We start from the raw sequence: 288,358 nt of genomic DNA on the forward strand, positions 1-288,358 counted from the left end.
ATACTCTTGATGAATTGACCTGTCAATCATTATGAAATGATATTTTTTATGCCTGGTGAGGTTCTTTGCTCTGCTACTACTTTGTATGACTTTAATATAGCCACCTCAGCTTCCTTTTGACTAATCTTAGCATGTATATTCATCTGTTTGGGTTACCATACCATAACAAAATACTGCAGACTGGGTGGCTTAAACAATAATTTACTTTTTCACAGTTTTGGAAACTAGAAGTTCAAGATAAGGATGCCAGCAGGGCTGATGTCTGGTGAGGCCTCTCTTCCTGGCTTGCAGATGGCTGCCTTCTTGCTGTATCCTCACATGACCTTTTCTCTGTGTGCTCTCACAGAGTGAGAAAGAGATACCTCATGTCTCTTCCTCTTCTTATAAGGACACCAGACCTATGGGATTAGGGCCCCACCCTTATAGCCTCATTTAACCTTAATTACTTCTGTAAAAGCCCTATCTCCAAATATGGTTATATTGGAAATTAGAGCATCCACATAAGAATTTGGAATGGACACAGTTCAGTCCATAACAGCATGGTGTATCTTTTCTATCTTCTTATGTTTAACTTGTTTCTTGTACGTAAAGTATATTCCTTTTTCTGACAACCTCAATTAGAGTATTGAAATAATCTTAATTACGGTATCAAAGTAATAACATTTAGTGTGATTATTGATATGCCAGAGTTTAAAGTTATCACCTTGTTATTTGCTTTCGATTTCTTCCATCTTTTGTTTGTTCCCCTTTTCCTTTTGCCTTTTTTTGGATTAGTTGAAATATTTCTACTTAGTCTCATTTTGTTTATTATTTATTAGCTATAACTTTTTTAAGAAAAAAAATTTATTATACATTGTTAGTTATATATACATTAGTTGCTTTGGGGTTTATAGTACACATCTTTAACTTATCACAGTCTATCTGCAAGAGATATTTTATAAAATTTTATGTATTTCATTTCAGATAGTTTCTATTGCTATGTCCTCAGATTCCTAATCTTTTCTTCTGCAATGTTGAATCTGCTGTTAAGCCCATTCAGTATATTTTTCATTTCAAACATGTATTTTCATTTCTAGATGTTTAATTTGTATCACTTAATATTTTCCTTGTATCTAGTTAACTTTTTAAACGTATGACATAGGTTTATATATAACTGCTGTTCCAATATCTTTGTCTGCTAATTCTAACATCTACCCCATTTCTGGTTTGGTTTCAATTGACTGACCTTTTTTTTTCCTTCATCATGGTTATATTTTTCTATTTCTTTGCCCTCCTGGTAAATTTTTTTAACTGTGCACAAGACATTGGATATTTTCCCTGTTGAGTGTTGGACTTTTTTATTCCTATAAATATTTTTGAGCTTTGCTTCAGGGTGCAGCTAAGTTACTTGGAAAGTTTGATTCTTTCAGGTCATACCTTCAAGATTTGTTAGGCAGGACCACAGCGGTACTTAATCTAGGGATAATTTTGCCCCACAATTTAGGCAAGACCTTTTAAGCACTCTACCCACTGATCCATAAATTAGATTTTCTAGTCTGGATGGTGGCAATGGACATTATGCCCAGCCATATTTGAGCACTTGATACTGTTCTCTCTAATCCTTCAGGATGGGTCATTTTCTCTTTTGGGGTTGTTTCCTCACATTCATGTACTAACCAGCAGCCTGATGAATACTTGAGAGGAATCCTTTGCAGATCTTGCCACTATATCTTTTCAAGCACTTGAAGGGAATATTTCAGACTTGCTGATTAAAAGCTTTATCCTTGATTTGGAATTGATAATCCTGTTTACTCCTTTCTTATAAATAGATGATCACCACTACTTTCAGGGGCGGGGTGGAATAGGTTGTCAATTTCTGCAAAAACTTTAACGTTTAGAAAGTCAGTGGCACTTTCTTCCTCAGAAGTGTAGGGTAGGGATTTTTCTTTTCTGGGTTTTTTGTCTTTTGATTGGGTTATCTGTCTTTTCTAATTTTTCTGGCATGAATTTAGCTTATGTATTGGGAATATTTTTTAAATCATCAGAACAAAATATGTCCCCCTCCCCTAGTATTCATCACTTATTCCATTATACTGGCCATTTGCCTATGGGTTATTGGAAGGCATGGCCAGAGGTATAGTCAGCATGATTTCCAAGGCTTGTACTTCAGTGGGCAATAAGGCCCCAGGACCAAACTCACCTTCCTTTTTCACAACATGATTTATGCTTCTCTTCTTGAGCTGTCACTGTACCATGTGTCTCTCTTCCTTTCCAGATGATAAGAAGAGCCCAACCCCAGTCATTTGGAACAAGGCATTCTGGCGCTCAATCGTATTTCCTGTGCCTTAATTCATATCCAGATTTTCTTCTCAGAATCGACTAGACTTATCCATTCATAGTTTTTTTTTTCTTAGGATGGCTAGAACAGAGCCTGATATGTAGTATGTATTCTCTAAATATTTGTTAAATAAAATAATAAATGAATGAATGATGTTTAGTTATTACCACCTTAGTTGTTGATTCTTGCTTTTATTTTATTGCCTGGTAGCTGGTCCAGTTGGCTCATCATTCTTTATTATGAATATTTGTATAGTGTACCTGACCTCCTGCCCCATGCAGGCCACAAATTTGTCATTTTCTATAGGGAATGCTGTTAAATCTTGAGCTTTTGCATCTATAATAATTTTCTTTACCATGTGTATTGATGTGTTTTTTTCCATGTTTGGGAAATGAGAGCTTTTATGCACAGAAAGGAATATAGATATTTGAGTATTGAAATAATATTTAATTAACTGAAGTTGTAAATTTGAAACTATAATTTTTTAGGCCTTTAATTTCATTTTGCCATTCTGATTTTACTTACAAACCAAGGAAATTTCTGTAAAATTAAAAACCATCTTTCTACTCACTTGATTAATACAATTTCAGCAGATTAAAATCCTCTATACAATTAGTCATGTTAATAAGCCATCAGTCAAATTCCCCAAAACTTTTAAAAAGATTTGTAATTTAATATCTCAAGTAACTCAGATGCCTGATGAGGCTGACTTAAACCTCAACAAGCAAAGCCAAAGGACTTGTAAATCTAAAAATGCATCCTTAAAAATAAAATCAACCAAAGTGTTCAAAGACTGTTCATTATAAATATTATAAAATTATCAGAACTTTGCTATTTAAGATGAGAATAAAATTTAAGTATAAATTTCAAATTGAAATCATGAAGCTAAATTTGATAGTCTCTAATACGTCAGATTTTCTTAAATATTACTAACATTTTAAATACATAAATTATAACTTCTGTTCCTAAATCTATCAATAAACAGTGTTAATACTTGGGTCCACTTTGCTTCATAATCCTTATGTTTAATTCTAAGCCTCCTGTAGTTCTAAAACCATTTCTGAATGGAGAGAAGCAGTTTAACCATCTCAGGTGCCTGAGGTTACTGCACTGGTAGACTTGGGGCTATGCTATAGTTACTTATTTATCAGATATTCAGGATCAGGATATGCATCATACGGCTACAAACTTCTAGGATGATGCTTTCCAAACCGCAGACAGACACACCAAGTGTTGTTTTATCTGTAATGTCTAGGTGGGGGCCAAGCTCCTGTCTTTTGTAGGGACTGATTTGGCAGACTGTGTCCCCTGGCCATTTTAACTCTAAATTACACCTTTCCCCAAATCTTTTGTAACATCCTAAAACATGTTTTTTTGGGGGAGTGGGTAGACTGAATTATGTTCTCCTGTTTAGGTTGCCACACACTGCCTTATCACTTAGATTCCTCGTTTCTTTCATAATTTTCTTAATTGACTTTCTCATTTGCAAACGGAAAAAATTCAAATTCAAATTGAAAGTAGCAAAATGTAGCCTATTGGCTCAAATAACTGAAAAGCCCCAAGAAGTAGCCACTTGGGTATGGATGAATCAAGGGGCTCAAGCAATTAAATAGTATCAACAGGAATATCTCTGCCTGTCTCTGTGTCTCCCTCCCTCCCTTCCTTTCTTCTGATTCTTCTTGTCTAGGTTTGGGCTTAATTCTTAGTATTGTTCCACATGGTAATAACAGGGCTCCAGGCTGCTTTCAGGCTTATGATACTGACAGCTATCAATCTCAAAGCGAGAGACTAAGTTTCATCATCCATATCAATTACCCCCAGAAAATCTTGATTGGCTACACTCGGGTCATGTGTCTTTTTCCAAATCAATCACCAGGGTGCAGGAAATGGGGTGGTCTTATTGAACACTCTGGGTCACAAGTCCATCCCTGTGGTGTGGGTCTCAGGTCCTCTGGACTGATAGACTCAACAGAATTACATGGAGTTGGAGAGGAGCAGTTTTCTGCAGTAAAGAATGCCAGACAAACACAAAGGGGCAGGTGCCCACAACAGTACAGAATATATTCAGATAATTTGATGAGATTCATGTATATCAAGTCTTTAGTCATTCCTACTCCTTGCTATAAACCTTACCTGTCCCAAATGGAAAGGCACTAGGCAGCTGATTGGGTCAATCCCTCTTCCATGGTACAGCACCACTTCATTTTTGTATTGCTCAGTTACAAATCTGTCTTCTACTTTTCCTGGAACTACTAATATATTACAGTTTTTATCCAAGTCATCCAAGGTCTCCTGTATTTGTTTCTAATGTGGAATCATCACCAGGTTTTTCCAGAATTCTATCCTCTTTCCTATAGATATATATTCTCTGGAATATATCCTACTTCCCAGATGAACTGAATTCCTAGGGATTTGACTTACTAAAAAGATGTCCCTTAGGCTCGGCACAATTCAAATAATAAATTGAATCCCATTGCATAATCATACCACCAGCTGCTTTAAAAATGAATCCTTGAAATCCTTCAAGAATTCTTTCTTGCTTTTATCTTCCCCTGTTAGAAGATGTGGGGTTGCTTCTAGTTTCTTGTCCTCCTGGAATGATGATGATGATAATTACAATAGTAATTTGACTAATATGTACTGGTATTGTGCTACCTATTTCAATGCCGCATCTCTTTGGATCCTGACAACATGCTGTGAGGCAAACGTCAAGTCCCCATTTCACACCGATGAACACAGTCTCAGAGTGGTGACATGCCCAGGGTCAGTCACTCTTCAGTCCTTCCTCCCTCCTTTGTTGTACAGGTTCCATTTGTCTTCTTTATAGTAGGCACTGAATAAACAGTTGTTGATTAAGTAGCTGTGCTGCTAATTTATTAAAGAGTCAGAACTCATGCTCCCATAGTGATGGTCATTTAATCCCTTTAACATCCCCTGGAAGGAAACGCAGATGCTATTTTTCCCATTTAAAGTCTAAGGAAATTAAACATAGAAAATGAAACAGTAAGCAGACCCCTGGGGTCAACTCTGTGGGAAAGAGGTGGTTAAAACTATTGAATAAATCATGCCCATTAAATAGACTTTGAAAACCCAGGAAAGCAAGTCATTGGTTTGTCTCATTTAGAATAAACTCTCATGGCCTCTTCATGGTCTAATGAAGCAGGTCTTCACCTGCTCTTTTCTGCCCTTCACACTGTGGTCTGGACTTAGGGCTTCAGGCTGTTCCTCTAATGGGTGTGGGCTACCCCAGGCTTTTGCCCTCCTTGCCTCAACCTAGAACTTTCTTCCTCCAGAAATCCACATGGCTCTCTCCCTCACCTCCTTCAGGTCTTTGCGCAGATGTCTCCTTGGTGAGGCTTTTCCTAGCCACATACTTAACATCATTTCCCCCTTTCCTCCAGAGTTCCCTTTCCCCTTTCCTATTTTACTAGCTCCCATAGAACTTAACACTTGTTAAATTAATATTTTATTTAAAATTTTCTTACTCCCTCTACTGGAATGTATGTTTCATGAGGTCAAGAATGTCACCTGCTTTGTTTACCGCTTTCCCCTCACTCTGGAACAGTGACTTTATACAGGATACAGTAGGCATCACGGGATAGATGAGTGGTACATGAAGATCTTCATTCATTCATTTATTCAGGAGGTACTGACCATATAAAGGGTGAGTCTCCCCCATCCTCCCTTTATACAAGCACTTCAAGGAGGAGAGGCAATAGCCCAATGCCAAACAGGAAAATAATATCTCAGTCAGGCAAAGAGTATATAAGACTTGTATAAAATAGCTGCCATGATTACTATGGCATGGGGAAGCCTTGTTGGAAGTAAGGACAGACCTTGAAACCAGGTTCAGCTAAGGAAAAACAAGAAAGGAATTCCAGAGACAGACCCTTTTTCCCAGCTTCATCCTAAGATGATGCCTCCTATTTTTTGAGGAACAAGAAGGCAGGCCTGCTGCTATTATCCTGGAGTCAGCAGGGCAGCCTACAGGATACTTATTGACCAAGCAATATATTGCCTCTCCATTCATATGCAATTCACTTGCATATTTTGGAGTAAATTTCATTAATATGCAAGTACTAATTTGGCAATATATCATTTAAACTGCCTGCCAGTGTTTTATGTCCAAGCTGGCAGCTCCATTGGGGAGCAAGGTTTGGTAGCAAAGGGAATGAGCTGCTCTCTCTTGATGCTCTACAGTGTGCCACATAGGATGTGTTCAATTCATTTGTTTGAAATGTAAATAAAATCCTCATTGGGAAGTGTCTGTTAAAATCACAGGAAAACCCTGAACTAAAGGAAGGACAAGCCTCATGCTTTGCCTTAATAAAAGCAGTCAGCATAGCACACAATGCCGCCAAGACTAAAGGAGGAGCTAAGCCCAGAGACATGTGACACTGACTGTCTGTGCTGGTCTGAATGGAAGACTTCAGACATGGGTAAAGCTGAAGGTTAAAGGTCAGTGGCACTCTAGACTCAGTTGAGTATTGTCAGTTTATTCAGCATATAAGCATTTAAAAAATAATTTCCATTCATTCCAATTACCTGTTTTGTATGAATGTAATTGTCATGCAAAAAACTGATGTGTTCTTCTATATATATATATATATGGAAAATACTGATACTTTTAAATATTTTCTCCTGAGAAAAATGCATTATAATTTAAACTTAACCCTCCCCCTCAATACACATACAAACACCATTTTTCAGGTAAGTTGGGAAACAGATGTTTGAGGCTTATAGTCTAGGATCAGCCTTTGAATGGCAGGTGCAAACATATACATCATCTAGATGAGGGGCCAGAAAACCGTAGTTCCATGTCATGAACTGATTGCCATCTGTCTTTGCAAATAACATTTTGTTAAAACACAACTACATCTATTCATTGATATATTGCCTACTGTCTATGGCTGCTTTCCCTAGAATGGCAGAGTTAAGTATTTGAGATACAGTACAGCTTGCAAAAAAAAAGTTTTTGAACTCTTAATACAGTAGGTGCAAATTTCTGATCTAAAGTCTGTAGTTAAATTTACTCTTAAACTAGCCCATTCTTCTAGAATAGCCTGGGTAGTAGTGCACATAGCAAATTGCATGGCAATGTCGTTTTCTGACTGTACATTGTTTATTACCATTTCCCTGATTATGTTAACTTCTATTGGTCAGAATGTAATTCTGTAAAATAGAATTATTAAGTAGTTTAGACAGCACAGCGTGAGAGCCAATGGCAAGACACTGCTCACAGTGAAACCAAGTGAAAGTGAGGAGGCTAATAAAATCAGGGGAGAGGTTATAACTGCCTGCATCTCATGAAGTTCATGTATTTCACAGCTGTGGTGCCAAGAGACAGATTGCTTGGAATGCCACAGGCAGGCTAAGCCAAGTGAAAATGGGAGCATGAGGAAATTTTCCTAGTGAAAAAATATTTTTCCTTACAAATTTGAAATATTTTCCCTTCTATGTTATATTCATTTTTTCCCTTTTGAAATGACATGGCCTCATTCTCTGCCAAATGCCTTTTCCCCCTTTTGATTTCTGCAAAAAATGAAAATTAATTTCTTTACCTGGTCCACACAGACAGCTCCACAGGCTTATGGTCATGTTAAAAGAAGTTGACATGGATTAATTTTTTTCAGTAGATAAAAAGTGGTAAAATTGCCAAGCTGAAATATATATATATATATATATATATATATATATATATATATATATATATATATATTCTGGTAATTTGCATGCAATTGAAAGTGAAGTCACTGAGAAGTCAGGCAATTTTCAGGTCATACTAAGGATCTCAGCCCATGGACTATTCTTTTTCTTCTCCCCATCCCTGGGGGATGAGATTCTTGCTTGGCCCTTTAGTAATTCAGAGATCTGGGACAAGTCACTTCTACTTTTGGAGGGGGACTAAGTTGCCAGAACTGTCAAAAAAGAGTGGTAATTGCTGTTGGCAGGGTTCTTGAGAGGACTGAAGGGGACTGAACAGACAGGTTCTGTAAACTCCTGTCAAGCCTGTGTAAGTAGAAGGCATTGCTATTGTTTGCCTCTGTCCGCAAAACCTCCTGACAACTTCCACCAATGGTTGCAGATGGGGAAGGCAGGAAGTGAAAGTAAAAATCAAGCATTTTTGTTGCTATTTAAAAGCCTCCCTAGGAACAAGTCTTGCAGGGTAAAAAGTTGAAACTAACTGAGGCTTTCAGTTTTCTGTGGGTTTCAGTGATTCAAATTAGCCCAAGAGCTCCCCTTTTGTCTCTTCCCCTGTAGCAGTGGTTACATCCAGGGATTGGCACGAGATGAAACGCTGCTGTGCACACAGAAGCAGCTTGTGCATTAGCCAGGGTCTTTCCGAAGTCAAAGTGCCCAAACTGCTTCCGTGTTTTCTTTTTTAATATTCCTGACATGTGAAAAAGTGAAATGCCAAAACAGAACTACAAGACTGTGGTGCATTTTTTACGTTTAAAAAATCAATAGTTTTCACACATGCATTTAAATAAGTACAATATAATTATCTTGCTTTTCAAAAGAGTACAACATTTCTAAGCAATGTTTTTGTAGGCCACACTATAGAGAATGGGACCCAAATTTAAAGTTGTGTGTTCAATGACTCCTTCTAGTCATATGAGTGAATGTTACTGCATGTATAGGCTCGTCTGGAAATGATATCAAAAGCCTTTGTTTGAAACCCTTTCTAAACTGAAAGGCTGGGCTAAAAGGCCCTCTCCGCCTAAGCCCTCTAGCTTCTCATCTTCCAATCCCACCACTGAGGCCCAATTATCAGAATGTAATTATAATCAGGAAGCAAGGAGAGGAAAAATAATGATAGAGAGGTCCATTACGGACTCCTTCCACAAATAGTTTTCGAGTGCCTACTATGTTCACAGGTTAACAGAGTCATGATTAAGCTCATATTCAGGGTTTGAATCCTGGCAGTTTTATTGTCTACTTGCATTATGGACCCTCAGTAAACCTCAGTTTCCTCATTTGTGAAGTACCTCATTGGTTTTTGTGGAGATTCATTGACTTACACATGTAAAGTCATCACAATAGTGACTGGCACAGTAAAACAAGCGATATATAAGTTCCTATATAAGAGCTTAATACATTCCAGCTCTTCGCTCCCTTTTGCTTTCCATTCTCCCCTCTGCAGGCTGGTCTACCTGAAACAACTGCCTTGTAATATCTGAAGATATTCAATGAAACACAGGCAAATGTTACCCCATTGGGTGGAAAAATCCTATCAGCTGTTTTAAGGCAACTGTCTTAAAACTTTGTTAACTAGCCACTTAAAAATTTGTTAACTATTGTCACTCAACAAGTGACAGTGTGGTAGGCTGCTGATGTCATGGTGAACAAACCAGGTACGGCTGGCTGCACACTCATGGGTGGGAGAGATACTAGATACATAAATTGTTTTACATAATGTAAACTTCCTGTTGAAATGTGGATAAAAAGTGTAGAAATAATAAGTTCAGTTAATTTTCACAAAGTGAACACACACATAAGTCATGCCCAGACCAAGAATTAGAATTTTACTAGCACCCCAGATGTCTCCCTGTGCCCTCTTCCATTCACAACCACCCCACCTCTCCCCACCAGGGTAAATATTCTGACTTCTAAAACCACACATTACTTTAACCTGTTTTTAAACTTCATAAGAAAGAAATCACGACATGTACTCTTTTATGACTTGCTATTTTTTACTTACTATTATGTTTGTGAAATTCATCTTTTTTTGTAAATTGTAGTTTATTTATTCTCACTCCTGCATGTTATTCTACTGTATGAATGAATATACCATAATTTTTTTTATCCACTCTACTATCAAACATCTGGGCTATTTCCACTTAGGGAATATTACAAATAATACTGCAGTTGACATTTTTGTATATGCCATTTGTTGGCTATATGTGTGCATTTCTGTGATAGATACACTAAGGAGTGGAATTGCTGAGTATGAGGTCTGAATATATTCAGTTTTAGCAAACATTATCAAACTGTTTTTCAAAGTTGTCATAATAATTTGAAATCTGAGTATAAGAGGTCTGATTGTTCTATATTGTCTGTCTTTCCCATTTTAACCATTTGGAGGGTATGTTGTGGTATCTGCTTTATGATATTAATCTGCATTTCCCCAATGACTAATGAAATTGAATGCCTTTTCATGTTTATTTTCTGTTTCCATATCTTCTCTTTTGAAATATCTTTTCCATGTACCTCTTTTTCTATTGAGTTCTCTTTCTTTTTCTCATAGATTTGAAGAAGTGTTTTATATATTCCAGATAAGAGTCCCTTTTCAGATACATATATTGAAATATACATTTATTTCAATATATGGAGCCCTTCTCCAAGTTTGTGACTTATCTTTTTACTCTCTCAATGGTTTTAAAGAATTGAAGTTATTAATTTTAATGTAATCCAATTGATCAGCATTTTTCCCCTTTATGGTTATTGCTTTTTGTATCTTAAGAAATCGTTGCTTGAGATGGTTTGTATGGAGGCAGCTCATGCAAGGCTAGGAAATTTTTATGCACTGTGTGGCCTGAACTAGCAAACCATACAGTCAGGATAGCTAGAGGTGACCCCAAGAAACCAAAGGGTGAGATGCCTCTTCATGCCTTTTTTTGTGAAGACATGCTCAGAGGGACATACAAAGAAAAATCCAGAGGCCCCCTGTGAACTTTGCATTTTCCATGTGCTCTGAAAGATGGAATACAATGTGTGGGAAATAGAAAAAGCCTTTGTGGCTGCATCTTCTACTTAGACCTTTGCCCAAGATCAACTCCACAAAGCTAGGCATTTTTATTGAAGATGTGGCCAAAAAGCTGGTGATGTGGTATGCAGAATTCCTAAAATGCCCCATAAAGATATTTTACCCTAATCCATAGAACCTATAAATGTGATGAGACATCACTCACTCCTGTGATTATGTTCTCCTGCAGGACTGGCCTTAAAATAGGAGCTTATCCAGGTGGGTGTTATTTAATCAATGAAACTTTTTAAAGCAGAGAGCTTTCTCCAGCTGGTGGAAGAAGTCAGAGAGATTTGAGGAATAAAAGAGATTTGACTTGAAGATGCAGGAGGCTATGTGAAAGGCATTCTATCACCTTTAAAGAGCTGAGAGAGGCCATAGCCAATAGCCATCTCAAGGAAACAGAGTCCTTAGTACTATAACCACACGGAACTGAATTCTGCCAACAACCTGAATGCCCCTGGAAGTGATGTCTACTTGCAGATGAGGACTCAGCTTGGCTGATAACTTGGTTTCAGCCTTGTGATTCCCTGAGTGGAGAGCCCAGTTGTACCTTGCTGGACTTAGACTGTGAGCTAATAAATGGCTGCTGAGTTAAGATGCAAAGCTTAGTTTGTTACACGGTGATAGAAAAATAAAGCATGTGGAATAATTTGAGTGGTAGTGAAAAGCCACCTTATACTAAGGCAACAAAGTTAAAGAAACCAAATGAGAAGGATGTTGCCAACTATAATCTAAAGGAAAATGGTGTGATGCAGGGGCCGTCTAGCATTTCCTAGAAAACAAAGGTGGAGGAGGAAGATGAAAGGAATGAGAAAGGGATAACGAGGATGAGAAGAATAATTTAATGAAATTGTTACCTGCTTCCATGTCACTACCTGGAAGACAAATACGGTAACTGACTCACCTCCTATTTGAGAATGTGTCTGTTGCTCTCACTGGGTTTAATTCGACAGCTGGAAAATTATCATGCTGTAGTTTTTGATGTGCTCTAGAAATTGCAAGTAGTTTCCAGGATGTGTTTATTGGTGTCACAAACACCTAGAAATTCTATCAAAGTTGTTCACATTTCTAAATATTTAAAAAATAAAACGACCCTCTTTTGTCCTCACTCTGTGAAATTCAAGAGATTTCATTCTGTGAAATTTCACAGGATGAAAAGGCAATTAAAATGTTCCTGGAATTAAAAAAAAATCATTTGTAATTTATTTGTCAGGTAGTGTTATCCATTAGGAACCCTGAGTTATCAACTGTATTTATATAGAGTCTGTAAGAAGAACAAAACAAACTGGACAACCTCTTGCAGTCTGTGCTGGGTGCTGGATTGTTGTACAAGGTTATACTTTCCATAGGGGGTTCAAGGGGGAGGCCAAATCTGTTGACACTGCTTCAGGTTTTCTGTATAATGACATAACATTCTGCTTCATTCTTAGCTGTGGAAAGGAGCATCGGCAGGCATGAGAAGTGTTCTGATTATTTTTAGTTAAATCCGGTAGTTTTAAAACGAAGTGTAAAATCCTTCATTGTCACAGAAGTGAATAGCTGCTGGTTCAAGGAAGGCACATAAGCCTTCTGACCTTAAACATAATTTGCAACTTTCTGTTATTTATTTATTTTTGGATATGTTCAGAATGCTAAGACTTTCTTTTCATGTAAATGTTTTTATTGAAGTGTAATACAGAAGAGTTCATGGGTAGCCAACATGGAGCTCCATGAGTTTTCATAAAGTGAACATAACCATCCAGGCTGAGAAGCCTTCATGTTCACACCACCTCCCAGTTACAGCTGCCCCTTTCCCCCAGAGATAACCTCCATCTTCACTTTTACTATAAAGGTTTGATTTCTTTCAGAATGCTGAAATATTTTGAAGCAAAATGGAGTATTACATTTTTCAAATGGGAAAAGAAAAAGAAATTTTACCTCAGCGTCAAGAAGATCTTTCCCAGGTTTCTTTGAGAATTTTTTTTTTTGTTTTATTTTGCCTTTAGGTCTTGATCCATCATAATTTTAGTTTGGATATGGTGTGAGGCCGGATACTGGTCCAACCTGGCCCATCTGACAGCTGTCCATCTTCCCGGCCCCTCCCCTCAGCAGATCCGGAACTCCCATTTTCCTCCCGCGAGACCGCGGAAACCTCCGAGATGATGTTCGCAGGTGGTGAGTGTGTCTGTGGGTCCCTGTCCTCATAGCCCCCGTCAGGTAATGTCCTCAAGGGAAACCCAGCTGTGTGGTTGGGGTCCCCCGTGTACCTGTTAGCAGTGCTCTGGTTCTCTGTCCCCAGAGTCTCAGCTTCTGCCAGGATCCAGAAAGGACGCGTGTGCTGGGGTAGCTGCACCGGAGGCAGCTCTGCAGTGTGAGGGCCCCGCCCGCAGCCACAGCCCCTCCGGTTCTCGCTGCTGCCGTGCAACAGGTGAGCCCTGCATCTGACTTGATCCTGTCTTGTTTTGTTGGAAGGACGTGCTGGTTGGCAGGTTACTCCTGATCACTTGCAACAACAGGTACGTTTTTAAATATAACTGATAAAGTTATGAGGGGGAAAAAAAAAACCCTGCCAAGGGGGCTGTTATCAGTGGGAATAGTAGGAGTCCCTGGTTCAGGAAGCCCATTGTCCTTTGTCTTTTTTAAGTGAGATAGAGTTGCCATACAACATTGTGTAGGTTTAAGGTGTACAATGTGTTGATTTTACACATTTATATATTGCAATATGGCAAACAGTGGTAGCATTAGCTAATACCTCCATCACTTTGCATAATTATCATTTCCTTTTTGGGGTGAGAACATTAAGGTCTAGTCTCATATCAGCTTTGAAGTATATATAATACAATACTATTGATGATAATCACCATCCTATACATTAGATTCCTAGAATGTATTTGTCTTCTAACTGCAAATCTGTATTCTTTAACATCTCCCCAACTCCCCACCCCCTTAGCCCCAGGCAACTAGACCGCTACTTTCTGTTATTATGGGTTTGACTTTTTAAAATTTGCATTTAAGTGAGATCATGCAGTATTTGTCTTTCTCTGTCTGACTTATTTCACTTAGCATAATACTCTCAAATACATCCATGTTGCCACAAAGGATTTTCTTCTTTTTTATGGCTGAATAATATTCCATTATAACTCATTTTTATCCATTCATCTGTTGATGGGTGATTATTTTGTTTCCATATCTTGGCTGTTGTGAATAATGCTGCATAAATATGGGAGTACAAATAACTTTTAAAAATGCGGTTTTCATTTCCTTTGGTTATATACCCAGAAGTGGGATTGTTGGATCATGTGGTGGTTCAATTTTTAATTTTTTGTGGACCCTCCATACTGTTTTTCCTTAGTGGCTGATCCAGTTTACATTCCCACCAACAGTGTACAAGGGTTCTCTTTTTTTCACATCCTCACCAACACTTGTTATCCTTGTCTTCTAGCCATTCTAGCAAGTGTGAGGTGGTATTTCACCAGGATTTGCATTTCTCTGATGATTAGTGATGTTATACAAACATCACTAATGTAGTGATGATTACTATGTCACTGATGATAATTAATACATCTTTTCGTGTACCTATTGGCCATTCATACATCTTCTTTGGGAAAATGTCCATTCAGTTCCTTGGCCACTTTTTTTTTTTTGGTTTTTAAATGGCTACATTAATTTTTTTTATTTTTTATTTTTTGTCATCATTAATCTACAATTACATGACGAACATTATGTTTACTAGGCTCTCCCCTACCCCAAGTCCCCTGCACAAACCCCATTACAGTCACTGTCCATCAGCGTAGTAAGATGTTGTAGAATCACTACTTGTCTTCTCTGTGTTGCACAGCCCTCCCCTTTCCACCACCCTCCACATTATACCTGCTAATCATAATACCGCCTTTCTTCTTCCCCACCCTTATCCCTCCCTATCCTCCCATTCTCCCCAGTCTCTTTCCCTTTGGTAAATGTTAGTCCATTCTTGGGTTCTGATTCTGATGCTGTTTTGTTCCTTCAGTTTTTCCTTTGTTCTTATACTCCACAGATGAGTGAAATCATTTGGTTTTTGTCTTTCTCTGCTTGGCTTATTTCACTGAGCATAATACCCTCTAGCTCCATCCATGTTGTTGCAAACACTAGGATTTGTTTTCTTCTTTTGGCTGAATAATATTCCATTGTGTATATGTACCACATCTTCTTTATCCATTCATCTACTGATGGACATTTAGGTTGCTTCCATTTCTTGGCTATTGTAAATAGTGCTGTGCTAAACATAGGGGTGAATCTGTCTTTTTCAAACTGGAGTATTGCATTCTTAGGGTAAATTCCTAGAAGTGGAATGCCTGGGTCAAATGGTAAGTCTATTTTGAGCATTTTGAGGAACCTCCATTCTGCTTTCCACAGTGGTTGAACTAATTTACATTCCCACCAGCAGTGTAGGAGGGTTCCCCTTTCTCCACAACCTCACCAACCTTTGTTGTTGTTTGTCTTTTGGATGGTAGCCATCCTTACTGGTGTGAGGTGATATCTCATTGTGGTTTTAATTTGCATTTCTCTGATAACTAGTGATGTGGAGCATCTTTTCATGTGCCTGTTGGCCATCTGAATTTCTTCTTTGGAGAACTGTCTGTTCAGCTCCTCTGCCCATTTTTTAATTGGATTGTTTGCTTTTTGTTTATTGAGGTGTGTGAGCTCTTTATATATTTTGGATGTCAAGCCTTTATCGGATCTGTCATATACGAATATATTATCCCATACTATAGGGTACCTTTTTGTTCTATTGATGGTGTCCTTTGCTGTACAGAAGATTTTCAGCTTGATGTAGTCCCACTTGTTCATTTTTGTGTTTGTTTTCCTTGCCCGGGGAGATATGTTCATGAAGAAGTCGCTAATGTTTATGTCCAAGAGATTTTTGCCTATGTTTTTTTCTAAGAGTTTTATGGTTTCATGACTTACATTCAGGTCTTTGATCCATTTCGAATTTACTTTTGTGTATGGGGTTAGACAGTGATTCAGTTTCATTCTCTTACATGTAGCTTTCCAGTTTTGCCAGCACCATCTGTTGAAGAGACTGTCATTTCCGCATTGTATGTCCACGGCACCTTTATCGAATATTAATTGACCATGTATGTTTGGGTTAATGTCTGGAGTCTCTAATCTGTTCCACTGGTCTGTGGCTCTGTTCTTGTGCCAGTACCAAATTGTCTTGATTACTATGGCTTTGTAGTAGAGCTTGAAGTTGGGGAGTGAGATCCCCCTCACATTATTCTTCCTTCTCAGGATTGCTTTGGCTATTCGGGGTCTTTGGTGTTTCCATATGAATTTTTGAACTATTTGTTCCAGTTTGTTGAAGAATGTTGTTGGTAGTTTGATAGGGATTGCATCAAATCTGTATATTGCTTTGGGCAGGATGGCCATTTTGACTATATTAATTCTTCCTAGCCAGGAGCATGGGATGAGTTTCCATTTGTTAGTGTCCTCTTTAATTTCTCTTAAGAGTGTCTTGTAGTTTTCAGGGTATAGGTCTTTCACTTCCTTGGTAAGGTTTATTCCTAAGTATTTTATTCTTTTTGATGCAATTGTGAATGGAATTGTTTTCCTGATTTCTCTTTCTATTGGTTCATTGTTAGTGTATAGGAAAGCCACAGATTTCTCTGTGTTAATTTTGTATCCTGCAACTTTGCTGTATTCCAATATCAGTTCTAGTAGTTTTGGAGTGGAGTCTTTAAGGTTTTTTATGTACAATATCATGTCATCTGCAAATAGTGACAGTTTAACTTCTTCTTTACCAATCTGGATTCCTTGTATTTCTTTGTTTTGTCTAATTGCTGTGGCTAGGACCCCCAGTACTATGTTGAATAACAGTAGGGAGAGTGGGCATCCCTGTCTTGTTCCCAATCTCAGAGGAAAAGCTTTCAGCTTTTCTCTGTTCAGTATGATGTTGGCTGTGGATTTATCATATATGGCCTTTATTATGTTGAGGTACTTGCCCTTTATACCCATTTTGCTGAGAGTTTTTATCATGAATGGATGTTGAATTTTGGCGAATGCTTTTTCAGCATCTATGGAGATGATCATGTGGTTTTTGTCTTTCTTTTTGTTTATGTGGTGGGTGATGTTGATGGATTTTCGAATGTTATACCATCCTTGCATCCCTGGGATGAATCCCACTTGGTCATGGTGTGTGATCCTTTTGATATATTTTTGAATTCGGTTTGCTAATATTTTGTTGAATATTTTTGCATCTACATTCATCAGGGATATTGTTCTGTAATTTTCTTTTTTGGTGGTGTCTTTGCCTGGTTTTGGTATTAGGGTGATTTTGGCTTCATAGAATGAGTTTGGGAGTATTCCCTTCTCTTCTATTTTTTGGAAAACTTTAAGGAGAATGGGTATTATATCTTTTCTGTATGTCTGATAAAATTCCGAGGTAAATCCATTTGGCCCGGGTTTTTTTTTTCTTGGGTGGTTTTTTGATTACCACTTCAAGTTCTTTGCTGGTAATTGGTTTATTTAGATTTTGTGTTTCTTCCATGGTCAGTCTTGGAAGGTTGTATTTTTCTAGGAAGTTGTTCATTTCTTCTAGGTTTTCCAGCTTCTTAGCATATAGGTTTTCATAATAGTCTCTAATAATTCTTTGTATTTCTGTTGGGTCCGTCGTGATATTTCCTTTCTCATTTCTGATTCTCTTGATGTGTGTTGATTTTCTTTTTCTCTTAATAAGTCTGGCTAGAGGCTTACCTATTTTGTTTATTTTCTCAAAGAACCAGCTCTTGGTTTCATTGATTTTTTCTATTGTTTTATTCTTCTCAATTTTGTTTGTTTCTTCTCTGATCTTTATTATGTCCCTCCTTCTGCTGACTTTAGGCCTCATTTGTTCTTCTTTTCCCAATTTTGATAATTGTGACGTTAGACTATTCATTTGGGTTTGTTCTTCCTTCTTTAAATATGCCTGGATTGCTGTATAGTTTCCTCTTAAGACTGCTTTCGTTGAGTCCCACAGAAGTTGGGGCTTTGTGTTGTTGTTGTCATTTGTTTCCATATATTGCTGGATCTCCATTTTAATTTGGTCATTGATCTATTGACTATTTAGAAGTGTGTTGTTAAGCCTCCATGTGTTTGTGAGCCTTTTTGCTTTCTTTGTACAATTTATTTCTAGTTTTATACCATTCTATTTCCTCCTTTAATTCTGTTAATATTTGTTTCACATATGCTGGTGCTCCTGTGTTGGGTGCATATATATTTATAATGGTTATATCCTCTTGTTGGACTGAGCCCTTTATTATTATGTAATGTCCTTCTTTATCTCTTGTTACTTTCTTTGTTTTGAAGTCTATTTTGTCTGATACTAGTACTGCAACACCTGCTTTTTTCTCCCTGTTGTTTGCATGAAATATCTTTTTCCATCCCTTGACTTTTAGTCTGTGCATATCTTTGGGTTTGAGGTGAGTCTCTTGTAAGCAGCATATAGATAGGTCTTGTTTTTTTATCCATTCTGTTACTCTTTGTCTTCTGATTGGTGCATTCCGTCCATTTACATTTAGGGTGATTATTGATAGGTATGTACTTATTGCCATTTCAGGCTTTAGATTCGTGGTTACCAAAGGTTCCAGGTTACTTTCCTTACTATCTATGAATCTAACTTAACTCACTTAGTATGCTGTTACAAACACAATCTGAAGGTTCTCTTCTATTTCTTCTCCTTTTTCTTCCTCCTTCATTCTTTATATATTAGGTATCAAATTCTGTACTTTTTGTCTATCCCTTGATTGACTTTGGGGATAGTCAATTTAATTTTGCATTTTCCTTGCCATCAGGTACTCCACCCTTCCTACCATGGTTTTACTGCCTCTGGTGACAGCTAGCCAACCCTCAGAACACTTCCATCTATAGCAGTCCCTCCAAAATAAACTGTAGAGATGGTTTGTGGGAGGTAAACTCTCTCAGCTTTTGCTTATCTGGAAATTGTTTAATCCCTCCTTCAAATTTAAATGATAATCTTGCCAGATAAAGTAGTCTTGGTTCCAGGCCCTTCTGCTTCATGGCATTAAATACATCATGCCACTCCCTTCTGGCCTGTAAGGTTTCTGCTGAGAAGTCTGATGTTCACCTGATGGGCTTTCCTTTGTATGTGATCTTATTTCTGCCTCTGGCTGCTTTTAACAGTCTGTCCTTATCCTTGATCTTTCCCATTTTAATTACTATGTGTCTTGGTGTTGTCTTCCTTGGGTCCCTTGTGTTGGGAGATCTGTGGATCTCCATGGCCTGAGAGATTATCTCCTTCCCCAGATTGGGGAAGTTTTCAGGAACTACCTCCTCAAAGACACTTTCTATCCCTTTCTCTCTCTCTTCTTCTTCTGGTATCCCTATAATGCAAATATTGTTCCGCTTGGATTGGTCACACAGTTCTCTCAATATTCTTTCATTTTTAGAGATCCTTTTTTCTCTCTGTGCCTCAGCTTCTTTGTATTCCTCTTCTCTAGTTTCTATTTCATTTATTGTCTCCTCCACCATATCCAACCTGCTTTTAATACCCTCCGTCGTGCTCTTCAACGATTGGATCTCCGACCTGAATTCATTCCTGAGTTCTTGGATGTCTTTTGTACCTCCATTAGCATGTTGATGATTTTTATTTTGAACTCCCTTTCAGGAAGAATCACGAGGTCCATATCATTTAAATCTTTCTCTGGAGTTGTATTAATAATTTTACTCTGGACCAGGTTTCTTTGGCTTTTCACATGTGTATATGGCGCCCTCTAGTGTCTAGAAGCTCTATTCTGGAGCTGCTCAGCCCCTGAAGCAATGTCGGGGGTCGCAGGGGAGCGGAACTGGTGTCTGGGGGTAGGAAAGAGCTGTTCTCCACCTCCTGGCTGCTGTGCCTGTCTCCACTGCCTGAGTCAGTGGGCCGGTCACACAGGTATGTTTTTGTCACAGAGCAGCCGGATATGGATCCCTGCTTTCTACAAGCAGCTGAAATCGCAGTCTCCCCAGGAACTCTGCCTGTATTAACTTTCCAACCTGGTAGTCACTCGAATCGCATGAAAGCACCATGAAATGTAGGTTTGTGCTCCCAGCGCAGATCTCCGGAGCTAGGTATTCAGCAGTCCCAAGCCTTCTACTCCCTCCCTGCTCTGTTTCTCTTCCTCCCGCCTGTGAGCTGGGTGGGGTGGGGGAGGGGCTCGGGTCCCGCAGAGTCACAGCTCTGGTAAGTTACCCCATTTGCTGAGGTCTGCTCTTTTCTCCAGGTGTGTGCAGTCTGACGCCATCTTTCCTGTTGCTCTCTCAGGATTAGTTGCTCCAATTAAATTTTCTAATTGTATCCAGTTTTAGGAGGAAGCCTCTGTCTCTCCTCTCACACCGCCATCTTTAATCCATTCTCTAAAGAAAAAAATCCCTTGGCCACTTTTTAAATTGGATTGCTTATTTTTTGTTATTGAATTGTGTGAGTTCCTTATATATTTAGATATTAAAAACTTTAGCAGATATTTTCTCCCATTCCATAGATTGCTTTTTCATTTTGTTGAGTGTTTCTTTTACTGGTGAGAAGCATTTTAGTTTAATCACTGTCTTTTGTTGAAGCTACTGTAATTTCTCATTTGCATACCTGACCCTTGAGCCCATCAACAGGGTATTATGGAAGAAGCCAGCAGGTCAACATCTAGTCCCACTTTCCCCATCAATCCTTCATTTGAAACAAGTAAATTAGCTTTCTAGTTCCCAATTGCCCTGATCCTCGCATTTCTTCTTCACCTTAGGAGCTGGATCCTTAAAGTGCTTTAATCCCTTGGAACAAAGGCAGCCTCTGATGACTTTGCCTATTTAAAAAGAGGCACCATAGGAATTCTCTTAACTCATTTAAAATGGTGTGTTTATGTTTGAAAATCAAGACAGTAGTTTTTTTTTTTTTAAGTTGGGGAGGAAGCACAAGAAATTCCTGTAAGTCTGCCTACTATCAAAAATCTACTGAGACACAGTCCCTAGAGAAAGGGTATCTAAGACAAGCCTCACTTTACCTTCAGACAATGGTTGTTCCCATTTCCACTCCAGTAGGTGGAGTATGAACACGGGTTCATAGAAGTCATTTGTAGGAAATGTAATTAAAAGCCGTCAGTTCATACTGCCACAGGATTAAGGCTGAGCTCCGCTTGATAATATTTAGTGTCCTGGATGGAATGGAGTTGAGGATGCTTTTTTCTCTCATGATTGAATTTGCAACTGACAATGCCTAGTGATCAAGGAAGGAATTTTCGAAAACAGAGCTGTGGGATTGCTGAGGGTGGAGGCAGGCTAAATGGTCACTGCTAGAAGTGGGCTGATCCTTGGGTAAAGAGAAGGATGTGTTCGCTTGCTTCCTGGCAGCTGGCTCCCAGCTGATGGAACTCTGTAACAGTGTAGGACAGGCAGGGATCTTAGCAAATTTGAGTGATCACTCCTTAGGGAGAAAAAAAATGTATAAATAATTAATTGAAATTCTCTTCTGAAGTAGGGTCAGAAGAAAATGAATGTTGTCTAGAGGGGAGCCAACACCGGAGATAACCTCAGCTAATAGAGGATGTGATGGCTCAGAAGATAAACAGAATAAAGTGTGGGAGAACCGCAAGAAAAACAAATGAAAGGAAATAGGGAGAGAATAAAACACATGGTGAGTTGGGAGGAAGCAACTACTTGGGGACGTGCCAGGGCAATGTGGAAAAAGGAAGAAAAAAAGAGCCTACCATTCTCTTGGAAAATGTTGATACTGGAGGAGACTGCACATGTGGGGACAGAAGTTATATGGGTATCTCTGTACCTTCCTCTCAGTGTTGCCGTGGACCTAAAACTGATCTAAAAAATTGTCTTAATAAAAAAGTCTTAGAAGAAGATAATACATGACAACATAACATATAACATTGTGTGATTGTCAGGGTTGGGGGAGGACTGTTACCATTCATTAGAAAAGCATCTTAATCAAAGCCTTGGACCTTGACCTCTTCTTCATTTAACATTAGAGAATATTCCTCCAGGGATTTGGGCTCAAGTTAAACAGAACAAAACAGAAAGAGCCATGCAGAACAGAGAAGGGCCACAAACAGGAATGGGCAAACTACTGCAGGAAGTCTCTCAAGAATGTCCCTCTTGTTTTCTCTCTACATCTGTTGAGTCTTCATCTCTGTCCCTTCACATTCACTCCTTAATTTTTTGTCATACTTTTCCATTCTTCCATGAGGTTTTCCACTGGTCACTTCTGATATTTCATACTCCTTATACGGTTCCCGTAAGGAATAGACATAGGAAATCGGATAATAGTAATACACACAAAGGTTGATGCTAATATATGCTATTATATATTACATGTATTATTGTGTATTTTTTATTTATAATATGTACCATTAGATGTTTATGTATTAATGTATATAATATCTATGTTATATACAGTTGAGAATAAGCACATACCATCCTCAAGTCTTTTCTCTTTTATCATATGACATGAATGCACTCTGGATTTGAGTTTTGTCTTGGCACTTGAAGGTTCACAGTATTTTAAAAGACATTTTAATACTTTCTAGATCTCAGAATGGCCATTCCTGGACCTGTACAATTTCTGTGTTGCCACTATTTTGAAATACATATTTCCTATATTATAGCACAATGAAACTGCCAAGCAAGTTGTGGTCGTAAATATGATGATACTTTGTACTTGTAAAATGTTGCAATCCTAGAGACAGAATTTGCCAAACATTCTTGAGAGCCAGACAAGCACTGTGTACTTGCCATTTTATAGCTGAGGAAACTGAAATACAGGGAAGTTAAGGGCTTGAGCTACTGCTTTATAGCAAGTCAGAAATAAAGCTGGAATTGAAGGGAAATATGTTACACTCAACATTGGACTTCCTGTACCAGGAGAAATTATAAATTAGGGTTGTGGAAGTATTGTTAATCAAGCTTATATATTTACCAATTAAAAGCTAGTATTTCATAAGGATACCATTTAAGAGTAGAAAAAATAAAGATCAATGAGGTTTTGTTTTAATAGTTTACTTCTGGATCTCTTAAAATTTGTTATCAAAACATACATTTCCATGGTTTTAGTGCAAAAGTAGAGAAAATGAAATGAGCTTAAAACAATTATTAAATTTGTTTTATTCAAGTGCAGATTTATGCTGGCAAATTCCATACTGGCTGCCATCTAACTTTGGAAGAGATGAGAAATCAGTTAAGATGATGTCTATAATTTCCAAAGTCCTTTAAACTGCTATTAAATGTAAAACTGCATGCTTTAGTTTAAAAAAGACTTTGTACATCAGTAAAGGACATTTGCTTCAAACTCCTGGATCTTGTAAGGCAAACTTGAGCATGAGATTGCTGGACTGACTGGCTTTCCAATCCAAAAACTGTTGGAGAACTGAGGTGTGAAGCTATTGTTGAAGGGTGGGGAGGTAATGTAAGGGTTGCAAGCAACGATTTGGAATATGCAATTTGGTCTGGTGTTTGCTCTGAAGTTGTGTCAGATCCATGGATGTGTGAAAACAACTGATTGATGCAGTCTGTCAGAGCCCCACCTATCACCTCCCAGCTTTCACTAGTGAATTACTGCACTGTGCACATGAAATTCTGTGCCACTTTGTAGTACGACTCCTAGCACCAGGCTATGTTGATTTGGTGGCAAGAAAATTGGATTTGAGGTCAAATGATCCAAATCTATGTCCTGCACAGGCTTGAATGGCTTTTAAGGAGTCACTTGACCTCTTTGGACCTCAGTTTGCCTTCTATACAAGGGGTATAACATTAATATCTCACAGAATTGTCACTTCAATTCCCTGAAATAGTGCTGGATAAAGTGCATTGTAAACTATAAAATACAGTAGAAATATTAGTTACTGTTAAATCAACTAATGATTTTTGGGGTCACTCAATAACCTTGCACTGGTGCCTTCCGGCCCTACCTTCCTTTTGCTTCTAGTTCTTAACTCCTGAGGGGTCTCTTTAACAAGCTCCAAATATATCCTGTCCCTGGGATCATGGGTGTTCAGACCTGTGTGGTCTCAGGCCCTGTGCTCAGAAAGGCCCTGTGCTTTGTTTAAAACTCTACTGTCATTTTGAAATTTGTAATAGCTTTCAGATAAAGGGTTTACATTTTCATTCTGCAGTGAGCCCTGCAAGTTATGTAGCTAGTGCTGCCTGCCATGCTTTTCTAACTTATAAAAAAGTGCTTGGCTTTAAGATTTCTTGGAATTTGCTTTGTTCCTAGTTATCTGTTTTGAGTATCTCTATGTAGCAAGTAGGTAAAAATTAATACTTTTGATTAACGTAGTTTATATTTTATTTATAGTTTGTGTGTATGTGTGTTTTCTAAATGAAACAGAATGCAAAATTATGACCCAGTGATTGATTCTGTCTGGATTTTCTGGATTTGGAATTTCTGGAGGAAATATGTTTTATATTCCTGTCCTATGCCTGGCACATTAAGGATACTCAAGAGAAGGTAATGGGATGTATGGGCATTATCTATACTATATCAGGCTATTGTGAGAGATAAGACAAAAGCAGTCTTACAGGGTGATTTGCGGTTTTATTATTTTTTGTTGTGGCTTATAATGGCTAAGGGTGTTTGACTTTCAAAATACCAGTTGCTGCAGTTTTCTTCAAGTTGTTTTAATGTATCTCATTAAAACCTTTGACTCTCTAGAAGAAAATGCAAATGTATTTATGTTTTGTTCCTAATTATAATAGTCAAACCTGATATTCTTATTAAGGAAAGTTAGGTTGTTTGACTGTTGGGTACATCATTTGGTAATGAAATGACAGTCAGTTAATTTTAAAGTACATATAATTTGTTTTCAACTATAAGGAAAGTTGTTTTACCTCATATGGTATGCATTTGGAAGTGGTGGGCAGAGGGAGAGAGGTAGGAGCAAATAGGAATAGAGAGTTTGTATGAGTTATCTATTACTGCATAAAAATTTGCTCTAAAACATGTCAGTATAAGACAGTATTTATTTTTCACACAGTTCCCAAGGGTCAGGAATCTGAAAGCAGCTAAGCTAAGTTCTGAGTCAAGGTCTTCCATGAAGCTGCAGTCAGAATGTTGGCTGGCACTGCAGTCACCTGAAGGCTTGACTGGGGCTGCAGGATCTGCTTCTGAGAAAGCTCATCTCCTTTCTAGGCAGGCCTCTCTGCTGGACTGCTTAAGAGCCCTCAAGATACGGCCACTAGCTTTCAGAGCAAGTGATCCAAGAGAGAACACCACAGAGGCCACAATGACTTTTATAATCTAGCCTCCAGAGTGATATCCTATCACTCCTCCTGTAGTCTGTTGTTCCTATGAACTGGCTTTGTCCTTTCAAGCTGCTGTAACAAAATACCACAGACTGGGTGGCTTATAAACAATGGTACTTTACTACTCACCATTCTCAAGGATGGGAAGTCCAAGATGAGGATGGTCATGTTCTGGTTAGAGCTCTTTTCTGGGTTCATAGCTGGTATCTTCTTAGTGTGTCATCACATGGTGGAAGGGGTGAGGCATCTCTGTGAGTTTTCTTTTATAAGAACAATAATTCCATTCAAGAGGTCACTATTCTCCTAACCTAAGCACCTCCCAAAGGCCCCACCTGCTAACACCATCACATTGGCATTAGGGTTTTGACATATGACTTTGGGTCAGGGGACAGAAACAGATCAGAGTGCAGACCAACCCTGAGACAGCACAGGAGGGGATTATAAATGCATGTGGATATCAGAAGGTGGGTGTCATTGGGAGCTGTCTTGGAGGCTGGCTACCACAAAGTTGTGGGTGAGCATTAATTAGCCTTTTCCTTGAATTCTGTCTGAATTTTGCAAAAGTGGGTACTTCTCAAAGTTTGGTTTCTTAGAAGCACTGCACAATACTCTGAAGGCATGGTAAATCAGGCTCAGGTTAATTTTCAAGTTCAGTCAAAATGTTTTCATTAGATACTGAAGCAGGGGATTGTATCACATAATCCCCAGAATTATGTAATATATGTAAATGAGGCCATTTGAAATGACCCTACTTACTACATTCTCAGTTCTGTGCTAAATGCCACCAGGTTGGGGTCACAGGTTGTCTTAGAGAAAGGTAAGCAGACAACAATATAGTGTGATGGATAATCAAGTAGTGAAAAGTGCAGTGCAGATCAGATACTCTAGGAATTTAGGGCTCCCTGCTGGTTTGCAAGAAGGCAAATCTACCCTGAAAGTAAAGGTTTGTTGAGAACTGAATAAAGAGATAATATGGAGAAGTAAAAGGGCTTGAGAGTAGGACAGGAGACCTGAGCAGTGGCAGGAAGGAGCAAGAGGCTGATTCAGAAGCCTCAGCGACTTGAATGAGTGGGACCAGAGGGTCCCACTCTCCATTTACATCAAGAAGCTGGAAGGAAGCAGAATTATCAGTAAAGTGGAGGCCAAAGCTAGGACATTTATCGGACACTTTACTACATGCAGTGCACTTTTCATATGATTTGATTTAAACTACAAATGACTGGGAGATGTGAGTGTAGTAGTCTCCTCTCTATAAAAGTGAATTTTGAACCTAGGGGTGTTTGCATCCAAAGTATATATACTATTTTCACAAACACCATCTCTGTAGCGATGGATCCGCTGGTACCTGACAGGACTTCCTGATGACTCAAATGGGAGGAGGGAAGGAGGATGCTAGATAATGGGTATATAGTCACTGGACAAACTTCCTCCTTTCTGTCCACAGTCCTAGGAGGCAGACTTTGATCCTTCTGGAGACTTCATAAAGGCACAGTCATCCACAATCTCCAGCCTGCTTCCCATTGTTGAGAGAAACCCAGTATGGACCAGGCACAGGTGTGCTTGGGGAGGATAAAGGAAGAAGGGTTTGCCTCACATCCATTTCAAAACGGTAGCTTTAGACCACCTTAAGTTTAAAAGTTAAATTCTTACCTAGAGATGAGAGTGGCCTTTTGAACCAGTGATAAAAGAAGAATGGGCCAAGAAGGTAAAAGGAAATAACAAATCATAGTGTGGAAAATAAAACAGAATAGGCATTTGGTGCCTAGATGGTATAATGTAGAAGAGTCAGGAGAGCCAGGTTCAAATTCTGGCTCCACATCTGAATAGACTGGTGACTTAGAGTAATATTTGTAAGCTCAAGGTGTCATGTTTGAAATGTACTTCAGTAGAATATTGTTTTAAAGGAGGTAATTTTAAATACTACTATGAATAATATGTAGTAAATGCTATATAAATTATAGTTATTTTCATTAAAGTGAATTTTTTTTCCAATAAAGAGATTTACCATTCCAACCACGCTCACTCAGCTTTAGCTTAAGTGATCAGCATTTGATCAGCATTCTTAGATCAAAACCTATTAATCGGATGGGTGTTTGCCTAAGAATGCATACTGTCCATTCTCAGTTACACTGCAAATCATGGTGGAGGGGAGGCAGCTCTAGGGTAGGCACGTCCATGAATATTCCCCAGCATTAGAAAAACACACAGAGAGAGCCAAAAGTGGTTAAAAAATATGATGATTTTCTGCTTGAAGTAATAACAAAGTGGAGGAGAATGGGACAATCATGGTATGTGTTAGGGAATGTGAACATGGGCAAACCAAAGCTAAGGCAGAGGTGGGAATGTGTTGATAGATTTAAAGACAATTTGTAAAGAATATGTGGCATGTGCATTATCATCAGGGGTGGACCTCAAGTTATTATCAGTGTATTAGTGGCAGAAGAAGAGAGCATGGAACATGTGGTTCCTAAAACCCAGTCAGTTGCTTTCTCCTTCACCATGCCATGTTGGAAATGTGGGTGCTACATCTCTCTTCTGACATTTCATGGTTATTTAGAGTTTAACTCCAGCACAGCCTACATATATCTAGTGCCTGGTGGGAGAAAGTGAATTAATTACATCTCCTCATGCAGTTATTCATCCGCTTCTCTACAATTTTCCCTGTAAGGCCAAGTTGTCAAAGAGATACCAAAACTGTCCTCAGTGGGGAGCCAGCATGGCAGAAGGAGAGAAACTCAGCCCTTAGGAGATGAGTTCAAGACACTAATACTTTGGAACAGGGACATCTCAGCCTAAGAGCTTTCAGAGCCTTGCCTCTCTGAAGGGCAGGGAGTGTGTGTGAGTGAGTGAGTGTGTGTGTGTGTGTGTGTTGGGGGACTCAGTCAACCAAAAGGAATCCTAAATAGCTTAGCCTTTGCTATTTCTTCTTTATTTTGGTAGACACAAGTTTCCTGAGCAAAGAGCCTTGGTATTAGTCTCAAAACTACTTTTTACTTATGTCTATGTGTTTTAGATATTTTGGCTTAAACTAATGGTAGCAAAAAAATATATAGTTTATGCTATTATGTACATTTAGTTTTTAATAACAAAAATTTGTATACTGCATTACCGAAGGTGGGTTCAGATACTAGCTATTTATTTGGCTTGAGAACAGAGGAGTATTTCTAGAGATGATTAAGGTGAAGTGAATCAATGACTATTTGCAGTTACTATTCTAGTGTGTGATTATGTAGGTCAGGTAAAGATAATTTCCTGCAAAATTCACCTAATCTAGAACTATTCCTTAACACTATTCATTTTGCAGATGTTTTAGAGGAAACCACAGCAAAGAGAAAGCCCACTGCTCACTTAGATCGGATGTATGCATTTAGTTCCTCAGTCTACATCGTTTGTATGTTACCTTCTCTGCGATTATAAACTGCTTAAACAAAAACATAGGAATGGAAGATGGGGAATTAACCCCTATGTTCACTCACTAACTTCAGTAAATACACACTCAGAGAATTCAAATCACAGAAGTCTTTGTCTCTCCGACAGTTTCATTTATCTGAGTATGTAAATCATCCTCTCACCTCTTCACCCTACGTTGCCAAAGTAATTTGAATTTAATGGTATTCAGATGTCTAGGACATATGCTTGCTTCTTTTAAAGATAGGGTCTGAGAGTTCTTTTCTATTTCTTAAAACCAAAGTTTATTATCCTATAAGTACAAAACACTTCCAAAATATATAGTAAGAAAATGAATGTATGTTACATTTAGATTAAGCATGAGATTCTAAGAGAGAAGTTTAGAAACAGTTTGAAGGTTGGGGAAGTGGAGAAATGAATGTATATTTATTCATAGGATTTACATAGCTTACTTACAAGAAATTTCAAATATTTTCCCTCAAAACAAGAACATATGCCTAATACGTTCCATCATGACTTATAAATGTGAAGTTCAGGAGGTGGACAATCACTGGCCTGAGACTCTTCCTGGGTTCTTGGGGAGGAAGTTACTAAACAAGTCAAATCAGATGAGAGGTCCCCGCCGCACTGATCTTTGGAAGTTCTGCCTCTGCCAGTAACAGTTGCCTCTCCTGTAGTTCATCATGTCTGATGGCTGTGGTCCTCCAGTACACAGGTCTTCTCTGTGGTCTGACTGAAATGCTTCCCTGAAGAAGAGAAGTTGGGGTGGCTCCCAGAACAGGAACCCCAGTCTGGTTGAACTCTTGCATTCCAAGCATAGCAGACTTGGGCTGTTACTCCTCAGAAGAGATTTTCTTTGTCGTCAGAGGGGCTGGGTTTTCCACCTTCTCTGTGGCTAGGTGTGATCCTGTGACTGAGTTCTAACTCATGGCATGCCAGCAAAAAAGAGCTTGGCCGATTCTGAGCACCTTCACTTAGAGAAGACTTGTGTGTCTCAGGAGCCCTCTGCTCCTGTGTCCCTTCTTCTCTGGCACTATGTGGGCTGGAAGATGGACCATGGGGGTGGCTCTTACACTAGTGATGACAGCAGAGAGGGAAACTGGAGGAGTCTGGGCCCTTGGGGACTTTGTGAATCTGCCATGACAGCCCTATACCTTTATACCTGCTGATTTAATTTAGGTAAAATAGAAATACATTTCTGTCCTGTTTAAACCACTGTTATTTTGAGTTTTCTGTCCACTGCAGCTAATACATAAAAGGCAGGGTTCAGTTGTGTTTTTTTTGTTTGTTTCTTTGTTTTTTCCAAAATTTTGAATATGCTAGTGTCAAACACAGAAAGCTTGATACCTGATAGGCACATGGGAAAGGACAGAGCCAAATCCTGGGGCTCTGAAGGACTCTCCTGATCCATGTCAGTGGGTGATGAGGTCACTCACAAATCTCCTGTAGAGTCAGACTACTCCTCACAGCTGTTAAAAATTCATAAGTTGCATGTCAGCAACTTCTTAAATATCTTTTTTTTAAACTAGTTAGGGGATCTGGGTAAAATTTATAATGGGTTCTGCCCTTCAGAATAGTTATTTCCAGGGAGGGAAGGAGTTAGTTGAGAATTAAATAGCTATTCCAAATGACTGCTCTTCAGATTATCAGGAAATGCATGCAACAGTCCAAGATTCTCTCATGATTATAGAATTATTACCCAAATAGTGGAGATGGGAAGGGTATAGATCTTATTTAGAGAAGATAAACTCAACCATGGTTGTTGCAATATGGCACAACCCCAGCTCACTGAGCTGCTTTTGCTGTTGCTTGTGCACTGGAACTTACTTGTGTTCATGATAGTGTGGCATTTCAGTAGGAATGCTTCTGTCTGAGTTCTTTTCCTAAGACATGTACTTGTTATTGGAACTCTTGACCACAGTTGATATCCCATCCTTGGTTAAGATCTTGCCTTATACTTTGCTTCATTTAGCATAAGGGTTCGCAAATTCTGACTCAGAGGCCTGATCTTAGTCTGCAGGCTAGGAATGGTTTTTATGTTTTGAAGTGGTTTCAGAAATTAATAGAAGAATAACAGTTCATGAAAGAAAAATAAATGAAAATTACATTTGGTGTCTGTACATTGTTTTTTTCTGAAAGCGGCCATGCTTGTTTACTTACACATTGTCTACAGCTATTCTCAGGCTATAATGGTAGAGTTAAGTAGTCACAACACAACCTGCATGGCCTGAAAAGCCTATAATTTTAGTGTCCAGCCCTTTAGAGAGAAAGTGTGCAGACCTCAGATCTAGCACAATGTAATATCTTGGTTTGGGAATTCAGAAGTAGAATCATAGAATTTCAGAGTTGAATGGGTATTTGAAAGCCTGTTGTCAACATCCCTGACACATTCCTGGGCAAAGTCAATAGTGTTACTTTTTTTGTGCAGCTGTTCTATTCTTAGGAATAATCACTTACAAGGTAGTCCTCATGTTCATTTATTTGTCCTAGTTCTACTCTCTGAGCATGGCCAGAGGTTGGCACATAATAGGTGCCTTAAAATATTTAATTATTTAACAATTTCTTAGCAATTTTCTATGTGACAGGACTGCTTTAAATACTTTACAAGCAATTCATAGAACACTATGAGGTAGGCGCTCTAATTATCTGTACAGAGGAGGATGCTGAGGTACAGTATGGTCAGTTAAAGTTCTCAAGGTACAAGAGGCAAAGCTGGGATTGGAATTCAGCCTGGCTCTGGAGTTTGGGTTCTCTGCTGCTCCATTTACTGAAGAGTGAATGAATAAACCTTTGACAGTTGCATTGTATGTGTCAGCCCTTTAAATAAAGGCAGCTACCATAATTCCTAAAAACTATACAGTTCCTCCAAAAGCTCAAGCCACATAATGTTGAACTGTGAGGAACAAGGGAGAATATGTTCTTGCCATACTTTCTGTCTTCTCATTTCCTGGTACACCCAGCATAGTTAAAGGGTCTGAAAGCCATTTAATATAAGAAGATGTTGAAGAATCTAGATATATGTTGTAACCTGGAGAACAGAACTCTTGTTGGGAAAATGACTGGAGCAATCCTAGGCTTTACATGACATCTCTGTGAAATTCAGGGGAAGAAAGAACATTATTCCTGGTGCCTTAAGAAGAGCAGACATTTCCTAGAAGCCGCCAGCAAACCACCTGTGTTAGTCAGGGTCCTCCAAGGGATGACATCGAGGTAGGATTATGTGTGCTGGGCTTTTATAAAGGAAAATGCACCTGTAAAATGAAATAGGCAGGGAGCTGGACAAGCTGGAAGAACAGTCAGAACCTAATAGAAGCCTCTTGTAGAGTGAAAACAAAGAGGGAGAGTATCTTTACTGCTTTGCAGTCTACAACCTTAGGAAAATCCTTTAGCCAAAATCAGCTGACATAGGAGTTCTGTCTCTAGGAAGCTCTCTGTGCTAGTATCCTGAGGGTCTACAAACTTCGGGAAGAATTTCAAAGTGCAGCTACTGGGGCCCTTCATCCTGTGGTAGGAAGTGTTTGAGGTGCATGCTCTTGGCTAGGTCTCTCCTCACATCTCTTTGGTCCATCATTAAATCTATCTTTGTGTCAGGAGATTTAATGCCTTGATTGGCCGAGGCCTGAATTCTTGAGCCAATCACTCTGGCAGTGGGGGTGGGATTTCCCATAGGCCCACTTAGTCCACTCACTGGGTCAGCTTCCCCTCCAGCTGTGGGGTTGTGGGTAGGAGGAGGTGATGCTGAAATAAAAATCCGGGTATCCTTAGGAAAGTAGAAAGGGAATAATGTCTATAAATGTGCAACTCTGTGATCATCTGAGGCTGAAGCCTGTGCTTTGTTTCTCTGCACTACGACATGTTTTGAAATCTTTGGTGACCATAGGTTTTAAAAGTCATGGTGTTTGGCATGGGAAGGTGAGGATCAAATTCTATGCCACTGAAAATTACCCTGTTATCTGTGACATATGTGTTGCCATGACCAGTATCAGGTCATTTTCTAAATTGTCAATGAGCTGACATCTTGTAGGAATGAACAGTCAAAATAGCTAATATTTACAGAGTAGTACCTATGGGCCTGACAGTGTACTTTATATCCTTCCTCCTCACATTTAATGCCCACAACACCCTATTAGATAAGAATTTTTACTAGCTCCAGATGATGTAGGACACCAAAGGCTTAGAGGATTGAGAAACTTTCCTGAGAACAAAGCAGTGGCCCAGTGGTTGCAAAGTTGTCACATCTCCTCCTCAAGTTCTTACTATGACTCTCTCTTCTCCAGCGTTCTTCAAGAAAGCACGTTAAAACTAGTTTTGCTTTTCAGGAGCTATTCTTTCCTAGGTGAGAATGGGACAGCTTTGTGTTCTCAAAGACACTGTATATTAGTGGCACTCCACCAACATTGGCTTGAGATGGCTTTTGAAGGCTCTTGAGGCTGGCATGATGCCAACTGGAAGGGCAGGTTGCCCTTAATGTTCAGTAATTGCAGATAGCCAAACACAAATACAGCACAGGGCTTTAGAACTGGAGCATTTGGTTGGCTTTGCAAAGGGAACTGTTTTATTTATCCATTTTGGTTGCTTAGCTATGTGCTGATAGCCACCAAGATCATGTGGAGCTGGCATTTTATGGAACCAATAGAAAGACAGACAAGGACTAAAATAACAAGGGCCGTGGAGATAATTTCAGTGGTCAGTTCAGTGACAATTCATTTGATTACAGTAACTTTACTATGGGTGTGCTCTGCTTTACAGAATACAAATTAACAAAACACAAATGAAAGGGTAATTACCCACTTGAAAAGGCATAACAAATTTACAGAAAGATTCATTATGAGAGTCCCTTAAATATCAATTAAAAATGCAATCCATTATATACAATAGTTAATTTTTTTAAGAATTACAACCATTGGGTTAAGTGCTGTTCACATACATATGTTTTGAAGAAATATATTTCAGATAGCTTCAGCGAAATCAAGTTTCAATACATTTTTAAACATCTATACGTTCAAGAAATATTCATTAAGGCATGGGCAGGGCACTTTAATACTTTTACTCGGTAGCTCTGATGTGAGGCTCAGATTCTGCATTCCCAACAAGTCCCCAGACCATATGAGTTACAAGGGCTTATGGAGAATCATGCTGGGAAATTGGGCAGAAACTAGCAGAGATGGAGACTCCCAGCCCAGGACCAGTGCAAGTCCCCGGAGGATGCTTGCAGCTGCCACCAGCACTAGCAGCCGTACATCCTCAGCTTCCCCTGTGTCCTGGGCACAGGGTGGTGTAGTCTCTGAGGCTGGAATGAATTCCTAGTGCAGTAATCTCTCCAGACTCCAGTACTTGAATGAGAGCACCTCATTGGCTCAGCCAGGGTAACACATCTGTACTCTGTTCCTGCGAGAGTGGCAAAGGCTGGTATCTGTTCTTTTCTGCTTCTGTAGGGAAGGCAGCCCCTGTTTCCCACCATGACACAGTACAAGAAATTCCCCAAAGCTAGGAAGGAGGTTCAGATACTGGGCAGCCAAAAAAATGATAAATATCTACTATGAACTATATGTTTATATGTAAAAAATAATAACTCTTTTAGTTATATAGCTTACCTTTACCTGATCCTTGGCACAGAGATGAAATTCCCAGGAGCCTGCTCAGCCACATGGATTAGCCTTGGGCTTACTGCTCATCTTCTCAACCTCAAATGGAAGAAATAGCTCTCCTGTGTTATATGCCACGTTCATAAGGCCCCTTTCTTATTTGGACTGTAGAACACTCCACATTCCAATTCTCATTTGACTTATTTAACTGCAAATTTTATTTTCTGGACTGAATTGGTGAGGGTCATTGAACTTTCAAGGTATCTAGTTCACCTTCCTGATGGAACTTGCAGGGTTATTTCTCCAATATTAAAAAATAAAGGTAAATCTTACGCTGTGGCTAAGAAGAATGAGAAATGTCAAAGTGTGTACCTGTTAGGATCACTAACCCCTTCCACACTGCAAGCTGGTTTTCATTAAAACATGACATTTATCTTCCCAAGGTGAATTTGTCTTGCTGTGATAAGAATAGAAAAATGTCACAATTTACTGCAAAAAAGTAAATACAGGAAAAGATAAATGATAATTTTTAATGAAAACCGTAATTCTAAAATAATGCCTTTCTTAAATATACAATAGCCTAGTAGAGGCAAAAAAAATTGGCATGAGAATTCAAATAAAATAAATCATAATATCCTATGAGGAGAATATATTGGACAAAGATGCTTGTCATCCAAACACTGCAACAGAGAGTTTTATTGCCACATATATTCTCCTATTACTAGTCGAGAAGGGCAGGAATCATAGACAGACATTTCTTGCCTTGGAAGTGAACAATGGTAGGTTTAGAGTTTGTTGGGTGAGGCAGGGAAAAGTGTGCACAGGATAATCAGCCACTTGATTGAGTTTCCTTGCTTTTTAATTCAGATGTAGACACAGCCATCAGTAAGAGGGTCCAGCTGCTGGAGTGGCATGACTTCTCAAGGCTGGGCATATGGTTATAGGCCAGGCATTATAGGCCACAGGTGAGATAGAGGAGCTCTTCACTCCTTTCTTCCCTAGAGAAATGGAAAATATAGAGCTCACCTAATTTAAAAACTAAGGTTCACTTAAATATTTACATCATAGATGTAGCAAATTGGGAAAGTGTTGGTTTGGAGGTCCCAGGACCTGATTGTAATTCTGGTTCTGACACTGTTTCCTATTCTAGAGATTGAAAGGGTCAGAGTAACTGATCACAAAGATTTTTCCTCCTTTAAGATTGTGTGGTTCTAAAAATGGAAAGAATTTATCTCCACAACATGCTCTGTTGGGAAGAGAGGGGCAAGATTAGGAAAAGGATTTTAACTAGAGATGGGGGGAAATGAAAAATTTTTAAGAAGTCAGATATAGATGGGAAAAAGGGAAATACAGAGAGGTCTTTGGTGGGTGGATAATAAGAGGACTACTCCCAGTCACATAAATTGCTGTTGCTCGTCCCATTCCCTGGGACTGTGGAAGGAGGGAAAGGGAGACACTCAGGCACAATCATTTGCTGATTGTCCTTGGCAGCTTTAATATCTGTTTCCGAATGAAACAGTCATAATAACTCACTGCTAGGTGAAATGGTTTTCTGATTATCAGTGGGGACAAGATAAAGTCAATCTCATATTGCACTTCCTTTTCCATTGATCTTTATGACCCTCCTTTTAAATAAAGAGGGACCAGCAATCCCTCTACCTAGACCTTGAAACATGATTGAGAACCAGGGTAGAGAAAAGAATCAGGAGCCAAACCCTAGCCTCCACTATGCAAGCACTACGTGAAGGTGCCTGGCTTTTGTTTTTCTTTGTACTATTCTTCAATATGTTCAATTGTGTGAGATATGGAAAAGAGAAGCTTGGCTCTTAAGGAAATAATTAATTTTTAATTCTCTGAAAGTTGAGAGTTTCACAACTCTACATGGATTTATTTACTGTTTTTGGTTTTTCTTTTTTTGCCTCGAGCCATGAAGGTGAGCACGCAGAGAGGATTTTCTTTTCCCCTGCTTTGACTCTGAATACAGTAGCTCTACATAACACTTTTGAAAGGCCTACTGTGTACTAGTGTAATAGAATCTATACATTCTTTAGCATTCGTAAATCTATGAGATTGATGCAGTAACTCTCCTTTTGGATGTGAATACGGCAACCCTGAGGTGTCCGCGATTCCTTAAGGTTGCATTAGGGTCAGATTCAGGCCTCCTCACATCAAGTCAGGTGTATTTAGAGCTGCTACTCAGCTTCTGGACTCATTTGGAAGTCGGTTTGGATGTGAAAAGGGAATACACTTGGCTCATCTGAAGGCCTTAGAAACATAGACCAGATCAGCCCTGAGCCCTCAGTGTGGACTGGGAGCATGAATCACACAAAGCTTGCAGGACAGTATTATGCCCATTATGGCCTCCTGGCTGAATAAACAAAGGAATGATTGTGCATGCAAAGTAATTTTCCAAAAGGATGAATCTTCCTAAATCTAAAAAGTGAAATGCTAATTAATATTTTTGCCAGATTGATCTTTTTCCTGAATTACTTTCTGGAAGTGGGTTTTCATCCAATTAGGTTGGTCCTGTAACTTAGGTAAACTTCTCAACCTTTTCCTTTCATAGTGTTCCCTTTTGAGGACTGTAATACAATGGTGAATGATGAAGTGCACCAAAACAGTGTGAGCTCATTGACTTGTGGGAAGGAGACTTTCTGTGAGGAGGAGACTGCATATTATTGTGTAATTTGTCAGAATTACTGAAACAAAACCGGCACACACACCAGCAATTTTCTATTAGCAAGTAAATCTTGGTTTGCTAGCCAGGAAAGCCAGTGAAAAACAATTCTTCATATTCTAATAAAGGTTTTTTTTCATATAGGTATATTTACATCTTATCAAGAAACAGCAGACTCACTATTTAAAAAAAATAAAAAAACAAAGCCTTCAGAATCAAACAGAACCAACACTGTCAGGTATTTCAGACCATTGACAAGGGTCAGGCTTAAGATAAAGCAGTTTCTGCAAATAGGTTTGAAAAATATAGAAGTTGGGGTATGGGGGAAGGGCCCAACAAATTTATAACTGTGAAATATTGGAAACAAGTATCAATCATGAATGGATAAAGTAAAGAAATTATGGCATATCAGCACAGTGGATACTATGTCACTGTGACCTGTGAGGATGAAGATCAGTGTCTCTACATCCTTCTACCTGTTTCAAAATCACTCCACCCTGCATCATACTCTTATCTAGAAGAAAAAGGAGGACATATTGAGAATCATGGATGCAGAGCTGTATATATTTCGTGGGAAGCTGTCCAAACATACTGATGACTGGAAAAGGCTAGGTTCTCGGACTTCACGTAGAATTGCCTCAACATGTACCTAGTCACAGAGAGAGACATTTATGGGTATTCAGCAAAATGTAAATGGTAGCTATCTTCAGAGTGAGATTTTAAGATATTCCTATCATATTTGTGCATTTCTGCACTGTTTGAAATCTTATAATGAGCATTTACATTTATATACAGAGGAAAGAAATAAGGCAGGTAAGCATTTTTTTTAAAATAAGAGTAATAAATATAAGCAATAGTAATCAGCAACTGGCTTAAAAAGCTTGATAACAGTTTTTTCTCAACAGAATATAAAATCCACCAGAAGATAACAGTTTTTTTAAAGGCACCACAATTTTGTGGTCTTGTGTTTAGTCAATCAGTTTTTCTACCATTTGAATGTGGTATAATACATGCTCTAAATAGAATCGTTCAAGATACTCAGATTAAAAAGTAAGACTTAAAGATGTGATCTGGGCCAAACATGTGAAACTTTAGTCTGAAATTATATCAAATGTTTAGCTGTTTCCTGTCATTTATAAGAAGTATGTAAATGATAAAGTTTTCATTTGTTATACAGACATTGTTAGGATTATTGAGATGTAGCCTAGAGAGAAGGTATGAAAGCAAGGACATCTGATTTTATACTTGCCTTTTAGGGAACATTTGTATGCAAGAGAAATAACAGTGTCAGTAACATCTCAAAGACAAAGGACATCTAAATGTACAGGACACATCAGATGTGTGTTTCAGACATAATGACAAATTTCAAAAAGCACTCAATTGTTAGAAGGTTATGCAGTGTTCAAATACTAGTACTCACAGGATAAGATTCTTAAATTGTCATCTTTCACCATATGTATTCAGAAATTTGTTATGTGAAAGTTTAGTTCTATAAAGCTTCACAGACAACTGGAATAAAAGAAATAGATTTTGAATTGAGCAGGAATGAGTCTCCTCCCTGCAGACTTAAGATTCTCTGCAGTGAATGAGTGTTGGAATTAGAAAGCTAACCATATAACACACACAGAATATTAGTATTCAGTAAACACTCATGATTACAGTCACCAAGTGCTGAAAGTCTGCATCGTGAGTGTTCCCAGTCTCCTTTAAGAGCTGTGAAGCTCTTATGTTCATGGATGAGAATCCAGGGTAATACCAGGGTTCAAAAATTGTTCAGTTTGACTAGTTCTAGTGGATGTCATTTTCAAAATGTGACTAATTTGATAATACCAGAGCACTTCTGAGGGAAGAAAGAAAATAAGGATAATGTTATGTAAATAGATACATTATTGTTTTCATTTTTTGGACATAAACCATTCCAGAAGCAAAATGACAGCAAGGCGTTGAGAAATGAGTGAAGCAGCATCTTCTGTCTGTAGATTATGGCATGCTAGGCCCACAGCTCTGGGGCAGATCAGGAGTGGGCCCCAAACAGGCTGGCTTCCCCCTAATAACTGCAAGAGTTGCTTACATTCATGGAATATTAAATATGTTCCAGACCCTTTGCCAGCCGTCTCACATGGATTAGATCATTTAATCTTCACCATCACCCTGCAGAGTAAGGACTATTATCACTGTCATTTTATAGAGATGAAAATTGAAGCTTAGGAAAAGCTAGGTAACTCTTCAAGGTCACACAGTAAGAGGTGTGGCTGGTATTTGGACTCAGGCTGATGGTTCCCTCAGCCACTATACCTAATTGCTTCCCAGTATGTGCTAGGTAAGCAGGGCCTCTGTCTGTAACCCTCCAGTGCCTTCTTCCTCAGTCCCAAATCAGCTTTCTCCTTGGGAAACTGGGAATCTTTTTTGTATTTTTTTGCTTGGAAATACTTTCTGTCAAGGCAAGTCAAGACCATTTTTATTCTGTTGTCTTTGAAATGTCCTCTCTCCACCTGTTTTTTCCCTGGCCCTCTGATAGGTCTCAAAGCTAATCTACGGAAGAGTTAAATTACACAATTAGAAAGCAAGAGGGAAAGGATAGGCCTGGAAATGCTTAGAACTAAAGTTTGGGTGTTGAACTCTGGCAATAGTCCGGCCTACTGTCTTGTGACTTGAATAGGGCCAACAGACATTAAATGTTCCTGGAGATCTGAATCACTATCTGTGTTCAAGTTCTTTCTTTTTTTTTTTCAGTTTATTTATTTATTTATTTATTTTTTACATGAAGGACATTATGTTTACTAGGCTCCCCCCTTCACCAAGTCCCTGCCACATATCTCTTCACAGTCACTGTCCATCAGCATAGTAAGATGCTGTAAAATCACTACTTGTCTTCTCTGTGTTGCACAGCCCTCCCGATGCCCCCCACTCACTATACATGCTAATTGCAAGGCCCACTTTCTTTTTCCCTGCACTTATCCCTCCCTTCCCACCCCTCCTGCCCAGTTCCTTTCCCTATGGTAACCATTAGTCCATTATTGCATTCTGTGATTCTGCTACTGTTTTGTTCCTTCAGTTTTTCTTTGTTCTTATACTTCATATATGAGTGAAATCATTTGGTACTTGTCTTTCTCTGCCTGGCTTATTTCACTGAGCAAAATACCCTCTAGCTGCATCCATGTTGTTGCAAATGGTGGGATTGGGATTGTTTTTCTTCTTATGGCTGAATAATATTCCATTGTGTATATGTACCACATCTTCTTTATCCATTCATCTACTGGTGGACATTTAGGTTGCTTCCATATCTTGGCTATTGTAAATAGTGCAGCGATAAACATAGGGGTGCACCTGTCTTTTTCAAACTGGAATGCTGCATTCTTAGGGTAAATTCCTAGAAGTGGAATTCCTGGGTCAAATGGTATTTCTATTTTGAGCTTTTTGAAGAACCTCCATACTGCTTTCCACAATGGTTGAACTAATTTGTATTCACACCAGCAGTGTAGGAGGGTTCCCCTTTCTCCACAACTTTGCCAACATTTGTTGTTGTTTGTCTTTTGGATGGTGGCGATCCTTACTGGTGTGAGGTGATATCTCATTGTGGTTTTAATTTGCATTTCTCTGATGACAAGCGATGCGGAGCATCTTTTCATGTGTCTGTTGGCCATCTGAATTTCTTCCTTGGAGAACTGTCTATTCAGCTCCTATGCCCATTTTCTAATTGGATTATTTGTTTTTTGTTTGTTGAGGTGTGTGAGCTCTTTATATATCTTGAATGTCAGCCCTTTAACAGATCTGTCATTTATGAATATATTCTCCCATATGTAGGATACCTTTTTGTTCTATTGATGGTGTCCTTTGCTGTACAGAAGCTTCTCAGCTTGATATAGTCCCACTTGTTCATTTTTGCTTTTGTTTCCCTTGCCCAGGGAGATATGTTCAGGAAGAGGTAACTCATATTTATGTCTAAGAGATTTTTGCCTATGTTTTTTTCTAAGAGTTTTATGGTTTCATGACTTAGACATTCAAGTCTTTGATCCATTTTGAATTTACTTTTGTGTATGGGGTTAGACAGTGATCCAGTTTCATTCTCTTACATGTAGCTGTCCAGTTTTGCCAGCACCATCTGTTGAAGAGACTGTCATTTCCCCATTGTATGTCCATGGCTCCTTTATCAAATATTAATTGACCATATATGTTTGGGGTAATGTTTGAAGTCTATTCTGTTCCATTGGTCTGGGGCTCTGTTCTTGTGCCAGTACCAAATTGTCTTGATTACTGTGGCTTTGTAGTAGAGCTTGAAGTTGGGGAATGAGATCCCCCCACTTTATTCTTCCTTCTCAGGATTGCTTTAGCTATTCAGGGTCTTTGGTGTTTCCATATGAATTTTTGAACTATTTGTTCCAGTTCATTGAAGAATGCTGTTGGTAATTTGATGGGGATTGCATCGAATCTGTATATTGTTTTGGGCAGGATGGCCATTTTGACAATAGTAATTCTTCCTAGCCAGGAGCATGGGATGAGTTTCCATTTGTTAGTGACCTCTTTAATTTCTCTTAAGAGTGTCTTATAATTTTCAGGGTATAGGTCTTTCACTTCCTTGGTTAGGTTAATTCCTAGGTATTTTATTCTTTTTGATGCTATTGTGAATGGAATTGTTTTCCTGATTTCTCTTTCTGTTAGTTCATTGTTACTGTATAGGAAAGCCACAGATTTCTGTGTGTTAATTTTGTATTCTGCAACTTTACTGAATTCTGATATTAGTTCTAGTAGTTTTGGAGTGGAGTCTTTAAGGTTTTTTATGTACAATATCATGTCATCTGCAAATAGTGACAGTTTGACTTCTTCTTTACCAATCTGGATTCCTTGTATTTCTTTGTTTTGTCTAATTGCCATGGCTAGGACCTCCAGTACTATGTTGAATAACAGTGGAGAAAGTGGGCATCCCTGTCTCCTTCCTGATCTCAGAGGGAAAGCTTTCAGCTTCTCACTGTTCAGTATAATGTTGGCTATGGGTTTATCATATATGGCCTTTATTATGTTGAGATACTTACCCTCTATACCCATTTTGTTGAGAGTTTTTATCATGAATGGATATTGAACTTTGTCGAATGCTTTTTCAGCTTCTATGGAGATGATCATGTGGTTTTTGTCCTTCTTTTTGTTGATGTGGTGGATGATGTTGATGAATTTTCGAATGTTCTGCCATCCTTGCATCCCTGGGATGAATCCCACTTGGTCATGGTGTATGATCCTCTTGATATATGTTTGAATTCGGTTTGCTAATATTTTGTTGAGTATTTTTGCATCTACGTTCATCAGGGATATTGGTCTGTAGTTTTCTTTTTTGGTGGGGTCTTTGCCTGGTTTTGGTTTTAGGGTGATGTTGGCTTCATAGAATGAGTTTGGGAGTATTCCCTCCTCTTCTATTTTTTGGAAAACTTTAAGGGGAATAGGTATTATGTCTTCTCTGTATGTCTGATAAAATTCCAAGGTAAATCCATCTGGCCCGGGGGTTTTGTTCTTGGGTAGTTTTTTGATTACCATTTCAATTTCGTTGCTGGTAATTGGTCTGGTTAGATTTTCTGTTTCTTTCTGGGTCAGTCTTGGAAGGTTGTATTTTTCTAGGAAGTTGTCCATTTCTCCTGGGATTTCTAGCTTGTTAGCGTATAGGTTTTCATAGTAGTCTCTAATAATTGTTTGTATTTCTAGGGGGTCCGTTCTGATTTTTCCTTTCTCATTTCTGATTCTGTTAATGTGCGTTGATTCTCTTTGTTTCTTAGTAAGTCTGGCTAGAGACTTATCTATTTTGTTTATTCTCTTGAAGAACCAGCTCTTGGTTTCATTGATTTTTTCTATTGTTTCATTCTTCTCAATTTTATTTATTTCTTCTCTGATTTTTATTATGTCCCTCCTTCTGGTGACCTTAGGCCTCATTTGTTCTTCTTTTTCCAATTTCGATAATTGTGACATTAGACTATTCATTTGGGATTGTTCTCCTTCTTTAAATATGCCTGGATTGCTATATACGTTACTCTTAAGACTGCTTTCACTCCATCCCACAGTAGTTGGGGCTTTGTGTTGTTGTTGTCATTTGTTTCCATATATTGCTGGATCTCCATTTTAATTTGGTCATTGATCCATTGATTATTTAGGAGCATGTTGTTAAGCCTCTTTTTTTTTTGAGCCGTTTTGCTTTCTTTGTACAATTTATTTCAAGTTTTGTATCTTTGTTGTCTGAAAAGTTAGTTGGTAGGGTTTCAATCTTTTTGAATTTACTGAGGCTCTTTTTGTGGCCTAGTATGTGGTCTATTCTGGAGAATGTTCCATGTGCACTTAAGAATGTGTATCCTGTTGCTTTTGGATGTAGAGTTCTATAGATGTCTATTAGGTCCTTCTGGTGTAGTGTGTTTTTCAGTGCCTCTGTGTCCTTACTTACTTTGTGTCTGGTGGATCTGTCCTTTGGAGTGAATGGTGTGTTGAAGTCTCCCAAAATGAATGCATTGCATTCTATTTCCTCCTTTAATTCTGTTAGTATTTGTTTCACATATGTTGGTGCTCCTGTATTGGGTGCATATGTATTTGTAATGGTTATATCTCTTGTTGGACTGAGCCCTTTATCATTATGTAATGTCCTTCTTTATCTCTTGTTACTTTCTTTGTTTTGAAGTCTATTTTGTCTGATACTAGTATTGCAACACCTGCTTTTTTCTCCCTGTTGTTTGCATAAAGTATCTTTTTCCATCCCTTGACTTTTAGTCTGTGCATGTCTTTGGGTTTGAGGTGAGTCTCTTGTAAGCAGCATATAGATGGGTCTTGCTTTTTATCCATTCTATTACTCTGTGTCTTTTGATTGGTGCATTCCGTCCATTTACATTTAGGGTGATTATTGAAAGATATGTACTTATTGCCATTGCAGGCTTTAAGTTTGTGGTTACCAAAGGTTCAAGGTTAGCTTCTTTACTATCTTATTGTCTAACTTAACTCACTTATTGAGCTATTATAAACACTGTCTGATGATTCTTTATTTCTCTCCCTTCTTATTCCTCCTCCTCTATTCTTCATATGTTGGGTGTTTTGTTCTGTGCTCTTTTTGGGAGTGTTCCATCTAGAGCAGTCCCTCTAAGATACCCTATAGGGGTCTTTTGTGGGAGGCAAATTCCCTCAACTTTTGCTTATCTGGGAATTGTTTAATCCCTTCTTCATATTTAAATGATAATCTTGCTGGATACAGTATTCTTGGTTCAAGGCCCTTCTGCTTCATTGCATTAAATATATCATCCCATTCTCCTCTGGCCTATAAGGTTTCTGTTGAGAAGTCTGATGATAGCCTGATGGGTTTTCCTTTGTAGGTGACCTTTTTTATCTCTCTGGCTGTCTTTAATACTCTGTCCTTGTCTTTGATCTTTGCCATTTTAATTATTATGTATCTTGGTGTTGCCCTCCTTGGGTCCCTTGTCATGGGAGTTCTGTGTGCTTCTGTGGTCTGAGAGGCCATTTCCTCCCCCAGTTTCGGGAAGTTTTCAGCAATTATTTTTTCAAAGACACTTTCTATCCCTTTTTCTCTCTCTTCTTCTTCTGGTACTCCTATGATGCGAATATTGTTCCGTTTCGATTGGTCACACAGTTCTCTTAATATTCTTTCATTCCTGGAGATCCTTTTATCTCTCTCTGTGTCAGCTTCTCTGCGTTCCTGTTCTCTGATTTCTAGTCCATTAATGGTCTCTTGCATCTCATCCATTCTGCTTTGAAGTCCTTCCAGAGATTGTTTTATTTCTGTATTCTCCCTCCTTAGTTCTTGCATATTTCTCTGCATGTCCATCAGCATGGTTATGACTTTTGTTTTGAATTCTCTTTCAGGAAGATTGGTTAAATCTACCTCCCCAGATTCCTTCTCAGAGGAAGATGTGGAAGATGTCTGGGTTAGTCTGGTCTGGATCAAATTTTTTTGCCTTTTCATGTTGGTAGATGCAGTGGTATGCTGTTGACTCGTCTGTCAGCTGGAAGAATGAAGACCCTTTCCACTTGCTCCTGGCCTTTCTTTACTGGGACAACGGCAACCCCTAGCGGCTTGTGTTGGGCAGTTGCGCATAGACTGGGTCTCTGTTTCTTGCCCAGCGGCTATGGAGAAAGCTCCCTTGCTGTGGGCGTGGCCAGCTTCAGGCTGCTGCTCTGCTATGGCGGGGCCCCGGAGGGGTAATGGGCGGGAGGCTGTTTATTGCCGTGAGGGGTCTCAGAGCTGCTGTCCTGGGGGTTAGGGCACCTGGAGTTCCCCGGGATTCCCAGCTGCTGGGCTGAGTGTCCCAGGATGCTTCCGTCCAGCTGTGGGGTCCCTGTCCCTTTAAGACTTTCAGAAAGCACTCGCTTTTCTTTGTCCCAGGGGCGCTGGCTGCAGGGACCCGCTCGCAGGTTTTTACTGTCCCTTTTCACTAGTTTCCCACGCTCCTCGCACTGTGTGTCTGCATGCTGTGTGCGGATGACTGGGGCTGGGTGTTTAGCAGTCCTGGGCCCCCTCTCCCTCCTGCTCCGACTCCTCTCCTCCCGCCGGGAGCTGGGGTGAGGGGCACTTGGGTCCCGCCAGGCCGCAGCTTGTATCTTACCCCCTTCAGCAGGCACTGGATTCTCGTGGGTGTGGATGTAGTCTGGCTGTTGTCCTTTATGTTCTGGTCTCTCTTTTAGGGATAGTTGTATTTGTTGTATTTTCAAAAATATATATGTTTTTGGGAGGAGATTCCCACTGCCCTACTCACGCCGCCATCTTTTGTGTTCAAGTTCTTTCTTAAAATGAGGCCAAAACTTACTCAAGGTGCTAACACAGTGGCAATCAGAACTCAAGTCAGGCTTTGTTTTCTTCACTAACTTAGAGAAAGTTTCTGAGAGTGTGTATCTACTTTTCTTTCTCTGGCAGGGAAAAGAAGTTAAGTTGGTTTAGACATTTCTACTTCTAACTCTATTTTTTTAACAAAGGAATTAATTAATTACTTTCATTCTTTGAGAGATGAAGTCTACTTGAAACACAATATTGACCACTTTCTTTAGTTTCGGTTGTACATCTAGAAAAGCACATTACATCATTCATTAATTGTAATAATAGCAATCAGAAATACTAGAATTCATTGGTAGAGAAAATTTCAGATGTCTTCAAGACATCTTTAAAGTGATTATAATCCTCTTAATGAATTAATAATCAAAATCCCTGCTGGATCAGAGATTTTAGATAAAAATTTCATTCTAAAAAATTCTGCTACTGAATGCGATGTAATCATTTCCAAAGAAAACAGAAATTTAATGATACAGTGTTGAGCAATGAAACTCTTAAAACTTTCATGTATGACTACTAGATTAGACCTAGAATATGCTGAAAAATTTGTAGTTTGAATGGGTAAGCACAATTGTGATTTACATTATTAAAATGGAAAAAGGGACTGAAACATCTTTGCACAATTGCAGAGGTCCTTCTATCTTGTTCAGCTTCCATAATGAAACTTGTATTACTACTTTAGTTTTTGTATCTTGTCCAGACTCTTACTCAAAATATTAGTCAAGTCATGTATTATCAGGGCTTCTCACTTTTTAATTAGGCTCAAAATATAACAATTTATTAAGGACAGATGAATTCCATGGCTGAGAATCACCAACATGCCTGCATGGAAGACTCCTGGGAGATAACAAGCTAGGGGAGATTTCTATTAGGAAGAGGGAATATTTGAATTAGTGAGCTGGATCTATATCTCTATTGCTTAGTTTAAAGGCTGCCTGGTTCTTTATGCTTATATTAGAATTTACTCAGTTAAGCAACAGATTTTTATTGAACATAAAATATATTCTGGGTAGGGAGATAATACTAGGTATATTGCAATATATAGAGAAGGGTAATGCTTATTCTAGTTTTAAGAATTTAGATCAGGAGATAAGTACATACATACAATATTAAAAATGTAAGGTAAATGTGAAATAGAGTGTGAATAGTAAATGTTGAGGGAATTCAGAGAGGGAGAGTTTGCTTCTGGTTAAAGTACTCTGAGGAGGATTCATAGACAGGTGGAATGCCACTTGCCCTTGAAAGGATGCTGTGGTGGATAGCATTGGTTGCCTAAGTAGCATCCATTCAAGCTTCCTCTCATATTTTTCAGAAACTCTCTGCTATGTAGCACATATATCTCAGGGAAAGCAAGCTCCATTTTAAGCTCCAAGGGAGAATCTTGGTTAGTTTAAATGCTCAGCCATCATAATAATCCTATACCCTCTTCCCTGCCCTCCCCCATGACTTGTTCAGGAAACTAGGCTTAAGCCAATTGTGGATGGCATTGCTGCAGCAACTGATACTGGTCTACGGGTAGGCACATAACCTAAATGGGTCCCATTAGATGACAAGGATGGACCATTGTTTCATAATTGGGAATAAGATTTTTATTCTTTCCTACTGTATAAGAAAAGAATTTTGCTTCTGGTAGTCATTTTGAGGTCATGAGGGGCCCTGGCATGAAAACAGAGCTGGCACATGGAGGAAAGCTGAGGCTGGAAGATAGCAGGATTCATGCTGGAACCCTATTTGTACTGTGCCCAGAGCTTGACCTACCTCTAGATCTACTATGTGAAACAATACATTTCATCAGTGTTGAAGCCAGTTACAGTCAGCTATTTTGAAACTTCCAGCCAGTATCATGTAAAATGCTATCAGTAGTAGATTTGGTTCTTTTCCTAGTATGCATTTTCCAAAGGAAATAAATGCTGTTTTATTTTGGGGGAATCCCTTAGCCATCATTTTGCCGTGTGGTTAAATGGAAGAGACAATCTCATAGTTCTGAGTTGGGCTGTATGCAGTGGTTGATAAAGACAGGGCATAGAGGATACGAGGAAAAGTTACTGTGGTTTCTGAAAAGAAGCTCTTTCCCATGGAACTACCAGATAAATCTCTCTCTACCCCCCCTGCACGGTATCTGACAAGAGGGGGCCTGTGTTAGCGTCCTAGCGCTGCTATAATCACCACAAACTAGGTGGCTTAAAACAACAGAAATTTGTTCTCTCACAGGTCTGTAGGCTTTAAGTTCAAAATCAAAGTATTGTCAGGGCAGTGCTCCTTCTAAAGGCTCTAGGGAAGAATCCTTCCTTGCATGTTTCTAGCTAGTGGTTGCTGGCTATCCTTGGCATTCCTGGACCTGTGGTGGCATCACTTATTCTCTACCTTATCTTCACATAGTTTTCTCCATCTTCTCTCAGTGTCCAAATGTCATTCTTCTTATAAGGACACCAGGGTGGATTAGGGCCCATCATAAACCCATTATGACCTCATCTTAACTGGATTTTATCTGCAAAGATCCTATTTCCAAATAAGACCACGTTCACAGATTCCAGGTGGACATGATTTTTAGGGAAACACTATTCAATCCACTTTACAGGGCCTAAAACTGTTGTAGCCAGTTTTGCCATCCTGAAGGACGCTGACATAAGAATGAAGCCAACACATGGAGCCATACAGACTCAAGATAATTTAAAAGTAAATGATGTCATTACCTTCTGGATAAAACTCTTCCTAAAGTTTGTTTTACTTTGGATATTTAATTTACTTGAGCCAGGAAATTTCTGTTTTTGTTTAAGCCATTTTGTGTTGGATTTTCTTTTGCTAGTTACAGAGACTTCTAATTGATAGAAATTGATATGAATTTGTTGAGGGGAGGAGGTCATGCTGGATAACAGGAGAAAAAAACACAAGGATAAAATAAAAGAAGTATTGGAGTGAAGGTTTGGCTAGAAGAGAGTATTTGTTAGAGGAGCAGAAGGATATACATTTGCATAGATTGGTTAGTATGTTTTTGGAGGTCTGTAAATGTCAAGCTAAATAATCTGAATTTTTTTTCTGTAGGCAAATTATATATGATAGTTTTTGAATGTATAAATTGAATCAATCAATGTGAGATTTTAGGCTAATTAATAGTGAAGTGCCTGTTATATTAGAAGGAACAGAAATCAGATCAGAACTTACTGCCTCGCTATTATCCAATTCAATCAAGAGGACAATGAAAGCTGCTAATTTCTGGATTGGAATTTATTTTGTGCCTACTCCGAATTCACTCCATCCCGTTTACCTAATCTGGCCTTCTTCCTGTTCCTAGAACAGAGCACACTCAATCTGCTCTTTGAAATGGCCTTTGCATTGACTGTTCCCTCTACCCAAAATGCTTTTTATTCCTGGTCTTTGCAGAGCTGGCTCCTTCTTGTCATTCAGTTCTCAGCTGTACTGTTTGCCTCTTTGGAGGGGACTTCACTAACCAGTCAACCTCCATTAGCCACTATCCCTATCAAAGTGCTCTATTTTGATTCTTAGGAAACTTAGAACCCTCTGCTACTTTTCTTGCTTATTTAATTACTAATTTTTATAACCACCTCCATTCCCCAACTACAAGGTGAGCTTCATGTGAATAAGGGACTTGTTGGTCTTTTTAGTGCTGTATCCCCAGTACCCAGTAGGAGCTCAGTAAATGCATGTGGTGTAAATGGTTAATAAATAGATTTGGCTATGAAGTTTTAAAATTGCTGAAATATGGATTAATTTAAATAGCTTTTAGGTTAGCAAAATTAATTAATTTAGATAATCAGGGGATAAATATTTTTAAAATAAATTTTTGTAGAAAAGCAGACAGAAGTGGAAGAACTAAAATATGTAAGTATTTTTCTCAGTGTTCCAAAAAGACAAGGATAATTTCAAAACAACATTCTTGTCTCTTAAAGCTGTTTCACCAGAAATGCCTTGGGCATAAAGAAAAGCTCTGGGGAATTTTGAGGGAATATATTTAAGCTTTTCTGCGTGCATTTTCCCTCGTGGCAGTTTCATTTCAAGAGCAGCATTCTCTAACTAGCTTTAGGTTTCTAGAGCAATTTATGTCTGTGAACTGATTCCAAAAGAGAAGCATTCTCTGTTTCATTGTAACTAGAAATGAGCCCCATGATTTGTTCCCTACTAAGTAGAAGCCTCTGTGTTATTTGCCTCCACCAAAGTGCCTTTGACCTCAGCATGAAGGTCTCCCACTATTACTAATTATCTGTTTTCTTGAAATATGCCCAGTGCATTTACCAGTCTATTATGAGAAGTCTTTTTCATCATATAGAATGAAGACCAAACAAACTTCACCAAAGTACTGAAGGAGCACATTCTACACCGCAGAGAACTTTCTAGGGACCTTTCTCTATTACTCTCCCGGGTGCTATTATTTATAATATACCCTTGTGACTTTTTCTCAGATTAGGATAGATGAGTTTATGTACATTACTGATGTGCTTCTTTTGACTGAATTAGCTGGTAAATTATTTGAAGTTGCCCATTAAGACCGTGTGAACAAAGATCAGTGTTAGCTTGAGGGAAGTGGCAAGTCTGGGTGAATTGGCCCCTACGTTCATATTACAAATATAATTAACAGCTCAAAAGAGATTCACATTTTAATTTACTATCAATCAAGGTTGGGAATGAAACTCTAAGGGTCTTATAAGTGTTTTTGGCTTATTAAATTTTTTGTAGTGAGTATTATTTGAAATTACTGGGGAAATGGCTAGAGTTTGGACATCTTTGTTACCCAGAAATTTTTGTTTTCCTCCATTTGCTCCTCTTCCTTGTTCCTTTTCTCATCCCCCCCCCACCTTCTTTTTCTACTTAATAGCTTTATTACTTATTATGCCATTTGATCAGGACTGCCTTTTGAATAAATACTCTTTTAATGAAGGTCTCTTTTTAAGTCAGAACCTCAAGGAAATTAATGGAGTTACAGAGTTGTAAAGTAAGTTTTATAACTATTTGCATAGTTTAAAATATTTGACCAGCACCATGCATTTCCAAGTTAGGTAATCTATTTTTTTCCCCAGAGAATGTGTAAATCCCTCATAAATAATTTGCAAAAGTAGCAATGAACTATTTTTTAATTAACTGAAATGCATACTAGAAAAGTTAATGTACCACAAACTAAATATATCTAAGTTTATTATAAGGTGTGCCTGAATTTTAAATTATCTTAACAAAATTTATTCATTAAATTGAGTGGACACATTAGAAAACTATTCATTTATTTCAGTGAAAGCACCTCTTCTAAAATATTTTTGGACTGTCTGTTTGGAATTAATTTAACAACTTACAGCTCATTCTTTTGAATATTGTTAGGAGTTGTAGATTTTCTTCTATAGAAGACTAATTTGAATTTTGGAAATAGTCAAAAGTCATTTGTTTTTAAATCAGTTTCACAAACTACACTATCAACTTGTGTTAGAATCTTTGGGATTATGAAACAAAGCAATACAAGAAGATGGGATTCTAAAGCAATTTGATTGTTTTTCTTGTGTAGTGCAGTGTATCTAAAAGTCACATTTTGTAGTGCAGTTAATATTTCTGTTTCCTATTTGGTTACTCTCTGATTTACCCCTACTCTTTAGAGGGAATTGTTTCAGATTCCTAGTAGTCATTTGACTAAATTGTTCTTCTAAAGCTTAGGAGCCCCTTCCACTGCTGCAGGACGGAGAAGAGAGCATCTGCAGGCTTTCGGGACACATTTGAAGCCCTTTGATCTCCATCCCTGCTTAGCCCAGGTTTATGTAATAGAAGTGAGATGAAGAATACAAACTAAGATAGAAACATAAGTCTTAACTCTATGTCCCTAAGATAAATATCTGTTACTTAAATACACACCTGAGTGTTCTACAATGAGCGTTAGACAATGTATAGGGGACAAGATAGTTAATGGTGAAATAAAGAAATACTAGGAAATTTATGGATTACAGACACAATCCAGAATAGAGAAAAGACTACTTGAATGAGAACAGGGATACTAACAACCTCACTATTCCTGGTTTCGTCAGCACCCTCCATTCATTTATTCCACAAACACTGAACATCTAGGTGTCAGGCACTGTTCTAGAGGCTGTGGCTCTAGTTGTGAACATACCTTTCCCTTTCCTGATTGGGCTGACATTCTGGTGTCAAAGACAGGTGTGATATGTGTGTGCATGCATGCATGCGTGTGTGCGTGTGTGTGTGTGCATGCGCATGTATGTATAATAAGTTTAAGTAATTATAAAAGTTATGAAGACAAGTTCAGTGGAGTAGAAGAAAGAAAGTGATGGGATGTTATTTTAGAGAGGGCTTGGAGATGGAGGTATTGGAGGCTAAGCCTGTATGACATTAGGGACAGTAGGGGACAAGTATTCCAGGTAGAAGCAATAAACATGAAGAGGCTCTTGAGGTGGGGGGTATGCTTGAGGACAATCAGGGGACCAGCATGTGTACAGTAGGAGGAGCAGGCGGGTCTCAATTCTGATAAGAGATGATGTACAGAGAGCTCAGATCCTATGGGGTTGTGGGCCTTGTAAAGACTTGGAATTTCTCAGGCTGTGAAGGGGGGCCATTTGAAGGGGTTCCAGCTAGGACAGTGATGCTATCTAATTGCATTTTTAAAAACACCATTCTGTTAACTTTTGCATTTTTAAAGAAATTCTGTGCATAATAATGATGCTTGCTAACTTTTATTGTTTGCCATGTGCCAGGCACTGTGCCAGGTATTTCACAGGGACCCTTAGATACAATTCAAACTCCTTTTTGTGTCCCACTGTTATGGGTTGAATTGTGTGCCCCCAGAAAGATCTGTTGAAGTCCTATCCCCCCAATACTTCAGAATGTGACATTATTTGGAAATAGTCTCCAATAGAGGTAATCAAGTTAAACTGAAGTCATTCGGGTAGGTCCTAATCCAGAATGGCTGGTGTCCTACTGACAGGGGGAACTAAGTGAAGAGACCCAGGGTAGAGGAGGAGTGATGAGTGTACAAGCCAAGGAATGCCTAAGATTGCCAGCAAACCACTAGAAGCTAGGGGTTGGGGCATGGAACAGATTCTCTCTCATGGCCTGCAGTAGGAACCAACCTTGCTTATGCCTTGATGCAGACTTCTAGCCTCCAGACCTATAAGACAGTATATTTCTATTATTTTAAGCCACTCAGTTTGTGGTGTTTTGTTTTGGCAAAGCCATAGGAAATTAATGCAGCATCTTTCCCCCTAGCCTAATACAGTCAGTCCCACTGATCTTTGCTATTCCTGCTTATGGCCTCTGTGTTTACCATCCCTCTGCTTGGATGAATACCTCAGCATTTCACATGGCTGGCTCCTTCCTGTTCTTCAGGTTTTGGGTGAAGCATCTCATCAGTGACCTGCTGATCTTAATTAGCTCCCACAGTTCCCCACCACCCTCCAACTTCTGTCTTGAAGGATTTATAACACATACCCTTTTAAGACATTTTTTTTCATAATCTTTTCTACTATCTTGCAGAACAATCTGAAAGAAAAATTTCTTTCTTTACTTGTTTGTTGTCTGTCTCTTTATCTGCTTTTGCTCTGTGCCCCACCTAGAAAGTCAGGTCAAGAGTAGGAAGTCTATCTTATTCAACACTGTAACCCCAATGTCTATAAAATATCGGGTACATAGTAGGCACTCAGTAAATACTAACTGAATGAATGAGTAATCCAGATACTAGTTATTCCTTAAAATTTAATTGAAATCAGTGGAAACCCCCTATCCCATGTTCAGAGGAATTTTTGGGAACTCACAGGGTACTTCTAGGTTCACATTTCTGCCTGACTCTGGCTCACGCACACTAACTTACTGTGGCTGGTGGCTTCTCTCTGCTCTACACCAACCCAGATGGGGGATCTTGACCCCTTTTCTTGACTTCATTCTCAAGACACCCATTCCTGTGTAGCTTTTATAGAAATTTGTAGCAGCAGGGCAGAGGGGCAGGTGCTGCACCACAGATAAACAGAAACCCTATTGCGGATATTAGACACTGATACCCTTTGTAAAATTCTTTGGCCTCCTCACCCTTGGGATTTCTCGGTACCTTTCCTCTGCAGCTCCACAACCCTGCTCAGTTTTCTTCCCTACCCTTCCGCTCCTTTCTCTGCTTTCCTCCCAGTCCTATTTCTTGTGCAAAGTTTATCGTTTTTGTTAGGTTCTCACATTTTTCCAACTCTCACTCCAACCTTACCCAGGCAGCTTGGTATACTCTTTTCCAAGATGGTTATGTCTCATAGGACATAGGAGTGCCAGCTATTACAGTTATTTATTTATTTTATCATACTTTGGAGAATTATTTCATTTAATTGTCACAATAACAACCCTATAATATATCCAATTCTTCATTATAGTTGAAGAAAATGAGGATGGTTAGAAATTTCAAGTAATTTACTAAAGACAAACACCAAATGACAGTATTAAGATTTGTACCAAAATCCTGAGCTTGTAAGTAAATAATGCATGCCATATGCACATACATGCGTATGTTTTATATATATATATATATATATTTCAATATATTGTCAAAATATGTACACAGTTCATTTTAGATATAAGTTCAGTTTGCCTCAATAGTTACTTCTTTTGACTTTATAAAGTCTTAAGTTAAAACACCGCTTTTAGGTATTTTTAAGGAACCTAGTAGAGTCTAATGACATACACAGATATTATCCTGGTGGTAAGACTGAAGGGACCAGATAGCCCTAAAGAATATGGGCTCTAGAAATAGACATGCCTGGGCTCTAATGCACATGTGGCCCTGGTACCACTTAGGTATGTGAACTTGGGCAAATCCCTTAACTCTCTAAGCCTCAGTTTCTGTATCTATAAAATGGGAGTATAGCAGTGCTTATCCCATGAGGTTGTTAAGAGGATTAAATAAGACAATGTGTGTAAGGTGCTGTAAAGTATTCAGTAACAGTGATGAAATGGCTCCTTACACTTAAAACTGGACAACTTGAGCTAGGAGCTCTGTAAAATAAAAAAATGAAAGACCTTGTTCACTGTCAATAATAATATATCTTTAAGAGAAGCAAATCAAAATAAAATTTAGAAAAGTTTATTTTGCAGGTGGGGTGGGGTGGATAATGAACTTTCCTCCCCCCACACCCCAAGTCATCAACTCCTCATATGGGCTACAGTGTCACAGCATTGTTTAGCAATAGCATCCCATCTCATGACCTTCAGTCAGTGGCAAGGTGACACCTGGGAATAGAAATCTCATCGAAGAGCAAGTATGTTTTCATAGTTAGGGACTGATGTCCCCAGGATGCAGAATAAACTGCTGGCTGTTTTGGTAGCAGGTCCTTACTCGTCATCTATATTTTCATAGGCAAGCCTCAATTATGCTTCAGTCTGCAGGATTTATGAAGTGATAGTGAGAAGTCCATGTAGAGCTAATCCTTTTTGCATTAAAAACTCTTCATAAATATCTGTGTCATAGGATCATCATATATTTTACTTCTCAATATATCTTAGATACAGCTGTTTTTAAATTTGTATTTCCTATAAAATATAAAGAATACTTGGGAAGTGATTTGATAGGAAAGAAATGAGATTTGAGAAAGAATTATTTGACAAATTCATATTTATCCAAAATATAATTGGATTTAAAGCCAATTACTAAAACACTATGGTTTTTTATGTTAATGGATAAGAAGGTAAATAGTCCCTATTATCTACAAGCCTGAAATTAACCATTTCTTAAAATCAGGATTTAACAAAAATGGCTGATGAATATCTCTTTTTGTTTTTCTTGTCCCCATGGTGGAGATGGTACCAATGAACAGTTTAGAGAAGGAAAATGAGAGACTGAGACTCAACCCTGACCCATGATGGGGTGCTGACATTATTAATTTAGTTGATGGGGAAGCCTATGGTAAAAAGTGCTTTATAAATCAGAATTATTCAGTTGTTACTATTAATACATTTATGTTATATTACAAATATATTGGATTAAAAAGAAGCAGGCTTAAACTCTAGTGGGTGTAAGTTAGGAGAAAATTAAATTGTTGGGGTTTTTATTGTTGTTAAATATGAGGGTTGCTTAAGCAATGTATGAGCTAATGGCAGCCTTAACTGCCATCATTCTTTGACAGTCTTCAAGGTTTGAGTCTTTCTGGCCTCGCTGAAGGAGGGAGGCCAGTTTTTCAGGCCAGTTTTTCTCGGTATGCAGAAAATCACTAACTCACTCAGAATCAAGACATATGCCTGGAATGCTAAAATACTGAAAGAAAATGAAGCATTATTTTACTTGTTTTAAAGAAGAATAAACAGTTTAATTTGAAAGACTTTTTCAGAATGTGAACCACCAGACTAACAGTGATGCTCAGGAGATGCTCTGAGGCGGTCAGTTGTACTTTCTGTACAAGTGAGATAATGCAAACCTGCAGACCCTGGGAAGCCCTGGCTCTCCTCTGTAGAGACATGGATGGACTGCAACCATAGACCTGTGTACTACTGAGAGTTGGTGATGTGTGCCATCCCTCAGGATTGTGCATTTTCTCCAAAACTCCTATTATTTCTATTGATTTAGCAATGACCATATGCAAGACTGAGGTAGGAACTGGAGGAAACACAAAGGAATGGGTGACAAAATCCTCTCTTCGAGAACTCAAGAGTTTAGTCCAGGATTTTAAACCTCACACTATTGAGATTTCTTTGTTGTGGGGAGTTCTATATATTGTAGAATATTTAGCAACATCTCTGCTCCTACCCACTAGATCCAGCAATACCCTTCCCCCATCTTCCAAATGTGACCATCAGAAACAGTTCCTGATACTGCCCCTGGGGCAGTGTCACCTGGGGGTGTCACGGAATCACCTCTGTTTGAGAATCACTGGTCTAGTAAAATGAATATGTATGTACATAAGTAGTGCAAAGATAGCAAATTTTGATAGACAGGAAGGAGATACAGATCATTCACAGGAAGTAAAGATTACTTTCACTTGAAGGCTTCCTGGAGAAGAAAGCATTTACAGGAATTCTTAGGATTTAAGAAACCTGTGAAGAATTCCTAGGATTTAGGAATCCAGTGGAGAAGGGTTTCCTTCCCTCAGGCAGAGTGAACAGCAGATACCAAGGAGTAGAGGCACAGATGGAATAGTTCACTTTGTAGGAAATCATGTCAGATGGCCTATTAGGGCAGATCCTGGAAGGTCACTTATTTCTGTTGTGGAGGCTTTGTTCTCTAGTGATGGGCACACATTGCCATGCTTCAGTTCTGATTAGGACAGTCCTCCATGGGTAAGCTGTGCATTGGAGGTACTGGAGCTGGGAATAGGATATTGAGAGCTGGATGGTAGGACTGGCATGGGCAGTGCATTATGAGGAGAGTATAGGAAAGAGAATGAGCATTGGGGCTGGGAGAATATGGACCTTAGAAAAATCTGAAAGGTAAGCTCCTCAAGGCTGAGGAGTGTGACAGCGAGAGGAATCCAAGATGACCTACATGTTTGGAGCTTTTGGCGTTATCAGTAGAAATAGTAAGTGTTGGAGGAAAGCAGAGTTAAGAAGATAAATTAACTTGGACCATGCTCAATTGGTGATGCCACTGGGATACTCCAGTGAACAGATGCAAGAGAAAGGTGGAAAATACATTTTGGGGTTTTCAGAGGAAGATCAGAAGAGGGGAAGACAGCTCCTCTGAATCTGTTATTGACCCTTGTTACTTCTCTCTCTCTATTCTTCTTTGAATGATAATAGTAATAGTAAAAATAATAATCATAATAACAGCTGTTTGTTAATTGGCTGTTGTTCTGTTTCAGGCAAGGAATGATTGCCTCTTGCTGGTCTTCTCCCCTCCCTGAACCAACATGTCCTTTCAGCAGATCTCTAGCCCACCAGCCTCCCTTATTCCTTAGAAAATCCTTTTTTGTATTGCCTCTCTTACTTAATCCTTAGAACACCGATGCAAGAACAAAATTATTATTCCCATTTTCAGATAAGAAAATAGAAACCCAAAGATATTACATAAGTTGCTATGGTCCCCTGCTGGTAAGTGACATAGACAACGTCCACACACTGACAATATTCTCTTTCTCCTGCAGCTGGAGTGAACAAGTAACTGCAAACCAAATCCAGCCCCCATCTATTTTTCTATAGCCTGTGAGTGAACAATAGTTTTTAGATTGTTAAATGATTGGAAAAAGAATCAAAGAAGAATGATATTTTATGACGTGGGTGAATTATATGAAATTCAGATTTCATTGTCCATTAATGAAGCTTCACTGTCACCCAGTCATGCTCATTTGTTTATGTATCATATGCATTGCAGATCATGCAGCAGGGTCAGCAGAGAGAGACTTGCAAAGCCAAAAGCTTTTACTATGTAGTCCTTTACAAAAAAAGTGTTTGCCATCCCTTATACTACAACATACTGCTTTTGGACACTTCATCTGATCTGTGGATTCAACTATCATTCCTGTGCCCCTCTCATGCTGGGATGAAAAAGAAGAAAGGGGGTAATGGTACCTCTCACCAAGCCAAGTTAGAATAGTCCTACTAATAAAGTCCCAACAAGCCAGATAGGAATCACATAACACCTGTCAAAAAAGTGACAAAACAGATGAAACATGATAGCAAATGAAATCAGCTACACTTATGGTGAAACAGAAACCATCTGTGTGGCTTTGTGTTTCTTGAGGTAATAAACACATTAGACAAGTTTTTATAAGATGCAAAATAAAAACCTGGAAAATCCATGATTACTGAGAAAATCAATCTCATTTCAACAAAGTTAGAGGGGTAACAGATTCTTTGAGTGCTGCACACCTAGCACTATACTTATTATGTGGGAGGTCTGTAGTAGGATCTCAGTAATATGGTAAATAGATGAATGCAGAAAAGAGAGTTAAACCAATACAAAAATCAGCATAAGGCAGGAGAATATTTAGGAGGTGACACTATGCCTGGAACCTTCATTTTCTAAGGGTGTGGGAAGCTGGTAGGCTAGAGATAAGCAGATGGGACATATTGATGGGGAGGAAGTAGGACCCGCAGGAGGCAATAATGAGCTCTAGTAGTCCAAGAACATTAATATTTCAGTTTCTGATGCTTGTCTCCCAGTTGCTGAGTTGGCCTCGGAGTGCAGCTTCTAATTTTTTTTTTCTCAGCTTCCTTTCACTAAAGACAGTTTGTTCAGTTTTCTGCAAGTGAAATGACAGAATGGGCTGCAGTTGTCCAAAAGCACACTTGAAAGGTTGCCTCCTCTCTTGCTTTAGGTTTTTTCTTGGCATTTTCTGTCTTGGTCCATTATCTTTGCTTCAGAGATTAATTGATATTGTTGCATTTCATCATTGCCTTTATTAATTTGCTGCCCACTTTAATAACTGAATTTTTCTAATACATTTATTTATTGTTCATTGTTTTTCCTAAACAAAATTTAGTCTTTTGGAAGAATTCCTTAAAAAAAAAAGACATAATTCATTTGCTGAGACATTGCCATGCTCTTAAGAATAGGTTGCTCAGACAGCTTGCATGAGGCAGAAAAGACTAGACTATTTACCACCTATACATCCTTACAAAGTTCCCCAAATATCTCTTCGTTCCTCTTTTTAATCTACTATTTCTCCTTCCCACTTCCCTTTTCTGTTTCCTTTTCCTTTATCTCCTTAATGAAGGGATAATGTTATTCATATTTACATCCCTCACATAATTTAGCTGCTCACTAAATGCCTTGAAATAGTGATGAATGCTTTTGCTCTTCCTTTTTGCTTTCATTTTTGTCCTTCCTTATACTTCTCCTTTTCTTTTAAGAAATAATAATATACACCAATTAAATCACAACTTTAGACCCTTCTAGAACTTTGCAAAAGAACTTTGCCTCAATATCCCTTCTAGTTAGTGTCATCTTTTTGGTCATACCAACTTTCTCCCTGGTGCTATCCAATTTTCATGGCCTTTATCCCTAAATTGACTTTTCCCAGTACACATTCTGTGGAACACAATGAAAAGTTACTTTGTCTAATGTGAAAAAGAATCCATGGTCATATTAGTCTGAGAAACACCTGCTAAAACAATTAAACAAATTCCTTGGAATGAGATTTTTAATATGCCAACAAACAATAAGGATCTTCAAGAACAGGTATAGAATAGAGTACTTTTCGAATGTTTGAACAAAGAATTTTTCTCCCTCCACCCTCAACTCAGGACTTCTTAAGAGGACACCTTTTCCACCCAGTTTGGGAAACACTCAAGACAGAGTACTCTTCACTCAGAATCTAGGCATCTGCTTGGCCATTCATACCCTGTAGAGAGAAGAGGCTGAGACTGATAAAGAAATTCAAGAAGAGAATTAATGTTTATTGAGAAATAATGTTTATTATTCCTAACTCCATTGCAGACAGCATGCTAGGGACTATGAGAATATTAGTAATAAGAATAATATAACAACAAAAATATACATTGCCATGTTTAATTTAGTACATATCCCTCCATTATTACCATGAGGTAGGCACTGTTCTCTTCTCTCTATAGATGGTCAAACAGTGGCTCACTTGGTTTACTTGGCCATTGTCAACTAGCTAATAAGTAGCAGACTCAGAGTTCCAGCCTACATCTTGTCTGAAACCAAAGTCAGAACGTTTTTCTTTACACTTGAGCAACTGTGGCCACCATCAGCCGATCTATCTCATGTGTAATAATGAAAATAGGCACAAACACAATTAAGAAGAAAGTCTTAAAGAAGTAGTGGACGAGTAGTTAGAACGAGGCAGGAACCACTGGGTATGGTTGTTCAGGTTGTATACTGTGCTATTCTAGGGAAACCATGTGACTAGCACTCCCTAAATAGTGCAGTACTGAACATCAGCAGACATATGTACCAGGTCTGGAACAGGTAGATAAAACAGGTAAAAAAAATACCTTGTGTCACTGGGTAGAAGGTAAATATCTAGATTGGAAAGGACTGTGATTTTTTTTTTTAACCATCTTCTTTCTTTTCTAAATGTTTCTACTTGAGCTGCTGTACTTTTTGCTGGTGGCTGAGTGAGCCCTGATTGGAGCAGGAAGGGGTATCAGCCTCACATACATCATCTGACAGAGTCTGAAAGTAATGCTTTGGCCTTTCACCCAGCAACCAATGTGCCAGGGATTAGCCTCTGAATTACAGCCTCTTCCTTCTCCTGCCACATTAGTCCAGCCATAACGGACTTTGCTTGCCCAGCACAAAGCTTCTTGCTAAGACCGGCATTCTGCTGTTAAGGCCAGATTCTTATTAGGCTTCCTCCTCAGTGAGCTCTTGCCTAACTTCTGCATGGGACTGGACAATGATTGAATAATTTCTATTATCAGCCAGATTTCCATTGTGCATATTGGAAAGTACACCAGCTTAGGTGTCAAGCCTTCCTAGATCCAAATTCTAACCTTCTCACTTACTAGCTAGTAATCTAGGGCAAGTTTCTTAACCATGTTGGACTAACCCCTCTCGTCTATAAAAAGGGCGCATTATGGACCCCCCACGTGGGTGAGATCATCCACAAGGGCTCTGGTTACTCTTCCTTTTCTTCTCTGGGGAGGACTTGTGGCATAGGCATTGGTTAGGATGTTTTCAGTTTCAGAGAATGAGTAAGTTATTTAATCAGTGAGGACATTTATTGGCTCCTGTAAAGTGAAATCCAGAGGCAGGGGACCTCAATTTGTTGATCCCACGGTTTAATTATGTGGGATCAGCAGCAGCCCAGGTTCTTTGTATCTCATCACACAGCCATCTGCAAGGAAGACTTCATCCTAAGGTAAATTTGCTACCTGGTAGTGTGGTGGCTTCGGGTAACAATCTGTTCTCTTCTGGAGGGAGGGAGGAAGAGAGAGAAAGAGAGAGCGCGTTTCTCCCTGATCTTTGGAACCCTATTTTTCCCATTTCTTGGATCAGTTTTCGTCATATACTCTTCTCTGCATCAATAATTGTTAATAGAGAAATGCTAGATGCTGTCTAGTCTAATTAAAGTCCTAAACCATTACTGGTTGATGAATTACTAAGGTCAGTGAGGACCACTCCTAACTCTAGTACAGGTATCCAGTAAAGAATGGGTGAGGTGAATGCTGGATAACATGAACAATTTTTAATTTTCTATCTGCCCAATTTTATTCTCAAAGTTGTTATGAACTCTCTGTATTTGTAAAGTTTTTGTATTGTAATTCCTGATCCTTTCTTTCTCTTTCTTTGTCCTTACCATAGAAGCCTGGAAGTGACACACAGTGTGAGCCCTTTAAAAAGTAGACTCTGCTCATGAAGGTGGCTCCTGGCTATTCAAGAAAATCCAAGAGAAGCTGGTAGCTACTCTGTTGTGAAATCCCAAGGAGACCCAAAGGCTACTGTGGTAGTTTCACGCTGGCATTCAGATAGGAGTAGAGGTTACAAACAGTTGGTAACTGGAGTTAGAAGCAAGTTGTTTCATTTTCAAACCAGCAGACACAGAAGCAGGCCCCTGACAGTGAGAGAAACTGGAGCTCTGTGGCAGGCTTTGGCATACCCCAAGGAGAGGAGCAGTGTGCCCTACTCAGGGAGAGTTTGGGAGGGTGGCCGTCCCTCCCTGGGCCTTGAGCACAGATGTGCACTGCTGGCTGAGACACACGTCTGGGAGGGTACTGGCATGGGAAGGCTGGGCTCTGCCTCCAGTCACAGATTATGGCTAGCAATGGCATGAGACAAATGCTGAAAAGAAAGTCCACCCCATCCCTGGAAATATGTCTTAAAAGGTTGACACCTCCTGCTTGTGTATATGAAGGAGAAAGAACAAAGTCTAGGTGACAGATACCACTGAATTGTTAGGGGCCCAGAGAGAGGGGAGGATTTTACTCACTTCAACATTTTGGTGTCACTTTCCTCACTTACTATTTGCCTGTATGCAGCTGGCTGCAAGGAATGGAGGTGGTGGCCTGGAGTCCAACATGTTGAAGACAGTCACTGTTGTGTACTTTGATAAGGAAAAGAGAGAGGAGTTGCTCATGGTTAAGGTTGTTGTGGGCCTGTGCACACAGATGTGCACGTGCGGGGAAACAATACTTTAAAGGGGACAGTGTAGACAATGTTGGGAGGAAAGCAGTGTAGCCCCTTTACTTGGCTTCCTCTTAGGCTGTGCAGCTAGGGAATGCTTTTCTTTCCTTGCACATTAGGATCAGTAAACATTCTTGCACTTGGTCTCTAGTGTGTCTGCCCCTAGGGACCTTGTTTAAAGGATTTTGCTGCCTCTCTTCTGCTCACATGTGCACCAGGGCTGAGCTTCTGTGACTCCTCCCCTCTGGCCACTGCAGAAGTTATAAGCCCTCAGGAGAGAGAGAATGGATTAAAGGATGCATCTCTGAAGTTGTGAGAATCTGGGGCTTATGGGAGCCACACTTGATTTACATTAGAGCTTTGCTGGAATTCCCACTGACATACTGGGAATGCTCTTGGAGGCTTCCACTGCCCTCCTCATTTGCAATGTAGCTATTTCAGAAAGTTAATTAACCTATGATATTTTACTTTTTTGGGACTCAAGAAAAATATGAAAGCTGCCTTTTAAAAATGACCCACATCCTGGGAAATGAGCAAGACAAATCCTTACCCATTTTTTATTTTAGGAGGTTCATTTTTTTCTTCAACTCACTTGATAATTAGTAATTTAACTCTACTTTTTTAGATTTATTAATATACATATTTTTAAATGGTCTGTTTTGTGCAAATTGCTATGTTAGGTGCTTTGAAGAACACAGAGAAGTAGAAGACCCAGTCTTTGGCCTCAAAGAATTTTTAGTTTTTGTGGGATTATAAAACCTAAAATGAACATGGATGTAACATTTTAGGTCATGTTACATTCCAAATGATGTGAATGAGTGGTAAATGCTCTAAGAATTTCAGAAGCATGTATTTCCTTTTCTGTCTTCTTGCTGTTTGGAGTTGACAGTGTGGTTCTGAGTCCTGTGTTGACCAACACTCACTGTATGACCTTGAGCGAGTCACTTGACCTTTCTAAGCCTCAGTTTCTTCCCTTGTAAAAAGGGGAAAAATGATACAAACCTCTTAGAAGTTGAGCAGATTAAGTAATTTCATGTATAAAAACATTTAACACTATTTCTGGCACATAGTAAATGCTCAGTAAAAGCAGTTTTAATTGTTAAAATTTTATTTGCTCTTCAATGCCGTAAGCAGGCCCATGAGTGAAAGCTCACAGACAGGCTGCATGCCCGACACATTTAGTTTTCAGACTTTTCAGTGCCACCTGGTTCAGTGGATCTGAGATAGTATTCAAACTTCTTAGAATATCCCTAGCTTCCCATGCCCTCCACTCTTTAATTCCTAAAATAAATGTGGGGTTAAGGATCATATGTACAGTTGACCCAAGGCTTCAAACTCATGAAGTGCCTCAAAGCTGGGAGAGCTGTTGGTAAGGACAGAATCATGGGGAAGGGGCTGCATTCAAAATCTAGGAAGGATGTTCAATGAAACCAGCACCAATCCCTGCTTACAGAGAATGGGTGATGCAAGAGAAGGAAAATACAGGGACTCCTATGTCTTATCTAGAATCTGTTGCCATGTTATATTTCCTTTCTTGAATTTAGTAAGAAGCCTTTGACCACAACTTTAGTTAGTGCTGATGCCTCAGGAATAGGAACTGTGAGGACAGAGATTTTAAATGTAAATATTTATGTAAAACTTTCCATTCCTGTGTTTTAAAACTTTCCTAAAACTCCCTGAGCTGAGCTTGGTGAGGAATGGCTCCATGGGAAGACTTCATTTTGCCTTTATCAAGCTTTCCAGTGGGGCTGAGTAGTTCACCCCTCTCTCCCAGGCCAGCAGCTGCCTACATTTACCACAGACACTGCCGAAGCAGCAGGTGGGCAGCTTAGATGACTTTGGAAAGCTGATTCGGTTAGAGCTTTTAATACTGCTCCCCTGAAAGCTACTGTGGAAAAGAGAATCCACAGTTGAAGATTCTAATCATCCTGCAGTTAGTTTCAGAAATGTACCTGCCTGTGAAATTGTTTCCAGGCTGCAGGGTTTTCCCTAGCTCTTCCCAGCCTATGAGCACCAGAGGTAGGCAGGAGGGTAGCGCTCACGTCATGCTACCACCTGATTCTGGGGACCTGCTTTCTGCAGGCTCACAACCACGTTTACTGAGATCTGTGCTAACTTTCAGGGCCGCCTTATCAGTATTCACTCTATGGGAAGACCAGAAAGGCACTTAGTATTGCAGTACACCAGAATATGCCACCCCAAAGTATGATTAAGAAACAGACATGAGAAACTCTGAACACAATAAAAGTTACCATTTTGAAGGGAAATTTATGTTGTTAAAGGAAATCTCCATTTGTAAGAGTATCTCCCTTTCTGTACTAGAAATAAAAAGATAACTAAATCACAAGAGATTTACTGACTGATGGAGGAGGCCCCAATTTAAATCAGTGTAATGAACCTTACCTATGTTTACCATGTTTCCTGTGTTTACGTACCTCGTCACCTCCCACATCTCACCTCCCACACCTCCCTATAGTCCTTTCTTTGATTTAGCTGAAGATGGTGTATAAGCCTAAATTATAAGCCACCTCCTTGAGTTACTCATTTCCCTGAGTTTCTCCCATGTATTTATTGGATATACATGTTAATAAACATCTTTTTTCTCCTGTTAATCAATCTTTTTGTTACAGGGGCCCTAACAGAGAACTTTAAAAGATAGGGAAAAATTAGCTTTTCCTTGGCTGAAGTACTAACATTGTGATAGCATGAAGTACCTTCAATTTAGATGTTTAACATCATCTCCAAATGAACTTCTAGCTAGAGATAAGGGGACCAAAGGACAAGATAGAAATCCACACCATACATAGCTGGTGTGTATATGTGCGTTTGTGCACACAGAATTATATTAATTTCTTGTGAATAGCAGAATTATATTATGTTATATTAGGGAGTGGTTAAAGATATTAAATTATTAGATGCTGATATTTAAATCACACTTTTATAACCCTGATTTGGCATTTAAAAAAAATATATAGTATACTTGCAAAATCTGAGAGTGACCTATGCTTTTATGTTTAAGAGGCCTGGGTATGTACCGAAAATTACAGTATAAACCAAAAAATATATGACAAATATGAAGATGTTAATGACAACAAGAAGGCAAATTAATAGAAACTGGGACTGTTTTGGAAAGTCTGGAAGGAGTGTGGTCATAAGCATAGATGTTGGGACATTTCTTCTGAAAGTACAGCTCACCAAGACACCAAGAGAGGGTTCTAATTATCCTTTTCCTCAGCATAGACAGACCATTTTAATCTCTCAAAAATCATGTAATTTTATGTTTATTCATTCTTTTATACTGGACACAATGTATATAAAAGCAGCTTGTACATTGTTCGGTTCTAGTAAATATCAGTTACTATTAGTATCAGACCATACCCAATGACATAACTGTGGTGTGGACTGTCAACCTTTGACTGTGCATGGCCCAGAAATATCAGAGACTAGAGCTAGAAGAAATCTGCGAAGTACCAATCTTCTTAGATAAATCTAGCCAAAACACTAATGGGGAGGGCTGTTTAAAAACAGCTCCACAAGGTGAAGCCTGGAGTGTTTGCCCTTAAGTGCATGGGGCTGAGCATTTGACTCTAGAGGTGTTTCACTAGTATTTGAATTGGCCTGAATTCCTATGTTTGAGGCAGAACTGAATGCTATTGATGTGGACTGTGTATTGTTGCAGTTGCCAGCACTGCTTCTCAACCTTAAAAGACAAATCAGTAGATGATACTATTCTCATCCTCTGTGTGTGCTGAAGAAGGAGGATATCCCCAGCAGTGAATGGGCTTGAAAGCAAGAGAGTATGTATTTGGACTGAGGGGAGAATGAAAGAGGTGACACTGCTGCTCTGATGACAAACCCTTTGCTACTTTCCAAAGGGATAACATGCCCCTTGTCAAGAAGAAAACCTCAGGCCCAAAATGGAGTCACTTATGCTAGGCCAGGTCACCATACTGGGGCCTAATACCTAACCTAGTTGCAGTTTCAACCTCTGCTTTACCCAGAAGTGCAGTCTTAACTGGTCAGTCAGGAATGTTCTGGTAATCTGTCACATGGGCCTTCTACATCCCTCAAATGATGATGAGGTCATCTGCATAAGACCCCCTACACTTCACCCTGTGACTTTTCCTGAAACAATCCCTTCTTTGCTTTTGCTAATAACGTCTTGCCCTACCCTTGTTCCTATAAAAATCTTCCATTTCTGTACAATGCCTCTGACTTTCTACTTGCTAGAAGGGAAGGTGCCTGATTCATGAGTTTCTTAATAAAGCCATTTAGATGTTCAGATTCACAAAGTTGGATTTTTGTTCCTTAACATTCCTAAGAAAACAATAGATCAACCTAAATGATTAGTCCTGCCAAGATGCCTTTCACCAGAGGAACTTATCTTTATTTAAGGGAAGTAAAATTCTAAAAAGGTCCTGACTCTAGCTGTTGCCCATGTTAGTCTCTGCATATGACATACGTGAGCAGACTTCTGTGGGTCTCCTGAAGTGGTCAGCGAGCTGAAGCCAAGCTTTCAGGAAGATGAGACCTAAGGCACAGCTCATTAAGTAAACTGCAAGATTACATGTTTTTGAAAAAGATGCATTGTGCCTGTGGATAAAAAATAATCATCTAAGTGAAGAACAAAAGCAAAGGAAAGGGAACTTGTTCAAATATCCCATTACAGACTTAATGCCTTCTTGCTAATCTAATTTACTTGCTTCTCTCATTTAGTCTGTCTTGCCCCCTGCAGGGTTATTTACCAAAGAGTCGCATGTGAATGCATGGGGGTCTCATGAAAATTAGACATAGAAACCCCCCTGAAAGTCATCTCAGGAGATGCAGAGGGCTGTACTTTTGAGATAATGCCGGTGTCATACCCCTTCTCCTTCCCACTCTCTGACCCTCTGTAACTCCAGAGGGGAAAGGATTCTCCCCCTGCAGCAAGTTCCTATGAATCCATGAGACTGAAGGACAGACAACAAGGGTAGGAGTTTAGGGTAAGGCTTTTATTTCTCAAGGCTCAGTCTCCCTCTCCTGTGGTGCTCTATGCCTCCCTTTCACTCTGCTCTGCTAGCCAGCCCCCAAGTCCTTCCTCTCTGGCCCCACTAGCAAGCCAGCTCCATCAGTTCCTTGTGGCCATGGTGCATGCTAACTTTTCCTGCCTGCCCCTTCTGGGAGGAACTCCATGGCGGGTCCATGGTGACTGGCAAGCACCAGACCAATTACGTACCAGGAACAGAGGGGAGGAGAGAATGGCTGCCATTCTCCACCCATCATCCCAGATTAAGCGGGAGGCTCTGCCCTGGTAAATATCCATTGGTATGCAAACAGGCCAAGGCCAGGGGGGAAATTCTGGGCGAAAGCTTCTATTTACCTGATACCCTCAAATTTCCAGGGCAACATTCTCTTAACAGTGATCACATAGTGATAATAATAATGGTACTGATAAGAGAAGAAGAAACAAACAACTAATAATGACTTAAGGCTAAAGAAGCCTTCATACTAAAAAAATTTAACCTACTGAACAGCTAGATGTTTGCCTCCTATGAGATGCTATCTTGAAGCAGGACTTTTTTTTCCTGATATATAGTTACTAATTATATAACTTGAGAATTAGACACTAGGACATGTATCCAGTCTATTACCATCTATTACCATTACAGAGAAACACAACACTGAATTCTAGACTGAATATACCATTTAAAGTGTATACCAGCTCTTCAAACAAAACCACAATTTCTAGAGCTGAAGAAGCAGCAATTAAAATCATAAACCATTTGATCACTGTCTGGGTTAAAATAGGTCATTCTCCTTGCAATATAATGAGTATAAGAAATACATATTTGGTCATTCAGATGACCAAATATATGTTTTCCAAGTGTATTTGGTCTTCATCCACAGTTCCCGGAAATGCTCTAGTGTCTTAAAGGTGAAATGTGTATTTTGTCAAGTTAATGAGAGACTTTTGGACCCCCACCCAAGGGCAGGGCCTGAAGCCAATGGCCAGTAATTTAGTCAGTCATGACTATGCAATGAAGCCCTCACAAAAATCCCTGAGAAGAGCTCATTGGTGTCTTGGATCTTGTTTCTTAGTCAGAGAAAGCCTTCATGCTTAGGGAACCAGACTGCCTCCATGTGCCGCTGAGCCAGGCCCCAAGCTCCTCAAAGCTCCTTTATTCAGGACCTTGCCCTGTGTCTCTCTTCCTCTGGCTGTTAACTTGTATCCTTTATAAACTGGTAAATGTAAGTGTTTTCCTGAGTTCTGTGAGCCGCTCTAGCAAATTAATCAAACCAAAAGGGGAGGTCATGGGAACCTCCAATCTGTAGGGGGTGGGTCAGAAGCACAGGTAACTGCCAGGGGCTTGCGTCTGTTGTCTGGTGTCAAGGGTGGAGGGTAGCCCTGGAGGAGCACTTAGCCCGGAAAATCTGGTGCTGTCTCCGGGCAGAGACAGCCGTCAGAATTGAGTTGAGTTCTTGGACACACTGCTGGTGTTCTTGAATTGCTTGGTGTTATGTGTGCGAAGACACACACCCCCATCCCCAAAATACACACACACAGACACACACACACTGGAATTGGGTCCGGGAACCCGAAAGGAGTTGTTGGATAGGAAAACAAATGTCCCACTTCTGGTTTTGTTGCTACTGTTTTCGTTTCTTTGCCATGCTGGTGGCTTACTGACTCTGTGTGTGTTTGTGTCGTGTGTAACTAGGTCATTTGCACTTTTGTGTCTGTGGCATGCTTGTCTAGTCATTGCCTCCTCAGGGTCAGCATCTGTTGCTGTACAGATAGTGCCCGGCACAACCCTGCGGGGTAGGGCAGTGATGCCATAGTAAGAATCAGGACATTGCCGAGTCTAATATGGCCCCATAACATACAAGTGTGCCATGTCCGGAGCTACCCTCTTTTCTCCTGTAAGCTGGGGAAGTAGGTTAATCTGGGACAGAGTTTATGAAGGTGGAAGGGATTTGGTATAGGGAGGGAGGAATCTTTTTATCTTTGGTAGTGGGTATGATCTTAACAAAGAATCAAAGGTAGGTAGGTGTTTGGGGCCTTAGGTAAAAGGTAGTTTCTCTACCCTGGGTGTTGGCCTGGGAATTTCCAAAGCTCAACCTGGCAGCCAAGGACTGAGGCCCCAGTCTGCCTTTAAAACTGTACCTTCCTTTCTGGATATGACCCCCTATGATCCCCTTTTGACAATGCTGCCTCCACCCATCTGAGAATGAGAGCATGGCTAGGGGAATTGAAGAAACCATCTGTGCTATCTTTGCATTTTCTGCACTTAAGGTCTTCCCAAACTTTTTATAACCCTACACATTCTACTAGAACTTTGAGGTGGTGGCAGAGATTCAAATTCAATCCTATTTTAATTGTTATGGGGGTTGTATGCAGGCATCAATATTTTTAAAAGGCTCTCATTGACTGACGCTCCTCTAGGGCTGAGAAAGGCCACACTGGAGAGGGTGAGTGGGCTGGAAGTGGAGTCCAGAGGCCTGCTTGGCCTCTGCTCGTGCTGTGTTCCCATTCTGTTGCTGGCACACTTCTTCCCTCCTCTTCATTCTCTCCAAACCTTCACCAGATTCCACTGGACATCTTTCAGCAGGCCCTCCTCCAGGCTGGAGACCTCTCTGGGCAACCAGAAGGAAGTATGTCTGGGAGAAGGCAGCTTGTTCAGCTGCGCTGACTGCCTTCATATGATTAGTGCTCGTTCTGTGGCACACAGACCAGGCTGCCTTTCCCACAGGGCCTCCATTTTGGTTGGTGCCATCATGCGAATCCCTGCCTTTAAGAATATTGTGAGGTCTGTACCTAAACACCAGAGGATTCCAATGTTGCCTGGATTGCAGTCCCAGTGGGAACATCTCTCCTTATAGAATGTTGGGTTCATACTGTGCATTAAAGCTGCAGAGGCTCTGCTGGCAGTTTGTTGCTTGATCTGGACCCAGAAAAAATAAACAGAGAATAAAGTTTGGTTAATGAGAAGCAACAGTAGAAGTCACACTAAAGTGACAAGTGAAAGGTTAGGGGTCTGTGAGTATTCTTCTTCTGACCGGAATGCTGGTGGCCTCATGACTGAGGTAGATGTACTAGAGCTGTATATAGTGAGATTCGTGGTGATGGGAATGATCCCAGTAGACCAGAACATCTGTGATCAGTAGTGGGAGGCTCCAGAGGCCCTTGCCTCACCCCAGAGCCACGGATGGCCATCTTCAGCCTTCTGTGGCTTGGCTCTATCTGTGTGCCACGTCGGAGATAATGAAATTAGACAGGCCCACAGAGACTTCTTTTCCCTCCTCACAAATTTTTAATAAAATCTCTTTGAACAACGGAGCTGGGCATCTCTGAAGCCTGAAATTAAAGTGATAAGATGGAAGATTAGTCACTTGTCAATCTGCACCAAACTGCATCAACAATACAAATTCCAGGGGAGTTTTTCTAAATCTGCCAACAATGTGAGGCTGTCCATCTGGAGCCTTTTCTTTCTTCTTTTCATAGGAAGAAAATACAGCACCAAGGAAGAGAAAAGAGACGCTTCATTCTCTGCCACTAACAACATATGAATCAAGCCCGAATCAGGGCTTCACAAATGTAATTTTTGGAAAGAATCTCTTTTGAATAAGTAGGTGTCCTCAATTCAGACTTGCTGAGACAAAGTGTAATCATAGTTGTTCACTTGGTCACCACCACTCATCCTTCTGCCTTTCAGGAGGAATGGCCACTGCAGGTTTCCGGACTTTCTGGATTCCTGTGTTCACATTAGTCTTCATGCCCACTGTCTACCTGACCCTGCTGAATGAACGTCCGGTGTGCATGGCTTTGTGGAACTCACCTGCCGGGTGCAAGGCCAACAGGAGACAAACACATAAGTCCTATAATGTAGTGTCAGGTAGTGCTATAAGAAAAATAAAATGTGTCATGGGGCAGTGGTTTTGTATTCTAGAATGAGTGTTTGGGAAAGTCCTCTGAGCCCTAGATTGTCAATTAGGTATCTATGTAGGCTGGGCCCTTTTCCAAAGCAAAAATCTTGGCATTAATTCTGTAGGTAAAATTACTCAGTTTTCTTAAAAAGGGGGATTTATTTAGCCATGGCTGAGATTTAAGAAAGAATTAGTAGCTCTCTTTTTTGCCTCCTCTCCTTCGCCTTTACACCTCCCTTCTTTTCCTCTCCCCCTTGCCTTCCTATCTTCTTCTATCTCACCTTTATCTTTCTCTGATCTTGACTACCTACTCATAGCCAGGAAGAAAAACAAATACAAAATGTTTCTGTTCCTTAATGAATTGGGGAATATTTCTAGAATGCTAAACTCTCAGCATCAATAGGAATACTTGCTGTTGCTAACACCGGCCGTCCTGCACCTTCTTGCTGGGCACCCCATACCGTGACTCTTACAGTGGGTATCTGGGGGCTCTGGCCCAGACCTCCTATAATCAATCTATATAAAAACACATGAGCCTCTTGCTGAAAATGCCTAAAGAGAACAATGAACTGCCAGTCTAAGTTCTGTAGTAATGTCACATGATTTTCCACATTAAGTCATTAGATCTGAATGAGGTACCAATGGTATACTGTAACCATTTGCCTTAAAATGGAGTTGGAGTCTTTTCTGTGAAAATGTATTCAAGACTGTATGGGTCAGTGTCCTGGCAGGAAATAGAATTCCACTCAGGTGGCTTAAGTGCAGAGAATATAGTGAAGGTGATGTTGTAAGAGGTGTGGGGAGGGAGCAAGGGAGCAAACAGCAGATGGTGAAATGTCCAGAGATTAGCAAGAGCAGAAAGCCATTATCACCGAAGGGACTGAGGGGCAAGAGGAAGGAGAATTTGTTCCCAGAGCCCGCTGAGGCAAGGACCTGACACACTGCTGCCTGTCAGAGATAAGGAGTATAGTGGGGTGAAGCAGAGAGTAAGCAGTCTCTTCAGGCTGCTCTCAACCGGAAGTCAGCTGCCAGGGAGCATGGACATTTGCCTCCTGAGGTACAAAACAGGACAGAAAAAGGCAGAGGAAGGAATCTGGGAGGGTAGATACAGAATCTGGAGCACAAGAACCTTACCTAACACTCACTTGCTTATCAGGTGCTTTGTCGATATGCGCATCCATGGTGGCTACTACAACAATCAATTGTACTTTTCTTCCTTTAGTTATAATAGCCAAATATTAAGCAGTGTCACACATGGTAAATGGTCTCACCGATCAAATTGCTCACGTGACCTAACTCAATCCCAGATTTAATTTAATCTAGTCTTAGCAATTGGTTGGGAAGGCTTGACCTGACCATATGTCTGGCAATGGTCTCTTCCCTCCCCAAGTCCCTCTTTTGTACTTTAAAAGATCATTTCAAAAGAATTTAAGTATTTCCATTCTCAGTAAACTCATAAGAATTTCCTCTTCTATTCAGTTTTTAGGGCCTGTCTACAATTTTTTTATTCCTTCCTAATATCTTCTTTCATAAAGAAATTCAGGACTTCAAAGTCATCTTAAGGTCATTTCCCTGTGGTAGAAGCCATAAAGATCAAAGTACGGCTATCAGGGGCCCCTTGCCACAGCCTGGTTCTTGCTGAAGCTTCCCAATGACTGCATTTTCTGGCTCTGGCTATAATTATTTCATGGGTTACATTAGAGGCCATAGCAATTCTTTCTTAGCTGAAATAGTTTCCTTGGACTTGGCTGAGAGGCTTTTTTTTCCCATGAAAAAAGACAACCCTTGAGAACTTTGCCAAAGGCGCACATTCACCCAGATCTATCCAATAAATCTGTGTTTTAAAATTGTAATGGTTCAGCTAATGTTTATTGTAAAAAGTGGTCATTGTCTACATCTTCACCCACTTTGAAAAAACAAATCTCTCTGCAGCTTCGTAGGAACAGCCCATTCCTTTGTTCTGTTCCATATGTGAACAAAGAGAAACCACCTTTAAACTGATATTGATTCACAGGCTTTACCAACCCAAAGCCCCACAAAGGGCATGTCAGCCCATCTTAAAGCTGGATAGCATTTCTAATTAGACTTGGGATTTATTCTTCTTTTCATCGGGAAGAGCTTATAAGCACCTCCAACTAACCCTCTTTGTAGCCTGTGACTAAGGAAGGCATGTGTGAAGGAAACCTTATAAGTATTAAGCGATGTTTTATAGACCCTCAAGGCCTTATTATGGCATGGCAATGATATCATCTGTATTTGTAGCTCTGCAAAATTTAGGTGGTCAACCTTGAAGAAAGGGTCTCTACCCATAAAATATATATTTTCAGTGCATTCCTCAGTTAAATACAGTTGGTCTGCTTTCCCTTCATCCATCAATTCCGCACCCCCCCCAAGTCATAAGACATTAATTTGGACTGGTGTGGGGAAAAATCCAGTGTAGGTAGTTTCACCTAAAGGCTGATGAGGTGTAGTGTCAGGAGCCATAAAGAAGCCATCAACATGGTAGTTAGAAGCAGAAAGAAGAAAGCCCACCCGAAGCCCAGCTGCTGGAGCCCTTGTTTTCCTTATGTGCAGTCTTTTTCCAGGCCTGATGTCTGAAGTAGGAAACATGCTTGTCTGCCCCAGTCTGACTCTCTCTGTACAGGCCCAAAACCTGGAATGTGTGACCAAGGTCAGGGTCACAGGTCTTCTTTATAGGTTGGTGGGTAGTTCATTTATCTAGGTTAGTGGCAGGAACTGTTTACTTCCTTGGATATAATCAGAAAGGAAGATCCTGCTAGTTTCTGACCCAGAAGGAGAAGGAAAGAGCATTTCTACCTGGCATCTTCTGGTATAAGGATCAACTCCTGAAATGGTTCCTGGTGATGCAGGATTTTCAAGCTTCAGGAGGCCTTGAAGAACCTCTTGAGCTGCTGAGACTGTGAGCAGCCACCCAGCAGGTGTCTGGGTATCTGCACTGTCATCTCTTTGATGATAAAGCTGTAGCTATTGTTAAAACACTGTTTAGAAATTGTTGACATTTAACCTGGAAATCAGATGACATTCTTTCCCTGCTGAAATCCTTCCCAGACTTTCCCACTGAAATTACATTAAAAATCTCAACTTCTTGTGTTTTTTCTGGTCTTCTACTAGAGAAGGATCTCATTTGTCTTCTTTCCCCCTTTTTTACTAGGCTCAAGCCAGGCACTGGTTTTGTTTCTGTTCCTTAAATATCCTAAGCTGGTTCTTCTGTCAGCCCCTTTGCACTTCTTAACTCAAAATATCCTTTTCTTAGAGTGGTCATTTTCCTCAGAATATGTTTTCTAGAACAGGGCCGGTAGTGCAAGTACTTGTCTTACTCATCATATTGCCCTAGTTATTTCCTTCATAGTAATGATGACAATCATTTGGGGCTTTTTGTTTTATTTTTGGGGTCTGTTTCCTCCACTAAAAGCTACAAAGGGTAGGAACCTTGTCTTGGTCACTGCAGGATCTCTTGGTTACTGCAGGATCTCCAACAGCAAGAATAGGAATGACAAGTAGCAGAACTCAAAATATAATTGATGAAGTAAGTAAGTGAATCCTATTAGTTAATATTAATTTCCAGTATAAGTCATTTGTGAATGATTGGGTTAGCATGTTAGGTTCATGACCCACATTTTCTTAGGGCCTGATACTAAGGAGATGCAAAGCATCAAAACAGTATCAACCTTTGAGTTAAGGTCTCTCCCCTGTCCCTGGGTTCGGTGGGGCAGGTGGGCTAGAGTTCAGTTGTAGCTTGGAGTTTATAATTAGTGAAGTTAACTCTGACCACTGAAAGAAGAACTCTAGAGAAGTGTCCACCTTCCTCCCCACCTCCCCAGACATGGATTGCAAATAGGGGCAGTTCTGACAAAGAGTTTTTAATCTATGCTTTATTGAAAATAATGCTTTTTAAACTTCCAGTATTCCTTTTCTGCCAATTGGATATTATTAATTCCTTTTGGAATAGAGTCTATAGGTATATCAGCTGGTACAAAATAAGATCTTATATATTAATTTTCATGCTTTTTTTCCCTTCACCGTGTTTCCTGACACTTTTTGTAGTAGCTAGAGGACCCACAGTGATGTAAGGAGAATTAGGATTATTGTATCCAAAAACCATAAAGGAAAGTGATTCTTTCCAGGTTTGTTTCTGCCTCTGAAATATCCTAAACTGGTTCTTGTATCAGGAAACAATTACTAATGGGGTTTCATTTGAATCCAAAACAAAAGTTCCTAGGGGAACTGAGAATCCCACTTAGGAGTTTATGAAATAATAAAGCTGGAAAAGAAAATCATGGTTAGGGGACTGAGGGTGGGGACAGCAGAAGATCTTGCTCCCCCCACTCTTTCTTGGAGCACAGAGAGCTTTAGGCGGTATGTGACCTGAAAGCACCAGACTTAGGGTTCCGGGGAGGAGATGATGGAGTGCAGAGGTAACAGGACAGCCAGTGGCCAGAGAGTTGTGTGGCAGCCAAGCGGAAGCTCTGGTTGGCTGTCTCTCTTTATTCATTACCCAGACCTGCCAGAGAGGCAGGTCTCAGCTATGTCAGGACACGTCCTACCTGTGTGAGAAGGGGGACTTTCCTCCATAGCCCCCTAGAGCTCGGCCCTCAATAGGACACCCATTGGCAACCTGAGACTTTTAGGAGCCCTGTCTAATCATGCCACTTGAAAGCCACCCTGGACATATGGCGTGGAGTCCTCAGCCCCCTCAGAGAGGCAGTGACAGGTGGAACAGACATATATGGGTGGAGAAGAAGAGCAGGCAAAGTCATACCATGTACACAACCTCACTAGCAAGAATGGTATCTAATAGACATTTAGTGCATGGCTTGTCACAAATAAGCCCAACCACTGTCTCGCTTCTAATTTAGAGACCTCTTATAAGAATGTACTTCCTGGGGAACTCTGGCCTGACAAAATAAAATGTGGAAAGCTTTTTTATAATGTAGGGTTCCAAAAGGTAAATAAGCTTGTATATTTGGCCAGCTGCTGATGCTGCCATCACTGCAGAAGAGCAGGCAGTGGGGCCAGCCCACATCCATGCATTCTCACATTTGACCCCTCAGGAAATAAATACTTTATACTGTTTAAAGAGCCCTTAGCCTTCCTAGGCTCCTGGACACTCATAACCTTCCTATCAAATTATGGAAGCCAGGGGAGCACTGAGACGGGGCAGCAAGAATCAACATGATGAAGACATCTTGAAACTTAACTTGGTTTTTGATTGTACATCACCTCCTCCCAAAAAGGAACTCGCCAGTCCCAAAGGCCACCTAGTGGGAAGCTGCCACGGTGGTGCCTGACTCCACCCCAAGGAAAAAGAGGAAGAGGCTTTTTGTATTTCATCCTAACACTTCAGCAAGTTATTAGGAACATTAATTATCTAACCACTGCCTGGCCCTTATTAGTTCTGCAAGGGCCATAGTCCTCTGGTTCTTGGTAAATACTCTGAGGCACCAGATGGCCCATTCCTTGGGATGGTGGGCTTTCCAGTGGGTTGGGAAGTGTATCCAGTGGCCCCGGGACCCATTCCTTCACTCTACTCGCTGCTGGGTCTGTTATAGAAAGCTGGCACGGACAGCTGCTTTCCTCTTTGTCATGGGCAGCACGGCTGTGACAGCACACACACAGTCAGTCCCTGTGCTCTCCTCTTTCCTACTGCCATTCCCACCTGCCTGAGCATTTTTTTTCTTTTTCCTTTATTTTTCCTGATTCATTTCAGTGACCCATGAGGTACAGGAAGTTTATGTTGCCCTGCTTCCTTGCTCTAATGCTTATTGCCTGCAAACACTGCTATCTGGAAGCGGGACTGTATCCTGGTTTCCAGATCATTTGACTTGACTTGTGATTATTAGTAACCAGAGAACTGAAGCAAACAGTGGTCTGCCTTCCATTCTGCCTTCCACAAAAGGGTTAACCTTAAGGCACACAGAGCACAGCACTGGTCTCCCTCCAGTGCTCCCAGGCTGATAGGCTGCAGGGCTTACCATATTAGGAGTGTGTGAAGGGAAAATTCGGCTCCTGGTGTACACAGCAGGAGCTCTTCTGTCAGTCTACAGTGCAAGCTCTATATTTAGTAACAGGCACTTGGGAATAGCAGCTTCATGTGGGAGTGGGTTGCTGGAATGCAGATGTGTAGCGAATCTCTACCCCAATCCTCATGGAGCCTTAAAACTGAAGCCCTAGGAGAGAGCTGGGCTCTTCCTCTACCTGCTCCAGGCTGTCTGGATGACATCTTTTGCGAAACAGGGAAGAATGATACAGTCCCTTTCATGTATGCTGCATTTTAATATGAAGGAGAGGAATTGTGATAGTTGAACAACCATCACTCAAAATGTTGAAACTGATTTTTCTCCCTCCAGGCCTTACCTCCTCTCCTATATCAGGTTAACTAACCACTAGTACGATGAGTGGAATAATTTTATTGACTTACGATTTCTCTGTATAGGAAATAAATAAAATAGCTTCCCTTTGGTTTTGCAGGAAATGTATCTTTGGTACTACAAGAATTTTATTTCACATTACAAGAAGCCCTTGGTTCTAAAAATGTGTCTTCATTTATAAAATATAATTGTATAAATAGAACATAAGCATTATGTATGAAATGATTTCTTATAGGCCCATACAAATTTGCACAATATAGTAACACTCTGTGAGAATAAAAATTAATTAAAAATAGTCTTGTAGATAAAATTATTAACTCATTTGATGATATGGAAGTAAGTGTCTTGTTTAATCAACTTACCGTAGCTCTGTTTTAAGGGTAATCTGTTTATCCAGGAATGATCAGTTCCAGGGCAGCTTTTGTTCTCTTTCCTTCTCCCTCTCTCTTTCTCTCTGCTAAATTTGCTGTTTCAACTGACCAAGACTTAAGGTTAAACAGACTGGGCAAAGTTTCTAACTGTGAGACTTGGGAAGCATTCAGAATCTGGGCTTCTCCTTATTTTCACATATTTACATCTGCTATAAACCCACTAGTTTCCTCAGATTATTTGCTAGTTGGGTGGAGATATTGCATGGGCCTGAAGTTCTGGTTGTGAAATTCATTGAATAAAAAGACAAAGCCATAACACGTTTAACTACAATCCACCACAGCCAGAATGCTTTTTCTTCCAAGCTCCAGCTAGGATGAAATGATTGGGCTCTTCAGATGGCTTTGGTGTAGTATATCTAATGTGTGTGATTTGGTTGGGACTGCCAATAATGTGGTAAATGGAAGACTTTTGGATATTGCCGAAGGATAGCTGAGGGTCCTAGTAGGAAAAGAATTTAACTGGGTCAACACACTCTTATGGGCAGTCATAGGACTGATCATTACTATTCAGCAAAAAGTGTGCAGGGCAAATGCAAAATATACACTGTGGCCAATTAACCATGGCACTTTGTTGCAGAACAGAGGAGCTGGAAAAGCTTGATTGGGGTGACCCTGGGGATGGAGGCAGAGAAGGAAGGCTGAGACTTGTGTCCAGACAACTAGGGACAGAAGCCCAGAAGCAGTGAGAGTCAGGAGGAGATGCCAGTGCCTGCAGAGACACACAGGTATAGAGGGAACCGCAGGGAGATAGTGTTTAGAGGTTGCCTAATGAGGTGCTGGGGTCCTGCCTCTAGAAAGACCAGACATCCTGTGGTGGGATGGTAGTTTGGAAGAGGTGAGGGGAGAGTAGGAAAGGAATGCAAGGCAGAGATGAATGCAGTGAGGAAATAGAATGCTTAAGAATTCAAGACAAGGGTCCAGGCATAGACAAATCAGCAAGAATCTAGCTTCCAGATAATTATAGTTCATAATAATGATTATGATAATTAATTTATTGCCCATTATGTGCCAAGCCCTGAAAACACTGAGCTAAGCACATGCGTGCACTGAAATTTATAGTAACCCTGTGAAGTGGATTCTCTTATTTTCATCATTAAATATATGAGTAAACTGAGGCACAAAGAGGTACTTCGTTAATAAGTGGTGGAGCTGAGTTTGAAATCCAGGTCTCTGAGTAGAACCCCCTTAATGACTTCACCATACTGACTTCTCAGACACTACAGATCTTGAACCAAGTTTAGGGCTTGATCTTAGGAAAAAGGTGGAAACTCTGTTTCTAGCACTGTTATTTTTCTCTGAAAGTTGGATCTAATGCTGTTATTTGTGAGCAAAGTGCTTATCATATGTAGCACATTGGGTTAAGTGCGGGACCTACAGAGATAAATTTGACACAGCCCCTCAAGGAATATTGTGATAGACAAATACATAAATCATAGCATGATGTGATAAGTGCTTATAGAACCAGATATTAAATGCTGATGGGCAGCTAAGGATAAAGGGAACCAGAGAAAGCTTGAAGACGTGGTATTTGAGGAGACTTGAGGGAACAATAACAACTGCTAAGTGGACAAGTCATTGAAGGGTATTCTTGGTGGAGAGGGGAAATTGCTTGGAAATATGAATCATCAAGTACCTACAAACAGCCTGGTATAGGTGGAATAGGGGGAAATGAACCTAGAAAAGTAGTCTGAAGCCATATTACAAAAGGCCTTACATGCCACAGTAAGGAGGTTAGCTTCCATTGAATTCTGAGCTACTGCTCCAAAACCTCCTTGTACTAAAGGTCAGGACTGATCATCAGGGATGATTCTGCAGGCCAGTGCTACAAATGATAGCTTGAAATAAGGGAGAGATTCTGAGATAAGTAACTAGAATATCCTGTTAGGATCTAAATAAACAGGGTCCAAGCCAAAGAATTTGTCCTGTGGGGTCATAACTGTCTTTTGGGATAAATCAATAAGTCATCCTCCTTTGCCCTACAACACCCTTAGTCCATTAGTCTGAGCTTCTAATGAAAACTTGTCTCAGTATTCAAGAAGATTTCCAATTTCCTTTTAACCTGCAAGAAGCTGATTAAATTAAGCACCATTGACATCTAGGTTCTTAAAATAGAAACTCATTTAAAGGGATCAGCAGTCAGAATAACACATGTGGTGTCACCTTCTGGTTCCCCTTTCTGCCACCCTTGGTTCTAGAGACTGGATATTTTTCATGGATGAAGCTCTGTCAACTTGCAGGTTTCCCTACAAGAAGAAGTCGAACCTATCTCTTTACCTTCTCAGTAGCTACTTGCTGAAAAAAGGATAGAACCAGACTGACTCCTTTAACTTTAATTTTACATTGACTGTTTTACCTTTAAATTCTGGATTAAAAGTTCAAATGAGCACTTGACAATGTCCAGGAATCCTACTGTGCTCCCACAGGAAACACACTGACCTGCTGATGACAGTGATGGCATGCCGTCACCTCTTGCCCCCAGCTGGCCCACATCTGCCTACTTCTCAGTTAATGACCTCATCTTTCAGGAAAAAGAAGCCCTCAGAGTAGAGAACCTGATCTCCCTCCTTCAAGAGAAGGTCTGTATTTCCCAATTCCACATTCCCCTCCAAATATTGTATCATTTCAGAGCCATGCTTTACATTAAGACTTCTAGAAAAAAGTTGACTAAATCTGGGATCTCTACATCCTCACATTCCATTTCCTCTTCAAGTCATCCCAATTTGGCTTCTTTCCCCATTATTTTCAACTGCTCTTAGGTCTATTCTGCACCTGTACCAGTGCAGCTGAAAGAGTTTGGATAAAAACACACAGCTAAGTTGATTGAGTTCATTTTAAATTTGTGGCAGACAGTACATTTCTCTTGTTTATCTGTGTTTTCAGTCTCTTGAGTATTTTATATTTTCCTCCCCTCAGACCTCCAATACCTTCCCATTCTCACTCTAGCAGATGACTTGCTTCCTACTTTACTTTCCAGTTTTCTGCAAAACTGGAACAGTCTGAAGAGAACTTCCCCAGGTACACATAGCTAAATTGACCCATTACTTGTACGTGTGTTCAGTCTTCTGTCCTGTTAACTCCGGTGTGCATGGCCCTCATGAAGGTCAGCCCCTCCATTGTTGCACTAGATCCCATCTTCCCTCACCTCCTCATTGACTGGCTCAGCAGCTCTGCCCTGTCCTCTTGCACCATAATATTTCCCTCTCTGCTAGATTATTTCTGGCAGCCTGCAAATACTCTGCACTTCTGTGAAAAACAGCAACAACATTCTCTTGATCCCATTTCTTCACCAGTTACCATCTGTGGATAAAATAAGAGTTCCTGTGGCCAGGATTCTCACCTGGCCCTGGTTGACTAGCTCACTGCACACCTGTGGGCAATACATGGCTGTTGACTCTATACAAAGAGCTCCTCCCAGTGCTCTGTGCGTGATATGGTGGCAGGGCTGCAAGGCTGCAGGAGAGCTAAGCAGAGGCTGGAGTGGTAGCAGTGCCAAGGACAGAGGCCCAGAGGATGGCTGTGTGGGAGAACTGTGCAGAGAGGCCCAGAGGACAGCTGTGTGGGATGTCTGTGCAGGCAGAGGCCCAGAGGACAGCTGCATAGGGGCCCAGAAGATGGCTGTGCAAACGGAGGGGCCCAGAGGCAGAGAGACAGACTGGCTTGCTGCATTCAGACTTTTGAGTGAATGAGATTTTAGTGACTGACCTGCCACCTGGAAATAAAGTCGTGTATAACCCTTTCATCCCAAGAACGTTTTGCTGTCGATTTCTTTGTCACAATGAATCCATAGCAAACTTGCCCGGGGCAGAAACCCTTTGGCAAGACACCATCCCTTCTCTTCTTCCTTATATAGCCAAGAGTAAATTACACTTGATATGTCCATTTTCTCTCCTCCAAGTCCCTTGAATTCACTCCAGCCAGGCTTTTACCCCACCAAGGTATCTCTTGACCCATTCCAAGAAAACTCTTCTTACAAGATCAACAAATGGCCTCTGCATTGTTAAATCTAAGGCCATCGCTCTTGCCTGACCTATCAGCAGCCTCCACTTGTTAAATCCAAAGGCCATTACTCTTGCCTGACCCATCAGCAGCACCTGATCACTCTCCTTGGAATAACCACTTCACCTGGCAGCCAGGACTTCACACTGCCTGGTTTTCCATCTGCTTCTCTGGTAGCTCCTGTCAGACTCCTGCTTGGTTCTTTTTCACTGCCTTAGACATTGGCAAGCACCAAGGATCAGGGTGTAAACCTTGTCTCTTTTCTTTCTACACTTGCTGTCTTGGTGGTTTTATCCAGTCTCATAGCTTTAATTTCCATTTATTACTCTGATTACTTCCAATTTCACATTTACCTTAGTCCTCTTCCTTGAACTCCAGATTCATTTATGTGTCCAAATGCCTGTTCAACTTCTCCAGGGGGATATTTAACAAATACTTCAAACTTAGTAAGTCCAACACTGAATTCTTCATTTTCTCTCCTTGAAACTTGCTTCTTCTGCCATCTTCCTTATCTCAATAAATGACAACTCCATTTTTCAAGTTTCTCAGACCAAAACCTTGAAGCCATCTTTGATTTCCTTTTATCTCTCACATCCCACATCTAATTTATCAGTGAAACCTGTTGGCTTTACCTTCAAAGTATTTCCAGAGTACAACCACTTCTTTCCACTCCTACTGCTAATAACCTGGCCAAGCCATCATTATTTCTTGCCTAGATTATTGCAATAGCTTTCTAACTGGTCTCTACACTCTGTTTTGTATTTTTTAGCCTCTACTTTTGTTCTTACTTCCATTCAGTCTATTGATAACATGACAGCCAAAGTGATTGATCTAAAATCCAAGTCAGGTTATGGGAATCCTGTGCTCAAAACCTTCCAGCATCTTTCCATCTCACTCAGAATAAACGTCAAAGTCTACGCTGTGTCTCTAAGACCACCCCTGTGCTGAGCCCATTCTGTCTCTGCCCTCTGCTGATGCTCTTCCTGCTTTACTACTTGGACCTTGCTGTTCTTTCACATCCAGGCACATGCTTGCCTTGGGGCTTTTTTAGTTATCTTTTCTTCTGCTTGGAAAGATTTCCCCCAGATATTTGCATGGCTCATCCCTCACTTAAGGGTCTTACTGAATGTCACCTTTCTGTTTAGGCCATCCCTGACTAGCCTGCCTAAAATTGCCCACCTCCACTGCCAGTACTTCCTTTCTCCTTTCCCAGCATCGTCTTGAACTTAGCACTTACTACTGTTTTACATATCATGTGTTTTATTTATTTATCTTAGGATCTTCCTCTTCCACTGAAAGATAAGCTGTAAAGGGCAGGGATTTTTTAAAGTATTTCTTTTTTTTTTTTTTTTTTTTTTTTTTTTGATAATTATTTTTTATTGAAGGGTAGTTGACACACAGTATTACATTACATTAGTTTCAGGTGTACAACACAGTGATTCAACATTTATATACATGATAATTCTAAGTACCAGCTATCACCATACCAAGTTGTTACAATATTTTGACTATATTCCTTATGCTATACATTACATCCCGGTTGCTTATTTATTTTACAATTGGAAGTGTGTACTTTTTCTTGGTTGTTGTTGTTAGGGCATCTCTCATTTTTATTGATCAAATGGTTGTTAACAACAATAAAATTCTGTATAGGGGAGTCAATGCTCAATGCACAATCATTAATCCACCCCAAGCCTAATTTTCGTCAGTCTCCAATCTTCTGAAGCATAACGAACAAGTTCTTACATGGAGAACAAATTCTTACATAGTGAATAAGTTACATGGTGAACAGTACAAGGGCAGTCATCACAGAAACTTTTGGTTTTGCTCATGCATTATGAACTATAAACAGTCAGTTCAAATATGAATACACATTTGATTTTTATACTTGATTTATATGTGGATACCACATTTCTCTCATTATTATTTTTAATAAGATGCTGAAGTGGTAGGTAGATACAACATAAAGGTAGAAAACATAGTTTAGTGTTGTAAGAGAGCAAATGTATATGATCAGGTGTGTGCCTGTAGACTATGTGTTAATCCAAGCTAGACAAGGGCAATAAAACATCCACATATGCAGAAGATTTCTCTCAGAACAGGGGGGGTGAGGTTCTAAGCCTCACCTCTGTTGATCCCCAATTTCTCACCTGATGGCCCCCCAGCGACTGTGCCTGTCTTAGGTTGTTCCTCCCTTGAGGAATCTTACCCGTCTCTGGCTAACCAGTCATCTTCCGGGGCCACACAGGGAAATGTTAAGTTGGTAAGTGAGAGAGAAGCCTTATTGTTTGAAATGGTTAGCTTTTTATTTCTTTGCATATTTATGCCCTGTGGCTTCTATGCCCAGCATTTGTCTTGAGGTATCTTTACCACTTGGAGGAGTTATGATACTCGGTAAATTTGATATGAGGCACGAATTCTATTTAAGAATTCGTTGTAATTAGGAAGGAAGAAGAAAAGCTATAGAAGTAGCAGGCGGGAGAAAACATGGGAAGATTGATTATTTCTTTGACGTATCTTCTTGTAGAGTAACTTCAGCATGTATATATTTTAAGCTACTACTTAAATTGCGCACACACATTAACATAATAGGAGTATAGTTACATAACCAAAGCATACCTGTAATTACCAGCCATCTCCAGTGAAACCAAGAAAACCAGTTAGGCACCCTAGGCATTTGTGAAAACTTATCAATGATATGATGGTTATTATCTAACTGAATTTGAATAGTTTGAGAAAAATCAGACGAATTAAAACAACCCATTCCTGGGCACTGTTCACATCCCATATGTTCTTTTAACAGTAAATAGTCTGTAGTTGTAAGATTTTGGAGCGCTACAATTTGCACTTCTCCTAATTCTTGGTTGAGTTCCAACAGTATAGATCCAGTCAAATTTGTTGTTTTACTGTATGCACAGGCCAGCTTAGATATCTCCTTCATTCCCATGGCAAGTCCAGGAGCTGGTGGGATGAGTGCATCTACAGCTGTAGCAGTGCGTGGATCTTTGTTGGGGTTTTTTGATGATCATCTTCTGGCATGAGTCTTCCCGAGAGTGCTGATGTTGGAAGTTCTCTTTCATATCGTTTCTTAGTTCATTTTCGGGGTAGCCAAATTAGGCTTTGATCCTCTGTATAAACACAAACAGACCCTTTGCCTACACTTTTATATGTCCTTTATATTATTGTGTAGAACTCATTAGAGGTCACCACATAGGAACTGCATTTTTTTTTTTTTAATCATTAATCTACACTTACATGACGAATACTTACGAATACTTTGTTTACTAGGCTCTCCCCTATACCAGGTCCCCCCTATATACTCCTTTACAGTCACTGTCCATCAGCGTAGCAACCTGTTGTAGAATCACTACTTGTCTTCTCTGTGTTGTACAGCCCTCCCCTTTCTCCCACCCCGCTATGGATGCTAATCTTAATACCCCCCTACTTCTCCCCCCCTTATCCCTCCCTACCCACCCATCCTCCCCAGTCCCTTTCCCTTTGGTACCTGTTAGTCCATTCTTGAGTTCTGTGATTCTGCTGCTGTTTTGTTCCTTCAGTTTTTCCTTTGTTCTTATATTCCACAGATGAGTGAAATCATTTGGTATTTCTCTTTCTCTGCTTGGCTTGTTTCACTGAGCAAAATACCCTCCAGCTCCATCCATGTTGCTGCAAATGGTTGGATTTGCCCTTTTCTTATGGCTGAGTAGTATTCCATTGTGTATATGTACCACATCTTCTTTATCCATTCATCTATCGATGGACATTTAGGTTGCTTCCAATTCTTGGCTATTGTAAATAGTGCTGCGATAAACATAGGGGTGCACTGATCTTTCTCATACTTGATTGCTGCATTCTTAGGGTAAATTCCTAGGAGTGCAATTCCTGGGTCAAATGGTAAGTCTGTTTTGAGCATTTTGATGTACCTCCATACTGCTTTCCACAATGGTTGAACAAGTTTACATTCCCACCAGCAGTGTAGGAGGGTTCCCCTTTCTCCACAGCCTCGCCAACATTTGTTGTTGTTTGTCTTTTGGATGGCAGCCATCCTTACTGGTGTGAGGTGATACCTCATTGTGGTTTTAATTTGCATTTCTCTGATAATTAGCGATGTGGAGCATCTTTTCATGTGTCTGTTGGCCATCTGTATTTCTTTTTTGGAGAACCGTCTGTTCAGTTCCTTTGCCCATTTTTTAATTGGGTTATTTGTTTTTTGTTTGTTGAGGCGTGTGAGCTCTTTATATATTCTGGACGTCAAGCCTTTATCGGATGTGTCATTTTCAAAGATATTCTCCCATACTGTAGGGTTTCTTTTTGTTCTATTGATGGTGTCTTTTGCTGTACAGAAGCTTTTCAGCTTAATATAGTCCCACTTGTTCATTTTTGCTGTTGTTTTCCTTGCCCGGGGAGATATGTTCAAGAAGAGGTCACTCATGTTTATGTCTAAGAGGTTTGTGCCTATGTTTTCTTCCAAGAGTTTAATGGTTTCATGACTTACATTCAGGTCTTTGATCCATTTTGAGTTTACTTTTGTATATGGGGTTAGACGATGGTCCAGTTTCATTCTCCTACATGTAGCTGTCCAGTTTTGCCAGCACCATCTGTTGAAGAGACTGTCATTTCGCCATTGTATGTCCATGGCTCCTTTATCAAATATTAATTGACCATATATGTCTGAGTTAATGTCTGGATTCTCTAGTCTGTTCCATTGGTCTGTGGCTCTGTTCTTGTGCCAGTACCAAATTGTCTTGATTACTATGGCTTTATAATAGAGCTTGAAGTTGGGGAGTGAGATCCCCCCTACTTTATTCTTCTTTCTCAGGATTGCTTTGGCTATTCGGGGTCTTTGGTGGTTCCATATGAATTTTTGAATTATTTGATCCAGTTCATTGAAGAATGTTGCTGGTAGTTTCATAGGGATTGCATCAAATCTGTATATTGCTTTGGGCAGGATGGCCATTTTGACGATATTAATTCTTCCTAGCCATGAGCATGGGATGCGTTTCCATCTGTTAGTGTCCCCTTTAATTTCTTTTAAGAGTGACTTGTAGTTTTCAGAATATAAGTCTTTCACTTCTTTGGTTAGGTTTATTCCTAGGTATTTTATTTTTTTTGATGCAATTGTGAATGGAGTTGTTTTCCTGATTTCTCTTTCTGTTGGTTCATTGTTGGTATATAGGAAAGCCACAGATTTCTGTGTGTTGATTTTGTATCCTGCAACTTTGCTGTATTCCGATATCAGTTCTAGTAGTTCTGGGGTGGAGTCTTTAGGGTTTTTTATGTACAGTATCATGTCATCTGCAAATAGTGACAGTTTGACTTCTTCTTTGCCAATCTGGATTCCTTGTATTTTTTTGTTTTGTCTGATTGCCGTGGCTAGGACCTCTAGTACAATGTTAAATAACAGTGGGGAGAGTGGGCATCCCTGTCTAGTTCCCGATCTCAGCGGAAATGCTTTCAGCTTCTCGCTATTCAATATAATGTTGGCTGTGGGTTTTTCATAGATGGCCTTTATTATGTTGAGGTACTTGCCCTCTATTCCCATTTTGCTGAGAGTTTTTATCATGAATGGATGTTGAACTTTGTCAAATGCTTTTTCAGCATCTATGGAGATGATCATGTGGTTTTTGTCTTTCTTTTTGTTGATGTGGTGGATGATATTGATGGACTTTCGAATGTTGTGCCATCCTTGCATCCCTGGGATGAATCCCACTTGGTCATGGTGTACGATGGTTTTGATGTATTTTTGAATTCGGTTTGCTAAAATTTTGTTGAGTATTTTTGCGTCTACGTTCATCAGGGATATTGGTCTATAGTTTTCTTTTTTGGTGGTGTCTTTGCCTGGTTTTGGTATTAGGGTGACGTTAGCTTCATAGAATGAGTTTGGGAGTATCCCCTCCTCTTCTATTTCTTGGAAAACTTTAAGGAGAATGGGTATTATGTCTTCCCTGTATGTCTGATAAAATTCCGAGGTAAATCCATCTGGCCCGGGGGTTTTGTTCTTTGGTAGTTTTTTGATTACCGCTTCAATTTCGTTGCTGGTAATTGGTCTGTTTAGATTTTCTGTTTCTTTTTGGGTCAGTCTTGGAAGGTTGTATTTTTCTAGGAAGTTGTCCATTTCTCCTAGGTTTCCCAGCTTGTTAGCATATAGGTTTTCATAGTAGTCTCTAATAATTCTTTGTATTTCTGCGGGATTTGTTGTGATTTTTCCTTTCTCATTTCTGATACTGTTGATTTGTGTTGACTCTCTTTTCCTCTTAATAAGTCTGGCTAGAGGCTTATCTATTTTGTTTATTTTCTCGAAGAACCAGCTCTTGGTTTCATTGATTTTTGCTATTGTTTTATTCTTCTCAATTTTATTTATTTCTTCTCTGATCTTTATTATGTCCCTCCTTCTGCTGACCTTAGGCCTCATTTGTTCTTCTTTTTCCAATTTTGATAATTGTGACATTAGACCGTTCATTTGGGATTGCTCTTCCTTTTTTAAATATGCTTGGAGTGCTATATACTTTCCTCTTAAGACTGCTTTTGCTGCGTCCCACAGAAGTTGGGGCTTAGTGTTGTTGTTGTCATTTGTTTCCATATATTGCTGGATCTCCATTTTGATTTGGTCATTGATCCATTGATTATTTAGGAGCGTGTTGTTTAGCCTCCATGTGTTTGTGAGCCTTTTTGCTTTCTTTGAACAGTTTATTTCTAGTTTAATGCCTTTGTGGTCTGAAAAGTTGGTTGGTAGGATTTCAATCTTTTGGAATTTACTGAGGCTCTTTTTGTGTCCTAGTATGTGGTCTATTCTGGAGAATGTTCCATGTGCACTTGAGAAGAACGTGTATCCTGTTGCTTTTGGATGTAGAGTTCTGTAGATGTCTATTAGGTCCATCTGTTCTAGTGTGTTGTTCAGTGCCTCTGTGTCCTTACTTATTTTCTGTCTGGTGGATCTGTCCTTTGGAGTGAGTGGTGTGTTGAAGTCTCCTAGAATGAATGCATTGCATTCTATTTCCTCCTTTAGTTCTGTTAATATTTGTTTCAGGTATGTTGGTGCTCCTGTATTGGGTGCATATATATTTATAATGGTTATATCCTCTTGATGGACTGAGCCCTTTATCATTATGTAATGTCCTTCTTTGTCTTTTTTTACTTTCTTTATTTTGAAGTCTGTTTTGTCTGATACCAGAATTGCAACACCTGCTTTCTTCTCTCTGTTGTTTGCTTGAAATATCTTTTTCCATCCCTTGACTTTAAGTCTGTGCGCGTCTTTGGGTTTGAGGTGAGTCTCTTGTAAGCAGCATATGGATGGATCTTGCTTTTTTATCCATTCTATTACTCTGTGTCTTTTGATTGGTGCATTCAGTCCATTTACATTTAGGGTGATTATTGAAAGGTATGAATTTATTGCCATTGCAGGCTTTAAGTTTGTGGTTACCAAAGGTTTAGGGTTAGCTTCTTTACTGTCTTACTGTCTAACTTAACTCGCTTGTTGAGCTATTATAAACACAATCTGATGATTCTTTATTTCTCTCCCTTCTTATTCCTCCTCCTCCCTTCTTCATATGTTGGGTGTTTTGTTGTGTGCTCTTTTTAGGAGTGCTCCCATCTAGAGCAGTCCCTGTAGGATGCCCTGTAGAGGTGGTTTGTGGGAGGCAAATTCCCTCAACTTTTGCTTGTCTGGGAATTGTTTAATCCCTCCTTCATATTTAAATGATATTCGTGCTGGATACAGTAGTCTTGGTTCGAGGCCCTTCTGTTTCATTGCATTAAGTATATCATGCCATTCTCTTCTGGCCTGTAGGGTTTCTGTTGAGAAGTCTGATGATAGCCTGATGGGTTTTCCTTTGTAGGTAACCTTTTTTTTCTCTCTGGCTGCTTGTAATACTTTGTCCTTGTCTTTGATCTTTGCCATTTTAATTATTATGTGTCTTGGTGTTGCCCTCCTTGGATCCCTTGTCATGGGAGTTCTGTGTACCTCTGTGGTCTGAGAGGCCATTTCTTCCCCTAGTTTGGGGAAATTTTCAGCAATTATTTCTTCAAAGACATTTTCTATCCCCTTTTCTCTCTCTACTTCTTCTGGAATGCCTATGATTCTTAAATTATTTCTTTTATATTGATCACTCAGCTCTCTTAAAATTCTTTCATTCCTGGAGATCCTTTTATCTCTCTCTGCATCAGCTTCTCTGCGTTCCTGTTCTCTGTTTTCTAGTCCATTAATGGTCTCTTGCATCTCGTCCATTCTGTTTTGAAGTCCTTCCAGAGCTTGTTTTATTTCTGAATTCTCCTTCCTTAGTTCTTGCATATTTCTCTGCAAGTCCATCAGCATGGTTATGACTTTTGTTTTGAATTCTTTTTCAGGTAGACTGGCTAAATCTATCTCCCCAGATTCCTTTTCAGGGGAAGATGTAGCAGATGCCGAAGCTGTCTGGGTTAGTCTTGTCTGAATCATATTTTTTTGCCTTTTCATGTTGACAGGTGCTATTGACTGTCAGCTGGGAGGGCCAAAATTTTCACTTACTACTGGCCTTTCTTTACTGGGGCAACTGCGACCCCTAGTGGCTTGTGTTGGGTAATTGCGTGTAGAGTGGGTCTTTGTGTCTTGCCTGGCCGGAAGGGAGAAATTTCCCTTTCTGTGGGCGGAATTTGTCTCAGGCTGCTTCTCTGCTTTCGCAGCGCCCGGTGGGGTGATGGATGGGGGGGCTGCTTGACTGTTTGCCTCCGTGAGGGGTCTCAGAGCTGTTGCCCAGGGGGTTAGTGCACCCGGTTTTCCCTGTAATTTCCAGCTGCTGTACTGTGACCTGGGTTGTTTCCGTCAAGCTGTTAAGTCCCTGTCCCTTTAAGACTTTCAAAAAAGCCCCCGCTTTTCTTTGTCACAGGGGCATCAGCTTCAGCACCCGCTCTGAGGTCTACCCCCTGTTCTCCCAGTATCCAGGGCCCCCTGGGCATATACTGTGTCTGCGCTCTGGCCCGGATGGCTGGGGCTGGGTGTTCGGCAGTCCTGGGCTCCGTCTCCCTCCCGCTCTGCCTATTCTTCTCCCGCCGGGAGCTGGGGGGAGGGGCGCTCGGGTCCCGCAGGGCCGGGGCTTGTATCTTACCCCTTTCACCAGTCGCTGGGTTCTCGCTGGTGTAGCTGCAGTCTGGCCACTGTCCTGCGTCTTCTGGTCTCTCTTTTAGGGCTAGTTGTGTTTGTTGTATTTTCAAAAGTATATATGTTTTTGGGAGGAGATTCCCACTGTCCTACTCACGCCGCCATGTTGGCTCCGCCTCCTAAAGTATTTCATTCACTACTGTATTTTCAGTGCCTAGAATAGTGTTTGACACCAAATAGATATTTATTTAACTGTTAACAGTTTGAGTAAGATAAAGACACAAAAGGTCTAAAACCTTTAGTTGCATGGGTATAGGCTCTGAATAGGAAGAGTTGGATTGAATCAGTTTGTTTTAACCCAGCAACCACTTCACTCTCTCAGCTTCCCACTTATCTGTAAGACTGGAAAAATTACATTTTGTTTCTCAATTTTTCTAACTGAAAATAGGGAATCATAAAGTGTCTGCCCTTTGTTATTAATACTAATGGTTAATACACATAAAGTACTTAGAACAATGCGTAGGATGATAGATGGTGCTCAGTAAATGCTATCGTCGTTACTCTTGTAATTATTGTTACTGAAGCACTGTCCTCTCTGCTTCCATGCCACCATGTGTTTCTGGTTTCCTCTTACTTCACTGGCCTCTCTGCTCCCTCCTTCACTAGCTCCTCCTCCTTTTCTGACTGTTCAGTGTTAGAGTGGGCCCCAGAGCTCAGAGTTAGGCTGTTTTTCCTTTGCTGTAGTTTCTCCCTACATGCTTCCATCACGGCCCCCAATCTGTACTACCACTCATGTTGATTACTTTCACATTTGTATCTCCAGCCCAGGTCTCTTTCCTCTCGCTTTAGACTGCTATTTGCAACTGCTTACCTGGTCTTACCACTTTGTTATCTCACAAGCATGTATTTAAATTAGCATGTCTGTGGTGGTTTAAAAAAATGGCTGTAAATTCTTTGATCACCCTTCTTTCCCTCCTGTTGAGTGTGGGCTGGACCTAATGACTTACTTCTAACAAATAGAATATGGTGGGAGTGATGGTATATGACTTCTGAGACTATATGGAAAAGGCATTGTGGCCTCCTCTCTCATACGATTCATCGCTATGGAAGATCAGCTACTTGTCCTAAAGACACTCAGGGAGCCCTGTGGAAAAGCCAATGTGGTGAGAAACTGAAGTCTCTTGCTTTCAGCTAGTGGGGAATGGAGGGTGGACCCTCCTGCCCTAGTCAAGCCCTCAGATGACTGCAGTTCCACTTGACATCTTGTTGACAGTCTCATGAGCCACTGAGCCAGAGCCACCCAGCTAAGCTGCTTCAGAATACCTTCCTTACAGAAACTGCAGTAGAATACATACTTGCTGTTTTAAGTTGCTAAGTTTTATGGTAATTTGTTACATGTTAAAATCGCCATCCATGACTTGTGGATTTGTCTATTTCTCCTTTTACTTTTGTCAACTTTTTGCTTCATGTATTTGGAAGTCTTCCCTTCATTTCTTTCATCCTGACAGTTTCTAAAGCATGCTGCAGTGTATCCTGCCTTAGGGCCTTTGCACTTGCCAGTCCCAGATCACAATGCTCCACTCTGGCTCTTCATGTAGCTAGCTAGCTTTTCCTTTTCCATCAGGGTCAGTTCAATGGTCATCTTCCCAAAGAGGCTGTCCTTAATTATTTGCATCTAAAATAGGCAGTCTATCTTAAAATGGATAACATCTTCACTCAGCTATAGAATAAGTCCCAGCAGGGGCATTGGCATAACTATAACTTCAATTCACAGGGTACAGAGAGTAATGAGTCCCTATTCATTAGAGGAAAACCCACTAGTTTTGTATAACCAGGTCTTATTCAGCAACCTCTGAACTTCTTGCTTAGGAAACCAGATTTCAAACATGTGACCTTGTTTCCTAGCCCCTCTAGCACATCCAGATAGGTTGCTTATGTGTATGCAGATAGGAAATGCTAAATACACAAAAGATTGCCAAAAGGCACTTAATTGATTTTCTAATTGCATCAGAATGGCAGCTTGACCCAAGACTTACTCAGTAGGAAAATCAGAGACTGGCCTTTGGCAATTCTTTGGCTTCAAACATAGATCAGTGGTCCTGGGGAAAAGGGTCTTATATTTTTTTTCTAAAATACTAATCACTTGTTCTTCATTAAAATATATTGATCTAATGCAAAGGAAAATGGAAATTGATCCTGATCCCAATTTTGCTGTGCACAAATCTTTTGGCAACCATGAAAATAAAAAAATAAATTTACATATAAGTAAAAAGAATAATAAGAAATAACATAATGAAAACTGAAAAAGAGAGCCCTACCAACCAAGTTTCATTTGGGAATATCTCATTGTAGTCTGGTTTAACAAAGTTTTAAATCAAAGTTCCACTCCTTAGAGGTAAAAGAAGTTTTCAGCTTCCTGTCTGTATTATAGAAAAGGATATCCTAGATCCTCTGATCTTCCCCAGGACAACCCCACTCATGTCTCCAGGGGGAGGCCTTTTGTCTTAGATGCCAGTCCTTCCCTTCTGCTGTTTCCCTCCAACTTCACCTTAAGAACTCCTTCCTCTCCTTCAAGCCTTCTGTGTGCTCTGTTTCCTTCCTCTCCCTCCCCTGATCCCCTTTCTCAGTCAGACCTGCCCTTGAATAAACGTATGCATCCTGAAGTATCACTGATTGATTGTGCTTAACTTTATGTTTAAATAGTTAGCATTTTGTCAGAGGATAAGTACCCTTGTGGTTAAAGTCCTCAAAATAAAATCCAACTTGTGAAATTTTATCCATCAGCCCTCTCACAGGCAAGTGCTTCTCTGCGTGGGAGAGTCTCCCAGAAAGTATGCCATACAGGAAGTACATTGCTTTGGAACAAGCAAGCTTGGGTTGATCCTCCATTTGGCCAACTAAGTGGCCCAATGTGAATTACTGACCTTCACTGAACCTCAGCATCTTCATGTGTAAAGTGAAAATTGAAATGTCTATTTCACAGAGTTATTGAGAGAATAAGGTCAGATAATATATGGAGACCTTCTAGCACATGTCCTGACACACAGTTGGTATTCGGAAGGTGAATGCCTTTCTTCCCTACTTTTTCTTAAGCCTTCAGACCTGGATCTATGTGTAACTCTGGTTGAAAATATGTTCCCACCCCAGGGCAAATAACCTTTGAAGCCGAATCAGTCAAAGAGAGAAATAAAGTCGGAGAAACCAGCTTATTGCCTACCAACAGTCGTCTACTTTTGCTCATCTGTGTCTCTCATGACCCTGCTGCAGAAGGGCCCCACCGAACCTCTCTGTCCAGATATGCCCTCACTCCCCCTTGTAATCACCTATTGATAAGGAGATGGACAACTTCTCCCCACCCCTTGGAAACACATATTGATATGGAGATGCACTAAGTCCATGGAAGAGATTCTGGAAATACTGCAATTTTACCCACACATGGTATTTCTTAGGACCCCTATTAAGGCTTCCATAATTACTTAGAGCTCACTAGTGTTAAAAATGGCATAAAACTAAATGTGATTTACCCCCAGAGGAATTAATGTTTAAACCAAAAGGTATTAACAAGAAGCCTACCTGTCAGAACATGTATCAGGGAGTCACTCCAGCTGGGAGGGGGAGGGAAATTAAGATAAGAGAGGGCTGTGTATCTCTTTGAAAAAAAACATACAGAAAAAGTTTTAAACCAGCCAAAGAAATTAAGACAAATGTAAAAAAGAGCCTAATATAAATACAATTTGCTTAGGTGATGTCCCAGAAAGAGTGTGAACCCTGTAGTACTCAGCCAATGAAGAATTAGGGGAGGGACTTGCGTGCTAAGGAATAAATTGCTTGTTGTAACTGCCCTGAGTGTGCCTGCTCACCAGACACCCTATCCTGCAATGATCCTGTCATTAAAGCTTTGCTCTGCTGTTCTCTTTGACTAAGTTTGGATCAGTGAGCACATTTATCACACTAAGGAGAAACTGAGTTGAAACTACACTGACAGTTACAATAGGCAAGTGTCTGGGTGAACTGCTGGTGCTTTGGTTGCTGAAGGACTTATTTTGAGAGGCAAAGGTGATATTATCAGCAACTATCTGCAATGGAGAATAAAAAGTAGAGTGGAGGAAGGTCACACTGGGTGCCTACCACATAACAATAAATAACTAGATAGAAATAAATCTCAGGGACTCATCAAAAATATTCATTGCAAATCTTCCATGTGCTAGGTGTTGGGGGTTGAGTTTGTTCTCCTTGGTTCTTGTCCCTGCCACAACAAAGAATTGAAGGGCAGAGACACAGTAGTGAAGTGGAGCAAAAGTTTATTTGAATACATTCTAAGGGAGGAATGGGCCAGAGTCAAAGTAGACAAAGGCAGGTTTACTTGAATAAAGTGGAGAGGAAGGGAAGCTCATTGATGGGAACTTGCAAGCTCAAATTAGAACTCTCAGTAGCCCCTCCCTACTTATTTGAAATAGTACAGAGTGAAGACTTGTGCTTAAAGTCTGGAAAATAGAATGAAATAGCAGAGTGACAAAGACTCCACTGGAAGACCACAGAGACAAAATGTAGTAAGTTGAGCAGTAAGAAGTCTTTTAAAAATACACACTCCAAGAAGAAAGTGCAGGTGTAGCTCCAGGGAGCTGGGGAGTGTGTGTGGTGAGGGGAGTCTGTCTCCAGCCTGGGGCAAATTACCTTTGAAACGGAAATCAGTCAAAGGGAGAAATAAAGTGGGAGAAACCTGTTTATTGCCTACAAGCAGTCATCTACTTCTGCTTGCCTGTGTCTCTCATGACCCGGATGCATAAAAGGGACCCCACCAAACCTCCCTCGTCCAGATATAGTCTTGCTCCCCTTATCCCTTGTAATCACCTGTGGGTAAAATTTCAATACTTCCAGAATCTGCTGCCTAGCTCTCATGCATCTCCATATCAGTAGGTGTTTCCAAGGGGTGGAGAGAAGTAGCCATCTCCATATCAATAGGTAATTACAAGAACGAAGGAGGGATTATCTGGACCAGAGAGGTTGGGTGGGGTCCCTTTTTCCTGCTGCTGGGTCAGGAGAGACATGAAAGAGCAGAAGTGGACCACTGCTTGTAAGCAATAAATGGGTTTTTCCCACTTTATTTCTCCCTTTGACTGATTTCAGTTTCAAAGGTATTTTGCCCCAGGATTTTCCCCTGGAGTTACATCACCTATTGAAACACCTATTGATATGGAGATGCACTAAGGCCAGGCAAGAGATTCTGAAAATATTGCAATTTTACTCACAGCGGGCAACCTTAGAGAGGAGGTGCTCTTAAGGGCTTAGGATTCTGTCTTTTAAGGCTTTCAAGAATAGGGCAAAGGGAGAGGTGAGAGTTGTTGGGTGTAGCCTTGACTTGCAGTCTCATGATATCTATTTCCAGTGAAAGACGGTGTAATTATCTTTCAAGAATAGGATAAAGGTAAAGGGTTAGTGGGGTACAGGCTTGTTATGTGGTCTCATGATGTCTATCTCATTTGCATTAGCTAGAGCAAATCTCAAGATCAGCCCAGATTCAGAGCATGTGGAATGAACTCAGTTGCAAAGGGATTTAATTCTGTGACTCCTTTCTGGCTTGCTGTCTTTATCTGATTAAGTTGCTGAGTTCTTGGTGGGCCCCACCCTCTTTTCATCTTACCTATATGTCTTTCTGCCTAACACTAAGGACTGGGCAAACCAAGAATAAAAATACTCTTCAAGAAGGTAAAAACAGCACTGTGGGAAGCACTGTAACTGAGAGACAACCTATGGAAGATACAGAGAAGTATCCTAGAATTGAATGTTTCAAGTGGCTAAGTGATAATATAAAAGGTGTTTTCATTTATCTATTGCTGTATAACAAACTGCCCCAAACTTAGTGATGTAAAACAATGATCATGTTATGCTCATTGATTCTGTGGGTCAGGAATTCAGATAAGGCACAGCAGAAATGTGTATCTCTGCTTCATGATGTCTGTGGCCTCAGATCGGATACCTGGGGTGACTCAGACAGCTGGGTGAGGAATTATCTGGAGGCTTCCTCATTAATATGTTTGGCAGCCGGGCTGTGCTCAGCTGGGACTGCATTACCTACTTGTGGCTGTTTCATGTGACTTGAGCTTCTCACAGCATGGGTTTCAAGAGGGTACAAACTGGGAGTCAGCATTCCGAAAGAACCAGGCAGAGCTGCATGGCTTTTTATGACCTGCATGGAAGGATAATAGGGACTGGCCCATTAAGAAAAAGAGAAACTGTTCAGTGTGGCGGCCTTCCACCTATGGCTGATGAAGTGTTGGACAAAAGTCTAAGGAGTGTGGCTAGGTCAGATCAAGAGGGACTTTCCATACCTTCCTGAGGAGTTTGTACTTTATTTTGTAGGTAATAGTCATTGAGGAGTTTTGAATTTGAAAGTATTTTTGAAATACTATTATGGCAACATAAAGGTTATTTGAAAGAGGTAGAACTGGATGATGAAAAATCATTCAAGTTACTATTGCAATAGTTAAGAAAGGAGAAAGACCTTAACTAAGGCATTGGTAGTATGAAGTGATGGGTGGGTATTACTTCAAGAAGTATTAGGAGGTAAAATTTATAGGGCATGGTTACTTCTAAAACGTGGCGCCAGGGAGTGGAAGGAACTAGGTGTTTTCTCCCAGGTTTCTGTTTCAGGTGCTAGGGTGGATAGTAATGGTATTTGAAGAAAATGAGAATATCAGAAATGGAAAAGTTTTGTAGAAAAGATGAGTTTAGTTTTGGATGGTTTGAGTTGGATTCACATGATGGGTACTCATAGAAGATATCCAATAGACAATTGGATTTATGAATCAGGAGCTTAAGGAAGAGCTGGCCTAGAAAAATAGAATTAAGAGTCATCAACCTATTGGTGATGGTTGATAACCTGAGATTCAATTAAATTGTTTAGAAAGAATAGAGGAGAAGAGAAAATAGATGGTCTCTCCAAGATCCCTAACATTTTTGCAGTGGACAAAGACACAGATGTTTTCAGAAAACACTGAGAGATGCTTAGAGCAGTGGGACAAGAATAAGAAAAAAGACAAATTCAAGAAAGAATACATGGTCAGCAGTGTTAATGCTAGAGAGAGGGCAAGTATGGTAAGGACTAATGTACATCCTTTAGATAACAGGGACACGTCCACAGCTGAAGGGGTTAGGGAAGGAAGTGGATAAAGTCACAGCAGGGACCCTGACCTAGGAGAGACCACATTACCAGAGCAGGAACTCAACAACAAGGACCAGCAAAGTTGCCTAGAGACACAAGTTGGTGGTAAAAAATGAGGGGGTCTCAGAGGCCAGGTGAAGAGCACATTTGTCAGACGTGCTCAAAGTTGGGGATGAATGAAGAGCAAATATGAACTTTGGTCAAGTATCAGAATTACTTAAGTATCTTCTGAACTGGGAACTAGAACAAGGCCCATCCTACAGGTAAAAGTCACATGACAAGCTTTTTGGGAGCTACCTTTTCTACTTAAATTACTTCTCTGCATCTTGGAGTACTCAGTACAATTTGGATTGAAAGTACCATAAATCCAACTCAAACTCCCTGAAGTAAAAAGGGAAAAATATTAGAAGAATATTGGTATATTGATGAAATAAATATTTATCCAATACCGAACCACGAAATCACAGGACACACTGGTATACAGTAGAGAGACGGTCAGGGGGAACTGAAACTTTGGGATCAAGCAGTGCTGGAGCTCTTTCAGGATTTCTCCTTTAAGTTAACTTCAGTCTCTCTACTTAGATCCATCTCACCAACAGCACTCAAGTTTTATATCTTGTAGTTCTCACTTCTAGAGAGGGCCAGTTCTAAAAATACCTCAGGGATAGTCTGATCAGGTCTAGTGGCCACCTGTGGATCAATCAAGAGTGACTAAGAGTCACACTTCTGGGGCGGACAAAGTAGGGAGGAGCACTCTCCAGGAGTCAGGGAGGAGCTGTGTTGACAAACCTACTGGTGCTCAGTCTGCATATTCAACGTCATAGTCTTGGAAGGCCTGGGCTTCCCTCTGCTCTAGAAACGTATTAATAGGATGGCCAGATGTCCTAGTTTGTTTGTACAGTCCCTGTTTACATCTGTTGTCCTGATGCAATTATTAATGACACTCGTTTCACTTTCAAAAATGCCCGGATTTAGAAGAGAGAGTCAGTGGTCATCTTATATACTAATGTTGTGACTCGGAACTGGGCAAAATATGGGAGGAAACAGGCTTGAAAAATTACAGATTTTACCTTCTTTAGGGTAGGTTATTCCATATGTGGCACCTCAATACCCAGCACATAATTGGCACTCAGTAAATGTTAAATCAAAGATCAAATGTTAGGAAAAGCTTTTCTCTCCAAAAGGATTGGTAATGTTACATCAGATAAATTTTCCCAGTTCTGTGTAGTATTATATATAATTGAGCATATTAGACTAGTAGTATCATAGAATTTCAGGACTAAAAGGAAATGTAAAGACTATTTCATCCAACCCCCTTCCAGTTAGGTGATAAACTCTATGATTTCAGCACTCTTATCTGTCTTTTAAGCAAAGGCTGGATGATCAATAGCTGGCAGGTAAATATATTCAATACACATTTGATTCCCTGTTTCCAATGCTTGCTTTCCTTCAACTGCTTTTCCATCATAAAGTGTATCTGATAGTGCCTGAGCACCATTGGTACTGGGAGACTACCCATCCTTGATAAATCAGCCCTGTGGTCTCTGAGCAGCTTCTGTATTAGGAAGTCCCTTCTTCACAGTGAGCAGAGTTCTGACTCCCTATAGTTTTCATTTGTGTCCCTAGTTCTCTGCTTCTGAGGCCAACTCTTCTTCCACAAACAATCTTTAGTCTTCCTTCTCCAGGTTAAATGACTGCAGTTCCCTTTTCATATATGGTATGGTTCCAGATTCTTTGCCATCCTGATTGCTCTCTTTTGGACATTCATTTTATTTTTTGATAAAGTTTTTATTTTTTTATTCATTTTGTTATCATTAATCTACAATTACATGAAGAACATTATGTTTACTAGACTTCCCCCTTCACCAAGTCCCCCCCACAAACCCCATTACAGTCACTGTCCATCAGCATAGTGAGATGCTGTAGAATCACTACTTGTCTTCTCTGTGTTGCACATCCCTCCCTGTGCTCCCCCCCCCACATTATACATGCTAATCATAAGACCCCCTTTCTTTTTTCCCCTGCCCTTATCGCTCCCTTCCAACCCATCCTCCCCAGTCCCTTTCCCTTTGGTAACTGTTAGTCCATTCTTGGGTTCTGTGATTCTGCTGCTGTTTTGTTCCTTCAGTTTTTCTTTGTTCTTATACTCCACATATGAGTGAAATCATTTGGTACTTGTCTTTCTCCGCCTGGCTTATTTCACTGAGCATAATACCCTCTAGCTCCATCCATGTTGTTGCAAATGGTAGGATTTGTTTTCTTCTTATGGCTGAATAATATTCCATTGTGTAAATGTACCACATCTACTTTATCCATTCATCTGCTGATGGACACTTAGGTTGCTTCCATTTCTTGGCTATTGTAAATAGTGCTGCGGTAAACATAGGGGTGCATCTGTCTTTCTTAAACTGGGCTGCTGCATTCTTAGGGTAAATTCCTAGAAGTGGAATTCCTGGGTCAAATGGTATTTCTATTTTGAGCTTTTTGAAGAACCTCCATATTGCTTTCCACAATGGTTGAACTAATTTACATTCCCACCAACAGTGCAGGAGGGTTCCCCTTTCTCCACAACCTTGCCAACATTTCTTGTTGTTTGTCTTTTGGATGGTGGCAATCCTTACTGGTGTGAGGTGATATCTCATTGTGATTTTAATTTGCATTTCTCTGATGACAAGCGATGTGGAGCATCTTTTCATGTGTCTGTTGGCCATCTGAATCTCTTCTTTGGAGAACTGTCTGTTCATCTCCTCTGCCCAATTTAGTTGGATTATTTGCTTTTTGTTTGTTGAGGTGTGTGAGCTCTTTATGTATTTTGGATGTCAACCCTTTATTGGATCTATCATTTATGAATATATTCTCCCATACTGTAGGGTACCTTTTTGTTCTATTGATGGTGTCCTTTGCTGTACAGAAGCTTCTCAGCTTGATATAGTCCCACTTGTTCATTTCTGCTTTAGTTTCCCTTGCCCAGGGAGATATGTTCATGAAGAAGTCACTCATGTTTATGTCCAAGAGACTTTTGTGTATGTTGTCTTCTAAGAATTTTATGGATTCATGACTTACATTCAGGTCTTTGATCCATTTCGAATTTACTTTTGTGTATGGGGTTAGACAGTGATCCAGTTTCATTGTCTTACATGTAGCTGTCCAGTATTGCCAGCACCATCTGTTGAAGAGACTGTCATTTCCCCATTCTATGTCCATGGCTCCCTTATCATATAGTAATTGACCATATATGTTTGGGTTAATGTCTGGAGTCTCTATTCTGTTCCACTGGTCTGTGGCTCTGTTCTTATGCCAGTACCAAATTGTCTTGATTACTGTGGCTTTGTAGTAGAGCTTGAAGTTGGGGAATGAGATCCCTCCCACTTCATTCTTCCTTCTCAGGATTGCTTTGGCTATTTGGGGTCTTTGGTGTTTCCATATGAATTTTTGAACTATTTGTCCAGTTCATTGAAGAATGCTGTTGGTAATTTGATAGGGATTGCATTGAATCTGTATATTCCCTTGGGCAGGATGGCCATTTTGACTATATTAATTCTTCCTAGCCAAGAGCATGGGAAGAGTTTCCATTTGTTAGTGTCCTCTTTAATTTCTCTTAAGAGTGTCTTACAGTTTTCAGGATATAGGTCTTTCACTTCTTTGGTTAGGTTTAGTCCTAGGTATTTTATTCTTTTTGATGCAATTGTGAAAGGGATTGTTTTCCTGATTTCTCTATCTATTAGTTCATTGTTAGTGTACAGGAAAGCCACAGATTTCTGTGTATTAATTTTGTATCCTGCAACTTTGCTGTATTCCAATATCAGTTCTAGTAGTTTTGGAGTGGAGTCTTTAGGGTTTTTTATGTACAATATCATGTCATCTGCAAATAGTGACAGTTCGACTTCTTCTTTACCAATCTGGATTCCTTGTTTTCTTTGTTTTGTCTAATTGCCATGGCTAGGACCTCCAGTACTATGTTGAATAACAGTGGGGAGAGTGGGCATCCCTGTCTTGTTACTGATCTCAGAGGAAAAGCTTTTAACTTCTCACTGTTCAGTATGATGTTGGCTGTGGGTTTATCATATATGGCCTTTATTATGTTGAAATACTTGCCCTCTATATCCATTTTGCTGAGAGTTTTTATCATGAATGGATGTTGAATTTTTTCGAATACTTTTTCAGCATCTATGGAGATGATCATGTGGTGTTTGTCCTCCTTTCTGTTGATGTGGTGGATGATATTGATGGATTTTCGAATGTTGTACCATCTTTGCATCCCTGGGATGAATCCCACTTGGTCATGGTGTATGATCCTTTTGATGTATTTTTGAATTTGGTTTGCTAATATTTTGTTGAGTATTTTTGCATCTATGTTCATCAGGGATATTCGTCTGTAATTTTCTTTTTTGGTGGTGTCTTTGTCTAGTTTTGGTATTAGGGTGATGTTGGCTTCATAGAATGAGTTTGGGAGTATTCCCTCCTCTTCTATTTTTTGGAAAACTTTAAGGAGAATGGGTATTATATCTTCTCTGTATGTCTGATAAAATAACGAGGTAAATCCATCTGGTGCGGGGGTTTTGTTCTTGGGTAATTTTTTGATTACTGCTTTAATTTCTTTGCTGGTAATTGGTTTGTTTAGATATTCTGTTTCTTCCTTGGTCAGTCTTGGAAGGTTGTATTTTTCTAGGAAGTTGTCCATTTCTTCTAGGTTTTCCAGCTTGTTAGCATATAGGTTTTCATAGTATTCTCTATTAATTCTTTGTATTTCTGTGGGGTCCATCGTGATTTTTCCTTTCTTGTTTCTGATTCTGTTGATGTGTGTTGATTCTCTTTTTCTCTTAATAAGTCTGGCTAGAGGCTTACCTATTTTGTTTATTTTCTTGAAGAACCAGCTCTTAGTTTCATTGATTTTTTCTATTGTTTTATTCTTCTCAATTTTGTTAGTTTCTTCTCTGATCTTTATTATGTCCCTCCTTCTGCTGACTTTAGGCCTCATTTGTTCTTCTTTTTCCAATTTCAATAATTGTGACTTTAGACTATTCATTTGGGATTGTTCTTCCTTCTTTAAATATGCCTGGATTGCTACATACCTTCCTCTTAGGACTGCTTTCGCTGCATCCCACAGAAGTTGGGGCTTTGTGTTGTTGTTGTAATTTGTTTCTGTATATTGCTTGATCTCTATTTTAATTTTGTTGTCGATCTATTGATTATTTAGGAGCATGTTGTTAAGCCTCCATGTGTTTGTGGGCCTTTTTGCTTTCTTTGTACAATTTATTTCTAGTTTTATACCTTTGTGGTCTGAAAAATTGGTTAGTAGAATTTCAATCTTTTTGAGTTTATTGAGGCTCTTTTTGTGGCCTAGTATATGGTCTATTCTGGAGAATGTTCCATGTTCACTTGAGAAGGATGTGTATCCTGTTGCTTTTGGATGTAGAGTTCTATAGATGTCTTTAGGTCCATCTGTTCTAGTGTGTTGTTCAGTGCCTCTGTATCGTTACTTATTTTCTGTCTGGTGGATCTGTCCTTTGGAGTAAATGGTGTGTTGAAGTCTCCTAAAATGAATGCATTGCATTCTGTTTCCTCCTTTAGATCTGTTAGTATTTGTTTCACATATGTTGGTGCTCCTGTATTGGGTGCATATATATTTATAATGGTTATATCCTCTTGTTGGACTGGCCCCTTATCATTATGTAATGTCCTTCTTTATCTCGTTACTTTCTTTGTTTTGAAGTCTATTTTGTCTGTTACTAGTACTGCAACACCTGCTTTTTTCTCCCTGTTGTTTGCATGAAATATCTTTTTCCATCCCTTGACTTTTAGTTTGTGCATGTCTTTGGGTTTGAGGTGAGTCTCTTGTAAGCAGCATATAGATGGGTCTTGTTTTTGTATCCATTCAGTGACTCTGTGTCTTTTGATTGGTGCATTCAGTCCATTTACATTTAGGGTGATTATCGATAGGTATGTACTTGTTGCCATTGCAGGCTTTAGATTCGTGGTTACCAAAGGTTCAAGGTTAACTTCTTTACTATCTTAGAGTCTAACTTAGTTCACTTAGTATGCTGTTACAAACACAATCTGAAGGTTCTTTTCTGTTTAACCTCCTTTTTCTTCCTCCTCCATTCTTTATATATCAGTTATCAAATTCTGTACTTTTTGTCTATCCCTTGATTGACTTTGGGGATAGTTAATTTAATTTTGCATTTGCTTAGTAATTAGCTGTTCTACTTTTTTTACTGTGGTTTTATTACCTCTGGTGACAGCTAGTCAACCTTAGGCACACTTCCATCTATAGCAGTCCCTCTAAAATAGACTGTAGAGACGGTTTGTGGGAGGTAAATTCTCTCAGCTTTTGCTTATCTGGAAATTGTTTTATCCCTCCTTCAAATTTAAATGGTAATCTTGCCAGATAAAGTAATCTTGGTTCCAGACCCTTCTGCTTTATGGCATTAAATACATCCTGCCACTCCCTTCTGGCCTGTAGGCTTCTGCTTAGAAGTCTGATGTTAGCCTGATGGACTTTCCTCTGTATGTCATCTTATTTCTGTCTCTGGCTGCTTTTAACAGTCTGTCCTTATCCTTGATCTTTCCCATTTTCATTACTATGTGTCTTGGTGTTGTCTTCCTTGGGTCCCTTGTGTAGGGGGATCTGTGGATCTCCATGGCCTGAGGGGCTATCTCCTTCCCCAGATTGGGGAAGTTTTCAGCAACTACCTCCTCAAAGACACTTTCTATCCCTTTTTCTCTCTCTCTTCTTCTTCTGATATCCCTATAATGCGAATATTGTTCCATTTGGATTGGTCACACAGTTCTCTCAATATTCTTTCATTCTTAGAGATCCTTTTTTCTCTCTGTGCCTCAGCTTCTTTGTATTCCTCTTCTCTAGATTCTATTTCATTTATCGTCTCCTCCACCATATCCAACCTGCTTTTAATACCCTCCATCATGCTCTTCAATGATTGGATTTCCGACCTGAATTCATTCCTGAGTTCTTGGATGTCTTTCCATACCTCCATTAGCATGTTGATGATTTTAATTTTGAACTCCCTTTCAGGAAGAGTCACGATGTCCATATCATTTAAATCTTTCTCTGGAGTTGTATTAATAATTTTACTCTGGACCAGGTCTCTTTGGCTTTTCACATGTGTATATGGCGCCCTCTAGTGTCTAGAAGCTCTATTCTGGAGCTGCTCAGCCCCTGAAGCAATGTCGGGGGTCACAGAGGAGCGGTATTGGTGTCTGGGGGGGGAACGAGCTGTTCCCCACCTCCCGGCTGCTGTGCCTGTCTCCACTGCCTGAGCCAGTGGGCCGAGCACACAGGTATAAGTTTTTGTCCTAGAGCAGCCGGTTATGGATCCCTGCTTTTCACAAGGGGCCGGAATCCCAGTCTCCCGAGGAACTCCACCTGTCCCAGCTTTCTAACCCCATAATCAGTGGAGTAAGATGAAAGAATCATGAAATGTTGGTTTGTGCTCCCAGAGCAGATCTCTGGAGCTAGGTATTCAGCAGTCCCAAGCCTTCCACTCCCTCCTTGCTCCATTTCTCTTCCTCCCGCTGGTGAGCTGGGTGAGGGAGGGGCTCGGGTCCCGCGGAGCCACAGCCCTGGTACGTTACCCCGTTCGGTGAGGTGTGCTCTTTTCTCCAGGTGTGTGTAGTCTGGTGCTGTCCTCTTTCCTGCTGCTCTCTCAGGATTAGTTGCACCAACTATATTTTCTAATTGTATCCAGTTTTAGGAGGAAGCCTCTGTCACTCCTCTCACACCGCCATCTTTAATCCTATTGGATTGGACATTCATTTATCCAAAGACTTCTAAGGTGGAGTTCAAGGATGCATTTTGACCTTGATAAAAAAAAAGGTGATAATTTCACTTCCTTCCTTCAAGAAAATTATGTTTCTATTAATATAAAGCCAAGATCATTCAGGCTGTTTTGGCCAGTCTCAGTATTTAAAGTCTAAATGGAAAGAAAAGCAGTTTTTACATGTCTTTGCTAAGTCACATCTCTTGTACCATTTCTTATGCAATTGGTTTATTGAATTGTGTTACAACTTTGCATTTATCTCTGTGTTAAATGTCACAGTGTTAGAAGCAACAGGTCTTATAAGATTTGCAGATGTTTTTGGATGATAACTTTGATATTGAGGAGTTTCTTTCACTCTCCCAACCTGTTCTTGTCCTCATATCTAGTGGAAAGAACAGTTGAAAGAAAGTGGCAACTTGATATAAGCCTGGGTCCCTTCAAGAATACTTTCACAGATTAGTAGCCTGATAGGCAACCAGGAAGCTCTAAGAACGCACATTCCTCTAGAAAGAAAGAGTTTTGAGAAAAACAGACTTCCACAGTGAATGAACTGACTTCCAAGGTATTTCTTGGTGGCTGGTAAGTTTTCACAGACAGAATAACCATCTGTCCAGGATCTTTAGGGTTTTCTTGTTTCTTTTAAATTTTATTTTTTTCGTTCTCACTTTATTTCTTTTTTTTTTTTGTAGATAATTATTTTTTATTGAAGGGTAGTTGACACACAGTATTACATTACATTAGTTTCAGGTGTACAACATAGTGATTCAACATTTATATACATGACAGTTCTAGGTACCAGCTATCACCATACCAAGCTGTTATAATATCTTGACTATATTCATTACATCCCGGTTACTTATTATTTTACCATTGGAAGTGTATACTTTTCTTGTGTGTGTGTGTGTGTGAGGGCATCTCTCATATTTATTGATCAAATGGTTGTTAACAACAATAAAATTCTGTATAGGGAAGTCAATGCTCAATGCACAATCATTAATCCACCCCAAGCCTAATTTTCATCAGTCTCCAATCTTCTGAGGCATAACAAACAAGTTCTTACATGGAGAACAAATTCTTACATAGTGAATAAGTTCTTACATGGTGAACAGTACAAGGGCAGCCATCACAGAAACCTTCGGTTTTGCTCATGCATTATGAACTATAAACAGTCAGTTCAAATATGAATATTCATTTGATTTTTATACTTGATTTATATGTGGATACCACATTTCTCTCTTTATTATTATTATTTTTAATAAAATGCTGAAGTGGTAGGTAGATACAAGATAAAGGTAGAAAACATAGTTTAGTGTTGTAAGAGAGTAAATGTAGATGATCATGTGTGTGCCTGTAGACTATGTGTTAATCCAAGCTAGACAAGGGCAATAAAACATCCACGTATGCAGAAGATTTCTTTCAGAACAGGGGGGGTGAGGTTCTAAGACTCACCTCTGTTGATCCCAAATTTCTCGCCTGATGATCCCCCTGCGACTGTGCCTGTCTTAGGTTGTTCCTCCCTTGAGGAATCTTACCCGTCTCTGGCTAACCAGTCATCTTCCTGGGCCATACAGGGAAATGTAAAGTTGGTAAGTGAGAGAGAAGCCTTATTGTTTGAAATGGTTAGCTTTTTATTTCTTTGCATATTTATGCCCTGTAGCTTCTATGCCCAGCATTTGTCTTGAGGTATCTTTACCACTTGGAAGAATTATGATACTCGGTAAATTTGATATGAGGCACGAATTCTATTTAAGGGTTGTAATTAGGAAGGAAGAAGAAAAGCTATAGAAGTAGCAGGCGGCAGAAAACATGGGAAGATTGATTATTTCTTTGACATATCTTCTTGTAGAGTAACTTCAGCATGTATAGGTTTTAAGCTACTACTTAAATTGCGCACACACATTAACATAATAGGAGTATAGTTACATAACCAAAGCATACCTGTAATTATCAGCCATCTCCAGTGAAACCAAGAAAACCAGTTAGGCACCTTAGGCATTTGTGAAAACTTATCTATGATATGGTGGATATTGTCCAACTGAACTTGAACAGTCTGAGAGAAATCAGACAAATTAAAACAACCCATTCCTGGGGACAGTTCACCTCCCATATGTTCTTTTAACAGTAAATAGTCTGTAGTTGTAAGATTTTGGAGCGCTACAATTTGCACTTCTCCAAATTCTTGGTTGAGTTCCAACAGTATAGATCCAGTCAAATTTGTTGTTTTACTGTATGCACAGGCCAGCTTAGATATCTCCTTCCTCATTCCCATGGCAAGTCCAGGAACTGGTGGGATGAGTGCATCTACGGCTGTAGCAGTGCGTGGATCTTTGTTGGGGTTTTTTGATGATCATCTTCTGGCATGAGTCTTCCAGAGAGTGCTGATGTTGGAAGTTCTTTTTCATATTGTATCTTAGTTCATTTTCGGGGTATCCCAATTAGGCTTTGATCCTCTGTATAAACAGAAACAGACCCTTTGCCTACACTTTTATATGCCCTTTATACTCTTGTGTAGAACTCATTGGAGGTCACCACACAGGAACTGCCCTTTTTTTTTTTGGTATCACTTATCTACACTTACATGACGAATATTATGTTTACTAGGCTCTCCCCTATACCTTTTTCACTTTATTTCTGATTTTTTTCCCAGTTTTATTGAGACATAATTGACATATATCAGTATGTAAATTTAAAACATACAGCATGATGGTTTGATTTACATATATTGTGAAGTGGCCACCACAATAGGTTCAGTTAACATCCGTCTTCTTATATAGATAAAATAAAAAGAAAAGAAAGAAAAAAGGAAAAAAAATTTCTCCTTGTGATGAGAACTCATAGGATTTACTCCTTTAACAACTTTCCTATATATCATACAGCAGCGTTAGTTATAGTCATCATGTTGTACATTATATGCCTAGTACTTATTCATCTTAGAACTGGAAGTTTATACCTTTGGATCACCTTCCTCCAGTTTCTCCTCCCACCACCCTCTACCTCTGGTAGCTGGGAGTCTGATCTCTTTTTCTTTGAGTTTGATTTTTGGTATTTTTTTTATTTTACATGTAAGTGAGATCATACTGTATTTGTCTTTCACTGACTTATTTCTTAGCGTAATGCCTTCAGGGTACATCCATGTTGCAAATGGTAGGATTCCCTTGTTTTTAATGGCTGAATAATATTCCATTGTGTATGTGTGTGTGTGTGTGTGTGTGTGTGTGTGTGTGTGCGCGCGTGTGTGTGTGTGTGTGTGTATGTATCACCACTTCTTTGTTTTAATTGATGTATAATTGAACTAACAATATTATATTAGTTTCAGGTGTAAAGCATAGTGATTCAACATTTGTGTACATTATGAAATGGTCGCCACAAAGTCATGTTACCATCTGTCACAATACAAAGCTAATACAGTATTAATGACCATATTCTTCATGTTATACATACATTCCTGTGACTCATTTTATAGCTGGAAGGTTGTACTTCTTGATCCCCTTTACCCATTGTGCTCCCCTCCATCCTCCTTCCCTCTAGTAACCATTCTATTCTCTGTATCTATGAGTCTGGGTTCATTTTGGTTTGGTTTGGTTGGTTGGTTTTTTAGATTCCACATATAAGTGAAGTCATGCTGTATTTGTCTTTCTCAGTCTGATTTATTTCACTTAGCGTGGTACCCCAAGGTTCATCCATATTGTCACAAATGGCAAGATTTCATTATTTTTTATGGCTGAGTGGTATTCCATTTTGTGTGTGTGTGTGTGTGTGTGTGTGTGTGTGTGTGTGTGTGTGTGTGTGTGTGATATCTTTTTCCATTCATCCATTGATGGACACTTAGATTCTTTTTGTTTCTTGGATTTTGTAAATACTGCATTAACATGGGGGTGCATATATCTTTTCAAATTAGTGCTTTGGTTTTCTTCTAATAGACACCTAGTAGTGGAATTGCTGGATGATATGGTAATTCTGTTTTTAATTTTTTGAGGATCCTCCATACTGTTTTCCATAGTGGTTTTACCAATTTACAACTCCACCAACAGTGCATGAGGGTTCCCTTTTCTCCATATCCATGCCAGCATTCAGAAATGTTGTAGTTAGTGTATAGAAATGACTACTGATTTTTGTATGCTAATTTTGTATCCTGCATTTTTATTGAAATCGTTGATTAGATCTAACAGTTTTTTGGTTGCATCTTTGGGATTGTCTATGTATAAAATCTGCTACCTACAAATAGAGACAATTTTACTTTTTCCTTTCCAAGTCTGATAAATTTTCTCTGTCTTGTCTGATTGCACTAGGTAGGACTTCTAGAACTATGTGGAATAGGAGTCAAAAGAGTGGGTACCCTTGTCTTGTTCCTGATTTTAGACAAAAAGCTTTCAATCTTTCACCAAGGAGTATGATGTTAGCTATGGACTTGTCTTTTATGGCCTTCATTATGTTGAGATACATTCCCTCTATGCCTAATTTGTTGAGTTTTTATCACAGATGGTTGTTGAATTTTGTCATATGCCTTTTCTGTCTGTTGAGATGATCATGTGATTGTTTTTAGGAACAACCTATCTTGTATTGCCTTCTTGGTGATAACCACTCTCCTGTCCAGGATGCCTTACTGGGAATTTCTGCATTAGGTGGGACTTTAGATTATTTCTAAAGATATTTCAGTTCATAGATTCCATGAATAGCACACATTTTCTATTAATAGTCTGTTTTGGATTCTTTTTCTTATCCCATAGCTCACATACATTACATTTTCTTTCACTCAAGGTAGAAAAATTTAAAAAAATACTGACTAGTTATAATAAATTCATCCATACTATACTGTTTGGAAGATATATTTCTGGAAAATTTAAATCACTCTATATTCCAGATATGGTTCATTTAAAGCAAGAATTATATTTTATCTGAATGAGAGAAAGTAAAGACTCAGTGGTTTGGTTGCTGAGTACACATTATTAACAATATACTCACTGTAGGTGTACAATGAGTTTATGAGTGTTCATTTGTTGGTACGTACACAAACTAGGATGCTTCTCACAGGATTTACTCATCTATCCCTATACCCATCCATCAGTTGGCTTATCCATCTATACTGGTAAATGCAAAATATGACACTGCTATATATTGAATTGAATGATGTACCCTTCTCAGATAGCTAGCAATTATACAACTAGCCCAGATCATTGCTGCCCCTAACCGAGATAAGCATCCTGAAGTCTAAGAAACTGCTCTGAGGCTAAAAGGAAAAAGAAAATGATGGTACCAAAGCCCCATTAAGGAAAGTGCCAAATTCTAGCCTGTTATTTATTATGTGTTCTAATGCAGAACTTAGAACTTTTCCAGATGAGCTTGCATTTGATTAAATATAACTTTTGAATCCCCTAATAGATTATTAGAGTGGTCCAGCTGTCTTTGAGACACACTAATGGATTCTTATGTTATCACTTAGAGAAAGGCATTCAAGAAATTTCAGACAGGTGATAAATGAAGCAAAAGTAGTGTTTGAATTGAGAGCAAGAATAAATGGCCCTTTCCAAATCTTATCACTGGAAGCAGAATAGTCTAAGCATTTGTATTTGTATTTATTTTTCTTATTTAAAAAAAATTAAGTAGCATTCTCTGTCTAGAGATGTTAATTAGCTAAACTTGAAAGGTGATGGATCATTTTTTAAAATTTTGGATTAAATAATTCTCCATGCTATAAATTTTTTTCTTCTTATTGTAGAGTTCCATTTTACACAAACTGAAGCATCTCTTATCCAGCTCTGAACTCTCATTTGTGCTGTTCTTCACTTTCCCCAGTGAGGTCTTACTCACTCACTCCAATTTGACATTGAGAAAGGGAGTCAGTCTATCAGAACCACTTCTATTTTTATAGGAACCTCTGATGAATTTCAGAGTGCTCTTCTTTGTGAGGTGTGATGGGCAAGAATCTTAGTACAACTTCTCTGTGTGAAAGTTTTACCTATGTTATGATGATCAAGGATTTATTTACATTTCATTTTTCTTAGAAAACATTTTCTTCTGATGGTAGGCCAAGAAAATTCAAGGATTCATTCCAGAATAATTTGGATTTTCTTTTCAATCTGTTAACATTTTGTTTACTGAGACCATGGATAATCTATAGCCTAAAGCTCTCATAAAACTAATTTCTTTTCCTTACTAGCAGCCAAAAGAATTTCATAGTATACTAGCAGGTAAAACAACCTTCTCCTTAGTGATAATCTGTATTCTAACTGTGCTTATGAGGTTTGTAAATTCTGGTTGGAATTAAAGGACAATGAATATGATGCTTTTAATACATTAACATCCATGCAAATCAGCAGCCGCAGTGACACTGATTTATTTCTATGTCCTACCACCCAACAGGACATTGGCACAACATAATTATTCTGAAGGTGTGATGCACTGCCACAATGGTATCTCCAACTCTGTGCTCCCTCTCTGTCCCCAGGGTTCAATTCTAGCACTTCTCATCGTTCATGGCAACAAAGTAAAATTGTCAGCAGTGTTTCCTCTGGGCTGGGATACAGTATTTTGTAAACTGACTTTCATCCACATACACATTAGTGCTAAACCAGGGAGATGGGGGACTTAATATTCCACTAGAGATACCTAAATTGAGTATAAGGAATGAGAGCTAATATGTCTATAGTCTTTGCTCTGGAAAATCAAGGAGACATTGGTAGATTGGGGATGATTTAACCTTGGCGTGTCTTCTGTTCAGAGCGTGGCTAATTTAAAAGTAATAGGCTAGAGGAGTTCAGCCTTATGTAGTTTCTTAAAGGAAGTCTTCTTTCTTGAATAGAAAATATTAATTTGCAGATATTAGCTTCCAAAGGGTATGAACCATGAATGTTTAATTTACTGTTTAGAATCAGCAAACTTGTGAAAAGCAGACAGCCTTGGTTTTTTACAGACCAGTTCTTTTCTAGCTTGAATTTCTCAAATTTCAGAATGAAACATTTCTCTTCTACAGGTGAGAATTTGCCCTTGCATAGCCTCAGTTCGCCCTACAGCTCATCTATACCCTCTACCTGCTCTCATGAAATCAGGCTACTTACAAATTACCAAGTGTAGTCCCAGATCAGCCCCTCTCTAGTCTGTCTGCCACTACTTCCCTTTGCCCTCACCCCTCCTCCAGTACCTTGTGGACATTGTTCAACCTCAGGGGTTTGCATTCCTAGAGGGTTTATTTACATTTCCAGTGTGACAGGTACAACATTACAGCTGGGTCCACTAGTTTTTGATCTTGCACTATTATCACCAATTTTTAAGTGCTCATCCCTAATATATGTATAATTATTTATAAATTACATAAACACATTACTATAGAAGTATATTTTTATACATCTGAAACATATGCAAATTAAAATAATTAAGTTAAGAAAAATATAATTAGAAAATCTGTTATTTCCTTCTGTACTCCAACAGATCATCTTGCACATTCCCTGGAGAATTTGTACATCACTTCAGAGATTGCTGCATATAGCACTGGTATTTGTAATTGTGCCCCCAGACTAGACTATGTACTCTGTGAGGGTGCAGTGCATGGTTAATTCAGTTTTGTATCCATAGACAGTAGCATAACATCTTAGACATAAAAATAACTTTAATGACACTTATTTTGAATGCATCAACCAGTTTCTACCTGTGCATCTTTCTCTCATTAGTGCTCCTCCCAAAAATATATTCCTTTCCTTCCTTTTCTCTTGACCAGTCTGTATGTTACTCAAGGCCTAGGTCAAGTCTCTTATCCCCTACAAATCCATTCCGGTCACTGTATCTCATGGTATCTTTCTTCTTATTGATAGAAATTGTTGACTGTTGCTCACTTGGCATATCTCATTTGTTGTGTGATGACACATTTCAGATGACATATTTTCATGTATAAAATGCTTTATAGCTTGCACACTCTTCTTCTTTGCTTCTAACACAATACCTTACTTTTGCTATATTTACATAAAAGTCATTCTATAAATGTTCATTGAACAGGTTACAAAGTTATCAATTTACACAGCTACACTTTTGACTCTTATTGTCATAAGTGTGTTTGTCATTTTGTTTTCTCATAGGCATTTAAAAACAGCTATTCTTCCTTTAGAATTCCCCAACTGGCTCATATTCTCATGGGGACCGAATTTGCAAAACCCGTTGACCATAAATTTAGGAAAAAGTTGGAAAATGCAACATGTTTCTTAAGCATGCACATTAAATCAGAGTGCTGTAGTTACAGGATTAGTGGGCAGGATACTCCTTGAGACACAATCATGCATATTTTAGACCATCCTGGCAGAGCAAATCAATGCTTTGGGGTCTGCCTACAGAGTCGGTGTACCTGGTTTATTTTAAAACAATTGCTCATGCCTTTCAACATTATTATGTTTTGTTTAAGATCTAAATTCTTAAGTTCTGAGAACTCTCTTCATTCAGAAGATTCTGATGTTTTCTTTGGGAATTTCCTTGGAATTGAGCTTTCAACACACATGATCTATAGACTAGGAATTCAAGGGCTTTAGATATTGGCAACCAAACCAAAGGAGGCAGAGTTCATGTAAATAAGACTTCAGAAAAATCCTCAACAAAAATGATCACTGATTACATGGGTGTGGTGATGAATTCTGGCTTTAACTCAGCCACACTTTCTGTAACCCTGTTTCATGCCCATATAGAGACATAAGGAAAGCATTTTCCAGCTTAACAAAAATAACTCTAGTTGCCTAGAGCTCAGAAATGGTTATAATTTTACCTTCATGTAGTAAATTGCAAGATTTCTTTCTATCAAAAATCTAGTAACATTTTTTATTCTACATAGATAGTGCTTAATAAATGCTTATTGGATGACTTAGAATAGAAAATAAATGTGTTTACTGGTGAGGGAGGGAGATTCATGTTCTACTAAATATCCCAGTTCCTCTCAGTATGTATCTTGGCAGCACTTAGTAGTATATTCCATCTGTTTCTAAAAGCATTTGAACATTTATTCTTTTATTTTACCCCCAAAACAACCCTGAGGGATACGTGGGGCAGGTCTTATCCATCAGTAAATAGATAAACATCTATTTTATCCATCAGTAAATAGATAAACATCTTATCCACCAGTAAACAAGAGTGGGCCCAGATGGGCTTACAGATTTCTAGTCTTAGTCCTGTAGGCTTTTTCTCTAAAAGTTATGGATGTGTGTGTTGGAGCAGCAAAGGGAGAGGAAAAAAAGGAGGTTGGTGTGCTAGTGGCTTTAGAGGTACATCGATAGCAAAAGCAGGATTTCTCAAACACAGCACTTTGGACATTTGGGGCTATATAATTGTGTGTTGAAGGAGTCTGTCCTCCGTCCTTTACCCACTAGATGCCAGGAACATCTCCCCTCCTCCTAGTCATGACATTCAAAGATGTCTCCAGACACTGCTGCATGTCTCCTGGGAGCAAAACAGGCCCCTCATTAAGAACTTCTGAGCAAAAGGAATACAGAAATGGCTTAAAATTGTCTAGTTGCATAAAAGAAGGCAGTCATTCCTCGTAATTCGGTCACTCATTTTGTTCACCAGTATCTACTGGACTCTTACTATGTGCCTGTGATCATAAGGCACACAAGGAGGTACCAAGATAAGCAGGACAGGACCACCCACAAGAAATATGCAGTCTGGTAAAAAAGGAAAAGGTCAAGTAGACAACTGGGACAAGTGTTCTTGAATGCTTACTCCATGTAAGGTGCTGGATGGGTTATGTTCCATTTTGTAATGAAACCCAAGTGGGGATGAGGCCCACAGGAAAAAAAAAACCAACTATAAGGCATTTCCTGTGCACAAAGGGCTTTCAAACTAGTTGGAGAAAAGGGGAGAAAAAGGAAAAAGCTAGAAGAAAAGGCCAATATGGCCATGTGAAAAAAGGTACAATAAAACGTTTAATAAGCTTCTGAAAATCACAAAGGAATTTTCCAAAGGCAGAGCTAGAGAAGTGAGAGAAAGGCTTATGTGTATTAGAGTAGAAATGGGCTGTGGGTTAGAAATTCTGGACCAGTGGAGCAAAGACATGGGTTGCTATAACTCTTGGAGAAAATGCTGGGGCAAAATACCTTTGAAACCGAAATCAGTCAAAGGGAGAAATAAAGTAAGAAAAACCCTGTGGGTAAAATTGTAATATTTCCAGAATATCTCACCTAGCTTTAGTACATCTGCATATCAATAGGCGTTGAGAGGTAGAAAGAAGTATGGCTTTAGTTCATTTGCATAATACCTCAGGAGTGGAGAAGTTCATCTCCATATCAATGGGTTATTACCTGGGCAATGGAGGGCTTGTCTGTACCTGAGAGGTGAGGGGGAGGGCCGGTTTGGCTGCTGCTGAAGCAGGAGAGAGATGAGTCGGACTGCAGTTTGTAAGCAATAAATGGATTTTAAACTTTATTTCTCCTTTTGACTGATTTCAGTTTTTAGAGGTATTTTGCCCCAGGATTTCCTCTCCCTAGACTTACATCTAGCGCAGGTGGCAGGATTACTCTGAACCTGAAATCTGTCATAATGGGTACGACCTTTGGGAGGGCCGCCCCTAGAAATGATGGAGAGAAGTGGTGCTCACACCAAGGACATGTGTCTTCACTCATGTGGTCATGGAGGCGCCACCATCACTACTGGCTGTGCCAACTCCAGCCTATGGCCCAAGCCCGAGGCTACTGCTTCTGCCACTGCTGCTGCTTCTGCTACAAGCTGGAGCCTGGTCACAACTATGGAAAGGAACAGAGGTCCAGTACATCTTGAAAGAGAAGCAACTGGCAGCTGACAACATGCCTTGTCAGCTATGGAGCCCATCGCCAAAAAAGCTCTGACCAAGGTAATAACCTCCTATCCCATCGTGGGGTGGGTGAGAGACTGGACCCAAAGGCCAAGGAGTGGTGTGGCACAGACACCTACCATATAGTATGTGACTGGCCATTTGCTTTTGGCATCCCCAGGGAATGGTGAAGCAGACGCGTTGGCCCAGGTGTGCTGGCTAGAAAGAAAGCCTGCCTCTGATACGGCCCAATGGCTACGTCAGCATTTGTTGTACATGGGGCAAAAGACAACGTGGGCTGTAGCCCATCAGTGGGGCTTGCCATTGACCTTTGAAGAAGTCAGCTGAGCCCGGAAGAGTGCCCTACACGTTGTGCAGATCAGCAAACCACCAAGAGGGGCCTAGAGTGTCTCTTTGTAGCCTATGGCTGGTTGCCAGTGATTGAGAGCGATTAAGGCATCCACTTTATTGGACATGCATTGCAAAGATGGGTTCAGCAATTAGGAATCAAATGGACGTGGCTCTGGACATTTTGACACATGGACCAGCGATGGCTGGCTCTTCTGACACCTTCAGGAAAAGGCCTGGAAGCTGGCCTCCTGTGTATTTGTGGAATAACAGCAAAGTGGCCCCCCACAATCATGGGTATTTGCTTCTACAGTCCTTGTGTCCTAGATGTGCCCCGTGGCTGCAGCTGCAGTGTGATGGCTGGAAAGGATGAGTTTTGGACTTAATCTGCATGGGACTTTGAACCTAGCTGAATTCTCTGGCTCGAGAATTATCATGATTGTATTGCTGTTGTCAAGAAAAAAAATGCCTAAAGAGAGGCTTGATTTTGTCTAATGTTTGGTAAAAGTTTTGTGAGTAATATAGCATGGTTGTTAGGAATTAGTACACAAGTGTAGAAACATATTTTGTGCTTAGTAAGAGATTGTGCTATAAAGTACATTTACTTAATCTGCATAGGATGAATCCTCTGGCTTGAGGATTATCATGATTTTATTGTATGTCATTAGTTTGGTTGGAAGAGGGGGAATGAGTAAATTGTAAGGCGAGATTTCTGGAGGGGTGGCCTATCGGTAAAGTTGTAGTATTTCCAGAATATCTAGCCTAGCTTTAGTACATCTGCATGATAGGCATTGAGAGGTGGAAAGAAGTATGGCTTTAGTGCATTTGCATCATTCCTCAGGAGTGGAGAGAAGTTCATCTCCATATCAGTGGGTTATTACCTAGGCAATGGAGGGCTTATCTGTACCTGAGAGGTGAGGGGGAGGGCTGGTGTTGCTGCTGCTGAAGCAGGAAAGAGAGATGAGCCAGACTGCACTTTGTAAGCAATAAATGGATTTTAAACTTTATTTTTCCCTTTGTCTGATTTTGGGTTTTAGAGGTATTTTGCCCTGGGATTTCCTCTCCCCAGACTTATAAATCCATTTATTGCTTATAGGCAGTCATCCACTTCTGATTGCTTGTATCTCCCATGACCTAGCTGCAGAAAAAGGGACCCCAGCCAACCTCTCCAGTCCAGATATGCCCTGGCTCCCCCTTGTAATCACCTATTGATATGGAGATGGACTACTTCTCTCCAGCCCTTGGAAACACCTATTGATATGGAGATGCACTAAAGCCAGGTGAGAGATTCTGGAAATATTGCAATTTTACCCACAATTGCCCAGATTCAGTACTTTGGATTTTCTCAAATTCACTATGTATTTAGTTCAACAGCCTTTTATTCTATGTTATTTGCTTTTTTGATGACCCTAAATCTGTTGTTCAGCATCATGATTTTCCCTTTTCTGCTGACCATGGCATTAATTTTTTATTTTTCATTTCATTTTTTTCCTTATATAAAAGCACATAGGAAAGTTAGAAGTTACAAATAGCAAATGTGAAATATAAAGGACACATAATCTTACTATATAGAGTCCACCCCTTTTTAGGTTTATTTTCATCATTAAACTGCTTTGTGACTTGTTATTTTTTGCATGGTAATATATTATGAACACTTTTTCCATTTCAGTAAATACACATTGGCAGCATCTTTAGTAATTGCTTAGTATTTGCACTGCAGAGGCATATCATAATTTATTAACAGGTCTTCTCTTACTGGCCTTGCATGTTGCTTTAAACTTCTCATTACAGGGAGGGCTGGGATAAATGTTTTTGGGGCTACATTTTTCTTGATTACTTCCTTAGAATAATTTCTAAGTAGTTTCCTATACTTTTACCCTCAAGGACCCCTTTTGTTATTGTCTCCTCCTGAGTCCCATATTTGGAAAGATATAGTCTACCCAACATCAGTTGGTATGAAACAAATTGCTTATCATTTTTTTACTAATCAAAGACTTAGATAACTGCTAATCAAAACATTGAATCAGCATGAAATCTAACTGCAGATACTTACTATACCAAGATGACATAATTCCAGCTTAAAGCAAAGACCTTGGATGTGCTAGTTAGCCTCTGCAGTCTTATCTTGGGGAAGAATACTCTTTCTGTGAGCTTTTCTGAAATCTTGGAATTTGCTTATAGATGCTCATTTCCCACATTTGCAGCTGCACTATGTTTGAGCTGAAGGGGAGGAATACTTGGAGTCAGTGAGTTGCTTTAGGCTAACAAAAGAGAAATGCAGGGGTGATTGTTTAAATATATCACATGTTTACTGTTTTTTGTGGCCTGATGGTAGGTTTCACATAATTGCTTTTGACTTGGAAATACCTTATGCTGGGAACAAATTGCTGGAGAACAAGGTTTTAATCTGATGTGGTTAAAAAAAACATGGCCCAAATAGACCATGTCTGCTGATCTGTGATCAGGAGTAGCCGAACGAACGTGAGGAGTCCTGAAGACATCTCCAAGGTGTGTGTTGATGATACAGCCTGGCTCCGTCACTCACCCGTGAGTGACAGCTGCAGGGCTAGTCAAAGCTCAGAGCCCCTTTCATTTCCAGAACTTGATTCACTTTGGCCATGACTGCTCATCAGTCACATTGCTTTGTTTAATGCATGATGTCCAGGGTAGCTCTTTGGACTCACACAGAAAGGAAAGAACTTCAGTGCTTACTTAGGACATTCTAAATTTAGTTCACTTTCTGAACAGTTTGACGCCAGCGGGTTAAATGGCCTGGCTCCTGGATTAAGGTTTGGGTTACAGAATTCCTAGGCGGGCTCTTCTTGCAGCATTCAGCATTCACATTAGTCTTCACAGAGGTGCATGTGCCCAATGGCCATGGTGGAATGGTTCCCAGGACTGTTCCGACAGCAATTTCAGGCCAGGTTCTTCAGCGTGGCTCTTCCACATGGTGGTGAGTCAGGCTGTGCTGTGGCAGAGAGAGTCAGTGTGGAGCTATCTGAACCTGAGCCGAGATTGGTGACTTGTCACTGTGTCTGTGTCTCTCATGCTGGGGGCATTGTACATGTAGGATATACATACTAACATGTTAAACTTTTGTGAAACATTGAAACTGCACTGTGATCTTGATGTTTCTTAGAGAGCACAATTCAGTATAGTGTGGGCTGATTCCTGCTGAAGGGATCTGAGTCCCTGAAGCGTCCACAGAACTTGGATTAGGCAGCACAGGCTTCCCAAGGCAGTCTCACTGTGAGGGCTCTGAGAATGGCATCAGGGTGAGACTTCCTGTTATAGAATTGGTAAGGGACAGGAACAGGTGACAAGAGTCCAGTTGGAGAGGGCTTAGACATAGCACCCAGATTTCTGCCAGTGCTCTCTGAGGTCCCTTGGACCAGTAGCTGCCTAACACAGTGAGCTCTGTACCCCTTGTACATGCCCAGGGATTTTGATTCATCTGAATTCCATCTGGGTATCTGCGACCTTTTGTTTAGTAAGGGGTGCACAGAGGAGGAGGAATATCTGGAGAATTTCATTGGAAAACAAAACAAAACAAAACAAAGGAGCAAAAGAACAACTATAAAAATGAACAACAAAATTCAAAATCACTAATATGAACTAGCCTGTTAAGTATGCAGAGAAACTGAGGCCCAAAAGTATCAAAAATTCATACTTAAGTTCAGAGACTCTAAATTCAGATCAACAGTTGAACCTAGAACTCAAAGAGTGCACCTAATTCTTGTCCACAGTGCTTTTTATCACTCTCTGCCACCTCTGCTCTCCCTCTTCTCCCTCCCTCCCTTCCAACCCTTCCATCTCTCCCTCCCCTGCACCCCTGCACCCCCTTCCCCTGCTTCCTCTCTCCCTTACGCCTCTTGTTCCCCGTCCCCCTCTCCCTCTCCCTCCTTCTCTTATTTCTCTCCCTCTTCCATTCCTACTCTGCCTTCTCCACCTTCATCTTCTGTATATTTTTAGTTGTTGGTTAAGATAGAAACAATTAGCTAAATTGTTGTGTGATATTCATGCAAACAAAGATTTGGCCATTGTCCCATCTAATCCCAGTTTATCTTCATTTTAGCTGGGGTTTGAATATTTTAAACTCAGGATTTTCATATAAGCTTCCATATTGACTTATCTTAGGTAAGGGACTGGTATGAAGTTTTACTTATAATAAAATCTGACTAATTTTCAAGACCTGTTACTTGTGCCTACACATTCACACACCCTCCCTAGTTTTGTAGGGTTGGTCAGTTTGTTAGCTCAGAGTCACTACCTCCTCCCCAATGTAATTTCATCTAAAGGACAGCACCTAGAGATTTTTACAAGTGAAATTCAAAAAAACACCCTCGCTAATGACGAGTGGACAAGAGGGAATGACAGCACGGTGAGGGGCTCTTTGAGGATACACTGAACACTTGACCGATCCTAAGGCAGCAGGGCTGTGAGGAAATAGTTCCCGTGGCATTTCTGGCCTGACCAGAAACAGTTATATAAGGCATGGGAAAATGCCTCTTCTCATGAAATGCTCCAGCTTGGTTCACATTATCTGAAGCTGTAATTTTCAAATAGAGGATAGCCAGGGCTTTTCCAGCGCGGCCTCGGCCACAGTGTCGACAGCAGCCCTGCCTTCTCTGAAATGTTTGTTCTGGTGCACAAGGGCTGCCCCCAGGTGACCCCTTGGCCTCTCTCTTAATCCTCCCCTTTCCACACTGGAAAAATCTCATTCTCTAGTTGTTTGGCTTTTTGTTTCTCCTCTCTCCTTGGCAGTTCCTGTGTTCCTTTCTACCAGTGACCACTGTTTCGGAATGAATGGGGTCCTCCCACCCCACCCCTCAAGTTCTTAGGTTGAAGTCCTAACCCTGATGTGACTGTGTTTGGAGCTAGGTCCTTCAAGGAGGTAATTAAGGTTTTTGAGACTATAAGGATATGGCTTTGTTCACTTAGCAGGCATCTTCTTATAAGGTATTAAAATATTTTGCATTGGATGTGAGTAATAAAAGATTATATATGTACTTAACTATTTAAAATTTTTAATTTTTATATTAAGATATTTGCATTTGATCTGGGCAATAAAAAAAGAGCTGGCAGTTTCACTTCACATTTGTTCATTTTTAGAGTCCCTAATGAGTCTCCATAAGATTTTTATCTAAGACCTTTAAAGCACTTCTCATTCCCAGGGGCCATAATTAACAGGGTTAATTGACACCTATGTAGAAAGAACTCTCAAACGTACATCTCAAGTCTAGACCTCTAACTGGGATTATTAGACTCGTGTATTTGTCTACTCAGATATCTATCTTAAAGGCAGATCAAAATGAGCATGTCCTAAATCAAAATCATGAGCATTAGCCTAGAAATCTGGCCTTCTCATTCTGCAGTTATCATATAGCATGATCAAAAAACAAAAAACGAGGAATTTGAACATCTCAGTCCCTCACCTCCTCTCTCTCTCCATATTGAATCCATCACTAGGTTCTGCCGATTTGGCATTTGAACATCTCTTGACTCCTCCCATCTTCATCTTCACAACACCATAGTCCAAGCAACCGTCATCTCTCCTGTGGACCATCACAATGATCTCTAAGTGATCCACCCATGTGTGTTCTCATCTTTTCCAGTCTATTTCACAAACCACAGCCAGAGTTATATTTTTGAAACTCAAATTTAATTGTGATCTTTCTCCTGCATTCCTCCTCCAGTGCCTCAGATGCTTCAATGGTTTCCTGATACACTTAGGATAAAAATGAATCTTTTTAACATGGTGTATCAGTCAGAAGGTGCACTCAAAATGATTAACTAAAAATAGTTTATTGAAGAACCTATTGGTGGGGAACGATTTACGGGAATCAATGAGAAATGGTGGGTCAGCCAATGACACCAACTGTGGGGCTCCTGTACCACCCCTAAGCCCAAAGAGGGAATGGAAAGGGTGCCGGAGCTGTGGAAAGCTGTAGTCATAGCAGCCTGTGGCCACTGCCAGAATCACAGCACAGCTGGAAGGGTCAGGAATAAATGCCCTGAGTGTTTTCCTTTCCCACCTTTTGATCTCCTTCTGGTGCCTCTCACTGGCTAAATGAAACTGGAAGCCAGAGGGTAGAGGAACGTAGGATATGCAGTCACAGGGGTGAGACTTTCAGAACACAGAACAGGGAAGAGAAGAGCAGAAAATTATAGGACAGATATGTTTCCTGGGCAACACTAGGAAAATAAAATTAGAGTTACTCTTAAGTCATTTAGAATTGATTTAAAAAATTTTTAAAGAATCCCAATTGGTGAGAGATCACTGTCTGCCATCTAGTTCTTTAGACAATAGAGTTACTAAGCTTTGGAGGACCTAGAAATGATTAGTCTTTTATGTTCACCTTAGATAGAGAATGGGCATAAAAGAAGCAGGAGATAAGAGATAATCATTTTGCATGGAAGTACACAGCTTTCTGGCTGGTAGTTGGTGAGGTGGCCTATTGATCAGTTGAATGGCAAGACACTTTGTTTCTGGATCTCCACCCTCCCCCATGTGGCTTTCCCCCCTCACTTCACCCTGCCGGTCCAGGAGCAGGCTACCAGAGTTGGAAGCACTGATCTACTCAGTCTTTCCTTTGTTGACAGGAGCCAGGACTAGTTCTCATTTTAAGCTTGCCTTACAAAGTAGTTGGTTTATCCTTGCTTTATGCATCTCTTGAAATTTTTTAATCTGACACATGTTTTTGAGCCCTTGCTATGTTCCATGCACTGTAGTAGGTGCTGGATGGTATGAAGTTGAATGACTCAAATTCCTTGACTTCCCATTTTATGTGAACTTTGAAGTAAATGTTCACGTTTTTCACTAAATTAGAAAGGATCACATTTAGTTTTTGCTTGCCTTCCTTCAGCTGTTTTTTCAGCAATATAAAGTTGCCCTGTCTGTGGATAGAATCTGTGGAAAGGCATCACTGTGACGAGTGTCCAGGGCAAACTTGTGGTTTGAGAGGCATCTGTGTTTTCTGTGGGCTGGGGATGGGCTGTTTATTTCCCATCTCTAGAGGCAGACAGTGGCAACAATGGAAATGACTGACTCTAGGAATCCTGACTACCCATTAAGTCACTTCTACACTGTTGAATGCATTTTAGTCAGAGTGGGTAGGTCCTGGTCAGACTACCTCCTGTTGGGCTGTGTCTTTTATTTCCTTTATACCACAATAAAGGAGGTTAAGCACTTTTCACATAATTGAATCAGAGTAAATATTTCTTTGTATATTCCTTATACTCTCCACCCATCCTCTTGTTGGATAGCATGGAAATAAATTTCAATAGGATGTCGCCTGAACAGACTATTCCTTTATTACACATTTTCCAGCACTTACAGTTTCCTATGCCTTGTAATAGGTGATGGGAGGGTGCAGAGTTGGGTGATCCCAGATCCCTTGTAATTCACAATCTAGCAGAAGGTCCAGAAAATAAGCAGAAATAATAAACAAGGTGAGTATTAATGATACAGGGAAGTGGCTGATACAGTGGGGAGCTAGAGGAGAGAGTGATGAATTATTCTTGAGGGAGTTTTCAAAGAGGAAGTCATCTTGCATTTAGCTTTATAGGATGGGCTTACAGAAGTTACAGGAATTCTTGAGGCATCAAAAAAGGGATGGGCCTTCTAGATACAGAAACTATAGAAGGAAAACATGGAGGAATAAGAGAGCCTGGGTGTTCAGGGAACTCAAAATGGTGTTGAAGAGCAGGATTTGCCAAGCCGTGTTCTAGGAGATCTTATTCATAGATGTTCCTTGGAAAAAGGGGTCCCTGGACAAAAAAGTTTGAGAAACTTGGGTTAAGCAAACTTAAGCATTTCTCCTTTTCAAATATGTGCTTGATTTGATTGATTAAGTATGTGATTTTCTTAATATGCCAGTGTGTTTTGTGTTTCTTTGAAAGGACATATAGTATTGTTAAAGTAAGCAAACAAGGAGGCCATTGGACTAAAGGTGGATCTAATGTGCTTTGTAGCCTACATAAGCAAGCCAAACCCAGGCCAGTCCATTCCTGTAAAGGTCTCAAGGGTAAGAACAGTCAGTCAGAAACAGCCAACTAGGCTTTCCCAAAAAATTTAACCTTCTCTGTACTTCAGTTTGTTTATCTATACATTGGTGTTAGTAGGAGTATATAACTTACATACTTGTAGCAAGAACTAAATGAAGAAATCATATGGAGCATGGCTCATAAGAAGCATTCTCAATGTTGGCTCATTGTTACTGTGGGTTGATATACGTCTCTTCTCCATCTGGATTTAGACTACACTGGGAAGCTTTTTGGTTTTGGTTTTGATCAGGCAATTGCTAATAGAATACTGGGAGGAGAGACCACGGAACCCACTGGCAGGAAGGGATGACCTACTGCTGAGCTATGTTCCTGTAAGGACAGAAGAAATCAGTGGTCCAGACTTAGTGAGTGACAAGTCCAAGCCAAGGTGGGTTTTTAGAATACAGAAGCATTCATTGGAGATTGCCAGCATTCACTAGGAAGAGGCTGAGGTGAAAGTCTAGACTTCCCATGAGGAAGCAGGTGGGGAAGGGAACTTTTGTGATTTAGACCATATCTGTCAGTATGAAGTAATTTTAGCAGCATAGCAGTCTTGGGAAAGTCAGGCCAACATAATAGCTCCATGTAGATAAGCCAGCAACCTTACCTTGCTCCACGTCCTCCGTGGAGGAGAGTATGTCCCCGGGCCTCTGGGGGAAAGGTGTGCTTTGATCTCTGCACAGAGTACCCAGGGAGGAATGGCCACAGCACAATGGCCATCTTTCCTTTGCTTCTAAAACAATTAAGGCAGAAGTAAGTCATGCCTCAAATAAAATTGTGCTCTTTAATTCTGTCATTAGAGATAAAGCAGATGATGATGACTAATGATCCATCTTCCTCTCTGTTTCTAAATCAAATGAACAGCTTTTGAAATTACCCAGGAGAGCTCTGGGGCTCCGTATTCATGTAGTGATGTATGTGCATCTAAACTGCCACTCAGAGCAGTAATCATGAGCTTGCCTGGTGTTTGAAGCTCTATTTGTGAACCCCTGAGGGAACTCTTGAGGCCAAATAGATTCTCAGCTTATTGCCTCTTTTGATTGGAAATCTAGAATATGTCCTTTTATTTGACAGACCTGCCATAGGTCCAAGTGTATATTATGCTTATAACTTTTTCACTTTTCCATTATTAAGTATGGTCTTTGGACTGGTATTTGACTAAAAAGAAAGAAAAATAAAATATTTCTGGAGTCTTGAAGAACAATCCTTAGAAGTTCTGCCATCTGTTTCTGAATCACTCAGAAAACCAAGTGAAGAAATACAAACTCTTCTTGTAAAACTGAATGCACATCAGCAGCTATACTTTCAGAAGTAGGGTGTCCTGTTTTATCCCATGGATAAACCTTTGTAGAACTCTGGGGTTCCAGTCTCAACTCTGATTCTGGTTCCTAGGTTAACAATGAGCAAGTGGTATGATTTAGTGCTGTGTGTCACTTACGCTCGGATGAGTTCAGTCCTCATTGATGTGCCTCTGGGGCATTGAGGAATATGCTGACTCTGCCAGATGGAAAGCTGGGGGCAGGTGTAAAGTGTTTTCAAAAAACTTAACCTGTAAGACAGCTTCTGTTTTGCTTCATTTTCTGTCTTCTTGTACTGTTTTTTCCCCCATTATTTAAGTTTCTATTTTATTATCAATTCAACATTCAAAGGTGAATATCTAAGACCCAGACTTAAGGCCATTAAGGAGAGTAATGTATTAGTTTAGGTAATCTTACTCTCTGAGTTTCCTCACTAAGTACCTAATGTAGGACAAAATTTCCCTTTTTATATTTCTGAGCACCTTATCTTTATGTGTGAGATTTAGCAAATGATGTTTGACAAATCTTTTCCCATAATTTCTAACTATTAAAATGTCTTTTCTGTAAGTCAGGTTTATTTTTGGGAAGACTTTTAGATTTATGTTCAAAACACTGGAAAAAAAAAAGACTTTCACAATTTAAAAATAAAGTCTACTTCATACAGAGGACAAAACTCAGTACTACAGAGATACTGTCAGAAGCCTCATATATAAATGGGTTAGGAAAGGATCTGGATAAAGTTTGCAGCACTATAAAAGACTTGTGAAAAATCTGGTCTGTGTGTCACCGTGATATTGAGGTTTGCCTAGTTGCAAGTGGCAGAAATTGATTCTGACTAGCTTAAGTAAGAATGAAAAGAGATAATTCAGTGGAAGGAAATTGGAGAATTAAAAAAATCTAAAGGAATACTCAAAAATGAAAATATAGGAAATTGAAAATATTCAAGCCCATGGACTTTTTCTCCAAGGAGCTCTTAAATATGCCTGATCTTCCCTAGTCTCCACATGTCTGTCCTCTAACCCCAAATTTCTGGATTGAGTATCCCAAAGATTTTTACCTTTGAATGTTGAATTGCTAATAAAATTGCTTGAATAAGCAGATGTCAAGACAGCATTAGACATGCAAGAGATTTACTGGGGGAACACCTGTGAAGGATAAAGGAGAAGAGCAGAGGACACCACAACACAGGTCTTACCCTGTGAGAGAGAGAAAGAAGGAAGCAAGTCTAGACTGGCATTATCTAAGACTTTGCCATTAAGAAAGTTTTGGCCAAGCCAGTGGGAGTCCTTGAGTCAAAGGTAAGAATCAGAAAATTCTTGCAACCTTTTAAGAAGTAGCCTGCCTTAGTATTCATGCCATGTCACTGGCTGTGAGCAGCCCGTGGAAGGGTGATCTTGGGTATGAGTGTTACTGTGGACCCAAGTGCAGCACTTGGGGCTATCCATCAGTTAGAACCCTCAAGGCAGATCTAAGTAGTACTTTTCCATGACTTCCACAGAACTGTTCTTGAGTAAGACAGAATAACAGAAAGCTGGGGGATCACCCCAAGAGATATCCTCTGCATTAACCTTTTGAGATGAACTCTTGAGAATTGAGTGATGTCTGTTTGGGGCTTTGTTAATACCAAGCCATGAATCTGACCATACCTGGTAATTCCTAAGTTCCTGCAATATCCATTCAACTTTGTATAATCCCATTTTATCACATTCTATTTTAAGATCTTACACAAAGTGAAGTGAAGTTGAATCAAGTGTCCTCTACAAAATCACAGAGATCATCCCTTAGGGAATGATACCAAAAGCAAATGGCCTTAAGTTGTTTTGCTTATAGAAATGTACTCACTCACTGGTTTCCTTGTTTATCAGGAACCACATCTCTAGAATTGCACTTTATCTGCTACTACAACAGGCAGAACATGACTTTAGTGGCAGAAACACCATCACTTACAGGGAGGAAAACAGAAGTTAGGAGTAGAAAGGATCAGAACAGGGGCATGTTGGTGGGAAGAAAGGTCCCTTTGGGGCAATATTCCAAGGGTAGTCTCCTTCCGCTGCCATACATACTTTGTCCTGGCTTTCACACCCACATAAGCCTCAGAATTCATTTAAATAGCAAGCTGCATTTCTGCTGACTCTCTTGATCCAGAGGCCTTAAGGGTCAGGTAAAGAGGCCAGCTCAAATCTACTTTGTATATATACCTCTGATCCCGCACACAAAGAGTATACCTTAGGACCCCTCTGGGTAGGCATCCTGTCTGCTCTATTCTGAAATGTTTTCCTTTTCAACTTCCAGTTGCTCTTTTGTGAACACATTTCAGTAAGAAGATTTAATAAATGCTACTTAATTGAATGGTTCTCCCTTAAAAGGTCTTAAGAGCTGTATTTTCAGATGTTTGTAGAATCTTGTATAAGAGAAATATGGGTACAAATAAAGTTTCTTATTTGATTTTGTGACTCATGATAAAAAACTCCATCTCCATGATTTAACCTCTAGTGTGGAAATTTCTAATTGGGCAGCTCTGCACCATTTCTCATCCAAGCACTGACTCAGGGATCCAGGCTACTTCCAAGTGTGGCTCCATTGTATTGAGGTTTTAAAGTCAGCCCAGCATCATCCAACAGCAGGAAGAAGGCAATGAGAATAGAGGATTATACATGGGAGATTTTTCTTTAGCCATGCTGAAAAGTAGTTTACCTCATTTCTGTATATATTCCATTCAAAATAACTCATCATGTAACCAACAAACTGCAAGTGAAACTGGGGAATGCAATTTGGTGAATGCTGAAGTCTCTGCAAGATTGACTGATAGAAACTTGGAGATAACCTACTGCATCTCCTAAAAAAATGGGCCATCTCCACGGACCCCTCAATGACAAATAGTTGATCTTTTCTTTATCACCTTTATATAATGTGTCATCTAGGAAGAGAACTGATATTCATTAATTTATAAAATAATTATTAAGCTCCTATTATGTGCCAGACACCGTGCTGGGTGATGTAGTTATAAAATGAGATGTGGTCTGTGTCTTCAAGGAGCTTATTTTTTGGTCAGGTAGAAAAGAGTGAAAATGTAACTGACAATTAAAATGAAAAAGATGCTCTATGAATCCAGGGTTTACTCTGAGCATGCATGAGGGGCCTTTAACTAAGCTTTGAGGATCAGAGAAGAGTTTGTGAGAGGTGAGACTTTAAATTAATGCTAAAGAATAATGAAGAGTTAAGTGCAGTTCAGGGAGAAAGAATGCGGTATGTGAAGAGAGAAGATGTAAAACTGCATGATATGTGGATGCTTTAAGATACTTGGTATGACTGAGGTGAAGCAAGTCAGATGAGTGAATGTAGAGATGAGGCAAGAAGTAAAGTTCAGTCATGAAGATCATTTAGGTCTGTGCTGTGCACTTGGATATGCATGACAATCCAATGAAGCATTTTAAGCACAGAGTAAATATGGCTAAAATTTCATTTGATGAACTTTTTAAGTATGAAGTAAATATGGTTAAAAGTTCATTTGATGAAGTTTTTGCCATGAGAAATTATAGATTATCATATGGATTTTAATATGTTGTCTTGTGTGTACTGAAAATAATGCTCCTGTTAATCACTTGAAGACATGTTCATCTGGCCACAACCCTCTGTGCACTATAGATATATAAATACTTTGTGTATCTCCAAGCACGGCTGCCTTTAAAAAATTTTGTTCCTGTCATTCAGACTTGCCCTCAGCTTCACAGTTGTCTAAAAAATAATCTCCCTATTTTAGGCTGCTGTGTGCCAAGTGGGCATGTCTCCTATTTATTAAGTCTGTGAAAATGTTTAAGAGGAACCTATTTTGTACTAAGACTTGTACACTTACCTACAGGAAACTAAGTGTGTAGGAAATGGGGTATAAAGAGAAGCAGCATGGTATGTTGGGGAAAGTTCAGGCTTTGGACTGAATTCTGTCACTTAAAAACTGAGGGGTGGGGCTCCAAGAGACTTATGCAAATTCTCAGAAATGCAGTTTTCTCATCTGCAAAATGGAGAAAATATCTATTTCAGAGTATTGGTGAGGGTTTAATAAGCTTATATTTGCAAAACACTTAACATTGCCCAGAAAATTTCCAGGGGCATGGTGGTTTTTACATGCTGTATCTCCTTGCTCACGGCAGACATCACTAATTGTCATGGCACAATTTTCTCCTGAGCCCACGCAGCTTGGGGTGATACTTTACGTGAGAGTAATTTTAGTATAAGATAGTATCAGAGTCATGCTTCATGAATGATCAGAAATAGCAAGGATTTCAGAGGTGATAAATTACTCTATATGCAGTAATCAGAACAGAAAGACTTAATGTAGGAAGAAGAATGTTGTAGGGCTTATTTGACTTACACATTTAGTTCACATTCCCAAAGCCTAGCTTCAGTGCACACTTCGAGGGTTTCCTCCATCTTCTTTGCACTTGGTTTGTCCTGCAATAACTTATCATGCAGAAATTGATAGTCATTCTCCATCTTGAGTAAGCCTACTAGAATTATCTAGCACTGTAATAAGTGTCAATTGAGGTATGATCCTAAGATCTCTATTCAGACTGGTTATACAGATTCACTTATTTTCTAGAGCAGCAGTAGCAACTCACAAGTCACAGTTTAGCAATCGGTATACTAGTCACCTAGAGTGCTGTATTGATAAAGAATCTGGGACTAAGTTTCTCAAGAATTTGGTTGTTATCAGTTATTTTTGACATGGGTAAGAAATAGAATAGAAATAATACGAGAGGGGAAAAGATGGCGGCATGAGTAGTGTGGTGGAAATCTCCTCCCAAAACCACATATATTTTGAAAATACAGCAAATACAACTATTCCTAAAAGGAGTAACAGTACACCAGCCATTCTACAGCTGGGAGAAGTCAACATCTCATGGAAAAGGGTAAGGTAAAAAGCCACAACATGGCAGAATCCAAGCACTCCTCCTGCCCCAGCTCACTGGCAGGAGGAAAAGAATCAGAGCAGGGAGGGAGTGGAAGCACAGGATTGCTAAATACTCAGCCCTAGAAATCTACCCCGGGAATACAGACCCACATTGCATGGTGCTCTGGAAATTAGATGGACTTAAAAGCAAAGTCTGAGACTAAGACTGCAAACAGGTTCCCCTAACCGGCTGCCCTGGGACAAAAGAAAAGCAGGTGCTTTAAGGGACCTCTAAACAGTCAGAGGGCTGCTAAAGGGGAAGGAATTTAGGAGAAGGAACAGGTGGACAAAATGGTCCTGGCAGACTCAGCCCAGCATGCTAGGAACTTTCAAGAGCTTCAGGCACCTTATCCCCCTGGTTGGCAATGCAGCCCCAAGGTGCCTCACCATGATAAGCAGCCTGCCGCTCCTTCCTCCCCGCCAGCACCTATGTGCAAACCGGCTATCCCTGCCATTGCTGCAGACCAGCTGGAGGGCAGCCCCACCTGCAGCTACTACACAGCTTAATGCAGAGGCTTCTCCCTGCACACAGCTAACCGGCCCAGACCCAGAGGCTGCTTCCTGTGTACGGTTGACCGGCACAAATAGCAGAGATGGGCACTGAGACTGGGAGTCACAAAGGGGCTTTCTTGTCATGGCAGAACCCATGCCACTAGCCTGAAAACCCCACCAAGGCCCTAGGCCATCCTGAGGGCCACTCTGCCCATGGCAGTTTAGGGGATTAACCCAGAGGCTGCCCGGCACATGGTTAACTGGCACAGACAGTGGAGACAGGCACAGCAACTGGCAAGCAAGAAGGGACTTTGTCCTCCCAGCTGACACCCACATCACTCACCTGTGACAACTCCCACAGCTCCAGAACTATGAAAAGGCAGAAGAACCTTGTTCAATCCAAAATCCCTCAAACACCAGAAAGAGGATTTGGTGAGATTGAAATCATCAATCTTCCTGAAAAAGTTCAAAATGAAAGTCATAAGCATGATAATGGAGCTACAGAAAAATATTCAAGAGCTAAGGGATGAATTCAGATAACTGAAATGAAACAAACAATGGAGGGATTTAAAAGTAGATTAGGTGAGGTAGAGAAGACAGTGAATGGAATAGAAATTACAGAACAGGAATACACAGAAGCTGAGACAGAGAGAGAAAAAAGGATCTCCAGGAATGAAAGAATATTAAGAGAACTTGTGACCAATCCAAATAGAACAATATTTGCATTATAGGAGTACCAGAAGAAGAAGAGAGAGGAAAAAGGCATAGAAAGTGTCTTTGAAGAAATAAATGCTGAAAACTTCCCTAATCTGGATAAGGAAATAGTCTTTCAGGCCATGGAAGTCCACAGATCTCCCAACACAAGGGGCCCAAGGAGGACAACACCAAGACATATAATAATTAAAATGGCAAAGATCAAGGACAAGGCCAGAGTATTAAAAACAGCAAGAGAGAGAAAAAAGATCACACACAAAGGAAAACCCATCCGGCTATCATCAGACTTCTCAGCAGAAACCTTACAGGCCAAAAGAGAGTGGCATGATATATTTAATGCAATGAAGCAGAAGGGCCTCAAACCAATAATACTCTACCCAGCAAGGTTATCATTTAAATTTGAAGGAGGGATTAAACAATTTTCAGATAAGCAAAAGTTGAGAGAATTTACCTCCCACAAACCACCTCTATAGTGTATTTTGGAGGGACTGCTATAGATGGAAGCACTCCTAAGGCTAAAGAGATTTCACCAGGGGAAATAAAACCAAAGCAAAGTAGAACAATTAATTACTAAGCAGATGCAAATTCAATCAACTACCCCCAAAGGCAATCAAGGGATAGACAGAGGACAGAATATGATACCTAACATATAAAGAATGGAGGAGGAAGAAAACAGAGGAAAAAATAAAAAGAACCTTTAGGTTGTGTTTGTAATAGCATATGAAGTGAGTTAAATTGGAATGTTAGATAGTAAGGGAATTGCCGTTGAACCTTTTGTAACCACGAATCTAAAGACTGCAATGGCAATAAGTACATATCTATTGATAATCACCCTGGATGATTATCAGACTGAATGTGCCAATCAAAAGACATAGAGTCACTGAATGGTTAAAAAAACAAGACCTGTCTATATGCTGCCTACAAGAGACTCATTTCAAACCTAAAGACATACACAGACTGAAAGTAAAGGGATGGAAATAGATATTTCATGCAACTAACAGGGAGAAAAAAACAGGAGTTGCAGAACTTGTATCAGACAAAATAGACTTCAAAACAAAGAAAGTAACAAGACACAAAGAAGGACATTACATAATGATAAAGGGGTCAATCCAACAAGAAGATATAACTATTATAAATATATATGCACCCAAGGCAGGATCACCTACATATGTGAAACAAATACTAACAGAATTAAAGGGGGAAAAGTAATGCAATGCATTCATTTTAGGAGACTTCAACACACCACTCACTCCAAAGGACAGATTGATCAGACAGAAAATAAGCAAAGAGACAGAGGCACTGAACAGTGTTTTAGAACAGATGGACCTAATGGACATCTACAGAACACTCCATCCAAAAGCAACAGGATACACATTCTTCTCAAGTGCACGTGGAACATTTTCAAGAATAGATCATATACTAGGCCACAAAAAGAGCCTCAGTAAATTCAAAAAGATTGAAATTGTACAACCAGCTTCTCAGATCACAAAGGTATGAAACTGGAAATAAATTAAACAAAGGAAGTATAAAAGCCCACAAACACATGGAAGCTTAATAACGTGCTCCTAAATAATTATGGATCAATGACCAAATAAAAACAGAGATCAAGCAATGTATGGAGACAAATGACAATAATAATTCAACACCACAAAATCTGTGTGAAGCAGCAAAGGCCATGCTAAGGGGGAAGTATATTGCAGTACAGGCCTACCTCAGGAAAGAAGAACAATCCCAAATGAACAGTCAAAATGTACAATTAAGGAAACTAGAAAAGGAAGAACAAATGAGGCACAAAGTCAGTAGAACGAGAGATATAATAAAGATTAGAGCAGAAATAAATAAAATTGAGAAGAATAAAACAATAGAAAGAATCAATGAAAGCAGGAGCTGGTTCTTTGAGAAAATAAACAAAATAGATAAACCCCTAGCCAGACTTATCCAGAAAAAAAGAGAGTCTACACACATAAACAGAATCAGAAATAATGGAAAAATCACCCAGACACTGCAGAAGTACAACGAATTATGAGAAAATACTATGAAAAATTATATGCTAGCCAGCTGGATAACATAGAAGAAATGGACAACATTCTAGAAAAATACAACCTTCCAAGGCTGACCCATGAAGAAACAGAAAATCTAAATAGACCAATTACTAGCAAGAAAATTGAATTGGTAATCAAAAATTTACCTAAGAACAAAACCACTGGACCGATGGTTTCACCACTGAATCTTATCAAACATTTAGTGAAGAGTTAATACCCATCCTCCTTAAAGTTTTCCAAAAAGTAGAAGAAGAGGGAATACTCCCAAACTTATTCTATGAGGCCAACATCACTCTAATACCAAAACCAGGCAAAGATACCACAAAAAAAGAAAATTACAAACCAGTGTCCCTGATGAACGTAGATGCAAAAATACTCAACAAAATATTAGCAAACCAAATTAAAAATACACCAAAAGGATCATCCATCATGATCAAGTGGGATTCATCCCAGGGATACAAGGATGGTACATTTGAAAATCCATCAACATCATCCACCACCACATCAACAAAAAGGACAAAATCACATGATCATCTCCATAGATGCTTAAAAAGCATTTGACAAAATTCAACATCCATTCATGATAAAAACTCTCAACAAAATGGGTATAGAGGGCAAGTACCTCAACATAATAAAGGCCATATATGACAAACCCACAGCCAACATTATGTTTAACAGTGAAAAGCTGAAAGCTTTTCTTCTAAGATCGGGAACAAGACAAGGATGCTCACTCTCCCCTCTTTTATTCAACATAGTTCTTGAGCTTCTGGCCATGGTAATCAGATAACACAAAGAAATAAAAGGCATCCAGATTTGTAAAGAAGTCAAACAATCACTTTTTGCAGGTGACATGATATTGTACATAAAAACTCTAAACAATCCACTCCAAAACTACTAGAATTAATATCTGAATTCAGCAAAGTTGCAGGATACAACATTAATACACAGAAATCTGTTGCATTCCTATACATAAGTGATGAACTAGCAGAAGGAGAAATCAGGAAAACAATTCCATTCACAATTGCATCAGAAAGAATAAAGTACCTAGGAATAAACCTAACCAAGGAAGTGAAAGACCTATACCCTGAAAACTACAAGGCACTCTTGAGAGAAATTAAAGAGGACACTAATAAATGGAAATTCATCCCATGCTCTTGGGTAGGAAGAATTAATATTGTCAAAATGACCTTCCTGCCTAAAGCAATATACAGATTCAATGCAATCCCTATCAAAACACTGACAGCATTCTTCATAAATAATTATAAATAATGACATAAATAATTCTAAAATTCATATGGAACCACAAAAGACCCCAAATAGCGAAGGTGATCCTGAGAAGGAAGGATAAAGCAGGGGGGATTACGCTCCCCAATTTCAAGCTCTACTACAAAGCCACAGTAATCAAGACAATTTAGTACTGGCACAAGAACAGACCCATAGACCAATGGAACAGACTAGAGAGTCCAGATATTAACCCAAGCATATATGGTTAATTAATATACCTTAAAGGAGCCATGGATATACAATGGGGAAATGACAGCCTCTTCATCAATTGTTATTGGCAAAATTGGAAAGCTACATTTAAGAGAATGAAACTGGATTACTGTCTAACTCCATACATAAAAGTGAATTCAAAATGGATCAAAGACCTGAATGTAAGTCATGAAACCATAAAACTCTTAGAAGACCACATAGGCAAAAATCTCTTGAATATAAACATGTGCAACATTTTAATGAACATATCTCCCTGGGCAAGGGAAACAAAATCAAAAATGAACAAGTGGGACTGCATCAAACTGAAAAGCTGCTGTACAGCAAAGGACACCATCAGTAGAACAAAAAGGCATCCTACAGAATGGGAGAATATATTCATAAATGACATGTCTGATAAGGGTTTGGCATCCAAAATATTTAAAAAGCTCATGTGCCTCAGCAACCAAAAATCAAATAACCCAATTATAAAATGGGCAGAGGATCTGAACAGACACTTCTCCAAAGAAGAAATTCAGATGGCCAACAGACACATGAAAAGATGCTCCACATCCCTAATCATCAGAGAAATGCAAATTAAAACCACAATGAGATACCACCTCACACCAGTTAGGATGGCCAACATCCAAAAGACAAACAACAAGAAATGATGCTGAGGGTGTGGAGAAAGGGGAACCCACCTACACTGCTGGTGGGAATGTAAGTTAGTTCAACCATTGTGGAAAGCAGTATGGAGGTACATCAAAATGCTGAAAACAGATTTACCATTTGACCCGGGAATTCCACTCCTAAAAATTAACCCTAAGAATGCCAGAGCCCAGTTTGAAAAAGACATATGCACCCCTATGTTTATCGCAGCACTATTTACAACAGTCAAGAAATGGGATCAATCTAAGTGTCCCTCACTAGATGAATGGTTAAAGAAGATGTAGTACATATACACAATGGAATATCATTCAGCCATAAGAAGAAAACAAATCCTACCACTTGGAACAACATGGGTGCTGCTAGAGGGTATTATGCTCAATGAAATAAGCCAGGTGGAGAAAGACAAGTACCAAATGATTTCACTCATCTGTGGAGTATAAGAACAAAGAAAAACTGAAGGAACAAAACAGCATCAGACTCACAGAATCCAGGAATGGACTAACAGTTACCAAAGGGAAAAGGGACTGAGGAGGGTGGGTAGGAAGGGAGGGATAAAGAGACTAAGGGACATTATGATTAGCACACATAATGTAGAGGGGGCATGGGGAAGACAGTATAGCACAGAGAAGACAAGTAGTGTCTCTATAGCATCTTACTATGCTGATGGACAGTGACTGTAATGGGGTATATGGTGGGGACTTGATAATGGGGGGAATGTGGTAACCACAATGTTGCTCATGTGATTGTATATCAATGATACCTTAATAATAAAAAAAAAGAAATAGCACATGAGCTAGTTATTTGTCTGAAAGGGATGTTAGAAGTTATCTGAATACAACTCATTTTTTTGATGAAGAAACTGGAATCCAGAAAAACTGCCTGTGGTAGAAGAAATGTCTAGGAACAGAACTGGGTTATAATCTCAAAGCCCTAATTCTAACCATCTGTGTCTAATCCTGTTTTTCTTCCATGATATCTTATCTACAGACAAGTTCCATGAGTAGGTTTTGAAGTTGATCCTATATTTTCTATTTTTATTTTGTTGCTCTGCTTTATTGAGGTATAATTTACTTTTAAGAAAATTCACCCATTTAAAGTATATAATCTTTGGTAATTGTATATATTCATGTAACCCCCTTCAGAGTCAAGACATAGAGCATTTCCTTCACCCCAGAAGTATCCACATTCCTTTTTGAAGTTGATTCCTTTTTGAGTCCCATCAGTCAGGCAACCACAGATCTGCTGTATGTCTCTGTAGTTTTGCTTTTTATAAATTTCATGTAAATGGAAACATTGAGCATGTTGTTTCTTGCATTTGAGTTCTTTCATACAGCACCATTTTGCTGTATGTCACTGATTCTTTTCACTGTTGAGTAGTATTTCATAGTATGTGTATACCACAATTTGTTTAATCATTGAACAGAGGTCTGAAATTTGGGTTTTCAGTTCTTGGTTACTGTCAGTACTGCTGCTATAGACATTCATGCACAAGTTATTATATGGATGTATATTTTAATTTATTTTGGGTAAATACTAAGAAGTAGGATTGTTCAGTAGTATATGTATATATACTTAACTTTATAAAAATGGGCAGACTTTCGAAAGTAGCTGTACCATTTTGCATTCCCACCAGCAATGTGTGGCACTTATGACTGAGTCACATCATTATCAAACTTGATATTGTCAGTCTTTCAAATTTAAGCCATTCTTCTAGGTGTGTAGTAGTTTCTCATCAGGGTTTCAACTTCTATTTCGCTGATGACTCGTGATGTTGAACATTTTTCACTTGCTTTTTGGCCATATGTGTATCTTCCCTTAGAGGGTGCCCCTTCAAATATTTTGCCCATTTTTTTGTTTTATTGTTTATCTTCTTCATGAGTTTTTAAGTTGAGTTCCTTTTACACTGGGTACAAGCCCTAAGATTCACAAATCTTTTCTCCCATCTGTGACTTATTTTCTAGTTATTTTAAGTGTATTTTTCAAAAGTTCACTTAAAAAAATTGTTGAAATCCATTTACCTAATGTCATTACTTTAGACTAGTTGTAGAGATTCTGTCTTCATACTTTTCTGTTTTTCCTAAAAAAAGAGTCTGTGCCAAATCCAGTTTAAAAAAAATTCTATTTTTTAGAAGTTCTACAACTTTAGCACTTACATATCTTTGATTCATTTTGAGTTAATTTTTGTGCTTGTGAGGTTCTGTTTTGTTTGTAAAGACATCCATTTCTTTCAGCACTATTAGTTGAAATACTAATAATTTTTTTCCATCAAATTACCCTGATGCCTTGGTATATAAGTCAGTTGACCTTGGAAGTATAGATCTATTTTTGAGCTCTCTGTTTTGTTCTATTGATGTTATATGTCTATACTTTAGTCAATATTACATGGTATAGATTACTGCAGCTTTGTAGTAAGTCTTGAAGTCAGATGGTCTAAGTTCTCCAACTATTGTAAATCCTCAAAATTGTTTTGAGTATTTTAGATCCATTGCTTTTCCATATAAAATTTAAAAGCAGCTTGTCAATGTCTCTCTGAAAAACTCTGATAGGATTACATTGAATCTATACGTAATTTGATGAGGGAATTAAAATCCTGACAATATTAAATCTTGCAATTCTTGAATATGAAGTAGCCTTTCATTCGTTATATCTTCATTAATTGCCTTCAGAATATTTTGTGCTTTTTAATGCATAGGTCTCACACATTTTTAATTGAATTTATTCCTAAGTATTAAAATTTTTTGATGCTCCTAAAGTAGGGTTTTATTCCTCTTTACTATTTTTTTGGATTATATGAATTTTTTTAAGAATGCCATTTTAGTGTTCATATTGGCTTTTTGACTACTTTGCAGTTTTGGCTGTTCTATGGATTTAAATATGTATCTTTAACTTTTTGCAGACCAAGTTACAATTAACATTATACCACTTCATGTAAGATATAGAGTCCTTCCAACATGGATATATATTTCCTCTGTCCTTTACACTACATCTACATTCATTACCAGCACTACATATAATTTTAGCTTTAAACACTATGTAGTAAAAAATTAGTCTTTCACAAAAAGAGGTCTGGCTTTTGCCCTTGGCTCCTGTGAGGTGATCTCTAAGCCCTTGGAATGTCCTGCCTGATATGAGTATCTGTCTGGGGACTTTGAGCCATGCCAGAGGGTAACAATGTGATGTATGGTGAGAACTTTGGGTCACATGGTATCAGTTCAAACTCAGGAAGGGCTAAGGTCAACCATGTAGGTGGTCTACAATGCCTATGCAACAGCCATAATAAAATCTTTGGACATCAAGGCTTGAGTGAGCTTCTCTAGTTAGCAATACTCCATGTGTATTGTCTTACAGCATATCTGGAATGAGTTATGGCTCCACTGAGAAAGGACAACCGGAAATTGCCCTTGAAACTCTCCTGGACTCTGCCATGTGTCTCTTTCCTCCACTGATTTTAATCTATATCCTTTCACTGAAATAAACTATAACCATAAGCATAATAATTTTCACTGAGTTCTGTGAGTCCTTCTGGTGAATTATGGAATCTGAGGGCAGCACTAGGGACCCAAACATTCCAGTTGATGTCAGAGTGAGGGTGGTCTTGTGGACTGCCCTCTAAACTCTTTAAAAAATCTTAAGTTTTATGAAGAAATTAAGACAAGAAAAAGTAAAAATATAGTCTTTCTATTTATCTAGATATTTTTCATTTCTGATACTTTTCTTTCTGAGGTTTGTATTTTTATTTGGAATCATTTCCCTTCAGCATGAGTAACTTCCCTTAGCATTTTTTTTTGTAGTGTAGGCTTATTGGTGATATATTCTTTTAGTTTTCCTTGATGTGATAATAATTTCATTCTTCAATGATTTTTTTTCACCAGATACAGAACTCTAGGTTGACAGTGGTAATTTTTTTTTTCCTTTCAGCAATTTAAGATGTTTCTTGACTCTCTCTGTTTATAGTTTCTGAAGAGAAGCAACTTGTTAACCCAATTATTGTTCCCTTGTATGTTAATGTCATTTTTCTCTTGCTGTTTTCAAGTTTTGCTCTTTATATTCAGGTTTCAACCATTTGATTATGATTTTCCAAAACAAAGTCTTCTTATGTTTGTCCTGCTCGGTGTTTCTTGAGCATATTAAATTATAAATGTATTTTTTTCATCACATTTGGGAAAATATAGCCATTGTTTTATCTTTTTTTTTTCTTGCCCAGTTATCTCTCTTCTTTCCTTATGGGATTTCAAATACATGTATATAGTAATTGATATAGTCTACCAGTTTATATAATCTACCAGGTCTTTGAAGTTCTGTTTATGTTTAAGTCTTGTTTCTCTCTCATATTCACTTGGGATAATTTCTGTTGACCTACCTTCAGGTTCACTTGCCCTTTTCTCCATCATTGTTATGTGGCTCTGAAGTCCACCTGATAATTTTTTATTTCAGATGCTATATTTTTCAGTTACGGAATTTCCATTTGATTCTTTTTTTATTGATTGACTTTCTCTGCTGAAATTTCCCATCCTTCCATCCATTATGAGGAATTTTTTATGTCACCACAGAGAGTCATAATAGCTGCTTTAAAATCCTTGTCTGTTAAGTCCAACATTTGGATTATTTTAGGGTAGTTTTTATTCTATTTTCTCTTTAGAGTATGCTCTTTTAAGAGTATAGATGAATTTTTTCTTCAGTTTAAATTGAAAAAAATTACTATTGTACCACTAACACTCTAAAAAGAAAAACAAAAAGCCTTGCTTTAAAAAATATATATTTCCTTTCCCTGGTTTTTCATTTGTCAGTTAATTTGGATTATATCCAGGTCATTATGAATGTTAAGTTGTGGAAACTGGATTCTGATACATTTTTCTGATAAATGTTGTTTATTTGTTTTAGCAAGCAGTTTTTTTGTACTGAACTAGAATTGAAAGCTCAATTTTTTTGTAATAGGTTCACATCTCTTGTATTAGCAGAGCTGTTTTGAGTCTGTTCTGCACATGAGTGGTTCAAGAGTTACTGAGAGTAAGAGCAGATAGAATTTGGAGAACTCTCCTCTGACCATTTTTCTTATAACAGGCTTCTCTATCTCTCTTCAGTGACTGATTTCCTCAGATTTGGTGTTTTGGGTCCCCAGCACAAAAAGACTGAAGGTTTCCTACCAGTGCCCCAACTGTCATGGAATCATTACTGACTATATCTGGTCCCAGACTAAAAGGACAGTAATGGAAACTCACTCAGCACAACTCCTTTCCCGTGATTATGAACTCCCCATTAGGGGCTACATCATTTCACTCTCTAGTGACTTCAGCAGGCTACTTTCTACCTCTGCCCAGAGTTGATAACTATTATCTACAGGAGGATCTGTATCTTACTCTGCAATTACCCCATATTTTCTTGAGAAGCAGCTCTTAGCTAGTAAATTGGGACTTTTGCCTGTGTGGGTGGCAACCCACAGTTGCCTGCAGGGATTTCAACTTCATAGATATTGATTACTCTTAACTAAGTGACAATGAGGATTTCCATTTAAATCCTTGTTAAATTCAGTGCAAGTTGATGCAGATTACATGGCCACACATAGGATAATGATATATTAGCTTTGGCTTACATTTAGAATACAACTAAAATTAATTTATAGCTTTCGAAATGAAATAATTGAGCCTAGGGAATAATTCCATTTGCTGTTATCTATTTAATTTTTAAGGAATAATATTTATATATAAACAGCACCTGAAAATTATTTCACTTTCATAATATTCCAAGTGTAATATTATCAGTAGATATATCAATGCCTGGCGCTTCTCTTGCCCTATTGTTTTTAACAAGAGCAGGAATAGGAACTGCACAGTGATTATCTGTTGCAGTTATTAGTTGAGCCATTTTGGAGAGGGATTCTAATGATATAGAAGATCTGGCTAATGCAGACACTAACTCCAAAACTTAGCTGAATGTTTCATCACTTATAAATACATCTCTTCTGACCTTGGCCAAGTTACTCAAGAGAAATTCTTTTCCTTCGTTTCCTCACCTGTGATAGACAAACCTGTGTGGTTGTGGTGAAAGTCGATGAAATAAGGAATGCAAAGCAGTTGGCACAGTGCTGAGCACATATCAGGTGAGTAAATACCTATGGTAGTGATAATTTAGTGGTTTTGTAATGTGTCAACAATTAGCTAGGCTGAAATTCATTTCCTAGCACTCCTTTCCCTGTATACTTCCATTTGGGGTGGACTATAAGAGAGCTTTTAGTAGGATATTTGAAGGACAAAGTGAAACAGCAGTTATTTTGTAGTTTACACACATTGTTGTCTATTTCCTAGTGCACCTTTTTGGTATTAGGCAGTGGATGAACCTACAACTGCCCACCTTCTGCTGGGGCCTTCCTCAGCTTATCTGGCTTCTAGACCATTAGTGTGTTTAGATCCTTGACTAAGTGTCCTCATTTCTTCAGAACAGCTGTATACAGTCAAGGTCAGAGGTAATGAGAACTGATACAAGTCTTCATCCACCTTGTGGGCTCCACCATATATTTCTGGATAACAGTCTGTCCTTGCTCTCCCTGACTCTACCTCCTTCTTTTCTTCTTGATGGCTTCTGCTCTGTGGCTTCAAGCACAGGTTCAAATAGGAAGACAACAGACCTACAGAGGCTGCTGAACCAGCTCCCCACAGTTGCATGAAGTCAAATCTCTATCTCTCTGCCTCCCTCTTCACACATACCCATACACAGACAATCTGCTTCTCTGATTGAATGCGGCCTGATACAAACAATAGTTGAGAGTAATTCAACTTGTAATACTCAAATAAGTTTAAAACCCTCTTTAATGGCTTGTTTCCATATCTAACCATTAATATGGTACCTTGGTGGTCTTGAAAATACCATCGTATTATGTTACTAAAAACTTTTGAAGTGCACCAGCCCTTCTACTAATAATAGAAATAAGATAAATTAATGCTTCTTGTGTATTTACTATGTGTCAGATACTATTTCAAATACTTCCTAAGAACCCATAAAGTAGGTTTTTATCATTATCTCCATTTTGCTGATGAGGAAACAGAGGCCCCAGATAAGTAACTTGCTAAAGTCGTGTGTTTAACACAGAGCCAGACCTCGCGTACACTGCACTGGTTCCAAAGGCTGTGCTCTTAACCATGACTCCACATGGCTTTCTGAGATTCTGTGAAATTCTACAGCAAGTGGAAACCAATTAACAACATCACTGAAAAGGAACTGGGTAATTGCTTAATTAGGAAAGATGTGGGCGTGAGTGGGTGACAGTTCCTTTCCTTGAGATTAAGAGTGACCGGGATGTGTTGATGACTTCCTAGCCTTCTCACTTAAAAGACTATGTTCTTTCTGCAACCGTTTCTAGGTGTGGTGCCTCCCTGCCTTCTCCTTCGTCCTTTTCTTTTCCCCGTTTTGCCCTCTACTCCCAGCTTTCTTCTTTTTTTATTCTTTTCTTGCCAGCGCTCCAGACTGGAAATATTTTAGGAGCAGCTTGCTACATGATATTTCACTAAAAATAATACAAGTCAAGTTATTGGCAGAAGAGTCAGCCTTGGAGGAACACCAATTGTGCAGAGCCTGGAAAGTGGCGTGGTAGTTCCATCCTGGATTTTTAAGCAGGATAAATCTCTGAGACTTTGTGTCTGGTATCTGGTGGTGAGGGTGTCCAGACTAACAGAGATAAGGATCATACGGCTCCCCTGTGGGCTTTTCTGACTTCAAAGTGTGAGGCCTTGATGGACATAGATGTTGGGGAAAATGGGCGTTATGAGTCTGTGGAAGTCATCTGTCTCCTTTGCCAAGTCCCTCTCCTCTCTGACCTTTAATAGGTTGAGGTCCTTAGGGCTCTGTTCTCTCTCCTTACTACTCGAGGGTCTCACCAGACCCCTTCTGTTCCTGTGCTCTGTCTGGCAGCCTGGGGGTTAGGAGTGTGGACTGGAGCCACTGGGCCTGGGTCTGAATTCAGGCTCTGCGTTTCCTAGCTGGGTTGTTGAATATTTCTGGGCCTCAGTTTTCTCATAGACAAAATAGTTTTAATGGTTGTGCTTACTTCAGAGGGTTGTTAGGAAGATTAAACAAATTATTATTTATAAAGTGCTCAGGTAGTGACTGGTAACTAGTAAGCATTCAAAGTGTTTATTAAATAAATGTGCAAATATATCTAGTTTTAGTTGCAAATGTTTCTAATTTAGACTTTTATGCCTATTCCAGGCCCAAATTACTATTTACGGACGTGATACAAACAACATTTCTAGAACTCAGTCTCTTCTGAAACATCCTCTGCCTTTGGAGGTCCCAAGTCAGGGGCTGCCCTCGCTGCCTGCTTCCAATCTACAAACATGGCAGATACTTTCATTCACTTTACCCAGTATGTTATTCATTCTGCCTCCCAAATGTCTTTCAAGTCTTTCTATTTCTCTCTGTCAACTTTACCACCACTAGTGAACAAAAAAGTCACCTTCTGGACCATACAATAGATGGAAATGGTTTCCCTATAAATGAGCTTACACCCCTCTGATTCCCCCAACTGTGGAAAAGGAGATATTTTTTTAAAAAATGACAATGACATGCACTCAAAAGAAAAAAACCTCTCGCATGAGTTTCCATTGTTGTTGGTTTATAAAGCTCCAGGTTCTTAGCCTTCAAGACTCCGTGTGTTCTGTCTCTGCTTGCCTGCCCACTTTCAGCCCTCCCTCTCACCTGTTTTCTTTCTGTGCATCTTCATGTGGCTCATTGAGCACGTTCTTTTCCATCTGAGAACCTTCAGAGATGTGACTCCCAAATAAAAATATTACTCCTTTCTCTTCCTGTCCTAAGTCCTGTCCCCTCACCACCTCTATTAATCTAACTCTCCCTGCAAGATGCAACCCAGATGTCACTTCTTTCATCCCAGACCACTTTGGTACCCTAGTTGGACCCTATGCTCATCCTTTGTGTCACTTGCTATAATCATAATTTAAATATCTTAATTTAACTTCTGTTTTTCCACTGGACTTCTCATTGGGCAAAGACTTTACTTATTCAGGGTTGTATTTCTGCCACACAGAATGAGTACAATAAACAGTTGTTCAGTAAGTGAGCAAATATGTGTACGGCTTTACTCATGTCATCACACCTTTGATCATGCCAATGATAACAGTTAAGGAATAAATTAAGCAACTGCTCCACTCTGACCCAAACCCATTTTTTAAAAAGTGTCTTGACTTCATAGATCCTATATTTCTAGAAATGTACTGTCCATATATTTTTAAAGAGTCTATTTCAAATTATATTGGCACAATTTAGAGCCACACTTGATACTCCTGAAGACATTTATTTTCTGTAAATGCACATTACCTATTCTTTTTGCATAAGATTTACAAATTAAGTTCTGTTCCTATATAGTTGCTTTCCCAAGGCATGCCTTTATTCCTGTCTGTGACAGAACTGTGTAGAACAATCAGCTCTCATTGTGACCTTTTATTTTAACTTTGTCCCTTTGTGCCCATAATAAGCTGAAAATCATTGAAAGGGATAATTCTTTTCATCATTCCTCAGTGGATAAATCATCAGGAAAGCACAATAATACCCCAGGAAAAAAAGAAAAGGGAATGAAAGCCTGCTCAAAGGACACATTTACATTCTTAAGGACTTCTAGCTTCTTTAAATGACCCAAAAGCTACAGTGAATGAGTCAGAAACTTTATCAGACCTTTATTTCAGGAGATCAAGATGAAAAGGGAGCAGAAGTACCCATGCTTACTGAACAGTCTCTTATCAACCATAAGGCAATGTATATTTCATATTACCTAATATATATATAATGATGTAATTGAATAACACTTATTTTATATGTAAGTTATAATTTAGGAAAACATTTAAACATAGAAAACAAAACATTTGAATATAAATGTTTAGCTCTTAACATATGGTCATTTGTTTATTTGGCTTTTTGGTCTCAATCAAAATTTCCTCAAATCTTAAAACATGTTTTTTCTCACTTTCTTGAGGCATTTATGTGCATTTCAGCTGCATTTTCTTCCTTCCATTGGATATAGAAATGAAGCAATAGAAAACATTTCCCTTATCTTTACAGTCTGGCTGTCTCTTTCTGCTTTGTTTGATCCCTAAACTTTTTCAGGGATTTAAAACTTCATGTAAAACCATTTCCATCATGTTTGTTGCATTTCACTGGATTACTGAGGTTGGTGACTATCCAGACCTTGGGAGAATACACAGATTGCTCCAAGGGGTGATTTAGCTCAGTTTTCAAAAGGAGTCATAGAGGTTTGGGTGCTTTATCCCTTCTCTACATTACTAATTTAGGCTTTTCCCCCTGAATCTTTTGAATTAATTATATGTTTCAGAAGTGCCGTCTCTAAATGCTAAAGATCCCACAAGGGTACTGCCTCCTACATGAAGTAGCACTTCTCACTACTAAAATAACTTTCAGAATTCCAAAAGTGAAATTTTTATTACAATAATTAAGGATTTGGTGTTCATTCATATAAAACATTTTATAGTTTTAAAGATTTACATTAGATGGATTCTCTGCTTGCTTCTTTCCTAACTAAAGAGTCCCCGTCTCATTTTTCTATCATCATCCCATAACTTAACCGACCTCTCTAGAGTAGTGGATATTTGTTAGATCAGAATCAAGTCCATCCCCAGTTGTTCATTGGGGATCCATCACCACTTGTCACTCTCATTATATATGGTCCTGATAGAGCGGCCTTCAACCCCTGTGCAAGGATGATTTCTGAGCCAAGCTTGGCCACACAAAGCCTCAGTCTCCTGTCCATAGTGATTGATTTAGAGATAGACATATGACCAAATCAGTGCCATTGAAGTATTTCTTACATGTTTTGAAAAAGACGGGTGTGCATTTTTGGGTTATGTTTAAACATGAGGAGATGCATGTTGAGCCATCTTTAAGTTTGAGGCTTGAGCCATCACTCTATCACAAAGGGGAAATCTCTCTGTGAATGGGACAACTGTAATTAAACAGTAGCCTTTCACAACCTTAGGGAAAAGTAGAATCTTGGGGCCTTAAAATGTCATTAAGATCCTATATTAATCAGTTTTCAATCTCTGAGGAGAAATGTGATTATTTTGTAAGATGTCTGAGAGTTCCAAAGATGAAATATCTGATAGAAAACCTCAAGAGCTTTTAAGAGCTGTGGAGCCAAGTCTCATCATTGGCCATACGAATGAGTCACAGTTGAAGGAAGAAAAGTAGATGCATGTTTTAGCACGCTCCATAGGGTTGCAGGATACACTGGTTCATTCAATAATTAATTAAATGAATTTTCTCCACATTGGGTTGACAAAATCAATACATGTTTATGACATATCAATAACAAAGGTGAACTACAGCCAAGTGGAACATGATAGAATTTTTATGGACTGAACACCTCAGTGGTGGACTACAAAAAAATATTTCAATTTCTCTAGCTGGTATAGACTCAGGCTTTAATCAGCCCCTTGACTTAATTTCTATAGAATTGTAACAGTGGTTTGTGGGGAGAGAATGAAACCTAGCCTGAGCCCCATGCTTGCTCACCTGTATGACCCCAGGCAAGTCTTTATCTCTGTACCTCATCTTAAAATTGAAGGGGTAGATAAATATACTCTAAAATCCTTTCAATTTTTGTTTTTGTCTATTTTAACATTTTAAACAACTTTTAAAACCTTTTATATTTAGTTGAAATTCTTAAAAATTATTAATCTTATAAATAAAGTAGATCCTCAAAGTTGAATGGAAAACATATCATGACCAAAAGTGGATATTTTTCAAATTCCCATGCTTACTTTTATCAACCTCCAGGATGTATCAAAGTTTTAGGAAGAAGAAGAAGGATCTGTATTCTGAAAAAGCTCCATCTAGTCCCCAATATACACATTCTGCTTATAATTACTATATGATTACTACTATATACTATATAGATTATTATGTATTACCACTATATAATTACTATACTAGATGAATGATTTATTTCAGTTTGAGGCTTAAGATTCATTTGATTCTCAAATTGAATCATCAGATAAATCATTCATGAATAAGAATCATTGTTCACACTGTTGTGCTCTGTGAAATATTCAAAGGTAGGATACTGGGGAGTGTTTTATTAAGTATTTTTCTTGATGTTTAATGTATAATAATAATAATAGGCATTAGCTGAACATATACTAAGCAGCACACATTGTGCTAAATTCTTTAAACGGATTATCTCATTCAGTCCTCTCTGAAGTGCTTTGAGATAGGTGTCGTAAGTGTCCAGGTTTTGTAAATGGAAAAGCCACAGCTCAGAGAGATTAAGAAATGTGTCCCAAATTACATAGCTGTAAAGTAGCTGAGCTCGGATTTGAACTCAGGCCTGCCTGATAGAGGAGCCTGTTGTTTACTACTATTGTTCCTGTAATCACTAATAACATTAATTTGGTGCCTACTATCTTCTGTCTCCTAGACAGACTTTGAGTGATTTATATTCATTATCTTTATCTGTGCTGCAGCTATCTTACCAAGTTGCAAGTCAGAGAACTTTGACATATTTGGATTTTTTTTTGCCTTATATAAGTTTCCTTTCTACATGTATGAAATCTGTACACTTCTATATGTATATAAATGACTGACAGCCATCAGAGGAAATGGCAGGTCCAGGGTAAATTCAATAGAATGACCCTGTACCCTGAAGGCCGAAGTATGTGGAATGAATCTGTTGTACATAGACAAATCAATTTTGTGGTACATCTCCTTATCGAGTGTTTTTAATTGGATCCAGGAAAGAGGTAGTGACCCAGAACTAATGGCCTTTGAAATATTTTTTCAGAGGCTTTAAAAAATAAAGTGATATTCTTTACTTTAAAAGGGCAACATGCTCCTTAAGGAAGTAATAGGACCACTTTAAAAATAATAATCATAATATTACTATTATTAGGTTCTAACTTTTATATTCTCTGTTTTTCTATTTGAAAAGTACTTTTGTGTAGTGTTGTAGTTGTTTTGGAGGTGATAGCTATTATGTCAGTTTGGTTTAAGATTTATGGCTACTACTGGGTGCCAGACAAGACCCTAGCTAATGAGAATCATGGAGGATTAAAAGTCAGTCTCTGGCCTAGAAGAGTTTACTCCAGAACACTCTGTCCATTTTACTATTAGTGGCAAAGATTGCCTGTCTCCAGTTACCTTGCAAGTTGATTGATGGCATAGCAACTATTTTAAACTTAAAAGTCTTTAGAGAGAGTTTAACCTTCGTTTAGTAGAAGATAATATGCATTTTCTTTTCCTCTGGCTTTAATATGTATCTTCCATAGTTAGAATTCCTGTTAATGTTTCAGATTCTGCCTTGCTAGAGTGAAAACAAGGTCCTGTCTTAGAACAGGTTAAGACTAATGATACACTTGTGTTTAAAAGAATTCTTTTCTTTAAAAACTTCTGACAACCGAGGCAAAGTGAGGGTTGGGTTTTACAACAGGCACACAAGGGACTTGACAATGATCTTTAAGTGTATAAAAGGTTATTGTACAAATGGGGATTTGGCAATAGCGATATTTTTCAACTGATATTCCAACCAATAGTAAATAAAACTTCTTTTCAAAAGTAAGTAAAAGCCCTTTCATTTCAGCAGAATTATAAAATATGTGGAACTGTAAGACTGGGAAATTTGTAAGATAATGATATCCTAAAGGAAATTGAAATGTATCTTTTTAAAAATTAATTATGTGCATAGTGTTTTCTGAGGAGAAATGAAACAAATGTATTTTTGAAGTCCTTCTATGTGTCAGTCTCTACAAAGCACAAAAGCTCTCTAAAACATTTCTTATTTTGAGGAAATAGGTTCAAAGAAGTTAAATTATCCAAGGTCATGCAGCCTGTGAGCAGCAGAACAGGAATTCAGACCCAGCTCTGTTTGACTCCAAAGCCTCCACACTTTCCATTATATCATCGTACATCCTTTTATGGAATAGTTTAGTTACTAACTGGGGATAAAATAAATGGCCTTTTGAAATTCTTTCCATTGCCTCAATTCCATTCTCTCTTACTTGATCTCCATATTGGCCATACCACTGTTTAGTGATTTGTATATACAGAGAGGATTGGATAGGAAACAATGCAAGTTGGTGATTTAATGTAGTTTTTCAAATTTAAGTTCTCCGAATTCTTACAGGGTTATACAATCTCAGTAAGAAGGGATCTTACAGCTCATCTAGTACAAGCCAAGTCCAATGTTTCACTCACTCTCTCCCCCAACCCGCTTTCAGCAAATATTTTAGTACCACTATGTGGTAGGAATTGTAGATAGAGTGCTGAGAAACAAAGACAATTTCCTGCTATCATGCTTCAGTTCCTTCCAACACAGAGCCAAGTCTTGCTCTGACCTGTGAGCCGCTTTATCTTGTGAAAGTAACTGCACATCTCTAACACCTCCATATTGCTGCTGCTCTCTTCTGCATTTTGTAGCTGTTCGTTCCAGCAGAGTAACATAGAGGTGGGGCTATAAAAGGAGAAAGGGCCAAGCCATTTCAAAGACTGTCCTTCAAATAACTCATTAAGAAACCCGCAGGCCCAGTTGACATCTAGGGTGGGAATTGGTACTAAAAAGTCTATCTTAGTGCCTTGCCCTAAGTCTGTGGCCTTATTAACTAGTTTAAATACATTTCCCCCATGGAGCTTAAAAATTGTTAAAGATTTACAAATTGGACTCTTCTGAGCAGGCAAGAAGACAAATGGACCTAAAGAGTAATGGTTGGCAAGAGCAATGTCTTTAGTAACATGATTTGAAGGTAGTTCTGAGGAGTTCAGTAATTTCAGTGGGTGTCTGAGAAGGGATTTGGAAGGGGAGAAAAGAAGAGAGTAGTCAGAGCCTAAGATGGATGAAATAACTGAAGGAACAGAGTGGGAATGCCAGAAAGAATAATGTAAAATAGCCAAAACATACTTTTACTTAAACAGGATTGATAGAAAAGATGGATAAAGACCCCTGCAAGAATGGCAGTCAATGTCTAAAGCCCCCTTTGCCTTCATTTAGCTCTATTTTATTTTCTGTTGTGAGACTAGTTATATACCTGTTGTGAGAAACACACTCACTAGTCCAATTTCAATAAGTGGACACGGAGACAAAGAGAACAGCGGAGCGGGGCTTTAATGACGGTCTTGCAAGATCGGGTGTCTGGTGGACAGGCAGACCTGGGGAGTTTGGCGCCAATAATTTATCTTCTAGTGCGTGAGTCCCTCCCCTGGTTCCTCATTGGCTGAGTACTACAGGGTTCACAGTCTTCCAGGGACGTCGCCTAAACCCGTTATATCTTTCCTTTACATTTGTCTTATTCTTATGGGTAGGTTAAAAAAAACTCAAACAGGTATAGCCAGGCCCTTATCAATTCCCCCACCCCCACTCTCAGCCCAGCAGCTTCCACCACGTGGCCCTTTGTTAATACCTTACTGTTAAAAATGTTTAAACATCCTAGTGGGAATAAATCACATTTAGGTTTTATACTCTTTCCTAACAGTTCCCCCCTCTTTTTATTTAAGAATTTCTGATTTTATTCTCAGTAATGTATTTTAATTTACGCTTGGTCCTTTCTCAAATCTCTCTAATAGCTTTTTACTCTCTTCCTCGTAGTTCAAATTTTCTTCTAAGATTATTTTGGGTGTAGGTCATAGGTATTTGCTTGTTTATGGCTGCCTTTATAAGCTTTTGAGTCAAGCCTCTCACACAAGGGATGATACAGCAGTTAAAAGTCTCACAACTATAACAAAGGATGTTAAAATAGAGGCAACTATACCTTTCTATTTTCCAAACCATCTTTCTAACTAGTCTATAAAAGGGTCACTGGTGCCAGTTTTCAGCTAATTCATTAGCTAAAGTGGTGCCTTGTAATGATCTACAACTTCTATGAAAAAAAATTGTTTTTCATTGGGTGTGGAGAGAAATGCCAGGGTAAATGGAATGGCCAATTGGACTAAAGCACAAGTCCTAGTCCAGGTGGGTGGCAACGAGTAGCCCAAGAAATGCCAGGGTAAATGGAATGGCCAATTGGACTAAAGCACAAGTCCTAGTCCAGGTGGGTTTCAACGAGTAGTCCAGGTTCCCCTTTCTACAGTACCACGAAACATCCGCTCAAGGGATGCGTAATTTCGAGAAGTTGCCCTCTTTAGAGACATTTAGGACATGGGTACAAGTCAGTAAGTTCCCCACAGGAGTTCTGAAACCTCCCCCTTGCTTAGAGAGGCATGAGGAGTGATTCATTTTCTCTATGGAAAAAGAGGGGCTTGCCCTCGGGTCTGACTTCCTTAGGGCATGAAAGAGTAAAGACAGGCCCTTGCAAGTCTCATTTCCCCAAGCATCCTTGTCCTGGTACAGGGCCAACATGCAGTTCGTCTCAGTGGGGTCTGTGTCCCAGCAGAGAGGGAACAGGACCACTTGCGCCTGTGGCCATCCAGCAGCACATATTTAACAATCGCTTTTATTCAAAGCGAGTACTGAAAATTTAATCCACTCTACCCAGGCATTCGTGTCTCCATAACCTATCTCTATTTTAAGAATCTGTTTTGGATCTTTTGTCTCTGTTACAGTAACTAGTCTAGGGTCATTATGGGGAGGCTCTGGCTTGTTATTTCTCTCAGGATTGGGGGTGGCCACTATGGGTGAAGTCTTGCCTTTGATTGAATTAAGACCAAACTTTCCCACAGGATCTACTCCAATGACATCTGCACCGAGTCCATCTTGAGGTTTATGTATAGTTAATAAAAGGGGTTTACACTGTCTGTCCTGGCAATTGTCAGGAGGAATTTCTTTAGCTAAGTGGAGCTTTCTTTTTAAAGATATTTTTCTACTGCATGAGGGCTGTCCACCCTTGAAACTGGGTAGTCCACCAAAAACTGCTCCACCTTGGACATGGGGCCTACTTGCCTTTTTCTATTAAGATTTGTCCATTCAGGACAGAGATACTTATTATCTCCAGAAAGCTGTCTTTGGTCATTTAGGTCACCACAAGAGAGAACCTGACAAGCATCAAACCTAATGGTTTGGGGCTTGATGTTTTAGTAATATTGACTACCACTTTGACAGGATAACCAGGAGTTCCTTCCCATTCTAGGGCTTCCTGCGACTTGCCTGTGAAATACAGAGTTAGAAGGATAAAAGTTAACATTTTTAGGTTCTTTTTAGTTTCAGCCTTAAGGGTTGGTTAGCCACCTGGGACACCTGCCAATTATGTTTTGTCCCCAGATCTCCCAGTCAGTTTCTTTGGTGTAATGAGTCTGACCCTTTTCAGCCATCCTCACTGCAGTCTCTGTGATCAGGAGCACTTGGTAGGGGCCTTCCAGCTGGCTGGAGTCCGTCTTCTTTGCAGGATTTTACTAACACCAGGTCTCTAGGCTGGAAGCAGTGAGCGAAGAACTCAAGTGGGGGAGTCTGGGTGAGGAGTCCTTTCAGCTTGAGAGAAGATAGAAGACATGGCCAGCACATATTCTCTTAAAAATTGATCTTTTGTTTCTATAGTGGGCAAGTCTGTTGCCCTTCCCAGATATGGTAGCTCATATAATAATCATTGTTCCCTGTAGTACTTTCGAAGTTAAATGACTCCCGTTATTTGAATCAACATTTTCTATTAACTCAAACCTAGGAATAACTTGCTCCAAAAGTACTTTTATCACTGATCCTGCCCTTGCAGTTGTTAATGAGTAGGCCTCCACCCATCCAGTGAGATGGTCAACAATCACTACTAAATATTTAAGCTTTCCCACTTTCGGCATCTCAGTAAAGCCAATCTGAATACTTTGGAATGGTCTGATTCCTGGGAGTCTCTTTCCAGATACTGGCTTTCTCATACACTTTTTAGTAATTCTTTGGCATGTTATGCAGCTCTTACAAACTTGTTTAGCAATGGTGTAAATGCTAATACACCCATAAACCTTTAGCAAAGCATCACACATCGCCTGAGGACCCCAATGGCTCCCCCTGTGTAAAATGTTCATCAGCTCTCTCATAATAGGCCGGCCGATCATTTCTCTCCCATCTGGTAAAGTCCAGTGCCCTTTCTCATCTTGAGATGCCCCCACCTCCTGTAGCTTCTTAATCTCCTTCTCAGAAAATTGTGGGATCAATGAGATTTTAGGGATATTTGGGGTGAGGTTCAAAAATCTAATTTCATCTTCAGATGCAGCCTCTTTAGCAGCTACATCAGCAATCCTATTACCCGTTGCTTCATAAGAACTTCCTTTCTGGTGACTATTCACATGCGTTATAGAAATCTCAGCTGGAAGTACAAGATTTTCCAGAACTTCCTTAATTAATTCCCCATGAATCAGTTCCTTTCCTTTACCTTTATGAGGCTTTTTTCTGTCCAAATTTTTCCAAAGGTATAGACTACGCCAAGTCTGATACTCTATGAGGTCTTTGTAACTATGGCTCAATTCTGATTGGCCTTCAGCCTCCCCTGCCCATAGGAAGCTGGTCGGATTGAGACAGGTGTCTGTGGTTAAGATCAGGTCATCTTTTTCAAGTAAACTTGCTTCATATTTAAAAATTTGAGAATCAATTTTTAGTGCCAAGCCCACTGATTAAGTAAGCATGACCGGAACTTGGTGAGGAGTACTGACCATGAGGGTTCCTCCGAGTTAATTTCCTGCTCTTTTCTACCAGTAAGGCCATGGCTGTGATGGCCTGAATGCATTCAGTCCATCCTCAAGAGACAGGGTCCAATAGTTTAGACATAAAGGCCACTGGTTTCTTTCCTCCCCAGGCTTGGGTCAAAACCCTACAGAGAACCTTGTTCAACAGTAACAAACTAGTGAAACGGCTTCTCTAATGATGGGAGTGCCAGGAATGGGGTGGTGACTAAGGATTGCTTTCAATTTCTCTAGAATTTGCATTTTCCCTGGGATCTACTGGGGAGAGTCTGGCTCTCCCTCTAACAATTTGAAATACAAGCTTCTAGTCTCTCTTCTAACACTTTTGAGCTTCTCTTAGTAATTCTTCCATAGGTTTCTCATTCCATCCATCTAAATTCTGTAATTTCTTAGCAATATCTGGCCAACTTTTGGTTACAAAATTGACTTTTAAAAGACCTTGTCCTACCTGAGCTTCTGGGTCAAGTCCTGCATACTTTCTCATCTGGTCCCTGAGTCTCTATGAAAATGCAGTTGGGGTTTCTTCCTTTTCCCATTGGATTTCAAACACCTTAGAAACATTTTGAGATCTTGGGGCCAATTCCCTAATTCTCTTTATAATTAGCCCTCGAAGATCCTGCATTTTAATTCTACCCCCTAGATTATTATTATCCCATCTAGGATCTACATTTGGGAACTTTTGTTCTGCTGACTGGACACCCTGGCCCGGTGGGTGTTTTTGTTCCCAAATAGACACAGCAGCTCTCCTGATCACCCCCCTCTCACCACCAGGGAATGGGATATTCATGACAGACATCAGTTCAACTTAAGTATATATATTAGGTCCCAGGAATTGATCTAGTGGGTCCACTTGGCCAAGGGGATCTTCTAGCAATGCTTAAAACTTCTCACCTCAGTACCCGTGAGGAGAGCATTAACAAATTTCCCCTTGTCCTAGTGGGACCTCTCTCAATGGAACCGTCTTGGGATTCTTGGTGGATTCCCCAGAAGGCAAGGGGAAACTCTAAGTCCTTCTTACATTGTTAAGTTCGGGGAGAGGAAATCCGGGGGAAAAGTACCTCTAAAAACTGAAATCGAAGGGAGAAATAAAGTTTAAAATCTATTTACTACTCACAAGCTGCAGTCTGGGGCCGTTTCTCTCTTTCAGCTCTAGTATCGGCCAAAAACCGGCCCTCCCCCTCACCTCTCAGGTACAGAATAGCCCTCCGTTGCCCAGGTAATTATCTATTGATATGGAGATGAATTTCTCTCCATCTCTGAGGAAAGATGCAAATGCACTAAAGTCATACTTCTTTCCACCTCTGACCGCCTGTTGATGAGAGATATGAGTGGGGTGGAAAGAGAAAAAGGCCAGTAAAGTCCACTAAAAAGACCCAGAGTTAATTAATTAAAGCTCAAAAAGACAGGAGAAACTTGGCCTGGAATGTTTGAATATTCCTCAGATAAAGGAGAGGATACCTCAGCATAGCCTGTCTTTATTATGTTAATTATACAGGCCCAGCCTCTTCTTTTCTTTTTTTTTTTTTAACTTTCCCTATATGCTATTTTTTTTTCTTTCTGACCCCAAATAGTCTGCAACCCAGGAAATCAATTTAGCATACAGGCGCAGCCGTAAACAACATAGCAAAAGGCAGGAAGGATTTCATCTCAAAGATTGCATTAATACCCAGGAGGTCAAGAAGTAAGATTCTCAACTTACTCATTAGCAGAAAGACAATAACTCTGCCCCCCTTGGAAAAACGGCAGCCAGTCCTGATATGCTCCTAAACCAGGAAGCTGCCATCCTGGGAGGGGACTAAAAGCAGTAAATTTCTTGTGTTAAGCTAATTTTGCAGAATTACTCAGAGGACTGATAAGAAATATAATGTCTCATCAAAGATACTTGAGACCACCTAACAAGCTACACCTTCAGGTGCCGGCCACACTCCTAAAGAATCCTTAAAAAGACACTCCTAAAGACTCCCAACCCCTGGGGCGCTCCTCTCTCCGAGGCCGCCAGCACCCTCAAAGTGCACAACCTTTTAACTTAAAACTTTCTCTCTCCAACCTCCCAGGGTGCCCCTCCCTCCTGAGGAGGCCTCACTTTCCCTCTCCAGGAGTAACTCCAAACAAAACTCCCACTCCGCCTCACCGCCATGTCCCCGCCTCTCAACTCTCCACTGCAGCTGTGGCGGGGAAAAGGACCGAGGAAAACACACCACGCTCTCCCAACACCAGGGCCTGTCCTGGGCAGTCTCTAGTAGTTCCTCCTCCCTAGCTTTCCCTTCTCTGGTGTCAGGGGAAATAGGGGAAGTGCCCTTGGTAACCAACAGATTCCTCAGGTGAACTGGAGACTTTATTACCATCAAAAAATAACTCAAAACTGGCTAGGCCAGTTTTCATCTGATCTAACTTTAATCCAGACAAAACAGCAAAATTTGATCATCTTCTGTTTGTCCTTAACCTGGTACAGGAAGCGTCCCCCCAGTACCATAACTTTCACTGCAGCAGGCTATCTGGGGGGAATTCCAAGGGAGCTCATCTCGTTCCCCTTCTCTGCTTCCCTTGTAAAGGAATGCAGGGAACACCCTAGAGCGAGGGCCACCCAGTTTCCATACTCTAAGGGGAACAAAACCCGTGACAAGACGTTATGGAATGCTTGCGCAAAGGTGAGGCAAGCGGCGGGTCCCCGTTTCAACTTTATTGGTTAAAGTATGGGATGGTTTTAAATTCATTGGTTGTGGTAATGTGTGGGCTTTGGTGCAAGGGCTGTGAAAATCCTATATAATCTATACCTAAAGTTGCTTGGGGGTCGACAGCTCGGACTCGACCTGCGTGTCAGGGGAGGTGCTGTTGGCCCCAGCTAGCTGGCTGAATAAAGACTTTGCTTGGATTTACATCTCCGTGCCTGTGTGGTTTGTTCTCTGGAGAAGCCCCAGAGTCCCCAACCCTAACACCCTAGGCCTAGAATTTGTATTTCCCATCCTTCAAGAGGTCCCTGTGTCTGAGATCCCTGTGTACTCAACCCCCCATAACGGAAGTTTCTTGCACACACCCCAAGATTACACGTCTCAGCCACACACACTCGACCTCTGAAAAATGCCCAACCACCAAGGCAGTACTTATAGCCCAATTTTCCCAACTTGGCTCGTGCATGAGGTTGCCTGGTTGCTGCGGTGCCTGCGTTTTCTCCCCTGCGTAGGTCACGCTGTCTCTGCACAACAGTCTCTGGTCTCCCCTTGGCTTCCGTGCGAAGGCGAGATGCCCCGACGCAGTGGGCTGCCCAAAGCCGGGCGGGACGCGTCTTCCCACTCCGCTTGGGCCCCCACCTCGCACAGGCAAGGGGATCCCGGACGAGCCCCCGAATTGTGAGAAACACACTCATTGGTCCAATTTCAATAAGTGGACACGGAGACAAAGACAACAGCGGAGCGGGGCTTTAATGACAATCTTGCAGGATCGGGTGTCTGGTCGACAGGCACACCTGGGGAGTTTGGTGCCAATAATTTATCCCCTTAGTGCGCGAGTCCCTCCCCTAGTTGCTCATTGGCTGAGTACTACAGGGTTCACAGTCTTCCCAGGACGTTGCCTAAGCCCGTTATATCTTTCCTTTACATTTGTCTTATTCTTATTGGTAGGTTAAAAAAAACTCAAACAGGTATTGCCAGGCCCTTATCAATTCCCCCACCCCCACTCTCAGCCCGAGCAGTTTCCACCACGTGGCCCTTTGTTAATACCTTACTGTTAAAAATGTTTAAACATCCTAGTGGGAATAAATCACATTTAGGTTTTATAATCTTTCCCAACACCCGTCCACCTCCGTTCCTGAGAGTGAAGTTAAGAGCAGTGACCCACAGCTTAGTCACCTCTGAACTGCCCAGTACTATGTACAGAGTAGGAGTTCCAAATATGGTTGGTGATCAAGCACTTTTCATTTGGGGAAGAGCCTGTACTCAGCAATAGCTTTTGAATAATAAGTGAGGTTAGGGGAAGAAGAGGCAGAAATTAACTTATTCCTAAGCAAGCTCAGAGGGAAGAACACAGAGCAATCCAGAGTTGCTTTCTCTCCCAGAAGCCACAAACTGAAATGTAAGGGCATTAAAAGATAAAAACAAGGGGCCATTTTCCTTGATTGATTACCAGCCAAATCTTGATTTGGGAAATTCTTTACGTAACTTGATTCCCTGGGCCTAACCAGCCTAAGGCTAAAAAAATACGGTCATAAAACCGTGACAAAATAGAATTCATTTTCTTCTGACAGCAATTTACTCTGTCAAAACTTCAACTGCCTTTGAGTTTCCTCCTGATTACTCTGGGAAACCTAGGAATTATTTTACTTGTGTTCTCAAAGTGGTCATCTAGGCTACCATCTGGGGAGGGCCACTTTCCTCTTCTCTTACTCAGCAGCTAAGAGGTAGCTAAGAAACCAAGAAGAGGCTTCTGATAAGGGTAGGGAAGCTTCAGCTACCCCTATGGATTCTTCCATTTTACATGGCAAATGTCAGCCTACAGTTTCTATTCTGGGCTCCAGTTTATCTTGGTGGAAGACGTCCACCAAGTGTGGTTGTAGCTTGCAGTGTGGTTGTAACTCCAGGGAAAGGAAATCCTGGGGCAAATATCTCTAAAACCAAAATAAGTCAAAAGTAGAAATAAAGTTTAAAACCCATTTATTGCTTACAAACTGCAGTCTGGGGCCATCTCTCTTTCTGGCAGAAACAAAACCAACACCTCCCCCTCACCTCTCAGGTTCAGATAAGCCCTCAGTTGCCCAGGTAATTACCCATTGATATGGAGATGAAAGACATTCCATCCCTGAGGAATGCCTGTTGATATGCAGATGCACTAAAGCCAGGCGAGATATTCTGGAAATACTACAATTTTACCCATACTGGTCAAAAATGTAGATTTTAAAATTAGGGAGATTTGAGTTAGAATTCTGGATCTGTCACATTTTATCCACGTGTCCACAGGCAAGTTCCATATCCCCTCTAGTTTCCTCATCTATAAAATAGAAAATAATGACATTGTGATGATTATGATAATGTGTGATTAAAATAATGTATGTTAAATGCTTAGTAATTAGGAGGAGCTCAGTAAATGTTAATTATTGTTATTATCATCTGTTACCTAGGTTACGAAAAATGCTTCTTTGTGCTCTCAGTGTCTAAAGATATATTTGGTAAAACAGCTCTGGAAGTTTTTATTTGTAGTCCCCACTCCTAGGGGGACTGAATGGGGACTGAATGATCGTGTTTTGACCAAATGACCCTCTCCTCCCAATCCTTTCTCATTAACTTGAAACTAATATATTCCCTTCAACTCTCTCCTCTCTTATAATGAGCTATTTCCTAGGAAGATCTTCAAGACTTCATGCAAACAGAGCTCTGAAGGGTCCACCACAATGAACCTCCAGGCAGGACCAGGCATGTCTGAATCCTGGTATGAACACAGCTAAAATCTCTAACTATTTGGCAATAGTTAGATGTTAGCTGAGAATGTAAAGGAGACAGTATAAAAAGAGAAAAAAGGAAGAGAGAATTCCAATCCTCAAGGAAGAAAGAAAGCCAAGTATTCAACATAAAGAATGCAGCCTGGGAGTCAAAGGTTATATTCTAATTTATATTTTCTGCAGAAAATTAGTACATGTAACCACAAAACATGTTTTTATTCATTCTGAGTAATATTCTTCAAAAAAGATTATGTGTTTGGAAAACACTGGCAGCAATGTTGGGACCTGCCTAGGTTGGAAATGTGCATCATGATTCACCAGACACAATTCAGTTTGAAATTATCCCCTCTTTTATGCCATTCAATGGAAGAAAAAAATTAAATCTACTCAGTAATGAATGCATAGTCCATTATAGTTATTGTGTTGTTTTTGGAAAAAAAAATAACATGACAGCTTTATTCATTCCATGTGGCAAACCAAATTGCAAGTGCAAATAAGACAAACACTAAAATTGAATTTTTCTTCCTCTTGTACCCAGAGGCATATGCTATGGCTGTAATGCATAAGTTAAAATGGCAATAATACTAGTAACAGTGGAAAACCGAGTGAAAATACTAAACTCAGACAACTGATTCTGAAGGGCAGCAATTTTCATGCTCCATCTGTTTAGAGAAAATTTCTTGTTAATCAGGTCTAAAAAAGGGTGGGGGTGTTGGATTCTATTCTCTGTCAAAGCCATAAAAGTTTCCAAACAGTGATGGGTCACTTATCTATTGAGTTTCATTTGTCATTTTTTAATTTCCAAAGACTCCTACCACCCCAGGAAGTTTGCTAACTGAAGACCCAAGGGAAATTGGCCAAATGAAAGCATGTTATTGGGTATTACAGTGCAAATGCCAATGGAGAAAGAAATCAGTACGAAATATTCAAATAAGAAAATTTGACTTTTTAATTTAGATACCAACTGGGGACTATCCCTTTTTACTATGCTGGGAAGACCCAGTGAATATATTTATGGAAGATTTAAATAAAACCAGCACGCCAAATTTTAATAATTTGCCCTCAGTGCCCTTCTCCAAAAGATTCTGTATATGTTTAGATAATAGAAACTTCTCATGGGACTTTCTTTTCCTTGGTCTCATAAACAGTTCTAAAACAAATTCTTTGTTACAGCCACTGACTTTGTATTGCAAGGCTTAGTGGAACACGTGACTTAGATTAATATGCAATTTGTTAGAAAGCAAAATGAATAGAGAAGTTAAGTTTCTCATTATGCTTCTTTGTTATTACTGTTGCTATTTTATAATAGCGGAGAGCCTGGGCTATGGATTCAGGTGGATACATAATGTCCCGAGTACAGCTCAGCTATGTACCAGTTCTGTGATGACGGACAAGTTATTTAGCCACTCTAAACCTTGGCCATCTGTTGAACAAGATGGGTGCAAAATTTCCTTTCTCAGAAGACCGTGAAGATTAAATCAGCCTTAGCACAGTACTTAGCTCATACTGAGTACCTTACAAATGGTAGCTATTAATGTTATTATTGAGCACATTAATTTAAGTTTATATGTTTAGCTCCTTCAGGGAAAAATTCTTTGACTTAACCCTGATTACAGCCCAAGGTGTATACAGTAGTCATTTGCTAAGGAAAAAACCTTTGTTAAGAGTGAATCTGTGACATGCACATATAAGGGAATGGGACTGACCCTAGGAGAAAGGGCCTCAAAAAGAGGGTTGCTCACACAAAGCAGTTGAAATAGATTTATGTGTCCACAGGTTAGAAAGCACATGTTCATCCATCACAAATTTAGATGACAGAAAAAACTGAATAAATAGCTACTTGGTGCTTCTGTGTGCCATGCACTGTGCTAAGCACTTCATGTATTTAGTGACCCTACCATGTAAGTATTATCCACATTTTAGAGATGAAATCACTAAGCCTCAGACACAAGTAAAAACTTAATTGAAATCTCACAGCTGTAGTGGTGGAATGGTGGTTTAAGCTAGGCTTGTATTTTCCATTAGACCATGTTTTCTTTTTTTTTTTTTAAGGTATCATTGATATACAATCTTATGAAGGTTTCACATGAAAAACACTGTGGTTACTACATTCACCCATATTGTCAAGTCCCCCCCCCACTCCATTACCATACCGGACAGTCACTGTCCATTATCGTAGTAAGATGCCACAGAGTCATTACTTGTCTTCTCTGTGCTGCACTGTCTTCCACATGAGATCCCCCCACACCATGTGTATCAATCATAATACCCCTCAATCCCCTTCTCCCCTCAAACCCAACCTCCCCCACCCTTCCCTTTGGTAACCACTGTCCCTTCTTGGAGTCTGTGAGTCTGCTGCTGTTTTGTTCCTTCAGTTTTCCTTCATTGTTATACTCCACAAATGAGGGAAATCATTTGGTACTTGTCTTTCTCCATGTGGCATATTTCACTGAGCATAATACCCTCTAGCTCCATCCTTGTTGCTGCAAATGGTAGGATTTGTTTTCTTCTTATGGCTGAATAATATTCCACTGTGTATATGTATATATTCTTTATTCATCTACTGATGGACACTTAGGTTGCTTTCATATCTTGGCTATTGTAAATAGTGTGGCGATAAACATAGGGGTGTACATGTCTTTTGAATCTGGTATCCTGTTTTCTTTGGGTAAATTCCTAGGAGTGGAATTCCTAGGTCAAATAGTATTTCTATTTTTAGTTTTCTGAGGAACCTCCATCTTGCTTTTCACAATTGTTGAACTAATTTACATTCCCACCAGCAGTGTAGGAGGGTTCCCCTTTCTCCGCATCCTAGCCAACATTTGTTGTTTCTTGTCTTTTCGACGTTGGCCACCTTAACTGGTATGAGGCGATATGTCACTGTGGTTTTAATTTGCATTTCCCTGATAATTAGTAATGTGAAGCATCTTTTCATGTGCCTGTTGGCCATCTGAATTTCTTCTTTGGAGAAGTGTCAGTTCATATCCTCCACCCATTTTTTAATAGGGTTATTTGCTTTTTGGGTGTTGAGGCATGTGAGCCCTATATATATTTTGGATGTCAACCTCTTGTCGGATACATCATTTATGAATATATTCTCCCATACTGTTGAATGCCATTTTTTGTTCTACTAATGGTGTCCTTTGGTGTACGGAAGCTTTTACGTTTGATGTAGTCCTATTTGTTCATTTTTGCTTTTGTTTCCCTTGCCTGAGGAGATGTGTTCAGGAAAAAGTTTTTCATGTTTCTATTCAAGAGATTTTTGCCTATGTTTTCTTCTAAGAGTTGTATGGTTTCATGACTTACATGCAGATCTTTGATCCATTTTGAGTTTATTCTTGTGTATAGGGTTAGACAATAATCCAGTTTCATTCTCTTACATGTAGCTATCCCATTTTGCCAACACCAGTTGTTGAAGAGGCTGTCATTTCCCATTGTATTATCCATGGCTCCTTTATTGTATATTAATTGACAATATATCCTTGGGTTTATATCTGGGCTCTCTAGTCTGTGCCATTGATCTATGGGTCTGTTTTGTGCCAGTACCAAGTTTTCCTGGTTACCGTGGCTTTGTAGTAGAGCTTGAAGTCAGGGAGCATAATCCCTCCACCTTTATTCTTCCTTCTCAGACTTGCTTTGGCTATTCAGGGTCTTTTGTGGTTCCATATGAATTTTAGAACTATTTGTTCTTGTTTGTTGAAGACTGCCTTTGGTATTTTGATAGGGATTGCACTGAATCTGTAGATTGCTTTAGGCAGGATGGCTATTTTGACAATATTAATCCTTCCTATCCATGAGCACAAGATGTATTTCCATTTATTGGTATCTTCTTTAATTTCTCTCAAGAGCATCTTGTAGTTTTTTGGGTATATGTCTTTTACCTCCTTGGTTAGGTTTATTCTTAGGTATTTTATTCTTTTTGATGCAATTGTGAATGGAATTGTTTTCCTGATTTCTCTTTCCATTAGTTCACCATTAGTATGTAGGACTGCAATAGATTTATGTGTATTGCTTTTGTATCCTGCAACTTTGCTGAATTCAGATATTAGTTCTAGTAATTTTGGAATGGATTCTTTAGGGTTTTTTTTATTTACAATATCATGTCATCTGCAGACAGTGACAGTTTAATGTGCTCCTTACTGATCTGGGTGCTTTTTGTTTCTTTGTGTTGTCTGATTGCCATGGCAAGGACCTCCAGTACTATGCTGAATAAAAGTGGGGAGAGTGGGTATCCTTTTCTTGTTCCCGGTCTTAGAGGAAAAGCTTTCAGATTTTTGCTGTTAACTATGATGTTGGCTGTGGGTCTGTCATATATGGCCTTTATTATGTTGAGGTACTTGCCCTCTGTACCTATTTTATTGGGAGTTTTTATTATGAATGGGTGTTGAATTTTGTCGAATGCTTTTCTGCATCTATGCAGATGATCATGTGATTATTGGCCCTTTTGTTGATGTGGTCTATGATGTTGATGGATTTTTGGACATTGTACCATCCTTGCATCCCTGGGATGAGTCACACTTTGCCATGTTGTATGATCCTCTTGATATATTTTTGAATTTGGTTTGCTAATATTTTGTTGGGTATTTGGCATCTTTGTTCATCAGGGATATTGGTCTGTAGTGTTCTTTTTTTTGGTGTCTTTGCCTGGTTTTGGTAGTATAGTGATGCTGGCTTCATAGAATGAATTTAGAAGTATTCGCTTCTCTTCTACTTTTTGGAAAACTTAAGGAGTATTAGTTCTTCACTAAATGTTTGATCAAATTCAGTGGTGAAGCCATCTTGTTCAGGCGTCTTATTCTTAGGTAGTTTTTTGATTACCAACTCAGTTTCATTGCAGGTAATTGGTCTTTTCAGATTTTCTGTTTCTTTTGGGTCAACCTTGGAAGGTTGGATTTTTCTAGAAAGTCCATTTTTTTCCTAGGTTATTCAATTTGTTAGCACATAATTTTTCATTGTTTTCTCTAATAATTCTTTGTATTTCTGTGGTATCCATAGTGATTTTTCCTTTCTCATTTCTGATTCTGTTTATATGTGTAGACTCTTTTTTCTTGATAATCTGGTGAGGAGTTTATCTATTTTGTTAATTTTCTCAAAGAACCAGCTCCTGCTTTCCTTGATTCTTTCTATTGTTTTATTCTTCTCAATTTTATTTATTTTTGCTCTAATCTTTATTATGTCCCTCCTTCAACTGACTTTGGGCCTCATTTGTTGTTCTTTTTCTATTTTCATTAATTGTGAGTATAGGCTGTTCATATATGATTATTCTTCTTTACTGAGGTAAGCCTGTATTGCAATCTACTTCCCTCTTAACACTGTCTTTGCTGCATCCCACAGATTTTGCTATGTTGAATTATTGTTTTCATTTGTCTCCATATATTGCTTGACCTCTTTTTTTATTTGGTCATTGATGCATTGATTATTTAGGAGCATATTGTTAACCCCCGCCCCCCATGTGTTTGTGGGGTTTTTGTTTTCTTTGCATAATTTATTTCTCGTTTCAAATGTTTGTGGTTTGAGAAGCTGGTTGATCCAATTTCAATCCTTCTGAATTTACTGAGGCTTTCTTTGTGGCCTAGTATAGGATCTATTCTTGAAAATATTCCATGTGCACTTGAAAAAAATGTCTGTCCTGCTGCTTTTGGGCAGAGTGTTCTGTAGATGTCCCTTAGGTCTATCTGTACCAATATGTTGTACAGTGCCTCTGTGTCCTTACTTATTTTCTGTCTGGTTGATTTGTCCTTTGGAGTGAGTGGTGTGCTGAAGTCTCATAAAATGAATGCTTTGCCTTCTGTTTCCCCCTTTAATTCTGATAGTATTTGTTTCACTTATGTAGGTGCTCCTGTGTTGGGTGCATAGATATTTATTATGGTAATACTCTCTTTATCATTATGTAATGTCCGTCTTTGTCTCTTCTTACTTTCTATGTTTTGAGTCTATTTTGTTTGATACAAGTACTGAAACTCCTGCTTTTTTCTCCCTATTAGTTGCATGAAATATCTTTTTCTGTCCCTTTACTTTTAGTCTGTGTATGTCTTTGGATTTGAAGTGAGTCTCTGGTAGGCAGTATATAGATGGGTCTTGTTTTTTTAATCCATTCTGCAACTCTGTGTCTTTTGATTGGTGCATTCAGACCATTTATATTTAGGGTGATTATTGATAGATATGTACTTATTGCCATTGCACACTTTAGATTCATGGTTACCAAAGGTTCAAGGGTAGCTTCTTTACTATTGAACAGTCTAACTTAACTTACTTAGTATGCTATTACAAACACAATCTAAAGGTTCTTTTTTTCCTCCTTCCTGTTCTTCCTCCACCATTCTTATATACTGGATATCATATTCTATACTCTTGATGTATCCCTAGACTGACTTTGGGGGTAGTTGATTTAATTTTGCATTTGCTTAGTAATGAATTGGTCTACTTTCTTTACTGTAGTTTTATTTTCTGTGGTGATAGCTATTTAGCCCTAGGAACACTTCCATCTATAGCAGTCCCTCCAGAATACACTGTAGAGGTGGTTTGTGGGAGGCAAATTCTCTCAACTTTTGCTTATCTGGAAATTGTTTAATCCTTCCTTCACATTTAAATGATAATCTTGATGAGTAGAGTATTCTTGGTTCAAGGCCCTTCTGTTGCACTGCATTGAATATATCATGCCACTCCCTTCTGGCCTATAAGGTTTCTGTTGAGAAGTCTGATGATAGCCTGATGGGTTTTCCTTTGTGTGTGATCTTTTTTCTCTCTCTCTAGCTGCTTTTAATACTCTGTTCTTATCCTTTATCTTTGCCATTTTAATGATTATATGTCTTGGTGTTGTCTTCTTTGGGTCCCTTGTGTTGGGAGATTTGTGCACCTCCACCGTCTGGGAGACTGTCTCCTTCCCCAGATTGGGGTAGTTTTTAGCAATTACCTCCTCAAAGACACTTTCTATCCCTTTTTCTCTCTCTTCTTCTTCTTCTGCTACCCCTATAATGCAAATATTTTTTCGTTTGGATTGGTCACACAGTTCTCTCAATATTCTTTCATTCCTAGAGATCCTTTTTTCTCTCTGTGCCTCAGCTTCTTTGTATTCTTGTTCTCTAATTTCTGTTTTGTTTGCCATCCTCTCTACTTCATCTAATCTGTTTCTAAATCCCTCCATTGTATGTTTCATTTTAGATACTGTATTTTTCAAACTTTCTCTCTTTCTTGAATTCCTCCCTGAGGTCTTGAAAATTTTTCTCTAGGTCTGTGACCATATTTATGATTTTTATTTTGATGTCTTTATCAGGAAGATTGGTGATTTTAGTTTCACTTGGCTCTCTTTCTGGTGTTTGTGGGATTTTGGTTTGTACTGGGTTCATTTGAAGTTTCATATTTGTAAAAATAACATGGTGTAGGTGGCATCCTCTTGTGCCTAGAAGCTCTTCTGTCTGGAGCTGCTCAGCCTCTGAAGCAATGGCTGGAGTTGCAGGACGGTGGCCCTGGTGCCTGCTTCAAGGAAAGAGCTCTTTCCTGCTTGCTGGCTGCAGTGCTTGCCTCTACTGCCAGGGCCAGTGGGCCACGCATTCAAGGTGGAGTCTCTATGCTATGCCCTTGTAGCTGCCATAGGCAGGGCTTCCCTCTGGTGGGCGTGGTGCAATGGTGGGTGCTGCATGTTTGTGAGCCATTGCCAGTCAGGAGGAAGGAGCAGCAGGCTTGCATTGCAGTGGTGGGACCTTCAAGCTGTGTTGCCAGCCAGGGGGATGGAGCATGTGAAGCTCCTGAAAGTTTGCAACCTGCTGGGCTGAGTGCACCGGGACAATTTTGTCCACCTGTCCTTTCTCCTAAGCAGGAAACTCTGTGCACTCATTGCCCTTTTAGCAGCCCTCTCACTGTTGTGAAGTCTCTCAAAGTGCCTCCCTTTCTTTTGTCCCAGAGTGGCCAGTTTTGTTTACCTGTTCTCCACCAGTGGCTAGAATCTCAGTCTCTCTGAGTATTCTGCCTCTCTTAGGTTTCCAACCCCACTAATCTCCAGAGCACCATGTAATGTAGGTTTGTGCTTCAAGAGCAGATCTCCAGGGCTGGGTGTTCAGCAGTCCTAGGCCTTCACTCCTTCCCTGCTCTGTTTTTCTTCCTCCTGCAGGTGAGCTGGGGTCACGGGAAGGCTTGGGTCCTGCCAGATCGCAGCTTTAGTACTTTACCCTTGTCCATAAATTCTACTCTTTCTCCAGATATAGGCCATGTGTTGCAGCTTTCTTTCCTCTTGCTTTTCCAGGATTAGTTTTATTTGCTATATTTTCATATTATATGTGGTTTTGGGAGGAGGTTTCTGTCTCACTTCTCACACCACCATCTTTAAGGCAATCAGACCATGTTTTCTAAATAAGGATCACAGCCTACCCTGATGAAATCAAGAGGGCTTGGTTGTTCCCACCAGGAAAATGTGACCTGCCATCTAAGAGGGATTCTTGTAGTTAACTCCACTCAAAGCAAGGGGGAGGTGCAGGAGGTACACTGGCTTCAAGGACAGTGAGTGTGCATGGTGGTTGATTCTGGTACGCTTACTGCTCCGACTGACTTCTTACCCAGATCTATAAGTCCATGCCCTGTGCAGCAATCAGAGACTGAGGGGAAAACACAGGGACTCTTTGGTGCATAATCAGGAAGAAGTAGGGGGGCGCGGGGTGGAGGTACTGGCCCTTGATCCACAGTGCCCAGGCTGGAATTCCACCTTTCCTTTGGGCATCCTCACTGACCTGGCATAAGTTAACGTGCCCAGGCCTCCATTTTTTCATCTGGAAAGTGGGAATAAAACCCTACCTGCCTCTTAGTTTGTTATGACAACTGAATGAATTAATACACACAGTGTGCTTAAGGAGTGCCTGGAATCTAGCAAGTTCTCAATAAATGTTATCTAGGGCTATTCCATGAGTTATCAAGACTGTGGCAGATAATAGTTTGACTTTCCTAAATATCATTGTGTCTTGGCATTTCCTTGTTCTCTGCATTGTCATTGCACTTCCGTCACCTCAGTAATGTCAGAGATGAAGATCTGAAAGCAATAGGTCCTTGAGGGCCTCTGGGCAAAGAGAGCACAGAATGTTATGATCCAAGCTCCTGGTTTCTCTTTCTGCTCCACAGCAAGATAACACAAAGAACTGGGAGGAAGCAATGGAGGCAGATGCTGGCCATCACTTCAAGGGGACTGGATCTTTCTCTTTCTCTTAACCTTCAGCCAGAGTCCTCAGAAGAGAAGGAAGTTGACAGAACAATCCAGATAAGTTCAAGGAATCTGGAGCCAAGTAGAGGGCAGCTCTGCCCATTCTCAGAGCTTGAGAAACAAGGAAGAGTTGAGAGACTTGCCTGGGTAGAACAATTTTCCCTGCACTCCCTATGGGGCTAGTGATGGTAGAGGAGCAGAGCCTGCCCCAGGAGATTTTCTGAGGCTCTGGGGTGGCGTGCAAGTGGCAGGAAGATAGCTAGGTCCAAAAGTCTTTAGGTTGGGAGTCAAGGAAGATGAAGTGACTAACTTCATTGATGATGTGACCCTGGAGGAGCCAAAGTACATCACAGTGGGGAATCAAGGACTAGTTGCTGCCCCCTCCAACTCCAAGACAACACAGAGGTGGTGTGTCATCCCTTGGAAATGTACATGCCATCTGAGGAGTGAGAATGGAGCTCTAAATTCACTGAATTTCTATCAGCACTCAGAATGGGTTTTTAAAGTAGAAGGTAAGTGGAGTCATAAATCAAGACAATTATGTTGACTGCTCACCTGAGTGAAATATTACCCAAGCCCATAGCAGCTTCCATGCTGATAGGAGACGGTGCTGTGCACAAGTAGCAGCATCTCAGATGTGCACACCGGTGGGTACCATTGACAGGACATGTGAGATTTTGTTTTGTTTTTGCTAATACTGAAGATTTAGTGCTAACTCTGAGCTAGGCACTGTGCTGTTTTAAAATGGGATTATCTTATTTCATTATCAAAAGCACTAGGAGATAAAAACTATTATTTTCCCCACCTTACAGATGTTAAATTTGAAGCCTAAAGAGGTCAAGTTTACACTTTTACTTTGCTATAGGCAGGGATTCATGTCCAGGCCAACTGTTGATATGGCCTAATGTAGTAAAGTGCCATGACGCCTTGCCTCTCTTGGACAGTTGTCACTGGCAGACCCTTTGACAGATGCTGGTGTTGGCAGTAACCAGAGACGTCACTGAAGGCGCATGTGCAGGAAAGGTGGAGCACATGGCTACCTCTTGGAGCCAACATGACTGATGTTCAGGTCATATGGGAGAAAACCTAAAATATTTGGGAGATATTTGAAGGCCAGCTGTAGTCCTTGCTGAAGAGGGCCAAACCAGAAGATAAATCATGATTTTGTCATTGCCATTATGATCTTATCTCTGTGTCTGGGCTGTTGTGGCTTAGGGACAAAGGCCAGGCAGTCAGCACCCGCACCTTACAAAGAAGGCATCCTTGTATTGTCTTCTAGCACCTAGTGTGACTGGTTCCAGTCGAGTTCTCATTACTTTGATGTTAGCATAATTGTTCTCACAGGGTTTTATTTTAGGATCTTCTCTTAGGCCTTGGTGTTCTGAAATTCCCTAGTGATGTGAGCAGTATGGACCTCATTCCCCCTCATTGGCATTCACAGACCATTTTGATCTGAATCATTAAATCCTTCCTCTGCCATGGGACTTGTCTTCCATGTACCGTCCATGTGCAGTTCTTTTTTTCTAGAACCTGTTAGTTTTATGTAGAATCCTTACTGATAGGCTCTCTAAGGGTTTTGTTTGTTTCTCTCTCAGTTTTCCACCTTGTCATGCTTTATATCCTGGGAAATCTTGATTTTAACTTCCAGCTTTCTTTTGAATTTATTTTAATTGTCATAAATCATGTTTTTAGTATCAAAGAGCTCCTTCTTGCTGTTCTTGGTTTCTTTTTTTAATGGCATATATATCTTGGTAGATGCAAAATCATCTCAATTCTCTCTGAGAATTATAATTGGAGTTCATTGTTGTTTCTTTAACTTCTCTTCTGCTCTTTGGATTATCTCCAATTCCTCTGGGATCACTTTTTGCTATTTGTAACTATGTAAGGTGTTGAATACATTAACTAACCTTATTGTGATAATTATTTCATAATATATATGTATGCCAAATCATCACATTGTACACCTTAAACTTACACAATATGTCAAATACATCTCAATAAAGCTGGGAAAGAAACTAAAATTGAAAATTACTTTGACTACTGAAATAAACTAAAAAATAAAGATGTTGATCAATTCTGCTTAGTGATCCTTGGTAGTTGGGGTGGCTTTACTTTATTCTTATATTAGTAGGTCTGTTTCATGATATATTTTCCCTCCCTTTTACTGGGAAGTCTGGCCAGAAGCCCTGTGTAGTTGGAAAGGGGGAGTTCATGGACAGGATTTTTTTAGGATAAGTAGACAAGGAGCTAGCAGCTAGATACTAGTCCCCCAGATTCCAGATAAAGAAGGGCATTACTGTGAGACTGCAGTTCACATACCATAAACCATAGATGTTTTCCTGTGGCTTATTCAAGAGATTTGTTCTGGAGGTAATGATGATGGTAAAGATGATAGCTAATATTGATGTGGCTATTGATCATCTGCCAGCACTGTCTTAAGAACATCACATATATAAATTCATTTACTACTTATAGCAGTTCTTTAAGTTAGGTACTGTTATATTCCCTTTTCATACACAAGAAAATGGAGGCAGAGAGAAGTTAAGTAAACTGCCCAAAGTTACACAGCTAGTAAGTGGCAGAAGCAGGCTTTGAACCAAGGTAACATTGCTCCACCGTCATTCCTTTAATCTCTAGGTTATGTTTCTGCACTGATTGCCCTCTGTAAATAGAGGTGAGGACTGTGTGGTAATTAAAACAGTTTTTCGTATATATAGACCTTCGTTTCCATATACAAGTTTAAAGAACGTATCATTCCCCATGTTGCCCTCATCCCTACAAACTCTGAGCTTGGGGTTGTTCCAACTTTGATACTGGTGGAAAAGCTCCTGCCCCACATCACTGCAGGCCCTCTTGTAGGCAATTCTGTGCTGTTTTACCTGCTTAGAGGTTTCCATCTGCTTCCTGTCACCCAGAAATTTGTTTAAATTTCTCATTCACTAATGACCACTGTTCTTCACTCCCCTGTCTAAAGCATTTTGCGGTTACTGTTTATTCTCTTCTGTACTTCTATATTACTATTTCGGGGGCTTTCAGGGGCCTGGGCTGTAAATTTCTGCTCAGGCTGCTATCTTAAAATGACTTCAAAACTAAATATGTTTCTGTGGGTATTTCTGCCATTTTTCTATATTGAAATGGTGTGGTGAAGGGGGGGAGTCTAGTAAACATAATGTTCCTCATGTAATTGTAGATTAATGATACCAAAAAAAAATTTTTTTTAAAAAGATCAAATTAAAAAAATATATAGGTTCAAATTGTACTATATTCATATATATGTACATACCTTATATATAATTAAGAAAGATACACATTATCACTTGAACGGAGAATTTACGAGTGTGGATTCCAAACTCATTATTCTGAATAATTTTCACTAGGACTCCAACTAAATATTTAAGGGATTGGAGAAAGGGTTTATTTAAGCTAAAATCAGTTTGAATGTTCTGGGTAGTTAAGTGAAGCAATACGTTAGAGGAAGATGAAGGATGATAGTTTGTACTTCTAAAGAATTGAGCAAGTTACTGAGAAATCATCTGAAGTGGTTTGTGAGATGCTTATCCTGTGTTGGCCAAGCTTTCAGTATCAAAGCAAAAGAGTTTATTTTTTTTTTCTCACAAAATCGTCAATACTTTTCTCTTATAGCTATTATAAGGATTTTATCAGCTAATAAATATAGAAAAGCACAAGGACTGGCATGTTGTAGGTGCTTGATAAGTGTTAGTTTACTCTGTAATTGTGGAACCTCAAACCAAACTGAAACATTAATGTTAGAAACTGACTTGATTTGATATGCAGAAGAGAAAGCGGTACAGAACTATAGTTAAACTCACAGACTATGAAGTCATAGAAACAGGTTCAAGTCATAATTCTACCTCTTCATTGTGTGTCTTCCTATGATTCAGTTCCTTATCTGTAAGATGGAGGTCATAATAATTTCTCTTTTGTGCAGTTATTAGGAGGAATAAATGAGATAATATGTGCAAGATACTCAGCACATTATAAAATGGATATAAAGTACTTAGTACATTATGTGGTACGTAGTAAATGCTCAATAAATGTTATAGTTCTTTATCATACTTACTGTAACTCCCATGCTTTGAGATATACTTTATACTGGTAAATATTTTTCAAAAGCATGGAGCACAAAGGCACTGGGTAATAATGTGATCTTCACAGCAAATGATTCCTTAGAGAATCACTTTCCCATAGAGTGTTTGGTAGAACTTTAGCCCCTGGGGATGTTTTGAGACAAAGAGTTTCATGTTCAGATAAGTTAAGGAAACAAAACATATTCAATCCCACTTTGTGTATTAAAGGTCTAACAAATTTAGTTAAAAAAAAAAACCTTAACTTTGTTTAACCTAATGCTTCCTCTAAATTTCTTGCCACATAGTAGCATTTCTAACCTATAGAACCAAAATATTATGGAACATTCTTTGGGAAACTGCTTTATGTCTTTAGGTTTTAGAGTGTATAGTTCTGGGGGTTAAGGGAAGGGGGAATTGGAGGAGAATGATCAAAAGCTACAAACTTCCAGCTATAAAATAAGTAAGTACTAGAGATGTTTCTTCTTTAGAGAAAATTGATAACAACATCTAAAAATAGATTTTTCAGTTCCAGCTTTGCTTTTACGTTTGAAAAATAATAAACAGGTAAAAACAAAGAAGCTGTATGTTTAGCAAGGAAAATTATTACTGTGTCATTATTGTAGACTTATTTCCAAGTCATCTCCTAACGTATCCCTTTTATCCACGGTAGATGATTCTGATTTATAAAGTCACCAAAGTGAGAAATTTTTAACTTTAACTGTATACCACAGGTGCTTTTCACAGTGAGAGAGTAGAGGAATGGGAGCAGAGAATGAGATACCACCAGTTAGAAGTGTGGTACCTAAAGGCTAGATGTGAGAAGAAATAAGTAAAGAAAGTAGAAATTTGGGTTTTTTTGTTTGCTTTCTTGGTTTTTGTAATTGCTCTGGATGTAGAACTTTGATGAGAAAGAATGATAACAAATACAGGACATATGGGAAATTTCTAAACAGAAATGCATGATACACAACTCCAGTACTTTACCAATAGTGAAGGTACAAGTTTTTTCTGAAGTTATGCAGGCCAGCTTGTGTCCCCTTTGAATGTGACTCTGTGAAGAGATTGCCATATCCCTTGGGATTGAATAGGGTAACACATGAAACATCATTATCAATTCAATTGAGTAACAATAGATAAGACACTATTTTAGGTAGTCTATGGGGAAAGAGAGAATATAAAGCTGACAATTCTTAAATTATTAGTAATCTAGTAGGAAAATTAAGAAATATGTTTATGTTATCAGAGTATCATAGAATGTCATAGCTAAATCAATACTAAGAGAGCTCAGCAATTCATGAAACTGGTGGATTTACAAGCTCTCTGACAATCAGTTTGCCTGAATGAATGTGCATTGATTTGCACTTTCTAGGAAAAGAGTAAAGAAAATGTTTTTCCTGTTAGTCTGCTTTGAAAGAGCTCCCAATAGAAAAGAAAGGGATATAAGGCCAGTAGAAGGGGTAGAATGATTTTCTCCTCTGCCTTGGATACCAAACTGGTTTTGTATGTCTGCTCAGTGAATTACAAGTTAAAATAAAAGAAACTGGTTTCATAAAGACCTTTCCAGACTACTTGGCCCAGCTAGTGCCATTTAGGAGTCCAAGCAAGCAGCAATGTATGGCACAGGGATGGGGTGGGAGCCCTAGGGCCCACACAGTGTCTGACAAGCAGTGGGCACTCAGTCAGCAGCTGATGAACAAACAAAGCCCCAGAACGTTTGGATTATTGACTTTGGGAGCAGCAGGAACTCATGCTGTTGGCATGGATGTTGCTGGTCATGGCAGCCACCATTAAGATCAGCAAAAAAAGAAGTTTTTAAGTGGCTTTATGGGAAGAGGACAGGAGGGATATGAAAAACAAAAAAAAGTTGAAGAAGAAGAGCCATGTCACACAGGGACCAGAGATGCCAACTTGTTCACAGCACGTATGAGATACGCAGGATCTCAGGGAATATGTGGCGATGGGTGGGAAGGAGATTAGTGGAGGGGGAGTTGGTTTGCAGTACCAGCAGCTGTGGGCAGGAGCAGGAAATTTCATGAATATTAAACTGACTTCCCTTGTATCCACCTTTTGGGGGAGCCTGCAGACATTTGGGTTATATAAAGTACAACATAAGAATAAATCTAAAGGTTTTCTGTGCTATAAAAGCAAAGAACAAAGGTAGATTAACCCAGACAGAAAGAAACATACATCTGGTTATAGTACAGCTATGTTTTATAACATTGTATAGGTGGAAAAGTAAATGCCAAAGGGAATGGGCCAGTGTTCATGTACTGACTTCTGGTATCAATAGGTCATCTCTTTTAACAGTGAGCACCATGTGTTTGGAAAAATGCTCACTCTGGGGTGGCATGGGAGAGACTGTCTTTACTGTGCTGCATAGCTTCTCTAGTGATGCAAGGTTCTGATTTACTGTCTAGTCTTAAACACTTGTCAGTACACCCCATGAAGTTCTAGGCCAGTTTAGTTTGAAACAGATCCCAGAAAAGTTCTTGCACAATGTACATTTAAGAGGGTTTCTTTGGGCAAAAGTAGTTACATGGTGAATTCCATTCTCAGAGACATCCTTTTTTTCAAAGGTTATGTGGCGGTGACTCCACTTGGCGGGTATACACTATGGAACAAAACCTGAAGCAATACAAAAGCCCAGACAAAAAAGTCAAATCACTTTCTTAGGGAGTGATATGTACAAATATCTTTAGGGTGTCATGTAGAAATTACACTCTTGAAAGTGAGAAGTATCTAAACCAAAGTTCTTGTGGCCATGTAAACTTATTTCTGTTTGTACTATCATATTAAAAATTATATAGTAAAGTGTATTGAAATAGCAGTAAAACCATGTGACATATGATTGGTGCTCTAAATACTTTAATATATGGATATAGGGATGAGAACCTTATTTGGCTTGTTTCTCTTTTCACAAATCTGTCAGCATCCTTTGCCATTTCACATTCTTCACTTCATTTTCCTCTTCATATTTTTCCTGGTCCATCTGAGTTACATGACATGTGGTTCTTTGTCTCATGGAGACACATAACTGAAAAGCCTCTGTAAATGCTTTCCATGTTAGGGCACCCAAGTTGTGTCTTCAGCTCTTGCTGACAGCATATCTTGTTCCCGCAGAGATCTCTCTTCTCCCTGCTACTTTTGTTTCTGCACCACCTACTTTTTTGATATCCACAGCTTTTGAAACTGTGTTTATTTTTCCATTTTGGTTGCGAAAGTTTCCAGCCTGACAGATAACTTCACTTTTAGAATCCACAGGACTTGGTGTGGTTTATTCATAATTGTGACCTAAATGGCAGACAGTCCTTTATTGATTTTTATGCTCAGCCAGTGTTTGAATGGCTGTCTTGTAAAAGGATTAGCTGGAGAAAGAACTGGGATACACCTTAATGTAGCACATCTGTGCCTTTGTAATACATGTATTTTATCCTAGGCTACACTTTCTTTTCCTTAAGGCCTCTTGGTTGAGGGTGAAGGAATGATATCCTGGATTAAAATGTCAGTTTTAGAAATTCTTTTCTGACTGGCATTAAGCAAGCGAAGAAGATAGGATCTTAAAAGATTGCTCATGAGTAATATATACAGTATTTATGTGGCCAGTAATACAGTGATGGCTCTTCAGTAATCAACCAGCAGCATATTAGTGGATTATAATGATGAATTGTTTGGAAGGAGACTTCCTGGATCTTAATGGTTTTTACTTTATTTTTATTAAGGTATAACTGAATATAGTATCCTATTAGTCCCCTTTGTGCCTCAAATTGTTTCTACAAATAATTTTTCAAATACATGGAAAGGAACATTGGTAGAAAAATTATCATAAGCAAGAGCCAATCAAAAATAATAAGAAACAGGAACAGATTCTCAGAGACTCCAGATATTTGAATTATCGGACACAGATTATAAAATTATTTCTTTGGTATATTCAAGGAGATAAAGGATAAGTGTAAAATCAGGGGAAACAGAAACTATAAATTTCAGTAAAACACAAATAGAAGTTCTAGAATTAAAATAATGAAAATTTAAAACTTAGTGGACAGGTTAAGAAACAATTAAAACAGTGGAAAAGAAGATATGTTAGAAGCACAGAGTGACCAAGAAAATGGAAAATGTAAAACAGAAAGACACATGAGAAGATGTAACATATTTTTAACTGGAAGAGAGAAGATACAAACACGGCAGAGGCAATTTAGAGGTAGTGACTTAGGACTGTCCTGAACTGATGAAAGACATCAATTTACATTAAACAGCTTAATGAATCCCAAGCAGGATAAATAAAAGAAACTCAGATCTAGATAGTGAAATTGCAGAAAACCAAAACTAAAAAGTAGCTAGAGAAAGACAGACATTCCCTTTAAAGGAGCAACATTAGACTAACGTTGGTATTTCAACAGCAAACGCAGAAACTGGAAGAATGTAAAATAACTGCTGAAGGAAAATAATTATCAACTTAGAACTTCTTTTTCTTGAAAATATCCTACAGAAAAAAGTGAAGTAAAGACATTTTCAGACAAACATTTTCATGGCCCTATTTGGTCATAAATTCATTTTTTAATATACAGTTGACCCTTGAACAACATAGGTTTGAACTGTATGGGTCCACTTACTTGCAGATTTTTTCCAATAAATATATTGAAAATTTTTTTGGAGATTTGGGATAATTTGAAAAAATATGTTCTTTTCTCTAACTCACTTTATTTTAAGAAATCAGTATATGGTACATACAATTCTTAATTCTTAATCAATTCTTTATATTATTGATAAGGCTTCTGGTCAACAGTAAACTTTAGTAGTTAAGTGTTGGGAAGTTATACACAGATTTCTGACTATCTGTGGGAGGGTCAGTGCCCCTAATCCCGCATTGTTCAAGAGTCAACTGTACTTAAAAAAAAAAAGGAAGAAATCAGTGTCTAATAGGCAGGGGAGGTGGGCCTCCAGGTATTTTTCTTTATCTAAGTGAGTCATGATCAAAAGGTCTTGGGAACCCCCAATTATCTGACACTATAAGAACTTGTCTTGTTTCCCTACCTTGGTGATAACTTTGTGGTCTGCTAGCTGCTGAGAAAGAAGTCCGGGAATCATCCAGACACCTCTCTCTCTCTCTGATTCCTGGTCTTCCTCATACTCCCTAGTGTGCACACTGCTTTTCTGTTCTGGAAGAGTTGACTTCTTGGCTTTTTCATCTTTGCGTGCAGCACTTCCCATCCCAGACCCCATGTGGCCATACTAGCTCCTACTCACTTCAGAAGTCATTCCCACTAGGAAGCTGTCCCTAATAGCCTGCACCTTTACCACCCCAGGCTGGCTGATTCCACAGCCCACCCTCAGCCTCTAGTTTTCAGTTTACTGACTCAAAAAAGCTGTACATTCATTTTAGGATTGGATACATTCTGCCACAAGGTCCTTGGGAAAAGTAAAACAAACATTCACTTCTTCCAAGTGTCTGTAAGAAGGCCCAATTTCCCAAACCATTAGCAACACTGACTATTATTATTAAAAACAATAATTAAACTTAGCAATTAGAAGAAAGTAATTAATGTTTTGCTTTCATTGTGTTTTAATCTCTAGATCTTAGATAACTAATGATACTGAACCTATTTTTTTCTCTCAGATTTTTTTGAGAACTGTTTTTCTGGAATATTCAGCTTTTTCTTACAGATTTGTATAAAGCTTCTCATAGAGTAAGGTCATTATAGTGATGTTTATTGTACAGATTTCAAATACTTCCTACTAGTTTGTCACATTACTAATCCCTATCTGTGGGGTGGCATCTTGCTCGTCAAGTTTTCATTTGCTTTGCTTGTTTATTGTCTGTCTTCCTTCACCAGACTGTAAGTTCCACGATATTGAGAATCTTCATTTATCTTGTTACATCCCTAGCACCTAACCACAAGGCACAGCACATAGTAGGTCATCAATAAATACTTATTAAATGAATGAAATACATGAATATCCATTACAGACCAGGTCCCGTAGTGATGCTGAGGATGCAGAGGTAAAAGAAACAGTCCCTGACTTCACAGTGCAGTCTTGGGACTGACTCTAAGCATGTTCTCAGAACCATGACATTACAGGCCTCCAGAACTGGTGGGATCCCCGAAAGGGATTAAGACAGAGGGAAGCATCTTCAATGGTGCCCCATGATTCCTGCTCCCTGCTATTCAGGCTATTGTGAAATTCCCTGCCTGCCGGGAGCCATGCTACTCAAGCTGTGTAGCAAAGCTCAGGCTGGAGGAACCCCCACAAATCAGGAGCCTTCGCAGCTGGCTCCCTCTATTACCCACTTTGATTTTGTTATTTTCCATTATACTATTGACTTTGTTTTTACTTACACTGTTGCCAAAGATTAAGCTAACCTTTGCTAAGCAGCACAGAAATGATGAGAACATAAACTTCCCAAAAGCTTTTCAGGACAGTGCTCCTGAAGAATAGAACACACAGGGCCAAATAGCGATCTTAGCATAAAGTACAGAAACCTGCTGTTAGTTAGTCAAACGACCACCCCATTTCCACTGAGAATGCCCCCCTTGTTTACAATGCTAGTGAAACTAGTGATGGAAAGTTTTCTAGAAATCAAGTTATGAGAGAATGTTGGATGGAATAACCCTGTTGACACTTAATTAATCATTTCATGTTTTCTTTCCTCTACTACTTCTATAGTTTGTTTTTCTTTTTTCCTAATTACAGCCCTTTACTAGAATTTGTGCCTCATACGTGAAATTACCAAGTACCATAATTTTCCAGGAAGTAAAGATACCTCAAAACAAGTGCTGGGCATAGAAGCCATGGAGCATAAATCTGCAAAGAAGTGAAAAACTAACCTTTACAAAAAATATTACTTCCTCTCACTTACCAGCTTTACATCTCCCTGTATGGCCCCGTAAGATGGCTGGTTAGTCAGAGACGGGTAAGATTCCTCAAGAGAGGAATAACCTAAGACAGGCACAGTCGCAGGGGGGCCATCAGGTGAGAAAAAGGGGGCCAACAGAGGTGAGGCTTAGAACCTCACCCCCCCCAGTTCTGAGAGAAATCTTCTACACCTGTGGATGTTTTGTTGCCCTTGTTCAGCTTGGATTAAGACCTGGTCTGTAGGCACAAACCTGATCATCTACACCTGCCTTCTTACAGTTTTAAATCATGCTTTCTATCTATATCTTGCATTTACCTACTACATTAACATTTTATTAGATTCACATATAAAGTATAACAATCAAATGAATAATCATACATTATATTTGACGTGATTGTTTATAGTTTAAGATTTGTAGTTAAAACAGAAACAGTTTCTGTGATATGAATGCCCTTGTATTGTTCACCATGTAAGAACTTGTTTAGTCCCTGCAGTAGTGGAGTCATGGAGACTTGTGTAGCATATGTTAGGGAGATTTTAGTATCCACACAGAAGAAAGAAAAATGTAGATAAGAAGAAGAAATTTAGTTTGCTGCCTACTGTGCCCTATAAAGGAGTATAAGATGAAGATATGAGTTTATGATTTTAGATTGATTATAAATTTATTAAAGCCTCTAAAAATATTTTTGTGGGAAAGAATCCTAGCAAACTGTGGCACTAGGTGACCTGTATTTCACCCTGAGCTGATAGACTCCATAGTCGCTGCTACATACTGCACGCTCCTACGGTCACATGCACTACTTAGAAACTGCATTGCATAGAAACGTAAAACACAATAGAATACATGTTAATAAGAAAAGTTTCAGTCAAAGAACAGAAAAACAATCACCTGTCTAACGCTTGACCAACCATGAATAGATTAGAAAGGAAAAGAAAGAAAAAAGCTTGCCTATGCTTATTAACCAACTGCCTATACTAATTAATCATCAGAACAATAAAAAATAATCATATCCTTGTGCAAAATGGTATAAATAAAGCTGTCATCGACACTTTGTCGAGAGACCACCTCCATCTGACTCCGTGTGCTGTCTCTCCATAAGCCGACTCCATCCTGCACCTTCGGGCATCCCACCCCTAGGCTGGAGCTGGACTCCCGCACCTGCCCTTGAGTATAAGCTAGACCCAGTGACTGACTTCTAACAGTGGAACTGAACAAAAATGATGGGATATGCCACTTTTCAAGACTGTTACGGGGAGACTGTGACTTCTAGCTTGTTCATTCTCTCTCTCTTCTTTCTCAGAGCCTCTGCTCTGAGGGCAGGCGAGCTGCCATGCTGTGAGCTGCACTATGGAGAAGGCCACCAGGCAAGCACCTGAGGGATCAAAGCTAGGGAAGAACTGAAACCTGCAGCCCAAAAGGCCACAAAGAGCTGAATCATGCCACCCACCAGTTTGGAAGCAGATCATCCTGCAGTAAAGCCTTCAAGGAGCCCACGTGCTAGCCAGTGACCTAACTGTAATCCTCCTAAAGATGTTGAGCCAGAGGCACTCAGCTGGGCCTCACCCTGATGCTTGAGCCACTAAAACTGTGTTTGTTGTTTTAAGCCATTAAGTTTGGGGTTAATTTTGTTAATCAGCAATAGCTGACCAATACAGAGACCTAGAGAGTTTAGGCATAATTGCCCCAAATTCATCCCCACAGTGCTTCCCTATCAGTTACCTCGCTGTGAAGGGAATGGAAAAAGAAGTGAAGTGGTGAAAGTAGGAAAGACACTTAGGAACAGATGCTTTCTTACCTCTTCCCCTTTTTCAAGCACATCAAAGAGAAGGCATTAGTCCCACTGAAGATGCCATCTTGCTACAACCTCAAGATAGAGAAAAATTGCAATAATTTTAGATATTTGCAGCAATGACTCAAGAAGGAAGCAGACATTTTTCCCCCACTACTACCCCTATCCTTCTCCATCTTGCACCTCTGGCATTTTCCCTAAGGTTGTCATCCTTGCAGAAACAGCTGCAGAAGCAGAAATGGAGGGCACAGGAGGCATCCAGGAGTAGTGAAGTGAGAACAAAAGGATGGTGGAGCAGAAGTGCTGTGTTTTATTTCTTTTTCTGCCTCAGTGTAGTTCTTAGCACAACATGAGTTCTTACCACACTGCCAACATAAATTATGAGCTAATTATTTGGGCTCACAGAAAGACTTGTTCAGATCTACTTTTACAATTACCAGGGAAACAAAATGAGAATTGCATCTCTGTAAGTTCTAGCTCTCAACTTTATGGAAACACATGTTGTTAGAAGGGGCCTTATCAGTGATACAATGAAAAATGTATAAGCGAGAGAGAATATCTCATTAGGACAAAGAGAAAAGATACTACAGAGGTGTCCAGCAAACTCTCAGTTGTTTCACAGGTTATGATGAACACCTTAGAGTTACTCTGACGAATGACAAAAGATCTGAACTATCACAACCTTCTGTCAGACCAGAATGGACTTTCTTCCATGTACCAATATTTTTTAGTGACAGCAATGTAAACTTAAACAAAAGCAAAAATAAAGCCTTGATTTTATTTATTTATTTTTTGGGTTACCTTCCAGGCAGCAGAGGCTATATGACAAAGTACTGACCAGTGAAGTGAAAGAAGAAGTCTATGGTAGGGCTTTTAAGAAAATACAGACTTCCTGATTTAAAAAAAGGAATAAACTTAACTGGCATATGCCTTTGCTCTTTCTTTCTTTCTTTTTTGCTTGACTGGAATGCAGTTACAATGTCTGAAGATGCAGCAGCCATTTTGTGACCATTGGAAAATCTACTTGCCAGGTACTGCAAATGGACAAGAGAAGAAACCAGATTGATTCTCTGAGGGAATCCTTATGCCACTACCCTGCCACTGGGCTGCTACCTTCAGACCTGTTATCTAAACAAAATAATCATTTTACTTAACTAATCCATGAAAACACAGAAACTCAGAAAAAAAAGGAGGAATTTTATCCCCGTGATCAGAGTTTCTCTAAATGGTTTATAAATAATTTTCCAGTGGCTAAAACACTAGCTTTAAAATACATGTATTTTACCAACTAACTCATTCAATTCAGGATATATGGTGTCCTTTTACAGGATTAGTTGACTATTCCATTCACTATATTTCTAAGGGAAAAAATGGGCAAAGTATCATTGAAAGAGATGTTGACCAAAGGCTGCTTGAACATCCTTTTGAACTGTGGGAGTCTGTCACAGAGCTCTTGGCCTATATTTTGGCTGTGGCACCCCTAGAAATTGAAATCTTGATATATTATAGCCTGAAGAGATTTCAGTGTTTCTCGAAGCTTTTTCTGTAATTTACTTGAGAAATTCTTTTAAATAAAAGGCTGAAGTTGGGAAAGACCTCCTGGACTATTCTTTAAGTATTCGTGTTAAATGTTACCTTATTAAAGGCACTGAGATGTCTCATAGTTAAATCATGTGTTAATTTTTTTTAGTCCAGCATAGGTCATAGAGCCCTTTTCTTGTATAACACTTTCTTCCATGTACCATCTTGAAGTTCTGGCTTAGAAAACCCTAAAAATCTAGAATGACACCATTTTCACAATTCAAATTTTCCTCATTTTTCTTTTTTTTAGATTTTTTACTCTTAAGTTGTTTTGCTCACTATTAGGAAAACTTACAGACAACATTAGACAGAGCAACACTGAACTCCTTTGCAAATTCAGTCACATCAAATAATTTCCTCTTCCTTAATGGAAATTGTTCACAGGTAATCACTAAGACTCATTGTATGGCAGAAGATCCTGTGACTCTGTTCTGAATGGAGGGTTTTTTTTTCTGTTTAATGATATCTCTTTGAGTGCTATCTTTCAATTAGCTGGACCAACACTGCTGTGCTCTGTCTCTGTCCCAAAAGGAATGCACTGAGGTAATGAATCATCTCTCCATATCTGCAGATTCATTTTTGACTTTCATTTCCAGAGCTGATGAAGGCTATAGTTAATACATGTGAGCTTTTTATTAGCCTGGTCTATAGGACTTTGGAAAATGTTTGGAGCCATGGACCTCCAAGCTGAAGGGGAGAAATCAGCTTATTCTCAACAGCCTACAGAGACAGTTGTTAACATGGCAGGTCAGTTAGTGACCTCTTTTTCTTAAAGCTTTTCAAAATGCCTAAGTGCCATAGAGTAGGCAGAGTATATAGTAGAGCTTTTTAAACTAAATTTGGGTTGGTCTTTCACTTATATCATATTTTGGGGTAGAGTGCTTTTATTTTTTAATTTGACAGACATTGATTGAGCACTCACCTTTGCAAAGCACCATGTCAAAAATTCTGATGGTATGGGAGATTGTTTTTCAACTCGACCACAAAATAAACTTCTATCCCTCATGTCTTTCTTAAAATATGACTTTAACTTTTCTGTTGGGAACTGTGGTCCATATTCCCTCCTCCATGAAAATGGGTGGGCTTTTGTGACTCTTGTGACCAACAGAGAATGGCAGAAGTGACACAGAGGCAGCTTCCCCCTTGCTCACTGGAATCTTCTCTGTTGAAACTTTCAGCTGCCATTTAAGCTTTTTACTGCCCTGAGGCTGCCATGCTGGGAGGAAGTGCGGACTATCTCATGGAAAGACCACAAGGAGAAACCCCAAGACCACATGGAGTTTGACAGATGCCCAGCCAGCTCCCAGTTGCTCAGTCCCCACTCCCAGCGACCCAGCTCCAGCCTGCATCCGACTGCAACTCTGTGCTGCACCCTAAGCCAGAGCTGCCCCAAGCCCTCCCCAGATTCTTGACTCACACAGACTATGAAGTGTAATGGAATGACTATCATCTTAAGCCACTAAGTATGGGAGTAAAATTGCAACATGGCTATAGGTACTGGAACAGAGGGGTACAAAGGTGGTAGTACATGGTCTTTGGGCTAAAAGGGGCTTGGAATACTGACGGGAAGACCAAATATGCATATAAGGAGAACAAAAGTGTGGATGAAGGAAAGAGGCAGACCAAAAAGACTAGCAATGGGCTAAACATGGGAATAGATTGACTCAGGTTTTCAAACTGTTATGGAGAAGCCACTTTCAAATATCAGACCTGTTGCCTGTTGTTGAAAGTCCCGACAGAACTTGAAGACCAAAGATTGTCAAGGAATGGGGCAACTTGTAAATCCAGCTTCTGGTTTATAGTTGGTTGTAAAAATTCCTGTAAGTTTTAAGTAATGTGAAATTACATTAGCATTTCTATGGAAAAACAATAATAAGCCTTTTCATGCATTATCCTATTTGATCATCATAAAACCCCAATAGATTGTCAGTTGGTCCAACTTCCCAATTTACTAGATAATTTTCTTGAAAAAATTAAGAAATACCCGGCTCAAGTTAATCAGTTAAACATGCGTGCCTACTATGGGCAGAGAAGAAATATAAACATAATGGCAGAGGAAAAAACATAGAACATAATTCATACCATGAAGTAGTGTAAAACCTCACTGGACATTCGTGACAGAATCACACACACAGATACACATAAATAGTTCATAACAATAAGGAAAAAATGTTAAGTGCACATTGTTGGGTACAAAGTAAAAGAGTTTAACACATTTGTCTGTCTGAAAGTAGTTTTTTGCTTCAGGCTACCATTGCCCTAAATGCTTTTTATGATTCTGCCCCACACCTGATAATGAAAATCCAAGATCAAAGCGGTTGGGCTTGCTATTCTGTTTACCCTGGCCTTTGCCCTAAAGATAATAATGAAACACAAACATTACCTGAACCGCATATTTTTCCTAGAAAGTCTTCACATGTCTAGAGTAGCATTACTCAAAATGTACTTTATAGAACATTGTTCCCATAAGATGTCTTGCAGAAAAAAAAAGAATTTTTGAGTAAAATAAATTCTTCATACTGTATCCTTCAATGCATATTAATATATTAAAGGTTCTGAGAAGTCCTACAGTTAAGAAACCTACATAGTTTAGATTAATCAAGAGTTTCCCAAACTTTTCACATAAGAACTCTCCTCCCTTCTTCCCCCTTCTTTCCTCCTCTCTTCCTCCTTCCTTTTTCTTTTTCTTTGATCATTGTTTCATGCAATACTGAAGACATTGTAGGCCCTGATGATACCTTAGGGACAAAGAATAATAAAGTGGAGTGAGTTTTACCTCCTCTTTTTATTTTTCTTAACTATATGGTCTTTGGTGACTTAACTAGCTTTTCTGAGTTATTCATCTGTAAAAGAGGAATATCTATAATAAATTCTACCTTATAGAATTGTTGTCAGGTGATAGATAAATAACGGCTTTTGTTTCCCTCTCTTTAGAGAACTTTTTCCTGCCCAGGCAGAAGGAGAACAAACCTCTCAGGCTTTCTGCAGTGCATGTCTTTGTCCCTGCTATTGGACTAATCACAAACTGTGTTCCTACAGAGGGATTCGAGGTGTAAAAGTAAACTAGAAGTAAAACTTGGTGACCATTTTCTCCTTGCTACAGCCCTCTGGCTGGGACCCTGGCAGTTATGGACCAGGTCAGAAAGACAGACGCTTGTGGTATTTTAGCCCTTAGCATCTCTATCCACACTGCCTGGGTTCCAAGTCCATTTCCGTCGTTTATTATCTGCATGGTTGGGCAGTTAATTCTCTGTGCCCTAGCTTATCCACTGTGGAGTGGGGACAGTAGGAGTAACTACATCCCAGGATTGTTATAAATAATACCTTAAACACTGCCTAGCATATGACATGATGTTAGTTATTATTACAGCTTTATAAACATGTAAGTAGATATAAAATTGAATAGCTGGCCCCACTTTAGATCTAAAGCAGTTACGAAACCTGCATAGTTTAGATTAATAGTTGAGGCAAAATTATTTTGGTGCTCTACTGTGCTTTTCTGAGGAATTATGGCAGTTTCCACTTTGCTAGCTTGAACCTTGACTCAGAAATGATACTGCCACGATGACCTATTTCTTGAATCACTGAAACTTCTTTGTCATGCTCTTTCAGGCTTTCAATCCTGGGGAGGTCCAAGTAAATCAGACACATTTTTCTCTATTACACCGACAAAGTCTGTTAACCCTAATAGAACAAGGTGATGTCTTTTTAATGCATAATGATTAGGTTTAATAAGCGGAGATGTGGCTGACAGTGGTTATCACATGGCTTTATAGGCATACAAAGCTGGTAGGGTACAGAATGGGCACCAAGAAATTTCATAAGGTTGAAACCAGGGCAAAGCTCAGCATGAGGGGTGAGCTGGAAGAATGCTGTTAGCAGAGTGGTTATTAATATCTGCTAAAGAACCTGACCTTTGTTGCTGTAAACAAGACCAGATAATTACATGTTCATTCTAAGAGCAACTTTGAGATGAAAATGGAGGCATTTGTCAAAGGGAAGAGGAAAGCAGTTTGTACTAAAATGAAACCTGGAGCTTTTGTCTTCACATCTGACAGCGTTGGCCCTCGTGGCAGATTTGTTACTTCAGGTAATGATATAGTTGGCGTTCCCGTCCGTGTGGGCTCTTACTCTCTTTTTTTCTAGAGGCGGTGGAAAGGAATGTGGTGTGTACAAATAGCCTTTGGGAAGGACGTATTTTTCCCCGTTTTCTGGATGTGTTCACTGTTCTTTTTGCCTGAATTATTTATCCCAGATGAAAGGAACTTTGGGTTCATAGAGTCATGGGCAAATAAGGTTACTACCCTGCAGCACTGGAGCCATTTTTTCCACCATTGACTCATAAGCAGGTGAACAAACAAACCTTCAAGGAAGCAGCAAGGCAGTTTGTTATAGTTACAGTCTCTCTGGGTACCCTGGTACTCCTGAAGGTAACATATTTTTTTCAGGGCAGCAGTTCATCAGAATTACCAAAGTTTAAAGGAATTCTTTCAATCCCAAGTTTGATTTATCCCCCCACCCCATCCTTTCAGTTGTACATAACAAAGACAGAGATTGATGGAAAATGGGATGTAAATAAATAAAATGTGCAAAAGGATTACTCATTTCCAAGTCAAATTTCATTTTCATTCTTCAGGTTAATATTCATCCTGTCTCTTCACCTTTCATTCCATTCTCATCCTTTTAGGTTAAATGGAAGCACCAAGTCATTAACAGGACTGTGACTTCCACCCAGTTCAAATGGTGAGCAGGGGGTTATCTCTGCTAATAGCATTGACATTATTATAGATACACATGTTACGGACTTGGGCTACGATGCCATACTGTTAGAGCCCAAGCCCATTGTTTTCCGTGCCTGCTAGCTGCCAGGCAGTACACATTTTGAGCTGCACAGATGATATTGAGGATGATCGGAGGAGATTTCTCTGTAATTGGGATCAAATAAAAAATTTAAATAGCATTCTGTGTTTTAAATAATGCATCAAGGCCCTGAAGTAGACATGCGTTTAAGTCATGCACATGCATTGACAAATGAACTATACTGACAATAACTGCTATTAAAGTAGGTGGAAGTCTGAATTTTCCAGATGCTTTAAGAAGTGACATTTGAGCTGGGTTTAATAGAGAGGTAAGTGGCAGCTTTTAGGACAGGCAGAACTGGACAACGGGCAGTGGGCAAACACTTGGTGTATCATAAAGAAAGTGAAATTGTTCCATTGGAGCAGAGATTTAATAAAAAGATGGTTGGGAATAAGATAGGAAAGTGGGCTGAGGTCAGATTGTGGAAGGACTTTACATTTCCAACAAAAGCATTTGGATGCCTAATTTCTGGGTAATGGGGAGCCATTGAAAACTTATTAACACTCAACAATGAGGGCAAGATAGTTTGTAATCAAATCTACTGTAAGAAAGAAACAGAAGAGTTTCAGTTATTCAGTTAATAAGGAATGGGAATTTGATTGCTCCCAGGCATGATGCTCAAAGCAAATTTTCCAGGCTTCCTCCCAGCCTGGCAGGCACAGGGAAGGACTAGCTGTGATGAAGCACACATTCTGGACTCGGGTGCACACAGACCTGCCTCTGGTTACTTCTCAGCACTTTCTTGCCGTTTGACTTTGGGCATTTCCTTAACGTCTCTGAGCCTCTGTTTTCTCATCTGTAAAATGGAGATACAATATCTACCTCACAGAGTTATTTAGCAGTAAGTAGAAATGCTGTCAGAGTTTCTGGATGGTAGCTCAGTGAATAGTAGCTGTTTTTATTTTATTGTAATTATTACCATCATCAGGCATCTCGTATACAAACTAAAAATTGTGGCTGGATCAGTTCTGATTTACAAACCATGCTTTTTGCCCCAAAATGCCCATTAAAAATGTCTGATTGGCAGTGAACAACAAAGTCATCTTTGTGTCTGAATGTCAGCACCTTCTCAGTAGAGAGCTGAGCCCTGTTTGGAAGTGTTATGCCTCCCCAGGGGAAAGTAGTAGCTGGGAACCCAAGGATTTCACTGGTGTACTGGCGCTAGTAGGCTGCTTCTGTCTCAGTCACTGGGACTCCTGGGGAGGACAGCGGGGCATGAGGGCACTCCCAGAGCCGAACTTGGCCTCATCCTCACCCCTATGGAGGCAGCATGGAATGGTGGGAGGCAGCTGAGGGATGCGTAGTACAGACCTAGCCTCAAATTCTGACTCTGCAGCTTATGAGCTGGGTGTTCTGGTGCAATGTGCAAAGATTCTCTGAGCCTCATGAGTTCCAGCTTTAAAATAAGGATAATCATCCTTTGCAGGGTCGTTATGGAGTTAAATGAACTCAGATGTATGAAGACTCTGATTTCAAGTAAGCCCTCCATACATGGGAGCAATCATTAATCTCTTCTTTATCTCCTACTTCTTTCTTCTTTTCATCCTTTGTTTACCTCCTAAATCTTTCTTTCAGGAAAGGCCATGAGAGCTGGTGATGAAGGGAGAAATTCTTGCTCCGTTCTTACCCCCCTGGTGGCCTCCATTGTGATCTGCTGACTGAACCAGTTTCTCCCCTTCTATAAAGAGGCAGAGATCATGATCATAATATAAGTTGGTCACAGGGATGAAAGTACAGCATAGAGAATAGAGGCAGTAATTCTGTAACATCTTTCTATGTTGACAGATAGTAACTATATTAGTTGGGTGAGCATGTAATAACTGTCGAATCACTGTGTTTTTTACTTGAAGCCAAACGTTATGTTGATAACATTGTCTATCAACTATACTTCAATAAAAATAAATAAATAAATAATAAAACAGTTTATCATCTTCTATCAAAAGGGGGACAGTCAAACCAGGCACTGCGCTGATCATCCTGGATGAAACCTTTGGGTGAGAACCTGGGTGACACAGGACTAAGCGGAGTGATGCCTGACAATGAGGTGAGTCTCCTTCCGAACGTGGAGAAAGGTAAGGAGAAGTGAGTGGGAGTTAGAGGATAAGAGAAGAGAAACTCTCAGAAATGAGAGGAGAAAGTAAAAGAGAACAAATGTTGGTGCAATGTTTTTAACAAGTGTTCGTTTACTACCTAGAGAATGGGATTTTTTTTTTTCTTAAGCCAATCACTCTTATAAAGTCACCACGTTATGAGTCAAAGACCAGCAGATACCACCATGAAAGGAGAAACTTGACAGCTATCTATTCTGGAGCCTTGTGGAAAAAACCCATGTTACCCAGAGTCAGCTGCTGGAAAAAAAAAAAGTGGAACCTTTCCCCCACTGTTGTCATTCAAATCCAACCCAGTTTTCTGAACTGAGGATGAAGTTAACAAGCAGGCAGCGAGCACAGATGAATGCCTTAATTGGTTATTAATATATGGTCGCTGCTATTCTTAGAGGTTACTGATGTTTGGATAACTACCTCAAAAATAGAATCCGGGTTTCATGGCTGTGTTCTCTCACACATAAAACCAGAGACAGTTGATAGGGAATGAGTTGAACTGAGATGTCATTTCTGGAAAACCCCAGTTACATTTGTTATTGCTTTAAAAAGTCATGCTGTAAAGTTTCCTGGTAACCCAATTCATTTTGAATATTATTAATTCATCCATCAGGAAACTGTCTTGACTGTAATTTAGTGTCAAAATTGAACCCCTCTTCAGTCCTGTGGTCCACAAAATAATGGCGGTAGAGTGGGAAATAAATTAGTTTCATTTGGTTAGAAAATGAATCTGATTGTGTGTTTATCAAATTTAGGAGGACTTTAGGTACTGTTCAAGTGTAGCAAGTATATGGTTTACAGAATTGAAATGAGTATTCCTTTCTTAATTCTGTATAACATTTGTTAATTGATAAACTCTGATAAAATCTCACACATGCATATTCACTAGCCACATAATTAATAGCAGTATTTATTATTGATGAACAAAGACTACTTAGGAGCTATTCAGTTCCATTTATGGAAGAAGAAAATAGTCACCAGGCATGAGATTGATAAATGACAAGTTGTAAGTGTTATATTTACAACCTAAGAACCAAGAAACTCTCCATCACTGAACAGTCTCCCCCTCCAAACTAGGAGCAACCTGCTCAGGTTTGCTGAGTGCCCGAATGGAAAAAACACTAAGCTGTGGAAACCCTTTGTCCCTGTAGAATCTCCCTCAAGGCACCTGATTGGGCTTCCTCCCTTATGTAGATGCTTTGGGATGTCACAGAGGCAACCAATACCAAAGACCATGGGAGAGGCAGCCAATACCAAAGACCATAGGAGATTTGAGAATTAAAAGCAAACACCTTGGCTTGAATCCAGCCACCATCTCCCAGACATGGCTGGGTCTGAAATAGCAGCTGAAAGAGCTTCCTCCTCAGTTTGGCCCAACCCTGCTGAGATGGAGGACTCCTCTGTTTCCACTAGAACAAGCCAGGAACAAAAACTCCATCCAAATGGAAATGCTTGGAATAATTTCAGTGTTGGGGAAGAAAGAAAAAAAATGTCTCATGCTCTCCCTGATGAGAATTTAGGAGTAAGAATAGGAAATGGCATCCTTTAGAAATTACTGCCTTTATATGTCCCTTGGGACACCAAATACTTGCTAAAAACAATGCACACCCCACCCTGAGCTCTCAAATGCCACAAATGTTAGCATATTTGTCCCAAGGGAGAATTTCTCAATTAAGGTAAAGAAAAATCACTGTGCCCAATTCTGATGTTGATAGCAGTGGACCTTATTGATAAATTGATCACATTTGCATTATTATTTAGAAGATGAACCACTAATCTATGTTTTGCCACATAGGGCATGGCATTTTATAATTTGGTTGATGATATATAGTCACTGGTGGTAATCTGTTATCCCTTTTCCTAAGACGTGATATTCAAGATGTGTGATAAATTAAGTTCACTTATCCAGAAGTGACCTCAATGGTGTGGAATAGCACCAAGGAAAAAGCAAAGCAGCCATCTAAGTGAGTGTGAACAATGGAAATACAAGTCACAAACTGCATACTCCCCCTTGCTCTGAGCTCCTGGGAGAGGGCCTTAGGACAGCCCTCAGTATTTACATTTATTTTAGATGCAGTTTTAATAGCACATGGGCAGCAGGCAATTGCAAAGAGAGAAAAGGGATGTTGTCAGAGTTGTGCAACTGGAGGCAGCAGTGAAGGATAAAGGCAACTGATAAATTAAAATGGCAGGAAAGTAACTCATCAGTACTTTATCAGTATGGGCTCACTGTGTAGAGCAAAATAAAAATAGTTAAGCAAAACATGGGATTTGGTGTTCACATTAATAATCTTCTGCTACCAGGAAATATGATATCTAAGTGAGGAAGGCAAGTGATGTATTTTAGAAATAGTTCCAACAGTAAAGGATAAATAATTTTAAATCCAGTCATCTTAAAAATTCAGTTATGTGTAACACTAAATTATGATTGTTCTGGGTAGATAACAAAGAAGCAGTGGAGCACCACAGTTAAACGAGTGGATTCAGTTGACAGACTGCCTGGGTTCAAATCCAGCCACGCAACCTACTCTCTGTCTAACTCATTTAGCCTCTCTGAATCTCAGTTCCTCCACTGTAAAATGGGTGCAGTAAGCTTTTAATGAGCTAATGTGTGTAAAGCATTAGAAGAGTATCTGGCATATACTGGGTGTTAGGTAAGCATTCTCTGGAAAGAAATTCACATTTGTCAAGTAACGAGTGCCAGGTTCCAGGTGGCGGCATACTCCATGAAGTCAAACATCAGAATCTAGCCTTTAATATTCCTCAAGCCTAAAGTAATAGGCAGCAAAGAATTATCTTGTCTGGGACAAGTCAGTGTGGACTGTCATATCCAGTGTTCATTTAACTTGGTTTCTGCTATAGTAACAAACTTATGTTTCTTAAAAATGTACATCCATTTCATATAACTACTATTCTCTCTCTCTGGAATGGCCTCATCTTAATTTTACATATATGTTCATCATCTTTTCTGCAATGATTTCAGTTCAGTTACTACTTAAGAATTCAAGGATCCAATTATCTGAGACTGTGAGGAAAGGCATTACGTTCATCATATGCACTACAACTGTTTGTGAGGTATAAAGAGTGTTGAGAAAGTTCTGGGTCCTTAATAGGGTAAAGAAAAAAATGTGTGGGCATTTCCAGGCAAAAGTGCAGGGAGTCTGTCATTTGAAACAGATCTACAAAAAATCAAATAGGTATAAAGTGCTGTAAGCAGAAAAGTGACATTTTTGAGTATCAAAAAATTATTTTCAACATCTACAGAATGCCTGACACATACTCCCTATAACTGTCAAGGTAATGCAAACCAAGGGAATACTGAGAAAGTGGCAGAGATTGGAAGGGACAGAGGAAGCATGATGACTGAATGTCACGTAGTGTCCTGGACTGGACTCGGGAACAGGTAAAGGTCATTCAGAAGGAGCCAGTGTAATTGGAATGAGGACTGGTACTTCATTACTGGTAATGTACAAATGTTAACTTCTTGGTTTTGATCCTGTATTGTCATACTGTAAGATGTTAGCGTGGAGAAAAGTGGGTGAAGAGCATACTATCTTTTGCAACTCTTCTGCAGATCAAAAATTACCCAAAATAAAAGTTTACCTAAAACATATTTTCAGATCTCTTGAGAGACTGGGCATTGGGAGCAGCTTGGGTCTTAATATCAGCAGGTAGGTTATTTGAATCTCACTTCTACCACCAGCCCACAGAGTGACCTGACGTAAGTTGGTTGGATATTTTGAGCTTCAGTGTACATATTCACCAAAGAGGGATAGAAAGTCCTGCCTTACATGGGATTATTGAAAAGAGCAAATGAAAATCCTCAAGCCCATATGAAAGGTAGCTACAGGCACAAACACTGCACAAAGCCTCTTTGTATTGTAGCTTCAGTCCAGCTTTAAAGCTTTTTGTGAAATGACATGTACATTTTCTTATTTTACTTTTAAAAATGATCAATAAATGATCTGTGATGCCTTCAACAGAGAAAAATTAAGAGTCAGATATTGATCTCTTTAGAGAACTTACATTGTCACCATATTTTGCCCTTTAAAAATAGCACTGAGTCTGATGGATTTGACAAACCAGTGTTTTGTAGGAAATCTGTTGCATGATTCTGCTGTGAGTATCTCGGAGCTTGTATAGAGACTTGGACAAGAAAGAACACAGCATAAATTGGTGGATTTGATGTGTTATTTTGTAGTCATTGTACTCAAACTGACAGTGAGTCAAAATCAGGTACAGCGCCAAAGCATAGCTGTAGAAGCCTCGCGGAAGCCGCCGGCAGAGAGCAGGCAGCGGGCAGGCTCTCATGGACTGACCCCTTCGTTCTCAGAGAGCCAGGGTGGGCTTGTGGTTTAGAGTGCAGGATTTTGATCCACAGCCCCTGGACTTAAAGTTTAAGACTTTGGGCAGATAATTTAACCTCCCTATGTCTCGATTAGAGAGAATTAATAAGGACTGATCCGCTATGTATTTAAAAGCTCCTCTGGGAACAGTGTAAAAGATCAGTTAGAGCAAAGCCAGACCCCAGCAAGAGTGGCAGCAGGAACAGTACAATAGCAGGGAAAGGTGGTGGTCTGAGCTGTACAAAAGGCTGTGAGAGTTGCAATGAGGAGTCTGACCTGGGAAATGTGGGAGGGAGACTGTAGGGGAGCTGGAGATCGGGAGGACAATGGGGGGATGAGGGAGAGAAAAACATCTAGATGGACTCTTAGGTTTCTGTAAAGGGGGATTTGGCCCACAAATGATATAGGGAATCATGGAAGAGTGGGGAAAAGTAATGTTTATGGTTTGGGACATGCTGCAGGCTTATATTTTGGGACATGCATGAAGAAATGCCTGTCTGGTATAGGAGCTTGTATTTTATCTCATACACAACTCTGTGAGCAAATGGGAATAAGACAAAGTACAGGAGAGTGCCTAAGAATGCTATTTCTGCCACTCACTAGCTGTGTGACTGAAGTGGCAAATGTTTGATTAACCTCTCTGTGCTTCCATTTCTTCATTTATAACATCTTCATCATCATAGCTGGCTCACAGAGTTACTGTAAGAATTAAATGAGATAGCACGTACAAAGAACTAGCCCTGCTCCCTGTCCAACTCATTGTAAATCCTCAATCCCTGTTAGCTATTAGTAACCCAAATAACTGTATAATTTGTAACTAAAATAATAATAATAAGTAACTTTTCTAAAGATATGTAGCCAGAGAAGTGTGAGATGGTATGTGAGTCCAGAACTGCCTCTTGGCATTCGGCACAGAGATTTGGGAAGTGAGCTGTATCCACACTGATCTCAGTGGACTACAGTTTCAGAACCTACACAAGATCGAGGAACGTGTCAGCTTTCCAGCCCCCACAACTCCAATTCTCACTATTTGGAAATTCCAAGGTCAAAGGTAACCTTTGCCAGAGGGTCTCAGGAAGGTCAAAAAACACAGTGGAATGTTTGAAGAGTTTGTGGGAGTTGAGGAAGTTTAAACAGTATGTGTAAGCTTTCATTTTTCTCAGTGAAAGGAAGAAGTCACTTGAGTGGACATAGGTAGAGGGCGAAAATTTCAGACAGGCAAGAGGAACCTGAGAGGAAGGAGCCAGCAGAACGTATGGCTAAAGAGAGAGAAGGTAGCACATGAAAGCCCCAGTCCTGGGGAAGCAGGAGGGACATGAAAAGAGTAGAGAAGGGCCAGGAGAGGACAAGGCGCAGACACTTGTATGTCAGAGCAGGACTTTGAACGGGATAATGTCTAAAAGCCTCTAATTTCTCAGCAAAGTCAAAGGTGAGAGTGCATTGCTAAAGGTCTGAAATAACCACTGGGAAGCAATAAAGAGGAAGTTGACCAGTTGTACAAGGACGTACAAAGACCAAGTTTGTAGAGGTCTCGATCTGCACTGTTATGTGATTTCCTCTGGTGTTGCTGAGCACCTATTTGGGAAATCAGCAGAGAGGACCAAGTCCTCATTGTATTTCGTGATATTTGTAAAATATATCCATGATTTTAAAAAGCTCTAAGATCCTCAAACTAAAATCTACCCATTTTGTGGGATGATTCATCATCTAGATAGTTTGGAGCAGTTCCCTGATGAAAGGGCAACATTTGCATGGATTCTTTACATAAATGAAATCTAAGAGATTTCCCATCATGTATTTTTGGGCTTTATTAATCCTCCTACCAAATTAAAATGCAGCTGAATTCATAATTTTATGCTTGTCCAAAATGTGTCTTCCTTTATTAAGAGAATTGAGTTATCTCAGAAGAGAATATTGATTACGATAAGATTTGACTAATAGAAAATTCTTGCCAGCACTTACCTGAAGTGAGGTCCAAAACTAGGTCACTGTCACTCATGAGAAAGTCCTCAGAAATCAAGATGAGGAAGAGAAAAAAATGAGTTCAGCAAGAGGGTCAAGAAGCCAGGGTTGTGGGCATCCTTCAGGGGAGGAGATAAATGATTGACAGCTACCTCTAGAGAAAGTAGAAAATGTGTGGGCCCCCAATATTGGGTAGGTAAAGGGAAAAAATTCTGTACAAAAACTGTGAAACATATTTTGTGCACTGAATGAGGTGTTAAACAGATAACTTATTTTAAAAGTTTGGAGTTTGGTGAGCAGAGTGTGCTTGTAGCTTTGATTTGCTCTCTGTGCCTCTAAGTGGTCCCCTGCATGGATCCTGCCATGACTCACCAGCATATTGAGTCTCTTTCTTTAATTCTCCATTCGTGCCAGTTTCTCTCTTTGCCATTGCATTTTAGCCAGAATAGATGCTATCTCCATGCCTGCTCATTAAGCCACAGAGTACTGTAAAGGCTGGAAGCATCTTTGAGGAGCTTGCATTTAAATGGGCTGTACACAGTCAGGGTTCCCCTGCTTCTGATCCCAGAGGACTGAAAGAAGGGGAGGCTGGATCCTATTTTCCCCTTCTTTTTTAATTTAGCAAACCTGCTTGGCTACCAGCAAGGAGCTGACAGATTGCATACTGTCAGCATTTAATCTTAAAATAAAAATTAAATTTTCCTTTCTCAGTATCAGAATTGGGAACAGGGGGGAATAAAACACCCCAAAGACACAAGGTGACCTGTCCCAGTGGAGTGACCTAGTGCACAAGCCAGCTAATGATGCCCGTCTGTCAGCTGGGCCTCAGGAGCCGGAGCCCAGGGGAGGGGAGACCAGCCCTGACAGATGGCGGCGGCTTTGCTGATTATCGAGCTCAGTTGGACTGAGGCTTTATTTCATTCCCGGCACCAAGGTCCCTTCTGAACATGGGCTGTTTGCTTAAAACATACTCATTCTTGCTTATGTTCATCAGATTCCTAGGATAAAAATGAACATGGGCAGCTGTTGGACTTTTGCTACTAACTATTCGGTTCTGCTTTGTGTTGAGGAAACTCATAATCCATTTTACTCCCTAATTATCCTTTGTAAGTGAGGAATCTAATCAGAAATGGCAACACAGAATGGATGCTAGGGGAAAAATTTCAAATAGGTACCACCTTTGGTTAATACTATTTCTCTGTATGGGAAATTCAGACTTTTGTATTAGACTGCTAAAAAAAGAAACAGCAACCAAATTTAGCAAGCTGGTGTTTTCAAGCACAAAAGAATGTCAAGCCAGGATCTCAGTTGTTGCTTTGCCTTCTGCTTGAGAAATCTCAGCTTTCCTTCTAGGAGTAATGAAAAAGTAGCTTCAGGATGTTATGCCCCAAAGTCACTGAACTTCACACCCAGACACACAGAAACATTTAAGACTAGAGGGAGCAAATGCCAGTGGAGCATAGACAGTAGTCGGGCACGAGGAAGAAAATCAGTGATTGAAAAGGATCACAGCCCTCTGCCCCCCAGAACCTCAGGAAGGAGAAATGTTACCCCAGGCAGCAGCTGGGAATTACAGCATGTTCAGTAACTTCCCCGGGCCCCTTCAGGCCAGGTCTCATTCTGTTTGGAAAAGTGACAGGGGTTATATTTTCACACCCAGCTGTTGCTTTATAACTTAGTAGGCAAGATGGGTGGCAGTTTCTCCAGCTACCAGCACTGACTTATTTAGAACTCCATAGAAAGGAGATCAGGGCTGTGTGCAGTGGCTGAAGGAGGAAGGGCAGTGTGGCAGGTGTTCTGAGCAGACACTTATTCTGGAACAAGTTGTGTACGGTATGGTATGAGACATAGTCTCATTATCCAAGACGAGGCTGTAGAATCCTGCTGGCCAGCTGTCTGGGAGCCTCATATGGCTGCTCCTTTTTGGCACAGCCTGAGAAAAGCAGCGCCTACATTTTTAATGATGGTAGAAGGAAAAGAATGAGCAGAGGAAGAAGAAGCAGCCCTCTGACTCTCCCAGTTATCATCTAGAATAGGCCTTGGTAGGTTACAAATACTCAAATAGCATGGTTTCGAGGACAGTACACTGGTTAGGGAATATGGTTAGCCATTTTATTTTTGGCTTTGTCACCAACTGGGTGACTTTGAAAGAGTTACTTTACCTCTTTGGATTTAAACTTCTGCAATGATAAAATAAGAGAATTGTAACAGAATGTCTACTGTGCCATGGGGTCATTTTGCCTTTTCTGATTCTTTGATTTATCAATAAAAGGGTTCCCAACTAGCACATTAGGAGTTAATAATCCATCTCCAAGCACTACAGATTCATTCAAGAATTAATAGGTCAGGAATTTGTAATTCTGATAATCTGTCCAGAGTGGGGAACAACGAACTAAATGTCCCCTGACATGAGATGCTTCCATATTTCCTGGAATGTGCATCATTCCGATGCAACTGCAGAGACAAAACCAATATAGTAGAAATTCTCTTCTCTCAGTATCAGTAATGTAACAGGGACCTAGCTAGCACTGTCCAATAGAATGTTCAGCTGTGATGCGAATGTTCAATACCTGCACTGTCCAATACAGTGGCCACTTTCCATGTGTTTATTGACATTTAAATTGCAGCTAATTTGACTAAGGAACTGATTTTGAATTTTCTGTCATTTTAATTAATTTAAATTTAAATAGCCACATGTAGCTAGCAGTTACCAGAATGGACTGCCTAAATCCTACCATAATCTACTGCATAAGCTAACAGGTGGCGTGCTGTGGTGAAATGAAGAAAAAAACAGTCTTTAATTCTATTCCCATTTGTACATTTCTGGGAAATATGGGGCAGGGGACAAGGCTCTGTGACTCTGTTTCTTTTTCTCTCAAATTGAGATGGTAATATCTACTTTGCAGCATTGCTCGGAAGATTTAGTTACATTAGTGAAACACCTTTGACAATCATAACATGCTATATAACTGCAAGGTATTATCGGGGGTAATTTACGGATGAAAGATGACCTTGTTTTTTTTTTTTTTTTTTGTAGATAATTATTTTTTATTGAAGGGTAGGTGACACACAGTATTACATTACATTAGTTTCAGGTGTACAACACAGTGATTCAACATTTATATACATGATAATTCTAGGTACCAGCTATCACCATACGAAGTTGTTACAATATTTTGACTATATTCCTTATGCTATACATTACATCCTGGTTACTTATTTATTTTACAATTGGAAGTGTGTACTTTTTTTTTTTTTTGTGAGGGCGTCTCTCATATTTATTGATCAAACGGTTGTTAACAACAATAAAATTCTGTATAGGGGAGTCAATGCTCAATGCACAATCATTAAGCCACCCCAAGCCTAATTTTCGTCAGTCTCCAATCTTCTGAGGCATAACGAACAAGTTCTTACATGGAGAACCAATTCTTACATAGTGAATAAGTTACATGGTGAACAGTACAAAGGCAGTCATCACAGAAACTTTTGGTTTTGCTCATGCATTATGAACTATAAACAGTCAGTTCAAATATGAATACTCATTTCATTTTTATACTTGATTTATATGTGGATACCACATTTCTCTCTTTATTATTATTATTTTTAATAAAATGCTGAAGTGGTAGGTAGATACAAGATATAGGTAGAAAACATAGTTTAGTGTCGTAAGAGAGCAAATGTAGATGATCAGGTGTGTGCCTGTAGACTATGTGTTAATCCAAGCTAGACAAGGGCAATAAGACATCCACATATGCAGAAGATTTCTCTCAGAACAGGGGGGGTGAGGTTCTAAGCCTCACCTCTGTTGATCCCCGATTTCTCACCTGATGACCCCCCTGTGACTGTGCCTGTCTTAGGTTGTTCCTCCCTTGAGGAATCTTACCCGTCTCTGGCTAACCAGTCATCTTCCAGGGCCATACAGGGAAATGTAAAGTTGGTAAGTGAGAGAGAAGCCTTATTGTTTGAAATGGTTAGCTTTTTATTTCTTTGCATATTTATGCCCTGTAGCTTCTATGCCCAGTATTTGTCTTGAGGTATCTTTACCACTTGGAAGAATTATGATACTCGGTAAATTTGATATGAGGCACGAATTCTATTTAAGGGTTGTAATTAGGAAGGAAGAAGAAAAGCTATAGAAGTAGCAGGCGGAAGAAAACATGGGAAGATTGATTATTTCTTTGACATATCTTCTTGTAGAGTAAGTTCAGCATGTATAGGTTTTAAACTACTAATTAAATTATGCACACACATTAATATAATAGGAGTATAGTTACATAACCAAAGCATACCTGTAATTACCAGCCATCTCCAGTGAAACCAAGAAAACCAGTTAGGCACCTTAGGCATTTGTGAAAACTTATCTATGATATGGTGGATATTGTCCAACTGAACTTGAACAGTCTGAGAGAAATCAGACAAATTAAAACAACCCATTCCTGGGGACAGTTCACATCCCATATGTTCTTTTAACAGTAAATAGTCTGTAGTTGTAAGATTTTGGAGCGCTACAATTTGCACTTCTCCTAATTCTTGGTTGACTTCCAACAGTATAGATCCAGTCAAATTTGTTTTACTGTATGCACAGGCCAGCTTAGATATCTCCTTCTTCATTCCCATGGCAAGTCCAGGAACTGGGGGGATGAGTGCATCTACAGCTGTAGCAGTGCATGGATCTTTGTTGGGGTTTTTTGATGATCATCTTCTGGCACGAGTCTTCCAGAGAGTGATAATGTTGGAAGTCCTTTTTCATATCGTATCTTAGTTCATTTTCGGGGTAGCCCAATTAGGCTTTGATCCTCTGTATAAACAGAAACAGACCCTTTGCCTACACTTTTATATGCCCTTTATACCCTTGTGTAGAACTCATTGGAGGTCACCACACAGGAACTGCCTTTCTTTTTTTGTTATCATTAATCTACACTTACATGATGAATATTATGTTTACTAGGCTCTCCCCTATACCAGGTCCCCCCTATAAACCCCTTTACAGTCACTGGCCATCAGCATAGCAAAATGTTGTAGAATCACTACTTGCCTTCTCTGTGTTGTACAGCCCTCCCCTTTCTCCCACCCCCCCATGCATGCTAATCTTAATACCCCCTTCTTCTCCCCCCCATCCCTCCCTACCCACCCATCCTCCCCAGTCCGTTTCCCTTTGGTACCTGTTAGTCCATTCTTGAGTTCTGTGATTCTGCTGCTGTTTTGTTCCTTCAGTTTTTCCTTTGTTCTTATATTCCACAGATGAGTGAAATCATTTGGTATTTCTCTTTCTCCGCTTGGCTTGTTTCACTGAGCATAATACCCTCCAGCTCCATCCATGTTGCTGCAAATGGTAGGATTTTCCCTTTTCTTATGGCTGAGTAGTATTCCATTGTGTATATGTACCACATCTTCTTTATCCATTCTTCTATCGATGGACATTTAGGTTGCTTCCAATTTTTGGCTATTGTAAATAGTGCTGCGATAAACATAGGGGTGCATTGGTCTTTCTCATACTTGATTGCTGTGTTCTTAGGGTAAATTCCTAGGAGTGCAATTCCTGGGTCAAATGGTAAGTCTGTTTTGAGCATTTTGATGTACCTCCATACTGCTTTCCACAATGGTTGTACTAATTTAATTCCCACCAGCAGTGTAGGAGGGTTCCCCTTTCTCCACAGCCTCACCAACATTTGTTGTTCTCTGTCTTTTGGATGGCAGCCATCCTTAATGGTGTGAGGTGATAACTCATTGTAGTTTTAATTTGCATTTCTCTGATAATCAGCGATGTGGAGCATCTTTTCATGTGTCTGTTGGTCATCTGTATTTCTTTTTTGGAGAACCGTCTGTGCAGTTCCTCTGCCCATTTTTTAATGGGTTATTTGTTTTTTGTTTGTTGAGGCGTGTGAGCTCTTTATATATTCTGGACGTCAAGCCTTTATCGGATCTGTCATTTTCAAATATATTCTCCCATACTATAGGGTTCCTTTTTGTTCTATTGATGGTGTCTTTTGCTGTACAGAAGCTTTTCAGCTTAATATAGTCCCACTTGTTCATTTTTGCTGTTGTTTTCCTTGCCTGGGGAGATATGTTCAAGAAGAGGTCACTCATGTTTATGTCTAAGAGGTTTTTGCCTATGTTTTCTTCCAAGAGTTTAATGGTTTCATGACTTACATTCAGGTCTTTGATGCATTTTGAGTTTACTTTTGTATATGGGGTTAGACAATGGTCCAGTTTCATTCTCCTACATGTAGCTGTCCAGTTTTGCCAGCACCATCTGTTAAAGAGACTGTCATTTTGCCATTGTATGTCCATGGCTCCTTTATCAAATACTAATTGACCATATATGTCTGGGTTAATGTCTGGATTCTCTAGTCTGTTCCATTGGTCTGTGGCTCTGCTCTTGTGCCAGTACCAAATTGTCTTGATTACTATGGCTTTATAGTAGAGCTTGAAGTTGGGGAGTGAGATCCCCCCTACTTTATTCTTCTTTCTCGGGATTGCTTTGGCTATTCGGGGTCTTTGATGTTTCCTTATGAATTTTTGAATTATTTGTTCCAGTTCATTGAAGAATGTTGCTGGTAGTTTCATAGGGATTGCATCAAATCTGTATATTGCTTTGGGCAGGATGGCCATTTTGACGATATTAATTCTTCCTAGCCATGAGCATGGGATGAGTTTCCATCTGTTAGTGTCCCTTTTAATTTCTCTTAAGAGTGACTTGTAGTTTTCAGAGTATAAGTCTTTAACTTCTTTTGTTATGTTTATTCCTAGCTATTTTATTTTTTTTTTGATGCAATTGTGAATGGAGTTGTTTTCCTGACTTCTCTTTCTGTTGGTTCATTGTTAGTGTATAGGAAAGCCACAGATTTCTGTGTGTTGATTTTGTATCCTGCAACTTTGCTGTAATCCAATATCAGTTCTAGTAGTTTTGGGGTGGAGTCTTTAGGGTTTTTTTTGTACAGCATCATGTCATCTGCAAATAGTGACAGTTTAACTTCTTCTTTGCCAATCTGGATTCCTTGTATTTGTTTGTTTTGTCTGATTGCCGTGGCTAGGACCTCCATTACTATGTTAAATAACAGTGGGGAGAGTGGGCATCCCTGTCTAGTTCCTGCTCTCAGAGGAAATGCTTTCAGCTTCTCGCTGTTCAATATTAATGTTGGCTGTGGGTTTATCATAGATGGCCTTTATTATGTTGAGGTACTTGCCCTCTATTCCCATTTTGCTGAGAGTTTTTATCATGAATGGATGTTGAACTTTGTCAAATGCTTTTTCAGCATCTATGGAGATGATCATGTGGTTTTTGTCTTTCTTTTTGTTGATGTGGTGGATGATGTTGATGGACTTTCGAATGTTGTACCATCCTTGCATCCCTGGGATGAATCCCACTTGGTCATGGTGTATGATCCTTTTGATGTATTTTTGAATTCGGTTTGCTAATATTTTGTTGAGTATTTTTGCATCTACGTTCATCAGGGATATTGGTCTGTAGTTTTCTTTTTTGGTGGGGTCTTTGCCTGGTTTTGGTATTAGGGTGATGTTAGCTTCATAGAATGAGTTTGGGAGTATCCCCTCCTCCTCTATTTTTTGGAAAACTTTAAGGAGAATGGGTATTATGTCTTCCCTGTATGTCTGATAAAATTCCGAGGTAAATCCATCTGGCCCGGGGTTTTGTTCTTTGGTAGTTTTTTGATTACCGCTTCAATTTCATTGCTGGTAATTGGTCTGTTTAGATTTTCTGTTTCTTTCTGGGTCAGTCTTGGAAGGTTGTATTTTTCTAGGAAGTTGTCCATTTCTCCTAGGTTTCCCAGCTTGTTAGCATATAGGTTTTCATAGTATTCTCTAATAATTCTTTGTATTTCTGTGGGGTCTGTCGTGATTTTTCCTTTCTCGTTTCTGATACTGTTGATTTGTGTTGACTCTCTTTTCCTCTTAATAAGTCTGGCTAGAGGCTTATCTATTTTGTTTATTTTCTCAAAAAACCAGCTCTTGGTTTCATTGATTTTTGCTATTGTTTTATTCTTCTCAATTTTATTTATTTCTTCTCTGATCTTTATTATGTCCCTCCTTCTGCTGACCTTAGGCCTCATCTGTTCTTCTTTGTCCAATTTCGATAATTGTGACATTAGACCATTCATTTGGGATTGCTCTTCCTTTTTTAAATATGCTTGGATTGCTATATACTTTCCTCTTAAGACTGCTTTTGCTGTGTCCCACAGAAGTTGGGGCTTAGTGTTGTTGTTGTCATTTGTTTCCATATATTGCTGGATCTCCATTTTGATTTGTTCATTGATCCATTGATTATTTAGGAGCGTGTTGTTAAGCCTCCATGTGTTTGTGAGCCTCTTTGCTTTCTTTGTACAGTTTATTTCTAGTTTTATGCCTTTGTGGTCTGAAAAGTTGGTTGGTAGGATTTCAATCTTTTGGAATATACTGAGGCTCTTTTTGTGGCCTAGTATGTGGTCTATTCTGGAGAATGTTCCATGTGCACTTGAGAAGAATGTATATCCCGCTGCTTTTGGATGTAGAGTTCTATAGATGTCTATTAGGTCCATCTGCTCTACTGTGTTGTTCAGTGCTTCCGTGTCCTTACTTATTTTCTGCCCAGTGGATCTATCCTTTGGGGTGAGTGGTGTGTTGAAGTCTCCTAGAATGAATGCATTGCAGTCTATTTCCCCCTTTAGTTCTGTTAGTATTTGTTTCACATATGCTGGTGCTCCTGTGTTGGGTGCATATATATTTAGAATGGTTATATCCTCTTGTTGGACTGAGCCCATTATCATTATGTAGTGTCCTTCTTTATCTCTTGTTACTTTCTTTGTTTTGAAGTCTATTTTGTCTGATATTAGTACTGCAACCCCTGCTTTCTTCTCGCTGTTGTTTGCCTGAAATATGTTATTCCATCCCTTGACTTTTAGTCTGTACATGTCTTTGGGTTTGAGGTGAGTTTCTTGTAAGCAGCATATAGATGGGTCTTGCTTTTTTATCCATTCTATTACTCTGTGTCTTTTGATTAGTGCATTCAGTCCATTAACATTTAGGGTGACTATTGAAAGATATGTACTTATTGCCATTGCAGGCTTTAAATTCGTGGTTAGCAAAGGTTCAAGGTTAGCCTCTTTAGTATCTGACTGCCTAACTTAGCTCGCTTATTGAGCTGTTATATACACTGTCTGGAGATTCTTTTCTTCTCTCCCTTCTTATTCCTCCTCCTCGATTCTTCATATGTTGGGTGTTTTGTGCTGTGCTCTTTCTAGGAGTGCTCCCGTCTAGAGCAGTCCCTGTAAGATGTCCTGTAGAGGTGGTTTGTGAGAAGCAAGTTCCCTCAGCTTTTGTTTGTCTGGGAATTGTTTAATCCCACCATCATATTTGAATGATAGTCGTGCTGGATACAGTATCCTTGGTTCAAGGCCATTCTTTTTCATTGCATTTAATATATCATGCCATTCTCTTCTGGCCTGTAGGGTTTCTGTTGAGAAGTCTGATGATAGCCTGATGGGTTTTCCTTTGTAGGTGACTTTTTTCTCTCTAGCTGCCTTTAAAACTCTTTCCTTGTCCTTGATCTTTGCCATTTTTATTATTATGTGTCTTGGTGTTGTCCTCCTTTTATCCTTTCTGTTGGGGGTTCTGTGTATTTCTGTGGTCTGTTCGATTACTTCCTCCCCCAGTGTGGGGAAGTTTTCAGCAATTATTTCTTCCAAGATACTTTCCATCCCTTTTCCTCTCTCTTCTTCTTCTGGAACCCCTATAATACGGATATTGTTCCTTTTGGATCGTTCACACCGTTCTCTTAATATTGTTTCATTCCTGGAGATCCTTTTATCTCTCTCTATGTCAGCTTCTATGCGTTCCTTTTCTCTGGTTTCAATTCCATCAATGGCCTCTTGCATCCTATCTATTCTGCTTATAAACCCTTCCAGAGTTTGTTTCATTTCTGTAATCTCCTTCCTGGCATCTGTGATCTCCCTCCGGACTTCATCCCATATCTCTTGCGTATTTCTCTGCATCTCTGTCAGCATGTTTATGATTTTTATTTTGAATTCTTTGTCAGGAAGACTGGTTAGGTCTGTCTCCTTCTCTGGTGTTGTCTCTGTGATCTTTGTCTGCCTGTAGCTTTGCCTTTTCATGGTGATAGGAGTAGTTTGCAGAGCTGGGACAAGTGACGGCTGGAAGAACTTCCCTTCTTGTTGATTTGTGGCCCTCCTCTCCTGGGAGAACAGCGACCTCTAGTGGCTTTTGCTGGGTAGCTGCTCGCAGACAGAGCTTCTGCTTCCTGCCCGGCTGCTATGGAGTTAATCTCCGCTGTTGCTGTGGGCGTGGCCTGGCTCGGGCAGCTGCTCCAAAGTGGTGGAGTCGCGTTGGAGCAGGAGCTGCTGGGAGGCTATTTATCTCCGTAAGGGGCCTCCCTGCTCCCTGCAGCCCAGGGGTTACGGTGCCCAGAGATCCCCGGATTCCCTACCTCTGGATTAAGTGTCCCGCCCTGCCCCTTTAAGACTTCCAAAAAGCACCTGCCAAAACAAAACAACGACCAGAAGAAAAAAAAAAATTTTTTTTTAAATTAAAAAAATAAAAAATAAATTAAAAAATGGCCACTCATTTTTCTTTATTCTCTGGCGCCAGCTTCAGGCATCTGCTCACCGGTCTTGCTGCCCTGTTTCCCTATTATTAGGTTCCCTATCCCTTTAAGACTTCCAAAAAGCGCTCGCCAAAACAAACAAACAAAAAAAAATGGCCACTCGCTTTTCTTATGTCCTCTGGTGCCAGGCCTCCGGTATCCGCTCACTGTTCTTGCTGCCCTGTTTCCCTAGTATCCAGGGCCCCCCACGCACGCACTGTGTCTGCACTCTGGCCCGGATGGCTGGGGCTGGGTGTTCGGCAGTCCTGGGCTCCGTCTCCCTCCCGCTCTGCCTGCTCTTCTCCCGCCGGGAGCTGGAGGGAGGGGCACTCGGGTCCCGCGGGGCTGGGGCTTGTGTCTTACCCCCTTTACGAGGCACTGGGTTCTCGCAGGTGTGGATGTGGTCTGGATGTTTTCCTGTGTCCTCTGATCTTTATTCTAGGAAGAGTTGTCTTTGTTATATTTTCATAGATATATGTGGTTTTGGGAGGAGATTGCTGCTGCTCTACTCACGCCGCCATCTTGGCTCCCCTGTCCAAGATGACCTTGTTTAAATACAAAAACAGTGATGTCTGAGAACATGTAACTAAATGTGAGGAGAGGTGGTAATATCAGATATGAGAGGTTGAAAATGAAGAGGGAAAACTAAAAAGTAAATGCCAAAGAAGTCAGAGTAGAAGGGAGAGGATGGAGATGGAGAAGATGGGAAAGTCAGGACATGAGGTATAAGGTCAGTGGTGAAGGGAAAGTGGTGAAACTGTCTTTTGGGAAAACATTTCAGTGTTGACAATTACTCTTGATGACAGGAGCACAGACAGATGTTAATTCTGAACAGCATTAAATAGGAAAATTGAATTAGGACAACTTATTTTTTTCCCCACTTATATGACTGCCTTAAAGAAAGGTATCTGGAGGTATTTGAGCAGCAGCTCAATAGACCAAGAGAATTTATGTCATAGAACATGTTCACCAGTAATATTCTACAGTAATGTAGATGATTCAGTGTAGAAAGGAGTTGACATCACTGGATTATTTGAGATGAATTTATAAGCCTCTTTATTTTTATAGCGAATCTGGAATGAAAGCATATACTCTATTAGAGACCAAGAAAGAGTGATATGATATACAAGTGCTGCAGTCCCATTAGCACATCACTGTGAAGGCAGTTCAGTTGGAAAAGGGTGATGCTGGGCTTGGCTGAACATAATGGCCCACCCCTCTGGGTAGAGAACAAAGGAGGTAAGGGAGACAATAGGAGTTCAACATCCTGGGACCCTCTCGTACTTAGAAAAATGGCAGTTTGCGTTCCATCGCACCGTCTTTCTCTCTCCTTTTGTCTCAGTCCCTAATAAGGATTAGTTCTGGAGAATATCTGTTCAAATCCAAGCACTCTCAGGTAATAGCTGTGGCCTTGGGCTGGAAACAAGCTCTCTAAGCCACACCTTCCTCATCATGAGATAATAATAACACCTGCCTCAAAGGAGTACTTGAGATAATTTATGTACAAACAAGCAGAGTCTCTGAGCACTCAGAAAACACTCAAATATGTGAGTAATTTTTGTTAAATATTATATTACAATGTCTCAAACCTCCAAACATACAATTGAAAAAGAAATAACCTTTCACTGGATAAAATCAGACATTATAACTAGAAACACTGCTTTCTATAAATCTATATTTAAATTTTTATCTTGGTAAGCATAGTTAGTTAAGTATGCTTTAAATCACTCATTGAATTCATTTTTCCTAAATTTTTAAATGAGGGGTCTGCTTCTTTTTACACAGTTTTCTTGAGGTATAATTTTATGTCCTAAAATTTATCCCTTTTTGTGTATGATTAATTCATTTTAACTAGTATTACTGAGTGCTGTCAAGCCCAAGCCCTGGCCTAGGCACTGTGGGCACTGTGGGTGAATAAGGGAAATGAGATGTCTGCTTTCAAAGAACTTCCCGTCTAGTAGGAGAGATAAGTGGACAAAGTATATAAACTAAGGGCTAGGGTAATAGAGTAAGGTAAGACAAAATATTGACAGGCTGTCCTATTTGCTTTTTTTTCAATTCTTTAAAAAAATAATTATTTATTTATTTATTTATTGACCTATCACTGATATACAATATTATATTGGTTTCAGGTATACAGCAGTGATTCAACAATCCTATACATTATAAAATGCTTGCAACAGTAAGTGTAGCTACCATTTGTCACCATTCAGTTATTATTATATTATTGTCTATATTCCCTATCCTGTACTTTTCATGGCCATGACTTATTTATTTTATAATTGGAAGTTTGTATCTCTTTATCCCCTTACCTGTTTCCCCCCATTACCCCCCATTCCCTTCCCCTATCACAACCAGCCATTTGCTCTATGTATTTATGATTCTGTTTTGTTCATTTTTTTCATTTAGATTATACGTGTAAGTACAGTCATATGGTATTTGTCTTTCTCTGACTTATTTCACTTAGCATAATACCATTTAGCTTCATCTATGTTTTTGAAAATGGCAAGAGTTCATTCTTTTTTATGGCTGAATAATATTCCAGTGTATATATGTACCACATTTTAATCCACTCATCTGTTGATGGACTCTTAGGTTTCTTCCATATTTTGGCCATTTTAAATAATGCTACAATAAACATAAGGGTGAATATATCTTTTTGAATTAGTGATTTTGTTTTCTTTGGGTAAATATCCAGAAGTAGAATATATACTGGGTTGTATGGTATTTCTATTTTTAATTTTTTGAGGAACCTCCATACTGTTTTCCATAGCAACTGAAACAATTTACATTCCCACCAACAGAGCACAAGGGTCCCCTTTTCTCCACATCCATGCCAACACTTGTTATTTCTTGTCTTTTTGGTATTAGCCTTTCTGACTGGTGTGAGGTGATATCTCACTGTGGTTTGATTTGCATTTCCCTGATAATCAGTGATGTGGAGCAGCCTTTCATGTTTCTGTTGGCCAGGCTGATCCATCTTAGTTAAGGTGTCCAGGAACATTCTCTCTGAGGATGTAGTTCTTGAATGAAGTGAGGAGGTGAGCCATATGAACAGCCAGGGAAGGAGTACCCCAGGTAGAGAATAGCAAGTGTCAAGGCCTTGGGATGGAAGAATACTTATTCTCCCTCTGTTTGAGGAAAATCTAGGAGGGCAACGTCGCTAAAGCAGAGTGAGTGAGCAGGGAAAACGAGACAAACGAATTAAGATGTAGAAGAGCCAGAAGTCGGGTCATACAAAGCATTGGTTTCCAAAATGATACTTATGAATTTTGTTCTAGGTATGATGAGAAGCCACTGGAGGGATTTGAGCAGGAAAATGACACAATCAGATTATATTTTAAAAGAGGCTCCCAGGCAATTATTCAGAGAACAGACTCCAAGAGCTAAAGGAAAAGGGAAACCAGTGAGGAGGTCATTGCAGTGACCCAGGTGAGCATAGAGGCTCAGAGCAGCAGTGGGGTTGGTAAGAAGGGATGACATTACAGTATATTTTGATGACAAGACTTCCTAAAAACTGGAAATGGGGTGTGAAACAGAAGGATCAAGGATAACTCTGAAAAGACTGGCCTAAGTAAACCTTGGCCTGGTGGAGGGGGAGAGTGCTAAGACTGAAGACAGTGGAGGAGCAGGCTTGGTGGGGGTGGGCAGGGCATGAAGCAGAGCTCTGTTTTTGACATTTTTGTTTTAGATGCTTTTTAAAGGTTCAAGTGGAAATTATAAGAGTAGTTCCATTGTATGTACTGTGTTGGAAAATAAAGGCTTTCTAGTGGAGGATTTAAAAGAGAGCAAAAAAAGTTCTGAATGCCTGGATCAGCAGAACTAAGAGCTGTACCTCAAGTGTATTTCATAGGACTGTATAATGAAAGAGCTGCAAAACCTCCAAGCCTGTTTGCTGAAAAACAATCTAGACAACGAGTAAGGTGGAAAAATACACGTGGTAAAATTAGTTTGTCCACTCTTAAATGTGAGAATTTGGGAGGGCTGTGTTAGAAAGAGTTCTGAATACCCAATAAGTTGATGAGAAAATAAACTGAGCATCAAATATTTTAAAAGCAAGAATTGAGAGAGATCTGTTTGAAAAAAAAAATAACCCCTTGCTGTTTTATTGCAAGAAAAGAAACTAGAAGATTCACAGCATGCAGGCTGCAGGATTATTTTTCATTTAACATCAATAAGCACTTCTCGAATTTTTAAAGCCTTCTTGCTACAAGATCTAAAGATGGTTGGTAAAACTGGGTGTCTTTTTAGAAGAATTAAGTGTTTTTTGGTATCTGTTCATTTCTCAATTCAGTACTTAAATCCTCAAAACAGTTCTGTATGTCAGAGTATAATTTCAGTGGTCTTCAACTACTAGGAGCTTATTTATTTGTTATGTCAGAGGTACAAATTTTCTTACTACTTGTCCTTTCAAAGAGCAGCTTCCACAAACCTTAACCAGAAAATCTGACAAATGCCTCCAATGAGTGGATGAGTTTAACAGTGAGAGTTATGCAATATATGAATATGCAATAGGACATCAGAAGTTTTAACTATGTTTATCACCATATGAGGCAATAAACATAGTTTGTCTTACATTGTACAAGCATGAGAACTCTATAGGTTGTAGAATTTCTTTGTTGCATCTCCTGGAGGGGTGGATGGATTCAAACTTCTTCCCTTTAGTAGTCATGTAGCTGGGAAAGTAATCTTTGATCTTGACTCTGTAAGGTAACCTAAAGATACTCTCCCAATCAGTCAGTAATATGTTCTGATCACATGTACTGGGTGAAGCACTGGTTGACACTTCTTTTGAGAACAGAATAGAATTTATATAACCATTCTGTATACTCTTGTAATCCACCTAAACAGTATACTTCTGTATACTTGTATGATTCCATCTTTAGATGGAAATTGGTGTTCTATCTAAACATTAGAATAATATTTGTCTAATGCAGTAGGAAAGTAGATTGTGAATAATTATGCCAAAGCAATCTATGGTTCTTAGAGGAATATTATTAAATGATTAGTTTTTTTTCTTTCCTTCCTACCCTGCATATTTATATATACAAAATATTTAACCAGAAAGCAATGGAAAATTAGTGAATTTGCCCTTGCTTTATATGTATATGGATATATGTGTGTGTGTGTGTGTGTCAATATATATATAGAAAGACTGAGAGATGTGAAGATGTAAACATATATATACACACATACACATACATATCCATAATTAATCAGTAGAGTTTTGTGTAGAATGATTTCTTTAAATTAATTTATATAAATGGTATAACATTGGACATCTATAACTTGTGTTTTACTCCCCAAAACATGACTCTCAGATCCTTTTAGTGTTGATTACATATGAATGTACTTAATTTTCTTATATATTGCATGTGGCATTCCATATTTGGGTATGTCATAATTTGTTTCATAATTCTATCAATTATGTACATTGCTTTGATATTTCATTATTAAAGTGCTCATGTAATCAATCTCCTTGTACAAGCCTCCCTGTGCACATGTATAAATACTTCTCAGAGTGTGTGTAGCTCACAGGTGCACAGACACATATGCATATACACACCATGGTTTTTTAATCCATCAAGAATTTGTTTTTGTGAATGGATAATCAGTTATCCTAACACCATTACTGAGCTGTTCATCTCTTCCCTATGAGTTGAGACTGTATCCTTCTTATACTAAAATCATATATGTAGCTATACATATGTGCATCCATCTGGACTCTCTAGTCTGTTCCATGGTTCTATTTATGTAATTTTATGCCAAAATCACATTGTTTTCATTATAACACTATATAATACATATTTTGAAAATCATCTTGGCAATTTTTGCACATACACTCTTCTATAAGAAATCCTATGGGAATTTTGGTGGAGAATGCATTGTATTTGAAGTTAAGTTTGAGAACTTTTATTAACTTTATAATATTGAGTTCTTACATTCATAATTCTTTCTCCATTTATCCACACCTTCTTTTATTTATGTTAGTATACCTGTATAGTTTTCTTTGTAAAGTTCCTGTATATTTATGAGGTTTATTCTTGAGTACATTTTAGTTGCTGTGGCTATTGTGACTTGGAATTCTTTTCTAAAACTTACATTTTCTAATGGTGGTTGCTGGTGAATAGAAAGGCTGGCACTCCTGTGTTCACTGCAGCGCCATTCACAGTAGCCAATATGTAAAAGAGAAGAATCATATCTACACAACAGAATCTCTTGAAGGATTAAAAAAGACAATATATTTGAATATGAATTTCAGCTACTGGGATAAAATAGATAATCAATCATTAAGGGTTAGTTTCCTTAACCTACTCTCTTCCCTTAAGATTGGGATAACAAGACAGAAGGGAACAGAGAAGTAGTGTCTAGGAAAATGCTATGTGCAATTAAGCACATATTCTGGTATAGAATTGCCATATGTGATAAGGCACAGCATTCTGGTGCTGTTGTCGCATCTCCAGACATTCGTTTGAAAGAGCTTTATATTTTTTGATGGGGAGGGGAAGGGCGAGCAATTTTTCATTGACTCTAGTAACATAGCGGCAACATTCAATATCTGAACTCTTGATTCTTTAACTAAGGTTTATGCTTTTGCAGATGCCCCTTCCTCTAAGATATTGTTAAGATAAAAGTTTTCATGAGCATTTTCTAATTCTCCCTTAAATTCCTGAATGTAAAGGAGTAGATGAAACGCTGAAATAACTTATTGGATGATCTCAAAATTTTGAACTTTAGCATCCATATCAGAACAACAGGGTGGTTTATGATTATAACTGACAACCCAAGTTGCTCTTATAAATACATCTATTCAGAAGCCAATTAAATCTTCCTAGCTCCTGAAGAATCAGCTTCAAAGTTGTCTTGAGAGGTCTGAGCATCCCCAGGTTTCCAAGATGCAGAAGTTGTTTTGACCTTGGTTTGTCTTCAGTCCTCCTCTCCCCATCCATCTGCTGAGCTTGAGGCTATGTATATATATATATACACACACATATATATATGGCACTAACCTGCACCTGGTAGGCAACTTACCCTATAATTATAGCAAATTACCTAAAACTAAATAAGAGCCAAAAATATTTGAGTTAAAAAAATGTAGCTCTATAAAGTGATGTTGCCATCACACCTTTTTGGTTTGGGCACTGGGTGTCACTGACATGTTTTTTCAGTTGACCAAATAGACAACAGAACATTTTTAGGTGTTTTCATACTTTCCAGTGGCATAGCTATGCCTTATCTGATCTTTGTGAATATTCACCATCGGTCACCAAAATGTGCAAAAAACCCGTAATGTTATGTGATCCCCTTAGATTTTCTGCAAGCTGAATAACTTCGATTATGCTAAGCTACTTATTAATAAACCATATGCCAAAAGTATAAATTGCACATTTTCTCAATTTAAAAGAGATGAATCTGGTATTAAAAGCTCAAATGGTCCCGAATGGAGTCTTCTTTAAATAGGAAAGTCACCAGCTTCTATAGGTCAAGAAACCAGTTTGCACAGGCGATGAAACATTTATAACATTTCTCCCCTGTACAAATTCTTTCATGTTAAAAAAGATGATGATTCTGGCTGAAGGCTTTCCCACATTCATTACTTTTATAAAGTTTCCCGTTAGTGTGAATTTGAGTCACATCACGGGAAAGCTACTTTGATGCCTCCTTTGGAATAGTTGTGGTCTTGAATATGGAAAGTCAATTGATGTAGACCTTAGAGCATCATGGTCAAGAAATAAGTGAAAGTTCTTTGTGAACATTGAAGTGTTATATAAATATTAGACATTATTATACAAAATGTTACTTTAGACTGTGAGCTTGTTCAAGGAAAGAACCATGTCTTACTACTTTTTTGTACTAGCTTCAGTTCCTAGCACAAAATAGAAATCATTAGTTTTTTAATGTACAAATAAACATTGGAAGTAGCAAGGTGATATCTAAAGCTAAAAGAACATTTAGCAGTAACAATTAAAACAAAGGAAGTATTGTGTCCTACAGTCCTGGCCACTGAAACGGACTTGGAGGGAATGAGTCAGATAGAGCCCCAGAGGCCAGGAGGCCGGCCCTACAGGGTTGGAAGAGAGTCAGATGAGACCAAACTATTAGACCACAGATGGGCATCCTAAAAGATCCAACAAGAGGTTGTGGGGTTTTAGTCAGGCAATCTGAGTTTGGGGGAAGTGCCCTATCTCTTAAATAAGTAGGAGGAAAAAAAAGAATCCCAATCCCAAAAGAGCCCATTAACAGCCAGCAAACCAATGCAGCGACCCAAGCACAGACACACAAGATAGGAAACCAGTTGTTGGAATTATTGCATAACAAGACTTATTTAACATAAATCCATCACAGGAATTACAGGGTGGAGTTTCATTATGAATGTGTCCCTGACCTAGAAGAGCCAGAAATTATGGCAGCTAAGAAGTGTTCATTCACAACAAGAAAGCAATGAGAATGTTGGCTGGAACACTGGGGTATGAAAGGGGAGCAGAGACATCTTGTTTGGTCCTTGGTTTTTCAATTTGTAGCTCTTATCTGAGTGACCAGAGTCATCCAGAAAATGGGAAATAGATCTCGTGGATCTCCCAATAGTGTTGTATTATTATTAAAAAATATTAAGTAAATAACTGCTAGGTTCTTTACCTGTCACTCACGTGTTATTCAAAATGTCTGATTTTTCTGGAATTCTAAATCTCTCAGCAACCATATTCAAATGCCACACCTTTCCTTAACACTGAATATAAGGTGGTGATAGTTTGTTGTTTTTTTTAACTGAAACCAACACGTAGCCTCCTGAGACAAATGGACTTATTCATTATCATAAAGGGACTATTTTTAAAATGACTTTCCTATGCCATCTGATTTATGACACATAAAAAAGAAAGCAGTTCTTTGAGCCAATTGGATAGGGATTATGTATGAAATAAGTAGCAACTGCTCCTCTTTGCATGTTTTGTACATGCAGCCAATAGAAGAGGAGCAGCTGCATCATTTGGCATCTGGTGTTATACAAGACAGGGCTTTGAACAACGACACTGAATAGACATTTTCCACTTTGGAAATGAATTTCTTGGCATTGGCTTTGATGTGTGTGTTGGTAAATGATTTTGGATTGCCTCAGGATTTCCCCACTGATGGGAGACCATTGATTCTTAAAAACATTCAATATCTTTGATAGTATATCTCAGTGCCAATGCATTTGTGATCTGTGGCCATCATGGAGACTGGAAGTGCCCACCAAATGAATATGTGACAAGTCACACTTGTAATGCCAGGGCACAGGTAACCTCTGTAGAGCTCTGCTCTCCTGGAATACTTCCATTCTTAACTATTCATCAAAGTTTAATTACTGGTAGGCACTTCATCCTGTAAGTTCCCACCATCAGTTAATTTTAAGAATACGGAAGCTCCAGAAATATCCAAGAAGGCCACTTTACCCAAAGTATCTAAAGTAGCTGCAAGGCTCTCACATGAATATTCATAGTAAGATAAAAAAGTGCATGGTGACCAAGGTAGAAGTGAGATGGTGAACCCAGCCTCTAGTTCTTAGCAAATAAAATTAATGCAGCAGGCTTTCTGTGATAGCAGTGTGGCACTGAGTGGATGATTCCTTCTCTCCCTTTACAAAGTGTTTAGTGCCATAATTATAGACTCTTTTCAGGCTTCAAGTGGTGAAAGAAATGAAAGCATCATTTCCTGACACATTAGGAAGTGCCTAAGGCACACAGACAGAACAGGCTGCCCTTTAGCCTTATTTCCTATCTCCAGCTAGAATATCTATGAACATACCTTATACTCTTTCATTTCTGAACATTCGCTTTCTTTGGTTTTGCCAAATTAAGTGCCTGCCATGCCCCACCCCACAACCTCCACCTTCTAAGTCATATCAGTCCTGTGGTTTGAGTGTCCATCATCCCTAGGTCCATCGGAATTCCACAACCAAAGTGTTCTCTTCCTTCTTATGAATACCTCAGGTTCTTATCATCTGTCCCCCTCCATGTAATGATATGGGTCACCATTTTTTCACTTGTACAACTAGTTACTGAGAGCCAGCCTGGGGAAGTGAAAAGCACTGGGTTAAATCAAGTAGCCTGAGCTTTTGTTCCAGTTGGGCCACATATGTGACCTTAGACAATTCACTTAGCTCATTTTGAAAATGACTTAATGGGACCAGATACCTCTCTTTTCTCTTCTAACTTTAGTACACCATGAATTAGGTTTATCAATAGCAAAGAATGCTTTTATCTTTTTATTGTGGTTGCTACAACGCATAACACTTATTATTAATCATTTACATATGCTTTAAAAACAGCACCTACTTTGTGCCATACACTGTTGCCACTCAGTTATATCTTCCAATATTCCCAAACCTTCTTCCCCAGTATTATGTAAGTGTTGATGCGTTACAGAGATAAAATAGAGTTGTGCTAATATAGAAAAAGATTCTGCAGGACATGAGCTTTGAAATAAATCTTAAGGGAAGTAGGACATAATTTGTCAGAAAGGAGTGGGAGATAAAATATATTCAAAGCAAGAAATGAGCCAATCGTGTGTAGGGGAAACAACATACAGATTGAATAGACAGACTTGAGTAATAACAGTGAAGGCTGGGGACTTTGACCAAAAGTTTGGGTTGTCAAGACTACAGTATTTAGAGGTGAAGGACCAGGCAACACAGAATCTCTTGAACAAGGAAAGTAACTGAATAACATATCTTTTTTTCCAGATTTTGAGATATTATTGACATAAGACATATAAGTTTAAGATGCACAATGTGATCATTTGATACATGTATATGTTGTTAAATTATTATCACATTAGGTTAGTTAACACCTCCATCTCCTCACATTAATTACCATTTTTTGGTAGTAATAACATTTAAGATCTATTCTCTTAACAACTTCCAAGTATGTATATACAATGCTGTCAACTGTAATCACCATGCTGTACATTAGATCCCCAGGACTCATTCCTGCCAGCTGGAAGTTGGAACCCTTTGACCAACATCTCCCCATTCCCTTAGCCCTCAGCCCCTGGTGACCACCATTCTATTCTCTATTTCTTTGAGTTAGGAATAGAATATATCTTGAGAATAAGGTATCCTTGTAGCATGATGAAGTATCAGCCTCAGTGGCGGAGACCTAGGAGGGAAGGGGATGTTGCACGAACCTTGCAGGACATAACAGACCAAAAGAAGACAGCGGAAGAGAAACTGAAGGGACAGACCCCAGGAAGGCATCTCCTAATGATGTTGTCACTGTTCTAGGGACATTAACTGATGTTCTATTAAATGACCACCACCACCCACAAAAACAACAGAAAGTTATGGGGGTAAATTCTGTGGTAAAATAAGTTTCAGAATCAAAAGCCCAAACAATTAATATCCATTTCTTTTCTGTAGGGCTTCCCAGAGTCTGATGCAGGTTATGATTCTCCAAGAAATAGACACATTAGACCTAAGAGTCCTCTTCTCTTTTTTTCCCATAGCTTCTCTTAGAACTAGAGTTCTGTAGCATACAAGTGTTAAGTGAGTTTCTCAGAAAAATGGAGAACTTCAGCATATTATAGAAATGAAAGAGAAGAACTCCAAAGCCCAGCATGACTGAAAGTATGTATATTCTATCTAAGTAGACAAACATATAATTAAATCAAAATTTAGGTAAAAGACAAGTGAAATGTAGTATAGAATATGGATATAAAAGATAGGTTATGTGTGTGGAGTGTCTCCATTTTGAACTAAAGAAATGACATTGCTGTTAGCTTCTAGGGTTCTCAGAGCGGTCGATACCCAGCCTGAGGTCTCATGCCCATCCCTCTGAAAACACATCCGTGAGCATCATACACCACAGGCAGATCCATGAGGCCCTCGATCTGACCCCTCTCACATGCTCAGCCCCATCTGAGGCTGCCTTCCCCTCCTTACTGTGTTTGTTCCAGTCGCCCCTGACTGCCTCAGGTTTTGAATACCTCTCTGTCCTTTCAGTGCCACCCCTGTCTAGAACCTCCTACCCTCTTTTCCTGGATACCTCCTAGTCATCATTCAGGTTTCCCCTAGATGTTTCTCCAGGAAGCTTCTGTCTGTCAGCACATTGCAAAGTCCTTTCAGACCTCTTCTAGGCGCCTGCCCTGGCCCCAAATCCCCAGGGCACTGATTGCAGTTGCTGCTCTGCCCCTCCACCCGAGAGTGTGTTCGTGAGGCAGAGTGCTCAGGGCTGGGGGCTCATCTTCCACACACCCTCCTCCACCCCTCACAGCAGTGCCCTGCAAATAAAAGGCACCTGATAACTATTAAGTGATTGGTTAGTACTCTCCTGCAACCCCTCTGACAAGTCACCTCAATAAGACAATGTGATGCAGTGGGACCCTAGCACCTCCCCCTGCAATAAGATTAGCCCAGTGTATGCTGGCTGCCATCAAGAGACTCAGGGGTTTTCCCTCTTTATTATGTCCCCTAAGAATCAAGGCCCATCAGCTGTTTAAAATTCAAAGATGTGCTTTTAAAGTAAGGAGAGTGTTGTAGTACAATATACATGCAGATTGACAGACTGACTGTTGCGTTCATCTGCAAGCATGTAAGTAAGCTCCATGAGACCAAGGATTTTTTTTTTGTTCCTTTAGTTCACCGAATCATCAGCATCTGGATCTGTCCTTGGCTTATAGTAGGTATTGAGTTGTGGTAGGTGATGGGGTGTGCAGCCCAGATTCCCCCTCCCCCTCAGCCTCTGATGGTGTTGGTGGCTAACTGATCATAACTGAGTCTGCCCTCCAAAGTTGCCTGACTGAAGAGGGTTGAGTGTCCTAAGGTTTTTGTCCCCTTTCCAGAGGTATAAAGACCTGGCCCTCTTACCTTAAGGTGGGACAACTCTGGGGGCCATCCCAGCTCCGGGGTTTCCAGGTCAAACCTCCAGGATTGACTGAAGCTTTGTTCTGACTGCAGCACAGTTCACTTCCTCCCTCTGTCCAGTCTTACGTCCTCTCCAAACCACAGGGACTCCAGCCAATAAACTGTCCATCTGAGAGTCTGTTTTATGGAGAACATGACCTAAGACACTAAGGAATGAGTAATGAGTGAATTAACATCCAGTCATTGAGAACCTTCCATGTGCCTGGCACTCCTAGGTGCCAAGGATAGAAAGCAAACATCTCTTATCTCAGGTAGCTTTCATTTTGAAGAGAGAACATGAACAAATGTAGTTTCAGATAGTGGTGAGGGCAAGGAGTAAAACAAGGTGATGTGATAGAGAGGGGTTGAAGGTACAAGCCTTCTTCAAATGGGTTTCTCTGAAAAGGTCTCTCTCAAGTTTTGAGCTTAAACTTGAATTATAATAAAGAGCCAGACACACAAAGATCTGGTGAAAATATGCAGGAAGGAAGTACAATTAGTGCAAAGGCCTTAAGTAAGAATGAGGTTGTCACAGCTGGGGATTATAAAGGTCAGTATGCCTGTGGCAGGGAATGAGCAGAAGAGAGGCGGGGTGATGCTGGAGAGGCAGGGTGGTAATTGATCACATAGGGCTTTGTAGGTGAGTAAGGATTTTCTATAAAATTTTAAGACACTTCATCACACAAGTGGGTCTTCAATTCAATGTTTTATAATTATCACTGTTCTCCCTTTGTAATTCTTCCTTGTTTCTATCACGAGTTGTGGGGAAAGTTGGGGTTCCCATGACCAGGATCCTCACTGAACCTAAACCGCTTGATGATGTAACTGGCCTGTTGCTAGGCTACTGCTTCCACACCCATAGGCAATAAGCTGTTATTGACTGAGTCATTATATAAAGAGCTCGGCCCAGTGCTCTGGGCACAAGCAGAGACAACGGAGGATTACAGACCTGCAGACTGCTGGATGCAGACGTAACTCTAGTGCTCGACCTACTGCCAGGAGAACAAGCAGAATAATAAACCCTTTCACCCCAACAACGTTCTACTGTTATTTCTTTGGTCACACTGAATCCATAGTGAACTTGCCCGGGGCTGAAACCCATTGCCAAGACATGAGTACAGAGAGAAATTTTTATTTCTTTTAGGGCTTTCAGTCATTATAGAAGAAAAAAACGTCTACTTTTTCCTTCCCCTGAATTAAGGTTAGAATATATTCAGGTGTTTCTTAACATGTTTTATCTCTACTCAGTCTGGCTTCTGATGCCCCCTACGTATACCATCAGAAAAATCAGCCCATGGCTGAACCCCAATGGAGGACAGAGTGAGAGCTTCCCCTGGAATCATGTGTGGGGAGATTGAGGGTTCGAGGGTGGGTGGTGGCCACTTCTGCCAGGGCAGCTGAGCACAAGCCCCAGCCCACGCCACTATAACTACATACCCAGGGTATTTCAAATAAAAAAAAAAAGAGTGAGATGGAGCTAGAGAAAGATAATTTTATCAGGAACCAGAAACTAAACTATTACCACAATTAAGTTCTAAATTAATTCTGATATTATGATTACCCAAGGCAAAAGAGCAGTATCATGGGACCTCTTTGTCTAGTAGAAGGAAAGATGACTTTTTAAGGAGAGAACAACTATTTTTTACAGGTCCTAAAATCAAGGACAAATTATTCATATGGATCCTAATCACAGATTTTGAGAAATCCAATGAACAATATGTCTTGCAAAACATTTCACGTTTTATATCATTTTTATACCATTTTTCAATATCAACTCTTGATTAAAAGTAATTGAGACCATGGTATATAACTGTGGTTAATTAAGGACATTTGGATGAGGCACTGGGCTTGTACGATCTGAATCTATTGCAGTTGTCGACCAGAATGTTAGCAGATGAATAATTAGTATAGAACTGCAAATAGCATTTGCAAGTAGCATTTTGCAAATATCACTCATTTTTATGAAGATTTGGACAGTAGGTTAAGATTGGGATTTCGAGTGCACATGGTCCATCTTGTTTGAAAAGAAGTCTGTGGGATTTTTAGATACCAAGTGAAGTCACACCTGAAAATACAGAAAATATATTCAGAGGTTCATGACACTCCAGGTATTCAGTGTTCTGTGCTTCCATGGGCTCACTATCCCTTAATCAGTTTGTCTGAATAAAACTCTTTTACTTTTATTCCCTGAACTTCTTATCTATCCCATGTTCTAAAGTCAATATATGTGGCATGGCTTTAATACTTCTGCCTGTCCTTATTATCCTCTTCCTGTCAAATAGTCATTGCATTATCAAGAGAAGAAATGAGGATTTACAATGGAACCTACAGTAGAAGGATGAGAAAGGAGATTTTCAGTACCACCTAAATCACATTAAAATTATGTGAAAAATTCCCCTCCCTTTAAAATATTTGTGCTATAGGAGCATTATCCAATAAAAATATTATAAGCCATAAATGCAGTTTAAAATTTTCTAGTAGCCATATTTTACACAATAAAGAGAAGTCAGTGAAATTAATTTTAGTAATATATTCAGCTTAACCCAATATATCCAAAGTACCCTCATTTCAATATGTAAACAAAAACATTATTAAGAAGGTAATTCAGAGTCCAGTGTGTTATTTTACATTTGCAACACATCTTAATACATTCTAACCACATTTTAATGAGACTAGTGGCTATCACATTGAACAGCATGATTCTATAATGAATGACAGTTCTCTCAGGAAGCTTTTCTGGTAAACTTCAGTCTACAGTACTGAAAACACGATGAATAAGGAGCTATTACTAAAGAGTCATTATTTAAATTCTAAGTAATATGTAGCGTGCAGTTACTTCAAGAATTAATTCATGTATTGATTGATTATACTGTTCATTCAACAAATATTTATTAAATCCTTAAAATATTCTGTGCAAGTTAAGATGTTTCTAAATCCTTTAAAGGGTATAGCCAACAGTTGCTTCCTGATTGTTTTACAAAATAACAATCAGCTTGGGCTCTTCTGAGTATATAGATACTATACAATTTAGTTTCCTTTGTCTTTTGTGTAGGAGATGCTGAAGCCTACAGGGTCTCTGTTAAAAGCAGGCACCTGAGAGCCAGCAAAAGAATGATTCCATATACTGAAATAATAGGAATAATGCCATTATTGCAGTACCAGGAGAGGTTGCAAGGACACCTTGATTGAGCAGCACCTGGGGGCTGAGGCCAAACACAAGTACCTTTTATAACATGCTGCTATTTTTAATTGTGGAAAAAGTTGTAATTTACAGGTTTGGAAATTACAGAAGTAATTACGTATTCCAAATTATGATTTGAAAAAATATGAAAGAAATTGCCCTTAATTCCACGACTTATATGTATTTCCATCTCACATTTGGATTCATTTCTTTTCATCTAGTCTTTTTCTCATGCCTACTCCCTGCCATTTAATGTCCTAGATCTCCAAGTCTGAGGCATAAGAACATGTTACACTTGCTTTTTATATCTAACTTGTCATCATATGAGCCCAACCCTTATCCCCACCAGCTTAATTACCAAGTTCTAGCTTCTGTGAGGGGGTCTCCTGGCAGGTTTTCCTGGCAAGTCTCCTGCTGTATCAGGAATACGCTGCCCCCCACTCCCCACCCTCTTCGGTTTCTGCATGCCAGCTTCTCACCCTGACACCATCCTCATAACATCACCCCTCTTTGGGAACAATAGTCTGCAGTAAATATATCCTCACTCTAGCCCAGATGAGAGGTTTCTGCAGGTTCCACCCTTCAGTTGCTCCTAGATGTGATGACTCTATACAGACCAATTCATGGCCACCTCCTTCCTCCCTATGGTTGGGGCTAAGTCAGCTCCCACCCATCAGAACTCTCTAGGCACTTCCACACCTTAGAGCAAAGGCCCAAATGGAGGCGGCTTCATTTTCAGACCCAGAATAACTTCTTCCCAGTGTGGCTGACAGTGGAAGCACGTGCTCCTCTATGGACACATGCTTTTCGCCCAAGGATATGTGTGGTCCAGCTCTGTGGCCTTACCTAGATAACTCCAGCCAGGGAGCGATGTGCTTCTCGAGGCCTGCACTACTGTCTTCTTTTCTCCCCTTCTTTCTCTTCTTTCCTTTCTTCCTATTTTTCCTTCTTTCTTCATGCTTCCCTTTTTCCCCTTCCTTTTTACCTTCCTTCTTTCCTTTTTCATTTTTATAAATTTGCTTATCTCAAATGACATCAAAACTATTTCCTTGTTATAAATGTACAATGTGTTCCTGTTGTAAAAATGAGAAAATCTAAATACAAGGAAAAAAGCAAAAAGGCTCATAAACGTAGCACTTCAGAGCTAACCGCTTTGCCAGTCTAATACATTGGTATATCTTCAGAAGAATCTTCAAGCTAAGGTAACCTCAAGTATTAGAATCCAGGGTTAATCTAGAAAGGAATGTCCCCCTCATTTAGAATTAAACATAGACTAAGAGGGGAATTCAATACAAATTTGGAAGAAAGTTGAGGGCTAATTAAGCTTTGTTGATAATAAATTAGTACTGTCCAGTAAGTCCCAAAAGGTAGATAGGCATTTATTTAGGCAAAAGTTTGTTAAAATAATTTATTTTCATGCTTTGTTAAAGGAATTTTAAATAAAAGCAGTTATTTACCACTGTGTTAGAATACCAGAATTATCACCAGGAAATTATTTAAAAGTAGAGAAAGACTTTGAACTTGAAACCCTCTTATACATTACTATCAGTAGCATATCCACACTTAGGAAATACGGACCTCTGCTAGGACTTTTCAGCTAATACTCTTTCTCCCCCCCACCCTTTTTTTTTTGAGTTAGCAAGAGTAATATGGAATGGGGAATCACAAAAATCTAGATTCTAGCCCTATCTTTCTTACTACCTGGTATCTGTTTCCTTAATGTGAAATGTAGATGAAAAAAAATCTGTCTTAGACAGTTTGTGAGTACAAAATGAGATATTTGATATGCAGTAACTCTGAAATGCTAAATCAATTCTAAGAAACATGGTATTGTTATCCTTAGAAAAAATAATCTTTCAAGGTTTTTTTTTTAAGCAAGGTTATTACTGTCATTAGAAATCTTTTTGGCAAAAAAATGACACCTAAAGGCAAGAATCACTTTGCATTGTTCTGGTCTTATATTTAAAAACATTGGGGTCTAGGTGCTTGAGATTGAAGACATGCAGGTGATAAGCTCTGTGTTTCCCATAGGCTTCTTTAATTCCAGCTTTCTAATTGTAAGCTTACACCAGTGGCTTATTTTTAGCTGGCAAGTTCTTAAAATTTGCAAATCTCTGTTTTTTGTAAATAACTTTGACAGAACGCCACACTCACACCTCCAATCCATCACTGCCACTAATTAATCCAATGTTTCTCAAGACTCCGATTACAAAACTTCATGCAAGACTGACAAAAAATTTGCTTCATACCATTTGAAACTAAATAGATCTAGTGCTTTATAAGCTTTTCAGGGAATTTGACTAAAGAGCTGATGGCTTCCTCAATATAAAACAGTGGTATATCCAAAATTTAAATAAGCAAAATCCTTTCCAACTCTACTAAATTCTGGAGAACAAGTTAGTTCTTCTATATGATTGATGTACAGAACAAGCATGCTGGCAACTTGCAAAGGAGTAGTGTTCAGCAGATTCACAAGTACCCTTCCTGCTGCTGTCCTGTTAGCACGTGGGAGGCTGGAGGCACGTGGTGTGGGCAGGGGGCTGGCGCCTCCGACTGTCAGCTCATTGCAGGCATCTCTGGCCATTTTCTTACTGTAACCTCACTGTGTTTGCTATTGAGGACTGTATACCTGTCAGGTTAAAATAACATCCACCTAGTGCTTCCCATGACAGATTCTCATGTTAGGTGGTGTGATGTGGATATGGCCAACTTAAAGGATGCCAAAAGGGTAGTCTTTAAACTATTATGAGTCATCAGAACCAATTTTGAATGAGTTGAGCAGACTACCTGTCCAGTTAGCTTGAAGGAGATGGAACTACATTCTAGAACACTGAGATTGGGAGAAAATAAGTGTGAAGCGTGGAGCATTCCTCAGGATAGTCTTGGAGGATATATACATACACGGCCCTGGCATGCCTTGGACCTGAGGCAGTCTTAGGACAGTGGGTATATTGAGGCAGGAGAGGGTCAGAGAAGGACTTCAAATCCAAGCTAACAACCACCAACAGACAAACCAGGAGCTTAGCAGCCCCATTGTTAGGGGAGGATCAGAAGTGACAGAGGACTCCGGGTAACCTAGATTTTGCTCGCTGTGCTTTTGGAACTTTTGAGCACTGTATTAAGGCTATGAGTAAATGGTTAATGACTCATTAATTCAGTACTGTAAAAGAGATTCTGAGAGGCAAAGAGGAGACACAACCTGAATCAAAGAAAAATTTTTGAGATTTTTCCAGAACAGTGCTGCACGTTGGAGATGGGTAGAAAGCATGAGGAGAGGAGAAGGGAGGCTACGCAAATTATATTGTCTGTCTGCCTTTTTTCTCCAGGCTCATTAACTGAAGTGATAGAAGGAAATAAGTGATGTGAAAGGCTGAAAGATAAAGAAAATATGCAGTCGGGGGATGTTGTGACTGTGGGTCATGCTTCACTCACTTTGACTTCATATGTAATGTTTGTGGTTCAATCAGAGCTATCTGGACCCCAGATCTATCTGTTGGTAGTACCTCTTCTTTTCTCCGCTCATAGCTATTAAGTCACCACCCAGTATCTCGCCTTTGCCTGATATTCCCGCTATCCACCCATGTGTGCACACTCACACACACATGTGCACACACAGAGAAACACAGATGCCTAACGCGGGACCTATGGCTCTTGCTTTAGTTTGCTGCTCTTAGCCTACTCTACCCCTGGAAACCTAGCCGTTCACATCAGGGATACAAGTCCAGTGGGCCCTTCTGCTTTCCATGGGAAAAATCATGGGGTCCCAAATAGGGGTAGACTTCTAGGGCCTAGAACACCAATATCTGTGAGCTATCCTAAAATGCATGTCAGCAGAGGTTCCAGAAAACAAGACAGTTGATAAGGAATTTGTTTGTCAAAGTCAAGATAAAATGCACTTAATGAACTTGAAGCAATGGCAGGACAAGTCAGATGGAAAAACACTGTTCACCTCCTTTCCTCCCCCTCACACTCATCTTGCTTTCCGAGTAAGGTTCTATTACCATGGGGACTGTGCTAAGAATATATGAGAGAAATCAAAAGAGGGCTGTCACAGGGGAGTAAATGATCTGGCAGATCTGCATGCAAGTGTGCCTTATAAAAGTGTGGTTGAAAGTTGACAATGCACAATGAAGATTTTTGAGGGTTTCCCTTCATCCATTAGCTGCAAGTCTGAATTCATATGAAAGTCATTTGCTCTGTAAACTCCTTTTTCCAGATTAGTTTCAGCTGAGGAAACTCAGCAGACACAGCATGTAAGAACTTGCTGAGATGCCAGAACAATCTCTAATAAGCCTTGCTTGCCCGCATGTCTGTCCCCTCGCCTGGCATTCAGTCACTCTCAGACGTTGATACGGTACTTGCTGTGTGTGTCACATCAGAAGCTCTGCCAGATGCTCTGGGGGTGTGAATCAGATGCGTCTCCCTACTCAAAAAGTACACAATCCAGAAGGGGGCTAAGAAGATACACAAATAAATATGATAGCAAGTAGAAAGTGATATGAGCTTTAGGAGAGGCACAGAGATGGGGCTGTGGGAATTTGCAGAGGGACCACTGCCAAGTAGAGTTGTTAGGAAGGGCTTCATGAAGCAGCTGGTGGAGCTCTGAAGAGATGGGTTCCTGTACTCCACTTAGAGCAGAGAGAAGGAGCCACGTGCACACCATGGTACACGTGTTCACGGAAAAGCAGTTCCCTTGGCTAGAGCAAAAGGTATATGGAAGGCTCTCAAGGAACAGAAGCGTGGGGGATATCATTTGGGGACCAATGTTGAGAACTTTGAAAGATACGTGAGGATGTTTGCACTTTATTCTGAGGGCAATGGAGACCAATGAGGATCCAGAAGCCCAAGGTAAAGGCCAGGCTTTAAGAGTTCAAGTTAACAAAGACGTTGACATGGAGAAAGAGAGATCATTCTGAGGCTGTTGCAGGAATCCAGGAAAGAGGGGTGAGGGCCTACCACAGGAGGGGTGAGGCTAGGGGAAGAAAGCAAGAGATAGGAAATAAAAAAGGAGATTGATGCCCACCACTGCAGAAGCCAGCCAGCAGGGCTTTCGTGCATCTTGTTCCTCTCTGGCTCATTGAAACCAGCAGCTGTGATGTGGGGAACTACGGATGATTGGCAGCCCTGGAAATTTTCCTTTTGCTCCAAACAAACTGCCTGTAAATATGCTTGGAATGGGTGAGGGTGAGCAAAGGAAAGGGTGGTTCTACTTTCACAACAGAAAGGATGAGGACTGATAGAAAATATAACAAAGTTGTTTCGAAAGAAAAAAAAAATTGTATGGGTGCCATATCTACAAATGTTTAGATAATGGCATGTTTCAGAATAATTGTGTCTTTCAGAAGCATTCCTTAAATGGATTTCACCAGAGGGAATAAGGCTTACTTTCATGGGCCTCTTAGCCACACCAGCAAAATACCAGTAGTGTAGGGCCTGGAAGCCAGGAGAGTTTAAAAGATCCAGACCTAGAGGAGAATTAAATCGGTTTAACACCACAAGCCATGATGTAGGTGCTCCCTGAAAGCATCACTTGTGTGTGCTGTGAGTATCAGAAAACACATTTCCAAGAGAGCTTTTGTGGCATCTAAACTAGTTCTCACCCATATCTAAGAAAAGAGCAGACGCTGTGCTAAATGCAGGATCTTGGTATCTCCCAGTGGAAGGAATGAGTGAAGGAAAAGGAGCTCACCTCTTGGACACCCCTTCAGCTAGCTACGCAGAGCAAGGCAGGTTTTGTTCTGCTCCCCTGGGCAGATCGGTTACCAGGTTAAATCCAAACCAAACAACCTGGAGAGAATGATTCATGCAGTGTCAAATTAGATGTTTAGTTCCCACAAAAGGTACAAGAGGGGAATATTTTTAAATACTATTTCACAGCCATAATTCATACTCTTTGTCCTTGTACATCCCCATAGGTTTTTGGTCACATGAAGCAAATACAGAATTTAAACAGCTCTACACATGGTGGGAGGTGGGAGCAACTGCCCAAGGCATCAGCTTTTACATGATGTTGTGTATTTAGGGACTAAATCAATGACAGTCTAGAGACCCTTTGGCGTTATATGGCATGTGCATATTAAAGATGTCATTATTTGTGACTAAATCCAGATTTTACGCTTTTATTGAGTGATTGAGTCTCTACTGTGTGCTAAGAGTTTATGTACATAGAAATATACACACAAGTATGTATAATCACATTTAATCCTCATGGCAGCCCGATGGGGAAACAGCACCCCTGTTTCACAGTGAGGAAAATGAAGCAGAGATAAAGTCCAAAAGGCAGGGCTGGGATCCGGAGCCTCGGCTCACCCGCAGGAGGGAGCTCTCTCTGTGCTGGCACCCATTCCTCCTGCTCCTCTCTGGCACTGTACGCTCTTCCTGTTTCCCTGGTGGAGCCTCCTTTTGTCCTTTTTCTCTAGCTTGTCCTTTAAATGCAGGTGGTTATGGGTTGAACTGTGTCTTTGTCCCCCTCCAGAATTCATAGGATGTATTCCTAACCTCCAGTACCTCAGAAGGTGACCTTATTTGGCGACAATCTTGACAGAGACAATCAAGTTAAAATGAGATCATAATATAGGTCCCAATCCAATATGACTGAGCTTCCCATCTTCACAAAAAGAAGAACTTTGGACACAGATGCCACAGGGAAAATGTGATGTGACCATGAAGCCAGAGATTCTGTAAGCCAAGGAATGCCAAAGACTGGCAGCAACCAGCAGAGGCAAGGAGAGAACCATGTGACAGATTCGCCCTCGCCGTCCTGGAAGAAACCAACCCTGCCAACAGCTTGATCGTGGATGTCTAGCCTCCTGAGCTGCAAGAAGATACAGCTGCACAGTTCATTATAGCAGCCCTAGTGAACAATACACAGGTGTTCTTCATCAGGAGGACCTCTCATGGCAAAGACCTGTGCCTTCCCCTCACATGCACGCCACACCCTCACCCGACCAAATAACTAACCTGTTATAGCTTTCTGGGCACTTTATGCCATCTCATGCTTCATTCCTTCCCTATGATAATCCCCTTTTCTGAAACACCTCCCTCATTATTCCAGATCAATTATCACCTCCTTCAGGAAGCCTTCCCTCATTTTATCTTATGCCCATTGACCAAGAAGAATTAATTATGCTTTCTTCCATGTGATAGCTGGGCTTTGTACCTGCTCATGATTGCACCTATGCCAACCACATTGTATGCCCAGTGTTCTTGTGCTTACCTGTGTCCCTACTGGTCTGACAGCCCCTGAAGGCCAAGTGCCCACCCTGCTCTTCTCATATCCCAGTACTAAGATGAAGCCAGGTGTTGGTCCTTCTTGGAAGCCTTAGAAAGCTTTCTCCAACTGTCCCTCCCCAGCCACAGTCTGGGTGCTATAAAATGAGCACATACTGAGAGGAGATGGAGTGGTGCCCTGATGAATGTATGGACACAGCCAGGGAGAAAAGGTGTCCTTTCAGTTAGGATGGAAACAGAAAAGAAACATCTATAAAAGCAGAGAATGATAGGAACTATCTAGAGTTGTCTCGTAGGGAATCTTGGTTATCAGGTTTGACATCTTTTCAGTCTTGCTGGGAAAGTGAGCTCGAGAGACGGGTGCTTCAGAATCTCTCAGCTCTTTGCCATCAAACCTTATTTCATCGAATGGCTCTTGTTCTGCTTCCATGCGTATCAAACCGTGTTCTCCTTTCTGAATCTCCATACACACCGCATATGTCTGATGTGACCCCTTGTGTTTCCAGTCCCTGAGCAGCAGTCTCACGGCAAGCAGGGGGAGGAGCTTTGGGTTGTGTTTGGCTCTCATGCAGTCTGACAGGGAGAGAAGGCTTGGATCACGTCAGCGTGAGAGGTCCCAGTGCGTATGACAGATGCACTTGTGCTTTGAATGAATAAACTGGCATTCTGGGAGCTACTCCAGCCTCCCATGGGCTTTGGTTGTTGTGAGCTAGGGAGTCCAATCACACTATTTATTGTTGGTAGTTGTTAGGTAAACAGTAACAGAAACACTGTAAATATTAGTGATGTAACTATAAAGTATACTTCTCACTTGTGACCTCATATCCATTGCAGGTTGGAGTAGGTGAGGACCCTGCCTGGCACAGTAATCCAGTCCTAGGTCTTCAGTGTGTCTTTATTAACCTGACAATTGTGGAAAGAGAGCAATTTTGTTTTTATGCTGAAAATAAAAGGGGGCTGAGAGTGTACATGGGCCTAGACTAGAAATGGCCCCTATAGCAAACACTGTCACGCCACCAGCCAGAATTTGATCACACAGTTGGATAATCCACTGCAAGAGGGATGGGAAACTGTGGTCCAGCAGATGCTTAAGAAGAAAGCTAGGCAACTGGTCAGCCCAAGTAGTCTGCTACACAGATGCACAACTGAGTGGTACTCTAGACCCTTCCTTGGGCAATATCATGACCACTTCCAGATTCATCCTTCTTTACCTGATTCCTACACCTGCACCAAGAAGGCCCTGGTGTACATTCATTGAATAAGTGTGTACATATACTAATTTTGGCCCTGTTCTCTCCCTAATTCTTTGGCACTCCAGTGACTTTAGTCATCACCTCCAAATGGATGGGCTTCCAAATATCCTTCACCTCTTATCTCTCTTCTCTCTCCTGAGCTCAGCCTTTCATTTCCACCTCTTTACTGGACACCTTCACATGAGGGTCAACCACCCCTTCAATTCAACACACCATACCTGAGCTCAGCAATCTCTTCTGTCCTGTGTTCTCCTTTCCTTTGCCCAAAGCTAAGACGGGACCCTTGTCTGACTTTCTAACCCTTTAAGTATTTAGCACAAACCCTTGTAAGCTGTTGGCTATCAAGAAACATCTTTATTTATTTGAATGAATTTTTCTATTGTAGAAATATGCATGAAACCATGCTGTGCTAAGATACACAAAAATATATATAGTTTTTTTGCTATACCTTATTTGATCTTCCTCACAAATATCTACCCCTAAAATCCAATGTGGTTGTAAACTCAGCTGCATTAAGTAACTGAAAGTGTCTTTAGGTAACCTAGGCTAGCATATTTTAGAGGACATTCAGTCTTCAGTTGCTCCCCGGCAACTGAAGCCAGTCAATGGCTGTGAGTCCAGGTTCCTACAGACCAGCCTGCAGCCCTTGGTTCATTCCCACTACAGCAACCTCCTTAGTAAACTTATGCCTGGTGCTGCTAGCTAACTTCCACACAACCTCCCTGGGCCCAACCACGCCTCAGCTGCTAAGTTTACCCCTGATGGGGTCCATCAGTGTCCATATGAGGGGAAGAGGGGCATCTCCCACAATCCCCACCTGGAAATGGAGGAAAAAATCCACTCTGCTCTTTGCTTCGCCTGTAACCTGCCACCTTATCGCCTCCCGAGAATTCTTCCTTCGGAGGAGCAGCAGCCTGTGACCTGCAGTTCGTGCCTGCTCCGCCTGGCGCCATTGGCTTACCAGTGTCGGCGTGGAGTGTACAGTGGAATGACTGCTGGGTATCATGATATGCAAGAGAGAAAGTGAAAAACACGTTTAAAAATATTTTAAAAAATAATTAGCATTTATTAAGTATCAGACTCATATTCTAAGAGCTTTTCAGGAAGTATGAACCCATTTCATCCTTGGACAACCTGAGTACCCTAGGTGGGTACTATCATCATTTCTATTTTACTGATGAGGAAGCTGCCCCATAGAGCAGGTAACCAACTTGGCCCAAGGGCAGAGCCTAGGTTAAACTCGGATAGGATGGCTCTAGAATCCATATTCTTAATCAACTGCACTAAACTATCACATTCATTTTATAATTTCAAAATAATACTCCTAGTTGACCTAATAACTAAAAGGATTTGTAAGCGCTTGTCCCATTTTCCCAGATGCAGTAAATCCAAGATGTCAGGTGAAGACCTCCAGAGAGTAAGACAAAAATCCACGAGACCAAATCCTAATGTCCATGATCTGTGATAATTTGAAGACCCCAAATCCATAAAATGTGGTGCAGGAAGCATAGAAGAATTGCTGCCTCAGGATTCTCACTAGCATTGAAGACTCTGGAAAGTTAGCTGATTTCCCTTGCTCTGGGTTCTCCTCCCAGCCCTCCAATCCAGGGCTTTTGCACATGTGTGTGAACTTGAGCATGCACTCCTGCGCACACACCCTGACTGGCAACCAAAGCCCAGCAGAATACTGCAGATCCATTCCACCATTCTCTGGGCCATCAGTTGCATTTGACAGGGCCATGGGCTATAACGCTCATTGTAAGATGTCGTTCAAGCAGTAAAGAAAACCTTTTGAATCACTGTTCCACATTTTAGAGATGATTGTGAGCTCTCTCCCTGTAATAACATCACTCTTGCTCACTTGCATTTTCACTCTTATCTAGGAGAGAAGGGAGAAGTCCACCCAGGGATTTGAACAAATGCTGCAGCCCCTCTCTGCCACAGCTCAGTGTCAGCAACCTTTACTGCCATATTCCTAGTAATCCCAAGGATTAAACTATGTCTCTGCTAACATTGTTAGGCTGAACCTCTTCAGTAAGAATGTGGACTTTGGTGAGACTGCCAGGTTATTGGGCATTTCCTGAAAACTTATAGTTTTTGATAGATATTTGTACCTTAGACTTAAAAGCTAATGATTAACTGATTTCTTTAGCCTTTTCTAAAAGTCAGTGTTTCATGGAACTATCTAGGTTCATAACAAAGGTTTCTGGAATGAAATAAACTCAGGAAACTCTATGTATTTTCTTTTTCCCTTGAGGTTTCATAATATGCATCAACTTTATAAAGGCTCCAGAAACTCAGCAAAAAAATGAAACCTGATTAATTTTACATCAGCTGGTATGCTCCAAACTAAGATTGATCAAGAAACCCTTTGGTTTTTCATTATGCATATGTACCACAGACCTAGTCCTGTTGACTGTTGGGAGATCTCACTATTTACTTCTGAAAAGGTGAACTGTCTTCGTTCTTGAGGATTTCTCTGTGAGCCTTACAAGGAAGTCACCTTCTCTTTGTAAAGATCTGGAGATGCAATTTGTACCTGTCTTTTGGGTTGTTAGGCAGGTAATGACCCAGCCCATATGAGTGAGTAAGGTAACTATGCAGGAAGACCAGGATGTCTATGTGTCCACCATGCAGAGAAGAAATAAAAGATTCTCCCTGCCTTCCCAGCATCAGAACTCCTACTGCATGAGTATTCAAGTCCAATTGGAGAAAATAACATAAGATATTCACATAAAGAGCCAGCTTATCATGTTTACCATTTATTCTGCACCCCTTTTCTCCCAGATAACTTATTACCGCTGTTACTAATGAAGACGTTACAAAGGGTGACAGGACTTGGCTGCCGCATCCCACCACAGAGCTATGCAGCATCAAATGAAATGAGATCCTTCTGGAACTGACAGCTGGAGACAGCCTCGTCACCACAGTTACCATGTCAAGTGTGGTGTGACACCTCTGTGTGTATTTCCTTTGCAGCTAAGAACTTCTCTGCCAATACGGATGGAAATAATGAAAGAAAACTGGCTTTTGCCAGCAGAGAGGATTAGCTGTACTATTGAGAGAACTGTAGGGATATTTGGCATGGGATTGCAATCTAAAATTTTTTTCCCTAAGGATTCTACAGAAAGCATTTTCCTATGAAGAGTTTACATAGAGTTACTTTTCCTCACATAGCCCAGGGAAGAGAATTAGGATGTTAACTGCCCATCCAATTTATACTACCATTTGATTCCATAAGTGCTGTACAGGACTCGGTTTACTCATGGAAAATAGCTCCTGCCAGATCAAACAGTCAAGGCCAAATTCAGGATTCTGACTTTACGTGCTCTGTTCTGCCTCCACTCATCTGGCCTCTTAGATTGTCTTGAACTCATGGAGCAAGGAGACCATCATCGTGCAACATGCTCTCTTGCTTGAGAATTAGTGTGCATGCCATCTCGGTTCCTGCAAGGACTTTCCTCATGAAGATCTTTCCAAGTGGAACTGAGATAACACCTTGTACCTTTTTGTGTCCTTGTCTGTTTCATTCACACCTCAGAACAAAACTGAAAGCTTAACTCTTAAAAGAACATTGATACTGAATAGTATTTGGTGTATCTACAACTTTCAGTTCTAGTTTGTGAAAAGGGATGTGTACACACACACGTTTATTTAGTCCTTGTCTCCAACAAACAGACTTCTTTGTGAAATGCTTTGTGGACTATTTATATTTGGATGTTTTCCCAGATTAAAATTTTCTGCAGGGCAAGATAGACTCCATTAAATCTAATACACACTAGATCGTGTCTCCTGAATTTTGTTCCTGGGAACATTACTAGCTGTCTATACTGGAAGTTTATGATAAAAGGGCCCACTTTCAGATGAGTTTGAGGAGCACTTTATTTTCAGCCCCCACTTTTTAAGATGCACAGAATTCTTTCATGCTGGAGACACCTGTCATATCTATCCTACAGAATAGTGTTTCACTTTAACTCAACGTGTCTCCCATTTGTTTGACTATGGAATTCAAAATTCTTGTGAAAATTCATAGGCCAAGCAAGACTTGCCAATGGTCAAAATCTTTGAAAAAGAAGCACCTAACTGGGTAGCGAGGTGGTCTCCCCCCTTCTCCTTTACCTACCTCTGTCTCTCCTCTCTGCCATCACCAGCAGGATCTTCCTAATGCACCACTGAGATCCTCTCACTCCTCCATTGAGCTCTTTGTTCCTGTAGAGGTACCAGACAGCAGTGGCACAAACAAAACAGAAATTAATTTTTCTCTCACATAACAGTCTGTACCTCAGCAGTCCAGAATTTGAATGGTTTCTCCAAAAAGAGACTCAGTCTCCTTTTCTCTTATTCTTCTATCACATGTAGGGTGTCCTCTCATCCACATGGTCCAAGATGTCTCACCTCTAGGTCTATATTCTAGGCAATGGGAAAGAGGGAAAGAGCAGAGGAGAGAATTCTCTTTCCATTCAAAAATATCATCGGAAAGCACTTACAGTTTCAGCTCACATCCTATTGACCAGAACATTATTGCTCAATCTCTTCTACCTGTAAGGGAAGCTGGAATATGTAGTAGAATATGGTCATTGCTACACTACAGTTTCTATGGTACAGGAGAAAGAAAGAACATTAGGTGATATTGCAAAACACCTAAGGTCTCTGCCACTCATATGACATCCCATGTGATTCGTACCATGATTTTTTGAGATGAGGATTTTTATCCCAAGTTTACAAATGAGAAAATTAAGGTTCTGAAAGCATAAATAGTGTTGTATGAAAAGACAGAAGGCTAGAAAGCATGAATACTTTGCCTTTTGCCACCACATCAAGGACTTTAATTTTACCTATTCCCAAGCTAACAAGGTAGCCTGCCACAGTTGCCCGGATCTTAAAGAAGACTCTGAGTCAGAGACACAGGACTTACTGCTCATGACCCGGCAGGCAGCATAAACTTCAGGTTCCCTTGGTTCTTCTTGCCCTCCAAATCGTATGGGGCGATGTGGGGTGGTTCAGGTAGATGCCGCTGACACAGCAGGTTTGCACCACAATTGAGGAAACCAGCTTAGGAAACTCCAGTCTTTTAAAAAGGCTACAAGGAAACCCATTCAACCTTTGCCTTGGAGGCAAAGAAACATTTTCTTTATCATCCTAGTAAAGAAAGAAATCTCTATCCCAGAGGGAGAAACTATCACTTCCAAGGTGTTCGCTAGCTGTGCAAACATCCTTGAAAGGTAGTTCAAGGTAATAAAAGGTGGCCACTTTCTCTGTTGACAGGCAGGTAGAAATGTGAGAGACCCATGGAGATGTGTGTCTCCCAACACTCAGCCTTGCAGTTTCTGTTACAATAAAGGCTCTTCTTCAGCACGCCTCCCATGGTACGCTCTCCATGCCTCGCTGTGGCAGTTCTCACTTTTATTGTGATTGTTTATAAATCTGGCTCTCCACCCTAGAATGTCAGTTCTTTGAAGGCACAGGCTGCAGATTTACTTTTATATCCCTATAGCACCTAATACATTTCTTGAAATACAGAGCATGTTAAATAACGATTCTGAGTGAAGCTTTCTGATTATAGTGTATTAAAACAAGGTTTACTTAAGAGATAGAACAAATCATCAGACACCATATGTTACCAAATCCAGTTGAGGTTTCCTTTGCATGTATCTCAGAACAGATGGCTAATTTTCTTGAGTGAGGCCTCCAAGATCACTCCTCTGACCACGTCATCAAAAACATCACTCCAGATATTCACAGCTCTTATCAACATGTATTAGGCTGCTTGTTTCTTTGCCTGTTTATTGTATGGCCTTCCCTCCTGGCATATAAATGCTGTGAGTACAGAGACTAAATGCAATGAGTGCTATTACTATATCCTTACAACTGAAACAGTTGGGCCTATAATGGGAATTTCATAAATATTTTTAAAAGAATAAATGAATGAATGAATTCACCAAATGTTTACTAAGTTCATATCATTTGCTAGGAACAAAATGTGTTACAGTGTCATAGTGACCCCCAAGGAATATTGTTACTGTAGGTGGCTAAAGTAATTCCATACCAGGATAGAACTGGGGGGCAGCATGGATTTTGTTGGGGCAGTGAACTTCCAATCCTCACCACAAGCATTCTCCTGCCAGCTTGGGCTGCCCTCCCTGGTTCTTGTTGGCTAAGGTGTCCTGTGCCAGCAGGCAGCTTCAGTGTCTTCTCCTGCCAGGGCCTCATCTGTCCCCAAAGGTAGCCATCCTTCATCCAGGCACTCTCGGCTCCTTCCTGATCAATTCTGTGGGCCCCCCAGGTCCAGGGACACAGTGCTCTTCCCATGAGGATTAGCCCACGGCTCATTTTCACCGGGACAGTAAGTGGATACGGACCCTCCCTCACCTATCCTTGGCCTTTCCACCTCTCGGTGATCTGCACCCATCTAGATCTGCAGAGCCTAGGGATAGCTTTGAGAAACTGCAGTGAGCATCCAAGCACTGCTCTCTGAATCAAAGTGGTCGATTTTTTTCTATCAATACTCATTTTGTTCATTACTCACCCACTTCCAAAAATGATGTGAAGCAGAAAAATGTCAATATTGGACAACAAAAATAGTAAAATACCTTCATGAGGGAAAGGTCATTATAATTTGCATGTACACTGTAAAATATTAGTATCAATGGTGACTGTGGAGATGGGCACAAGGGAAATGACCAGAGGGAAATCACTGATATATTTAATTTTTCAAGCCACCATTGATTCTAAAGGAATTGTGACAGTAGAGCTTTGGATAGAAAATTAGATTAAAGGCCTACTAGTAAGAAGTATCCAGCATTTTCCTACTTTAGTAGATGAAGAAATTACCTCAGAGAAGTAAAATAATTTGCTCAGTCACAAAATAAGTAAATGATAAAGCTCAAATTCAGTTCAGGGTTTCTGACTTCACCTCTGTTGTATTTCTGCCTTGGAGATTACTGAAGAATTGAGGAGATAGAAACTGGAGAGTTGGAAACAAAATGTGTGAAGCAGTGTTCATGTGGAAAGACGTGAGAAAGAATACAGACCCCTGCCTGGTGGAGTATTTTTTGTGTATTTTAATAACAAATGCCAGCTTGTAGTCAAGACTGATTATACCCTCAAATGTATGTATGCCAATTAAAAAAAATTTAATGGAATATAGTGAATGTCCATTTTATTTTAAAACTGTGCCTGTTATAAGAATCATCCAGATATTAGTCACGTAGACTTCGTGTCAGAGAACGAACATCAGAGGAAAACCTCTAGTAAAAGATCCTTGTAACTCAGACACATTTCTTCCAAATGTTACTATGAACTAGAGTTAAAAGGGAACATTTTTTTAAAGAAATAGAATAAACCTGAGTAAACCCCTGAGTTAAATGACTTTAACAGAATTCAGTGGATTCACTTATTTTGAGCTCATGTTTGCCTGTGTAATGAATACGGTTATTTATGACAAGAAGTGTTATTTATCAAGAAGAACAGTTCTCAGGGGTTGGCTTTATTACAGAATGTTAATTAAAATTAATTTGCCATTATTCCCTCCAGTTATTCTTTAGTCTTTCCCTGAAGACTTTCAAACACACACACACATTCCCCTTCCAGAGAAGAAATGTAAAAAATAGTTCACCCTCATCCTGTCCTATCACTGAGAAGAGGACTGACTTCTAGTTCTGCAGGTATGAAAGGAAAAACAATTTGTATTGCATACTTATCATGCAATACCAAATGTGTAGTCAAGGCCCATGTGAAAATATCATGTCTACATTTTTTAGATATTCAGTCCCTCTCTTTTGCTCTTAAGAAGGTTGGGGTTGGAACAGTTTTTAAAAAAGCATTTGGGGCCCTGAGTTTTTCATTCTGGTGTTTTCAACTATAAGAAAATACATGATTCAAACCTTAATATCAAAAGAGAGATACTATTTCAATTTAAATAGAGCCTTAAAGTAGAAACTACTTTACTTCCATTCTTCCTCGAGTGTTGAGATTTGCACTCTGTTTTCCCATTTAATGGCAGTCTGGCAACAAAAATTCAAAGTCCAGGCCAGCATTGTTGCCATCTATATGAAGAATGCATTTCACAAACCAGTAAAAGCATAGAATGTGTGGTGGGAGGGTATTCTGTTTCAGTGAGAGTCATCCTTCACCTGGTATAAAATAACATTGCTAGATTTGGTTTCGTAGATGAGAAAAAACAGGATTGTTGGGCTGTGTGTATGGAGTTAGCTTTATTATCTGTCAAGCCAAGAAACTTAAATTGACCCAATTGACTGGACTCTGCTGAAAATCATGAAGAAAATAGTCACCAATTCATTTTCTAATTATCAAAAAGTATCTGAGGAGGAGAATTGACTCCAGAGACAGAATGGCCTAATGGAATAATTAAAATTATAATTAAGTAAAACCAAGTAACTCAAGTCTCCCTAGCTCTGTAATTTCCTCCAGGATTATGGTGGCATTTGAGAGAGGGGAGGTGAATAAATCATTTGTCAGTGTCAGGGAGTCCTCTACTCTTTTCAGGGCCTGAGAAAGAGCCAAGAAGAAATAAATATCAGGGCAGACAAAGCTGACATTACCCCCTCCCTGGTCAGTCCTGCTTTGCAATCGATGGCTGTGTAGCCAAGGAAATAGAATTTACACTCCTAGTCTTCACTTTCCTCCTCTCTAAAATTTCCAGGACATTAACAACATGCATCACAGAGTTGTTATAAGGATTAAATGGCACTGTGTATAATAAGTGCTATGAGTATTTTGGCATTTAATATCACTGTTAATATGATTGATGTATCAAACGGAGAAGTAAAGAGTATTCCAGGCCAGCTGAAGATGATGATGATAGTAAATGCATTGAGCTTGGTGTTAATGGCAGAAGAGTTTCTATGTAGAGTTGGAATAAACTTGGAAAAGCCTCCATGTACCCTGAGAATAGGACCCTGGGAATGGAGAGAGGAGATGAGTTCTGAAGCAGCTGGCCTCCAGAGGCCAGAAAGTGCTGACTCCAGAAAGCCTGTCACAGATAAGGTGTAGGATAATGGAAATAAGAGAAGTCTAGTGGGGAAAAGGGTTCCTGTTCCATGGGCCACATAACTCACTCCTCCAACTTGGAAGTTGAGCCAGGGGCTCTAGTTTCACATTATTTTTATTATTGTTTAAGAACTGGCTAGGATGGCTGTAATCCCAGTGGTAGACAATAACAAGTGCTGGCAAAGATTCAGAGAAACTGCTACTATGGGAATGTAAAACAGTACAGCCTCTTTGTAAAACAGTTTGGGAATTCCTCAAAAAATTAAACATAGAGTTACCATATGACTCAAAAATTTTGCTTCTAGGTATATGCTCAAGAGAACTGAAAACCATGTACACACACAAATTTGTGTATGAATGTTCCTGGAAGCATTATTCCTAACAGCTAAAAAGTGGAAAAATCCAAATGTCCATCAACCAATGAATAGATAAACAAAATGTGGTATAGCCATACAATGAAATATTATTTAGCCATAAAAAGGAATGAAATACTCACCTAAAAAATTTATGCTGCATGAAAGAAACCAGACACAAATGGCCACATGTTGTATGATTCAGTTTATGCGAAATGTCCAGAATAGGCAAATCCATAGAGATGTAGATTAGCACTTACTGGGGGTGGGGGAAAGGAGGAGAACAGGGATAAGCTGCTAGTCTATATGGTGTTTCTTTTTGAGGTAGAATCAGTAGTAGTTAGATTGTACAACTTTCTGAATATATTAAAAACCACACAATTATATATACTTTAAAAGGGTAGATTTATGGTATGTGAATGATATCGCAAAAAATTGTATGAGAAAAATCAATTGCTTATTTGACATATTAAATTAAGTTGAAGGCAAACGAGGACTTAAGTTTTCTAAAGGCTTTAGTGAGCCTACATGAGTCATGTAATTCCTTTCTGCATCTTCATTTTCCTCATCTGGAGGAAGAAAGAAACAACACCTGCCACCCACATTTGTGATAAGAACCTGAGTATATTTTTGAAAGCCTGTTATCCAGCAAAAGGTGATATATAAATACACAATAACAAATACAGGCAACATTGAGCAGTAGGTAATTTTAAATAGAGTCACAGTGTGGCAGTTGAATCTAAAACATATGGGCAGGTATTCATAGCTCATAGCTAGGGAGTGGCTGATTTGATGCACTGCAGCTCAGTGGATCCCCCATAGGGGCAAAACCTGGGACACATACACACACATGCACACACTGCTTTGAGACTGAGGCTGTAGGTTATTACTCCAGGCATCATGGTGTCCTGAATATTGAGTTCTGTTTTCAAAGTACATTATTTTGACAAAATTGTCAACTCTGATGACTCTTTTAGAAGATAATGCAGAACATGCTTCATCTGGCTGGGAAGAAAAATGGTGCTTATGAGGTGCTTTTCAAATCACTTTTGGTGCAGTCAAAAGGATTTCAACCCTCTTCCTCAGACAGCAGATAGGAAGAAAAAAAGATACTTAAATGAGGAAAGGGTACCTTGCCCCATTTTCTAGATATAAGCATTGTTAGTTTAACCTTCTACAGAAGGGAGGAGTAGTCTGGGAAGGACTGTGACTTGCATTCTGAGTTCTAAACAGCCATTGCAAATTGTGGCTGCTTATCCTTAATTTGAAACCAAAGAAACTTCCTGCTCCTTATTTACAATTTACCCAAATGGGTCTAGGGTTCACAGAGTGTAAGTTCCGAAGCAGGGAGACAGGCGACAGTCCACCGTCCCCACACAGCTTCTTTGTGCCATCCCTGCCCCCCACTTGCTGCTATGCAGATGCACATGGAGAGAGCATATGTACCTTTGCTGAGTAGAGAAACACATGCTCTAGTTTATTCTCAGAGCCACTAGCTAACAGAGTGATAAAACCAAATGGCATGCAGACTGAAAGGTCCTGGATCCAGTGACATCTCTTCACTCCTGTCCTTTCCTCGCTTTAAAGCAGCTAGAGAAACAGAAATGACAGACAGGCCAGGACCAAAGTGGAATTCTAAACATATATGGTGAAGTTGAGGGTTTGTGTCTTTTGGGGGATTTTCCCTTCTTCTCACATTTCCCTGTCATCCCACAGAAAAAGGAATTTTTCCACCAGCACTACCCTCTCAGAAATAAAGAAAACCACCCTCTTAGAAATACCATAAAGAAAATACCCAGTCTTCTTCGTCGCTCTTGACATGCTAATCCTTATGGAAATGGCAGTGATTAATAAACTGATTGGTTGATTTGCCTCCAGTCAGGAGACAAGATCCTGCTGCCATCTTGGATGCCTGAACCCAAACGGGGGTCTAGGCTTTCCAAAGGCTGGATGTATGTGTTCAGTGATGGTGGACCTCCTCTGTGCTTCCAGTTCTCATGTGATAAACAGACCAAGCCCTGCATTTACCAGCTGGAAACAAGAAGCTAAAAAGAGGGCAACAACTGGGGGCTTGGAGGATATGAGGTAGGAGGGAGAAAGAGGAGAGAAAGAAGAGCTATTCTTGATTATGAGACTTGTATATCTTTTGTAACAGATTAGGTTTGGCTGCATTGAACAAAACCCTTAAAAGATACAGGTTACTTTTCTTGCTCCAAAATACATTTAAATATAGTAAGCCAAGACTGGTAATGTGCTCTACAATCATCAGAGTCTGAGGAGCTTTCTATTTTCAATTCCTCATCCTTAGCCTATAGCTTCTATGTTCAAGGTCACCTTGAGGTTGCAAGATAGAGACTGCCGCTCCAGACATTTCATCCAGGCAATAGGGCAGAACTGGAATTCTAAACATATATGAAGGGGCCAGAGCTGAGGAAGAACTTCTTTGGAACACCACCCAACAATTTCTGCTTCCATCTTATTGGCCGCCTCTGGTTGCAAGAGAAGTTTGAAATGTGTAGTCCATTAGCTTGACATAGTGCTGGCCTGAACAAGTCTTATGGATCACAGTGTGTTAGGATGGAACAAGTGGAGAATGACTAATTAGTTCCAGGAACCAATTAGACTAGCTAGCAGCATCTCATCCTATGGGAAAGAGAGAGTTAGAAGATACAAAGACAAGACTCCCTCCCTAGTGTATCCATGAGAGAGCAAAAGTATTGGCCAACTTTTGTTCCCCCATGATCTAAAGGTAAGTAGAAAGTGAGGGATTTCTCTGAATAAAATAGGGTCATCACCCTATTACACACCTGCATAGAAATAGACCCATCTTTTCATGGGCAAACACAAACAAAACATATTTAAGGAAGAAAATGCTCCCTTTTACAGCTGTATCTTCCAGTCAGATATTGGTGTGTGTGTGTGTGTGTGTGTGTGTGTGTGTGTGTGTGTGTGTGTGCGCGCGCGTGCACACGCGCACCAATGTAATCCAACCTTACTGAACTCCCATTATAAAAACTAATAGTCCAAGGTTGTTGCTATACAAGGACATCCTGAAGAACAGATGGGGGTCCACATTTCCTCTAGGTTCTATCATTAAGTTAACTCTCAGAATTAGTACATGTGGGGGAGCAGCCCATCACAGCATGAAGTGTTAGTGTGGAGGCCAGACTTTTGGGAACTGCAGGATAGAGACAGACCAGGCAAGGCAGGCCATCTGGAAACACAGTCCAGAAAATTCCCCACACCTCTTCTAGCTCCTAAACTGCCCATGTAGGGGATTTCTGTGCTTACACAGTCAGCTGGTTTTTCTTGTCAGCATGGCTTGTTGAGGGGAGCCTGTTTAGGTGTCAGCTAAATCTGCTTCTCTGCCTACTGAAATGGCAGCTTTCAAAAATAAGAATTTGAAAAACGAATATTAAAGCTTGGGCTATGGATTATCCTTTTTTTTTTTTTTTTTTGGAAAATGATGGTCAGAAACAGGATTGACAGAGGTTTCTGGGACAAAATAGAGCAGAAAAGTTGTCATGGCACCTTCTGGGGAAGGCAGTGGGACCCCTCATGATCTTTGTCCCCAGACTGAGGGAACATCGTTCTATGAATCTGTGATTATAGACACATCAAATTGTTGTTCCTGGAAGTGAGGTGTCCACATATACTTGTGCATGTACAAAACTGGCCCATTTTAAAATAGGCAAATGCGAAGGGCAAAAACAGTTTGATTATAAATCCATAATGGATGATGTTTATATATATGTTTTCAGAATGACAAACACTTTAATCTGTCTAACAATGATTTCATTTTAAGAAAACTCAGTTACTGAATTTTAAAATGGTATTTATATTACTCTTATTGGTTTTCTATAACTATTTAATGTGGGTGTTTTTAAGACCATCAGCTTTTGAACTCCAGGTTCTCATTTTTAAAGAACAGTAGTGAAAGCCCAGCTTTCATGTTCTTCAGGATCCTCGGAGACTACAGTTGCCAATAAAAATAAAATGAAATAAAACCTGCAGTGCTACCCACCTCTGACAACACCTTCAGTGCCCTGTAGCCGAAGGGTCAGAAATTCTGTGCCTCCCTGACCCATCACAGGCCCTAGTATTCTACTAACTTTCTAGAGGTCAGCAAGAATTAGTGCTCACCAGCTTCACCCAGGTCACACTCAAGATTGTCCTCAAGCACAAATTAACTAACCAAATAAAGTACTGAGTGGGTCAGAAGTTTTCTTCTTTAGTTTGGTTAAATCCCAACTGTGCATTTGCAAAAAGAGTCATTTGTGCAAACATATTGGTTGCATTCAATCAACAAATTGATTACTTTTAGGAATGTCCCACCTCTACAGTGCATGCTCAGGGGCACTCAGTAACACCACAGCAGGCATGGTTAAGTGCTAAGATTTAGATTTGTCCATATTTACTGCCTGATTCAGGGATGTCAGGAAAAGGCCTGAAGGCTGGATGGAAGTGGAAGAAGTTGTCAGTAACAGAGTTGGCTCCCTCCTTCCCTGGAAATTGTGTTGTCAGCAGCCAGGTCAGAGCACATGAGGGAGAAAATCACCATCATCTTTTGTTTTTAATGGAAGTGACTTAAAAAGTTATCTTGCAGGAAAAGTGTTTTTAAAATTGATCTCTCTGGGACTGAGACATACTGTATACACTCAAAGGGGGCAAGGAGCAGGGCTCAGCAAATTTATTACTGGTTTCACCACTTACAAGATGTGTGACCCTGATCAAGATTCTCAACCTTTCTAAACCTTAAGTTTTCTTATCTCTGAATTTTGCTGGTATTGCAATTTTTGAAAAAGTGATCTGTATGCAATCCTGGCACAAAGAGGAAAATACCTAGTAAATGTCGAGTTTCCTTATCTTCCCTCAAGAGGAATATTCATTAATAGCTAAGATAATATTAGTAATAGCATGCCTTACAAGGACACGTTTTATCTCTGATTTGTCAAATTGATTATGTAATTTATAACAGAATCCCATGGAATTGTTAAAAGCATATTGCCTCCTCATACAGGAAGTTCAAATTTAGTAAATTGGGGAGGATCTGTGTCTTAACAACCTTGCTGATGGTTTCAACATGCTCCAAAGTTTGAAATCCAGTATGTTAGGGCAATGTCAACATAATGGCAGAAAATACTTACTTTGATTTACTCTAATAGCTTTATCATTACAGTAGATTAAAAGATACGGCTGATCAGTTAATAAAATGTTACAAATTGAGGCTTTAAAACACTCTATAAATATCACCTAAATCTCTTCCTGCTTCAACTTAGCTAAGCCATGAAGTAGAAACTGTAAAGCTTTCTGACTTCACAGATGGTAAACTTCTAGTTCAAATAGCATGCTGCTCTATGAAACCTCCCTGACAATCTCATCCTCCCTTGTGGGATCAATCAAATCTCATGGTTCCTGGCTCTTAGCAAATTGTGTTTAGATCCATGGTACCACTAACTTTGAGCTTCTGGAGGGGGAGACACTAGCCATTCTGATAACTCCTTCTTGCTTCAAGATAGCACCAGGCACTTAGTAAGCATGAATAAACATGTGCTGAATTACATTATAAGTTCCTTAATAGAATTTACACTTATTTTACAAAAGTAAGACTATATAGAAAATTCAGACCTAACTATTTGGTGACATTTTGGAATGTTTGTTTGAATTTGCTAGTCCATTAACCTCTTTAAGAAAAGATGTTTCCTAATCTTATTTCTCTTAAGAAGAAAAAGTGAAGTCATTTGCTTAAAATGTCCCCTGATGTTAAATATTGATTTAGCATCTCTTATAAATATGGTCTCCACTCCTTTGCTGTGCAACTCTTTTAAAATGGTTGGCTATCAGTGAACAATAAGTAACTCCTTTTACAAATACTTGAAGACACCATCCAAAAACACAAAACAGGACAAAAACCTCTTTCCATGTCAACTTAGCGAGCCCTTAATTACTCTAATCACGCAGCATTGGAAAATACAGAACACACACAACCAGCGTGCCGCCTGTTGGAATGACATCGGAGAAGATTCTAGTGAAGTGCTTGGGGGAGTCAGTACTTGCCTGCTCACTTGCTGTACACGGCGTTAGTCCCTGCACTTAGGGAGCTCGCAGTCTGTGGAGAACACGGATGCATGAACATTAATTCCCAGGTAAAGTGTGAAATGCCTCCTGGAAGAATACACAGCTGTGCCATGGGAATGAAGGGAAAGGAGAGGCTGCCTGGGGATCAGGTTTGAAGGAGAAGACAACATGGGATCTGAGGCTTGAAGGATGAATAAGTTCACCCAAGGATTTTCCTAAAATGAAAGTTTATCAAGCTTGCTTTTTAGGGCAGTTCAGGTGAGCACCCTCAAAAATATTCATTAAAAAAGTTAAACAACAAAATATATGGAATGATCAAGAATCAGGGTGAGTAGAGTTGCATTAGCACTGATAATAGCCAGGCCAATACATTTAGGCCACATAAAATCCAGTTATGCTCATGAGACTGCAGGCATCAAGATTTCCAGTTTAACAAGAGAGAGAAAAAGGAAGGACATGTAAACTATAAAGGTTTTATTCATTTTCCCCAATAAAGACTAAATCCCTTCATATGCTCTTGTTAATTCATGAATTTTCTAATTCCTATTCCAGAGACTCAACCTGTTGTTTTGAAACAGCTATTGCCGATAATCTATAGGATTTTATTTAGGCCACATGACCTTAATTTTTATTTCTGCGTCTCTCAGCTCCATGTCTCCTCATTTGTTGGCATTATAAATTGGATGTTTAATTAGGTTACTTAGTGACACCTAGTGGCAGAAATTGGAACCAAAGGCTGTTTTAACTGGAATTTGTGCCTCTTACCTGGGAAAGCCCTCATATTCCAAGTCCTCTTTTCAACACATCTCTTTCTAATGATATGTGAAGGTTGATTTTTTTTGTGTCAACTTGACTGGGACAGTAGGTGCCCAGATTAAACATCATTTCTGGGTATGTCTGTGAGGTGTTTGGATGAGATCAATATTTATATAAGAGGACTCAGTAAGGTAGATGGCCCTCTCCACTGTGAGTGGGCATAATTCCTTGAGGTTCTGATAGAACAAAAAGTCAGAGAAAGAATGAATTTGCCCCTTTTGCTTCTTGTCTGTCTCCTTGAGCTGGGCATTGATCTTCTTGTGCCCTCTGACTGGGAGTCAGACCACCTGCTTCCCTGGTTCTCAGGCATTTAGACTCAGACTAGAATTACACCACAGGCCTTTCACTGCTTCTAGCTTGCAAACAGCACATTATGGGACTTCTGAGCTTCCATAATTACATGAGTCAATTCTTTATAATAAATCTTTTCATATATATATATATATCTTATATATATTGTAAGCTGGTAGCTGGTTTCTCTGGAGAACCCTGACTAATAATATATATTATTCGACTTACCATTATCCTAAATGATACTGGGCAAGTAATAGTCATTAATATTTTTGGTTCAAAGGTTAAATACATGATACTAAAGCAACTCCAAGCAGTTTTCCCTGAAAAACAGTTGATTAGATAGAGAAGGGGAGATAGAGAGGGACGAAAGGGAGGGCAGGAGGGAAAAAGATGATTGGTTGCGGGTGTGTGTTGGAATTGCAGAGGAGTCAAGATCAGTCATAAGAGTGTTTATTTATTTGGCCATGTACACCTATGTGAATCCAAGTGTTTCCAAGACACCAGAATACCAGGCAGCAAGACTAATTCTAACTTTTTCCAGTGGTGCGCTAAGCATCAGCTGGTCTCCCTGGCCTGGTCAGATAGTCCAGAAGGACTGAGGAAAGCAGGAAATGATAGTGAAAATTCTTGGCACTTTTACAGGATCTCCCAAAAAGCCACGAAACATGACAGTAGGATTTCAGGCAGGCGGGGGAAATATTTAGGAGAGAAGAGAACCATTGTACAGTGTCCATAAATAAAATCAATACCAAAGTTCCTTATTATATGAAAACCTCTGCTACTTATATTCTCAATATGTAAAGATACAAAGACAAGAACAAAAATCAGATGCATGTGAATATTTAACAGTCCAACATTCAACTTACCATTATCCTAAATGATACTGGGCAAGTAATAGTCATTAATATTTTTGGTTCAAAGGTTAATGTTTCCAAATTTTGTTATAAAAGTGATTAAATGGTAAAATAAAAGTGTACATTATAAATATGGAAATTTAATACCAACCTTTAAGTCTCCTTACAATTGAAAGATTATACTATTTCATTTTCCTCAGAACAGAGGAAAGCAGGCCTGTTCTATCCTTTCCCGTGGAGTTATTGTGAATGAAACTTACTCGACTGAATGATGATATGCTGTTGAGTGTTTGTCACTATCAACATTAGTAATAGCAATACAACTTACTGAAATCAATGTATAAATATACTATGACATGCATCAAAACTAGACAGATTATAGATCCAAGGGCAGAATAATTGATGAGTAGCTGTGAGGTAGTGCAGGGAGAGTAGAACACCTGTGGTAGGATCTGAGTGGTGGGTACATCGATGTTTTCTTTAAAAGTCTTTCAGTTATGCTATCTGTTTTAAAATTTTCATGATCACATGTTGGGAAAAAGAATCAGTGGGAGACAAAACAAGATAATTTTATGTTTAAAAAAATACATTAATGCATGAGATTTCTTCAAAATTGTTCTATCAGATATTTGCTATCTATACTTTAAAAATCAAAGACAGTTTCAAGAGGTCTTTCCTAATCCTGACAATAAATAAATATACATATATTTACCTGAATTATCCATATGTATGTAAGTGTATGCACACGTATATGTATGTGTGTATGTATTAAAGATATGGAGAATGAAGAGGTGTTAGAAAAGAAGAGAGAGGAACCGTAAGAGAAATTTCAAACAGATCCAAAAGGTAAGGTTTGCCATTTTAAGTCAGAAAAACAACCAAAAAGTGTTCTGCCTAAATTATGTAGAAGAAAACCCAGGATGAATTGTTGGTATCTGTAATAGTGCAAGATGAATATTAGTATGCATGTTTGATGTTTTTCCAAGAAAGGCCTGTTGGGGAAATTTAATATTGATTCGTTTTCCCTTGCTGTGCCTCAGATTCACTGGTGAGGCTCTAAAAAGATTCAGACACTGAGGAGTTCACCCCTCTGAACCTCTGACGCAGAAAGTCTGGGATAAGCCTGGGGCATCTGCACTGTTTGTAAGACTAGAGGAGATTCCCATGCACAGCTGGTTTTGAGCAGTATTTCCTTATCCCTGAAGCTGCAGACAGCAAATTATTTCTTAGTCATGAGATCACCAGACCTATAAATTTCTCTTTAAATTATTAGTCCTTGCTGTACTCTCCTCCCATTTTGTTCAGGTCTGTTCTGTTAGTTGAAAGGATGTTATTTTCTCCAAGGCTCCAATAAACTATCATTTCACACTTGAGAAAAATACACTTATAAGATCTAATTGCAGTCTTTTTTTTTTCCCAAGACTTGAAATAGAGGAGAGGAAGTTGGTCAAACATGGTTTCCAGAGAGGATGCAAACATCTGGACTGAGGGGAGGAGAAGGCGTCTGATACCAGTTCGCAAAACCCTGGGGAAACATTATTCTCCTTTGTCATTTTGGAGAACTCATCAAAGATTTGGGGTAGAATATCCTCGGCTGGTCAGGTTCACATGAGTAGAGGGTGGTCGTGTATGCAGTGTGCCTGGGGGAGTCCTGGTTTATAACTACTGTGCCAGTGTAATTTAATAATGTCCCTTCCCACTCTTAAAGGTACCCTGGACTTTGGACAATAAATGACATGGTCATCCTAAGGTTAAGAAGAGTGTTTGGGGATGAGATTATAAACATAGACTTGGCGAGGTTCCTAACCACTGAGCCTCTGCACCTTCATTTGTAGATGGAGACTGCTGCCTGGAAGGTGGTGGTGAGGGTTCAGTCAAGGTCTGTGCCGGGCCCTGTGCCGGCCCCGGAAGCTCAGCAAGCAGTAGCGGTTAGTCCCGGGACTGCGATCACGGCACAGGAGCCAGCCTGCCTGTATTTAAATCAAGGCTCCTCCACTTTGAGCAGTGTGACTTGGAACAACTTTATTGTCCTCTCAGTTCCTCGGTTGCTTATCTGTAAAATGGATATAAGGAGAGTCCCTGCCTAGCAGAGTGTGTTGTAACGATAAAATGAGTTAGAATATACATAGTGCTTTGAACAATACCTGGCACTTAGTAAATACCCAATAAATGTAATATAGTATTATGAATCCAAAGAAATTTAGATTTTTAATGTCACCTTGTGGACAAATTACATCTCACTTAATTTACAGGTGTCTTTTTGTAGTCCGAAAACATTTAGGGTAGAACTAAGACTCATAAACAGTCAGCTTCCATTTTGGCCTGAGTCACTCTATTAATGTGAATTCATGAGCAACATGAATTGTCGCGATTTCTGTTTACATGAGCTCTCAGAACCTTTGAAGTTTGTTCTCTGGCTGTCACTACTATCGTAATTCCCATTCTAGGAAAGTGGACCCGCAGCACTGCACCTGGGCGCGACCTCGGGGTCCCTGCCTTCTTGAAGAGACAAAGGATGGGGAAGGAACAATAGGACATGGACCAGGTGTTCGAGAGGAGGCTGTGCCCAGAAGCTAATGGGAAGTTGACAGTGAATCGGTTGTTTCAACCAAAGCTTTCAACCCAAAGGAGCTCAGAAGAGGCATAGCATCAGGTACCAGGCTTGGGGAGATAGAGAAGAGGGACTAGGAGGTTTATAATTTTTCATGAAAACCTCCAGACTCAAAGTTCATAACTAATGTTTCTTCATATAAGTAAAATAAGATGGTAGGCTAATATCATAAATGGAGAATGTTTATTTTCTCCTATAGGTCTATCCTTCAATGTATGCTCAAGTGGAAAACTAATAAAATTAAACATGTCAATGTTCAATTTGCCAAGCAAAAACATTTTTTATATTGTTACTTCACACAGAACTATCAGTATAGCCACTATGAGTCAAAGAAATACATGTAACTTATAGCCAGTTTATTAAAAATCCTGAGCTTAGTAGGATGCAAGCAGAAGGCAACTTAATTTTTCTACCTATTCTCTCAACTTGTTCTTCCCCATCCCTGAATGAAATCTTGATCACTCTTGGATAATAAATCTTAAATTCCATTTTCAACACAGTAAGAAAAAAATCCAGCCAGAGTAATATGAAAATTTCAAACTCTCATCTAATTGAAAACTTTTCCCTTTCTGGATCTGTTTTATGTTTGGGGACCTGCCAAAGGGGAAGTGGGGCATACAGAGTATGTGAGCTGAGGCTCTGTAAGATACATCCTGAAATACCAGTGGCTTAACACAATGGAGATTTAATTTTTCCTTGTGAAAAGTGGAATCATCTGGTGGGACTGGAACAATGTGGCGTTGGTGGGAGAGGGGTCTGCTCCACCCAGCTACCCAGGATCCAAGACGTCTGGGCTCAGCTACCTTCACTAGCATAGATTCCAAAGTTGCCCTGGTTTCATTTTGGGTTTCCCCAGAAGCAGATCCTGAAATAAGGATTTGAATTAAAGTGATTGGGAAGCAATCACAGTCAATCACTAAAGAGTAGAGAAGTGAATTGGGGAAAGGAAATAAGACTATAATGGTTATATAAGTTATAACTGAGGACAAGTAGAGCTTAATCCTGCTGGGAAACAGTATAAAATATGTACTTGGATGGTAATCTCATCCAAGGAGAAGGAAGCGGGCGTATATATCCACGAACTCTAAACAGTCATTGGCTTAGGGTACTGCACATATCAGGGGAGTTGCTAATTCCTTGGCATTTCCAGCCTGCCATGTATATGGGCAAAGAAGGTTCCAGTGGCTAGAGAGAGCCTTCAGGCAAAGAGGCCCAGGAACAAGCATTTGGAATATAGGTTAGTATGCATGTAAATGTGAAGGGCTAATGGCACATGGGTGAGGCATTTTTAGTGTCTGCTAGATCCTGGTTATCAACATCCAGCTGCCAGAGTGGGAAAGAGAGAACATGGAAGAGTCTATGGAAGGTTAATGTGGGCCAGAGTAGCAAGTAACGCACATCACATCCCCCCGATTTCCACTCAGCAGAACTCAGTCACATGCCGCTATCTAGATGCAAAGGGCAGTGCCTTTGGAAAAGGTAAACCCATGGTGGGTGGTCACTTTCCTGCATGCTATACTTCCGGAAGAGGAGCACAGTCCGTGGTGGATTGCCAGCTGTCTCTGCCGCACCGGGTTGCTTTTTCTCCATTTGTTCATCTTGTCCTACTTTCCATCTCCCATTCATTCATCTGCATTTAGTTTCTTCAGGATTGGACTTGGAGGAAGGAGAGAAGATGCAGGGCAAAAATTTCTTACTTGGCTGGTTCAGTTGAAATCTGTCATTAGTGCTCTTTGATGTGGCAATGCCAAACACTGAATAATTAGTTCACACAGCTGGGGGCTCAGCTGAGGGAGCATCTTCTTCAGGAAGCCTTTCCTGGTTTCTGAGGCTGATACAGATGTCCTTGCTAGAGTTCCCTGAGCTCGCTCATTGCCCTGCCCTCAAAAGACTCATCCCCTAACCCAGCCTGTAAATTGTCTGTAAGAGGACGTTACCTTTTCCTGTTACATTACTGGGCGTGACAGAGTGCAAGGGACTATGCTAAGTGCTCAATTAGTATTTCCTTAATTAATGAGTTAATCACATCCCTGTATCCTTTTCTCACTGAAGAATTTGCCTGCTCTGAGACCAGAGCTGAATAGATCATTTTGTCTATGCATGGAGTCATTGTCTGAATGCTAGAATAGAGATACCGGGTGTACAAATACATACTATACAGAAAAAAATTCTTCATTAAGTTCAAAGCTGCTGCAGTGATCTCTGGAAGAAAATCTAAACACTTATGCCATACAATATGCCATGAAATGGTATGGCACAGTAATTTCCCCTTAACCTGTCAGTTAAGTGTATCAAGACTTGTGCTAAAGATGTAGAACATCAAGACTTGTGCTAAAGATGTAGAACATTCTCCTAACAGTCCTGAAAGCAGACATTATTCCCTCCTGTTTTATAGTTGAGTGAATAGGTTCAGAGTATTCAGTATCCATCTAGTATCAGTGATTTGAAAGTATATATCATGCTTCCTTCATATTATGTCTAATCTCCAGATGCACAAATTAAAAAGTAATTTGTATTGTTAATACCATAAATTATTCCTCAGAGGTGTTGTGCAACTGTTGGAAATAGCATGCTAATATTTTAGTACCTCCAGAAAGCCAGCAATTGGAACATGAAGGGAAATAAGAAAAGGAGACCCTCAGTACTAGTGGAAAATGACAGTTCAGTAGGAGAGAACTATTAAATTCATGCTATCTAAGAGCAAGAATCTGATGTTAGTTAAATTTTCTTTCCTGACCTGACTGTGCTACTCATATCCTCCATGCACTGGAAGAGCTCTGGAGAAGCATTTCCCTGGACAAGACTCCTCTCAAGGGTGGATATTTACTGTGCCAGCTCAGAACACTAGCTCTTGACATCTAGGGATATCCAGACATTCAAAAAACTTATTTTTAGTCTGTCTGTGATCTGAGGGGCCTAGGTGAGGTCCCTCTCACCTAGCTGTAAGATGAAGGAGGTCTCTATTTACTCTCTTCTTCATGTTCCTTATAAGGTAAAACCTGCATTTTCAAAGTTCCTCAGGTGGGGTATGTGGCGATATACTCCCTGATTCTTGCATCAACCACCTCTATCTGTCACCAGGACAGAGGATAGCAGACTGGGTATAAGATCTCAGAGTTCAGTTCTTTTTTGCTACAGATGATGTTCTTCTGTCTCTGACTTGCAGCTTTGAGAATATCTGATAATAATAGCAGCCACACATATTGCTGTCTGTGCCAGGCATAGCTCTAAGCACTGTGTGTCAATTAACTACTAGTTATCTAAGATCCTCATAGAATCTAAGATCCTCATAGAATCTTATGGATTAAGGACTACTACTATCACTATCACTATTCTACATATGAGCAAACAGAAGCACAATTCAGTAATTTACTTAAAGTCACACAGGCAGTAAGTGGAGGAAGCAGAAATCAAAACTAGACTGTGTCACAGTGTTGCAATTCCTAATCTCCATGATATGCTGTCTCACTGAAAACTGTTTAATTCTTTTTCTTTTGGGGGGGTGTCTTCTTTTTTCTGTCTGGAAGCACGAAAAGTTTTCTAGAATTTTACTATGAATTCACTTGAATTTTTCTAGTTCAAGAATTTTACTAGGATATGCCCAGGTATACTGTTTTGTTTTGTTTAGTTTCTTACCAAAGCTGCTTGAAATTCAGTATCTTCTTTCAAACTACAAACTCAGGTTTGCTTTTACTCTGGGACGTTTTTCACCTATTACGTGTAAAATGATGGCCTCTCGCTCATCTTTTACATCTGTCTCTTTTTAGAAATCTTCCTATTCATAAGCTAAATCTCTGGACCCCTTCATGTCTTTCCTTCATCTTTTCCATCTGTACATGTTTGTTCTTTGAATGATTTCTTTTACTTGGCATTTCTTGCCACTACTGCAGATATCAACAGCATCCATCCTTTATTGCAGTTCACCTACTGGTTTTTTCTTGGTTTGTGTGAGCATCACAGTTGTTTGTGTTTTCAGCTCCAGAAAACCTTTGCAGTGGGCTGGCAGCTGTCTCCTTGGAGGTCCCATTTCCCTGGGCACCTACCTCTGGTTTGCTCTTTCTCTGAATGTGGCTGTATTCTTGCCTTCTCTGTTGTTGGCTGGTTCAGACTCAGGTCTGATGTCTCTAGTACAGTAAGTGGTACTGGTCCCCAAGAGAGAAAGGCAAGGCATTTTCTAACTGTGGGGACCACAGAGGGCAGAGTGGAGAGCTGAGAGGAAGCCTCCCCACTCTCTGTTCTCCTCACACAGTCTAGACCTAGCCCAGCTGCTCAGTGTTCTTTCCACTTCCTGGGGATCAGCGAGAGCAGATATGCTCAGAGGGAGCCAGTGCCAGTTTTTATCTCTGAGGAATCCACACATTCCTTGGGGCTCCCTGCTTCTAATTCTTGCCCTTGGGCTCCCCGACAGGGTTTTAGAGTCTCTAGCCTGACCTTCAGAGAGGAAATTCCACACCAGCTTCTTGAGGGGCTTCTCACTAGAGCCCAAGACCTCTCTCTCAGATGCTACAGCTCGGCCTGGGAATAGACTGAAAAGGAGAGGCACTGAGGTTGGCCATTATGTTTCTACAATCTGTCCCTATATTCAAAACAACTTATTTAAGAAGTAGTAATAACAAAATTCACATCCTGTTTTCCTTCTAAGATCATCAAATTTTCATTCATCTATTCTTCAAATATCTCATGAAATTCCACTGCCTTTTTTTCACTTCTTTAAAATTTTTCATCAACCATAATATTTTAATAATGAAAACTTTAACATACATATACATAGCCAAGCATATACAACTTAACTGAAGACAATTTTAAGGAATAAGTTCAAAGAAAAAAGAGTACAGGATGAAGAGGATCAAAAATAAAACCCCGATAAAGCACATAGAGAATTGCCTATTTACATTTCCGGGAAGTATCTTGCTCCATTCAGTTTTTCAATAACCTTATACCTTCAGTGCAGCCATCATCAATATATAAAAACAGTGTAACTCTTCAGATACTGGTAGATTAAGGCAGGCCTTAAAATTGATGTAGAGAAAAGATGAAGACCATCAGTGTTTACACCAAGAGCTGGACAAGTTTGAACTGTTACCAGAGTCCTTAAACAGTTATTCCAGAAAATAGGCTGGGGATAGGTGCAGGGAACAGGGCAAAGTACATGAGGAGGAAGGCAGAAGGCTGAGAGGCAGGGATCAGCCGTGGCTGGGAAAGGGACGTTAGACAAGGAAATAGATCACTAATGGAACATTTCCAGTCACAAGCCAAGAAGGCTCCTGAGGACAGATAAGAAAAACCTGGAATAGACATTTTTACTTATTCCCTACCTTAGTCAAAGAAAAATTTAGGAAAAGTTCATAAGGATACATTGAATCTGTCAGACTCACACAATTAGAAGTAAATAGGAAAGAAAAAAGAAAAATGTGCATTGAAAATATACATGGTTGACTCACAGACCTGTGAGTATGCGCAGCCACTCGTTAGCTGTCTGGCCTGAGGAAGCTGGCATAGTCTCTCTAGGCCTCCATTTCCCCATCTGCAAGGGGATTACTCACATGATTTGTCCTATGGGGTGGCTGTAATAATCAAGTGCAAGAAGTAAAATGTTTAACATGTCACTCTGCCCGTAAGTACTCAATACTATTAGCTGTGATCTTTATTCTTTTATTATTGCCCTTAGTTTTATTGCAAGTACCCAGAATGCCCCTGTTATTGCCTGCCAATTGAAGATGATTTAACAGAAAGTCGAGCTGGGGCAGAACTGAGATCCTCTTGAAAATATAGGCATGCTTATGAGGACAACTTCCAAGAGAGGTTTCTTAGCTCTATTTGGAGGTGTATTAGTATCTTTATGTCCGGTCTTAAAAAACATGTATTGAATCCACTGTGAGCCAGAGATGAATGAGAAATCAAAGCCATAAAGTTCTATATCAAGTTCATAATTTTAGCCTAGAAAAAATGTTAAGGGAGTATAAGTAGACAGCCACTTTGACTACATAAAGTCCTCCGGAAGCACCCATAGTATCCTCTGACTGACTATAAGGGTAATACTTCCTGGTACAGTTTCTAAGATGAACTGCTTGCATAATGTACACCATGGGGACCAAACGAGATGGATTGCTCTTTGTCACCTTACAGGAAAGCCTTTCGTGACTGCTGCTTTCCCACTCTGGTTTTTTTTTTTTCCTTCCCAGCACTTGTCACCCTCTGACACCTGCATTTGCTTGTTTATATGTGGATCGGTGGTGGTTGCCCCCGCCCCCTCCAGGTTGTAAGCTCTGTGAGAGCAGGGATTTTGTTTCATCCATTCTTCCTCCCCAGGGCCTGAATGAGTACCTGAGGTGTGATAGATAATGATAACGATTGGCTGAGTCAGCGATGGACTGACTGACCACACCAGGTGGAAGCTACATGACATCTTCACAAGTAATGACTTTAGTTTGGGAATACTTGATTTATGACATTTTCTTCTTCCCTGATTAAAGAGTGGATCATTCACTGATGAAATCCACCTCTGGATTGAGATAAAAGATACTATCTTCTGTTTATAAGGAATGCTCATTTTTACCCTTATTGAGGTGGGTAGAGCCTAAAGATAGGGAAAATATGCATCAAGCTACCTTAAAGGAGTTCACATTAAGAAACATTGTTTAAAAAAGGATGCCAGAACATGTCTGTTTCCCTTGGGTGAAAGTATTAATCTGTCCAGAATCCTTCCTCTTTCTCCTCCTCTTCACCATCCTTCTGCTCTTCTTTCTTGTTTGCTGAGATCTCAGACTACTGGACATTACTCAGTTGACATCTTAACTTCACTGTTGTAGAAGGGAAAAATAAAGTCGCCCTACTTTGAGGATAATTTACTTCTGACAAAAAGTTATACTGTGTACCATCCTATTTACCACAATAATAATTTATTCCAGAATTGTTTTAAATGAACTGTTGTCCTTTTACCAAAATAACATTCCTCTGATGACCCAATAACAGTGAATGTCAAAGTCTTACAGCACTGGTGGATCAGACACAGTGCCCTCCACAACATGATCATGCTTATTAGCATCAGAGTTGTTTCCATTGACATCTCAGGAATTAACTGAGGTTGAAGGAATAAGAATCAGGGGGATTCTAGGAGAGTCATACTTTGATGGCTTTTAAACCAGAGATGGATTATTTAATAAAATACACAGATTTGTTACTTCTGTAGTAACACAATTACTGCTAGACTCAGTATGTGCCATGAGGTTTCTTACAAAACCAACCACTTTGCAGTAAGTTAATTTTTGGAAGCATTGCTCTTCTAATCCTTGATATATTTGTGAGTTAATGACACACCAACTTAGTTATTACAGTCAGGACACTTATCCAATAATCTCACACATAAGTGAAAGTGGTTAAAAAAGTTGGCTTCAGCAAAACTGAAGGAACAAAACAGCAGCAGACTCACAGACTCCAAGAAGGGACTAGTGGTTACCAAAGGAGAGGGGTGGGGGAGGGTTGGTGGGGTAGGAGGGAGAAGGGGATGGAGGGGTATTTTATGATTACACATGGTGTGGGGGGATCATGGGGAAGACAGTGTAGCACAGAGAAGACAAGTAGTGACTCTGTGGCATCTCACTACACTGATGGATAGTGACTGCAATGGGGTATGGGGGGGTACTCAATAATATGGGTGAGTGTGGTAACCACATTGTTTTTCATGTGAAACCTTCATAAGAGTATATATCAATAATACCTTAATAAAAAAAACAAGCTAGGCTCAAAAAAAAAGAATGTTGGCTTCAGAATTAGAAGGCCTGGGAGTGAATCCTGCTTCTGCCATGTACTTGCTGTGCAATCTTGGGTATGTAGTTTGACTTTTCTGTGCCTCCTTTTCCCCATCTGTAAAATAGAATGGCAATAAGATTACTCACCTTTTTGGGCTGTTGGGAAGATTAAGAGTTAATTCATCTAAGGCACCTGAGATTATGCCTGGCATATAACAACAGAGCATAGGATTTTCATGGATTGTCGCTGATTTCCCAAAAGGAATCAAAAGGATTTGAAAACTGTAATACATGGGATTCGCAGAATTAACTGCATCTGCTTCATGAAGTTTCAGGGAGCAGAATAGGTTCTAGTTTAGATTAACTGGCTTTTGTGAGTTTCCATGTATATTTAATTCCTTAAATCGTTCTACATGACTATCTAGAAATAAGGAATGACCCTTCCAGTTCACCATATGATTGGCAGAAGTCCCAGGTTCTGGCTCTTGATGGAATAGATTCTGCTTAGAACAGGGTGTTTTGTTCTTGTAGGAAGAAAATATCCTGTGCAGCTTATTTTAAGATTAGATATCTAACAGAGTCATTGATTTATTAATTTCTCCTTTGGCCAATAGAAAGACAGAGAGACCCTTGCCTCCCCCCAAAAATACATATTTTATATTTCTTTAGAATTTTCAGATGTCAACTTGAATACATTCTCCTGTGCCAACCAGTTAGCATATAGCATTTTGAGATTATGTATATTCCAAAGTCTTCATTGGTTAAGTGTCTCTTCAAGTCCTTAGCCCAATTTTAATTGGATTATTAGGGAATTTGTTATTGAGTTGTAGGAGTTCTTTATGCATTTTGAAGATTAACCCCTTGTCAGTTACATGGTTTGAAAATATATTCTCCCATTCTGTAGGTTGCTTTTCACTCTATTGATTGTTTCCTTTGCTGTTCAGAAGCCTTTTAGTTTGGTGTAAACCCGACTTGTCTACTTTTGCTTTTGTGGTCTGTTTTGGTGTCATATTCATGAAATAATTATCAAGGCCAAAGCCATGAAGCTTGTTCCCTGTGTTTTCTCCTGGGAGTGTTATAGTTTCAAGCCTAATGATGAAGACTTCAATCCATTTTGAGTTGGTTTTGTGATGGTGTAAGATAAGGGTCCAATATCATTCTTTTATGTGTGGATATCCAGTCTTCCCATCACCATTTGCTGATGAGACTGTCTTTACCCAAGGGGACTTCTTATAGACATCTCTGCAAGGATACTTTCATGCTAACTAAAGACACAGATTTTGTTCTCATGAATCTTTTCAACCTTCAATTTCATTTAGCAAGTTTTTTTCTAAATAGCTTTACCTTTTAGAATTCTGTCCTCTTTTCATATCTGAAAAAACAGTGCTCTTATCTGAGCACAGTCTCTCTTACAAGTAAGTGTTAATTAGTAAGGCTTGCAGTTTTTAGGCTATAGAAAGAATTTTATTTGCCTAGATTGAATCAGAAATAGTTTCTAAAGTTATCGAGGACTCCATAAAAGAGAATAGGAAACAGTCTCTTAAGAAAGGCACATTAAGGCTACTCCCCTCTGCTTCTATATTTGTATGCCCTTGAGTATGTCTGCTGATGTGCCTTTGGTTGGAATGGGTCATATGGAAATAGGAAGCCAAAATATTTACCATGGTGTGCTGACAATGATTTTTAGGGGTGACATGGGAGGTGCTCTCCATTGCCTACCTAAGCCACTTCCCTCTCTTCTTCCAAGTTAATGGACTCCTAATTTGTCCACATAGTCACCTTCCCAGTGATGAGCCATGACTGACCTAAACCAGGCATCCTAATCTCATTCCTCTGGGATGTGATTGGTTGATGATGGGCATGTGATCTAGTTTAGCTAATGAGTTGTGAAGAAGCGTGGAGAAGGCTCCTTTGCCTGATTTAAAAGTCAAAACTCTGTGAAAAGGAAAGCTTTGCCTTTATTTTCTCCTTTCTGTCTGCTCTGGTTCTTGTGGTGTAACAGATACTTTGTGACATGAGCAAAAGGTCCAAGGATGAAAATTAAAGATAATGAAACAGGAAGATAGAAAGGATGTGGTTCTTTGATCGGATCATTGAACAGATGAACCTACTCTATGAACTGCCTGCCACAGGTATTCTTCTAATAGAAGAAAAATAACCCCCTATATTTCTTCAAAAGTTACTGAAACTAGGCTTGCTATTTCTTGCAACCAAATGTCTGAGGAAGGTGGATTCTCCTGAGGTTTGCTGTGAGCCCTCAATGTTAACATAGTGAGCAATTTTGATATTTCCATTTGGGTTCCCTCAAAGGTAGTCTCTGAGACAAGGATTCATTTGAGACGTGAAAGAAGCATTTTAGGATTAGGAAAGTAAGACAAAGAAGGGAAGGCAGAAAAAAAAATGGGATGTATTATCAAGCTAGCTCCAACTGTGGAGAAACTTTATAAACCAATGGAAAACATGCTTCAAGTGTAAGGGAGCTGGAGTATTTATACACGAATTCCTATCATTCATTAGTTTACAAGTGCTTCCAGGGATATGTTTATTACATATGAGGCTGTTGAGCTTTAGCAATCAAAAAAAGCTCTCGTAAAAGACATGGAGCGCCCGGTAGCTGGAAGGCCAGCTAGCATGTGCTGAGGACTAGGAGATATGGGTGGGACACTGACAGCACCTGCTCCAAGTAATGAACTGCCCTTACAGGAAAATACAGGTATTGAGTTAATGGTTAAACACTGGTCTCTAAAAAGGGACATTTTAGAAGCACATAACAGACAAAAATGTCTCCCTGCTAACACCAAGTCTTAAGTCCAATCAGCCTCTTCCTTTTCTAATAAATCTCCATAAATATGCCATAACTAGGTTATTTCTGTCTTCCTTCACTTAAAGCTGATGGTAGAATAAAAAAGGCACGTATTCCACATGACCTTTGGTCATGACCTTGATTTACTGTAGTAAAGATAAGGAATGGGATTGGGATTTGAGTGACAGGTGGAGAGACACTCTCATCCTCTGCCTGTACCCACTCCCGGGTTCCTTCCAGACACTTCGCATCATAGTCTCAGTAAGGACCGCCCTACTCCATTTTTAAAGCTTTAAAGCTCATTTCTCTTCTATCTCTCCACCTCTCCCCAATACATTCATAAAACTTGACTCTTCTGTCACATAATTATTACTCCATATTAATAATAAAAACATTACAATATATTCTATTCATATTTTATTGAATTTACATACTTTTTGATAGTGGCATGATATGGTTGGTAAAAATAGCACTGGACTAGAAACTTTATGAGACCTGAATTCTAGTACCAAATTTACCAGTATACCAGCTGAATGATCATGTTCAATTCACTTACCTTCTCTAAGGCTCAGTTTTATGATGAAGAAAATCCAGATTTTGATGCTAATGACCCTTCCAATTCTGAAAATGTAATTCTTCAGTTGACTTGGAGCCAGGCTGCTTCTGACCATATCAGTCTATTTTATTTCCTGTTTTAGATTATTCTCTACTAAAAAGCTCTCTATCAAGCTAGAATAACTAGAGTGAAGTAGGAAGCTAATCCCAAGCTTCTGTTTAGAAGAAACTAAGGGAATCCTTTCCTCAAATTCAAGTCCTACCGTCTGTCATTCTACCACTGAAGTTAATTTTTCACATTGTAAAGGCTTTGCCGATTTTACTAAGTATCACGTTGAAGGATTAGGCTACTCTTTAATGAAAAAATATCTTATCAGTTGACATTATAGAAGAGAGGATGGTGGGGGTGGGGAGAGTGAAGAGAGGTAGGGGAATGGAGGAGTATGAAGACCAGGAGAGAGAAAAGAACAGTGGGGCTAATGGGGAAAACAGGGGATGTGGAAAGATAAACCTTGCCTCATTTATCATTGTTTTTCTGCCTGATGCCACTTTCTTTATAAAATGCCCAGCAGAACCCCAAGTGCTGTTTGGGTGTGATTTGGATGCAATAGTGACATGGCACTTTAAGATACTGGTATTTATGAAGGCCAGAATTTAGTTGGGAAGAACTATGAAGCTAAATCAAAACAAAAATAAATTATTTTTTCTCCAAATTCAATCTTGCTTTTTATACTGAAAGAGCTCCCATCCATACTTTGGATATTTATCACCAAAATTTAGAAGTAAAGAGATGCACTTTTAAAAACCACAGCTTTCTGCAAAATTTATATATTTATTAATTTTAAAGTTACTAATGAGGTCTCTCTCTTGCTTATGTAATGCCTCTCATCTAAACCAGTTATGAGTGCTTCAAAGTAGAATAGCCTGCTATCTAGAGTTTTCCTGACATCATCACACACTTAGACTGCCACTTAGCACATTGTCACTCAGACAGAAAAAATATGCCATCTTATCTGTGCAATTTGTTGTCCAATAGCTATCTCTGAAGCTCCCTTGCTTCACAGCCATGGTGGAAGTTAATCCACCCAACAAGACAGACATCCTTTTCCTAAAAAGGCCAGCTTGATATACTCCTAACAGGAATCACAAGCATATATACAGCAAGCTACCAACAGTCACCTTGATATTCTTCAGCACTGTCCCATTTGTACATGATCTAAGAAATTAGCTCAAGAATTGATATGCGCCGCCAGATTCTCCTATCTGCACTGAAAGAAACCATGGATGGAATGTCTCTTGGATCCATGTTCTATTTGTGCAGCTGGTATGAATTTTTAGTGGCCTTCTGGTCCTCATGCACAGCCTGGAATCTTAGAAACAAGTGTTTCAGGTGGACAGCTAGCTCTCCAGTGAGCACACTATTGAGCTTCATGATTGTGAACATCATGTTTGTTTGTCTCTACAGTATTGCCCATCTGGATTCCTTACACTAAGGCAAGAGGCAGGCAGAAGACAAAGAGAAAGGAAAGCCCTCTGGGAAAGGAAGCCCCTTTCCACTCTCCCTCTACAGACATAGGCTTACCATGAGGCTGAACCTTCAGGATCCCCTCACTTGTTGGGCCTCTTAGACATAAATACTCACTTTCGTCCATATGTTTATATTCATACTTTTGAGTCATTCTCCAAAAGAAATTATACAAACCTGAGGACCCACAAACTTGGTTTCATCCCTTCTACTGGGGAATTCTAGCAACTTTGAATGGCCTTTGTAACCATCTGATTCCTGAATTCTAATTTCCACATTGTTGTGTAGAAACAAGAAGTCATAGAGAGCAGTTGAGTTATACAATTATCTGGTGCACTTCATTAACAGGGGGAATTGATGTGGATAATTGACAATCTAGCAAACTTTTAATGTTCAACAAAAAAATTATATCTATCCACTTTACTTGATTATATGGAGGAGGTTTTCAAGTAATACTTGGGAAACAAGCATATTTTTTAGATTATTTTATGTCATTGGAAATTTGAGAATTCAAATTTATATGGATTGGCAATATTTAAAAAAAAACCTCTTTATACCATTGCAAATGGGATCAGCAATAATTATAAGTTTATCACAAAACAGAGATAGTATATTATTAAAAGAAGCATTTCAGAATTTACAAAATTCCAACCTATCTGTTTCACAGATCGACTGTCAAATACATCCCAGTGGGGAAACTATTAGTAAAAAAGACATAATATGCTGACATTAAGCATATTTTATATTGAGTAAAACTATTTAAAATTCTTCACATAGCAAATTCAGGCTTCATTTTAATTAAATGCCTTGCAGAAGTGCTCAGCTTTTGAACCATGTAATATTCCCAGGACAATAGTAAATTTCCAGGGAAAAATTGAGCTGCTAAAAAGTCATTTCTGAAATAGTCATTTCTAATAATAGTTCCTTGTTATTTCAATGTAATGACCTTGCTATTTAAAAAAATCCATTAAAATGTTTCTCTGATAAGTGATTACTTTGTTTGATATTAGATATCTTTATAGCATAATAATAAATAATATTCGCATCACATTATGTTATTTAAAATGCTTTTCACTTACTTTATCTCATTTAAGCATCCCATCAACCCTATCAAATAAGAACATTGAGATTCAGAGTAGTTAACTAATCCTGAATCTTAAGTCAATACTACAATATCACAATTCAACCACATTTCTAAAATTTCCTATTAAATACAAAATTGCTTTTTAGTTGAATTATGAATGAACTTTTAGCATAAACCAAATTTCTGAAGTTTGCCATCATAATTGCTGTTGATAGTTGTACAATACTTGTTTTACTTTCCTTTCATTATCTTCAAAAGCAAGTCTCAAAAACACAGCTTTTATTTCCATTATTGACAGAGAAACACCAAAGAACCAGAAAGCATAAAAGCAAAATAAATATTACATAAAATTAAAATCATGTTTTTAGGGGGAGAAGAGAATGAAGGCTTATTGCTTAATTCATAGAGTTTCGGTTTTGCAAGATGGAAGGTGTTCTAGAGAGAGATGGCGTGGTTGCAGGACAGTGTGAAGGTACTTAACGCCACTGAACCATACACTTAAAATATCTTAAGATGGTAAATTTGATTTCTGTATATTTTAACACAATAATTTTAAAAGGATGAAAAGATGTTTATCCTTTGAAAATCTGAATTCTAGGGGAAACAGGACTAACTTCTAAGTCTTCTTCCATAAAGATACTTGTTTACATTTGGCTTGAAGAACTGTAATGTAACCTGATTTTTTTTTAATGTAATGACTTGGGAAAATGCTCATGATGTAATATTAAAGTGGGACCATTTAGAATGATAGCAGGTATTTTTCTTAATTTGTGCAGGTACTCGATAGAGATTGGGAAAAGAGTCAACAAAATAATAGTGGTTACTTCTGAATCAAGTGTCGGCAAAATTTTTCTATAAAGGGCTATATAGTAAATATTTCAGGCTTTGTATACCACATAAGATATCTGCTGCATGTTCCTCTTTGTGTGAGTGTGTGTGTCTGTGGCAGAGGTGGTGATGATATTTATAACTCTTTAAAACTGAAAAACTGTTCTTTGCTCAAAGGCGTACAAAAACTGGGTGATGAGCGGGATTCGACTCTGGTTCTTAAATGACAGAGTTACCAGTAATTTTTATTTACTTCTTGTGTGCTTTTCTACATTTTCAAAATATTAGACTATGGGTATAGAGTAGATTTCTTTAATTGGAACACAAAACAGCATTATATTTTGGTCTTAAAAATCTCCTCATATTTCTGTGTGTAATATTTTTTCTTTTCTCCTGAGAAGCTCATAAAATTAGTAGGGTGTGACTATCATCAGACATTCTCAAGGAAATCTCCCAAGGTCTGAGTACCTCTTTTGAAATGATGGACCACACTGAGGGAGGAGAAAATAACAAATTCGGATAGAACCTCTAGTGGCAAAGTCCTTTTGACACTTGTTTGATACTTGTTTGTCTTCTGTGATTCTATTAGGTAAAAGGTGGGGAGAAGGTAGTGATATGTCTCCTTTGAGCCTGTAGCAAATGAGGTAAGGATATTCTGATGTCCACAAGTCCTGCCTGGGGGAAAATCTGCCCCTTTGAAATAATAGCTCTATCATGTCCACAGGGCTTAGCTGTGGGTAATGGGCCAAACCCTTGGTGTCGTTCACCTGTTTGAAAAGTAAGCTGTGTCAGATCAGGAACCCTAGACTACTTTGATAGGCATGAGTTCTTTCATTACAGAGGGATGGAAGCAATGGGCATAATAATGCCTGATTTTACTTTTGCATCATCTTTCATAAGAAATAAACAGTTAAAGAAGCCAGAACAACACAAGAACCTTTAGGTTGCTGTGTCATGGTGTCATGAAACTTCTCTTGCATTGTGATTAGAATACAGAAAGCCAGTTATACTTCAGAGAAGAGAGTCATCTCTAATTTTGGCAATATTTTTCAGGTCAAAGTTCAGACTTCATCTATTCTCACAGAAGGTTCTAGAAGATAGGTAACTGAGGCCTAGTTCTGATATTTCATCTTCCTGAATCTCCCCCATAAACATCTGATTCTCCTCAAAAGCTTTCTGGCTTTCCTTTATTTTCTATTCTTAATTTGTATATTCTCCTTTTTCTCATTATCCACATACAAGTGATCAGAAATTCTTATATCCTGTAACTGCAACCATTGGGCTTGACAGTTCATTTTACAAAGGGATATTCCTGAATGCCTGAGCTCTGTGAAAGGGAAATGAGGCAGGAGTGGACTCTGGTCTCTGAGATCCCTTGAGAACAGGCTGTGCTCCCCTGGCTTCACGGCCACACCCACCAAATGGGGTCAGAACCCTCCCAGCTTTCCTCTACAGCAGCGCAAGATTTAGTTACAGCTCGGAGTAAGTGAGGAGCCATCTGACTCAGAAGGAAACTAAGCATTTTACTCACAGATGCACAGACTTTTATAGCATTAATCACAAATAATAGAGAAGGTACTTACCTAGTGTAGCAAGTTTTAGAGTCATGGCTTGTTAATAATTTAATTCATTTTTTTCAAGGATGATAGGGAGAATTGCCTGACATTTCTTCTAAGTCACCACTCCTGCTGTGGCTGCAATGTTTTTGTCCCCTCAAAATGTATATATTGAAATCCTAACTCGCAAGGTGATGCTATTAGCAGGTGAGGCCTCGGGGAGGTATGAGGGGTATGAGGGTGGAGTGCTCTTGAATGAGGTTGGTGCCTTCTGAAGGAGGCGCCAGAGATCCTTCCCCCTCTCCCATCATGTGAGAGAATGCTAGCCTTTGTCCACACCCGGGAAAGGCGCCAGCTGTGAACCAGGAAGAGGGTGCACCAGAACACAACCAGCCTGGCACCTTAAATCTTGGACTTCCAGCCTCCAGAGCTGTAAGAAATAAATTTCTGTTGCTTATAAGCCCCCAAGCCTGTGGTATTTTGTTATAGCACCTGATCAGACTAAGACAAATTATTTGTGCTTTGGCTGCATAGGATCTTCCCTGAGAAAAAATAATGATTTTCAGAAATGTTCCTGTGATCAGAGGCTCTGAAGAAGATTGTATTAGTATGAAGATTGTATTAGTATGACCAGAGACGTTCTGATCTGTCTTCCTCCCTGACCATTCCATCCCACTCTATTAAAATAAACTCTTGAAGCTTTTAAAACAGCCTGTTCCTGGCCTTGGGCTAAGAGAACATTCTCTTTGTCATTGCACTTAAAAAGAGAGGGAGGTGGTAGTGGAGGCTAGCTTCAGAGAATGACTCAGAAGTGCGCTCTGGCAGGCCTGGGGACAGGAGGGCCCCAGAGCGCTCTGGGAACGGTCTGAGTGGAGTCAGGTGCACTGTGCTCAGGGTTTTACAGACACAGGCACAGGGTTTTACAGACACAGGCACAATTTGGAAGTTGTTACTTCAAGCACATCTCTGTTTTCATCTGATTAAGTGGCAACCTCTTTCTCTGTATTTCTTTTTTTCCCACTTTACTGTGCTTTAAAGCTTTGAAAGGGAAATAAGTTTTGTCACAGACAGATACACCTACAGAATGCACAGGACTCCAGTGCTCTCCTTTTCAATTTATCTTCACTGTGATGGCTTAGTGGGACTGTATTCTCTGGTGATGTTCCAGGTCCAAGAGTGACCCTGTCTCCCTGTAGTTGTTTCACTGGTGGTTTGATTATTTCCCTCTATTTTCCCCTAGCAGCCACAGCTCTATTAATTGAAGCCGCCTGTTTGGTGCCATGTCCTCTATTCCCTGAGAGGAGCTAAAACTCCATGCGTTGCTCCATTGCTGGCTCACTGTTGTCTGTGTTCAAATTTGTTTGCAGAAGAGGAGCATGGTGTCCGCCTGAATTCAAATGGATTCTGCTGGGGGTTTGTAGAACCTGCATTTGGAGCATACTTCTCTGGATCACAGGTGTGCTTTGATTTAAACAAACTGAAGTTTGTAAAACATAATTTAGGAAATGGAAAAATATGAGGTGATGGTACTAAAAAAATCTGAGGTGATGAGATAAAAGGAAACTTAGAGGCCACTTAATTCAACTCTTTATCTAGCATATGATTCCTTCTTACAAAATCTCCTGCAAGTGGCTCTCAAGATAATATTTGGAGCATCCAAGGGCAAGAGTCATATACTTTCAAGAAGTAGTCCATGCTGTTTTCAGAGAGATAATGAAATTCTCCCTTGTATAAAAAAGTCCATCTATTCCCCTACTTATTCAGCCCGCTTGCTCAAATACTCACACTTGCAAGTGCAGACATTCCCTGACTTACAATTACAATGGTTCTACATAAGATTTTTTGACTTTGTAATGGTGTGAAAGCAATGCACATTCTGTAGAAACCATACTCTGGATTTTTAATTTTGAGCTTTTCCCAGGTTGGTGATGTGTGACAACCCTCTCTTGTGATGCTGGGCAGTGGCAAAAAGCACACTGACTAGTCACACAATCATGAGGATACAGCTGACACACTTAGAACCATTCTGTGCCATACAACCATTCTGTTTTTCACTTTCAATGCAGTGTTCAGAAAATTACATGTGATATTCAATACTTTATTGTAAGAAAGCTTTCTGTTAGATGATTTTGCCCAGCTATAGGCTAATGTAAATGTTCTGAGCATATTTAAGGTAGGCTAGGCTGTGATGTTTAGTAGGTTAGGTATATTAAATGCATTTTTGACTTACGACATTTTTAACTTAACAATGGATAAGTTCAGGAAGATCTGTAAATAGGAAAATAAAATTTCTACGCCCAACTTCAACTACCTGAAGATAACCATACTACTCCACAAATACTCTTTTCTCCAGGCAAAATATCCTCAGTGTCTTCAACCTTTACTTATAATAGCATGATTTACAGATTTTTCCTTCCTTCGTCAGACTGTTTTTATCTTCTCTGACAAAATTGCCTCTCCTAAGGTGCAGGTCCCAGAACCAAACTGGTAATCTCAATGTATATAGGAAATTCAATGCTGAATGTACAAGGGAGCTATTCACATCCCTTACTCATAAACTACAAGACAGAAAATAATTTTTTTATGTCAACAATATATCTTTACTATCAATAATTACTTGAAGTGTAAATGGATCAAATTCTCCAATCAAAATACAGAGTTGCTGAATGGATTTAAAAAAGAAAGCGAGAGACTCACTTTAGATTTAAGGACAAACATAGTCTTAAAGTGAAAGGATGGAGAAAGATATCCCATACAAACACTAACCAAAAGAGAGCAGGGGTAACCAACCTATATCAGATATAATAGACTTTATGTCAAAGACTGTTACAAGAAATAAGTCATTGTATAATGATAAAAGGGTCAAATTACCAGAAGGATATAATAATTATAAATATATGCACCCAACATTAGAGCACCTAAATATATGAAGCAAATACGGGTAGACCTGAAGGTAGAAATAGATAACAACACAAATATAGAAGGAGTTTTTGATATCCCACTTTCAATAATGGATAGAAATACAAAAGGTCAATAAGGAAATGAAGGACATAAACACCACTATAGAACAAATTGACCTAAAAGACATACAAAACATTCCACCCAACAGCAGCAAAATGCATATTCTTAAGTGCAAGTGGAATATTCTCCAGGATAGATCATTCGTTAGGTCACAAAGCAAATCTTCTAATATAATCTATTAATGGATAGATCATCCAGACAAATCAGTAAGGAAACTGTGGCTTTGAATGACACAATTAGACCAGAGGGACTTACTAGATACATACAGAACATGCCATCCCAAAACAGCAGAATACACATTATTTTCAGGTACACATGGAACAGTCTCCGAAACAGATCACATGTTAGGTAACCAAGCAAGTCTTGCAAATTTAACAAGATCAAAATCATGTCATGTACCTTTTCTGACCACAGTGGAATGAAATGGAATCAATATAAGAAAGAACACTGGAAAATTCACAAATATGTAAAAATTAAACACCATACTCATAAACAACCAATGGGTCAAAGAAGAAATAAAAAAATAAATTAGAAAATATCTTGAGACATATGAAAAAGAAAACACATGTACCAAATCTTATAGAGCACAGCAAAAGAAGTACTAAGAGAAAATTTTATAGTAACTCTTAACATTAGAAAAGAAGAAATGTCTCAAACAACTAAACTCCACACCTCAAGGAATTAGAACAAAATAAGCCTAAATTTAGCAGAAGGAAGGAAATAAAAAAGATTAGAGCAGAAATAAATAGAATATAGAAAAAAACAATGAAACTGAGTTGGTTTTTTTTAAAAGATCAACAAAATTGATGAACCTTTAGCTAAATTAACTATAAACAAAAAACGAAAGTCTTAAATAAATAGAACTAGAAATGAAAAGGAGACATTACAACCGATGCCACCAAAATAAAAAGGATTATGAGACTAGTATGAACAATTATATGCCAACAAATCAGATAATTGAAAAGAAATAGGCAACTAAATATATAACCTACCAAGACTAAATCATGAATAAATAGAAAATCTAAACAGAATTAGAACTAATAAGAGATTGAATCAGGAATCAAAAACTTTCCCACAAAGAAAAATCCAACCCATGATCGGTTCACTGGTAGGTTCTAGTAACCTTTTGTAGAACACCAATCCTTCTCAAAGTCTTCTAAAAATTGAAAAATGAGGGAACACCTTTAACTTCATTTTATGAGGCCAGAATTATTTGATACCAAAGCCAGAAGATATTAAGAGGAAAGAAAATTACAGAACAAAAACCCTGATAAATATAGATGCAAAAATCTTCAACAAAATAATAGAAAATTGAATTCAAGAGCATTAAGAAGGATCATATACCATGACCAAGTGGATTTATACCTGGGATGCATGGGTGGTTCAACATATGAAGAACAATCAACATGATACACCACATTAACAGAACAAAGGTTAAAAGTACAAGATATATCAATAGATGCAAAAAAAGCATTTGACTAAATACCCTCTCATGATAAAAATACTAATAAAACTATGAATAATAGGAAATTACCTCAACATGAAAAGTGTCATATACTATAGCTCATAGCTAACATACTCACAGGTGAAAAACTGAAAGTTTTTCCTCTAAGATCAGATGCAAAGCAAGGATGCTCACTTCTGCCACTTCTGTTCAACATAGTACTTAAAGACCTAGCCAGAACAACTAGGCAAGAAAAAGAAATGAAAAGTATATAAATTGGAAAGAAAAAATCAAAGTTAATTCTTTTCACATGACATTATATTAGAGAACTAAATATTGCACAAAAATCCTGTTAGAATAGACAAATTTGGCAAAGTTGGAGGATTAAAAAAACAGCACATAAAAGTTAATTAAATTTCTGTACACTACAATACAATAACAATCCAAAAGTATATTAACAATCCCATTTGCAGTGTCATCAAGAAGAATAAAATACTTAGGAGTAAATTTAACTAAATAAGTGAAAGACTCATCAGGGCAGTGCATATCGAAACCACAATGCAAGACTTATACACTGAAGACTATAAAATGCTGCTGAAAAAATTAAAGCCACAAATAAATAGCAAAACATCCTGTGTTCATGAGTTAGAAGACTTATTGTTAAAATGGCCATTTTATCCAAAGCAATCTACAAATTTAATCATTCCCTATCAAAACCCCAATGGTGTATTTTACAGATAAAGAAAAGACAATCCTAAAATCCATATGGACCCTGAATGTATGAGAAGGAACAGAGATGTCATCACACTTCCTGTTACCAAAACATATTACACAACTACAGCAATGAAAATAGTATGATGACACTGTCATAAAGACAAGCACATAGACCAATGGGACACAAGAGACAGCCCAGAAATAAATCCATACATTAATGGTCACCTGCCCTATGACAAGGGTGCCAAGAACACACATGGAGAAAGAATAGTCTCTTCAACAAACAGTGACAGGAAAACTGGACAGTCAAATATGAAATAATGAAACAGGATTACCATCTTACAGCATGCACAAAAATCAAGTCAAAATGGATTAAAAACTTAAATATAAGACCTGAGATTAAAACTCCTAGAAGAAAACAGGAAAAGCTTCATGACATTGGTCTTGGCAATGATTTCTAGGATATGACCCCAAAGCACAGGCAACTAAAGCAAAAATAGATAAATGGGATTGCATCAAATTAAGAAGCTTCTTCATAGTAAAAGAAACCGTGGAGTGAAAAGGCAACTTACAGAATGAGAGAAAATATTTGCTAACCATATATCTTATATATGCACCATATATATATATATATATATATATATGGTAATTTCAATGTATATAAGGAACTCCTACAGCTCAATAGCAAACAAACAGACCAAAGACTAATAACTCGATTAAAAACTGGGCAAAGGACTTGAATAGATTTTCTCAGAAAAAAGATATAAATGGCCAACATATATATCACTAATCATCAGGGCAGTGCATATCGAAACCACAATGAATTATCACTGTACCTGCTCAGATGGCCACTGCTGTGGACTAAGTGTTTGTTTGCCCCTCAAATTCATATGTTGAACCATGATTGCTGTTGTGATGTATTGGAAGGCAGAGCCTTTGGAAAACAACTAGGTTTGATGAATTCCTGGTAGTGGAGCCCCCACGATGGCATCAGTGCCCCTGTAAGGGGATGAAGAGCCCAGAGCTCGCTCTCTGCCATATGGGCACACAATGACCGGACAGCCTTCTGAGAATCAGGACTTGGGCCTGCACCAGACACCAAATCTGCCTGTGTCTTGATCTTGGACTTTGAAGCCCCCAGAATCATGAGAAATAAATATTTCTTGCTTAAACTACCCAGTCTATTTTTGTATGTTTGTTATAGCAGCCTGAACTGATGAAGGCAAGCATTATCCAAAAAACAGAAAACAACACATGTTGACAAAGATATGGAGAAATCAGAATCCTTGTGCACTGCTGGTGGGAATGTAAATGGTGCAGCTTCTATGGAAAACAACATGGTGATTCCTCATTAAACTAAAAATAGAACTATCGTATGATCCAGACATCCCACTTCTGAGTACATATCCAAAAGAACTGAAATCAGTATCTTGAGATATTTGCACCCTCATGTTCATTGCAGCATTGTTCCATAGCCAATATGTGGAAACAGCCCATGTTCAGTGACAGATAAATGGATAAAGAAAATGTGGTATATATATATATATGGAATATTATTCATCCATTAAAAAGGAGGAAATCTTATCATTTGCTACAACATGGATGATTCTTGAAGACGTTATGCTAAATGAAATAAACCAGTCACAGAAGGACAAATACTGCACAATTCCACTTCTATGAGATATCTAAAGTAGTCAAACTCAATGAAGCATAAAATAGAATGGTGGTTGCCAGGGACTCAGGGAAAGGGAAATGGGGAGTTGCTGTTAAATGGGTATAAAGTTTCACCCTGCAAGATGAAAAAGTTCTAGAGATATGGTACACACCATCATTTCTATAGTTAATGATACTATTCAGTACACTTAAAGATTTGTTAAGAGGGTGGATCTCATGTTATGTGTTTCTTACCACAATAATTTTTAAAAGCCTACCTTCCTTCATGCATATCAATATCCCCAGTAAAAATAGAAACCTGCATAGGAAAAAATAGAAAAGCTGCGGATTTCAACCACGCCCATAGATGCACCAGACTTTCCAAATAATCCTGCTATTTGGAAACCTGTTCAATGTCTTTAAAATCCTTAAAAGCTTTGCAAAAGTGCTCATAGGTGTAACAGCAGAAAGCATCTACAGTTATCTCAGAGGGAGCCTTCTGCTTCCAGTAATAAAGTCACACATTCACAGATGCTTCCTGTTTTTTCAACCACCTTGCCCACCTTCTGCACACCAAGCATGCATTCTGCAAAACGTGAGCCCAACAGGAAGCTGCCTGCAAATTCAGGTAGCTTTTCTGACTCTTAACAAGTTCTTGAATATATTTTCAGAGAAATGCCAGCAAAAGCTGTAGTCATTTGGGGAAGACCAATCTGGAAGAAAAACACACAGTGGACTAGCACCAAGAGGGTAAGAATATTTTTTCTGCGAAAATGCTCTCTGCAAGTTACATTTTTAAATAAATGAATGTATTTTCTTTAGGCTTTTGGCTCCTGTGGGTAGACCTAGAAAAACTGACTGCAAATGGGTTGTGTTTGTCATTTCTCCAATGTGAAGGAGAGGAAGGCCAAGTGGAGAGTAGGAAGAAGGCTCAAATGGCTGGAATGCCCCATCAGAGCTCAGGGGAAGAATTACTAGGAGAATTTTTCTATCTCAGGAAGCCCACAAGCCTCTCCTGAGATTTCAGAATCACCACCTTGAAATGAGCATGTAGAGTGTTGACTACATTGTGATAGTGTTCACAGTAAGCTTTGATCTAATATTCTAGGTAATGTCTTCTTAACATGGTCACAGGTGGGCTCGTTGGAATGAGAATGGCAGGCTCCTCGTTCAGTTTTCAGTGGGTTCAAAGAAGAAGTTGTTGATAGGTTCAATTGTTAAATTGGCTCAGAGAAGAAAGTGATGAATAGCAAGTCACATACCATGAGTACTGGATTATCTTGGGTAATAGACTGATTTTTCTTATAATTAAAATTTTAAAAGGGAGAAATTGGTAATTTCTGGGAACAATACTCATTTAGCTCCCAATACCTGTTTTTACATTTGCTTTTGTTTTCTTCCATTTTTTTCCCAATCCATATTGCCAAATTAGGTTAAATTGCATAAATGCTTTTGTTTATTAAATTGACCCCTTGATGTTCGTTTTTTTCTGAAATGAAATAAAAATCAATAATCTCAAAGGTAAGCTTCTTCCAGTTAACTGGCAAAAACGTTGGATAGGAGGATTTTCCTCTCCTGGAATTCAGTATCTGTAACCTTCACTGGTCAGAACTGGTTAGTGTACATCCCGAAGACCATGCTTGGCAGCGAAAGGAACAAAGCTAAGAGTAATTAATTTTATTTTGGTAGTAATAACAAAGATGGAAACACCTGAATGTCTTATATAACAAATGAAAACTTTCTCATACATTTATTTATTTGGAAAAACTTTATACATCTAGGGGTTTGAAAAACACGAATGAGTTTTTTTAACCTGTAAAATCTGTCCTACTCAAGAATTTATTCCTCTTTCAGTGGTCTCATGTAGTTTTACATAGTTTTTTTCTTATGCCTCATGTAGTTTTAAAGCACAGGTCACTGTGGGTTAGCATCTTTTGAGGATCCCAACCTGTAAATGCTATATATTCTAAGAAGTCCTTACCCTGAGGAGCCAGACATTCTTTCAGGGCATCCTTGTGACACAGTGGAAACATCACCCAGAGACGACAAAGGCAGGCTGGATTCTAGTCTCGGTTCTGACACTTATGAAACATCTCTGGATTTCAATTTTCTCATCAAAATGAAGGAATTGGATTAGGTGTTCTCTGAAACCTCTTCTAGCTTGAAATGGACCAATTCTTAGGTTTTAAGAAAACCTGGGACAAAAGACAGCATATTTTGTCACGTGAGTTGCTGTAATGGTTCTGAAAAGGAAGACATTAAACAGAGCTGCAGCAACTGGGACAGACTCTGAGCTGACAGTGTGTGCTGGGTCTGGAAAATGGACAGAACCTAAGAAGGCAGAGAGGAGAGGCAGGAGTCCACAGCCTCACTCAGACCAGAGGATGCTTGAAAATGGGTAGACTCAGACAGACCCAGATGCACATCTGAATGCTACAGAAAATCCTGTTCCTTGCTGCCTTAGCATGCAAGGGTAATAATGGGCACTGCGAATGTTTGAGTACCTGAGAAGGATGGTGTAATAGGTGCAGCACCCTCAGAGGAGAGCCACCAAGATGGGCTGGATTTTAAACCCCAAGCACTCTTTAAAATAGCTTGGTGTCCCATAAAGAAGCTCACAAAAATAAGTTTTGCTGGAAGAAAACTATACAAAATCATAGGATAACAAGTCCATTGACTCTAAGCAATGGAGCAAGTCACTAAGGATAAAATGATACCATCCACCCTTTAAGAAAGTTGAAGCTTCCTACTTTCAAATAGGTCTGTATGGCTCCTGCTTTTTACACTCTGCCTCCATCCCATTCTCTCAGTAAGTTCCTGTGTGGTCTCTCTTGTCTCCAAGGCAGCTCAGGCCCATGGCCAACTGTTTCTAGTATTAACTCTGTTCATCCTACCATTTCTTTCTTCATCTGCTATCCAAAATCCCATTATTTTCTCTCCATTTGTACTCCTGAGATGCTAAGCATTGTAATAAAAGTCAGAACTGTGATGAGTGTCTCCCATACATTTATTCTTTTTAACTTCTCTGGTAGTATCATTGCTCCTCAATCATTTTTTAAAATTCTTCTGTATTCTTAAGGGTTTTGATGTTAGCTGATACATACCACCTCAACTTACCATATCAAATTCATGCTCTGTCTTCACCCAAGTACCTACTTAGTTAACATTTAAAAGGTGTTTATTATGAGCCAGACCCTTACATATATGACATCACTTCATCTTTTCAACAACTTGATGAGATAAATACTATCATCTTTATTTGACAGATGAATAAGATCATTCAGCCCATAAAGAACAAAGCCATGACTTAAATTTAGGTTGTTTCAGCTCAGAGCCTGCATTCTTTCTCCTGACCCTGAGGAGGTGTGGGGGAAGGAGTATGGGGTTGGGGATTGGAACATGGATGTTAATATCTCATACCCAAGACTAATCTCTCCCCTCTGTCTATCCTCTCTTCACTCACCTACTCAAGGACCTCACATTAGTTAGCTTTTGCTGTGTAACAAATCACCCCAAAAGTTAGTGGCTTAAAACAACAATCATATGTCATTGTTCACACATCTGCAGCGAAGCTGTATGTTTCTGCTCATCTGGGCTGGCTTTGGCTAATTTCAGCTGTACTCACTCCACCTAGTGACCAGCTGGAGGCTTGTCTGGGATTAGATAGTTAAGAGTGGCCTTTCTCACATGTCTGAAAACTGGCCTGATGTCAGCTGGGGTGACAGAGGTGATAGCTAGGCCATGTGTCACTCATCATCCATAAGTTTAGCTTGGGCCTGTTCATGTTAGGTATTGCAAGATCCCCCATGGACCAGAAGAGAGCAAACCCCTGTGTACAAGCGCTTTCAAGTCTTGGTTTACATCACACATTACTGCCCCCTTAGTCAAGCAAGGTCACGGGCAGGCCCAGAGTTACCCAAGGGTGTGAACCAAAAGGAACTACAAAAGCCTACAGGCTTAGATGCATTAATTATATTCCACCCCTTCTCTTTCACCCCTCCCTTTCCAGGGACTCCTTCCCTTTACCTACTAATTGGTAAAATCTATTCTGTTCTAGGAAACCTCCCTTCAATCCCATTACTTCCCAAGGTATTATGTAGCTGAGTCCATGAGTGTCAGGATTGCATAATATGCTCTGAATTAACTTCCATGTAGAAAACAAAGACAATGAAAGGGTAAGTAAAACAGTTTAAAAATGTGCAATAACCATACCAATTATAAAGCACATAGACAACAGATGTTTTCTCGGAAGAATATTGTTTAGAACTGTTGGCATATGGTAATAATAAGAAAGCAGAGTGACTTTGAGTTGGTTATATTTCTGTTTTTAAATTCTCTACAGATGGCATACCCCCTTATTACCTGTGCCTGGGGCAGACACCTCAACTGCCCTGCCATTGTACAAAAGCACTCCAGAATCTGTCTCTCTTCCAAGTCTTAGTAAGGAGGCAGGGCATTTGACCTTGAAGTTTCATCATCATTTATATTTTGTTATGTTAAAAATACAAGAACACTTAATTTTTCTCTGGCTTTCTCTAAAATTCCACAGGAGGGTAAATTTACTTTTTAGCTTTAAAGATATTATGTAACTGCTCTGTGCTTCTGCAGTACTGTTTCCATTTCTCTGCATTCTTGTCCCATTCAATATTTCAATCATTTTCAATTTGATAGGCATAAAATAGTGTACATCATTTTAATTTGTATTTCCATGCTCTAAAAGCCCTGTGTGCTCTATTGTACAGAATACTAAAGTGAAGTTTTTCCTGCATTTCTCTTGCTGCCTCCCCCAGTCTAATTTATTTTCCATTTAATTTAATCTCTTTTAGTTTAAGATTTTCTGGCTGACAAATTAATCGCCATTTTTCTCTGGGTAAATACATCTTAAAGCAAGTGTTTACTTCACACAGTATGAGAGAAAAGGTAAATTATTTGCATAAGTAGAGGTGATGTCACTGTGCCAATTTTAAAGTTCAAGAAACATCTCTTGATTTTTGTCTCCAATTTTCTTTTCCTCTAGTCCTCTCACCAGTTGATAACCACTGCAAGCAGCCAAAATATTGCATGTATGGTTGTATTTGTGATCTTTGCAGCTCAGCTTAAGGAAACAAAGTACTGAAAATCTGATAAAGAGGTCCTCTTGTCATTGTCCTGCCCTTGCACAGTGGTGAGGAATTTTAGACACAAACATGACTCCATTGGACTTGAGTTGCTTTGATAAAGCTCAGATAAGCATCTAGGTTCTAGGGCCTCTTACAAGAAAAGAATTTCTTTTTCTTTAAGTTTTAATTCCAGAAATTTATTGGACAGATGAAGATTGCTCTGTTCCTTTAGAAATCTCCCTGTTTTTATGCAATTCATGATGTACTTTCCTCTTTTATTCAGGCAGGATTTTTAAGAGCAATCTGGTGTTCAACTCAGTGAAAACACCAAAATGTTCAACAGTGTCAGATCATTAAGTAGAATATTATATAGTTATTTTGAAAAGGTCATTGAAGAATCTTAAGTGATCTGAAAAATGTTCCATGAAATAAGGTTCCATCAATGGAAAGAAACCACATATGTATCATTAGCAGTTATGCTTCTATCTTGCAATCTATTTATCCATCTATATATCTAGACAAAGGAAATACACTAAAATATTATTGGTTATCTTAAGTGAAGAGATTATGAATTAGTCAACACTTAAAATACATTTCCAATTTTTAGTAGTTTTACCATAAACATGTATTATTTTGTAATCCAAAATGATTAGAATGAAACACGTATTAATAAAAAAGATAATGTGACAACAGTTCTAGAAGAGTTGGTCTTATCTTATAGAACCTTTGATAAGGAAATTTATTATATATGATTATTTTCCTTTTTGCTTTCTTGAGTTTGACATTGGTTTGCGAGAATAATAGTAGAATTGTAACATTCCACACATATTCTATAAATATACATTCAGTAAATTCAGATGTGTACACGCAAGTTTGGTAGCTTCCTAGAGTCCATCTACCTGAAGGACAGAGGGTTTTGGTGAAGAAAAGTCATTATTTTCTTGAGCTTAATAGTTGGTACCACTGTGTCCTCCCAAAACCCCATCCATTGTGACATGGGGGACTATTGTAACCTCCCTAGCACCGGGGGCATTCCAGTTAAGGAAGGCACTCATCATTACAGGATTGTTGGAGCACACAGGTTGAGCTGGGGTGTCCTTGGACCTAAAGAAGAGCTCAGTTACAACTTTATACAGCAACAAATTTCTACCCCTCCTTCAGAGAACAGCCATGGCCCTTGGGAGAGGAAGCTGTGAGAGAGAACGAGTTAAATGAGTGCTTTTTTTAGCCAGTGTTGGTCTAAAGCAAATAGATCACAAGGAACCCAGATTCATTAGTATCCATCAAAGCATCATTACATCCATCTGGAAGCCTGACAAGGAGGAGGAATGATAGATGGCTAATGTCCTCCCCTTCTTGAGTTCCTATTAGATCTATTATAATCACAGTCGTAAATTTATTTCTTGGGTCAACAAATTTAGACCTTCTGTAAAATATGTTACTTTCTCCTAAATTGTTAAAATCCTGATATATAATTTCTTAAGATCAGGAAAGAATTTAAATAAACTTCAAAGCAACCAAACATGTTTATAAAATGGTCACACATGTGTCTAGCACTATACTAGAAATTGTGGAGGCAAAAGAGATAAGACCTTCCCTTTGAAGGAAGACCTTATTTGGGAGATAATAACAGACACACATGTAGCACACAAAAAACATTCCATATTCCAGGAGGTACAATAGCATGAAGTACAGATGAAGAAAGTGAACTATTGCAATTTTAGAATATGGACTCTGGATTCAGCTTCCCTGAAAACCCAATCTCAGGTCCTTTTATTACTGGCTGTGTCTAAGGTACCTCAGGCAAGATAATTAACCTCCATATACCTCAGTTTCTTCATCTGTAAAATGGTGAAATTAACTCTGCCTCTTCAAGTAATCTGAGCGTAATATGCTTAGAACATCTAACACATAAATGGAATCCAATAAGCAATGGCTCTCATCACTGCCAGTCAAGGGAAACAGTTCAGAAAATACATCTGATACTTGTAAAATGCCAACTGCCTGAGTTGGACTAGGCTTTTGATATAAAGTGATACATTTTAGAAAAGGCATGGTCACATTTCAAAGTGCATTTTCAGGGTTGCATTTTATAAAAGGCCAGGGACCTATTCTTCCCAATGCAAGTGCAAATCATTCCCATACAGAAAAGAAAGAAAGTGGAGAGAGAAAAGTATGTCAGTTGATAATTTTCTTTAAAAAAAAGTTAGAACACTGATTTGAGGTTTCTCTTGAGAGTTTAAAATGTTCATGATGCCCAGCAGCTCATAGTGCTGACAATCCTGAGAATAATAGGCAAATCATTTCCCATGCAGGGAAGAAAAAAATACTCTAAAGAGGAAATGAGAGAATGCCATGGAATCAAAAAAAGTTAAAAAAAAAACAATATTTATTTGTTCATTCATTCATTCAGTCAACAAGTACTGTTCAGGCTCAAAGAGGTGTGCCTGGAGCAACCTCGGAAGGCTGAGAGAGATGGAAGAGCAAAGAATGAGGCAGACAAGTCCAGCTTGAAAGGTAAAGCACATTTAATAAAGGGGTTCCTTGCAGAGGCATGTCTTGGGCAGCAGCAGGACAGCAAGTGGGATTTCTCTCCCGTTTTCTCACATCTTTTCTTTATGTCCTAGACCCCTTTTGTAGCCCTTGCTGTATGGGTCTGTGTGCTGAAGTTTCTCCACCTATTATTAATTATCAATTGTTAATTAATTTCTCCACCCTCCTGAGGAGTTTGGTGTCTTGCAGCTCATTGCCACATTCCATTAGGGGTGGTGTTGGGAAGTACACGCACAGAGCAGGGCATCTGGTTACGCCAGCAGCGCTCCAGAGGGAGCAGAGTGATGGTGAGCTCAGGAAGTGGCTAAGCAAACAGTAGACTTCACAGGATGGAGTCACCCTGGCTTTTATACGTTAATATAAACGTATATTAAATGCCTCATCTGTGAGACATGGCACTGGGATGTGTAATCTAAAATTAAATAACATAGTTTGTGCCCTCAAGAGTTTGAAAGACAGTCATTAAGTACATGTTGAAAATGCAGTGTGATAAAGGTCAGAACAAGGTGCCACAGAAGGACATGGAAGGGCCAGGAGAGGCCCCCTGGAGGAGACGCTGTCTGGATGGGCACAGAGGGACGGAATTCTGCAGGAACTTCGCCTTGGCCAGCGTGCCTGTGTGGTAAAGGCAGGCGTGGAGCTAAGCCTGGAGGAGAGCAGAGGCCGAGGCAAGGAATTCTGCCTTTATTCCAGGACCAACGTGACCCACTGGAAGATTTAAGGAGAGGGTTAATACTTAACTGTCTTCATTTTTTGAAAGATGACACTGGAAGATGTGGAGGACGCACAGTGGAAGGTGGAGCAGAGCTTTGTGAGTTGTGTAGCTACAACATCTTGCGTCCCTAAAGTGCACTGAAACTCAGCAGCTGGCAAATCTGTGTGGCCTGCTGGTCTCCCCCGGTGCCGCCCCCCAGGCCAGCAGACCTCCTTTGTTCCCACTCAGCGCCCTATAGTGAGGGATGTGGCTGCCACAGTAGACAAAGGGAGGCAGAGGAATGAATTTGCATTCTCTCTTTTTCAAATGGAAACTACCAAAAGACACTCAGGGAGACCACACCTTGAGGAGGGAGTATTATGCAGTGCTTAACAGCACAAGATTGTTAATAAAGAGCCAGTTTTGCCCACTGCTCTCTCTGTGACTTGGGGCAAATTTGTCAGTAACTCTGGTCTGTGTCTTTATTTCAAGATGAGAATAAAATCATATATGCCTTGTATTAGTCAACATGTATATGGCTAATTACTATAATAAATAAACCAAATCTCAAAGCCTTAAAACAGTAAAAGTTGATCTCTGCTTCAAGTCAAGAAAAAGTATTAACTAAAATGATAAAATTAAAGGTAAAAAGATAAAAGCATTACATACCGAGATTATCTTTCATATTTACATATATAATAACTAGTTAGAAGACATAATAATAGAAAATCTTCTTTTACATTAACAACAAAGAAGATTAAATACTTGGAATAAACTTAGAAGGACAGGTACAAGAGCTGTATGAGGAGCATTCCTGGAAGCTATAGAAGGAGACTTGAATAAATGGGAAGACGCTCCCAGTGTTTGGACAACATGACTCAATACCATGAATTGGCATTCTCAGTTAATGTAAAATTAACACAAACCCAATAAAAACATGAGTAAGTGTTTTTATGGAGATAGACAAATTGATATTAAAAATCATGTGGAAAAACAAACACACAGGAATAGCTAGGAAAGGCTAGGAGGAAGGACTAGCTCTGTCAGACATAAAATGTACTATAATGACTTCATAGAAAACAGTGTGGTACTGGTGCATAAACAGGCAAACAAGAGAACAGATCATGAAGCCCAGAAAGAGACCCAAGCACGCATGGAAATTAAGTATATGATAAAAGTGGCATCACAAATTACTCAGAAAAATACTGTAATTTTAATAGATGGTTCTAGAACAGCAGGATAGCCATTTGGAATGAAATAAACTTAGATCCATATTTCACACTATGTATAAACATTAAACTCCAACTGGAAAAAGGACCTAAATGTAAAAAAATTTTTTTTGGAAAAAGTACTAGAAGAAAACATGAATTCCTTTTTAATCTTGGCATAGGAAAAGATTTCCTAACCATGACTCAAAATCCAGAGACAATTTTTAATAATTGATAACTGGCTATATAAAAATAAAAATTTTTCTGCATTACAAAAAATATAAACAAAGTCGAAGACAACTGACAAACTTTTAAAAAGTAGTTACAACATAAATCTAATAGCAAATAAAGTACTAATATTACTAATAAATGAAGAATTCTTAAAAACCCAAAGGGAAAGATTTTTAAAGCCTATTAAAATGGGGGAAAGACATGAGCAGACAATTCACAAAAAGTTGTAAAAATGACCTTTAAATATAGGAAAAGATGTTGAACCTTACTCATAATTAGATAAATACAAATTAAAACTATACTGGAACGTCATTATCAGATTGACAACGATTAAAAAGCATGACAACACATTCTGTAGGGAAACAGGCACTGTCATACATTGCCAGTAGAAGCTTTTTGGAGACAAATTTGGCAACACCTAAGAAAACTACATATGCACTTACCTTTTAACTAAGCAATACACACTTGCCTTTTAACTGAGCAAGTCTACTTCTAAGCATTTTCCCAGAAGATACACCTCTAATAATACAAAAATACATTTGCACAAGGTTATTAATTATAGCATTATTTGTTGTTGCAAAATATTGGAAACAGTGCAAATGTCTAAATATGGAAGCCTGGTTAAATAAGTTATGTCTACCTATCTACACAGCTGAAAGAGGAAAAAAAATTAGAAGAGGAATTCTATGACCTAATATGGATTACTTTCCAGGATACATTAAGCAAAAAAAGACAAAGGGCAAAGGAGTACCTATTACATGTGACCTTTTCATGAAAGAAAGTGAAATAATATATACATGCACTCTGCTCATTTCTGCAGAAACACATAAAGGATAACCCAGACACTAGTGAGATTACTTACATGTGGGGCTAAGGGACAGGGCCATAGAGTGGAAGGGATGATGGGGACAGAGAGGAAACAGCTCTCTGAATGCAATTCTTTGTACTTTCTGACTTTTAGAAACCATGATAATGGTTCATAATCCAAAAATATACATAAATTATTCAAATCAAGCAGGAAAATGGAAGAATCCAAAATTCAATGCAAACAATAACATGAGCCTAGTTCCATTACAAACTACACTTACGCTGAAGGGGATGGGGAAGAAGAGAACAAACTTAAAAAAAGTTGAAAACAGCATTTTGACTCTACTCACAGGACTAAAGACAAAAAGAAATGTACACAAACATCATACACAAGCGAGTAAGTTCCTCCTCTCATCTAGAGTGGCATGGGTTAGTAATTCCAAAACTAGTTCATATATATTTTAGGACTGTGTTAGTAAGTAAATAAGCTATGACTAACAGGAGGCAGATTTCTTACTGTCAGAAAGAAGAGGAAGGCTGGAACCCTGCTGTGTTAGATTGGAATTAAATGTATCAGTATGAACTCATGGAAAGAGAGAGGGAGAGAGAGAAATTTAGATTATATATATGTATATATAAATAAATATGTATCCATGTTTACATATACAGATTTTTTTTTAGCTTTGTCTGTTGAGAGAGCCTACAAGTAATGACACCAGTAACACTGAACACAACAAACACCCAGATTTTGGGTTCTAGATGCCATTCTCTAATAAAGAAACCAGAAGTCCTTGGAGAAATGACTGATCCCAGGGCTGGGCAAGGAAAGTTTAGGATTAGCTTGGAATACCTCATGGTGCAGGAAAGAAAAGAAATGCTCCAAAAAAAAATGATGGACAACATTGAAAGTCAATAGAAATCAACTTAAAGAGGCTTCCAGTGGTCGACTGTGGGCCATTTGAATAGCAATGTAAATGATAATAGTAATGGATTATACATATAGAAAAAAATAAGTATCATGACTCCACACTGATACACATAAATAATTGAATAATGAATAAATGGGAAAGAAGGGAAAGCTCTCTTCTTTATAATAAAATTACACTTAATTAAATGTCAAACCAAGGAAGTCAGGCTGTCCCAGGTCAGCCCAAAGCGTCCAGGAGACACCAGATGATGTCACTGGACTGACAACACTTGTTGTCTGCTGCTTTGAGTCCTCTGAGTTGCTTTCTGAGGCAGCTTCATCCCCTGGATGGGATCCCTTTTCATTATGTGACCTCTGATCCATCAGGTCACCCGGCCGGATTTGAAGTCCATATCTATCTTCAAGACAAATGCCCCAATTCCTCTCTTCAAAGACAACCCTCCCAGATAAAGGAGTGCATGTTTGGGTGCTAAAATCATTTCCCCTCTATAAGCATCCTAATGCTACAGTCTAATGAGGGGGTTGAAGATGAAATGCCCAAATGCATATGGAGGCAGATATGGATAAATGCTTCCAAAACTTCAGCTGGTGCTCTTCCAGATAATTAACAACATTTCTGAAACTTCTTTCTGAAGTACGAGGATAAAAATAAAAATTCACCAGTTGGAGATTAGAGGGCCAATATAGGATAAGAA

At 39.5% G+C, this 288,358-nt stretch overlaps 2 long non-coding RNA genes across 5 annotated transcripts; both read left to right on the forward strand.

Moving 5' to 3' along the window:
- Positions 1 to 75,796: 75,796 nt before the first annotated feature.
- Positions 75,797 to 186,833, forward strand: LOC130679100 (uncharacterized). Of its 4 annotated transcripts, XR_008992080.1 has the most exons (5): positions 75,797 to 78,536; positions 79,341 to 81,052; positions 182,723 to 184,242; positions 185,177 to 185,335; positions 185,971 to 186,833. It is a non-coding gene; the product is annotated as an uncharacterized LOC130679100 (long non-coding RNA). The 4 variants fall into 4 exon arrangements; XR_008992077.1 differs by having other exon boundaries at positions 182,723 to 185,335; XR_008992079.1 differs by lacking the exons at positions 75,797 to 78,536; positions 79,341 to 81,052 and adding an exon at positions 143,326 to 143,365 and having other exon boundaries at positions 182,723 to 185,335.
- Positions 186,834 to 188,142: 1,309 nt separating this feature from the next.
- LOC118919486 (uncharacterized) lies at positions 188,143 to 236,803 on the forward strand. Its single transcript, XR_005027535.2, has 4 exons — positions 188,143 to 188,882; positions 189,480 to 189,535; positions 191,596 to 191,696; positions 235,985 to 236,803. It is a non-coding gene; the product is annotated as an uncharacterized LOC118919486 (long non-coding RNA).
- Positions 236,804 to 288,358: the final 51,555 nt, after the last annotated feature.

This window comes from Manis pentadactyla, chromosome 10 (assembly GCF_030020395.1).
Source record: "Manis pentadactyla isolate mManPen7 chromosome 10, mManPen7.hap1, whole genome shotgun sequence".
Classification (NCBI taxonomy): domain Eukaryota; kingdom Metazoa; phylum Chordata; class Mammalia; order Pholidota; family Manidae; genus Manis; species Manis pentadactyla.